The 244,865-nt window shown below is 41.8% G+C and overlaps 1 protein-coding gene across 1 annotated transcript; it reads right to left on the bottom strand.

Moving 5' to 3' along the window:
• Positions 1-95,201: 95,201 nt before the first annotated feature.
• STAC2 (SH3 and cysteine rich domain 2) lies at positions 95,202-233,243 on the bottom strand. The gene is made up of 12 exons (XM_089654874.1): positions 232,075-233,243; positions 163,291-163,594; positions 148,421-148,518; positions 142,888-142,969; positions 141,121-141,219; positions 126,570-126,682; positions 118,321-118,393; positions 118,149-118,195; positions 117,972-118,075; positions 108,811-108,862; positions 104,152-104,289; positions 95,202-95,537 (listed from the first exon to the last, which is right to left on the bottom strand). Exons 1-12 carry the CDS (start codon positions 232,165-232,167, stop codon positions 95,436-95,438), a joined length of 1,305 nt encoding a protein of 434 aa, XP_089511000.1. The 5' UTR covers positions 232,168-233,243; the 3' UTR covers positions 95,202-95,435.
• Between the last annotated feature and the right edge of the window lie 11,622 nt (positions 233,244-244,865).

Raw genomic sequence — 244,865 nt, 5'->3', positions numbered from 1 at the left:
CACACAGGCCTCCATGGCTTTGCCTCCCATCTTTTGCATCAGATACTGGTCCCACTGCATCTGTGGCAAGTGGTACCATCCACGTCTTTTTGCAGATGATAGAATTCCTTCTCTATGATTGGAAATTTGGTTGCATTTTTTACAGCCAATGGTTTTTCCCTATGCTCAGAGAAACTGTGAGACCAATCTTGTTGCTGTAACTTGACCATCTGAAATTTATGCTGGAATGCAGCTTCCCTCTCTGCACTGCATGCTGGAGCCTCTCTCAGCATACTACTCAGGAAACCCATAGGACCAATAGTCATTTTCCATTGCAGTGCTTTCAGCACTTGAAGGTCGGCATTGAGTACAGGCAGTCAATTGCTGGAATGCTTAGGCTGTGGAAGGGGTGTCGCATTCATTGATACTTTGGTTTCAGTACCTTCACTTACCTGGGCAGTACCAGAACCATGTGTACTTGAGACAGGTGAAGCCTCTTCTGCATTTGCTTCCTCTTTTCCTGCTGCCTGGATGTTTGTCTCAAGTAAATCACAAAACAGGCTCTTGTTTAATTATTCCATTTTTTTTAAATGTATCTTGCTTGTTCTTGTTCCCTTTCTAGCACTTTGCTTGACCATGCATGGCTACAAAATAAAAGCTGGGATAGAAAAATAAAGGATAGAGAGGGAATGTGCTGTATGTATCTCTATAAAGAAAAGAAAATGTACACAGTTAAGAATTGTCTATATCACTCATTGCCACTCCAGACAGGAATATAATAGGGATTACAATACCCTAAAGAGGCATAATTTAAAATAAAGAGGATTGAAACCAAGCTTGCCTGTTCTTTGGTTTGGTGCAGAGTCCAATTTATTTAGAGTAAGTCCAATCTGATTTATAAGTCACTGTCTCACAGAGCTCTCTTAGCATTCCTCATTGGATTGGGGCCCTGTATGTGGATAGGCTGCCAAAAAGTCTCTCACATGTGGTATCCCCATATTTGGGAGGCATAGCAGAATGTGTTTTGGGGTGTTATTTCACATAAAACCATGGCATGTGTAAGAAACATATAATTTAAGTGACAACTTTGTGTTTTCTGTAATTTTCCAAAGATTTGTGGCAAAGAATAAAATCTTGCAGGGACTCAACATGCTTCTCAGCAAATTCCTTGGGGTGTCTACTTCCCAAAAAGGGGTAATTTGGGCTTTTTTTGTTGCTGCCCTGGCATTTTAGCACCTCAAGAAATGTGATTGTAAAAGCATTCAGAGAGCAAAAGCTGCATAAATTCAGATATATATACCACAGTTTGTAGACTACAACTTTCACACAAACCAATTAATATACACATATTATTTGTTTTTACCAAAGACATGTAGCAGAATACATTGTGGCCTAAATATATGACTAAATTTTAGTTTATTGGATATTTTTTTATAACAAAAAGTAGAAAATATTGGGGATTTTTTCAAAATGTTTGGTAATTTTTTCATTTATATCACAAAAAATAATAAACCCAGTGGTGATCAAGTACCACCAAAAGAAAGATCTATTTGTATGAAAAAGAGTTACATGACCACGCAATTTCTAGTTGAAATAGCGCTGTGGCAAATAGCAAAATACGGCCTGTCAGGAAGGATGGAAAACCTTCTGGGGCTGAAGTGGTTAAATAGACTGTTTGGCGCCATTGTTGGTAACAGACACGCGCCTAGTTGCGCGTTTGTGCATGTGCACACTCATACGTATGCGCCTGGAAACCTTATCTGTGATATGGGCAAGCCTTCCTTGCCAGTAGGGAGGAAGTCATTGTGGGGACCATGTGCTGCTGCAAATATGTCTTGTTTGGGTCCCCCTATAGTCCTGCACAGCCAGGTATCACACATTTTCTTTTCAGACTTGCATCAGGAGAAAGAAAACCAGTCCTTGAGCTTTGTTTTGAAGTTTTATATGGGATGTAGAACTTGGATGGTGTAAGGGGTGTATGGGATGCCCAAGGGAATGGTAACTGAGGACAAACATCCTGAGCTATTTACAAGCCTTATAGTCAGAGGTTCTCTTCTAAAAGAGCTCTCCAGCTTCTCCTGGTGTAACACCCCAGATTAATCATTTTCTTTATCCAGCTGTCTGGAGGGATCCCTGGGCAAGGGAGTCCAAAGCTGCCACTTGAGCTGTAACAGTTCCTGGTGTAGAGCTAAGCAGGTTCCCCACCCAAATGCTCTTTCCTTTCTGGCCCAGGGGGGTAGGAGTACACAATGAGTCCCTCTCCTGTGCTGCTGTTGGGTAGTTGGCTGCTACCAGGCCTATCAGCTGTACTGCTCCTTCCCTGCCTCCAGGTAGTCTCTCAGGGGGCCAATGAAGTTCAGAGCTCCCAGGCTCCTGCATCTCTGCCTCACTTCTCCTCCAAACCTCCTGCTACTGAGCAGGCTCAAACACTTTTAAGGGTGTCCCCACCCCTTGCCAAACCTTCTGCTGGGGATTGGCTAGGGTCCCTCAAGAATGCAGCCAGCCACTCAGATCCACCCACTGCCTCTAGACCTTCCTCCAAAGGTCTTGGATTTGGAAAAATCAGTTTGTAAATGGATAGATTACTGGCTAAAAGACTGTATTCAGAGAGTTGTACTTAATGATTCATGCTCTGTATGGTGTAAGGTTGTTAGTAGTGTACCCCAAGATTCAGTGTTATGACTCTTACTTTTTTATATATTTAAAAAAATTATATAGGGGCTGGGATTAAAAATCCCATTTCAGTCTTTGCAGATGACACCAAGCTGTGCAGAGGAATAACGTCCTTACAGGATGTCTCCAACTTACAAGCTGACCTCAATGTACTGTTTAATTGGGCAACTATGTGGCAAATGAGGTTTAATGTTGATAAAAGTAAAGTTATGCACTTGGGGCTAAAAACATGCATGCATCATACACACTAAGACGGTGTTTCTGAAGTAATAGGTCACGACCCAAAAGTGGGTCACGGCCAGGGGTAGACTGGGCCATGGGGCAGTGCCCCCCAGGCCTCTCCAATACCCCAATAAAAATCCTCTGGAGCTCAAGTGGTTAATATTAGTACCAGTTGATCCAGGAAATAACCAACTGCTTCTTAGGGAATCATAACACCCTCTCCCTTCCCCCGGAGCAAATTGGATCATGCTTTATTGGGGTTCTTTTTTTCTTCCACTGGATCAACTGTGGATATAGGATTGGTAGATGGAGGTTTTCTATATTGTGTGTGTGTTTTTTTTTTCTATGGGTTGAACTAAATGCACCAGACTATGCACCTTCTGTATATAACTTTTGCTAGTTAGCCTATATGTAGGGCTCAGAACACAGGTTCTGAGGGTGATTTTTTGCAAATAAGGCACTAAGTGAATTTAATTACCATCTTAATCAGCCACAGGACCTGTGTAATTAATATGTGTTTGGTTTTAAAGGGATGAGGTGGCAACCCTCCCACATAGAAAAAAATATATTTGAAATATATTTTGAAAATATTCTTCCCAAATATATTGATATATATTTGAAATAGTATAATTTTGGCCGTGTTCAGTATATTTCAAAATATATTTCAATATATATATACTCCATGTTGAAATGGTTTTTTATATATTATAAAATCTATGAAAAATATTTTTAAAAATACATATTCTTTTAAATATATTCTTCAGATTTTTTTACATATAAAAAAGTCATTTTAACATATATTTTTACATATATTTGTAAATGCATTCCAAAAATGTAGATTAAATGTATTTTTAAAGGCATACAGTATATTTGTAAATATTTTTCATATATCTTGTAATAAAAACACATTTCAACATAGAATATATATATATATATATATATATATATATATATATATATATTGAAATATAATAAATACGGCCAAAATTGTAGTATTTCAAATATATGTCAATATATTTGGGAAGAATATTTTTAAACAATATTTCAAATATATTTTTCTTCCATGTGGGCTACCTATATGTTTGTATGCAGTTCTAACAATAACATACTCAGCTTAGGTCAGCCCGGTCCATGATTCCCTCAGTGAACAGGACAGCAGGTAAATAGGAAGAAAATAGGATATTGGTCAAGATAGATGATGATGATGTCAATAACTGTCCTTGGTAAAGGCCCACTGAGCTGTGTCCTTGAAGTTATGCTCCTGAAATCTTCACACGGTCATTTCTATTCTGCCTGAAATACTCTAGGTGGTGCTAATATATCATGAATAGCTATAGATCACTTTTCCAAAACCCAAGAAAAGAAATGTACATTACATAGTGTATTGTATATTGCCGCTTACCAGTTCTTAATGCATTGGGACAATTAGTTTTCTTTTTTTTTTTCCAGGCTAAATACATTTTTTGTAAGTACAGAAAAACACATTTTTGTTCTTGAGAAAATCCAGTATCCCTGTAACTACCAGCAATGTTTAAAGTAGTGCCCAGATGCCCGCAGCAAACATTGGCCAGTCTAACAACAGACTTTAAGGGTTTGCTGTGTGTTCTCATGTGAACATGTAAATTGGGAAACTTCAACAAACCAGTCGGGGAAAACCACATTTCTATATGCAGTGTCTTAAAATCTCTGATACATATAAGTAGATCTGTATAGTTAATCTGTCATCACACAGTTGGCGCTTTGATTTATGGACAGAAAATAGAAATATTAACACGGTGGTATCATGCACACTATGTGTGATGATGTAATGTGGTGCAATTCATTCTTAAAGGCACCCCAACAAACTTTACAGACGCACGTGTACTGCAGCACAAGAACGTACAAAAGTGTGGTGTGACACATGCACTTTTTTAGTGTATCGGGCTGCCTATTCAAATTAATAGTCTGCTTTAACACAACGCATGCTAATGTACAGCATAGTGTGCTAAATTTATAAAGCTTGTCTGAGAGTTTAGAAAAAAGGGGTCGGAGAGCTGAAGTTACACACTATCTTTGAGGTAATCCACCACTTCTATTGGGTGTGCACTCACCAGAACTTTGATGTATACAAGCATTGGTTACAATCTGTCACATCTGGGTGCAGGAACAGAGAAGCAGCATAGGGGTTAATCATGCAGCATCCTCTAAGTACCGGTGGTGCGAATATCCTTAATCTGGGGAAGATAACTCAACCACAGGAGCCAGAGAAACTGATATAGTGTAGTATTTATTGCATAAATGTCGATATACATGTACAGAAAACGATCCACGTGGAGTAAGGTAAAAAACAGGTACCAAAATGGCCACCGCTCCTTGCCTAGGAGGTCAGCAACGAAGGCTCCACCCAACATGTTTCGTGCAACAGCACGTCCTCGGGGTACGCCCATTGCCAACGTTGAGTGCAGGTATCATTTAAATAGCCCGCAAGGCGTGAATTCCGGAGATGCCGAGGCAATTTTTCGGCGATATATGGTCATGTGACCATAGAGGATGCTGCATGATTAACCCCTATGCTGCTTCTCTGGTCCTGCACCCAGATGTGACAGATTGTAACCAATGTTTGTATACATCAAAATTCTGGTGAGTGCACACCCATTAGAGGTGGTGGATTACCTTCAAAGATATATGCACATCTGCACTTTGGTCACATGGATATATCATGTATTAATCTGAGGACTATTTCTGCTCATGTATTTTCCCGTTGAAATCGGAAGGATTTATATAAACATTTATTTACGCACTTTCCGCACATATTGCACTGAATAGCACTTTGAATATTTCGCACAGATATTTTTATGAATTGCTAATAATTTATATATATATATATATATATATATATATAGCGCTGCACTTTATATATTTTTATGCTTTTATTGGGATCGTTGCCTATGCCCTGTAGTGCTAGCAGCTACCTTAACCATACGCGCTTCTTTGTACATGCGCTTGCTTATTTACGTTTTGAAGTTACACACTGCAGAGCTCAGTAATAGGATCTCTTAGAGCTGATTGGAGGGAAGAGACATACCCTCTCCACACAGCTCGTAGAATCAGAACTGAGGCTGTCCAAAAATTAGCAGTCGTTAAAATACTTAGGCATCAAACAAGCTATTAATTCAATACACTGGCCACAAATTGTGCAATCAATACAAATGTGAGACAATACATGGGCAAGAAACCATTGCAATATTTATGTAAAATATTGTATATAGGCAAGTGCTAGAAGTGAATACGGAGCAGCTAGCACAAAGGTAAAGGTAACAACTCCTTATAAAAATGTGGTAAAAAGTGCAGCGCTAAATAAAATATTAAATACACAAATAATATACAAAGCAGGGGCGGACTGACAACTCATGGGGTCCCCGAGCAATAGGGGATCATAGGGCCCCTGTGTCCTTGCCCACACTCAAAGCACACCCAAAAAAGCCTATAAAAGGTACCAAGGGCATTTCATGGGGCCCCCTACTGACCCCGGGCCCTTGGGCAGTGCCCGAGTGCTTGAATGGTCAGTCCGCCCAATACAAAGATAATGGCAACAACTCCTCAAAAGAGTAGTGTAAAGTGCAGTGCTAAATAGATAATTAATAAATATTCTGGAACAGTCAAGTGCAGCATATAAATGATCACTATAATATTGTGAAACAGTCAAGTGCAGCATATAAAGTGAAACTCAATGTAGTCCATATAAAAAAATGAATAGAGTCCGTGGGACTACAAGGCACAGTAATCATGGTGAAGGATAAACTGTGACATGAACCAATGAAGGAATCCACCACCTCTGCCAGATGTTCACTCACCACAAAGCTACTGGTAAATAGCATGTATATCAAATCAGGGGATGGAAAAAACAGCCAGGCACCTCTGACATGGACTGCTCCGCCACAGGCAAACTGAAGATGGAATCTCTCCTGCTGGTTGGTGAACCTTGGTCTTCTGACTACTCTGATACCACTTCATCCACTGGTTGTCACATCTTGGCCTACCTCAGGCTACTTGTCTGCCTGGTACTGTGGTGCTCTTGTCATTTTGGGGTTACTCTGCTCTCTCTTTCCTTAGGCAACAAGGTTTCCCTTACAGGGATTTTCAGCATTCACCACAATTGATCTTAAATTTTCCAGCCTCCTTGATATCAAAACTCTGCCATCAAGGACTGCGCATGCTCCAAATGTTATAAAATTTTGTAAATAAGTAATTTTTCTCCTTCACTGATGTGCGCTAATGAGGCTGCAGTGATGATCACTGATAGGCTGCACCAGAGGCGGACTGACAACTCATGGGGCCCCCAGACAATAGGGGATCATGGGGCCCCAGTGTCCTGACCCACACTCAAACCACTCCCAAAAAAGCCTATGATAGGTACCAGGGGCATCTCACAGGGCCCCCTACTGACCCCAGGCCCTCGGGCAGTGCCTGAGTGTCCAAATGGTCAGTCCGCCCCTGGGCTGCACTGATGAGGAGGCACTGGTAGTTGGCACTGATGGGCATGGGCAGGCATCACTGATGGACACTGAAAGGCAGTACTCATATATGGCACTGATAGGCGGCACTGACGGGCACTGATTGGTGGCCTTGACTGGCAATGATATGCGGCACTGACTGGAACTGTTAGGCGGCTCTGACTGAAACTGTTAGGCGGCATTGATGGGCACTGATAGGCGGCACCGACTGGCACTGATAAGCGGCAAAGACTGGCACTGATAGGTGGACCTGACTGGTGACACTTATAGGCAGCACTGACTGGCACTGATAGTTGGCACTGAAAGGCAGCTCAGATGGGCACTAATATGTGGCATTGATGTGCACTGTTAGGCACTGATATGTGGCACTGACAGGTGGCACTAATAGGCACTGACAGGTGGTATTGATGGGCACTGACAGGTGGCACTGATGGGGCTACACTGATCATCAGGGCACCGATCATCAGTGCCCTGATGATCAGTGAAGATGTCCCCTCTGAGGAATGCCACTTACTGGCTCTCCTCACGCGCAGTAACCGGTATTTTCTTGTATGTGATTGGACACAGCTGATCACATGACAGAGCCGACGTCATCGGCTCTTTCCTCTGATCAGTGATCTGCTGTGTCCCAGGGACACAGCGAACCACCGATCGCTGCGCCCCCCCCCCGGGGAGTGCATGTGCAGTTAGAGTGGGAGGACTTCATATGACGTCCTCCCAGAAAGAGAGAACCGCTGCCCGTCCGTCATTTCCTTTGATGGAGGGCGGGAGGTGGTTAAAGGAGCTTTTATAACCCTCAGGAGCTAATTAAATCCCACTGCACCAATGTAAACCACAAACCTTTCAAACTGACTCTGCATATTGCGATTGATGCATTTTTCTGTAGCGCTTTGCAGTATGTTTTGTATTTAACTCTAACCCTAACATTTAGCCCTAACCCTTAACCCTAAACCTAACATTTAACCCTAAGCTTAGCGCTTAACACTAACCCTAACATTTAACCCTAAGCCTAGCCCTAACCCAAACATTAAACGCTAACATTTAAGCCTAGCCCTTAACACTAACCCTAACATTTAATCCTAACCCTTAACCCTAACATTTAACCCTATGCCTAGCTCTTAACCCTAACATTGAACCCTATCCCTTAACTCTAACATTTAAACCTAATATTTAACCCTAGCCCTTAACCCTAACATTTAATCCTAGCCCTAGCCCTTAACTCTAACTGTAACATTTAACCATTAACCCTAACATTTAACCCTAAGCCTAGACCTTAACTCTAACCCTAACATTTAACCCTAACCCTTAACCCTAACATTTAACCCTAGCCCTTAACCCGAACATTTAACCCTAACCCTAGCCCTTAACCCCATCCCTAACATGTGACTTTGGACACAAAGTCGCATGGGAAGTCTTACCCCTTTGATGGCAATGGAACCCCTTCAAATCTATGTGACTTAAAGTTGCAGCTACTTTGAAAAAGTTCCTGCACTTCTTTGATGAGACTGTTATGCAACTTGCATGCCAGAGAGTAAAACGTCACACTCAATAGAGTTAGCATTAAATGTTAGGGTTATAATGCCAACCCTAACCCTTAACCCTAACCATAACAGTTAATACTAACCCTAGTCCTTAACCCTAACATTTAACCCTAAATCTAACATTTAACCCTAACCCTAAATCTAACATTTAAGCCTAGCTCTTAACTCTACCCCTAACACTCAACCATAACTCTTAACCTTAACATTTAACCCCAACCCTTAACCTTAACATTTAACCATAACCTTAGCCCTTAACCATAACCCTAGCCCTTAACTCTATCCCTTTGGACACAAAGTGGCATGGCAAGTCTCACACATTTGATGGCAATGGAACCCCTTCCAATCTATGTGACTTAAAGTTGCTGCAACTTTTGAAAATGTTCCTGCACTTCTTTGATGAGACTTTTATGCAACTTGAGTGCCAGAGAGTAAAAAGTCACACTCAATACTTTCCTTTTGGCAAAAAACCCACAAAACGCATCAAAAGCACATTAAAAAACACAACATATTTTTTGTGCAGTTCTCTTGAAGTCTATTGCACCAAAAATGCAATCTTCTGCGGGAAAAAAAGGTCCCTGACCCTTTCCAAAAACACAGTGACTGAAAACACATAGATGTGAATGTGTCCGTTAGGAAACCATGGTAAATGGACTGTAGGGCGCTACTACAAAATGCACTAAAAAGATACAGGGGTTGATTTACTAAAGGTAAATATTGTGAGCACTGAAAGTGCCTTGCTCCAGAGCTTAATAAATGAGGCAAAGCTTCAATTTGCAAAGAATACCCAATCACATGCAAGGAAAATTAAAAAACAGCATTTTTGCTTGCACATGATTGGATGAAAGAAATCAGCAGAGATTCCCCTCATTTCAGAGCTTCCCCTTAGATCTAGAGCAACTGCACTTGAAGTGCCCTTGTGGTGCACAGTATATTTGGCTCAACCCCATAGGTCGGAATCAGGCCTACAGCATTTTGGTGAAAAGAAAAAAAAATTCTGAATGTCCCAATTTTCTGTGATATTTTAAAAGTTTTCAGTTGCGTTTATCAATATTGAATACTACTGAGCTGTTAATATTTTTGTTTATACTTCTTACTCAAAATTCATTTGTGTTTTGCTAAAAAAAAATGCTCCCATAACTCCATTGGTTCTAGGCAGCTTATGATCCTTCGCATATTCAGTGGTGAAGAGTAATTTGAACTAAATGTATGTACTATGTGGTGTAATCGTTAGCACTTCTACCTAGCAGCACTGGGGTCGTTGGTTTGAATCCCAACCATGGCACCACCTGCCTGGAGTTTGCATGTTCTCTCTGTGTCTGTGTGGGTTTCCTCCGTGTACTCTGGTTTCCTCCCACACCTAAAAGACATGCTGGTGGGTTGATTGGCTCATGTCTAAATTGGCCCTTGTCTGTGTATGTATGAATGTAAGTTAGGGACCTTAGATTGTACACCCCTTGAGGGGGTAGGGTCTGATGTGAATGTACAATATATATATATATATATATGTATATATATATATATATATAAAGCATTTTGTAAATTGATGGCGCTATATAAGTATCTGTAATAAATAATATTTCAGTAGTCTTCCAGGACTTGGTCAATTATATATGCCTATTTCTCTCAGAATTTTTGTCCTGCTGGGAGAAACTATGATAGTAAAACTGTTGGCCATCTGGATTTCCCTGAAAACTTTATAGTGGACTTCCTGTCTTTTTTTCATCCCTTTTTGTCAGCACTTTTTTGTAAACACTTTTTCTGTGTGTGCCCCAAAACAAGGTCAAAGATTTCCCTCTAACCACTTGCCCTCCAGAGGATTTGCCCCCCTTCCTGACCAGGCCATTTTTTGCAATACGGCGCTGCGTTACTTTAACTGACAATTACGCAGTCATGCAACACTGCACCCAAATGAAATTTGCATCCTTTTTTCCCACAAATAGAGCTTTTTTTCAGCGGTATTTGATCGCCTGTGCGTTTTTTATTTTTTTTGCTAGAAAAAAAAAATGCCAATTTTGAGAAAAAAATTATGTATTTGACTTTTTGCTATTCAATATGCCCAGTAAAAAAAATCAAAAAATCAAATTTCATCATAAATTAAGTCCAAAATGTAAACTTCTACATGTCTTTGCTAAAACAAATCCCAATACGTGTAAATTAATTGGTTTACGTGAAAGTCATAACGTTTACAAATGGCGGTAAAGATACTGGAATTTTTTTTTTATAAGTAATAGCGGCAATCAGTGACCTTTAGCGGGACTGTGGCGGGCATCCTGACACTGGGGGGAACTGAATTGGTGTCACTGACATCCCCAGTGACACCAATACAGTGATCAGTGCTAATAAAAAGCACTGACACTTTACTAATGGCACTGGGCCGGAAAGGGTTAACATCTGGGGCAATCAAAGGGTTAACTGTGTACTGTTTCACAGTAAGCTGTGTCTGTGCTTTCAACTGTAAGCACACTGCTTTGTATGGCTCTGGTATGCAGAGCCATACAAAGCAGTGTGCTGGAGCTGACAGGGGAGAGAACTCTATTGTTTACATATAGTTCTCTCCCCCCCCCCCCCCGTCGGTAATAGTCGACGATCACCGGATGTCGGCGAGTAATCACCGGCCGTGACACGGTGATTGACAGCTGAGGTGGCAAATAGCGGCATGGGTAGGGCACGCGTGTGGCTCATGTGCTCATGCGCCCCCTACCCGGAAATGCAAAATCGCGTATATATACGTGATTTTGCGCACCCCTGCCTCCCTGTAGCAGTATTTCTGCTATAGGGCTGTGGGAAAGCGGCTAGCTGGTTTGTTGTTTGTTCCCATGTTCTACAATCCCGGAGTTTTGGTGTGGGTGAGAGTCACAGATACACTTTCAAGCCCAGCTGATTAAAAAACAGAAAATTAATACAGCCACCAAGTCCTTGCCCCCAGGTTTTGGAGTGCATTTCTCAAATTGGATAGGATAGGGGAAAAAGCGTCTGCCTGTCAGGGAAAGTGACAGCATCAAGGAAAGGCTCATGACAAGTAGGGACAGGCTAGGGACTCGCAATCCTGTACTGTAGCCTCTCTTTTGGGACCGGACTTGCCAGGCTGCATTCTGTCCTCTGAAGACAGATGCTGTTGGTGCATCTTTAACCACTTAATCTCTGCCAAGAACTGAACTGTAAGTGTTACCCTTACCATTGACCCCCTTCACCCCATTCCACTGAAACTTTTAAGAATGTAAGCTCCTTGAAGGCAGCGACTGATGTACAATATACACTATATTGTCAATGTCAGGCACTAATGTCGGGGGAGGAGGCCTGGCCCGCAGTCTCCACTCTAATTCATCTCAAAGGTGTTCTATCAGGTTGAGGTCAGTTCCTCCACCCCAAACTCGCTCATCCATGTCTTTATGGACCTTGCTTTGTGCACTGGTGCGCAGTCATGTTGGAACAGGAAAGGGCCATCACCAAACTATTCCCACAAAGTTGGGAGCATGAAATTGTCCAAAATGTCTTGGTATGCTGACACCATAAGAATTCCCTTCACTGGAACTAAGGGGCCAAGCCCAACCCCTGGAAAACAACCCCACACCATAATCCCCCCTCCACCAAACTTTACACTTGGCACAATACAGTCAGGCGAGTACCGTTCTCCTGCAACCGCCAAACCCTGACATATCCATCAGATTGCCAGACAGAGAAGCGCGATTTGTCACTCCAGAGAACATGTCTCCACTGCTCTAGAGTCCAGTGGCAGTGTGCTTTACACCACTGCATCTGAAGCTTTGCATTGCACTTGGTGATGTAAGGCTTGGATGCAGCTGCTCGGCCATGGAAACCCATTCCATGAAGCTCTCTATGCTCTGTTGTGCTGATCTGAAGGCCACATGAAGTTTGGAGGTATTTAGCTATTGACTCTGTAGACAGCTGGCGACTTTTCACACTGCTTCAGCATGCTCTGACCCCGCTCTGTCATTTTACGTGGTCTACCACTTTGTCAATGAGTTACTGTTGTTCCCCATTACCAAAAGGTGTAAAAACCAAGTGCAATGAGGTTCCAGGGAATATGTAGATAACCACAGCATAGACAGCTCCAAGAACTCATCTGACCAGCAATGAGACATGAGCATAAAACAGCTCATTTATTTGTTGTTCTGTAGTTACCACTTTGTGCTTCCACTTTGTAATCTGTAGTCCACTAACAGTTGACTGTGGAATATTTAGTAGTAAGGAAATTTTGCGGATGGCTAATTGCACAGGTGGCAACCCATCACAGTACCATGCTCAAATTCACTGAGCTCCTGAGAGCGACCCATTCTTTCACAAATGTTTGTAGAAGCAGTCTGCATGCCTAGGTGCTTGATTTTATATACCTGTAACCATGGAGGTGATTGGAACACCTGAATCCAATGGTTTAGTGGGGTGTCCTAATACTTTTGGCAATATAGTATATATGTAAAGCGCCACGTAAAATTGACAGCGATATATAAGTACCTGTAATAAAGAAATATATGTTTGTGCTTTAGTACACACAATACAACATATCACTGTATATTAGCCTCAACCTGCTCCACTGAAAAACTTCCAAGATTTTTTTTGCACACATATGATATTTCCAGACTTAAAGAAGAACTGTAGCCAGGCTATGGACATTCTAATAGTTATGTATTCTTAACAATTAATAAATAAGCTTTAAAACAAGACCTCCGTGACCTCTGTAGCTACAGGCCAGATTGTCTTTTACTTTCAATACGGTAAAACCATTGTGACCTTACATAGTTACATGGTTAGTCTGGCTGAAAAAAGACAAAAGTCCATCTAGTTCAACCACTAAAAAAAACAAAAAAATTAGAATCCTATACCCACAGTTGATCTAGAGGAAGGCAAAAAAACCCAGCAAAGCATGATCCAATTTGCTCCTGCAGGGAAATAAAATCCTTCCTGATCCCCCGAGAGGCAATCAGATATTCCCTGGATCAACTGTGTATCTAAGAAAGAATCCAGGCCTTTTTTAAAGCAATCCACTGAGCTGGCCAGAACCAACTCTTGAGGGAGTCTATTCCACATTTTCACAGCTCTCACTGTGAAGAAACCTTTCCTTGTTTGGAGATTACATTTCTTTTCCTCCAGATGTAAAGTGTACCCCCTTGTCCTCTGTGATGACCTACACTGAGTTCACTATGAACTACTGATGTATTTATACATGTTGATCATATCCCCCTTATGTATTATACATGTTGATCATATCCCCCCTTATGTATTATACATGTTGATCATATCCCCCCTTATGTATTTATACATGTTGATCATATCCCCCCTTATGTATTATACATGTTGATCATATCACCCCTTAATCTCCTCTTCTCAAGAGAGAATAAATTCAGTTCCTCTAATCTTTCCTCATAGCTGAGCTCCTCCATGCCTCACATCAGTTTGGTTGCCCTTCTCTGTACTTTCTCCAATTCCCCAATGTTCTTTTTGTGAATTGGTGCCTTTGACAGTAGCTTACCTAAACCTAGCTGCAAATAGCAATAAAAACCTGACCGCAGTTTTAGCCATTTTTTTTTCTGTCCTATAAAAAAGGTTTTTGCTGGAATTAAGGATGACAGTTAAGGGATGTCTGCAGAATGGCATACTACTAGATGTTAATTCCAGATTTGCTTTGAAGCAGATCATGTCACGTTGGGTGGATTGTTCTGTTCAAATGAGTCAGCTGGGCACTTTGCCTGTTCCATGCCAGCTGCCCAATCTGAGCTGCCGCATGCCTGTGTCTCAAAACTCAGGACATGAAAATGAAGGTCGAAGTGAAATACAAGCTCCTATCTATCAGCCTAAAGTCTCTTTCGTGGTCTTTGTGATTTTTGATTCTTTGCATCTTCATTTGAACTGCCTCTTGGGTATCTCGTCCATTGGGTTCCTCTCTGCTTCAATCCACAGTATAGAGCCGCTCTTCCCCCTCTTTGTCCAATATTTGCCAATTATATTACACGCATCTGCTCCTTCCCCTCCCAACTCATCTGGTCTAGTCTTAGTACCTAAGCACAGAGACATGTTCTATGCCTGTATAACCCTTTCTAGCTGTCATTGTGACCTCCCACCGGATTTATAGGCTCTGCGGCACTCAGAAAACACAGGTTATAAACTGCCAGCTCCTTCTTGCTGCTCACCGCTCCAGGATACAAGCCTTGTTTGCGGGGATTAATATTGATGGCATGAGCATATATAGCTGCATATCTAGCTGATACTGCTAGTGCTGTCACAGAATGTGTTTGCTAGAAAAAAAAAATTCTCTGAATATATATGGAAACGTGTAGCTAGCTTGCATTGTATAAGAATGATTATAACAACCTATAAATAGCCATATCTTCCTATAATACGCAGTCATGGGATGTTGATAAGGGCAGAATAATTAGGTAGTGCTCAATCCTAGTACAGATATAGTATTATTTGTAATTAAATACTCTTTAATCAATATATATTCTATTCTATTCTATGCAAAAAAATGAAATTATGAGAATTGCTTTTTTGATAATTTATGGTTCAGATTTATACAAACAAGTATTTTACGTTCGAGTTACAGGCCTAGGGGGTTACTGAAATTAGCCTGACTGTGGGTTCCAGTTAATCAGCTGAAGTTCAGTTTGACATAGCACAGAACTCAGAAAGTCAACACTTCATTGTACATGGTGTGCATTCTGCTCAATTTTCTGCCTTGAGCATCAGGGAGTGTTCAACGAATGGTAAGGATGCATGCTGAGTGACCTATTTTTTTGTTCAGGAACTTTTTTTAGAAACCTAGCACAAAATACAACAGCATGCCGCAATCACTCAGAAAGAAAATGGCTTTCAACATCCTACAGTGAACTAGTGAAAGCTGAATTTTGATTGGATACTAATTTTGGACTGAAACCTAAAAATATAGATTTTGAGCTGTGTTATCCAAGGGACAAACAAGGAATTTACTCAAGATCTAGACATATCCAAAGTCAAAATTTTATTAGTTTGTTTTACATAGTTAGTCTGGCTAAATAAAAAGACAAAAGTCCATCTATTTCAACCATTAAAAAAAAAAAAAAAGTTATAATCCTACACCCACAGTTGATTAACCGCATGCCGCCCAGCCACTGTACATATATGGCGGCAGGGCGGCACTCACAGGCAAAACCACGTTTTAAGACGTGTGTTTTGTAAACAAATAGGGGGCGCGCGCGAGGCGCGCCACTGCCCTATTTGTCCCGCAGATCACCGCCGCAGATGTCAGTCGCTGGGTCACAGTCGCTCGTTAGCGGCTATGTTCCGGCGATCGGCGGCAAACAGTGACAGACAGCACAGCTGCAGTAGCTGTGCTGTCTGTCACTTCCCTGTCAGCTCGAGGATGAGCTGATCGAGAAAGAAGAGTTTCTCTTTCTCGATCAGCCTTGTCCCGTGCAGCACACACCCCCGCCCCCTAGTAAAACACTCCCCTCACTCCTATAACCCTTCCCTGCAAAATAAAGTTAACCCCTTCCTCCCCAGTGCCATTAGTACAGTGTCAGTTTTTTTTTTTTGCACTGATCACTGTATTAGTGTTTTGGGGATGTCAGTGACCCCAAGTCAGTACCCCCCAATGTCAGAATGTCCGCCGCAGTCCCGCCATAAGTCGCTGGTCACTGCCATAAGTCCCTGATCGCCGCCATAATTCACTGATTGCCACCATTATTAGTATGAAAAAAACCCTAAAAATCCCAGTATCTTTCCCGCCATTTGTAAACGCTGTAACTTTCACGTAAACCAATTAATTTACACGTATTGGGTTTTTTTTTTAGCAAAGACATGTTGCAGAATGCATTTTGGCAGAAATTTATGACTAAATTTGATTTTTGCATTTTTTTTTACTGGGCATGTTTTATAGCAAAAAGTCCAAAATATTGTTTTTTTTCCCTCAAAATTGTCAGTCTTTTTTTTTATAGCGCAAAAAATAATAACCGCACAGGTGATCAAAAACCACCAAAAGAAAGCTCAATTTGTGGGGAAAAAAAAGATGTAAATTTCATTTATGTACCATATTGCATGACCGCACAATTGTTAAACTAGCGCAGCGCTGTGTACCAGAAAAATGGCGTAAGTTGCAGTATTTATACCATAGTTTGTAAACGCTATAACTTCCACACAAAGCAATCAATATACACTCATTGGGATTTTTTGTACCAAAAACATGTCGCAGAATACATTTTGGCCTAAATTTATAACCAACTTTGAGTTTACTATATATTTTTTTATTGTTGAAAGTAAAAAATATTGTTTTTCTTCAAAATTTTTGGCCTTTTTATGTTTATAGCGTGAAAAATAAAAAGCGCACAGATGATCAAATACCACCAAAAGAAAGCTCTATTTGTGTGAAAAAAAGGACGTAAATTTAGTTTGGGTGCAGCATTGCATGACCGCGCAATTATCAGTTGAATTAGTGCAGCGCCGAGTAGCAAAAAGAGGCCTGGTCATTAAGGGGGGTAAATCCTCAGGAGCTCAAGTGGTTAAGAGGAAGGCAAAAAAAACCCAGCAAAGCAAGACTCAATTTGCTCCTGCAGGGGAAAACATTCCTTCCTGATCCCCCGAGAGGCAAGCTGATATTCCCTGGATCAACTTTACCTATAAATGTTAGTATCCAGTTATATTCTGCGTATCCAAGAAAGAATCCAGGACTTTTTTAAAGCAATCTACTGAGCTGGCCAGAACCAACTCTTGAGGGAGTCTATTCCACATTTTCACAGCTCCTACTGTGAAGAAACCTGCCAGTAAATCCTGACCTCCCACTAAGTTTTTTTGTATCTGGACTACCTAATGTCTTCAGTGGTTCCGCCTGACATATGATTGGCACCAGCCCATATTTGGTAGAAAGTTTGAACAATTATAAAAAAAACACTGGCCCCACTTATGGCTCAGTCTATAGCCAGCCATACATGGGTCGAATTCCAAAAGAAATTTCTTTCGAAAATCTTTTCTAAGCACTTTATTTTGAATTTAGCACCATTAGTGGGACACATTAAAAGCCGATTTTTAAGTGACCAACAAATTTGAGTGATCTGGCTTTCTTGAAAATGTTTTGAAAAACTAACGAATTTCTAATCAATGATGGGAGAATTGTGCAAGAAATATAATCAGCTGCACCCACCGGTCTCCTTACTTCCTGGTCTCACAGGAGACACTGAGAACCATAGGCTCCCGCTGCTGTCAGTCAAACTCCTGTGAGGAGGGATTGGGGGCGTGGCTTACTGGCGCACTGTGTGTCCTAGGGATGCACACAGCCTGGCTCAGAAATTCTCGAGCATGGGTGCCCCCTAGCACAACGCTTGCTAAGGAGTCACCTGAAGGAAGGAGGAGCAGGCAGGAAGAGAGGACTGCCATAGTAGAGTTGCACAGAGCAGGTAAGTATAACCTCTTTTTTTATTTAAAAAAAAAGAATCTTTCATTTTTTTTATATGTCTGCACTATTTGTGTTGTCTGTGGGGTGTTAAAATTAAGAGCAGTATGCATTTAGACCATTTTTTTCAGATATTTATTAATGAATTTGGTAAGTAAAAATTACTAGCCAATGATAGGGATGTCAGCACACATTAATCATGAGGAAGTGGTCTGTGTCACCTCGAGACTGTTTTCATGCAGCACTGTGTGTTCTCTATTCAGATTGAATAGTTTTACCGGTTTTTAATAAAGTATGCCTGAACGATTTTGCACTATCTGCAGCATTTATTCCTTTCTTTTTATGGAGCTTCTGGGAAACCAGAGGTGAGATTGTGTCACAACCTGGTTCACCGGGTGGTGGCCCTGTGGATCTCTAGGCAGAAAGCTGTAGCTTCAGTGTCCACCAGTAGGTGTCTCCCAGGAGCCACCAGGTTCCAGCAATTATCTCCACTTGGGCACACTTGCTGGGAAGGTACCACTAGCCTACCAGGCATTTTCACCCCCTTCCTGCCCAGGCCAATTTTCAGCTTTCAGCGCTGTCACACTTTGAATGACAGTTGCGCGGTCATGGAACACTGCACCCATATTTTTTTTACATTTTATTATTTTTTTGAGACAGAAAGAGCTTTCTTTTGGTGGTATTTAATCACCACTGGGTTTTTTATTTTTTGATAAACAAACCAAAAACAACTGAAAATTTGAAAAAAAAAAAGCTTTTTTCTTAGTTTCTGTTATAAAATGTTGTAAATGAGTAATTTTTCTTCTTCACTGATGTGTGCTCATGAGGCTGCATGATGGGCACTAATAGGCGGCACTGATGAGGAGGCACTGGTAGGTGGCACTGATGGGCATTGAAATGCATCACTGGTGGGCATTCACAGACATCACTGATGGGCACTGAAAGGCAGTACTCATATATGGCACTGATAGGTGGCACTCATAGGGGGCACTGATAGGCAGCACTGACTGGCACTGATAGGTGGCACTAACTGGCACTGATAGGTGGCACTGATGGGCACTGTTAGGTGGCACTGACTAGAACTGTTAGGTGGCACTGATAGACGACACTGATGTGCACTGATAGGCGGCACTGACTGGCACTGATAGGTGGCACTGACTGGCACTGATAGGTGGCACTGAAAGGCAGTTCAGATAGGCACTGATATATGGCATTGATGTGCACTGATAGGCGGCACTGACTGGCACTGATAGGTGGCACTGAAAGGCAGCTCAGATTGGCACTGATATATGGCATTGATGTGCACTGATAGGCAGCACTGACAGGCACTGATATGTGGCATTGATGGGCACTGACAGGTGGCATTGATGGGCAATGACAGGCTGCATTGATGGACACTGACAGGTGGCACTGATGGGGCTACACTGATCATCAGTGTCCTGATGATCAGTGTAGATGTCCCCTCTGAAGGATGCTGATTACGGCTCTCCTCTCCCCACGAGCTGTCAGCGTGACAGCTCGTGAGGAGAGAAATGCAGATAACTGGCATTTCCTTTTTTTAATGTGATCAGCTGTGATTGGACACAGATGATCACATGACAGAGCCAAAGTCATCTGCTCTTTCCGCTGATCGGTGATCCGCTGTGTCCCAGGGAGGCGCGCACGTGCGGCTAGAGTGGGAGGACGTCATACGAGAGAACCACCTGGCACCCGTCATTTACTTATATGGCGGGCGGGAGGCTGTTAAGTTCCTCGTCTGCTATTGCTCCTTGCATCAGTGTTTTGGTTGCCTTCCTTGCTGCCAGATCCTAATGCCTGATTATCCTGCTCCTGAGCTATTCTTGCATCCTGTACCCTACTCCCCTTGTTCCTGTACCCAGTCCTGATTTCTCCTTTCCTTGCATCCCTGGAAGTTCCCTGTTATCCATGTTTCCTGTCTTGTATATATATTGTATATAGTAATGCAGGCCATAGACGGGTCGAAAATCGATTCGCACCGTTAGTGGGTTAATTGGTCGGCCGTTTTTCAGGGTTTTTGCACATTTTTTTTATTGGTAAAGTTGGAAAAAAATCGGCCGATTTTCCCGGCAATGATGGGCAAATCGGCAGATCGTTTTACCGATAAAAAATCTGGGCATGAGCCGTGACCTGCAAGAAGAAGAAAAAGAAGAATAAGAAAAAGAAGAAAAAGAAGAAGAATTCCAGTCTGCTATTATCTTTGACATGAAAAAGGTATTGCGGTTGCAACCATGTATCTATTTGTATCCAAATAAAAACATCTGTATCTGAAATGGATACAAATGGATACATTGTTGCAACCGCAATACTTTTTCATGTCAAATATAATAACGGAGCTCTCTGCAGGGACAGAAGTAATTAAATGCCAGCCGTAGATGGGACAAAAATCTGACAATTTTTTTTACTATCGTCGGCCTATTGAACGACCGATTTTTCGTTTTTTTGTTTTTTTTTAAACGGATGGTTTTCGACCCGTCTATGGCCTGCATTAGTTTGTTAGTTTTCTGTTACTTAGGCATTTTTAGTTGTGGGTCATTTGTCATCTGTGTTTCCTATTTGCTTGTGTATGAGGATCAGAGTTGCCAGCCATCCATATTTTCATAAATAGTTTGAAAAAAAAAAGTCTTTGGACTTTGAAACATGAAAATATTCCAGCTGCCTGGCAGCATAGTGGGTGGAGCATCCTGTGTTTCCGGTCTGCAACACAGGTTCCACCCACTGCTGCTGCCCGCCACCATAATCCCTGGTGGTTGGTTGTCAGGATCACCTAGCAGCCTAGCAAACAAACATGTACTTGCTCTACCCCCAAGCCCCAGCATTCAGGGGAGGATGGAACTACCTCCTCCAAACCTGCTCCCTATGCCCTGCCTGCAAGCTTTCAATTGTAGTTGCCTGTTGCACTGAGAATGGAACTGGTCTTGATGTAAGGGATGGAAGGGAACTCTGGGATCACTCATATAATAAAGGGGACTCTACGGACCCTGGTATACTTAGGTGTGCTCTTGGGACCCTAATGTAAGGGGGGGACTCTGTCAACCCTGATTTAAGGGGGGGACTCTAGAGACCTTGATGTAAAGGGAGACTTGGGGACCCTGATGTAAGAGGAGGCTCTGGGGACCTTGACATAAAGAAGGTGACTCTGGGTCTCTGTTCATCCAATAGAACTAGTTCCATCTGAACCTCCTCTCTTACCCATCAAAGTAGCTGTAAGGTATTTCATATGATGAATCTCTTGAACTTGTCAGAGGGAAGTCTTTTTTTCAGAGGGCAGGAACGCAAGCCCTGGCCACATTTAGAAGATGAATCACTAACAATCTTTTATATCTGTTTCTAGGTGGTGAAGGAGGCACTGTATCTTGCTGGGGCATCTCCCATATGTGAATCAATCAATTCTTTATCTGCCTCATCTGCGACCAGAAGCTCCTGATTTTACTACAGATTCAAATTACATGTAGAATCATGCCCTCCCCCTCTCCCTATCTCCAGCAAGATGCAGATATCTGAGGGTTGGAATCTTATATTCCTGAGATACTGTATTTGCTAGCTACTGTATAGAGTGAAGAGTAAAGGGCAAAGTACAATATATCTTCCTTCTGTTCTGGGGAAAACGAGACCCCCAAATACCTCTCCCATCTAAGCGGGTAGGGGGGTAGAAAAGATTCTGATAGTTGGACAAGAAGTTTGGAAACATCTAAGACTGAATGAGAGGATGGACCTGACTCCAGGCATAAATGTTCAAATGATGAGCACCGAGTTTAAAAATAGTAGATAGATAGTAGGTATGTTGTTGGAGTCTCCAAACATCTAGAGATGCATTAAACATACTTTGAATTAGTGATGGGCTGAAACACCTCCCTGTTCGGTTCATGGTCGTACATTCAAACATAATGTAAATTTGAACGTAAAGCGAATTTCGAACAGAGGGGATGATTTACTAAGCAGTATCTTACCTCATATGAGCATGCAGTAAGATACTGCATAGCTACTAAAAACATTCTTTGTTGTTTCAGCTGTCAGCGGGGTTCCCTGTTGACAACTGAATGTAAAAAGAATTGCCGGTATTGCTCAGCAATTAAAAAATTAGAAAAAATCTATACCAGGCCCTTTAGGTCTGGTTCTTTAAAGGGAATTTTGAAGCAGGATTTTCAGGGGAACTCCCTCCTGAACCATACCAAGCCACATGCCCTCAACATGGGGGGGTGTTTTGGGGTAGGGGGGTCTCCCCCCCAAAACACCTTGTCCCCATGTTGAAGGGGACAAGGGCCTCTTCCCCACAACCATGGCCAGTGGTTGTGGGGGTCTTATAGGAATCTGGAAGCCCCTTTTAACAAGAAGGCCCCCAGATCCCTGCCCCCCTCATGTGAATGAGTATGGGGTACATAGTACCACTTCCCAAAGTAGATCCAGTGTCAACCACGATGCCAGCTTCCACCGCCAACCTGAAAAAAACCCCCGCTCCACTCTCGACACTGGCTCATGCCATCTGACAGCTGTGCTGGGATGACAGTTCTTAAATAGTGTGGTGATGTCATAAGGGGGTGGGGTCACCCCCACCCTCTTGTGACATCATGATGCGCTGTGATTGGCCAAAGCATTGCTTGCACTAAAATAAAAAAATATGCAAAATGTGTGTGCAAAATGTGGCAATTGATTAAAGTGTTCCCCAATGTCAGATGTCTGCCAAGCAAAATAGGTGAGTTGGATGCTTTGGTGCATGAACAGAACTATGCTTTAATTGGTATTGCTGAATCGTGGCTTCATTCTTCACATGACTGGGCCATTAATATTCCTGGCTATGTTTTCTTTTGGAGAGACAGGGTAAATAGGAAAGGTGGTAGTGTCTGTCTGTATGTGAGAAGTGATCTCAGAGTGAGTGTGAAAGAGGACCTAGTTGATGGAGAATGTGATGAGGCTGAAGCATTATGGGTGAAACTGCACATGGGTGTGCATACTACAAAGGTAATCATTGGAGTTTGTTATAAGCTGCCCAGTGTTAATGAGGGGATGGAGACTAAGCTCCTTGCACAGATAGAGAGGGCAGCAAGGACTGGCACAGTGATAGGCACAGGGGGATTTTTCCTACCTGGAAATTGACTGGAGTAATGGCAGTGCAGAAACAGTTAAAGAGCAAAAATGTTTAAACCTACTACAAGACAATTGTATGGTACAGTTCATAGAAGCCCCCGACTAGCAATGATGCTCTGCTGGACCTGGTAATCTCAAACCATACAGAGCTTATTACTAATGTCCATGTAAAAGAACATCTGGGTAGCAGTGACCATAACATGATTTCATTTATTGTTAGCTGTAAACAACAAACACATACTGGAAAGATAAAAATACTCCAATTTAAGAGAGCAAATTTTCCAAGGATGGGGGCTGCTCTCCATGACTTAGACTGGAAGGGAATATTGTCATCGATGAACACAGAACAGAAATGGGAATATTTCAAAATGACTATGCAAACTGCAAAATGGGCAATAGGTTGAAATGGCTAAAAATATGGGAGCCGTGGTTGACATATGACTTTCCCACGCTCCCCCTGGCTAGTCTGGGTTTATGATGTTGTTCGATATTGGAGTTCCCGGACCCCAGCTCCTGGTCTTGTCTTATTCTTCCTTTTCTACTCTTTTTTCCTTTCTATTTTTGTTTGTCTTTTATGAGGCGGTAGATAACTGCCTTTAGTTTGTGCTACTGTCCGTATTATATGTGTCATTGTTAGCCCCTGCGTGGGCGCACCTTTTTTTCTGTTGGTGTTAGAGAACTGTTTCTTTACTTTTTTATGTGCCATTGATAGCTCCTGCATGGGAGTGTCTTGTTGCTCAAGTCTTGCTGAAATGTTTACTAAATTAATAAAAACCATTGAAATACAAAAGGCTAAAAATAAAACTTATGTGGCTTACAGCCAAAGTTAAAAAAGCTGTAAATGATTAAAAAAGAGCTTTTAAAAATATGAAAATGAAGGAACACTATCATCATTTAATTGTTACAATGAATATAACAGAATATGTAAAAAGGAAATCAGGGTCGCAAAAATTCAAAACGAGCTGCAGATTGAAAAAGATAGTAGGACAAACCCCTTAAAATTCTTCAAATATATTAAAAGTAAAAAGGTCAGGTCTGAGCATGCAGGCCCTTTACAAAATAATCCAGAGTGGGTGACTGGGGACAAGGAGAAGGCAAATTTATTACACACCCTCTTCAGCTCTGTGTATACAAAGGAGCATGGGGGTACCCATGTCCATAAAGGGGATAATACAACTCCAAATGATCCACAATGGCTCACAAATGATATGGTCCAGAAATATTTAGACATAATAAAGGTGAATAAAGCACCTGGACCAGATAGCATACACCCACAGTTCCTTAAAGAATTGAGATAATTCCAAAACCATTGTTTCTAATTTTTAGGGACTCTTTAATGACTGGCATAGTACCATAAGAATGGTGTAAGGCCAATGTGGTGCCAATATTTAAAAATGGGTAAATATCTTTACCAAGTAAATACAGACCTGTTAGATTAACTTCTATAGTTGGGAAGATACTGGAGAGTTTAATAAAGACTACACAGATGAGTTCTTGTTGGAAACAGGGGCGGACTGACCATTTGGAAACTCGGGCACTGCCCGAGGGCCTGGGGTCAGCAGGTGGCCCCATGAAATGCCCCTGGTACCTTTTTCATAGTCTTTTTTGAGTTTGGGCAAGGACACAGGGGCCCCATGATCCCCTATTGCCCGGGGGCCCCATGAATTGTCAGTCCGCCCCTGGCTGGAAAACAACATTTTAAGTAACAGACAGCATGGACTCATGAAAGACAGAAGTTGTCAATCAAATCTGATTTCTTTTTATGAAAGGTGAGGTGAGCAAAACCTTAGACAAAGGATGAGTTGTGGACTCGATATACTTGGATTTTGCAAAAAAGTGTTTGACACAGTTCCCCACACAGGGCTAATATGTAGGGTAAAGTCTACAGGCTTGGAAAATGTATGTAAATGGTTAGAAAACTGGCTAAAAGATGGTATTCAGAGAGTAGTGGTTAATGATTCATACTCTGAATGGTCTAGGGTTGGCAGTGGTGTACCACAAGGTTCACTGTTGGAACCTTTACTTTTTAAATATATTTATAAACGATATAGGGTCTGGGATTAAAAATCCCATTTCAGTCTTTGCAGATGACACCAAGCTGTGCAGTGGAATAACGTCCTTACAGGATGTCTCCAACTTACAAGCCGACCTCAATGCACTGTTTAATTGGGTAACTATGTGGCAAATGAGGTTTAATGTTGATAAATGTAAGGTTATGAACTTGGGGGCTAAGAATATGCATGCATCATACATACTAGGGGGGGTACAACTGGGGGAATCAATGGTGGAGAAGGATCTGGGAGTTCTGGTAGATCACAAGATTAATAATGACATGCAATGCCAAGCTGCAGTGTCCAAAATGTGCAAAATCCTCTCTTGTATTACCAGTCTATAAGCTGACCTATGAGGCCAGGGGATGTCTTCACAAATTTGACCAAATATGGGACTCGTGAACAGAGCTATTTGACCAACTACAAAAAAAATGGCAACCGTCCCAAAATATAACCAACCTTAGCAGCAAGGTGCACATGGAAGGGCAATGCACATCGCAAAACAAACAAAAGATTTCCTAGCAACACTTACCAGCCAGCTTGCGAAACAACCAATTTGGTCCTGTCTAACAGTATGCGGTAAAAACAGATTTGACACCTGTGTGGAGCTGGACACCTAAATAGCTCTTTTCTTTTCTAAGAATAACTTGATATTGGAGTTGTTCTGTGTGGAGAGGACTCGATTCTTACTTTTATGTTACTCATAGGATAGTGGCATGTATTTCTTCTATCCGGGGAAACTTTTCTTTTGAACGACTGGATGTAGGTGTTCTTTTTGGTTTTCTTTCTTTTCTTTTTTTTTTTTTTTAAGAATTTTCAAATCATAGACAACTTTGTATTGTTATGTACAGTGTTGTATCACAATTATTGTGGGAGATTCTTAAAGTGGAGTTCCACCTGATTTGTAAAGTTTGTCCCCATATATTGCTTCCTGCTGTCCTATCAATGTTTGGCACATTTTTTTTCTCCCAAAGTTTCATACCTTTAGGCTGCCTGAAGCACTGCACTTCTGATGTACCTTTCCATGGCGAGGTATGTCACATCTTCTTGCCTGTTGGTTCCTGGGATATATGTGTCATCAATCCCAGAAGTCAACTATCCTATAGCAATCCTCTGCTCTGCAACGAGTGCGCCACGCTTTCTTCACGCTGCGCAGGCGCAAAATCAGGAGGTGCATTCTGGCTGCACCGTATCCCGGAATAAAGTGCGGCTGGGCTTCGGATGCCCACAGTGAAGATGGAAGAATACAGGATCATGAGAGGCCAGTGAGTATCTTAAAAAAAACAAGGAAGACAAACGATTGCATTTGCAGCTTATGCCAATTTGTATGGCATAAGCTGCAACTGTAGCGGAGGTGCTTTAAAAAAACAAACAAAAAAAAATGGCTGGAACTCCGCTTTAAGCTCATATTGTCTGTAGCCATACTCCTCCTGTGAGAGGAAGTGGCTGTTTTGTTGGTCCAGCATACAAGATGATCCGCGACCAAGGCCTGGCGAGCCTTTCCGGGAGATGCGAGGTGACGCGTCCAGAACTCGCAAGCAGACTTCCTTTCCAGGGTTCAATTGGACAATGAGTGGTCAAGTGATCGACCTGTTGAGTGATTGAACTGCTTACATCCCTGTGCAACAGCAAACTGGGGATGTTCTGCACCAGGACTCACTGTCCCCAGGCCTTCGGGGTAGATGCTCTGACGGATCAGTGGAGGTTTTGCACGGCCTATGCATTTCGACTAGTCCCACCCTCCAGGTTCAAGTTTCAGCCATCTCAGCCTTCACTGAAGTGTCATGGGCCGACAACTCTCTGGTTCGGCAATTCTTCAAAGGGGCAGTAAGGTTGAGGCCCCAAAATGGGACCTACCGCTTGTCCTTGACTTCTTCTCTGGAGGCGTGCCAGAATCAGCTGGGCCTCCCATAGTAAGAGAGCTCTCCATCAAGGCAGCCTTTCTGGTGGCAGTTACATCAGCAAAAAGAGTCACCGAACTTGGGAACCTTAACTGTAAAGAGCCATTTTTGACATTCTTCCCGAATCGAGTGGTCCTCATCCATATGCTAGGTTCTAATCCTAAAGTGACATCGGTCTTCCATGAGAACCAAGAGATTGTTCTGCCAACATTTAGAGCCTCAGGAGCCAATGACACTCACCCCCTGGATGTAGGTGAGACCTTAAGGCTATACTTGTGGGTCACAGCATCCTTCCGCAGGTCGGACCGTCTATTCATCCTTTTCCATGGGAAGAGTAAAGGAGACCGGGCGTCTCCCAGGTCAATTGCGGCCTGGATCGTCCAGGCCATCCAAATGGCCTACAGAGCTAAGGGCTTGACACCTCCAGAGGCGGTGACTGCACACTCAACCAGAAGTGTAGCTATTTCCTGGGCGGCTTCCCGACATGTTGCCCCTGAGATGATCTGCAGAGCGTCCTCATGGTCCTCAATCAACACTCTTAAGGTTCATTACTGTGTAGAGCCTGCCTCCTTATCCTCTGGTAATTTTGATTTTAAATTCCTGTCAGTTGATGGGGAAAATTAAAGTTTTTGTTTGAGTATCTGCCCATCCTTGTGTGTATGGCTAGTTATTTGCCATACGTATGCTACCATGGAGTCTGTCAGGAAAACAGAAAATTTCCTGAGATACTTACCATAACTTTTCTTTCCTGATGGACTCCATGGCAGCAAGAGAACCCTCCCAATGCCAAGAATATGCCAGAGACTAGAGTGGGTTCCCCAGATCCTCCACATCAGTCATGTCTCATGTAGGATCTCTCTTAGAGTCAGTCCTGCTGACAAAAGGAAGCTTCGTCCAATTTGTCTATGATTTGACAAGTACCCAGTTGCAGAAATAAGATTTAGAGACACACATCAAAATTTCCCTGAACAATAGGAGTATGATGACATTTTCTTAAAGTGAACCTGTCCTGTGCCTAGACTGCGCTCATCAATCAAAGTATGACTCCGTGACCACCACCGTCCTGCTCCCTCAAATGAGGCTTCTCAGCTCCTGGATTGGCGCGGTGGCAACGAGAAATGACGTCTTCATGGCTCACATCATGCACCGGCATAGCTTCTTGTCCCTCTGCAGGTCAGACTCACCCCCCTGCTAGTGTTGGTCACGTCTTGCTCGCACTCAGAAAATCTCAACTCATGTTGGATTGTCTCGGGCGGCTCTGGTCTGGAAATGTGCATCACAGGCTTTTTAACTGGCATGCTTTTCCCCTTATGGGCATTTACGGGCATATAAAAATTACCTGGTTTTTACTGGCTGCCTGTGAAAGCATGGGCGGTTGGTAACACTGGTCGGGTCTTTTTCTTCCTTATGAATCAAAGAAATATGTGCTCGTAAAGAATCAGCTGGAAGGTCATGGCCCTCAAGGATCGCACTGTAAGCAGCAATAAATCTGGGGACCAAGACTGATGCAAAAGCTTTATCATAGGCTTCAGTAAAACCTTCTGGTCCCAGAGTCTTAGACTGTTTCAGCAACCTAAATGATAAGTTCACCTTTGTAAAAAAAAAATAAGTAAATGCACATCTTTTTGCAGGTAAAAAAAATGTGCTTTTATTATTTATTTTACTAGGAGCCTGCAAAAGATTGCACCTGCAATTAGCATATTTCAGGCTCCTGCAGACTGTCAGTATATCTGTCTGCTTGCACCTTGTACTGGCAGGCAGTTACTGAGTGACTGGAAGCATTAAAGAACTACCTAGAGAGATTAAAAGCACACTGGTAGTTCACTGAGAACTACAAGCCGTCAGCCGCAAAGCCTGTTGGTACTTGCAGTTCTCCCTTTCATAGCCCCGCATGGCTGCATTTTTTTTTTAAATTGTGACAGCGGGTGCAGGGAAAGGATTTCCAGGCCATTGTCAAAAAGGGGAATGGGAGGGTGTGGGGGCTGCTGCAACAGTAATATGTTACAAACACAACATGATGTGATCCTTTAATTGCGACTAAGAATTTATCAATCATCAAAGGGCCAGGGATACAGTAGTTTTTGCAGGGTTCAATAGAGGACCCAAAGAGGCAAGGTAATCCTGTAGCTTTTGCATCTTAAATTGTAAAAGATTGGGCCAGGTTATAAAGGGTCAAGTAATAATCCCTAAAGGCCATCACAATGGTCAACAAGGAATGACATTTTTGCTGATTCCCTGCATGAGGAATGTAGGTTTTTAAGTGATAATTCCTTCAGGGAGTTGTCTGAGTCTACTGGGCTTAATGCCATGTTCACAGTAGATATGTTGATTCCAGATAATGTGAGATATTATTATTATACAGGATTTATATAGCGCCAACAGTTTGCTGAGCGCTTTACAATATAATGGGAGACAAAACAGCAACAATACAGGTCAATACAAGAGGGATAGGAGGGCCCTGCTCCTCGGAGCTTACAATCTAGGAGGTAGTGAGAAGTTCAGTTGTGGTGCTGGATATGTTAGGGAGAAAAGCTTGGGAGACCAGCAAATAGTCCTCAAATAAGTATTATGTGGTGTCCTATAAAACATGTAATCTGTAACATCTGGATGGTGGATATACCATACATCGACTACGCAAAGGGAATACAAGGCTTTTTGACATGATGCAGGTATGGATATGAATGTGTCTTCTACAAAACTTTGGAGCCCATTGAGGCAATCTTTCAAATACTGAAGTTGAGCCTGACTAGGCAAATAAATGGAGGTTAGGGTAACTCTACATTCCTCCAAATCACCCTTCAGAAACAGGTACCAGCCATTGGGGTCTATCTTCTGTTCTAGGAACAAAATGCAGATGGAAGAAGAAATGGAGTTTTTAAAAGAGAAGTATGGCCAAAGCTCTTTTGGACATACTGTACTTGGACATACTTATCTTGTGGGTCACAGGAGTGCACTTACTTGTGCACTCTTGTGACCCAGAATCAGCTGACATCGGGCTAAAACCTGCTATTGGCTGACATTACGGAGCTACAGTATCCTAACCACACAGATGCCTCTGAGCACGCCACTGAGAACCAAAGCCAACAACTCCTGCCCCCTCTCCTGCCCGGTGCGCCAGTGAGCACTGGAAGGGCAGAATACAGGGAGGTGACTGACAGTCACTCCTCTGTGGTCAGAGCAGACCCTCATAGTGAGACTCTGCATATCATCCTTTATTTCCTGGAATTCATCTCTCTTCATCTGTTGCATAACTTGCACAAAGGATTATATGTTCCATATAGTTGTTTACATAGTAAAGAAGTTTCTGGATGCCAGATCAGCTAAGAGTGCCACTGGAGAATCCTCACCCAATTGTTGCAGCCAGTCAGGACACTCAGATCTCTGTTTGGATGGGGACTCTTCTTCACTTACTGTTGCCTGTGTAAACAGATCACTAAGGCCTTCCCATGTAAGTGATGTAAGGCTCATGGGCAGGGCCGGTGCTAGACTATTTTGCGCCATAGGCAAGACCAGCTACCCCCTCACCCAAAAAATAAAAAATAAATTTTAAAATATTAAATCAACAAAATATGAAACTGATAAATTGCTTTTAATTTGCAAAATAAGTGCCATAAGATGCCACCAGCACCAATATTAAAGAGAAAATCAGTGTGACGGATGGACTGTGTCTGTGGCTAGCAGTGGCAGGGTGACAGTTGCTGTGAGTGAAGGATGATGGACCCACACTCTGACAGATCCCAGGCTGGAATTCTCCAGTCAATGGGGGAGATAAAACGCTGTGACAGCAGGCAGCCCAAAGCACACACACACGGAACACCTGAAATGAGCAATCCCACACAGTGTCAGATCTGACACAGCACACCACCACCAACACTGACACAGTTCATCAGGTCCAGCAGGCACTAGAAGAGCAGGCTTTGGGATCATGATGATATCATGTGATGAATGGCTGGCCAGCTGGCCAGGTCTCACTCACACAGATACGAGACATCAGAGTCAGACATTACCTTCCTTGCATGCACAGCCCTGCCTCCGCTGATGAATGGTAAGAGAAGGGCTGGAACGCCACAGTGATCAGCAGTCACCAGCTGGCTTGCAGTATGGGACTGAGTCTGAGAGGAACACTGTAAGGAACGGCAGCTCAGCTGCTACACTGGACCCATTCACCTCAGCTGGACGATCATTCATGATGTGCTGGCATTCCACACAGAGAGAGTGCCAACCTGTGCAGTGCCCAGGTGCCTCTAGGTGGCAGTACACTCTAGCGGCCGCCTAGTTTGCCCAGTGGAAGCACCAACCCTGCTCGTGGGGACTGTGATTGTGGGGAGCAAAAAAGTTTGCCACAAATGAGCTGTGGATGGAGCATTCCGTACCTGGAGCCTTCTTGCCTTCTTTTAGCATGGGTAAGCACTGAATGACCATGCTGAATGGTATGCAGGAATTGAGCTCTACCAAAATGCTTCCTTACTCCATCATTGCAAGACCTTAATTGATTTTTTTAATGTTACATTATTACTTAGCTTGAATACAGCTGTAGCACTCCATTGTGAGTCATTACAACTTGAAAAAAGGGCTTTTTAGATAGATTTGGCTAAGACACCTGATTTTTTCATCTGGTGGTAATAGGCATTCATTGAATGCTGGAGGTAGGAGCCACAACAGATCTAAAACTTTAGAGAAGTTTACTCTTACAAATTAAAGCTAAACCCGCAACTTCATATAAACTGGCAGTGGCACTACAGTTTAAGTGTAGATTGTGAGCTTTTTTCACAGTACCCCACTGCATTGTCTTAAATGTTTATTAAAATGTCAAACAGAGGGCACAGGACAGTACACAAACACTTGACTAGGCATCAAATTGAAAGGGTTCTACAGTGTGGGCCTTTTCTACTGTATATGCTGCTGACAGCACTGTTGTGGTCTGCAGCCTCTGCCTGCAGCTCTACCAGCTTTGGTGTAGTATTACCCTTGTTAGGGACGCTGTGTTGTGGGTATCCCTAAGCTTCCCTCTGCACAGCCAACCAACAGGTATTTTCCACAGAGACTTGCATCAAAAGACAGTGACCAGTCCATACATTTGGTTTTGTTGTTTTATTAGGGGAATTCAACTTGGATAGGGAAATAGGGATTATGGGATGAAACAATGGAAGGGGACACTTCCCTCCTGTGTACAAAGCAGATCCTGGACTCTTCTTTTCCTGAAAGCCGTCAGTTGTTGCAGATCAGTAGCAACTGCCCCTTACGGGCGGCGAACTAGCAACCCCTCAAAAATCACTTTACTTCTCGTAGCTACACGCAAAGACGTCTTCTCTCCCCCCTATAGAGCTGTTCCCAGCCTCACAGCCTGCAAGCACTACCAGCCCTCCTGGCTTTTCAGAAGATCTCCCGGGACAAGGATTGAGCCCAGCACTGTCCTTAGAAAGCTTGCTATATGTGGCAGTCTTCCCCTTGTAGATCCCAAAGCGTGCTGCTGTACTGACACTGTCCTCCTTGCTCCCTGCTGTTCCAGCCCTTGACCCCATCCATGCCTCTCCGCAGAATGTATCCTCCTTAGCCAGCCCGAGTCCAGCCTAGAGGCCCCCCCAGACCTAGGAGGCCCCTCCTAGACAACGACAGTCTCCTCAGCACTCTATCTTCCACCTGATTCCCCTGTCAGTCTATCTCTCCCACATTTATAGGCCAGTCCACCACTCTACCAAGGCCTCCAAACCTGGGATTGACTGGACCCCGCATGAATATGCAGATCAGGTCTCCACCCCTTCCTTCTTACTGACTTCTGGAAGGTTTTATGGTCCTCCAGAGGAGGCGATAGAGCCACAGTCTGTTGAGTCATCCACCTGACCTGCAATAACCCAGCCCAAATCATGTGACTCACACAATTACCATGAGTACAATAATTTTGCCTATGGTACTCTGCACCAGGGGTAACAAACAGGAGGCCCTCCAGCTGCTGTGAAACTACAAGTCCCATCATGCTTCTGCCTTTGCCAGCCTTGCAATGCCTCATAGTACTTGACGTTTGACAACCGCTAGAGGGCCACCGATTTTACACCCCTGCTCTATACTATTCTAGTAGCACATGAGATGGTGCTACACTGGAAAAGCACCAACCATTTGTGTACCACAAGGATGAGAAAACACTTGACAATGCAAAGAACCCAGTGGGTGCAGCACCTCAATGAGACCAATAGGCAGAGAAAGGCTCCACAAGGGTGCATAGCAGCCACTTTTTAAGTGCTGCTAATGCACACTCTTCCTTCTGTTCCTCTCTTTCATGACCTGTGCTACACCACAGTGGCAGGTACCAAGTTGTCTCAAAAAGAGAGAGGTTACAATTCTAAGCACACAACAGAGCACCCTGCAAGGATTGATGAAATGTACTGGTGTGTGTACCAGGCTGTGGCCCTCAGCCACACTTGTGCAGATGGCAGCTGAACAGGAGAATAGAACTAGAGCATGCCTCTTGTTCAACAAGCAATAGCAGTCCTACAAAGTATTGACTCAGGGGGGCTGAATACAAATGCATGCCACACTTTTCAGATATTTATTTGCAAAAAATGTTGAAAACCATTTATCATTTTCCTTCCACTTCACAAGTATGTGCCACTTTGTGTTGGTCTAACACATAAAATCCCAATAAAATACATCTACGCTTTTGGTTGTAACATGACAAAATGTTTCAAGGGGTATGAATTTCAAGGGGTAAGAAGACTTTTCAAGGCACTGTATATATATATATATATATATATATATATATATATATATATATATATATTCATATTAGAATTCTTTTCAATTGTAATTTTTTTACACTATTTACAAATTGGAATTTTTAATATTGTTCATTTAATGTTTTTTAATGTTATTTTTTTTTCTCGTAAGGCTGTTCCTTTCTTGTGTAAGCAAATACGATGTGTATGAATGGTACAATGCTTTCAAGCAATCATATCTCCTGAATGAAAGGTAGGGCATTTTTAGCTGCTGACGGAATGACCTTGCTATTGCTCTGTATCAGTAACAAAGATATTCTGCTCAAACCAAATGAAACTCCAGGTCTAAAGAGGATTGATGTGGATGCCACAGCAAAATAACTTCTATTCAGCTTACTTTTTTGCAATGAAGACATGAATATTTTCTAGTTTCCAAAGCAGACATTACTCTCTTGCCTGACAAAGATAAAGCGTTTGATGAAAATGAACCACCAGAATCACATTTTTTGTTGTTGAAAAGGAAAGAACAAAAATATTTTATCTGTTTATGCAGCTCATTGTGCTTGGCCAAAGTATGTTTAGGCAGATACTGAATAACTTACTGTTTTTTGAATGCTTAACAAACAGAGTTTTAAAAAAAATAAAGACATGCAGAACATACAGCAATGTAAAAATACCAGCAGCAGGACAGCTCTGGGATAACAGGCCTAACTGGTGTATGCCTAAAGTTTATTTTAACTATGAAGATGGGGGGGGGTGCAGTGTGAGTAATAATCTTCTTGCACTTCATTGAAATAACACAAAAAATAAGCTATTGGATCGATTGTCAAGCAATACATTTGCTCTAATTACCCCAAGCCTAAAGTTATAATCTAAAAAAAAAGAAAACATCCAATTTGATAGAAAAAAGTTACATTGTTAGTAGGGCTGAAAAAAGACAAAAGTCCATCCAGTTCAACCATTTAAAGAAAAAATAAAGAAGAGTTATAATCCTATACCCACAGTTTATTCAGAGGAAGGCAAAAAACCCAGCAAAGCATGATCCAATTTGCTCCTGCAGGAGAAACAATTCTTTCTTGATCCCCCGAAAGAGAATAGGATATTCCTTGGATCAACCTTACCTATAAATGTTAGTATCCAGTTATATTCTGTGTATCCAAGAAAGAATCCAGGCCTTTTTTAAAGCAATCCACTGAGCTGGCCAGAACCAACTCTTGATGAAGTCTATTTCACATTTTCACAGCTTTTACTGTAAAGAAACCTTTCCGTGTTTGTAGATTACATTTCTTTTCCTCCAGATGTAAAGAGTTCCCCCTTGTCCTCTGTGATGACCTCAGGGTGAATAACTCTACACCGAGTTCACTATATGAACCACTGATGTACCACTATGTATATGTTGATCATATCCCCCCTTAATCTCCTCTTCTCAAGAAAGAATTAATTCAGTTCCTCTAATCTTTCCTCATAGCTGATCTCCTCCATGCCTCTTATCAGTTTGGTTGCCCTTCCCTGTACTTTCTCCAGTTCCCCAATGTTCTTTTTGTGAATTGGTACCCAAAACTGAACTGCATATTCCAGATGAGGTGTTACTAATGATTTGTACCGGGGTAATATGATATCTCTCTCTCTGGAGTCTATACCTCTTTTAATACAAGAGAGGATTTTGCTCGCTTTAGAAACTGCAGCTTGGCACTGCATGCCATTATTAAGCTTGTGATCTACCAGAACTGCAAAGTTCATTCTCCACCATTGATTCCCCCAGTTGTACCCCCCTAGTATGTATGATGGATGCATATTCTTAGCCCCCAAGTGCAGAAACTTACATTTATCAACATTAAACCTCATTTGCCACATAGTTACCCAATTAAACAGTGCATTGAGGTCGGCTTGTAAGTTGGAGACATCCTGTAAGGACGTTATTCCACTGCACAGCTTGGTGTCATCTGCAAAGACTGAAATGGTATTCTTAATCCCAGACCCTATATCGTTTATAAATATATTAAAAAGTAAGGGTCCCAACACTGAACCTTGGGGTACACCACTGACAACCCTAGACCATTCAGAGTATGAATCATTAACCACTACTCTCTCAATACGATCCTTTAGCCAGTTTTCCATCCATTTACATTTTTCCAAGCCTGTAGACTTTACCTTACACATTAGCTGTGTGTGGGGAACTGTGTCAAACGCTTTTGCAAAATCCAAGTATACCACGTCCACTGCCACCCCTCTGTCCAAGTATACCACGTCCACCGCCACCCCTCTGTCCAAGGTTTTGCTCACCTCCTCATAAAAAGAAATCAGATTTGTTTGACAACTTCAGTCCTTCATAAATCCATGCTCTCTGTTGCTTAAAATGTTTTTTTTTTCCAGCAAGAACTCATCTATGTGGTCTTTTATTAAACTCTCCAGTATCTTCCCAACTATAGAAGTTAAACTAACAGGTCTATAATTACTTGGTGAAGATTTTGACCCCTTTTATTTTTAAATATTGGCACCACATTGGTCTTATGCTAATCCAGTGGTACTATGTCAGTCATTAAAGAGTCCCTGAAAATTAGAAACAATGGCTTTGAAATGACAGAGCTCAATTCTTTAAGGACCCGTGGGTGTATGCCATCTAGTCCAGGTGCTTTATTCACCTTTATTCTGTCTAAATATTTTTGGATCATATCAGTTGTGAGCCAATGTGGATCATCTGGAACTGTGTCAATACCATGCCCATTATGGACAAGAGCTCCCCCATTCTCCTTTGTAAACACAGTGCTGAAGAAGGTATTAAATAAATTTGCCTTCTCTTTGTCCCCAGTCACCCAGATCTATGGATCTGCTCTCTCACCTGCTTTTATGATTCCCGTGTTTTCATATCTTGTTTGTTTTTTTTATTGTATTATGAAATGGGGGGGGGGGGTTCCTACTTCATGTACATGTGGATTGACTGTTCTTGATACTTGTACCCTTAATATGCATTACCCACATGTGAAAGCCCAGATATGATAATGTTCCTCTGATCTGTTTGTATTTTATTGGCATGTTATAGCATGTCTATTCTATAATTCTTTAAGGACCCGTGCGTGTATGCCATCTGGTCCAGGTGCTTTATTCACCTTTATTCTGTCTAAATATTTCATATAATTTGTGAGCCATTGTGGATCATTTGGAGTTGTATCATCCCCATTATGGACATGGGTACCCCCATGCTCCTTTGTATACACAGAGCGGAAGAGGGTATGTAATAAATTTGCCTTTTCCTTGTCCCCAGTCACCCACTCTTGATTATTCTGTAAAGAGCCTGCATGCTCACACCTGACCTTTTTACTATTAATATATTTGAAGAATTGTTGGGGGTTTGTCCTACTATCTTTTGCAATCTGTAGCTCGTTTTGAATTTTTGCCAATCCAGTGGTACTATGCCAGTCATTAAAAAGTCCCTCAAAATTATAAACAATGGCTTTGAAATGACAGAAAGCGGCTATGGTGGTGACAATTGAAGAAATAGCTTACAATCAGTTGCTGCAGACAGATATAACGTTTTTTTGGATGTACAAATCTGTGCACACAAGTGGGCACATAAAACATTTATCCCAACACTGCAATTCAGACAACTCAAACATAGTTTGCTAATGTAAAACCAACCACTAAAATGTCATATAAGCTTTAATATCCTGTCAAATGCCTTCCCAAAGGAAAAATAATGCATATTGCCCAAGATTATTATGCTGGCTTTTTAAAAAAGGACCTTTAAAAAAATTGCAGCTGGCAACAATAAGGAAATATGCCCTGTGATGCAATTGCTTAGCAGTGAAATACATGTGGACTCATGGACCTAGGGACAGGCTGTGAGAAAAAAAAATTCAGCCAGCAAAAAATAGAAAATATAGTCTTTTAAAACACACATTCAGCCTTTTATGACTATAAACACTGCATACTCAAAAAGAATATGCAGTGCTATTTCTATTAAATAATTGAATTTTATAGGATCATAATAGAAATAAAATTGGTGGTCGAAATGTCTGACTTAGTGCTTACAACACATACAAATATACACATTTAATTCATATTATCATCCAGTGTATCAATACAACAAATCAAAAATCAAAGTTGCATGCGGTGCCAGTGAGGCTTCTGTGTTGCCATTGTAAGCACAATCTTCCCAGGGAATACACACCACCACAATGTCATCAGAGACCACTTATCTGATGCATATCACATCACCACCAGAGCTTGAGTGATCAAATACAGCTTAATAGCACAAAAATGACATGCTCCAAGACTCAGTCACAGACTCTTCCACTTTTCACATGTAACCATCTATCCCAAGGATTGATATATATAAAAGAGGAACCAATACTCCAAGAGTGTATAACAGTTAAAGCGTCTTTATTAACCACTTGCCGACCGTGGGTGGGCAGCACATACAGGCACAGCGACCTACCTGTACATCATTGTGCCTGTATAGACTCAGGAGCGAGCTGTAACTCCTTACAGTTTTCTTTACTAGTGAACTGTGATTGGCCCACACTATCACATGGCATCTGGGCCAATCACAGCACCCTGTGCCATGTGATTAGCTGTAGACAATCACAGATCACTAGTATTCACAGCTGTCATGAACCCATTCATGACAGTTCAAAGCGTTGTTGGTACAATGATCTTCATTGTACCTGCAAATTGTAAAAAAGAAAGAAATCCCTAAACAACTATACTATGGTAACAATGGACTACTCTGATGAAAATATTTTAAAAAAATAGTAAAAAAAAAAGTTAAAAACATATTTAAAATATTGAATAAATGAATTTATTTGTATTTATTTTTTTAACATGCTGTAACCAGTCATTGTCCCTGATCACCACCACACCAGTCATATCATGACGCTATACTGCTTTCCCAAAAAATTTTGACAAAAAAGTAGAACTTCAAAAAATTAGCCATGCCTCTTACTAAATACCTCAGATAGTCTACTTTCCAAAAAGCTGTAATTTGTATTGTCCTGACATTTTAACCCCTTCATGCCTAAGCATGCTTAAAACAAATCTTAAAGCCTAAGTAAAATTTTACAACTTTAACATGTGTTAGTAAAACCGTACATATCATCACAACTAGTTTGTACATCCAGGTGAATTACACCTTGGTTTTTTCAGGACAAATTGGGCTTTCATTTGGTGGTAAATGGTAATGGATATCTCCTTATTTTTTATTATTATCAAAGGAAAACCGGGCCAAAATAGCAAAAAAAAACAATTTTTGAAAAATTTTGCTTTGTGTAACAAGAATTACTACCATAACCTATCACCAAAGAACAACCCAAAATAAATTTTCCAGCTCCTGACGATTGCAGCGACACCATATATGTGTATGTTATTTTTTGTTTGTAGCTGTAGTACAGCCCAGAAACAATAGTGCACATTTTGTTTTTTTTTACCTAAAATACACTGACACTAACTTACACTGATACCAATTAAAAGAAAAAAAAAAATCTGACCTTTGACCCTGACATTTGACCCTAACCTTCTCCCAAACACTAACCCTGGCACTGAACTAGATCAAACCTTGATCTAGGTATTTTTTCTTTATTTTTCATTTTATTGTTTAATATTTTTAATTTACCTTTTTTTCACAGTTTTTTTTTCTCTCTGTAAGGAGAGAGAGAGAGATACAATGTATCTGTCTCCTCTATTCAGAAAGAAAAAAAAAACAAACGAGGGTGGGCTTTAGAGTTATTGATCACTGTGATAACCAATCAGAGGCTATCACAGCAATCATGTGACCCGGAATCGGGAGTCCTGAGTCCCGACCATTAGAACGGGGCCTGGGGCTCTCAGTAACACCCCGTTTTTTGCCAGGTGTAGCAGCTGAGCTGCCGCTCCTTCTAGTGTTCCTCTCAGACTCCGTCTCTTACTGCAAGCCGGCTGGTGGCAGATGATCACTGTGGAGTTCCAGCCCTTCTCTTCCCATTCATTAGCGGAGGCGGAGCTGTGCCTGCGAAAGAAGGTAATTTCTGACTCTGATGTCTCGTGTGAGTGTGACCCGGCCGTCCAGCCATCATCACATGTGCAATGCGTCAGTGAGTAATGACATCATCATGATCCCAAAGCCTGCTCTTCTGTTGGGCCTGCTGATCTGTGTCAGTTTTGGTGGTGGTGTGTTGTTTCGGATCTGTCACTGAGGGATTGCTCAGTTCAGATGTTCTCTGTGTGTGTGGGCTGGGCTGCCTGCTGGCACAGCGTTTTATCTCCCCTCATTTCCTGAGGAATTCCAGCCTGGGATCTGTAGGAGTGTGGATCCATCATCCTTCACTCACTGCACCCTGCCACTACAGCCACAGATACAGTCCGTCCGCGTCACTGATTTTGTCTGGTGCTGGTGGCATCATATGGCACTTATTTTTACAAATTAAAAGAAATGTAGCAGTTTCATGTTTTGTTGATTTAATATTTCCTAATGTTTTTAAAGTTTTGTATTTATTTTTTTTGGGGGGGGGGCACAAGTAGCTGGTCTTAGGTCTTACCTAGGGCGCAAAATAGTCTAGCAACGGCCCTGCCTCTACCCCTGTCCTAAATTAAACTGAAAGTTTTAGGTTCTTTTTGGAGGCATTTAATTCAGGCAAAACTGATTACAAGTTATTTCTTCACATTGATAGTTTCCAACTTACTTGAAGTTTATGATAAGATCAGTCAATTTTCTCATCTTTCTGCCTCTTATTTAGATCTCAGTTTTGGATGTATGATGTGTTTTAAAGTATTTTATATGGATACTTATCTGTTTGGGTTGTTTTGATTATTTATGTATTGTAAATTGTACACAGATGCCCCTTTCATTTTTTTCTGTCAGTTAGGTCCCTAGTGAATCTGGATCCTCAAGGAGTTGTGCCCGCCACACAAAGACCCATTTGTTGGTCAGACAAAGGGGGCTTTGATGTTTCCGTGCTCTTCTGGACTATCTTTCAGTGGAGCATGGTTGGATGTGTTGGCGATGGGTTCCCAATATGGCACCGTTTCGTTCTCCGGAGTCGAAGTTGGGAGTTCTGGAAATGACATGGCTGCGTCTAACTGTTAGGGCTGGGCTCCTGCTACTTAATGAGCAGCTCTTTTCTTTCAGTGCTCAGAAGCTGCTCAGCTGTTGGTTAATTGCCAGCTACTCATTGTCTCTACAGTGACTTACCTGGATTCCATTACCTACCTCCTTAGCCTAGCCTACAGCCAGCCCTTTTTGCTATTTTAGCAGCTTAGCTCATTTCCTCCTTGCCCTTGCTTGGTCTATGATCTCCAGTGTGTTCCTGCCTGTGTTCCTGTGTATAACTTTGTCTGGCTGACTTCTCTTCCAATTCCTGTTCCTGATTTTTGGCTCCTGACTACGCTAACTTCTGGATTCCTGACCTTGACTAGTATGATTACCTGCTCTGGCATCCAAACCCTGGATTCTGTTTTGACTAAGTTCCTGAACTGTTAATTTTGCTATATCATTAAAGGTGTGACTTTAACTGCACTTTACTGCCCTACTGGCTTTAACTAACCATATCACAACCTTTCGAATCATCATAGAATACTTACTCAATCTGCTCAAATCACAAACTTCACAGTAAACCAGAATAAATCCACAGTCCCGAACATCACACTGCCCTTCAAAATGGTCTCCCAAATCCAGTCTTGCTTCCCTTACTGCTGGTCAACCTTGTCATTTGCTGAATCCCTAACCTTACTTTTACTTTCATGGCAATTTCCATCTCTGTTCTATATAGGCCACTTGAATCTGGTGCAAATTACTGTGCTCCCTAAAGCTTTATAATACTTCTGCCCCTTACCGGCTAACGTCTCATCCTTTTATTTACTAGATATGTGCAATTCCTTTCAAATTAAAAATTTGAATCTGAATTTGGATACATTTTTGGTAATTCAGGGACTCAGGGATTCAGATGTATCCAAATTTCCGAATAACAATAGTAACGAATTTCGTTCAAATTCGTTTAGTTGCATTTATTCATTTTCCAATGAATTTAAATTATTTGAAATCAAATTGGTCAAAAATGTATTGATCAATCTGAATTCTGTGTGAAGAATAGCTGTTTGTTAAGGAGCAGGCTGGAAAGATGGCTGCCATGTCCTTAATAACTGGTGATGAACCATGGGGGGTATGTGGGGCTCTGCGAGATCAGAATCTCGAGGGGGGTCCCTAGATCCCAGCCCTCCCCTATGTGAATGCGTGTAAGGTGCATACTACCCATACTCATCAAAAAAATTTTAAAAAGTGAGTAAAAACACAACAACAGTTTTTGACAAGTCCTTTATTAAAAAAAACAAAAAATCAAAAAGAAAAAATAAATGTCCCTCAAAGTAGATCCAACGTCAATCACGATGAACGTTGGTCACCTACCTGGAAAAGAAAAGAGCTTTGTACCTGATGAAGGCTCCTGCTGTCTTACAGCTGTGCCATCTGACAGTTCTGAACTGCTTGTCCTCTGCCCTATAGTAGAAGTACTGCTACAGGTTGACAAGCCTGTACAAAATCACATATATATACACGTGATATGCATTTCCAAAGTGGACACAGAGCACAGGAAGTCCTGCTATTTAAAGGCTGAGCTGATTGCTGATTGACTGCATCTGAAAAAGTAGGTGGAGCTAACGAGTCCAAGGAGCAGAAGCACTTAGCAGAGTACATGCTGCAGAGACCCAGATCCTCCTCTGGCAGAGTGAATATAGGTGCAGAACCAAAACCAGAAGAATCCAGGTTCAAAGCCACCCAGACACATTACAGCCCCCCCCCCCCCCCCCTACCCCCCAATGGACCCCTCCAGGGGCCTAGCAGGGTTTAGTGGGGAAAGCGGTAAAATCACGAATGAGAGCAGGAGCTTGCAAATCTTTGGCAGGAACCCAAGATCAGTCAGTCACAGGATATCCCTTCTAGTGAACAAGGTATTGCATACCATGGCCACGCCTTTTAGAATCCAGGATTTTAGACACTTCATCCTTGTGCTGCCCATCAATGAGAACAGGAGGAAATGGCTGTTGGGCTCTGGAGTAATGATTAAAGATTGGCTTCTCACGTAGCCTCTGTAGTACTTGTTTCACATGTGAAGTGTGTAAGTCTTAGAAAGAGAAGGGAAACATGAAAAACTGGATGTATCCAAAGAGAAAGGGGCAATTTCAGGCAATGAGAGACTGGTCCAACTTGTGAAACAATCCTGTAGGGACTGATAAATTAAGATGCCCAACTTGGTAGAAGGTTGCTTCAGTCTCATGTACAGCCAAACTCTGTCTCCCACTACATACAGAGGTATATAGTGCCTTCATCTATCAGAAAAAAGCTAATATTTGTCTGCTGCCTTTCCTAAAAGCAAGCAAATTTCTGCTGGTACACCAGAAGAAGATTGCAGCAAGGGAAAAGTATGTAGGTAGTAGCTTAGAGCTGCATAAAAAGGCATGATATAAAGGGCACTGTGCCATGGTATGAAGATCACTGAGAGTTGATGTCAAATTCAGCCAAAGGCAAATACTCAGACCAATTGGAATGTAACAAGTTGATGTAATGTCGAAGGCAGGTCTCAAGGGTCTGGTTCATGTGGTCAGTTTGTCCATCAGTTTGTGGGTGGTAGAGAGAGACACCGTTACCCCTAGCTTCTTACATAACGTGCTCCAGAATTGGGAAATTAACTGGGAACCCCAGTCAAACATGATACTGGTATGTATCCAATGATGTCTTACAATATGAGTTACGGAGAGGGAAGTGCTTCAGCTGTATTTATAGTCCGGGAAGTGGTACAAAGTGTAACATTTTAGAAAAATTATCAAAAAAAATATTACAGTCATACCAGCAGATTTGGGTAGTTCTATGATAAAGTCCATGGTCAAATGGGTCCAAGGCTTTTGAGATGTGATAAGTGGTTGTAGCAATCAGGCAGGTAACATGCGTGGAACATGACCTGACAATACTTTCAGATCTTAGGGAATACGATTCTGGCCTTCCTGTATTTGTTGTAAAAGGGCTGTGGAGATTTTTGCAACAATCTTGTCTGGTGAAATTATAAACTGTTAAGGGAACTGAGCTACTTCAGAAGTTTCAGACTGTCTGAACAGAGCATCAGCTTTCTTGTTATTGTGTCCTTGAACATAAGAGAGAATAAAATTGAAACATGAAAAGAAAACAGCCCATCAGGCTTGATGAGAAGTCAAATGTTTAGTTGTCTGAAGATACAACAGGTTTTTATGGTTTCAGTGTGGTAAAAGTATTTTGAGTTCCCTCCAGGACATGCCTCCATTCAGACAGTGCAAGTTTAATAGTCAATAGTTCTTGATTCCCGACATCATAGTTGACTTCAGCAGAAGATAATTTCTTTGAGAAAAATGCCACTGGATGAACTCTACCTGATTTTTGTTGTCTTTGATAGAGAATTGCACCATACCCTACTTCAGATGCATTAACTTCAACAATATACTGGAGGTATGGGTTAGGATGCTGAAGAATTGGAGCCGTGCTAAAACTTTTCTTCAGTTTCTGGAAAGCTGACACTGCTTCAGAGCACCATACTTTGCTATTCACCCCCTTCTTGATCATAGTAGTAAGAGATGTGGCACCCTTTGGTAAAACCTCTGTAGTAATTGACATATCATAAAAAACTTTGAATCCATTTCAAGGTGTTTGGCTGTGGCCACTGTAGAATGGCAGTATGTTTTTGCAGTTCCACTTGAAAACCTTCAGGGCTTATAATGTAACCCAGAAAAGGTATGAGAATCTGATGAAAAATGTTTCAATTGTGGTGTAGAGGTGATTCTCACGTAGCCTCTGTAGTACTTGTTTCACATGTGAAGTGTGTAAGTCTTAGAAAAAGCTAAGATGTCATCCAGGTAGATTATCAAAAACTTGTTTCTGTCATGAAATACCTCATCCATGAAAACCTGAAAGACAGCAGGAGCATATACAGACTCCAAATGGCATAACTAGATATTCATAGTGTCCACTGTGAGTGTTGAATGCTATCTTCCACTCGTCACCTTCTCTTAATACGAATCAGGTTATAGGCTCCTTGCAGGTCCAGCTTAGTGAAAAAATGGCTCCTTTAAGAACATCAAATAGCTCTAGATTAAGAGGCAGATGATAAAAGTCCTTTACAGTAATTTGGTTTAAACTTTGATAATCTACTGTATATATGAATGGAGACCCCATCCTTTTTCTCAACAATGAAAAAACCTGCCCCTACTGGAAAGGAAGAGGGGTGGATAAAAACCACTATCCAAATTGTCATGAACATACTCCTCCATGGACTTTTGTTCAGGTTGTAACAACGGATATTTCTTTCCCTTTGGAAGCAGTGCTCCAGGGATCAGGTTGATTGCACAGTCAAAGAACAATGTTGGGGTTGAATCTCTGTTTTCTTGCAAAACACATCTGCAAAGTCATGGTATTCTTGAAGTGAGTTTTGTAGGTATAGTTACAGAAGCCAATAGACTGTGAGATAGTCTTTTGGGATGATGTATACAGTTCTATTGACAATACAACCCCTGGAAGGCTAATTTTCCATTAACCCAGTCAAAAGAAGGGTTGTGTTGTTGCAACTGCAGAAACCCAAGAATAACAGCCAGAAATGGAGAGTCAGTCAGAGGTAGGATAATTTACTCCTTTTGGAGTGCGCCAAACCAAAAGGTGACTAGCAGTATCGAATTCCACTTTGCCTTTTTCTGGTTGTCTGTTCAAAGTAGTGATGTTCAAGGGTCTTGGTTTGTTCTTTTTAGCAAAGGTGTGATTTATGAATATGCCAGCTGTTCCAGAATCCAAAAAAGCCTCAAAGAATACAAAGTTTGAGGCTAAATGGAAAATTGCAGGTACCATGATCTTAGTTTTGGAGGAAGGACTTGTAAGGTCAAACCCAGCTCCTCCGACATGGGTTAGTCCCTCACTTTTTACTGGATGGGAAGGGCAAGCAGATAACATGTGTCCTTCCAGTCCACAACACAGGCACACGCCCAATGAGCATCTCCTTTGTCTCTCTGCTTCAGTCAGATGGAGACAGCTATGTTTGGAAGTTAGGAGCTAATTGATAAACTGGTTGAAGTAGCTTGTGAGTCTGTAACATCTCTTCTGGAAGATCTTTATACACCAGTTCATCTTTAATGCAATCTTGAAGACCTCTGTGAAAAACTGCATGAACAACACCAGCATCCCACTTAGTCAGTGGTATTTGGTACCAACATAATTGACTCATGCCATCCTGACATATACTGTAGTGATAGATGCTTCAATGTTGCAAACTTTGAACTAGAGAGGGCCTCTTTTCTCTAGTTCTTATGCTGAGAATTGGGATTAAGATTTTTTCAAACCTCTGAACTTCACAGACTGGAGCAAAACCTGGTCTAGAATAGCAAAATGGTCCATTAATACCTATCTTTTGGAATATAAAGTTCTCTTTCAGTTTTTAGTGTATCAGCTGCTGTATTAGTTAGCGCTCACTGAACCCCTCATTACTATATCAACATAACTGGCTCATGCTATCCTGAAATATGGTGATAGATGCTTCAGAGATTGCGAGCTTTAGGGAGATGTGCTACATGTCTGGTGATCCTGGTTGACCACTGTCTCATCTAAGATATTTGGCCTACTATAAACCACATAGTTGTCCAAAAGGACACACAAATGACCCTTCTGCATCGGTCCTGAGCCTTTTCCTTTCCTGGTCACATACTTATTTTTGACTACTGCTCAAGAAATTGCTACAGCTTGGAAGAAGCCTGTGATCCATTTCCAAAAGATCAAAGAGCATATGAGTTTAATGCTGGCTAATGAAAAATTAAAGTGATATTAAAGGTTCTTTTTTTTTTTTGTTTAAAAACATGTCCTACCTACCTGCTCTGTGCAATGGTTTTGCACAGAGCAGAACTAATTCTCCTTTTCTGGGGTCCCTCGCTGGAGCTCTGGGCTCCACCCCCACCGAGTACCCACAGAGCAAGCCGCTTGCTCTGAGGAAACCCATGCGTGCTCTCTCCTGAGCCTTGCTCGGAGCTCGGCCCCACCCCCCAATGGCTCCTGCTACTGTATCAGAGCCAATGAGGAGCAAGAGAGCTTAGAGAGTATCTGCTTTCGTGTACGTCGCTGGATCTAAATGGGGCTCATTTATATATTTGGGGGGCTGCGTGGGAAGCTGCATGCAGAAGGTTTTTCACCTTGCTGCATAGAATGCAGTAATGTAAACAACCTTCTGCCTTTAAAACCACTTTAACTAGTATGTTGTATAGTTTAGAAATTAAATTTTAAAAAATATGGAAACCCTGGCTTACTTATCTTTTTCCCTAGATTTCCCTGCTCAGGGTTTGGAATTCAAACACAGCTTCACCTTGTTAACTAAACTAAGTGAGCAAGTACTGTGCTAAGTGAAAAGTCATTGCTCCTTTAGTAAATTAAGCCCACTAGAGTTAATAGCCGCCTGTTATTCACAGCTTTATACTAACACTTTTTAAAAACTTTCTTAATTCCAGCTTTGAACCCATCTATTCTGAACTACAGGTAGCCTTCATACTAGACCTAGTCCTGAGTCTCTACCTGCCTTTCCCTGCTTTTTTATTCCCCAGGAGCTCTCTTGACTTTTGCTTTCTAACAGCCCTCAGAGCCTCCTTTCTCTAATCCCCCCTTTTGCTACTGTAATTGGATCCACGGATTATATGTAAGCCCGCTTCCCTATTAATAATTTAGGGGAAGAATAAAATGGCATGGTATTTCTTGAATGAAAAGTCTGCAATTCTTAAAGATAAATTACATGAATTTATATGGGTCTGGAACCCCTAGTGTCACATACCTGATCGAAGTCTGAATTGACGAGGTCAGCCTCTCTTGTATCTCCAACCCAGGCCCCACTGAAGGTAGAACAGATGGTGTCAAGGGACAGCAGAAACACGAGTGCCTGCGGATATTGATTGCAGAACTTGCGGCTGATGGCGTAACCTCGGAAAATCAAGAAGGGCATCCAGTCAGGAACAGAGCAGATGCCGGAATGGCCAGCTGAGGTTAAGGAAGCACTCCACTGGAACTGCAAGATCTGGGTACGTGGCTTGCCAGAACTTCTGATCAGCGTGAGGCCGGAACACACTGTGACAACCGGAGCTGATATAATAGATAGCCAGGACAAGCACTCGGCAGGACTGTAGAGCCAAACTGAAGCCGAAAGCGTAGTCAGAGTAATAGCCAGGGTCAACAACGAGCAGGCGATGAAGTACCAAAACATCAGACAGAGAGAAGGTCAGGAGGAAGCCAGGATCAGAAACCGATGAGCAAAAGCATAAACAGAATCCAAGAGACGGTCAATGGCAAGTCGGGTCAGTAACGGATACACACAGGATACAGAAGGACACAGGGAATTAGCTCTTCAGCACTGACACAGATTAAGAGCTTCCTTTAAATAGTCTGTCTGGCGCTAGAAACTGTGGGAACGCTCTCGTGTGCGTGCACCCGTGTGTGCGCATTCTTGCGTGCATGCGTGAGCCTTTTGCTAATTTGTATTAGCAATGAGCCTGTGCTCCTTTCTATGCGCCAGTTGCCGTATAGGAATTCCCTTACACCTAGACTGAATATTACTTATCTAGCGACTTTGCCCATTCACTTTTGATCATCTGACAGCTCCACCAAGTTAGCTAGCAAGCCTACTCTTGCTGGTTAAAGGGCAACCTAAGTTCACACCCAGATAATTTTCCTTCTTCCCCTTCACCCTACCTATCACAATCTCCCAGATTCCCACCTTCTCTTGTATTGTGCCTTGATTTTGTGTACATTCATTAGGGTCTTATTCAGCATTGCGATGTTGCTGATGCACAAAGATGTGGTTTGAGTCTCTTGTTGTTTGTTTCATTTTATATATTTAAGCCCTATACCAAACTGGGTTTGTGAGTATATTGCATTGTTTTTATATATTGAAATAAATGGTACCTTAGGGAATGTCTGAGACTGGTGTGCCCTACATGTGTTCTTTTATTCAGTTTCCAGGATCCCCCATATCCGAAGAAGGCAGCAAGGCCTGAGATGCACCTGAATTACCATATGTTGCAGAAGCGAGCAAGGAAGCCTGTCACCTTTTGTTTTTTTCATCTAAACTGACATTTAACTAAGTGACTATGAGCGCTGAAGAGTGTTTTTTTGTGTGTGTATAAACACCACCAGAGCATATAGAATGAAAGTTTAAATAGTCCAGTGGTTTGATATTGAAGGAGAGACTGTTAAATTTGCACAATGATTGTTCACTTAGAATGAGAAAGTAGCGCTGCTCCAGGTAGGCTCACCACTCCCACACCCCACAATCCTTCCTTCTGCTGGGGCGGCATTAAGAAGGCTGGAGCGGGACCCATCCCGTGTGTTTGTCCCCCGCTCGGGACAGGGTGCTGTGCGAGGTCTGAGCTGAGGCAAGACCTCACAGCAAAGACCCTGCCGAGTCCCTGCAAGCCTGTGGTCCCCTGCTTGAGAAGAGAATGGCTGTGTGGGGTCTGCGCTGAGGCCAGACCCCCGCAGCCCAGACCCGCTAAGTGTCCGCTGATCGCTGTGTCCCTGGGGAGCTGCCCCTGCCTGCTGACCGCTGTGTCCCTAGAAGGGTGAGCAATGTGAGGGTCCCTGTCTGCTGATCGCTGTGTCCCTGGGGAGCTGCCCCTGCCTGCTGACCGCTGTGTCCCTAGAAAGCTGAGCACCGTAAGGGTCCCTGTCTGCTGATCGCTGTGTCCCTGAGGAGCTGCCCTTGCCTACTGACCGCTGTGTCCCTAGAAAGCTGAGCACCGTAAGGGTTCCTGTCTGCTGATTGCTGTGTCCCTGGGAAGCTGCCCCCTGTCTGCTGATCAGTGTCTCTGGGGAGCCGACTGCTGCTGAGTGTCTCCAAGCCGCCTATTGTGAGTGTCCCTGGAAGCCGCCTGCTGCTGAGTGTCTGCAAGCCATCTGTCGTGAGTATCCCTGGAAGCCACCTGCCGTTCCTACGTCCCTACAATGCCGTATGTTGAGAAGTGCCCTGAACTGCCCCTATTGTGTGCCCAGATTACCCTTGCCTGAACTGCCCCTATTGTGTGCCCAGATTATTGCTGCCTGAACTGCCCCTATTGTGTGACGGGACTAATACTTGCTCGGACTGCCTATTGCGTGTCTGGAGTATCGTAGCTACCTGGACTGCCCCCCTGAGTGCTTGAGCCATCGCTACCCGAATCGCCCTAGCGTGGGCCGGATTATAACTGTTTGGACTCCTCCCCCCTCTTCCCCCCCCCCTTTTTTGGGTACCCGGATGCTACCTTCCTACCCTGATTAAGTAGTTCCATAGTTCAATAAAGCTTTGTGTGTTTACCATCTTCTTTGTGTGTTCTGCCCCGCTTACGCTTCCGTCACAATATTATAATTTATGATTTCGTGTTTCAAATTTTATCATACCCGGGATGTTTACTAGACTCTTGTTTGGACAGATTTTAGTGAGTTATTCCTAAAAATTGCAGGCCTACAATAAAAAAAATACATATGTCCATGCAAAAAAATGTACCGCTTTGAGCACAGAAATATTGACATAATCACACCGCTAGGGAGGTTAAGATGTATGTATACATAGCGCTTTTTTTTTTTTTTTATGTAAAAAATAAAATTGTAAAAAATACATAAAATTATTTTTTTTTAAAAAATGACAAAAATAAAAAATAACTACTGACACTAGTGGCAGAAATACCAGGGTTGTAAAGATTGCACTTTGGGTGGCTCAAGATGGCAGGAAGGGGGCCCACTGTAGAACATGTGAAAGGGTCCTGCTGTGAAGGGGACTCCTGCGACAGCAGTAAAGGGCCCCATGATCAGTGGGAAAGGCCCTGGGAACGAAGGGAAGGGTCTTGGTCAGGGGTAAGGGTGGCCCTTCATGGTTTCTTGCACTGGGCCCTGATGGTTCTAGTTACAGCTCTGACATATACTGTGCTATACATATACATTGCTCCTTTAATAAACTAAGCCCACTGAGGTTAACAGCCTCCTGCCATTTGCAGCTTTATGCAAACATTACTTGTCTGCTTTTCTTTTTAAACTCTTTTAATTCAAAGCATATATAGATTTGCTGGATTTTATTTCTGTAGGCTTTTAAAAGTAATAAAATATTTCAGATTTTTCCCTTCCATGAATCTGAGTATTTCCTAATTGGACATTTCCTCTTAATACCCATTCCAGCCTGTCTCCCATCTTTCTCTAGGCAGGAAAGGGGTTAATGGAGCATAATGCATCAAGCTAACTGGCTGTACATAAAAAATGAGAATCACTTATTATTTTTATCCTGCCTCTTTGTTGGCTGTTAAAGGGCTCTACACTAGTCCTATGATCTGGCTTTTTTCAGCCATGTGGAAGGAGGAGAAAGGTTGTGCGTGGGGTGGGGGGGAGGGAGGATGCTGGGAATGCTTGCGCCATCTCATCCAGCTAAAAGCACATTTTTAGCTGATTGGGACTTGGCGAGCTAACCTCAGCTCATGCAATGATTGAGGATTATGGTGGCAGTCAAGGATGTTCGTTGTATTAATAATGTTGACATCAGGCGCTCAGTATATTGAAAAGCTTGTGAAAGCAATGCCTGACAGCAAGTGTATGTATGCTCGTATATCTCCTTCTATAGCATCAATTCACAGATGCTTCAAGTAAATGGAATTTTATTACAGACCTGCTGATTTACTCACACGCACATATAAACAGTTTTTGTAGTATTCTATATGTAAAAAATCAATTCAAAAAGATTATTGTGCAGATTTTTGCTGCTTTAAATGCTGTTACCTGTTCCAGCTGTTGTCAACAATCAGTTTCTGTGAGGAAGCACCTCCAGAGGTAAAATAATGATTCATGAGAAATACCAGCTTTCAATAGTTAAATGTTAAATGGAAAAAAAAATCTATTCCATGACTATGCATTTTTTGTGACTTGAACCATTTGATGCAAAATATTTAACAGGCTAAGACAAAAAACATATGTTGCAAAACTCATGAGGCTACACTATATTGCAAAACGTATTAGGACACCCCTCCAAATCATTGGGTTCAGGTGTTCCAATCACCTCCATGGCCACAGGTGTATAACAGGCCACAGGCATGCAGACTGCTTCTACAAACATTTGTGAAAGAATGGGTTGCTCTCAGGAGCTCAGTGAATTCAAGCGTGGTACCGTGATAGGTTGCCATCTGTGCAATTCCTTCCGTGAAAATTCTTTGCTACTAAATATTCCACGGTCAACTGTTGTATTATAGCAAAGTGGAAGCAACTGAGAACAACAGCAACTCAGCCACGAAAAATTACAGAGGGGGTCAGCGCATGCTGAAACGCACAGTGCGCAGAAATCGCTAACTGTCTGCAGAGTCAATAGCTAAAGACCTCCAAACTTTGTGTGGCCTTCAGATTAGCACAACAACAGTGTGTAGAGAGCTTCATGGAATAGGTTTCCATGGCTGAGCAGCTGCATCCAAGCCTTATATCACCAAGTGCAATGCAAAGCGTCGGATGCAGTGGTGTAAAGCATGCCGCCACTGGACTCTAGAGCAGTGGAGACATGTTCTCTGGAGTGACAAATCACGCTTCTCTGTCTGGCAATCTGATGGACATGTGTGGGTTTGGCGGTTGCCAGAACGGTACTTGCCTGACTGCATTGTGCCAAGTGTAAAGTTTGGTGGAGGGGGGATTATGGTATGGGGTTATTTTTCAGGGGTTGGGCTTGGCTCCTTAGTTCCAGTGAAGGGAACTCTTAAGGTGTCAGCATACAAAGATATTTTGGACAATTTCATGCACCCAACATTTCTGTGGGAACAGTTTGGGGAAGGCCCCTTCATGTTCCAACATGAAAGTGCACAAAGCAAGTCCATAAAGACATGGATGAGCGAGTTTGGGGTGGAGGAACTTGACTGGCCTGCACAGAGTCCTGACTTCAACCCGACAGAACACCTTTGGGATGAATTAGAGCAGAGACTGTGAACCAGGCCTTCTCGTCCGACATCAGAGCCTGACCTCACAAATGTACTTCTGAAAGAATGGTCAAACATTCCCATAGACACACTGCTAAACCTTGTGGACAGCCTTCCCAGAAGAGTTGAAGCCGTTATAACTGCAAAGGGTGGGCCAACTCAATATTGAACCATGCGGATTAAGAGTGGGATGCCACTAAAGTTCATGTGCATGTAAAGACAGGCGTCCCAGTCAGGGGCGGACTGACCATTTGGAAACTCGGGCACTGCCCGAGGGCCCAGGGTCAGTAGGGGGCCCCATGAGATGCTCCTGGTACCTTTTTCATAGGCTTTTTTGAGTTTGGGCAAGGACACAGGGGCCCCATGATCCCCTATTGCCCGGGGGCCCCATGAGTTGTCAGTCCGCCCCTGGTCCCAGTACTTTTTGCAATATAGTGTATATGAATTGATGGTTATGTGTTTTACCTTCCTCAAAAATAGTGCTACTAGTTTGTAAGGACGCAATTTATTGAACATGGCATTACCGCAGCAATGTGACAAAATGAAAAGTTATAGTGCATTGTTGCGCTGCTTCGTTGCGCATGTGCATTGTGGTGCTAATGCAAACTAAATAGCATTCCACATACATAAAGCATTACAGAAATGTTTCTGTTTTCTGTGGTATGCTGATACCTATTTATATCTGTTGGCATATGCAAAATGCCAAACTGGAAGTGATTTTTAAATGATTTTAACAGTAGGTATAAAATATTTTTATGTGCATTAATTAAAGATAATTGTTGTATTAATTTTTTGTAGTTATTGATGCATGTATCTCCATTAGAGGGATTTCTTGTTCTATATACCCATTACTACATCAGTATTTCTTTCATCTTTTGCATCTGACTGCTTTGCTAGGTAAACACCTTCAGCTGCCAGTATCTTCATTTTTAAATGGCTCTGAACCTGAAAAAATGTATTAATGAGATTCAGATTTTCCCAGTGTAGATGCCACTTTGTTTTGCTCTTTTATTTTTTTTTCCAGAGCGGTTACAATTATTTTTATTTTAGGGTCATTGAAATGCAGCAATAAATTTTGTTCACCATCTATTTTACTACATGCCTGAGATGGTGTGAAGGGCAGGGGAGACATTAGGGTCTAATAGACCCCTAATGTGTCCATTAACAGTACCTGTCACCTGCTGCTATCACATAGAGGTTTATTAACCCCTTGTGATAGCAATGAAGAAAAAAAAAAAAAAAAAAAGTTGAAAAAATGAAATATAAAAAAATATATTAAAATAATGTTAAAAAATTGCCGTGACCCCTGTTGCCCCACACAAATGCAAACCCAGTGTGTGCATGCGTATGTAAACCGCAGTTACACAACACGTGTGACATATCGCCGCGAACATCAGAGTGAGAACAATAATTCTAGCACAATAGCTTCTAGTTAATGCTAAACTGATGAGCTGTAAAGGCTTCTAAAGCTTCACCTACGGTGATTTTTGGGCTCCATAGTTTTTGGCGATATCGCGTTCGCACGCATTTTGTACAAGGAATGTTTGATATCTATTTACGCAAAGCAACTTCATCTTTTATATTTTAACCAAAAATGGGTATTCGATTGTGTGTTTTTGCACTAAAATTCATTTCATTTCATTTTCTCCTGAAAATTTGCTTTTAATAAACAGTTAAGCAAATATCATGTGGCATAAAAATGTGCAAATATCCTCTTTTTATTGTACAAGGCCTCTGCTTTCAGAAAATTTATAATGTTTCAGGGGTTTAAGTAATTTTACTGCTAAAAATTTAGATTTTTACATGTTTGTGAAAAAAAAAGCTCTGGAGCCAAACTGGTTAACGCTGCTGTGCTCAGGCAGCATTAAGAGCCCTGTCTCACTTAAGCGGGCCTCACGGCGGTCAATTAACTGTTTTGCAGCGTGACTTTATTTTAGAGGTGACAGGACAACAGGTACACAGGAATTCGAAGACAGTTCTGAGGCAAGCTGGGTAGTGCACAGGAAGGCGAATATAGCAGGTCAAGGCACAGGTAAAGCAAGAACTAGCTGAAGACCACTCAGCAATCTGTCCATGTCACAATCCAGCTTAACCACTTGCCTACCAGGCACTTTTCCCCCTTCCTGCCCGGGCCAATTTTCAATGCTGTCACACTTTGAATGACAATTGCACGGTTATGCAGCACTGTAGGAAAACACAATTTTTATCATTTTTTTGAGACAGATAGAGCTTTCTTTTGGTGGTATTTAATCACCTCTGGGTTTTTCATTTTTTGATAAACAAACTAAAAAAGATTGAAAATTTGGGGGAAAACGTTTTTTCTGAGTTTTTGCTATAACATTTTGTAAATAAGTAATTTTTCTCCTTCACTGATGTGCACTACTAATGAGGCAGAAGTGATGGGCACTGATAGGCTGCACTGATGGGCACTGATTGGCATCACTGATGAGGAGGCACTGATGGGCATTGACAGGCATCACTTGTGGGCATTGACAGGCATCACTGATGGGCACTGAAAGGCAGCACTCATATATGGCACTGATAGGTGGCACTGATGGGCACTGATAGGCGGTACTGATAGGCAGCACTGACTGGCACTGATAGGCGGCAATGATTGGAACTGTTAGGCAGCACTGATTGGAACTGTTAGGTGGCACTGACAGGCACTGATAGGCAGCACTGATGGGCACTGATAGGCGGCACTGACAGGCACTGATAGGTGGCACTGACTGGCACTGATTGACGGTACTGATAGGCGGCACTGACTGGCACTGATATGCAACACTGACTGGCACTGATAGGTGGCACTGACTGGCACTCATGGTTGACACTGAAAGGCAGCTCTGATGGGCACTGATATGTGGCATTGATGTGCACTGGTAGGCACTGATATGTGGCATTGATGTGCACTGATGGGCACTGGTTTGTGGCATTGATGGGCACTTACAGGTGGCATTGATGGGCACTGACAGGTGGCACTGATGGGGCTACACTGATCATCAGGGCACTGATCATCAGTGCCGTGATGATCAGTGTGTAGGTGTCCCCTCTGAGAAATGCCGATTACTGGCGCTCATCTTCTCACGTGCCATCAGCATGAGGAGAGGACTGCCGATAACCGGCATTTCCTTGTTTACATGCGATCAGCTGTGATTGGACACAGCTGATCACATGACAGAGCTGATGTCATCGGCTCTTTACTCTAATCAGTGATCCACTGTGTCCCAGGGACACAGCGCACCACCAATCACCACACCGTGCGCCCCCGGAGGCATGCTTGCTCAGTTAAAGTGAGAGGATGTCATAGGCATCCTCCCAGAATGAGAGAACCTCCTCCTGCCCATCATTTCCTTATATGGCAGGCAGGAGGTGGTTAAATAAGCCTTTTGGAGCCAATGCCAGTGCCAGGCATGCATGTGAGCCTACACGTGCACGCTAATACGTATGTGTGTGCATGCTAATACACGTGTTGCAGTGAGCCTTTGCTCAGAATTATGAGCATGCACATGAGCATGCAAACGTCATTCCTTGTTCTGATACATAGTGGATTTTTCTTACAGCTGTCTTCAAACTATGGTTCCAGTGGTCAATTTTTACCCAACCATATCTGAGGGCTATAGTACTAACTGTTTTTTTAGAAAAATTGGGGATATTTGTGTAGCCAGATGCTTGGCCAGAGACCAGACAGTGATTTAGGACACTGTGCTCCCAATGGACTTTAGCTGCTTGGGTTAATGCTACCCCCTCTCCATCCATCAGGGGAAGCTGTCAAGCAGAAGAGGCACAAGAGACTTGATGGTGGGCAGCATTATATTATGGGAGATATAGTACAGGGGACGGATCATGCTATGTGAGTTAAAGAACTATAGAACTACAATGTGAGTCGGGTATAAAGAGATGGAGCTGTATTTTCACAGGCTAAATACAAAGGGAATGTCTCTTTGCTGTGAGGAGATTGAGGTGTTCACATTGCTCTGTGCACATCATCCTGTGGCCATGTGCTGAGGACTGGAGTTGCTCCAGGCAGATCCAGAAGTGAACTGGCATCTGAACAGTAAGACCCCTGTTGCTGTTTTGCTGGGACTGGTGAGAGGACACTGTTGCCATCAACCTGTTGCAGCTAGCAGAGACAGAGCTCATAGAGACTGGCCATCTAACTAGCAGCATTCTTTACTGCATGCAAACTTGGAACTGGTACTGAACTCATGTGCACCACTAGAAAGTTTGGGCCCCAGCTCTAGCTGGCTAAAGAACTAGTGTTAAAGATTGCTCAATAAGATTCACAAGAACTTTGCCTGTTGTTCATAGTAAGAGGTATCTCTTTAGGGAGTCCTGCATTTTATTGATGCCATTCATATAGAGTGCACTTAGAAGTGGATATAACCTACAGTTTACAGAGGAGTATCACAGTATTGCTTATCATTGTTGTTAATGTTTTCTACTGCCATTACTTATTGATGATTGTGTGGATTACCTGCTTTGATAGCCTAGCGAACATACTGTCTAGTGCTGCCCCTCTCTGCCAATCCCTTCACTGGCTTCCACTGACCCAACGTATAAAATTCAAAATACTAACCACAGCTTACAAAGCCATCCACAACACTGCCCCTAGCTACATCGCCAACCTCATCCACAGATACTGCCCAAATCGCCCACTCTGCTCCTCCCATGATATCCTCCTCTCTAGCTCCCTCATCACCTCCTCCCACGCTCGCCTCCAGGACTTCCCCAGAGCCTCTCCCATCCTCTGGAACTCCCTACTACAGCATGTCCTGTCAGCCCCCACCCTGTCTGCCTTTAGGCGATCTTTGACAACTCACTTCTTCAGGGAAGCCTACCCCACCTCCACCTAAGAACTGTACTTGAATCACCTCCACCAGATCATCCTCCGCAGTTATCACTTTTTGTATCACCCCCCCCCTTCCTTTAGATTGTAAGCTCCACGAGCAGGGCCTTCATATTCCTTCTGTACTGAAATGTATCGTAATTGTACTGTCTCCCTTATATTGTAAAGCACTGCGCAAACTGTTGGCGCTATATAAATCCTGTATAATAATAATAGTGAACTGTGATTTAATATGCATACTGCTATTTATTGCAACCTGTGATATTATATTGGGTTCCTTTACCACTAACAAGTCTGATTTTTAATTTTTGATACTGAACCCTAAGTTGTGTGTAGGATATCTGTATTTGTGTTTCCAGTAGCAGTGCAATATCCATTTGCTTAAAGTTTTACTAAACCCAGGACCCTGCATTCACTATATCTGGGCTCGCACATTACACAGAACATGGAAATGCAATTACTTTAATAAATATAAACTGCTAAATACCTTTTCTCATCAGCAGTATATAGCAGTCTTGTGACTTCTATCAATGTCCAGATGAGCACTGGTTAAAGCTGGTAGCAGGAGTTTTATTTCTGCACTAGGAGGATTCAGAACCCCTGACCTCTGTATGGACAGTGCTGATTGGCCTTGTGATGATCACAGGCACTCACCCAAGAAAAAAAAAAAACCTTCTCTAGCAATATACACCAAACTGAGCAGGTGCAGAGTAACTCCATACAATATGTCATATCAGAAGATAAAAGGGGGGGCACTGGAAGAAGGGGAGGATCAGAGAAGTCAGGATCAAAAAGCCTTTTTACACAGTGCAGAGGATTAACCCCTTAGGTTCCACAGGGAGTATAACAAGCATACTTTTCTGCATATGCAGACCGATTATACTGTTGTGGGTTTAGTAACACTTTAACCTGGTTTGTCAGTGGAGTTAAGTTTGTTCTCAGTGTTGAGGCAGAGAACAGAGACAGAGAACACACTCTACCAAGCACTTCTTTGTTATTTATGTCGTATATCTAGGTATTGTGAAATTTGCCTTTCAGTGTTCAGCTTTTACCTAGATTGCACTGATTTGTTTTTATATCTAGGCCAAAGATTATGCAATTTTATTTTTTGCCTATTTGCAGGAAAGAAAATCACTCAATTCCCCAATCAACACAGTCAGTGGTGATGGAAGAATCCCTCCCGCAGAGCTTTTGTTTTCTCCCAGTGGGGGGGAGTCAGAGCTGCCCCTGCTGGGAAAACACAATGATTGTTGCTAGCAGCTATAGCTGCTGCTAATATTCGCATACTAAATATCCAACATGTCTGTTGCACCCAAGCTGATTGATGGATCGACTTGGGTACAATCAGACTGCCCATAGATGGATCAAATCTCATCTGGTCCCTGCTGAATCGGCTGAGATCCAATCCATTTATGGTCGGCTTAAGATGTCGCCAACATGAGTTTAACCCTAACAGTGTGTGCCTGGGCTCCACAATATAAGGTCATAGGGATGATATGATTTTACAAGCATCAAACTCCACTGTTGATGCTTTGAGACAGAAATGCAGGCCATAGACGGGTCGAAAACCGTCCGTTTTAAAAAAAACCTGAAAAATCGGTCGTTCAATAGGCCGACGTTACCACCAACGGTAAAAAAAATTAGCAGATTTTCGTCCCGTCTACGGCCAGCATTTAATTACTTCTGTCCCTGCAGAGAGCTCCCTTATTATATTTGACATTAAAAAGTATTGCGGTTGCAACATTGTATCTATTTGTATCCATTTCGGATACAGATGGTTTTATTTGGATACAAATAGATACATTGTTGCAACTGCAATACTTTTTCATGTCAAATATAATAGCGGATTGGAATTCTTCTTCTTTTCTTCTTCTTTTTTTTCTTCTTCTTTTCTTCTTCTTCTTCTTTTACTTCTTTTTCTTGCAGGTCACAGCTCATGCGCAGATTTCTTATCGGTAAAAAGATCGGCTGATTTGCCCATCACTGCCACGAAAATCAGCCGATTGGCAGAATCGGGCGATTTTTTTTCCAACTTTACCGATAAAAAAAATGTGCCAAAATCCAGAAAAACGGCCGACCAATTAACCCAATAACGGTGGGAAAATCGTGCGATTTTTTTTTTTTGGCTGAAAAATCGGCCAATTTTCGACCCCTCTATGGCCTGCATAAGGCTAAGCAATGAAACATAATTTGCCATCAAACCAGCTGCTGACATCCTAAAGTACCAGTATACTGTTAATCCCACTCCATAACCAGCAATGTAGCCTTCAAAATGCCAGGATCTGTGCAGCCATCACTTGGTTGTGTGAGGAAGGTCTGTGAACAATTTGTACAAGAAAAGGAAGCAGAGGGAAGCGCAACCTTAGTGCAATGAACCTCTTTATTGTTCAGATACAACTATATACACACATATGCACTCAGATGCTTCAAAGGTGTCATTAAGAGCATCAAACACTAGACATGTGCAGAACAAAAAAATGCGTTTCATTTTGTTTTATTTAAATAATTTTGTTTTGTTAAATTTATTTAATTTGTTTTCAGAATTCGTTTCATTTTCAAATTCGACTCTATTCTATTCAAATTAAATTCACCTGAATTCTTAACATTCAAACCGGCATTTGAACCGGCATTCTAATTTTAATTTATTCTATTCAACATTTGAATTTCAGAAGATGGTTATATTCTTTCAATTTTATTCTATTCTATTCAATTTTATTGTTTTTTTCTATTCTATTCTTTTTTATTCTATTCTCTTATTTTCTATTTTTTTCTGTTCTATACACTTCTGTTCTATTCTAATCTATTTGAATTCAAAATTATTCTATTCATAATTCGAATTTCGGAAGACGGTCATATTCTTTCTGTTTTATTCTATTTTATTCTACTGAATTCTATTCTATTTTTGTCTATTCTATTCGAATTCAAATTTATTTTTTTCAAAATTTGAATTTCAGGAAGACAGTTATATTCTATTTTATTCTATTCTATTGTTTTTTTAATAAATATTTTATTGATTTTCAATATATCACATTACACTGTTAAGTTTCCAAAATATTTGACATTACACAATTTCCTTATACCTCTACGGCCACATCACCCTAAATGCGCCTGATCTCGTCTGTTTATTCTATTCTGTTCTTTTCTATTCTGTTCTATCCTTTTCTTTTCTATCATATTCTAATCTATTCTATTCAAAATTTGAATTTCGGAAGACAATTATATTCTTTCTATTCTATTGTTTTTTTTTATTCTATTCTTTTCTATTTAAATTTATTCTCTTCGAAATTCAAATTTGGAAGACAGTTATATTCTTTCTATTTTAATTCATTATTTTGTTCTTTTCTATTCTATTCTTTTCTGTTCTATTCTGTTCTAATCTACTCTATTCAAATTCAAAAATTTTCTCTTTGAATTTTGAAAGACAGTTCTATTCTTTCTGTTTTGTTCTCTTCGAAATTCAAATTTGGAAGACAGTTATATTCTTTCTATTTTAATCTAATATTTTGTTCTTTTCTATTCTATTCTATTATTTTCTGTTCTATTCTGTTCTAATCTACTCTATTCAAATTCAAAATTTTTCTCTTTGAATTTTGAAAGACAGTTCTATTCTTTCTGTTTTGTTCTATTCTGTTGTCTAGTCTATTCTATTCTACAAACTATGGGATATGTATTTGTACTATCCTGGCATTTTAGTACCTCAAGAAATGTGACAGGCAGTTAGAACATCAAGGTTGATAAATTTCAAACACTCCAAAAATTCCCTATTTCTGGAATGTAGATATTCCTAGGGTATTTAGTAAGAAGTATGATAAGGTTTTTAAAGTTGTAATTTTTTGCATAAATGTATTGGAAAATGAATTAAGTAAATAAAATTTGATTTGTCATTGAAGTTATCATTTTAACAAATTATTTCTCACTCACAGCATAATCATATATACATTGTTACAGCCCAGAAGACATTCTGCTATGCCTCCGGAGTATGAGGATACCACATGTGTAAGACTTTTTTGCTGCCTAGCTGCATAGAGAAGCCCACAATCCAATGAGCACCTTTAGGCTTTCAAGGGGCATAAATTATGCATCTAATTTCCTGACTACCTATCATATTTCTTGAGGCTTTGAATACCAGGACAGGAGAAACACCCAGAAAATCATCACATTTTGTAAAGTAGATCCTCTAACGTATTTAATTACATGCATGGGTAGTGTTTTGAAGATCACATTTTACCACACATTTTTGGAATATGCAGAAAGAAAATGAAAACCTATTTTTTTACAAAACGTTGTCAATTAACCACTTGCCAACCGCAGATAGCCGAATGATGGCTTCACTGCGGCCGGCCAGTTCTGGAAGGGCGTCATATGACGTCCTCCCAGAACGCGCTCTCCTATGGACACAGCTGATCATGTGGTATGGTAAAAGGCCAATCACAGCGGCCTTTTACCACGTTATCAGCTGTGTCCAATGACACATTGATCACCGGGAAATGCAATTGCCAGTTATCAGCTGCACTTTCCTCACGCTGAAAGAGAACCGGCAGTTGTCAGAGGGAGGATTGGCACCGATCGTCATGGGCACTGATGATCAGTGTCCTGATGATTGGTGCCCAGCAGTGCCACCCACAAGTGCACAGCAGTACTGCCCACAAGTACCCAGCAGTGCCACCCACCTGTGTCCATCAGTGCCCAGCAGTGCCACCCACCAATGCCACCCACCTGTGCCCACCAGTACCACCCATCAGTGCCATCCATCAGTGCTGCCCAGCAGTGCCACCCATCAGTGCCTTCAGTACCGACAGTCAGTGCCCAGCAGTGCCACCAGTCAGTGCCCAGCTGTGTCACCAGTCAGTGCCACCAATCAATGCCCAGCAGTGCTGCTAGTCAGTGCCCAGCAGTGCCGCCAGTCAGTGCCCATTATCAGTGCCAGCTCATCAGTGCCGTCTATCAGTGCCGCCCATCAGTGACATCTCACCATTGCCACCTATCAGTGCCCATCAGTGCCCATCAGTGCCGCCTGTCAGTGCCCATCAGTGCTGCCTATCCGTGCAGCCTCATCAACGCACATCAGTGAAGGAGAAAAATTATCTTACCCCTTGTGTACTGTTTGATGTTACTGTTCTGTTTCATGTATTGTCCCCCTCTATTGTACAGCGCTGAGCAAACCCCTTGGCGCTATATAAACTCGATAAATAAAATAAAATCTGTTTGCAAAATTTTGTAATAGAAACAAAGAAAAAACTCTTTTTTTCCCAAATTGTCATTCAAAGTGCGACAGCGCTGAAAATCGGCCTGGGCAGGAAGGGGGAAAAGTGCCCAGTAGGCAAGTGGTTAAGATGGATTGTGACATGGGCAGATTGCTGAGTGGTCAAATTTTTTGCTCTTTTTTTGTTTATAGCGCAAACAATAAAACACCCAGCAGCGAGTAAATACCACCAAAAGAAAGCTCTATTTGTGTGAAAAAATGATACAAATTTCATATGGGTACAGTGTTGCATGACCACGCAATTGTCATTCAAAGTGCGACCGTGCTGAAAGCTGAAAATTGGCCTGGGTAGTGTTTTGGCGGTTTTCCTACCCACACTTATTTACTTGGTTCTATACAGATTATAAATGTAATAAGTGATTATAACCCTTTGTCTATACCTGAATTTAGCCAATAGTGTTAATATTAAAAGATAACCACTGTGCAAAAAATAAAGATCTAATTTATTTACACAGCAAGGAAGCTTTCTATTAATCAAATACAACAAAAATATAATACAGAATGTTACCAATACAAAGACTACAAGAAAGAGATAGTTACAAGAAAAAGACAGAGCAATGGTGATACATTACAGCCATCCTGATGTTCTGAGGTCTGTGCTGTGGAAGGCACATGGCACGAAAGGGAGGGCTTCTCCTTTGTCCAAGGTGTTTTATGCACTTTACAAAAGACCATCCCTAAACCCACCCACCCAAGTAAATCACACCTCAAATGGGTGGGCTACAGAGCAATGATCAGTTTAAATAAAAGAAAGAACAGGAAATTCAAGTTGCCTTCCATCCCCGTCAGCTCCATTGAGTCTTTTGTAGTGTAATCCCCCAACAGTCAATAACCTTCATGAAGATGTAGGCCCAAAATTTCCATTACAGTAGGAAGGGGGTATAAGTGCTTGGTAGGCAAGGGATTAATAGGATAGTTTTAACATAATTTATGGGCATACTTAGAATTACACCCAAAAACACATTCTGCTACTCCTCCTGAGTATGGGAACAGCACATACAGAATGTGAGATTTTCTTTTTGCATGGTATGGTAAGTCTTTTGAAAAGTTAAATTTTTTGCTACACGTTTTTGGTAAATGAGTACAGAAAATGAAAATGTGTTGTTTTTTTTTGTCAATTTAACAAGATATTGCTCACACATAGCATGAAGATATGTAGAATGACATGCCAAAACACATTCCGTCATGCCTTCTGAGTATGGGGATAGCACTTGTGAAAGTTATTCAATGCTTGGACTGAACAAGTACCAGACTTTGTATCTTGTGAAATGCAAAAATCAACCACCATTGTATCAAAAACAGTGTACTGTAAGGCTCACCTCTGTATGAGTGGTCTGGGAATATAGCTTAGTGTAGTGTCACCTATAGCAGTCCCCACTCCTATAAGCCAAGAAATCCTAGCCTACTGTACATGGCTGCCACCAGAATGCCATGGTAATTGGCCGGAAAGTGCAGGAGGCTGAAAAAAGGGTGAACAAAAGCATTCCTGTGGTTTCAGGAGTGCAGCTGTATGCAGGGTATGACTGGGACTCATGTCTTGCAGGAACATAGTCAGGGGGACATACAGATGGGTCAATTTAGACGGCATTCAATGGAAAGGAATCTGGCGCTCAACTGGGAAGACAGATAGTTCACAATAGTGTAGGACAGGGGTCCCTAAACTTTCCAAGCAAAGGGCCAGTTTACTGTCCTTCAGGTTTTATGGGGGCTGGACTGTGACCAGGCAGAGTGTAAAATTCCCCGGAATCAGTGCTCCGGCATTGGTTTTAATGGGAGCAGGGGCGGACTGACAAATCATGGGGCCCCGGGCAATAGGGGATCATAGGGCCCCTGTGTCCTTGCCCAAACTCAAAAAAGCCTATGAAAAAGGTACCAGGGCATCTCATGGGGCCCCCTACTGACCCCGGGCCCTCGGGCAGTGCCTGAGTTTCCAAATGTCAGTCCGCCCCTGAATGGGAGGAATATTGCCCCATGTTGATATCAGTGAGATGAATGCTGCTCCATTGATGGTGTCAGTAGGGTGAATAGTGCCCCATCATTAGTGTCAGTTGGTGGAATAGTGCCTCAAGGGCCAGATAAGGGCAAGCAAAGGGTCACATCTGGCCCCTGGGCCGCAGTTTGGAGACTATTGGTGTATGATGATAAGAGTCTCTGTATGGGCATAAGAAGAGAAGCAGCGCCGATCTGAGTGTAGAAATAATGGATTTATTGAGACAAGTATTAAGATGCGCACTTACAAGATAAGCTCACGCACGGAGCCCGAAGAAAGTTGCATAGTGTAGTATTTTATTCAAAATAACGATAAAAATCCACATGGAATACATAAAAACAAAGTGGTCGAATGGTTACATGAATGGCTGCCGGACCATGCACGGCCTCAGCGGCATGGCGTCAGCACACAGGCTCCTTCCTGATTGGTTTCATTCTCAAAAAGGACCCACCTCCTTCAGGCTCTATGTCTGAGCTTTTTTATTAAAGCAGATTTCCGCCTGAAAAAAAATAAATAAAAGTCATCAGTCCCTCGGTTCATCGGTGTCCTCACCACCGCTGGTTTCACTGGCCGTCTTCTCTCCCTGGCACCGGCATCTTCAATGTGGGCACCCGGCTGTGACAGCTTGCGGCTTCATAGCCGGGTGCCCACTGCGCAGTGCTTTGTTTTGTGAATGGCCCTGTAGTCTTCTGGGGCCTGTCATGTGTCCCAGAAGACTACGGAGAGGGAGGGAGGAGGACAACTTCCACTTCTGATCACCTAGGTGATTGCAGCGGAAGTGGGAGCGGGTGCCAATCCTTAATGGGGAGCGGGGGACAAAGGCCGAATTTCCCCTTTTGGGTGGAGCTCCACTTTAAACTGGTCATAAACTGTTTGAATCATAGACCACGGACCATAGACATGCATGGGCAGGCTGAATATACTCAAGTTGATTGATCGATCAACTTGGGTACAACCAGCCTGTTGGATTTTATATGCAAATATTGCTAGCAGTAATCATTGTGTTCTCCCAGCGGGGATAGCTGCGGAGCCATCCCCGCTGGGAGAACACAATGATTGTGGGATTCCCCCATTAACACTGACTGTGTTGATGGCGGAATACACCTTCATGTCCTCAAAAAGTTGAGCTCCGTTATTTCAAAACCATTGTTTCTAATTTTTAGAGATTCATTAATTACTGGCTCAGTGTTTCAAGATTGATGCAAAGCCTATGTGGTGCCTATAGTTAAAAAGGATCAAAGTCTTTACCAAGTATCTACAGACCAGTTAGTTTCATTTCTATAGCTGGGAAGATAGTGAAGAGTTTAATAAAAGACCACATACTATAGAAGAGGTTGCAATTAGAAAACAATATTTTAGGCAACAAACAGCATGGATTCATGAAAGATCAAAGTTGTCAAGCAAATCTGCTTTCTTGCTATCAGCAGATAAGCAAACACTTAGACAAAGCAGTGGCTGTGGATATAGTATGTAAATAAAAGTGCAGCGCTAGAAAAATAACAAAAAATCAAAAATCAACGCACATAAAGTCAATAAAAATAAGTCCACAAAAAAGGGGGGGGGAGGGGAAAGGCCCTAGGCCAAAAAAAGTCTCAAAAAAGAAGGACGACTTCAAATGCCCATACACACTGATCAGAGGTGTATGCACTGTGGTAGAGATGGAGTTGAAGATGTAGTCACGGAACAGAGGTAGATGTAATCCCCTGGATCAGTGAAGATCCCCAGATCAAGGAAGCACACGTTCCACAAGACAGCAAGGAAGCAGTCACAGCTCCACCAAAGAATACCACCACTCCTTCACTTCATATCAGCGGCATCTAGGAGGAGATACATCGCCTGCACGTATGCAGTCTCTGACCATCTCATAGTTCCAATGCGGAAAGTAGCAGGATCTGCATCCCTTTAGATGTGATTTCCCTTCTAAAGGGATGCAGATCCTGCTACTTTCCGCATTGGAACTATGAGATGGTCAGAGACTGCAGACATGATACAGGAGATGGTCAGAGACTGCATACGTGCAGGCGATGTATCTCCTCCTAGATGCCGCTGATATGAAGTGAAGGAGTGGTGGTATTCTTTGGTGGAGCTGTGACTGCTTCCTTGCTGTCTTGTGGAACGTGTGCTTCCTTGATCTGGGGATCTTCACTGATCCAGGGGATTACATCTACCTCTGTTCCGTGACTACATCTTCAACTCCATCTCTACCACAGTGCATACACCTCTGATCAGTGTGTATGGGCATTTGAAGTCGTCCTTCTTTTTTGAGACTTTTTTTGGCCTAGGGCCTTTCCCCTCCCTCCCCCCCCCCCCCCCTTTTTTGTGGACTTATTTTTATTGACTTTATGTGCGTTGATTTTTGATTTTTTGTTATTTTTCTAGCCCTGCACTTTTATTTACATTTATGTGAGGAACTTTTTGGTTGTCCTATGTGTTTCAGCTGCTCGTCCTTTAAAGCGCTCACTTATTTTCATTGATTTATATGTGGATATAGTATATTTGGATTTTTGCTAAAGTTTTTGATAAAGTTCCCCCCACCCAGCTAATTTGTAAATTAAAGGCTATGGGCTTATTAAATTCAGTTTGTAAATGGAGAGTTGTTAAATACTCTGAATAGGCTAAGGTTATTATATCCAAGATTTAGTGTTGGAACCTTACTTTTTAACATATTCAGGGCCAGTGCAAGGATTTTTGTCTACACAGGTAAAGGTGCTTTTTCCTGCCCCTCCCCCTCCCCACCCTGGCACCCCAAGGCAACTTCCTATGCAGCCTTATGCTGGCACCAGCCTTGGCGACATGAACGTCAGATTGGTGTGTAACTTGTCCTGCAAATAAGCTGTGTCAGGATGTACCCGGGACCGGCGATATGGTGATTGGCTGTCCCAATAACACACCATGAAGAAGCCTACATATACCCATTGCAAAACTCAGTCTGAGCCCCTCCAGCCAGCTGACATTACTGATTAGTACAAGAAAACCAAATAATGAAATAATAGCAGTGCTTAGATCATGTAGGAAGGTGCCCACCTACCACACCTGCAGTCCTTACACCCTAGAAGGGGGGTCTCCAACCTCAGGCTTGGGCAGGATTGTCTTCCTACTAGCAACAGCACCTTCTTCCAGGATCAGACCCCCATCCTCTGCACATGCAGTGGAGTGGGTGGGATTGGGGACAGAAAGTGATGACATCCTTTGATTTTCTGTAGCTACACTAATTTTGCTGGGGGTCATTGTGTGAAGACTGAGTTTGGGCAAGGACACAGGGGCCCCATGATTCCCTATTGCCCGGGGGCCCCATGAGTTGTCAGTCCGCCTCTGCTCCCATTAAACCAATGCCGGAGCACTGATAACGGGGAATTTTACACTCTGCCTGGTCACAGTCCAGCCCCCATAAAGCCTGAAGGACAGTAAACTGGCCCTTTGCTTGGAAAGTTTAGGGACCCCTGTCCTACACTATTGTGAACTATTTGTCTTCCCAGTTGAGCGCCAGATTCCTTTCCATTGAATGCCGTCTAAACTGACCCATCTGTATGTCCCCCCGACTATGTTCCTGCAAGACACGAGTCCCAGTCATACATTTAGTGGTACCTTGCTGCTTTCACCATGATCACCCTTCCTAGGAATGGAGGCCACTGGAAGGGTAAAGGGGGGTGGGGGGCATTCAATTTAAAGGAAGGGTGACACCCTAGAAGGACAGATCTCACTAGGAACCCCCAATATGGGGGAGTGATAGTGATGATGGCACTTCAGCAGGCACAGGGTTTAAATGCAAAGTGAAGTGGGGATGGGCAGCACAGGTGATCTATGAGGTGGGAAGTTACTTGGTGACTCCAAATCCCAGTCCCCAGCATGATGAGCCCCATGCAGCAGTGTCACGGTGTGCCCAGGGATCTGGGAGCCAGCGGGAGTGCAGTGAGGAGCTGTGTGCTGTGGGTTAAGCTACAGGTTTCAGGCAGAGGTGGCTCTTTAATTAGGCAAATTAGGTGGTTACCTAAGGCGTTGCACTCACAGGGGCCTCACTGCCACTTAATTTGCCTAACTGTCCCAAGCAGTGTTGCCAGACAACTATCCACCCCACAAGACTTTCTGTGAGCGGTCAAGTCTACATCAGAGAACCATTTTACAGCAGCATCATTGAAAAACATGTCAAAATACTATTGATTACAACAAGACTGAACTTTAAATTAACTTACAGGAATTTGCGAATGCCGAGATCCTGCATGAAAATACTGATATGTATCAGTTCTTGGACTGTGCAACTAGTAACACCAAGTCACTATCTATATTGGGAGATACCCCTAAAGTGCTCACAAGTAAACCTGCTGCAATCTAAAGATGGTCCATTCATCAATGGATATACACCTGGCAACTATAAAACGCTAGAGCCGCTACACATAGAGAGTCCTAGCAAGAGCCCCATTGACCTTGACTCCTTATTACTGCAAAGGAGACTTGACCTATGCTGCAGATCAGTTGCACATATACAAGTGACCATACTGTCCAGACAGAATTTGTCTAAGGAGGTATGTCAATGCATAAAGTGGCATTTGAAACAGAACAAAGATTAGTTTTAACTTTTGCTACGTAAGCTTTTTCAACATGATTAAATAAGTGTTCCTGCAAGGCAAGACCACTTACTGTTATCTCACGTATATATTATTATTATTATAGCCAAATTTACCACCCTAACTCCTCCCACAGTTTTTACACTAAATAGACAGTAATATACCGAAACGTGCGGATTGTTCCCGATTGGTGTGCTATTACTTTGTGGAACGTTTCGCCAAATGGTTCACAAAATATCGGCATTTTTGTGGTGAAATTGGTCCCATAGGAATGAATGGCGGAATGTTCAAAACTAGAGTGGGAGCTGACAAAAGCCAGAGTGTGAGCTGAAAAATCAGGGCATGATATCTAAACTGCCATCACTCCCTCATTTTCAAGCCCACTTACACAAATCATATATCAAAACGTTCAGCCATCCCTGCTGCCACTAAATATGTCCACGACTAAGCCATAGTCCTGATAGTTTTCACAATATGACCATTTGTTTGCAACTCACGCCGCCCATTGACAGTCATTGAAACTCCACTCTAGCCTCCTCAAATTTGAAGGGCAATTTCCCCCCAGGCACCTCCCCCTAGAAGAAGGGATGGAAGAAGAGACAAGCACGCTATGGGAACCAGGTGGTATCCAAGAGAGGCTGAGGGCTGCTTGATGGTGTATGTAGAGCCTGACTCTCATTCCCGGGGATGTCCGGAGCTGTGAAGATGGGTGTATTTCTCTCTAAACTGTGCCCTAACTAGTGCCCTAAACTAACCCATGTAACACTTCAAGTGTTACTAAACCCACAACAGTAAAATTAGTCTGTATATGCAGTACAGCATACTTGTTATACTCACTGTGGAACTTAAGGGGTTAATCTTCTGCATTGTGTAAAAAGGCTGTTTGATTCTGTCTTCTCTGATCCTCCCCTTCTTCTACTGTCCCTGACTCATCTCTTGATAGTACAGAGCCTCGGGGACAAACTGCACATTTTCAGTTTGGTGTGTATTGCTAGAGAGATTTTGTTTTTTCTTGGGAGAGTGCATGTGATCAGCATAGGACCAATCAGCACTGTCCAGACAGAGGTTCAGGGGTTATGCAGCCTCATAGGACAATCTAGGGAGAATGAAAACTCCTCCTACAAGCTTTAACTAGTGCTCTGTTGGACACTGATAGAAGTCACATGACTGCTCTAACTTCTGATGAAAAAAGGTATTTAGCAGTTTATATTTACTAAAATAATTACATTTCCATGTGCAGCAGGCATGCTGAAAGTAATCTAATAAGCATGCCACAAATGCTGTTTAAATGTCCTGCATGCTTTTTCCTTCATTTTGAATACTTCAATAAATCAAAATGGAATGAAAAAAGAAAGAAATACCAAGAGCACATTTTTGTTCATTAAACATATTTACTGATCACATGTCCATGTAAAGGGCCAATCAGAGCCGCCTTTTACCATGTGATAAGCTGTGTCCAATCACAGCTGATCACAGTGTAAATAGGAAATATCGGTTATGGGTAGTCCTCTCCTCATGCTGAGATCCTGTAATTGGCATTTCTTAGGGGGACATCTACACTGATCATCGGGGCACTGACACTGATCAACAGTGTCCCGATGATCAGTGTAGCTCCATCAGTGCGGACAATAGTGCCCATCAGTGCTCATCTGTGCTGGGTTTCAGTGCCCATATATGCTGGCTATCAGTGCCCATCTGTGCTGGCTTTTAGTGCCCATCTGTGATGACTTTCAGTGCTGGCTGTCAGTGCCTCCTCAGTAATGCCTGTCAATGCCCATCAGTGATGCCTTTCAGTGCCCATCAGTGCCGCCTATCAGTGCTGTTTATGAATGCCCATCAGTGCTGCCTATCAGTGCCCATCAGTGCTGCCAATCACTGCCCATCAGTGCTGCATATCAATGCAGCCTATCAGTGCCCATCAGTGCAGCCTCATCAGCGTAGATCAGCGAAGGGGAAAAATCACTTATTTCCAATACTTTATAACAGAAACCTTTTTTTTTCAAAATTTTTGGTATTTTTTTGTATGTTTACCAAAAAATAAAAACCCCAGTGGTGATTAAATACCACCTAAAGAAAGCTCTAGTTGTCTTAAAAAAAGATAAAAATTTCATTTGGATACAGCGTTGCATGACCGCACAATTGTCATTCAAAGTGCGACAGCACTGAAAGCTGAAAATTGGCCTGGACAGGAAGGGGGTGAAGTGGTTAACATATCAAAGGAGGGAGTGAATGTACTTTTTTCAGTCACTAGGATAGCATGATCAAGAAAAGAGTAAACACATTTTGATTATACAGTTTACCACATCATTGCCCTCTTTAAAAAATCTATTGCTGCTTAGGGGTAAATTAAAATTAGTAACAAGAAATGTCAAAGAATTTAGGATCACATAACCTATGACGGTGAAACCAACTTATACTGCTGAAGGAGGTGGCTTGATGGGTCCCGATAAGGGAACAAAAAGTCATGAAACTTAGTTCAGTTTTAGAGGACAAGTAAGCAAGGATAAAGGTACTCAGTGTTACTATACAATGCAGCAAGGGTAAGATAGGATATGGCATTAAAAGCAGTGCAAACCCTGAGGACAAGACCAAGAAATGGAGCGGAATGAATGTGAGCAACAGAGCAGACTGCGAAAGGAAAGGAATTACAGGGAGACGGGGGAGAATGAGAAAATAAAATTAGGACAGGAGAGGAGGACGGAGGTGAAGAGGGGTATAGGAGCTGCACTGCAAAACAAATGAAAAGGAAGAGGTTAACACAGGCAGATAGCGAAAGAGCTAATACCTAAGTAAAGAAATATGGCAGGTTAGAAAGAGGATGAATCCTAAAAAATAAACAGGGAGGTTGGAAGGAGAGAATTTAAAGAAGATTTAAGTAGTGGAAGGGAGGGGGTTAAATCAGTCAGATACGGCTCATACTGATACTTAGAAGGTGAAATGGGAAAGATTAGAAAGGTTTAATCCTGTAAAAGTAAACGGGCAGCACATTGGCTAAATGGTTAGCACTTCCACCTGTCAGTCCTAGGGTCATTGGCTCGTATTCCAGCCACAGCATCACCTGCATGGAGTTCGCATGTTCTCCCTGTGCCTGCGTGGGTTTCCTCCAACACTCCAAAGATATGCTGGTAGGATAATTGGCTCCTGTCTAAACTGGCCCTAGTATGTGTATCAGGGGCGGACTGACAACTCATGGGGCCCCTGTGTCCTTGCCCAAACTCAAAAAAGCCTATGAAAAAGGTACCAGGGGCATATCATGGGGCCTCCTACTGACCCCAGGCCCTCGGGCAATGCCCGAGTTTCCAAATGGTCAGTCCGCCCCTGATGTGTATGTATGAATGTGAGTTAGGGACCTTAGATTGTACACCCCTTGAGGGTTAGGGACTGATGTGAACAGGGGTGTATTTACCACAAGGGAAACAAGGCATTTGCCTAGGGCGTCATTTTTCAGGGGGGGCAGCACTGCCCCTTGGAAGAAGAGATGGAAGAAGGGACACACGCGGCATGGGGACCTGGTGGGTTCCGAGAGATGCTGTGGGTTTCATGATAGTGTATGCACAGCCTAACTCTCGTTCTTGGGGATGTCTGGAGCTGTGAAGGTGAGTGTCTTTCTCTCTCTTGCCATGGGGGATGGTGGCTGGTATATGGGGGGGCAGTGGTAGTGGAAGGCTCGGGTAGAGGGCAGAAGTGTTCTAGGTCAATGTCAGGCTCTTTCTTCAGAGGGGGGCACCAATTTTTCTGTTGCCTAGGGCAGCACAAAACCTAAATACACCACTGGATGTGAATGTACAATATATATGTGTATTGATGGCACTATATAAGTACCTGAAATAAATAAATGGAGGTGGAGAAAAGAAAGAAGGTTCAAGTAGAAATGGGAGAAATAAATGAGATGTAATAGAATGAGGGATGCTAATGAATCTGAATTGGTTGTTTATTATATGCTGAAGAATATGATATCTAAGGAATGTAAAAAACCTTTTACCTTAACCACTTGCCGTCTGGCTGCTGTTTATAAACGGCAGGACGGTGGCACTCCAGGGACGGGTTGCCGTTCATAAACGACACCCACATTTTCTAGCTGTGCGCACTCCCTGGGAGCGCGCAGCACCGCGATCCGGTGCCCGCTGTGTCCTCTGGACACAGTGGAACACCGATCGTCGGACGGGACCTCTGTGCGAGGTCCCGATCATGTGATCACTCGTTGGCCAATCAGTGATCACATGCAGAGTAGTAAGCAAGATGTCACTTGTGACATCATTGCTTACTATGTGTGAAATCTGTGAATGATCACAGAGGTCACATGGTATAAGGTTATTCACAACAGCCTTGTACCATGTGACAAGCTGTGACCAATCACAGCTCACACAGTAGTTCTCAATGGCTGCAAGAATGCAGCTAGAGAGAAGGAGAAATTATTGCTTTTACAGCCTTTATGGGTGTAAAAACGATCAGTGTAAAAAAAATAAAAAAATCTTCATCACCCCCCACAAGTAGTACAGTGTCACCATGGTGACACTGTACTGCTAGGGTGACAGTATGTAAAAAAAACAAAAAACAAATAATAATATAAAAAAATTTTTTAAAAATTATAATTTTTGGTTATAAACTAATTTGGGTTATTTACTAAACAGATAACGGGATACATTTTGGCCAAGATTTATGATGAAATACTATTTATTTGCAAAATTATATAAGAAATTATGTAAGAAAAACACTTTTTTTTCAAAATGTTTGGACATTTCATTTACATAGCAAAAAAAATAAAAATCCCAGTGGTGAATAAATACCACCAAAATAAAGCTTTAGTGTTGCATGACTGCGCAATTGTCATTCAAAGTGTGATAGTGCTGAAAGCTGAGAATTGGCCTGGACAGGAAGGGGGTGAAAGTGTCCGGACTGGAAGTGGTTAATGGCAAAGATGCTGGCATGAAATTCTACTGTTGTTTTGTCTGGACAGATACTTTGATACTTTTTTTAACGCCAAGCTGACACTAACTGAAACATCTTATGGTTCTGTTCAGTGGAACTATGTACTGAATGATCCAAGTAACTATTAAAGGTAGGACAGTACTTCTCTGTGGGGTGGGCCTAGAGCAAACAGTAAAAGCAAATCATTGCTGGCAGAAGTTTAAATGTGAGCTTGTGATAAAAGCTGTTGAAGCTTAGCGATTCCTGTGAGCGCTGAACCCTTGAGGCTGGAGACAGAGAATATCTGAGACATGTGGATTAGAGCTCCCAGACTGGTGACAAGCTTTGCCTTCAGTAAAATAGTGAAAGGGAGACATGTGCATTTAGTTTCGTAATGATTTTAGGACGAAAATTTGAGATTCGGATTTATATGATGTAGCACTCCCCCCCCCATGCAACACTGCACATAAATGAAATTTATGTCCTTTTTTCTCCAAAAGTAGAGCTTTCTTTTGGTGGTATTTGATCACTTCTGCAGGTTTTTTTTTTTTGTGCTATAAACAAATTTGAAAAAAAAAAACAATGTTTTTTACTTTTTGCTATTAAACATATCCAGTAAAAAAATTTAAAAAAATCAAATTTCTTCATAAATTTAGGCCAAAATGTATTCTGCTACATGTCTTTGCTAAAAAAAAAAACCCCAATAAGTGTATATTAATTGGTTTACCTGAAAGTTATAGCATCTACAAATGGCGGTATATATACTGGGATTTTTATTTGTATTATACTAGTAATGGTGGCAAGCAGCGACTTATAGCGGGACTGGGGGACTGCGGGACTGTGGCAGGCATTCTGACACTAGGTGGGAACTGTCTAACTGCCACTGACATCCCAATGACACTAATACAGTGATCAGTGCTAATAAAAAGCACTGACACTGTACGAATGATACTGGGCAGGAAGGGGTTAACATCTGGGGCAATCAAATAGTTAACTGTGTGCTGTGTTCTGTTTTACATTATGTGCTGTGTGTTTTACTAGGCAGACATGCTGCTTTGTATTTCTCTGCTATGTAGAGAAATACAAAGTAGCATGTCCTTGCTGCCAGGAGAGACTTGTGTTGTTTACACATACTGTAGGTCCCTCTCCTGTCAGCTTTCCCCGACCACCACCGGGTACCTGCGGGGAATCTCCGGCCGGGACCCGGTGATTGACATTCATAGCCACCAATGGCAGTGTGTGTCGGGTGGTGCGCGCATGCTCCCTACCCCGAAATGCAAATCACACCTTTCTCAACCTTTTCAACACAGAAGAACTTATGAAATAACTTTCTGGTGTCAGGGAACCCCTGCAAAAAATTACTATGTCTAAAACTCATGATACAGTAGTGTGACGGTCAGTGGGAAGGATGCCCCTAACACTTTTGTCATTGGGAAGAATTATCGCCTTACTTATAGCTAAAAAGATCATTGGTATCAGTAGAAATGTATCTAAGAGTCAGAAATTTCCGATTGCTCAAGGAACCCTTAGCAACCTTTGGATGAACCCTACGGTTCCACAGAACCCTGGCTGAGAAACCCTGACATATATATATATTTATGTAATTTTGCGCATCCCTGCCAGTGTGTAGCAGTATTTCTGCTGTAGGGTGGCGGGCAAGCGGTTAATGTTTCATCCCAACTGGAGCATAAAAGACCCTGGAAGTCTCCCCTGTGCTTCATTGAATCTACTGCAAAGCAGATCGCTCTGCATTACATTCTGAGACTGGGACCCAGAAAAGATGTTTTGTATGTTGCTTCAGTGTCAGCAACAAGAAGGTTAGGATAGTGGACATGTGTCCGCTCAGCTCCCTCCCCCCTACCCCGTGGCACCCACTATGCCGGTATACATGGCGGAGGCACATTATTGGGGGTGTGTGGAAACAATCAGGTATAATTCAGCTTGCCAGACAAACACACACTCCCCACCGCCCCCCACTGTCTGGTCCATCCGACGTACGGAACTGGCAGCGAAAGGAATAAAGTCAGTCAACAGACATTTAGTAAGATCTAAGTATGTTGGCCAGATTGCACTTGTTTTCAAATGATGTAAAAATTAGATTTAAAATTGTCATCTTAGTCCAGCTTGGATTTCATATTAGTTCTACAGGACAACTAAGTTAGTGTGAATAGAAGATTGCACTTTGGAAATATTTTTCTTCTGTAGTATCGTAGAATGAAATGAATAAGAGGGTGAAGATGAATCTGCAATAACTACATGTAGTATTGAATTTGATGCTAAATTGGGGATATTGAATGACAATGACACCAGTAATAGATTGCATTCACCTAGACAATTATATTATATGATATTGCTATCTTCTGGCTCATCTGATGTCAAACGTTATTTAATTATCTTTGTGGTTCAGAAGATGAGCTTATGAAATTACGATTATGATTGGTATTGAGTACATATTCCTTTTTGCAAAATATTCCTATCTAGTATGTCATACTGTATGTACTGCAGGGGCGTATTTACCACAAGGCAAACAAGGCATTTACCTAGGGCGGCATTTTTCAGGGGGGAGGAAACTGCTGGAAGGGACACATACGGCATGGGGACCAGGTAGGATCTTAGAGAGGCTGCGGGCTGCTTGATGGTGTATGCAGAGCCCAACTCTCGTTCCCAGGGATGTCCAGAGCTGTGAAAGTGAGTGTCTTTATTTCCCTTGCCGGGAAGGTGGGGTGATGTGTGTTAGTGGAAGGCTCTCTCAGGTGGGGGGGTAGGGGTGTTGTTGGTCAATGTCAGGCTTTCTCCACGGGGAGGGGGTCTGATTTTTGTGTTGTCTAGGATAGCACAAAACCTAAATACACCACTGATGTACTGTGTGACAGACCCAACCAGGACAGGGGCTTTTGAAGGGGACTAGGGGCTAGCCTTCTACCCACTGATTATGGCCCATGAAGAGAGCAGATCATTCTCTACTGATGGACAACAACGTGATGAAGAGCGAGGCTTGGAATAATCCTCTGCATACAGACAATAAATCTTCCCTTTTAGAGTGAATGGAAAGATGGAATAATAATCTTGTACAGGTTACCGGTCAGAGGAAATATGGTGGCCCTCATTTGGACTGGGTTGGCAAAGCTCCTGTATTTGGGACAGAAATATTTATCAACAATCTCCCTCAAGAAATCTATGAAGATAAATTAATTCCAGACTGTTGGAATATTGTATGAGTTTTGTCTTGTGATGGACAGATTATACAAGTGAAAGCAAACATCTGATAGACAGCATGTGTAATGGACTTTGTGTATTCAAGGGTGGGTTTGTTGCCGGGCTGTCTGTGGTGGGCTCCCTGATTAATCAAAGCATTGCCTGGGTGCCTGGCTGCTGAATAGCTTACTGTTAATTAGGTCACTGTTAGCTGTTGGCTGTATGGTTTACCTTTTGCATTGTTTAGGATGATATGATCAATCTCTTACCTAATCAGTGCGGAATGTTTATTCCAATGTGTAATATTTGTGGGGACTGCCCCTATTTTCTGAGACTGTATAAAAATCTGTGTTTCTATTCAATAAAGAGTTCCAGTTTTGGCATCTAAGCTAGTCTTGTCTAGTCGTAACTGTAAGGCCTAGTTATAACAACAATCAAATAATTAAATAATTACCGCGCTCTAATACTAACAAAAAGTGCAAGGTGCTTATAAGAATAAATAAATATATAATATATAATGTCTGATATGAATAAATAATAAAATTAAATAAAAATAAATTAATATAGTGGTAACCTAATAACAAATCACTGAATGTGCAATCCTCATATAAATGTGCAAATGTTCCATATATAAACCACAGAGAAATTCATGATGAGTATAATTATTATTATTATTATTATTACATCGAGTTTATATAGCACCAAAGGGTTTGCTCAGCGCTGTACAATATATGGGGGACAATACATGCCACAGTACAACAATAACAAACAACGTACGAGGGGTAAGAGGGCCCTACTCTTTCGAGCTTACAATCTAGGAGGGAGGGGGTAGTGGTACAGTAGGAAGTGGCTGAGGGGAATGAAGTGGTGGGAGGAATGAGGGAGAATGGCCGTTAGGTGAGGGAGGGGTAGGCTTCCCTGAAGAGATGGGTTTTGAGGCAGCGCCTGCATGTGAGGAGGGAAGGCGACAGTCTGATGGATTGGGGCAGTGAGTTCCAGAGGATGGGGGAGGACCTGGAGAAGTCTTGCAGTCGTGCATGGGAGGAGGAGACCAGGGAGCAGGATAGAAGGAGGTCCTGTGAGGAGTGAAGGGTATGGGTAGGGCGGTACTTGGGGATCAGGTTGGTGAGGTAGTCAGGGGCAGTGTTGTGAACAGCTTTGTAGCTCAGGGTTAGAAGTTATAATAAAGAATATAAATAATATATATAATTAATGATAAGATTAATAAAAAATATAAATATATATAATTAATATAAATAATATATAATGTGGAAATGCAACGATACTGTCCCCAATGTAACTGTACAAATGGATATCCAGCCAAGGTAGATGTACTCTCCTTCAGTATAAAGATAGGATCTTTGCAATAGTGCTGTGAGCCTGTGTGGCTGCAGGGCTGTGAGGGATACTCCCTCCTTTGATCCACTCCTTAATCCTCTGCCTTTGTATTCCTCGTATATCTGGTCCTCTAGAGCCCCATGCTCCGGAAGTGGACTGTTTCTCAATTATGTCCAAAGCCAGGCTATGAACCCTGATTTGATTATGGAGGACGTCAGGATCCTAGACTGCTAGAGCAGGGGGGAGAAGAGGTTGCAGGAACCGGTCTAGCTTAGCCTCAGTGTCCTGTTGAAAATTCCTCCATTAGCCATTCTGAGTTTGGTATTGAGGATGGGAGAACCAGTAGAAGGAAGTTTTTCACCAGCTGACCTCATTAACAAACAAATATTTGGGGGGACTGCCCCTATTTTCTGAGAGTGTATAAAAATCTGTGTTTCTATTCAATAAAGAGTTCCAGTTTTGGCATCTAAGCTAGTCTCGTCTAGTCTTGACTGTAAGGCCTAGTTATAATACCTTGTTCCTGTGGCAAAGAAGTGCTTCACCCAATCAGGGTGACAGGTGTTCCTTCACATACTGGGTTCAATCCAATGGGGTGGAGTGGAGCGTAAATGTGTGCATATGAGTTGTCAGGATACTGGTATGGTGTCATAGGATACATTCATTGTTTATCCAAAATGTTTTGTCCACACAGTCCTAAGTACCTTCTATGTCATAAATTAATTCAACCTTTGTGTATGGCTCCATTCCATAGCTTTGACCTCAAGGTCGTGCAACTTGCTTACAATTTCCTTGCGACTTTGCAGGCTATGGTCTTTAAGTCATACCATCCACTGTTGATCAAGACAGCACCCATTGAAAAGAATGTGCTTTGACTTGTCATGAGACTTTATGTGTAGCAAGTCACATGATAAGTCGCAGCAGTGTGAAGTGAGGTTTATGGGAAGTGCAGATGTATGTGGGAGGGTTGTTTTGGCTATTAGGTTGAATAGATAGAGACACACATTTTTTTTTCATCATTCATTTTCTATTATACTTGCTTTCCAAAATAACAAAACCAATCATTTAGAGGTTGAATTAAAGGTTTATTAGAGTATAACACTTTTGGGAGGTAAATAGTATTTTATTCTATGTGGATTTGTGCATCAGAAAAAAAAGAGGGACAACAAAGGAAAAAGGAGGGACAGACGGATTTGGTGGCAAAAGAGGGACAATCCCTCCAAATGAAGGAAAGTTGGGAGCTATACGTTTTTGGTCGGGGCTAATACATAGGTCCAGTATATTCATGATTTCATAGATCGGTTTCCATTTTTTGCCCTCCTAGCCTATTTCATATCACCTACGACCTCATATCTTTTTGGTAATACAATTCTACATGTATAGGTTATATTATGTACATCAACAACATTCCAGATGTTATACATTTGGTAATTTCCTAAAGAATATTTCCTTTAATACCCAAAAAAAGAACAGAAGTTAACGTGACATGTGATGAAACATAATGAGGGCTTGGCATTTTCTTCTTTATGGCTTTCTTTGAATCAGATTCATTCACATTATAGAAGAAGTATGACCACAGCTATTTTGGCTATACTTCTCCTATTGATCAGAAAAATGAAGTTTATTCTGCACTCCTGTGATCAGTTTTCAGCCGACAGCAGGCTAAAATCCGGTCCAGGCTCTGAAAATATCTTGACAATATGGTTGCGATCCACCAAGAAGCCTGGACCACCACCCAGCTCAGCCTCTCAGTGATCCACTGAGAACCTAGGCCAGCCCCTTCCAGTCCAGCATTCCAGTGAGTGGAGGGGCTGAGCAGAGAGCTGGTCACTAACAGTGACGACTCTCTGCACAGAGCAGAAAGGAGAACTGAGCGATCATCAGTGTTTTCTTAGTGCAGAGTCGGCGGGATAGAGATGCAGCATCAGATCAATGCTGCATCCACTTAGGTAAATATACAGTGCCTTGAAAAAGTATTCATACCCCTTGAAATTTACCACATTTTGTCATGTTACAACCAAAAAGGTAAATGTATTTTATTGGAATTTGATGTGATAGACCAACACAAAGTGGCACATAATTGTGAAGTGGAAGGAAAATGATAAATGGTTTTCAACTTTTTTTACAAATAAATATCTGAAAAGTGTGGCGTGCATTTGTCTTCAGCCACCTTTACTCTGATACCCCTAACTAAAATCTAGTGGAACCAGCTGCCTTCAGAAGTCACCTAATTAGTAAATAGAGTTAATCTGTGTGTAATTTAATCTCAGTATAAATACAGCTGTTCTGTGAAGCCCTCAGAGGTTTGTTAGAGAACATTAGTGAACAAACAGCATTAAGAAGGCCAAGGAACACACCAGACATGTCAGGGATAAAATTGTGGAGAAGTTTAAAGCAGGGTTAGGTTATAAAATAATATCCCAAGCTTTAAACATCTCATGGAGCACTGTTCAATCCATCATCGGAAAATGGAATAGTATGCCACAACTGCAAACCTACCAAGACATGGCCGTCCACCTAAACTGACAGGCAAGGCAAGGAGAGCATTAATCAGAGAAGCAGCCAAGAGGCCCATGGTGGAAGAGCTGCAGAGATCCACAGCTCAGGTGGGAGAATCTGTCCACAGGACAACTATTAGTCATGCACTCTACAAATCTGGCCTTTATGGAAGAATGGCAAGAAAGCCATTGTTGAAGAAAGCCATAAGTAGTCCAATTTCCAGTTTGCAAGAAGCCTTGTTGGGGACACAGCAAACATGTGAAAGAAGGTGCTCTGATCAGATGAGACCAAAATTGAACTTTTTGCTATGTGTGGTTGAAAACTAACACTGCACATCACTCTGAACACACCATCCCAACTGTAAAACATGGTGGTGGCAGTATCATGTTGTGGGGATGCTTTTCTTCAGCAGGGACAGGGAAGCTGGTCAGAGTTGATGGGAAGATGGATGGAGCCAAATACAGGGCAATCTTAAAAAAAAAAACTATTAGAGTCTGCAAAAGACTTGAGACTGGGGCAGAGGTTCACCTTCCAGTAGGGCAATGATCCTAAACATACAGCCAGAGCTACAATGGAATGGTTTAGATCAAAGCATATTTATGTGTTAGAGTGGCCCAGTCAAAGTCCAGACCTAAATCCAATTGAGAATCTGTGACAAGACTTGAAAATTGCTGTTCACAAATGCTCCCCATCCAATCTGACAGAGCTTGGGCTATTTTGCACAGAAGAATGGGCAAAAATGTCACTCTCTAGATGTGCAAAGCTGGTAGAGACATCCCCAAAAAGATTTGTAGCTGTAATTGCAGCGAAAGGTGGTCCTACAAAGTATTGACTCGGGGTGCTGAATACAAATGTACGCCACACTTTTCACATATTTATTTGTAAAAAATTTTGAAAACCTTTTATCATTTTCCTTCCACTTCACAATTATGTGCCACTTTGTGTAGGTCTATCACATAAAATCCGAATAAAATACATTTATGTTTTTGGTTGTAACATGACAAAAAGTGGAAAACTTCAAGGGGTATAAATACTTTTTCAAGGCACTGTATATGTTTTTTTTTATGAAGTCCATACTTCTCTCTTATGCACATTCCAGGTAACACGTATGATGAAACAACACTGCTAACTTTTGCCAACAACTCATTTATTTATATGCCTTTAAAGGAACCTATGGTATAGCTAGTAGCAGTTAGGCTAGGTTCACACCTATGCAGGTTGCATTTGAGCCGTTTCTACATGGCATTTTGCGTTGCATTTTTGCCATGTTTTTGATCGTTTTGCTTTTTTTTTTATTTCTCTTGTTGCAAGGCAGATTTAAAACATAAAACGCAGCAAAAATGCAATAAATGCTTTTCTGCAGTTTCCATTGAAGTCTATAGAACCAAAAACGCAACTGTTTGCATTCAAAAAAGTCCCTGACCCTTTCCAAAAATCGCATCGGGTGAAAACGCACAGATGTGAACTTGTCCCATAGGAAACGATTTTATATGGACTGTACTGCGTTTGTGCAAAGCGCTGCAGAACACGCTTAGGTGTGAACCTAGGGTTCGTTGTATTCAGTTGGACATGTCTTGAAATGTGGAAGACATTTCCTTGCTTTAGTTCATAAAATTTTCATATGTTGATAGCGTGGGGGATTAGAGAAGCAACAAAAAAACAGGCTTTTCCAAGAAATATGAGAGAACAGCCCAACAATGGAATAACTGTAAGACATGAAGGAACTGAGAGGAACGGAAGGGTGAACATGAAGAAAGTGAATAAAAGAAAGGATTTGAAGGTGACTGACAGAGCAAATAAAGAAGAATGCCAGGAAAATGAATTATTTATCAGGCCCAAGGAGCTGACAGAGCTATGTGGAAAAAAAAGAGAAGAGAATCATAAAAAGTGAATGGATAACTGTAAAACTGGTGTGTTGGAGATGGCATTTAATCCACTGACGCATTTCGCTTTATTCACAACTTATACAGACACAGAAATACAAGGATATATAAAACCTTACTGGAAGCCATGTTCATCACTGAGAAGCTAATGGTGTAATGATGTAAAAGAATTCTACAGCCGATGTAGCTGTCGGAAGGCCCAGTAATGATTTGCTGTGTGCAGGGCAGATAGACAGCACAGGATGCAATACCCCAGAGGTCAGATTGGCCATATACACAGGTATGTGAAAGTGAAAAACTGCGCTGTATGCGTGAAAGATGTATAAACCACAAATAAACAAATAAATAAATAAAAACAAAATGCTGCTACTTCAAAAAATATCAAATATAACACATAAATGAGCACTCAAAAGTGATCCAGTAGCACATAAATATATATATACGTGAAAAAATTTGTGTAAGAAAAATAAAAAATAAATAAAGATAGGTGTATAGTCTCAAGAAAAGTCCAAATAATGATCTTTATCCACCAAATGATTCTTCAAACCCCTCCAAGTAACCACCACGTGAGAAAAGAAAATGGTGTTCCCCTCTCAGGTATACACTCACCAACAGGTGTTGCCTCCCACTCCCATGGTTGGCAAAAATGGCTCAATATATATCTCTCGGTGGGCTGAAGGGTCTATCAGTGCCGATATGCTTCCTCTCCTCCAGGCCGGCAATCTTTTCAAGTGATAATAAATTTCCAATATGGCGGCACTTAGGGTAGCACTTGAAAAGATTATCACTTGAAAAGATTGCCGGCCATTTTTGTGGATAGGCGATTATGGAAAGTGGAGGAGAGGAAGCATATCAGCACTGATAGACACTTCATCCCATCGAAAAGATATATATTAAGCCATTTTTGCCAACCATGAGAGTGGGAGGCAACACTTGTTGGTGAGTGTATGCCTGATAGGGGGAACACCATTTTCTTTTCTCACGTGGTGGTTACTTTGAGGGGTTTGAAGAATCGTTTGGCAGATAAGGATCATTCTTTGGACTTTTCTTGGGTCTATACACTTATCTTTATTTAGTTTAAATTTTTTATTTTTCTTACACATATCTTTTCACGTATATATTTATGTGCTACTGGATCACTTTTGAGTGCTCATTTATGTGTTATATACACAGATATAAATAAAAAGTAAGTAATGGCAAAAAGAGAACTGATAAACTGGTGGGCATATGTCTACTTCATCGCTAATCTCGGTACACTCTCATCTCTATTCTCTCTGACAAATGTTAAGTGCATGTCTCTCCTACTAACCATCCAGTCGTATCTGACCCTTGGCGATTGCATGGACCGTCACTCGTAAGCAACTTTTCCATGAATTCTCTTAGCAATTATTTTACAGGGCAGGTTGCCAGGTCTTTCCCCAACCCTTACCATGCAGGAGATCCTGCATTGGCCTGGGATGAAACTAGGACAATTTAGACAGGAGCCAATGAACCTACCAGCATGTCTTTGGAGTGTGGGAGTACCTAGAGGAAACCCACGCAAGCACAGGGAGAACATGCAAACTCCATGCAGGAGGTGCCATGGTTGGGAATTGAACTCATGACCCATTTACTGCATGGCAGACGTACTAACCACTAAGCCACTGTGCCGCCCCCTACTAACCATAGGGCTAATAAAATGACATACAGTATATAATATGCCAGGGGGAAAGGAGATTTTTTTTTTTTTTTTTAGGGCTTATTCAAACTTTCACAGAGGTCTGAGATTTTGAACTAAAATGCAAGGGCACACAGAAAACCATTGCTTTCCATGGGGCTGAGTTATTAAAACCGGAGAGTGCAAAGTCTGGTGCAGCTGTGCATAGAAACCAATCAGTTTCCAAGTTTTTTATGTCAAAGCTTAAAGTGTTACTAAACCCTGGACCCTGCATTCACTATATCTGGTCTTCCACAGTACACAGAACATGGAAATGCAATTATTTTAGTTTATATAAACTGCTAAATACTTTTTCTCATCAGCAGGGCCAGGACAAGAGGTGGGCGGGAGGGGTGGCTGCCCCTAGTGCAATGGTTTACTGTCAGCATGGGGGCGTCTTCCTTCTGTTACAAGGCTGACAGGAGTAGTAATAGTAGCAGTGATTTTGATAAGCGAGGGACAGCTGGGCGTAGGATCCCCTATTTATTTTAGTAAATATAAAATGCTAAATACCTTTTCTCATCAGCAGTATATAGCAGTCTTGTGACTTCTATCAGTGTCCAGCAAAGCACTAGTTAAAGCTTGTAAGAGGAGTTTTCTTTCTGGTATAGGAGGATGCAGAACCCCTGACCTCTCTGGACAGTGCTGATTGGCCCTGTGCTGATCACATGCAATCTTCAAAAAAATTCTCTCTAGCAATACACATCAAACGGAGCATGTGCAGAATGTCTCCACACAATATGTCTCATCAGGTGATAAGAGGGGGGACACTGGAAGAAGGGGAGGATCAGAGAAGTCGGGATCAAACAGCCTTTTTACACAATGCAGAGGATTAACCCCTTAGGTTCCACAGTGAGTATAACAAGCATGCTTTACTGTATATACAGACTGGTTTCACTTTTGAGGGTTTAGTAACACTTTAAAGTGTTACTAAACCCAGGACCCTGCATTCACTATATCTGGTCTTCCACAGTACACAGATCATGGAAATGCAATTATTTTGGGAAATATAAACTGCTAAATACCTTTTCTCATCAACAGGGCCGGGTTAAGAGGTGGGTGGGAGGGGCGGTTGCCCCTGGCGCAATGGTTTACTGTTGGCATGGGGGCACCTTCCTCCTGTTACAAGGCTGGCAGAAGTAGTGATAGTGACAAGCGAGGGACAGCTGGGCATAGGATCCCCTAAATTTGCACATCATGAATGAGGGGGGGGGCACAGTTTGGTATCTTGGACCTTGTCCCAGCACTGCTCATCAGCAGTATATATCAGTTTTGTGACTTCTATTAGTGTCTGACCGAGCACTGGTTAAAGCTTGTAGGAGGAGTTTTCATTCTCCTTTGATTGTTCTATGAGGCTACGTGACCCCTGAACCTCTGTCTGGACAGTGGTGATTGGCCCTGAGCTGATCACAGGCACCCGCCCAAGAGCAAAAAAAAACCTCTCTAGCAATACATGTGCAGAGTGTCTCCTAGATCCTCGTTCTAACAGCAGGTGGATTGGGGACAGTAAAAGAAGGGGAGGATCAGAGAAGATGGGATCAAACTGCCTTTTTACACAATGCAGAGGATTAACCCCTTAGGTTCCACAGTGAGTATAACAAGCATGCTTTACTGCATATACATACAGACTGATTTTACTGTTGTGAGTTTAGGAACACTTTAATTGAGCAAGCTGAAGTTAGAAGCTGATTTTCTATGCAGAGCTGCACCAGATTTTACATTGTCTAGGTTTAGTAAATCTACCCCTATGTGTTCTGTTCACACTGCAATTGGCAACCAATCAGACACAATGCTTTATTTCATAATGCAGGTTGGAAAAAATAAATAGAAAGCTAATAACGGACAGGCTGCTGTGTAGAATGACTCCTCCTTCCTAACTCTGTGTATCAAAGGAAACAAAGACCAAACAACTATGTCCTAGTCTCTTTTTAAAAAAGTTACATATTGCTCTCAGCATATGCTTTGTCATATTTCTCCTTTATAAAATGCCAACTTTGAGCTATTCTCTCTATAAACCTATGTACTATATTCGGTAAAAGGATACATCATGCAGTGTTGCCATGCTCTGTGTTCTACAATAGGCTTTTATTTCCTTTGTTTCTAAAAAGTTATTCTCCCCACTCATGTTAAAACTCTACAGTACCCCATGCTGGCTTGGCAGATCTAACTAATGCGCTTTCTAAAATTCTTTACCATCCTTTTGTCTATGTAAAACTCTGGCTGCTGTCTATGGCAGCTGTATACTGCCATCATTAAAAAATTCCCTATCACCAGCTTAAAAAAATTGCTGGTATAAACACAGAAAAAAATAAGGATTCTAAATGCTTTCATGCAGTTCATTGTCTTTCCATAAATTATGTTTTTTTTTTGTTAAACCTACCTATGAACTTTCTAGAAAAATTGAATAGTGAATTTCCAAGCACAGCCTCCTCCCGCCTTCTACGTCGTTGCCTTCTCCTCTTCTGGCAGTGCCTAGTTACCCACATAGAAGAAAAATATATTTGAAATATACTTCCCAAATATATTGACATATATTTGAAATGCTACAATTTTGGCCATATTCAATATATTTCAATAAAAAAAAAATTATATATACAGTCAGGTCCATAACTATTGGGACATCAACACAATTCTAACATTTTTGGCTCTATACACCACCACAATGGATTTGAAATGAAACGAACAAGATGTGCTTTAACTGCAGACTGTCAGCTTTAATTTGAGGGTATTTACATCCAAATCAGGTGAACAGTGTAGGAATTACAACAGTTTGCATATGTGCCTCCCACTTATTAAGGAACCAAAAGTAATGGGACAGAATAATAATCATACATCAAACTTTCACTTTTTAATACTTGGTTGCAAATCCTTTGCAGTCAATGACAGCCTGAAGTCTGGAACGCATAGACATCACCAGACGCTGGGTTTCATCCCTGGTGATGCTCTGCCAGGCCTCTACTGCAACTGTCTTCAGTTCCTGCTTGTTCTTGGGGCATTTTCCCTTCAGTTTTGTCTTCAGCAATTGAAATGCATGCTCAATCGGATTCAGGTCAGGTGATTGACTTGGCCATTGCATAACATTCCACTTCTTTCCCTTAAAAAACTCTTTGGTTGCTTTTGCAGTATGCTTTGGGTCATTGTCCATCTGCACTGTGAAGCGGAGTCCAATGAGTTCTGAAGCATTTGGCTGAATATGAGCCGATAATATTCCCGAAACACTTCAGAATTCATCCTGCTGCATTTGTCAGCAGACACATCATCAATAAATACAAGAGAACCAGTTCCATTGGCAGCCATACATGCCCACGCCATGACACTACCACCACCATGCTTCACTGATGAGGTGGTATGCTTAGGATCATGAGCAGTTCCTTTCCTTCTCCATACTCTTCTCTTCCCATCACTCTGGTACAAGTTGATCTTGGTCTCATCTGTCCATAGGATGTTGTTCCAGAACTTTGAAGGCTTTTTTAGATGTCGTTTGGCAAACTCTAATCTGGCCTTCCTGTTTTTGAGGCTCACCAATGGTTTACATCTTGTGGTGAACCCTCTGTATTCACTCTGGTGAAGCCTTTTTTTGATTGTTGACTTTGACACACATACACCTACCTCCTGGAGAGTGTTCTTGATCTGGCCAACTGTTGTGAAGGGTGTTTTCTTCACCAGGGAAAGAATTCTTCGGTCATCCACCACAGTTGTTTTCCGTGGTCTTCCGGGTCTTTTGGTGTTGCTGAGCTCACCGGTGCGTTCCTTCTTTTTAAGAATGTTCCAAACAGTTGTTTTGGCCACGCCTAATGTTTTTGCTATCTCTCTGATGGGTTTGTTTTGTTTTTTCAGCCTAATGATGGCTTGCTTCACTGATAGTGACAGCTCTTTGGATCTCATCTTGAGAGTTGACAGCAACAGATTCCAAATGCAAATAGCACACTTGAAATGAATTCTGGACCTTTTATCTGCTCATTGTAATTGGGATAATGAGGGAAAAACACACACCTGGCCATGGAACAGCTGAGAAACCAATTGTCCCATTACTTTTGGTCCCTTAATAAGTGGGAGGCACATATGCAAACTGTTGTAATTCCTACACTGTTCACCTGATTTGGATGTAAATACCCTCAAATTAAAGCTGACAGTCTGCAGTTAAAGCACATCTTGTTCGTTTCATTTCAAATCCATTGTGGTGGTGTATAGAGCCAAAAATGTTAGAATTGTGTTGATGTCCCAATATTTATGGACCTGACTGTATATATATATATATATATATATATATATATATATATATATATATATATATATATATACACACACTATATGTTGAAATGCATTTTTATTACAAAATATATGAAAAATATTTTTAAAAATACATTTTCAACTATACTGTCTTTATGTCTTTAAAAATACAAATCTACATTTTTGGACTGCATTTACAAATATATGTAAACATGTATGTTAAAATTACTTTTTTTATGTTAAAAAAAATCTGAAGAATATATTTAAAAAATATATATTTTAAAAATATATATTTTTTAAATATATTCTTCATATTTTTTTTAACATATAAAAAAGTCAACCAAACCAGAAGACAGTGTACAATCTCCAGTGCTCCAGGAATCAACTGACAAAATGAAGCCGAGGGAACCAGGGCAAAAGGTGGCCTATGGATAGCGTTTCGGGAATGCTGCCTTCCTCAGACATTGCTCTTTTTCCAGATATAAAAAAGTAATTTTAACATATATTTTTACATATATTTGTAAATGCATTCCAAAAATGTAGATTTGTATTTTTAAAGACATACAGTATATTTGAAATATATTTTTAAAAATATTTTTCATATATTTTGTAAAAATAAAGCATTTAAACATCCTATATATATATATATATATATATATATATATATATATATACACATATATATAATTATATATATATATATATATATATATATATTTACATATCAAAATATATTGGATATGGCCAAAATTGTAGCATTTCAAATATATGGCAATATATTTTGGAAGAATATTTTTAAAATATATTTCAAATATATTTTTCTTCCATATAGGTACTGTCTATGCTGACCTAGCTCCTTTACTGGACACACATACAACTTTTTTTATGTAGCTGCCAGGGGGAGTAGCTTGGGGAACACTATATAGTTGAGTGACAGTTCTGTGTACTGGGACTGCTTACATCGCAAAAAAGATGGCGGCACTCTACAGCAGTCTAAGGTCCTACACATTGGCGGCTTTTGCGGATAGAACATGCATAAAATACATTAAATATCATCTTATGGGAAGATTGATGTTGTAATAAATGCCCTGGTGACAGGATCTCCTTAAGCAGGTTTCCAAAAAAAAAACATGAAAGTGTTCCCTACATTAATTATCTTTTTAGAAAACCAGTGCTTCTGGTGCAAATTCACTGTTTCTCGTATAACACACACTATTACACGTTGCTATCTACATAGGCAATGTAAAGCTTTCCAAAAAAAAAGGTGCAGATTTCTTTGTAAACATTAGTTTCTATACAGGATGCTACACTTCCAATACTACTGCTCCCAGCTTAGGCCGCGTTCACCTTCCGTGTAGCGGGAATCCGCGTTCCCATTTGCAATTTTTTTCAGCGCAACTGGGCTGCCCTATACGTGTTTGTTGCGGCAAAGAAGCTCAAGGACCAAATTTTGACCCTGAGCCAGGTGTAGTCTGAAAGATTTTTACATGTTTGGATTTCGAATCACTAGAGAAGGCCCTAACTAACTAAAGTGAGGCCACTGTTTTGCTATTATTTTATAGGTCTGAAACCTTCCATCCACTGTATATACACTCACCGGCCACTTTATTAGGTCCACCTTGCTAGTATTGGGTTGGACCCCCTTTTGCTTTGTGGCATAGACTCAACAAGGTGTTGGAAACATTCCTCATTGATTTGGGTCCATATTGACATGATAGCATCAAGCAGTTGCTGCAGATTTGTTGGCTGCACATCCATGAACCGTTGATACAAGGCAGGATGGATCCATGCTTTCATGTTGCTTACACCTACCATATGAATGTCACAGCTAAAATGAAGACTCATCAGACCAGGCAATGTTTTTCCAACCTTCTATTTTCAAGTTTTGGTGAGCCTGTGCGAATTGTAGCCTCTGTTTCCTGTTCTTAGCTGACAGGAGTGTCACCGGATGTGGTATTCTGCTGCTGTAGCCCATCTGCTTCAAGGTTCGATGTGTTGTGCATTCTGATATGGTATCTGAGATGGTATTCTGCATACGTTGGTTGTAATGAGTGGTTGAGTTACTGTTGCCTTTCTATCATCTCGCACCAGTCTGCCCATTCTCTTCTGACCTCTGACATCAGCAAGGCATTTTCATCTACACAATTGCAGCTCACTGGATATTTTCTCTTTTTTGGACCACTCTCTGTAAACCCTAAAGATGGTTATGCGTGAAAATCCCAGTAGATCAGCAGTTTTTGAAATACTCAGACCAGCCCGTTTGGCACCAACAACCATGCCACGTTCAAAGTCACTTAAATCCCCTTTCTTCCCCATTCTGGTGCTTGGTTTGAACTTCAGCAAGTCGTGTTCACCACTTCTAATTGCCTATATGCATTGAGTTGCTGCCATGTGATTGACTGATTAGCAATTTATGTTACCAAGCAATTGAACAGGTTTACCTAATAAAGTGGCCGGTGAGCAGTGGCGGACTGACCATTTGGAAACTCGGGCACTGCCCGAGGTCCCGGAGTCAGTAGGGGGCCCATAAGATGCCCCTGGTACCTTTTTCATAGGCTTTTTTGAGTTTGGGCAAGGACACAGGGGCCCCATGATCCCCTATTGCCCGGGGGCCCCATGAGTTGTCAGTCCGCCCCTGCCTGTGAGTGTAAATATATACAACCTGATGACTTTGCAAGAGTCTCACCCAACTGTTCTTTGTGAGCAATATCCCTTTTTCCCCTTATATCGTTGAGGAAAACCATTCTCCTTTATTTATGCAGCGACTGCTGAAGCCCTATGACTGGTACACATGAAAAGAAAATCGAACGAATGGTCATTCGTGTTTTTCTGCATGCTAACCTCATATCAAACATGAGAGTGCTACTAAGCATAGGAGAATTCTCATAGGACCCAGTACATCTTCCTGTGTGCGTAGCTACGTACCAGCGTGTAATCAGAAGTGATGTAATATATGCATGACCATGCTTTTGGCTATACCCATTCAAAGTGTCATGGCGTATAACATTTACAGGGTATATACAGGCTATATATCTTTATAAGAAGATATCTACAGATAAAAAGCAAAAATGTAGCAATACGAGTATCACTCCATTATTGCTAATACACATTAAAATCCTGAAAACAATGTTTTTTTCGTGTTTAGGAACATTTTTGTTGCATATGAAGATTGTTTTCATTGCCATTTCTCCTTTTGATTGTTCTCTTGTTTCCTATCATGCACTGTCTTGGTCACTTCTTTTTTTATGGACAAATACTATACTGATTGATTTGTTCTGGTATCATATGAGAAACATTTGCATGATTGTCCCATCAGATATTATCGCATGGACTGTTATGATCAGCTCTCAAAAGCTGTGTACTAACTATTAGATTGTTAAACAATTGCTCCGAATGTGGGTTTTTCATCCGACTTTCTCACCATGTGTATCAGGCATTAGAGTCTTACACAGTTAGATTTTCATCAAACATTTGTATGGACATTCTAAAACATCATTTGTCAGAACATTCTTTCTTTCTATCATTGAGTAAACTGATTTAACTAAAAATCAGGACTGTCCTAAAAAATCGTGACTGTCCTGACAACTGTCCTAAAAATAATGACTGTTGTGACAATTGTCCTGAAAAATCATGACTGTCCTAAAACGTCATGAGTGTCCTGACAACTGTCCTAAAAATCTTGACTGTTGTGACAACTGTTCTAAAACATCATGACTGTCCTGGCATCTGTCCTGAAAAATCATGACTGTCCTGGCAACTGTCCTGAAAAATCATGACTGTCCTAAAACATCATGACTGTTCTGACAACTGTCCTGAAAAATAATGACTGTCCTGACAACCGTCCTGAAAAATCATGACTATCCTGGCAACTGTCCTAAAAATCATGACTGTCCTGACAACCTTCCTGAAAAATCATGACTGTCCTGACCGCTGTCCTGAAAAATCATGACTGCCCTGGCAACTGTCCTGAAAATCATGACTGTCCTGACAACTGTCCTAAAAATCTTGACTGTTGTGACAACTGTCCTAAAACATTATGACTGTCCTAACAGCTGTCCTGAAAAATCATGACTGTCCTGTCAACTGTCCTAAAAATCATGACTGTCCTGACAACTGTCCTAAAAATCTTGACTGTTGTGACAACTGTCCTAAAACATCATGACTGTCCTGACAACTGTTCTGAAAAGTCATGACTGTCCTGACAACTGTCCTAAAAATCATAACTGTCCTGACAGCTCTCCTGAAAAATCATGACTGTCCTAGCAACTATCATCTAAAATAATGACTGTCCTAAAAAATCATGACTGTCCTGACAACTTCCTAAAAAATCATGACTGTCCTGACAACTGTCTTATAAATCATGACTCTCCTGACAACTGTCCTGAAAAATCATGACTGTCCTGACAACTTCCTAAAAAATCATGACTGTACTGACAACTGTCTTAAAAATCATGACTGTCCTGACAACTTTCCTGAAAAATCATGACTGTCCTTGCAACTGTCCTAAAAATCATGACTGTCCTGACAACTGTCCTGAAAAATCTTGACTGTCCTAAAAAAATCATGATTGCCCTGACAACTGTCCTAAAAATCATGACTGTCCTGGCAACTGTCCTTAAAATCATGACTTTTGTGATAACTGTCTTAAAATTCATGCCTGTCCTGACAACTTCCTGAAAAATCATGACTGTCCTGACAACTTCCCTGAAAAATCATGACTGTCCTGGCAACTGTCCTGAAAAATAATGACTGCCCTGGCAACTGTCCTGAAAAATCTTGACTGTCCTAAAAAAATCATGATTACCCTGACAACTGTCCTAAAAACCATGATTGTCCTGGCAACTGTCCTTAAAATCATGACTTTTGTGATAACTGTCTTAAAATTCATGACTGTCCTGACAACTTCCTGAAAAATCATGACTGTCCTGGAAACTGTCCAGAAAAATCATGACTGTCCTGGCAACTGTCCTGAAAAATAATGACTGCTCTGGCAACTGTCCTGAAAAATCATGACTGTCCTAAAACATCATGACTGTCCTGAAAACTGTTCTAAAAATATTGACTGTTGTGACAACTGTCTTAAAACATCATGACTGTCCTGAAAAATCATGACTGTCCTGAAAAGTCATGACTGTCCTGACAACTGTCCTGAAAAGTCATGACTGTCCTGACAACTGTCCTAAAAATCATAACTGTCCTGGCAACTGTCATGAAAAATCATGACTGTCCTAAAAAATCATGACTGTCCTGACAACTGTCTTAAAAATAATGACTGTCCTGATAACTGTCCTAAAAATCATGACTGTCCTGACAAAAAGGGACACCTGGGAGTTTGTAAACATCCAGCCATGCTGCAACACCCTGCGCTTTGCTTGGATTACATGCTGCTCTCTGCTTGTTTATCTTCTGAAGGTATAAGATCACAGGTTTAGTGAAAAACATGCCAAAATGAATATTTCATATCTCTTCCATTAAAAATGTAGTCAGTGTGTCATTAAAAGCCCTACTGGCAACAAATCTTCTGTGGAATCTGCACTCTTTGCTTACTTTACACGTGACTCTTCATCTAAAGAGGTATATAAATATTGATGTATTTCTCTTGCGTAATTTGTAAAAAGAGGAGGTGACGCAGCCAAAGGTGATTGTGACTGGAACCTAACTCCTGAGTCGCCTTGTGCCGAGGGGTCCTGCTGCTGCAGCGGCAAGCCACACGTAAGGCAGGGTTAGGATCATTGAGGTCCATAACTGATGACATCAAAGCCCTGTCATGGGGTCACTGAGTGACTTTCCCTGAAGAGATGGCCCTGATTGATGATGTCACAGACACCTAGTGTGGACATATTGCAAAGTACGCCTTTATATACATCATCTATGTACATTGTGGAAGAGGCCGGATGCAGCATGTGAAGGTTCTGCCAGAGTTGTCAAGGCAGGAGGTGGGTTATCCCAATGTTATCCTCCCACACAGTTTTATTAGAGCGCCCTGGATGTCTTATTGCTTATTACACGGAGTTTGTGAGCTCAGTCAGGGAGCAGCAATTTCTGTGCCAGAGCAATGAACGCCCACTCAGATCTCCACCAGACAGTCCTGAGGCACCAAGCCTCTTTTCTTTCCACTGGACACTCTAATGAGGCCTTCAGAATCTGGCTTTTCAACTCCCACACAGACCTGAGGAAAAAAGATTAGAAGTTGTTAAGGAGGTTAAGTGACACAGTCTTTATATCTATTGTAGGTGAAGAAGAGCAACATGAGGCGTTTGATTGCCACCGAAAGTGTAAATATGACGCTCAGTATTATTTCATAGATACATTCACATTAAAAAACACTCCAGGGTTTTCCACTTTCATCGTTTTCATACATTTCCAATTTTTCCCTTCTGCCTGTAAAAAATGTCTCATTGTAGTGTAACCACTTTCTTGTCCGCCCTATAGCAGGTATACTGTTACAGGGAGGCAGGGGTGCGCAAAATCACGTGTGTATATATAAGTGGTTTTGCATTTCTAGGTAGGTGGTGCACACGAGCCCTACCCGTGCCGGGTTTACCACTTTCATTGTTTTCATACATTTCCAATTTTCCCTTTCTGCCTGTAAAAAATGTCTCATTGTAGTTTAAACGCTTTCCCGTCCGCCCTATAGCAGGTATATTGTTACAGGGAGGCAGGGGTGCGCAAAATCACGTGTGTATATATAAGTGGTTTTGCATTTCTAGGTAGGGGGTGCGCGCACGCCCTACCCGCGCCGGGTTTATCACTTTCATCGTTTTCATACATTTCCAATTTTTCCCTTCTGCCTGTAAAAAATGTCTCATTGTAGTTTAACTGTTTTCCCGTCCTCCCTATAGCAGATATACTGCTACAGGGAGGCAGGGGAGCGCAAAATCTCATGTATATATACGTGATTTCGCATTTCCAGGCAGGGGGTGCGCACGAGCGCTGCCCATGCCGGGTTTACCACTTTCATCGTTTTCATACATTTCCAAATTTTCCTTTCTCCCTGTAAAAAATGTCTCATTGTAGTTTAACTGCTTTCCCGTCCGCCCTATAGCAGATATACTGCTACAGGGAGGCAGGGGTGCACAAAATCACGTGTATATAGATTTATATATATATATATATAAATCTATATACATATATATATATGTGATTTTGCATTTCTGGGTAGGGGGTGCGCGCGAGCCCTACCCGCGCCGCTATTCGTGGTTTGGCTGTCAACCACCGTGTCCCAGATGGTGATTACTCACCGGCACTCGGTGATTGCCGAGCATTACTGACAGAGGGAGAGAACTTTATGTAAACAATGCAGACTGCCAGGGTTCGAATCTCAACCACAGCACCACCTACCTGGAGTTTGCATGTTCTCCCTGTGCCTGCGTGGGTTTCCTCCAGGTCAGGGGCGGACTGCCCATTTGGAAACTCAGGCACTGCCTGAGGGCCCAGGGTCAGTAGGGGGCCCCATGAGATGCCCCTGGTACCTTTTTCATAGGCTTTTTTGAGTTTGGGCAAGGACACAGGGGCCCCATGATCCCCTATTGCCCGGGGGCCCCATGGGTTGTCAGTCTGCCCCTGCTCTGGGTACTCCGGTTTCCTCCCACACTCCAAAGACATGCTGGTAGATTAATTGGCTCCTGTCTAGTATGTATGAATGTAAGTTAGAGACCTTAGATTGTACACCCCTTGAGGCTTAGGGAGAGATGTGAATGTACAATATATATGTATGTATATATACAGCCATACAAAGCAGTGTGCTGGAGCTGACAGGGGAGAGAACTGTATTGTTTACATACAGTTTTCTTCCCCTGTTGGTAATACCGGGTGTCGGCCACTAATCACTGTCTGGGATCCAGTGATTGAAAGCCGAGGTCGCGAATAGCGGCACACATGTGGCTCGCGCGCGCGCCCCCTACCCGGAACTGCAAAATCATGTATATATACGCGTGATTTTGCGCACCCCTGCCACCCTGTAGCAGTATTTCTGCTATAAGGTGGCGGAAAAACAGTCAACAATGTTTTGGACCAGGGTGGTGCTGTGGACATAGCATATCCTGATTCCAGCAAGGCATTTGATACAGTTCCACATAATAATTCAATGTAAAAGTTGCACAAGCTAGGACATAGCCCTTGGGTGGTTCAGTGGACATGCAGCTGGCTAAAGGATAGATACCAGAGCGTGGTTGTAAATGGGGTTCACTCAGAAAAGAGACCGGTCATTAGTGGTGTACCACAAGGCTTTCTACTAGGTCCTGTTCTAATCTATATGGAAATGATTTAACTAAAGGTTTGTTGAGTAAGGCATGTTTTTTTGCTGATGACAGGTATGCAATAGGGTTGATTTCCCTGGAGGTGTCTGTAACATGATTTGGCATTGCTGGAAAATTGGTCAAAGAAGTGGAAATTGCAGTTCAATGTTTTTAACCGCTTGCTAACCGTGCTATAGCCGAAAGACAGCTGCAGCGCGGTTGTCCAGTTCCATAGACGTCCTCCCAGAACGCACCCCCTGCGCCCCTTTCCCCGGCACTGTCGGTGATCGCTGTGTCCTATGAACACAGCTGATCACATGACAAGGTAAAAGGCCAATCACAGCGGCCTTTTACCACGTGATCAGCTGTGTCCAATGACACAGCAGATCACAAAATAAATACAGTTGCCGGTTACAGCGTGAGGAAAGTACTGCCAATAACCAGCAAATGTGACAGAGGAGATCTGCACTGATTATCAGTGTCGCCCAGCAGTGTCACCCATCAGTGCCCAGCAGTGTCACCCATCAGTGTCCATCAGTGTCACCCATCAGTTCCCAGCAGTGCCACCATCAGTGCTGCCCAGCAATGCCACTCATCAGGTCCCAGCAATGCCACCCGTCAGTGCCCAGCAGTGCTGCCTGTCAGTGCCGCCAGTCAGTACCATCTGTCAGTGCCTCCAGTCAGTGCTATCAGTCAGTGCCGCCAGTTAGTGCTGCCCATCAGTGACCATCAGCACCGCCTGTCAGTGCACATCAGTGCTGCATATCAGTGCATCATTAGGGCCTCCTCATCAATGTCCACCAGTGCAACCTCATCAATGCAGCCTCTCAGTGCTACCTATCAGTGTTGCCTCTTCAGTGTCCATGAGTGCTGCCTATCAGTGAACATCAGTGCTTCCTATCAGTGCAGCCTCATCAACGCACATTAGTGAAGGAGAAAAATTACCTGTTTGCAAAATTTTATAATAGAAACAAAGAAACCTTTTTTTTTTTCAAATGTTTTATTTTTTTGTTTATAGTGCAAAAAATGAAAACCCCAGTGATGATTAAATACCACCAAAATAAATATCTGTTTGTGTGAAGAAAAATGATAAAAATTTCATATGGGTACAGTGTTGCATGACCACGCAATTGTCAGTCAAAGTGAAACAGCTGTAAGATTCCACTTAGTGAATTGTCCCCTCTGTGCGAAGTTTGTGGTTGAACTTTCATTAAGTTCAAATGTTTGACCACGAACCGAACAGAGGTGTGTTAGGGTCATCACTACATGTTACCACTCACTTTTTTACCAGTCTGAGACCAAACCCTTGTAATAAGGGAATGGCCACACATGAATGCATTTTCAGTACCTTACTGCAACTTCAAATCATTATATTACTTCTAGTGGCATCTCACCATTGACATACTAACAGACGTTTCAGTGCAGCACGAATATACATTTTGCAGTAATCATTTCAGTGCAGAGCAAAAGTACACATATTTTAGGTAAGGCGTCTTCCCTCTCCTCCATTGCATTCCTTGGGAGCACCACATACTCTCCATGTATACTAAATCTCTAAGGTCTTGCAGAGCAGCCCAGATCCTCCTCTTCTCAGATCCCCTACCGCGGTGCTCCTGGCCCCTCCTTCCCGTCGGGTGCCCCCACAGCAAGTAGCTTGCTATGGGGGCACCCGCTGCTCTGTGTGTTCATTCACACACAGAACCGCGGCTCGGCCTCACCCTCTCTCTTCTCATTGGCTCGCTGGCTGTGACTGACAGCAGTGGGAGCCAATGGCTCCTGTTGCTGTCTCAGCCAATGAGCAGAGGGAGTCTTGGGATAGCCAGCCATCCAGAGTACATTGCTGGATCGAGAGGGGGCTTAGGTGAGTATTAGAGGGGCTGGGGGGGATGCTGCACAGAGAACGTTTTTTACTTTCAAGCATAGCATGCATGAAGGTAAAAAACCTTGAGATTTTACAACCACTTTAATATAAAAAATACATATCTGATGCTGGACCTGCTTTAAAGTGGTAGTAAACTCCCACATAGCAAATTCCACTGACGGGCAGGGTTTTTATAACAGGAGAGACCCTAGAGGTCTCTTCTATCATAAATGTCCCTCCACATGTCAGTGGTAATGCGAGCCGGTCTGCAAATGTGCAGCTCAGACCGCATTTATGGACCGCACTGTGGCAAAGTGACTCCCATGCGTATGCGCAGGAATGATGTCACAGCAGCCTGGTCAATCAAGAGGCTGAGGATTTGGAACCCGGAAAGAAGACAGTTTCCCATCTTCGCTCTGGGCACTGAATGACTTTGTCCTGGCACTGGATAGATAGATCTTGATCAGGTCAGGATTTGCAGTCATCAATGGATGCCTGAAGTTATATAGATACTTGCTCACTATTCAGATCTACGATCACAGTGCCCAGCAGAAGTCAAGTGAAGTCGCATGATTTCAAAATTCGGATCCAGTATGTACCAAGGCTCAGTTCTCACATTAATGGACAGCTGCTGGACAGGTAAAATGCTCAAGCAGCTGTTCATTCCTGTGGGAACCCAGCTTTATTGTCAAAGCTTAATTGAACAAGCTGAAGTTAGAAGCTGATTGGTTACTTTGCACAGCTGTTCCAGATTCTCTCTGCTGCAGCAGGGGACTGTGTGGTGAGCGATTCAGCGCACCACATGGCTCCTTTTTTTTTAACAAGCTTTATTTGAAGTGCACAAAATGTACACTTCATTCATGGTACTGTACAGCATCGCGATGCACTGAGCTGTTGTACAATGCCATGCGATTCTGCACAGCACATTGCAATAAAATTCAGTATGTCTGCATTTTATCGCAGCACACTGCAGCACAGCTCCTTGCAGTGTCAATGGGACACACAGGAAACAATTGCTTTCTGTATATCCTTGCGGTAAAACATCTCTCACCACGCAATTTGTGAATTAGTCCTAAAACCTAGAAGCTGATTGGCTGCCATGCACAGCAGGGCTGTGTTAATGGTTGGGTACCCCTGGGCATAGCCCCCGGTGCATTGGGGGCCCCATGATCATTTCGCATTACTTCGTACCTGCCTGCTGTCCCAGTAATGCTTTTAACTAAACTGTCCTGGGATGGCCATGTCCTGGGCAGTGTCCCGGAATTGGTACTGTACCCTCCTGATCCCAGTGTTGGCCCTCCTGATACAGCCCCCCCCCCATACTGTGCCCTTCTGCCTCCACCCTTTACTGGGCCCTTTGTGTTGATTAGTTTCTGATTTATGACATGTTTTCCTATTGTTTAAAATTGATTTTATAAAAAGCACTTATAAGTATATGTTTGATTCTATCAACTATTTATACTTTAGTTCCTGAGAGTAGGTTAAACTGCGTAAATTGGGGCAGGCTGGTAGGGGCCCCAGGGCATTACTTTGCCCAGGGGCCCATGATGCTATTAAGACAGCCCTGATGCACAGCTGCTCTAGATTCTGGCTGCTTCTGTCTTAGTAAATTGCCCTCTCTGTGTTTAATTGTCCGTTACTATTACAGTCACTTATACTAAATAAAGGTATTTAAACTGCATTAGCCCCTGTACAAAACAAAATTATGCTGAATGCATGTTACAAAGTAACAAAATAAAGCAAAGAGCCATGATAATTTATAAACAAATGCATATAATCTTCAGCAACAACAGATTTCTATATAATCAGCAGAAGATGAATCCTGATTGGTATGGCTTATCGTACTCTGCAAACTAATTATACTCTTAATAAAGAAGTCCAAACTAAAGGCACTGCACATTGATGAAAGTATTCAACTTACACTGAGCAGCAAGAGTGGTCATTTCCATTCTAATTCATGGTTTCTAGGATTTGTGGACTATTTTTGACATTCTACAAAACAATAGATATCCACTGTATCCCTCCTCTGTGCCTGCATATATGAGAACATGCTGTATAGAAAGGTGCCCGACAGGAAATTTGTATTAAGCTGTAGCCAGGTGCCTGGAGTTTGTATGTTCTCCCTGTGCCTGTGTGGGTTTTCTCCAGGTACTCTGGTTTCCTCCCACACTCCAAAGACATGCTGGTAGGCTGATTGGAACCTGTCTAAATTGTCCCTAGTATGTGTATGTATGAATGTGAGTTAGGGACCTTAGATTGTACGCCCCTTGAGGGTTAGGGACTGATGTGAATGTACAATATATATCTATATGTAAAGAGCTGCTTAAATTGACAGCGCTATGTAAGTGCCTATAATAAATAAATTATTGTTATGCCATTCAGGGACATTTACAGATAAGACTATGGTTAATATTTCCCCCATAGTGCCCAGTATTGGGATTGCTACATTACTTCCTGTTAGCAGAGTGGATTACATTTTTCTAACAGCATATGATCTTGGGACCTGTAGTCCTATTGCCAATACTTCCTGTATTCCTGAGTGCTGATTGAACTGCAACTGAGATGAGAAACGGGAAGGAAGCTGGAAAAGCAAATATATTCTACAGCAAGGGACTGGTTTGCTCCCTTGGCATGGGATTCAGAGCTGAACACAGAGGGACTGCTGTTCTCCTTTAGAGACAGATTGCTGGCATACTGCTGCAGGACTCTGCACATCAGTTCAGTACAGCGATGATGCTGATTGCCACACTGGGATCACATCAGCTTCTCTGCATCGGGACTTTCATTGTCTGGTATTCACACAGACATCTTTGCTCACGCACTGACAGGCTATATCGCGGTAACTCTGTACTTCCATGCAAACAGCCAAACGTCTTGGAAAAAAACTCTCATTCCTAGGGGACTATGCTATTCATAGGATTAGTGAGTGGGTGGATGCCCAACTTCTTTTTTGTCATCTTTCCCGAGACACCTCATGCAGACACCATTAAACCTGTGTTACCAGGAGACATTTGCTTTGTGCAGTAGCACAGCTTATATGCGTAACTTCATTGAATCACCAGTATTCACTAATGCTTATGGGCCCCACCATTGCTAGCAGAAGACAGCGGATACCACCATATCAGGAACTTTAAACATTGCAGGACTCATGTTGCAATCTCTAGTTAAAGGGACCTATTCTCTTCTAAGGTCATAGTTATTCAACTTAGCGTATTTATATCTATTTATGCAGGCGTATACATTTACATAATTCTCTGCATGCCCTGTTGCGGTGCCTGTGGCAGGGAGGGAGCTTATAATTCAGCAAGCCTTTTCTTCCCCACTTGCTGCTAGTGTTCCAATTAAATTGTAAAAGCTTACTACTTATGACTGTATAACCTGTTAAATGTTGCTAATGTATTATTCCTATTTTTCCAGCGTTCTGCTTTTATGCGTCAACTGGGGTTGTATAGCCTAAACCCATTATTCCTGTAGCCTACTCTTTGGAGTGGAGGTGTTACTAAAGAATATTGCTGGAGATTTAGTCCTCACACACACATACAACATTTTTACAGCTTCTGTTTTTGGCTTTTGACATTTTTGTTACAGTCAATAAACCCCCCAGCGTGTTATCCTATGTATCCATGCACACACAGACTGTAATTAATGTTTTTTGGCTGGAAAAAAAAACCCAGGACTAGTGGGTTTCTAGAGGAGTTTTTTAGCTGTAAAAATGCTCTAATGCTGTAAAACGCCACAAACTGGCGATTTTGGAGGTTTCTTTGACCAAAAAACTTTTTTTGCCAAAAAAACCCGCTAAAAACCGCAAATTTTGAAAACCGTGGCAAAATGCAAAAACACTAAAAAAGCTGAAAAATTCAATTTTTTAATGTGACTTTACACAGCTAACGTTACCAGCGTTATCAAAATGTCCAGTGTGCATGAGGACTTATTAAGCCCTGGTTCACATATATGTGGCTGTGCGGGCTGCGTTTTGCTCGGGCATGAGAGCCCATTCATTTGAATGGATTCCGGTGTCCCGTGACACTCAGGGAAGTAGTCCCTGCACTCCTTCTGAAAACGCAGCCCACACTGGAACCTCGGCTCCCAGTACGGTTGCATTTTCCAGTGTGGGCGGCGTGCTATTAGAGCTAATGGCACCCGCCCGCGGCTCCGCATTACTCTGTGCAGGTGGTGCAGTTGCGTGGATTTTCATGCGGATCCGCAGCAGCACCACCCACACAGATGTCAACCTAGCCTAAAACTGGTGCACACAGAATCTGGTGCAGCTGTGCATGATAGCCAATCAGCTACTAACTTCAGCTTGTTCAGTTAAGCTTTGACAATAATACCGGCAAGCTGATTGGTTGCTATGCAGAGCTGCAGCAAATTCTGTGTGCACCAGTTTTAGTAAATCACCACCTGTGTCCCTTGCATTATTATTCTATGCCATTGAAATATGTCGGAACCCAGAATGTCAGAGGTTTCGGAAGGCTTGCAAGGTCAGGGCAACCACTGAGAACAAGCATTATCAATAGCTACATAGCAATAATTATTTTCCTATTATTTTCAAACAGCACTGAAGGAAAGAAAGGGAGAATATAATCAGTTGTTGTGCACATCACAGTTCCTCTTTCAGACATTTTTTTTAAAAAGTGTTCTTTGTATTAGAAGCAGCACTTAATGGTCTCATGAAATACACTTACTTGTCCTTCTTTCAGGGAAAGCTGGCCTTGTTCTTTGACTCCGTGGAAAGTCTTTATGCTCTTCCATACTGTCTCCCCCAGCCGAACCCTCTGCACAAAGTTTGCTGGAAAGAAACCAGTCCGGTCGCAACATTTTCCCTGCAAGGGGATGTATGAATTTAGAAGTCACATGACTTTCCCTTCTCTGCTCCCTTCAGACATTACCACTGAGTTATAGAAAGTAAAGAGCTTATGTACGAATAATGGCTTGGGCAAATATCCAAAGTTTTAAATATATAACGTGTATAGATGTAGTCATGGCCAAAAATATTGGCACCCCTGTATTTCTGTCAGTTAATGCAGCAATTCGCCCAGAAAATTGTTGCAATTACAAATGTTTAGGCATTCTCATGTTTCTTTTGTTTGTATTGGTATGACACACAAAAAAAGTAGAGAAACGAAAAGCCAAATCTGACAAATTTCACGTAAAACCCCAAAAATGGAACAGATAAAATTATTAGCACCCTCAATTTAATATTTGGTAGGACACCCCTTGGAAAAAATAACTGAAATCAATGGCTTCCTGTAACCATCAATGAGTTTCTTACACTCTTACCACTCTTCTTTCGCCAACTTCTCCAGGTCTCTCAGATTGGAAGGGTTCCTTTTCTCAATTGCTGTTTTGAGATTCTCCACAGGTGCTCTATGGGATTGAGATCTGGACTCATTGCTGGCCAGTTCAGTACTCTCCAGCGCTTTGTCTGAAACCATTTCTGGGTGCTTTGGGTCATTGTCCTGCTGTAAGACCCATGACCTCTGACTGAGACCCAACTTTCTGACACTGGGCCCTACATTGCACCCCTGAATTCTTTGGTAGTCTTCAGATTTCATAATGCCATTCACACGGTCAAGACATACAGGGGGTTATTTACTAAAGCTGGAGAGTACAAAATTAGATGCATTTCTGCATAGAAACCAATCAGCTTACAGGTTTTATTGCCAAAGCTTAACTGAACAAGCTGAGGTTAGAAGCTGATTGGCTACCATGCAAAGCTGCACTAGATTCTGAGTGAACCAGTTTTAGTAAATCTACCCCACAGTGTCTGAAGCAGCAGCAAAGCAACCCCGAAACATCAGTGAACCTCCACCGTGTTTGACTGTAGAGACGGTATTCTTTTCTTTAAAGGCCTTATTGCTTTGTCTGAAAACAGGAGAATGATGGGCTTTACCAAAAAACTGGAATTTTGTTTCGTCTGTCCACAGCACATTTTTCCAAAAGGATTTTGGCTTCCTCAGGTAAGTTTTGGCAAACTCCAATCTGACTTTTTTATGTTTCTGTGTCAGCAGTGGGGTCCTCCTGGGTCTCCTACCATAGGGTGAGCTGACACAGTTGTACCCTGTGCCTGAAGGTCAGCTTGAATTTGTCTGGAAGTTGATCGAGGTTCTTTATCCACCATTCAAACAATCCTTTGTTGCAATCTTTGATAATTTTTTCTCTTTCATCCATGTCCAGGGAGATTAGCTACAATGCCACGGGCTGTAAACTTCTTCACAATGTTGTGCACAGTGGACACAGGAACATTAAGATCTCTGGAGATAGACTTGTAATAACCTTGAGATTGTCCATACCTTTCCACAATTTTTGTTCTTAAATCCTCAGACAATTCTTTGCTGCTCTTTCTCTTCTCCATGCTCCATGTGACACACAGAGACACACAACAGAAAGATTGAGTACATTTTTCACCATTTTAACTGGTTGCCGGTGTGGTTTCTATATTGCCAGCACTTGTTAATTAATACAGGTGAGTTTATTTGCAAATTACAAGAGCATCACAAGCTTGGAATGCAATTATTTCTTACAATTTTAAGAAGGTGCCAAAAATTTTGTCCAGTCCATTTTAGGAGTTTTGGGTGGAATGTGTCTGGTTTAGCTTTTTTTTTTCTCTACTTTTTTGTGTCATACCGATTCAAACAAAAGAAATAAACATGAGAATGCCTAAATATTTGTAATTGCAACAATTGTCTGGGCGAAGTGCTGCATTATCTGACAGAAATGCAGGGGTGCCAATATTTTTGGCCATGACTATGTATATATACTTTATATATTTAAAACGTTGGATATTTGCCCATGCCATTATTCGTACATAAGCTCTGCTTACCTCAAGGTAAGGTTTATGTGCATGCATTTATATACACTTTTTCAGTTTATATGAAGATCATATACGGGCTTTGAGTTACAAAGCACTGTTCTTGAAAAATAAGGGAAATTGCATAACAGATTGGTGGTATTTATTACAACTTTATTAATTTATTGCCACCTGGATTTTTTTGTGTTTGTATGCATTGATTGTCTTATATATAGGTTATGTTGGATGTCACACATATTCATTTGGTTATATTATTTGTATTGAGTTGGACACTTATTATTAGTTGCGCTGCGCTCTCTGATATTGGTAGAACCCCTGTCCTGTTTCCATTGCTGTCTGTTTCCATGCCAAGGTGATTCACTCTCTCTATTTGTCCTGGTAACCACTGTCCCCAAAACAAAAAGTAATGGGAAGTCCAACATTTTAGGGTTCACCAGAAGAAGAGGTGAGGACAAATCTTCCAATGGGGTGGCCTGTTCTGGTAACACCAATCTAAAGCTGGCCATACAGTAACAGATTTCTTTTATTCAGCCTATGGGCTAACAGATTCCTCCATCCATACTAGCAGTGTGAGTGGACAAACCACCCCACCAGCTATTGTATTCTGATAGCCAGAGCTAGTGGTGACTGCAGCTGATTGGCTGCAACCACTGTTCGACCAACACTTTTCCAGCAAGCTCCTTCAACAAAAGTGTATTGAACAATCCACTTTTGTTTAATGGATTGGTGCCAAAAGGAAAAAACAATGTTTGAATTTTGGCCGAGTCAGCAGGAATCAACCGAAATTTAAAGCTGAATTCCAGGTATGAATATTTTACATATTTGCATTGGTCCAGCATGGACCAATGTAACTATGCATATACCCTACCATTCCAATCCCTCTGGAAGCTGGAAATCACTGGAGTAGACACAGCTACTACACTGATCTCTACTACTGTAGCTTCTGGGTCCTGTGTGGAGCATTGTTGCTTACTGAACACAACAGGTCTGTTCAGCAGGGGCCCCATTCAGAAAACATTTAGCATTTTTTCAGTGAATGCAAAGCATTCTCTGATTGGATGAGCTGGAGATCCCGACATCACCACCCTGCCTCTCCACCTCATCCAATCAGAGTACATGTTGCATTCCTTGTAAAAATGCAAAGCATTCTCTAAATGGTGCCCATGCCATGGGATGGGACCCTAAAGCTAGTGGAGATCACTGTGGTAGTGGTGTCTACTAAATGTGACTTCCAGCTTCCAGGCAGATCGACCAGGTATGGTATATGCATAGTGACATTGGTCCAAGCTGGACCAATACAAATATGTAAAAATATTCATACATGGAATTCATCTGTAGGCACTGTATGACCAGCTTCAAGGATAAGTTCACCTTTGGTAGCATGCTATATGTTCCACCCGTTCCATTCATAGCCGCTGCTTGCCCACCCCAACAGATAGTACAGGGAGAAATCTTCCCTTACTATCTATCAAATTTGAAAACAGCACAGCCATGCGGGGCTTAACCCACATGGCCGCATCATTCATTCACAGATTTCCGTTAATGAAAGAACTGCGGGTCCCAGCAGCCTTAGCAGCTGTCAGTTTGTAGTTTACAGTGAACTACCATGGCACTCCACAGCTCCCATAGGGCAAGCAGGTATTCTGACAGGTCTGCAGGAGACCTGCATGGCATTATCAATCTACTGATCTCTGGTGCAATGCTTTCCAGGCTCCTGTAGACAAAAATAATAAAAGCACATTGTTTTACCTTTTATTTTTGTCTAAAAGGTGAACTTATCCTTTAAGAGGAGAATTTTGCTTACTTTGTGGCGATTCCGTTGTACTTGCTGTTGCTTCTCTGGGACACAGTAAAAAAAAAAAACTGATACGGGCATTAACTATCGGTCCTCTATCTAAACATAAAAAAAAATTTGCTATACATATTCTTTAATTTCTCCAAACCTCACAATAGCTCTGCTGCCTATAATGCACCTCGCTGTAATTGGCCCCCTTGACATATGCAGGATGTCCCTTGCTGTGGTCCTTTAACATCCCTGCAGCAAACCTGCGTAAATATGCAATTATGGTTTTGTATGAGCACATTTTTCTTTCTCTCTTCTTATTCCTCACTCTTCCAGCACTTCTGTCATCAATAGCTGACCTCCCTCTGTGTTTATCACAGTGTGACCTTACCCCTTCTGCCTACACAGAGAGTAGGGCCTGGGCATTGTGACAATGAATTATGTGCAGTGAGGCTGATGCTGGGATGGATATTGTGGGTGGAGGGGGGTCATTCATGCATAATTACTTTGTTGCACATGTATAACAGCAAAACCCATATTTACTCTTTCTGCCTCTTCACCGCTCGTCCCTCTCTAATCTCTTTCCATTCTATTTTTTCACACTTCTCTAATACTTTTTTCTCATCTACCCTTATTAAAAAAAAATCATAATCCACATGAAAAGACACATCTCTTCACTCTATTTTCACTTGTTTACTGTAATTCTCTCCTTGCTCTACCTGCTGAGACCATAAAATCTGGATTTCTCACCTTCCACCAATCCTCGTTAGAGTCATCCATCACCATAACTCTGTCACCAGGCCTGTAGGGAGGAGGAACAAGAGATAAATTGAAGGAGCAAGAAATGGTGGACGACAGGGGTGCTGTGAAGATAGAAGGATGAGACACAGAAATAGAACCGAGGGTGGTGAAATGAAAAATAAAATAGAATAAAACTAAATAAAATAAAACAAAAAGACATATAATAAAACACAATAAAATAAAAACCAAAATAACATGAAACAAAACAAAATGACATAATAAAACATAATAAAATATACTAAAAAAAATGTAATAAAACAAAATAAAATTTACTAAAATAAAATAAAACAAAATGACATATAACACATAATAAAATATACTAAAACAAAATAAAATAAAACAAAATAAAATATACTAAAACAAAATAAAATAAAACAAAATAAAATATAATAAATCAAAATAAAGTAAAATATACTAAAACAAAATAAAATAAAACAATACAAAATAAAAAAAACATATGTGGTGAATGATAGAGTTAACAAAAAAAATCAACAAAAAGCTAAATATGTCATCCATGTTTTTCTCACCTTTTTTGACACAGAATTATGCCATATTGTATGTTGGTGACATACATAAAGCAATATTCCTAATTAAGGTCATACTGTACAAAAAGAGAAGCATACAAAATACATGCAAAGGATACAAGCAATGTGAATGTTTCTCAGCAAAAAAAAACGAAAAAAACCCCACTATGTCAGTTTATATTAATTATTATATATTATATAATATATATATATTATCTGCTCCCTGAGAAGGTAGCTAATTGGATTGATGTGGATGGTGGAGGGGCTAGTCAGGATTATCAGGTAGGAAGATGGGTTACTGTAACGAGAGGGAGTGGTAGTGGCTCACAGAAAAGGAAGGCCAGCCCTGGGTTTGAGCACCCAAACAGATTTGCCAAGTTGGGTAAAGATGTGTGGGTGGCAAGCTCAGGGGTGGGAGCCCTGGATGTCACTGCTATCCCTAACAGCCGGGAGGGCAGACCATCTGGGAGGGGTGGTGAGGGTAGTGCAGGAAGGCCTAGACAGTTGACGGTAATAGGGGATTCTATAAGCAGAAGGACTGATAGAATAATTTGTCGCCAGGATCACCTCAACCAAATGGTTTGCGGTCTCCCTGGTGCCAGGGTTCGGCATGTGGTGGACTGGGCTGATAATCCCTGGTAAACTGCAATATATTAAATTTTTTGGCTTAATAGCACTTTAAATGTGAATATTGTATTATAGTGTTTTAATGGTTCAGACCACATCACTGCATGTGTGCATGGACCCATAGACAGATCCATAAAAATAAAAGGATATACAGCTACAAACTTGGCTTCTTTTTACCCGTGTGCTAGAAATCTATTTTGTGACCTATTGAATCAAAGTGTTGTTATGCTTGGGAATTACAAGCTGTAGAAGAATTTTTACATTACTGTACGTGTCAAATGTCATTATGTGGTTGTGTCAAATGCTTGAGTCTCCATGCTGTTCATCATTGCTTCCCCCCTCCCTGGCCACCTCAGCCATGGCATCACTAGCATGTCTCTGACGCTGTGTGTGTGAAAACTTCTATGACATGGTTGTGAAGCAGCACACCCCTGGAGGTGTCAAAAATGAGAAGAGTAGAAGGGTAATAGGGCCTCTTTTCATTTGCACTCATTCTTATATTTGAAATCTAGCATAACTTATATCCAGGACCCTGCATTCACTATATATGGTCTCCCATAGTACAGACAACATGGAAATGCAATTATTTAGATTATATAGATATCTTTAGATTTAGATTATATAGATTGCTAAATACCTTTTCTCATCAGCAGTTAGAACAATCTTGTGACTTCAGCAGAGCACTGGTTAAAGCTTGTAGGAGGAGTTTTCTTTCTGCTCTAGGAGGATGCAGAACCCCTGGCCCTCTGTCTGGACAGTGCTGATTGCCCCTGTGCTGATCACATGCACTCTCCCAAGATTTAAAAAAAAAAAAACACCTCTCTAGCAATACACACCAAACTGAGCATGTGCATGTGGCTACGGGTTCAGTCAGGAGATAAGCAATGGACATTTGAACAAGAGGAGGGGCAGAGAAAACAGGATCAAATGGCCTTTTTACGCAATGCAGAGGATTAACCCCTTAGGTTTCACAGTGAGTATAACAAGCATGCTTTACTGCATATACAGACTGATTTTACTGTTGTGGGTTTAGTAACACTTTAACCACTTCCTGACTGCCCTATAGCAGAAGTACTGCTACAGGGCGTTGGGGATGCGCAAAATCACGTATACATACGTGATTTTGTATTTCCAAGTAGGGGGCATGCGCGTGCTCCCATGCCGCTATTGGCTCCTCAGCATGTCAATAACTGGGTCCCGACCGTCGATTCGGTGATCGTCTGCAAAGTTAACAGGAGAGAGGTCTGTATGTAAACAGTACAGATCTCTCCCCTGCCAGCACAAACAGGCTGCTTTGTATTGCTCTGCACAGCAGAGCAATACAAAGCAGCTTGTTAAACAGTAAAACACACACAGTTAACCCTTTGATCGCCCCAGATGTTAACCCCATCCTGCCCAGTGTCATTAGTACAGTGTCAGTGCTTTTTATTAGCACCAATCTCTGTATTAGTGTCACTTGGGATGTCAGCGGCAGTTAGTCAGTTCACCCCCAGTGTCAGAATGCCCGCTATAAGTCGCTGATCGCTGCCATTACTAGTAAAAAAAATAAATAAAATAAAAATTCCAGTATATATACCACCATTTATAGATGCTATAACCTTCATGTAAACCAATTAATTTACACATATTGGGATTTTTTGTGTAGCAAAGACATGTAGCAAAATACATTTTGGCCTACATTTATTAGGAAATTTTATTTTTTTATTGGATATGTTTAATAGCAAAAAGTAAATTTTTTTTCAAAATTGTCGGTTTTTTTTTTGTTTATAGCACAAAAAATAAAAATGCATAGGCGATAAAATACCATTGAAAGACAGTTCTATTTGCAGGAAAAAAGAACATAAATTTAATTTATGTACAAGGTTGCATGACTGCGCATTTGTTAAAGCATTGCAGCACCGTATCACAAAAAATGGCCTGGTCATGAAGGGGGGGGGGGGGGGTAAATCCTCTGGAGGGCAAGTGGTTAAACTAAGCAATGATTAAGAACTGAAAAAAATAATATACACATAGTACTAAGCTGCAAATAGGCCCCAAATGGGTTTTGTATATGTCAGGGAATTCAAAACAGCCCTAGTGCAGGCCATACATGGGTCGAATTCCAAACCATTTTTCGTCTGAAAATTGAAAACGTTCACTTGGTAATCCGATGGTGCCATCAATGATTTCCACAATTGGCCAACCAAGTCATAAAGTTCACCCCATATAACAGGCGAAACTTCTGTTCCTTCCAGATCACAGCTCATGCGCATATATTTTTTGGGGAAAAATGATTGTACGATTTGACCATCATTGAGTCGAAAATCGGTAGTTGTTCACGAATTTTCCAACATGCCCAATCACCGAAAAGGGGAGGAACCATGAAAAGCGCCTGGTGCCATTGACCCACTAACAGCGAAAATGGGCCAATTATTCTTAGGTCCGATTTTCATATATGGCCGGCATAACAACAGTTTTCCGGCAGTAGTTCCCTTAAGAACTACCTGCACCTGATTCAGGCAAGCATCTGTGCCAGTGTTGGTAACAGTGCCAACACCTGCAGCAAATTCTGGTAGTTCTTACTGCAGGCACTTTTCAAGCACTACTGGCTGTCAGAATACAGTAGCCCACCAGAAGGAGATTTGTCCATCCGCACTGTTTATCGAGCATGGAAGAATCTGTAGATTTCTACTGTTCAGCCAGCATCCCTACATGTATGGCTAGCTTAACACTGAACTCCGGGAATGATCAGTATTCCATACTTACGTTGGTCCAGCTAGGTAGAATGTAAATATACATACATATGTCATACCTGATGGGCCACTGGGGAAGCTGGAAATGGCTGTAGTACTTAACTGCAGGAATAGCCTCGCTTCTTGCTTAAAGAGTTACTAAACCCACAACAGTAAAATCAGTCTGCATATGCAGTAAAGCATGCTTGTTATACTCACTGTGGAACGTGAGGGGTTAATCCTCTGCATTGTGTAAAAAGGCTGTTTGATCCTGTCTTCTCTGATCCTCTCCTTCTTCCACAGTCCCCATTTCGTCTGCTGATAGAACACAGCATCGGGGGCACTCTGCACATGCTCATTTGGTGTGTATTGCTAGGGAGTTTTTTTTTTTGCATGTGATCAGCACAGAGCCAATCAGCACTATCCAGACGGAAGTCAGGGGTTCTGCATCCTCCTAGAGTAAAATGAAAACTTTTCCTATAAGCTTTAACCAGACACTGGACACTGATAGACGTCACATGACTGCTATATTCTGCTGATAAGAAAAGGTATTTAGCAGTTTATATTTACTAAAAAATCTGCATTTCCATGTTCTGTGTACTGTGGGAGTCCAGATACAGTGAATGCAGGTCCGGGGTTTAGTAACACTTTAAGCGAGTGACTCCCTGTGGTAAGTGTGTAGAAGGGTCCTGCTCGGGTTTGTGTGTGCAGTTTCTTTACCACATACTGACCACAGGGGGTCACTCGCTCAACACCACCGCCAATTATAGAATGACTTGCATTTTTTCAATTAATATAAGGCATTCTTGTTTGAACAAGGTGGAGATGGTGGCACTATCACCCCTCCTTTCCACCTTATCCAATCAGATTAAAGCCCATGGGAGGATGAAATGCATTAGAGAGGCATGGCATGGTAGACTAGTTGAACCCAGTCTTTACTTTTACACTGGGCCGACTGCAAGTGTGTTGACTGCAAGTTTATCCTTTAGACACCACGTTTTCCGTTGCCATTTTGCGTTAACGCACAGCAGTCCATTTAACATGATTTCCTATGGGACAGGTTCACATCTCAGCGTTTTCTCCCATTGCGCTTTTTTTTGGAAAGGGTCAGGGACTTTTCTAAATGCAAAACGTTGCATTTTTGATTCTATAGACTTCAATAGAGATGCTGCAGAAAAGTATGTAGTGCATTTTTGATGCGTTTTGATCTGCCCAGCAACAAGTAAAAAAAAGAAAAAGCATTAAAAATGCGGCAAAAAGCAAAGCGCACTGCAGAAACGGATCAAACACAAACTGCATAGGTGTGAACCTAGCCTTATAGTGGATGGGCTCACCAGGAGCAGAAACACAGTTGCTTGGAGTGGTGCAGTTTATCGTGGGGTCACATCTTTGTAGTCATTGAATAAATTACAATGCGTTCTGTGAATGGCAGTAGTGCTGAGTGAGCAACCCCCTCTGATCGGTGTGCAGAGGGGAAGCTGCTCGCTTACCCCTGGTTCACATATATGCAGCCGTGCGGGCTGTGTTTTACGCGGGCACGAGAGCCCATTCATTTGAATGGACTCCCGTGCCCCGGGACACGCAGGGAAGAAGTCCCTGCACTTCTTCTGAAAACGCAGCCCACACGGTATGGTTGTGTTTTCCAGTGCGGGCGGCATGTCATTAGAACTAATGGCACCCACCCGCGGGTCCGCATTCCTCTGTACGGGTGGTGCGGCTGCACGGATTTTCATGCGGATCCGCAACGGCACCACCCGCACATATGTGAATTAAGCCTTAGAAACCAAGCAGGACCCAGCAGATTGTGGCTAGAACTGCAGAAGCACTGCCTGCTACATTGATTTTCTGCTTCCCTAGTGGCCCATCAGATACATGATTTGCATACTTACATTGTGCCAAGCTGGACCAATCATAAGTATGCAATACAAATGTACCGGTACCCACGTAGGCACTAGCAGTCAGATAGGTCCCTGAGGTATTTTCCCATAGTCTCACCCCACAGCCAGGCACATGAACACAGTCACTCCTTGGCTCAGTAAACAGTCCAGGGGTGGTTTTTTTGGTGTTTTTATTTTCAGGGTTAACTTGGATGGGGATTGGGGATGAATGGGATGCTCCAAGAAGAACCATGTACAAGCCGAGGACACTAACTTTCTTCTGCAGCACTTTGAAGTGATATTAAAGAAAATTTTTTAAAATAATAAACAACACACTTACCTGCTCTGTGTAATGCTTTTGCACAGAGAAGCCCCCATCCTCCTGTTCTTGGATCTGCTGCTGGTGCTCCTAGCCCCTCCCTCTTGCAGAGTGCCCCTACAACAAGCAGTTTGCTATGGGGGCACCCGAGCAGGTTCACTCACAAGCCTTGTCCATTCACACACAGAGTGTGGTCCGGCCCCGCCTCACCCCGCTCTCTCTTCATTACTTTCCGGCACCCGGTGATTGCTGAGCATCTCCCAGCACAGCCATCCAAAGCAGTGTGATTACAGTGAAGCACAGACACAAGTAAAAGAGCACACAGCTCTCAGTTAACCCTTTGATCGCTCCTCATGTTAACCCCTTCCTGCCCAGTGCCATTAGTACAGTGTCAGCGCTTTTTTTTTTTAGCACTGATCACTGTATTGGTGTCACTGGGGATGTCAGTGACATCAAGTCAGTTCCCCCCAGTGTCAGAATGCCCGCCGCAGTCCCGCTATAAGTCGCTGATTGCCGCCGTTACTAGTAAAAATAAAAAAATAAAAAAATTACAGTATCTATACCGCCATTTGTAAATGATAAAACTTTCACTCAAATCATTTAATTTACACGTATTGGGATGTTTTTTAGCCAAGTCATGTAGCAGAATACATTTTGACCTAAATTTATGACGAAATTTGATTTTTAACAATTTTGTACTGGACATGTTTAATAGCAAAAAGTCAAAAATATTGTTTTTTTTCTCAAAATTGTCGGTCTTTGTTTTTTATATAGTGCAAAAAATAAAAAATGCATAGGCGATCAAATACCACCGAAAGAAAGCTCAATTCGTGGGAAAAAAAAGGATGTAAATTTCATTTGGGTGCAGCGTTGCATAACTGCGCAATTGTCAGTTAAAATAATGCAACGCCGTAACGTTAAAAAATGACCTGGACAGGAAGGGGGATAAATCCTCAGGAGAGCAACTTGAGCAGAGTCCCTTTACACAGAACAGGATGGACTGAGCTCTTCAGGATACCAGCCAGTATCCCCTTTTCCTGCACTCTCAGCTGACTGGCTAGTACCAGAGCCCACAGTCTCTAGGATCTCTCACACAGTCTGTACTCACAAATGTCTTCAGACGAATGGATGTCACCTTACAATGTCCTCCAGACACCTCTACCACTGATTCCAGACCAAATCCAACAAGAGATAGTCCCTCAGTCAGCTTCCAGACCTCTCAGATAGTCCACCTCAAGGACAGCAAGCACATGGCAAGACTGCCCATAAGACAACAGGCTCTCTAGGCTGGACTCCTCCTCTTCAGAACAAGACAAGAGTACAAGAATATAGATCACGGGCCCTCCAGCTGTTGCAAATCTACAAGTCCCATGAGGCATTGAAACATTGAGAGTTACAAGTATGACTCCCAAAGGTAGAGGCATGGTGGGACTTGTAGTTTTCAAACAGCTGGAGGGCCACCAGTTTGACACCCCTGCTCTAGATCTCAGACTATTTATACCTACTTCCCAGCAGCCACTTGTGCAGGGCCCACAAATATTGGCTGGGACTATTTAAATATTCATGCTACCCAGTTACATTGCCCCACACCTATGTTCCAGAATTATCTATGTGGCTCTGGAGATATAGAGTGAGATCAATTAAATCTGCAGACTGTGAGACGCAGAGTAAAACCTAAAAAATCACATGTAGCTGGACTGACTACAGTGAGCTAGAAATTAATTTGCCTAACCCGGAATTACAGTGAGATAAGCTAAATTTACCTAACAACAAAAATGCAGCTCCACTGGATACGGTGAGCCAAACTGAACCAATCTACTTCTAGCACCCATCTACAAGGGTGCTACAGAAATAATTCCATGAGTTCAACTTTACGGCTCCTTTCAGACGGGGCAGACCCCTCAGCGGATCTCTCCGCTGATCCCCGCTGAGTAGGCGGATGACAGGCCAGACCGCTGTCTTCTATGGGGCTGCCTGTCCATTTCCACCCAACATCCATCCCATCCGATCTGCCAGATGAATGGGCACAACATACCCATCCGTCTGTTTTTGGCGTACAAGATCAGATCGGATGCTGGCGGGTTTCAACAGATACTTGTCCTCTGACACCCAACGTAGAGGTCTATGGATGGTCTGATTGGGTCTGCCTGAAAAACTGACACTCAGGCCCAATCAAAACGTCAGTGTGAAAGGGGCCTTATGATGCAAAATTAACTGTACTGTTGATAAAACTTGTATCTACTACTTACAGGGCTGCTGTTAGAAACCACGGGGCCCCATAAAGCCAACCTGGCAGGGCCCCCCACGCAAAAAAACCCCATAGTTTACTATACTTCAGTTATGAATGAACTCAGCGAGTGATCGGTACTGATTGCTCATTGTGTTCATTCAGGCAAGGAAGGGGCTGGTAAATAGGACATATTTACTAGAATCTTCCCCCATTCTCCATCCTGAAGGATCCTATTATACTAGTGCCTACAGCTGCCGGTGGAAAGTAAAGGAGGGAAGCTGGCAGTACTGTGGGGGTGGGGGCACACAGGGGGGAACCGGGCAGCAGGGGGAAACATATGGTGCACAAGGACTGTGATGTGGGGCTATTACTGGAACCGATCCCCTGTATGGCTCTCTCTGCAGCAGCTGAAAGCCGACGGGCGGAAGAGGAGAAGTCAGCTTTCAGCTGCTGCAGAGACAGCCATACAGGGGATCCAGCAATTGCCCTTCCGCTTTTCCTACCAACCTCTCTGCGTACATCTGATTCACCCATCTGCCTGGGCCCCCCTGCTGGCCTGGGCCCCCTACAGGAGGACTGGTGATACCCCCATATCCACAGCCCTGACTACTTATACATACTTGCTTAGCATGGTAAGTCTTTCTATTTCAGTAAGTGTCAGTTTTATTTCTGAATGACATATGCTACATGTAAGCAAGTACAATATGGATTGCTGCAAAGTAACAAGATGTTGATGAGTTGAAGTGCACATTAAAATGAAATATCATTTGAGGATTCAGTGGTTAAATTACAGACATGAAGGACATTGTATCAGATACTTACTGCAGAGGAAGATCATTGATCTCTTGAGGTAGGAACTTGTATAGAGCCACATAGCAATACATTGGAGATATCTCCTTTCTTGGCTTGCCGGCTGACACCAAGCTCTGTGCACACAGACATGCAGGTAAATAAGATGCATCTGAATTATGAAATCCCTTTTGCCTGACAAGTACTCACCGTCATGCTGCGTGTATCTTCACTTATGCTAGCCTCATCTGCAAACACTGAGAGTAATAGAGAGATCAATAAGTTCACAGAGAAAATGTGAAGGCATAGAAGAGAGAGAGAGGTGGAAGAGAAAGATAAGAGAAAATGTTAGACATAGGGATACTGGGGATATGACGCCCACCTGGGTGACTTGGGCTGTCTTCACTGCTTTGGATGCTACCTTCTGGGTCCTCCACTCTTTCCTCTTTCTCGCTCTGCAAATTGTATCACATACAAAAAACTTGCATTTTAAAAAGCAGCTACCAAAGCCACACATGGAACAATTTTATACATGATCATATTGCTGATTGATTACTGAAAAAATAGAAGATCTAAAAGATTGTTCAATGCACCATACACGTAACACTGTTTTCCTATTAGAATTTCTGTGCAGACCATCAGAGTGCCAGCGGGGAATCTCCAGCCAGGGCCGGTGATCGACATCTGTAGCCACCAATAGCAGTGCAGTTAGGGCGGCGAGCAGGGGCAGACTGACCATTTGGAAACTCGGGCACTGCCCGAGGGCCTGGGGTCAGTAGGGAGCCCCATGAGATGCCCCTGGTACCTTTTTCATAGGCTTTTTTAAGATTGGGCAAGGACACAGGGGCCCCATGATCCCCTATTGCCCGGGGGCCCCATCAGTTGTCAGCCCTGGCGGCGAGTGTGCGCCCTCTACCCGGAATGCAAAATCCTGTATATATACATGATTTTGCACAGCCCTGCCACCCTGTAGCAGTTCTGCTATAGGGCAGCAGGGAAGCAGTTAATTAAGAACATGTTTGATACAGAAGCAGGGGCGGACTGGCAACTCATGGGGCCCCCGGGCAATAGGGGATCAGGGGGCCCCTGTGTCCTTGCCCACACTCAAAAAAGTCTATGAAAAAGGTACCAGGGGCATCTCATGAGGCCCCCTACTGACCCCGGGCCCTCAGGCAGTGCCCAAGTTTCCAAATGGTCAGTCGGCCCCTGTTCAGAAGATATAGATTTGGATTTTCTTTGATTGCGCAGTTTTATTTTTATTATGGTTTCTGTATATGCTTCTATGTGTGTGAACTATAATAAAGTAATGACACAAGAGGCAGCCTGTCACCTACTGATCTTTCGCCACCCACAAATTCGGTGGAGAACACTGTGTAATAATAGAGATGCGCCTCCATGTCAGACAGCTTGGTTTTGAAGCACACACAGGCAGAGTAACATTAATAACAGTGTCCCCTGACATGACAGGCCCTGCTGTAGTTGCATCCTCTGCATTTCCTGTGCTTAATCCCTAGTTAGCCATCTGAGCAGTGACGTAACAATAGCCAGAGCAGCCCACACAGCTGAGACAAATCAAACATGGAAAATCTGTATGCATGGAAGAGAACACAGATCCAGTACTGTGTCATTATGGATTGCACAGGATTCTGTTGACATTGACCCTGTACCCCCTCTGACATTTCCAATCAAGAAGAGCTGATGTAAGACACACAAGAGGAAACTTCAGAATCATTGCCGCTAGTCACAGATTTGCTTTTTCAGGCTACACAGTAAACTGTATTTGTAATCTTAACATTTATAGGTAAAGTTGATCCGGGGAATATCCGATTGCCTCTCGGGGGATCAGGAAGGATTTTGTTTCCCTGCAGGAGCAAATTGGATCATGCTTTACTCTGGATCTGTACACTCGATAAGAAAATTGTCCCAAAAATTTCCCAGAACCACTGATCGAACGATTTTCTCTTTGTTGATGAGCAGGATGTTTAACCGATAACGATATTGTGAACGAAAAAATCCGCATGAACAACAGTGAAAAATGTTGTTGTTTCGATTTGAAGAACTGATTTTCTATGCGGTGGTATGACGGTCGTACGAAAAAAATCTATCAAGTGCTATCACGCATGAGCGGAAACAGATGACCCGGATGTTTATGTCCAAGAAATCTTTGTAAACACGAACGAAAAATCTGAATGTAGATTGGCCTAATGAGATAATGAAACCAGAATGATGCATATTATATTTTATGTATCACTATTTATGTATATAGGTCATGTAATAAACTATATTATACTCATTGCTGGTAATTGTGTATATTGCTCGTTCTGGCCGGAAGGTCACACGCACACTGCATCACTTCCACTTGTACGGAAGACATCAACACTACGTATTGCCCAACAAACAATTTTTTTTTATTGGTTAATGTGGGCCACAATTTTGACCAACGAGCGCCTCTCGGTTGTCGGATGACCGATCGGTCAATTTTCTAATCGTGTATTCCCACCTTAAGGCTAGGTTCACATTATGTATGGCGCAAATTGTGCCGCATCCGCACCAAAAAGGTGCAGGACCCTTTTCTGGGTCCGCACTAGAATCGGATGGCATGGGTATTCCCTCCTATGCGATCCGATTCTGCACTTCGGTTCGCGTGAACAGGGTGTGATTCTGATTCAGTGCAGAATTCGCACAGAAAACACTGCAAATTCCGCAAGTTGTGAACCCAGCCTAAGGATTATAACTTTTTTTTTTTTATGGTTGAACTGGATGGATTTATGTTTTTTTTTCAGCCAGACTAACTATGTAACTATGTAATCTAAAGATTGTTATACATCAGTAGAATTTAATTTGAACTTTTGTTGGAAATTCTGATAAATCCTTTATTGGAGCTTTCAATCTTACCACCATTGAGTTAACTAATGCAGGCCATAGACGGGTCGTTTATCGGTCGAATATTTGTCCGAACAAAAAATCAGCCGATATTCACACTGTTTGTGGGGCAATGCCATCGACCGTTTTTTGCGGATCTTCTCGTTTCTTTTTATCGGTCATGCTGGAAAATCCACAAAAAATGGCCGTTTTTCGTAAGCATTGGTGGCAGCATCCATGGCAGCAGCGACCGATTTTTCGTTTATCGTCGACAATTCGGCCCATAAACGGCCCATCTATGGCCAGCCTAAGTTCACCTTTTAGAGAAAAAAATAAATGCACATTTTTTTGCAGGTAAAAAAATGTGCAAGTATTTTTTTTTGTCTGTAAGAGCCTGTAAGGCTCCGTTCACACCTATGCAGTTTGCTTTTTGTCCATTCTGCAGTGCTTTTTGCAGTTAATGATGCGTTTTTTCCGCTTTTTGCGTTTTGTTCAGCTCTTTTTTCTTTTAAACCTCTTGCCCTCCAGAGTATTTACCCCCCTTCCTCACCAGACCATTTTTTGTGATACGGCGCTGTATTACTTTGACTGACAATTGTGCGGTCATGCAACGCTGCAACCACATGAAATTTATGTCCTTTTTATCCCACAAATAGAGATTTTAATTTTTTTGTGCTATAAACAAAAAAAGACCGACAATGTTGAGAAAAAAAACTATATTTTTTACTTTTTACTATTAAACATGTCCAGTAAAAAATGTAAAAAATCAATACATGTAAATTAATTGGTTTGTGTGAAAGTTATAGCCTTTACAAATGGCAGTATATATACTGGAATGGTTTTTTTTTACTAGTATTGGTGGTGATCACGACTTATAGCGGGACTGCCATCCCCAGTGACACCAATACAGTGATCAGTGCTAATAAAAAGCACTGACGCTGTACTACTGGCACTGGGCAAGAAGGGGTTAACATCTGGGGCGATCAAAGGGTTAACTGTGTACTGTGCCCTGTTTCACTATGGGGGCTGTGTGTGCTTCACTGGAAGCACACTGCTGTGTAGGTTTCTGCTATGCAGAGCCATAATAAGCAGTGTGCAGGATCTGTGTTGTTTATACATAGGTCTCTCCCTCGTCAGAGATACTTGGAGATCAGCGGGTGCCAGCGAGTAATCACAGGCCGGAACCTGATAATTGACTGCCGAGGCCACGAATGGTGGCACGGGTAGGTGCGCCCCCTACCCGGAACTGCAAAATCACGTATATATACAGCAGTATTTCTGCTATAGGGCAGTGCAAAAGCGGTTAAAGTTGAATTTTTTTTTGTTGCTGGACAGAATAAAAATGCAAACTCAAAAAGTGGCAAATATGCGGCAAAAACACACTACCATGCATTTCATCAGATTGCCATTGAAATCTGTTGTAGCAAAAACGCTGCTTTTTGCTTTGAAAAAAGTCCCTGACCCTTTCCAAAAATGCAGCTGCTCAAAAAAGCATAGATGTGAACATGTTCCATAGAAAACCATGTTAAATGGACTGCAGTGCGTTTCTGCAAAAAGCACAAAAAAATGCATCGGTGTGAACGGAGCCTAAAGCATTGCACCAGCGTTTAGCAGATTGCTGGTGCCATGCAGGTCTCCTGCAGACCTGTCAGCATATCTGCTTTCCATACGGGATGTACGGGCAAGCATATATACACTCTCCCTCCAGCTTTCTGCCTGTACCTCCATATGGGCTTTCAGTTAGAAAGCTGGAGGAAGAATGATTGCACTACAAGTGAGCTGATCAGCACATTTGTAGTCCACTGAGAACTACAAATCCGCCTGTCGTGGTAGAGGATGCTCCTATTTTAAATGTGACAGTGGCTGTGGGGGAGAAGATCCCCCACCTACTTTCACAGGGAAGGGGAGCAGGGGGAGAGGGGGGTACAAGCTGGACCATATGACATGGTACACCCTAAATACAAGTGTAACATGTAACAAGTTCCTTAAGGTGAACTTAGGCTTTTAAATTTAAAGCAGGCTTGCTATGGAATCTCAGACATATTATTTATTTATTCCAGGTACTTATATAGCGCCGTCAATTTACGCAGTGCTTTACACATACAGTCAGGTCCACAAATATTGGGACATTGACACAATTCTAAAATTTTTGGCTCTATACACCACCACAATGGATTTGAAATGAAACAAACAAGATGTGCTTGAACTGCAGACTGTCAGCTTTATTTGAGGGTATTTACATCCAAATCAGGTGAACGGTGTAGGAATTACAACAGTTTGCATATGTGCCTCCCACTAGTTAAGGGACCAAAAGTAATGGGACAATTGGCTTCTCAGCTGTTCCATGGCCAGGTGTGTGTTATTCCCTCATTATCCCAATTACAATGAGCAGATAAACGGTCCAGAGTTCATTTCAAGTGTGCTATTTGCATTTGGAATCTGTTGCTGTCAACTCTCAAGATGAGATCCAAAGAGCTGTCACTATCAGTGAAGCAAGCCATCATTAGGCTGAAAAAACAAAACAAACCCATCAGAGAAATAGCAAAAACAATAGGTGTGGCCATAACAACTGTATGGAACATTCTTAAAAAGAAGGAACGCACCGGTTAGCTCAGCAACACCAAAAGACCCGGAAGACCACGGAAAACAACTGTGGTGGATGACCAAAGAATTCTTTCCCTGGTGAAGAAAACACCCTTCACAACAGTTGGCCAGATCAAGAACACTCTCCAGGAGGTAGGTGTATGTGTGTCAAAGTCAACAATCAAGAGAAGACTTCACCAGAGTGAATACAGAGGGTTCACCACAAGATGGAAACCATTGGCGAGCCTCAAAAACAGGAAGGCCAGATTAGAGTTTGCCAAACGACATCTAAAAAAGCCTTCACAGTTCTGTAACAACATCCTATGAACAGATGGGACCAAGATCAACTTGTACCAGAGTGATGGGAAGAGAAGAGTATGGAAAAGGAAAGGAACTGCTCATGATCCTAAGCATACCACCTCATCAGTGAAGCATGGTGGTGGTAGTGTCGTGGCGTGGGCATGTATGGCTGCCAATGGAACTGGTTCTCTTGTATTTATTGATGATGTGACTGCTGACAAAAGCAGCAGGATGAACTCTGAAGTGTTTCGGGCAATATTATCTGCTCATATTCAGCCAAATGCTTCAGAACTCATTGGACACCACTTCACAGTGCAGATGGATAATGACCCAAAGCATACTGCAAAAGCAACCAAAGAGTTTTTTAAGGGAAAGAAGTGGAATGTTATGCAATTGCCAAGTCAATCACCTGACCTGAATCCGATTGAGCATGCATTTCACTTGCTGAAGACAAAACTGAAGGGAAAATGCCCCAAGAACAAGCAGGAACTGAAGACAGTTGCAGTAGAGGCCTGGCAGAGCATCACCAGGGATGAAACCCAGCGTCTGGTGATGTCTATGCGTTCCAGACTTCAGGCTGTAATTGACTGCAAAAGATTTGCAACCAAGTATTAAAAAGTGAAAGTTTGATTTATGATTATTATTCTGTCCCATTACTTTTGGTCCCTTAACAAGTGGGAGGCACATATGCAAACTGTTGTAATTCCTACACCGATCACCTGATTTGGATGTAAATACCCTCAAATTAAAGCTGACAGTCTGCAGTTAAAGCACATCTTGCTCGTTTCATTTCAAATCCATTGTGATGGTGTATAGAGCCAAAAATGTTAGAATTGTGTCAATGTCCCAATATTTATGGACCTGACTGTATATATTGTACATTCACATCAGTCCCTAACCCTCAAGGGGCGTACAATCTAAGGTATTAAACAGGTTTCTCTTGTGCTTAGCACATGTGTGTTATAATATGTATGGTTTTTCCCAAATGGAAATCACATTGATGTCTAGAATTCTGTTCATTCCTATCCTGTCCTTCAAATTTCCTTGCCACTACAACTGAAACTATTAAAAAAAGTGAACAAATGTTCTGAGGACAAAAAAATTTCTAACAAAATTAAAATTGTTGTAGAGTATGAAAGAGAACTAACAATTATGCAGTCATATAAAATATTGATTTTATATAAAATAATATAAAATATTGTGATTTTCAGCACTTGCTTGGAGTGGAAGGGCTTTGAAGTGGAAAGGCTTAGAATTTATACTAAGGCCCTGAGATCTGAGATGCTGAAAATGACAGGTAAGCTACTGAGGACACAGTAGTTAGTTGGAAGATGAAGGTTAAAAGTTAGCTCTTTGAACTGTTGGCTTTTCTTTACTGACAACGTCTGTCCATAGCTCTGGTTTATAGTAGCGTACTAATTATGCTTGTAGGCAGGTACAGTCTATTTCCTCCACTGAAGATGGGGCCCAACCTTAGTGGTATTGCAGAAAGAGAGGAAGTCAAGAGGAACATGCCCCTCTATGGTTTCCTGGGTCACTGGGGAAGCAATCTGAAAGCAGTGCCCGTAGTGAAAAAAAAAGAAAAGAGAAAAAATAGCGTAGGGCAGACATGACTATGTGAAGAGGCGTAGGAAAGACAGGAAAGGGTTAAGTAAAGGTGGGAAGGTAGTAAAACATGTAGGTTACCTGATTGGTGATGGGTAGTGCGGGGTGGGGTCTTCCACACCTTTGGGAGTGGTGGGGGAGGTCAGACAATCCAGTGCAGAAGTGGCAGCGGAAGAGGAAACTTCCCTTCCACCCTCCCTTGGGGTTTGTTTGGGTTTTTCAGTTCCCGGCTTGTTTTGGCTTCGGGGGCGGTTGTTGGTCTTTGGAGACGGCAAATAATTTTAAGCCAAAGCGAATGGTTGGGACCCATCGGTGGTATGGTGTGCCTGGGTGCATTCTGGTTAACTGAGGTTTAACTGGAAGGTGGAAGTTCTGCACTGGGGATGGTGTGTTTTGTCTCCAAGCTGGTGCGTTGCGGCTGGAGGCCTAGTATTAATATTATTGTTTAGGTTCCGTGGGGGAATATCGGTATTGTTTGGTGCCTTCAAAGACCAACAACTTCTCCTGTATGTTTCTGTTTTAAGGAATGTTTTTGTGTTATTGAAGTTAAATTGTTAATAAAAGTCTGTGATGGCCATTTTACTCCAATGGTTTTTTGGTCTTCTTTATTCGTATAGTAAAATGGGTATATCGAGATAGAGAGGGAGGGAGAGAGAGAGAGACAGAGAGAGTTGTGTAACTAGCACATCTCTTCTACACTAGTCATGCTGCTGTCTTGTGTAACTCTGGTGACCATCTTGGGTCAGGCTGAGTCTATTTAAGACCCTGGCTCCTGGGCTTGGTGCGCATTTTTATAAGTGATTAGTGTAGGGACCAATCACCTGTCTGTCACGGAAAATGAACAATGGTAGAGAGAGGTTCCAGATGAGTAGGGACAGGCTAGGGACACACCATCCTTCTGGAATCCTCCCATTTTGGGTACAGATCGGCCAGGCCGCATTCCACCCTCTGAGACAGACGCTGTTGGCCAATCCTAGACTTGCTCTACTCCTCTCTGCCATTACAATACATGAGTGTTCCCAGTCCGGTGTCATTCCGCCGGGTTGTTTATGAAGTTGAATTTTGAGTTTAATATAAGTTTGTTTCCTGTTTGTTTCTTGCAACTGGACTGCACCTCCTCACATGCGTAAAACTCTCCAGTCCTTGAATTAGAATTTAGAGTTGCATTAGGGAGTTTGACTAGAGGATGCTATAAACATTTTGCTATGGGTCTCCATTACCTGTAGTTATGCCCCGGCACCTAAGCACAGGAGATATACTCGTCCTGCCCTGCATACTTACCAGGCTGCGTGTGGGGGACTCTGATACGCTGCTACATGTCGAACGATTCAGATGTGCTAATGATGTTCCATATCGCAAAGTCTCATATACAGGATCAACCTTTTTGGGAACAGCTAAAGAGAGAGATGGTGATGAGGAACATCTTTACAGCAATAATTTATTTACAGAGACAAATATGCTCTTATCTAGAAGAAAAAACCTGGGTGAAGACAGAATAACAACTATTGATAGCCAAGTATGAGAGCCAGTGCCAACACATTATTAGACAGCAGAGCATACATTCCCTCCAGGACAAAAACCTACAGGCCCCTTTCACACAGGCATCCTGTATGTCCGTTTTTCATCTGTGAAAGCGGACACCCATGTATTTCTATGGATTAGCATATGTAAATGGGTGATCATCCATTTACATCTGTTAATGTCCGTATTCGTTTTTTTGAAAGGAGGAAAACCCTGTATTTCATCCGTAAAAAAAATGGAACGGACAAAAAACGGATGTAAACAGACAAACGGATGTAAATGGACGAAAAACAGATGTAAATGGATGAAACTGGACAAAAACAGATGTAAATGGATGAAAAACAGATGTAAACGGATGAAAAACGGACAAAAAAACTGATGTAAATTGATGAAAAATGAATGGAAACTGATGAAAAATGGATGGAAACTGATGAAAAATGGATGGAAACTGATGAAAGACAAATGGAAACTGGTGAAAAATGAATGTAAACCGATAAAAAATTAATGTAAACTGATCCGTTTTTGCATGAAAAAAACGTGACTGAACTGATGAAAAAAACAGAAAGTTGCCACACACAGTTTTTTCAAACTTGTGGAACTGGGTAAAAAGTTAATTGCTATACCCTTAGGTATAGCAATTAACTTTTAACTAACAGAAAAAGGATTTACTCAAATTCCAAATTTGTGTGCCATTGCATCTAAATATTAAAATTTCAACAAACTAAAGTGGACAATCATGGGTGGTATACGGGTTGACTCACACCCATCAATGTAAGGCAAATTGCATTTTGACCCATTTACAACTGCGTAAATGCCCTCTCTGCAACCAGTACAGTGCACTCACTGTGAAACAATATAAGATAAAATTACCAATAACTGAATCAGTCAAAAGTTTGAACATTGGAGACCCAGTGAATTTTTAAGAAATTTGCAGTTTTCAAACGGGAAGTCCAATAAAAGTCCAATAAAAGTCAGGGTGATAAAAACCAAGTTCCAAAAAAAGTGGTATTGCAAAGCAGGAAATGCACAAATGTGCAAAATTTTTTGGAAAGCTCCCAGAAGCCCTGTCTGATAAGACGAGAGAAGGACAAAAAATGGTATGTAGCCAATTCTTCAATCGTCTGTCCGTTGCTGGCGCCACCATCTTAGCTAAGGGAAACCGATGGTGCAGCCGCAAGGCTGCACCATCGGTTTCCTACAGCGAACTTGGTTTCCTATGGTGAACTCGGTTTCTGTGGTGAACTCAGCTGGAAGAGGAAGCAGGTACGTGTCAAAACTAGGTACCTGCTCCCCCCAAAAGGTGCCAAACGTGGCAGCGGAGGGGGGAGGAGGCAGAAAAGCAGATCTTCCACTTTTGGGTTGAACTCTGCTTTAATATGTACTCTCCACTCTCCCTTGTCTTCAAACACAGCCATTTTGCTACTTCTTTGCTGATGCAGGTATTTGACCCCCTCCAGTTGGTTCAAATACCTTCTCCACCCACTGCATACTGTGACATCTCATACATTTACGGATCATACATTTTCTAACTACATATGAGCCACCAATAGAAAATATAACATGCAACAGGAGAAACAGGTATTCAAACACCTAGAAGCGTTGAATACCTGCAGTAGCTGAGAAGCAGCAAAGAGGCAGAGTTTGAAAATATGGGCCACTGGAAAGGTAAGTATACATGATCTTCCTTTAAAGCCCAAGCTTTCCAAATGTAGAGCAAGGGCCTGCCTAATTGGATACAATTGAAAGTGTTGTTTAGGTTTGACCTCATATATGGTTTTTGGTAAATCTAAAGCAAAATTCTCAATAAAATGGTATAATGTATGGCCAGTCTAAGGGCTTGTTCACACAGTGTGTGACCAAGAAATGGTGCACGGGTGTTTGCAATCAGCAGCAGCCTGTATAGATCAATGAGAGGCTGAAAGGCACCATGGCTGTTCTCATGTAACCACTCAGATGTGATCTTAGGCTGGCCATACATTATGCAATTTTCTTGAGAATTTTGCTTTAAATTTACCAAAAACCATATAATATGAGGTCAAACCTAAATAACACTTTCAATTGTATCCAATTAGACAGGCCCTTGCACTACATACTTGAAGCTAAATCTAAAGGAAATTGGGCAGAAAGTGGACAGAAAATTGTAAGAAAATTGTAGTGTTGGACCAGCTTTAGTAATAATTTTGAGCCCTTTCAGTTAATTGCAGTGTATTGCCACATATGCATTCACATGGGATACCTTGTGCATTAACATGGGTTGTGCTAAATCTGAACTTTAGTGTTCCTAATGGTCAGCAGCTCTTTTTATAATGTGTAAGTAAGCACAGCATATATTTTCTGTCTACCAATGCTGTCAGCTCCGCAATCACAATAAATTGCGAACAGATAGGCTTTTAATACAGTAAAATCAAGTAGGTTGATTTACTAAAGAAAGACAATTGCACTCTGCAAGTGCAGTTGCGCCAGAGGTGAATCTTACCATTACAAAGATTGCCCAATCACATGCAAGGAATGATTGGATGATGGAAGTCAGCAGGGCTTCCCATAGGGTTGCCATATTTTCTTCAAGCCAAATCCGAACACTTTAGCAGCGAACAGCATTTTTTTCTTAAAGGGGGAACGCTGTGGAGTCTGGTGTAAAGGGGAAGCATTTCCCCTTAAATCAGGATTCCCAAAGCCCCCCTATCCTTAGTCTGGGTCCTTCTTACCTTAGAGTACTCACTCGTTAGATAGAAGAAAAAGGGGTTCTGCTACACTACTACATGAACTTGCCCTTAGTGACCCATGGACCTTCCTAATCTATGTCATTTAGATTACATTTATGCCACAAATATTGGACTTTATGGACTTGGCATTAGTGTTTTGCGCTGATTATCACTTCTTCTTACTCACTCGTTGGAGGCAGGAGAGAGAAAGGAGGGAGGAGGGAGACTTCAGTCACAGACAGTGGATGGTGAATTCACTTACCGAAGGCATCAAGGAGGGGGACTGTGCTGGCTTTGGTCAGTGGTCACAGACACTCGACTTAGACAACTGCAGCCAGCCCTCCAGACATTTGGAAACCCTGGTGACTAGGGTTTACATGTGAGCACGCCAATGCACTCAGTAGCTATGGTCAAGGCTGCTGTTAGAAATCATGGGCCTATCATGTCAAATCAGCCTACCTGAAAGGGCCCCCTGCAACAGAGGCAGTGGCTAGGGGTGTACGAATGCCATGGCTGCAATGCTAATCTTCGCAGCCATGGCAGAAGTTGCTGCAAAGCACATGGTTGCGGCATGCTAATGTGGGGTTAAAGCAGGCAGTAAGGAGGCGATATACCTCCTTGCTGACTGTCAAATGCTATCTGAAGTGTGATCTAAATACCAGTCTTCGGAGAGCAAAGTACATGTGAATGAGCCCTTAATTTTTCTTTAAATATTTTACAGATTTTTTTTCTACAAACTGGTACATAGTGAACACAGTTTACTATACTTCAGTAATGAATGGACACAGGAGTGATCAGTACCGTTTGCTCACTGTGTTCATTCAGGAAAGGAAGGGCTGGTAAATAAGACATTTTTACCGTCCCCCCCTCTCCATCCTACAACCGATCCCCCTGTGTGTCCACAGCAACTGCTGGTGGGAGAGGAGAGGAGGGAAGCCAGAAACACAGCACGGAGTAATGTGTCTGACTTTCAGGGGGTCTGAAACCTGGACACATGCGATAAAACCTAAACTGTTTGGGTGAATCCCGGACAGGTGGCAACCCTAGCTTCCCCTCATTTACTGAGCTCTAGAGCAGGGGTCTCCAAACTGCGACCCGAGGGCCGGATGTGGCCCATTGCTAGCCTTTATCCAGCCCTTGGAGCATTATTCCTCCCAATGATATGAAGCAGTATTCCTCCCACTGACACCAACAATGGGGCACTATTTCTTCCACTGATAACACAGTGATACTATTCCTCCCAATAATACCAATGATGGGGCACCACTCTTCCCCCTACTGACCACCATCCCTGAGGCCATGTTTATTCTCACTGATGCTGGGCCCGGAACATTTTCTACCACCACTGGCCACACTCCAGCCCTCTTAAAGTCTGAAGGACCATAAACTGGCCCTTTGTTTGAAAAGTTTGGAGACCCCTGCTCTAGAGCAACTGCACTTGCAAAGTGCACAGTCTATTTGCCTATAGCAAATCAACACTACTATGTCTCTTCTGCTTTAAAGTGTCTTACCTGCCTATCCACACTATACACTGAGTTCTAGCACCTGCAGAGATTAACTAACTCCCGTGCATGCACAGGAGTGGTGTCATCTTGGCTTGGCCAATGAAAATGGCCAATATTGAAATGTGGAAGAGCCTGGGGAGATGTTGGTGGCTGGTGAGGGAGTTCTTGGACACCACGTTGCTGCAGTGTAGGTAAGCATAGTTCCACTTTAAGGAGTTTTTGCTTTGTTTATGTGCTTTAATAATGAGCTTAATGTATTTTTATGACAAAAAAAAACCTGAACCTGGTGGTGAAAAGGATAAAATGCTCCACAGCATTGACATGCAATATTTCATATTTCTGTTTATTTGTTTAGTCCTACAATGCAAAACCACTTTATATTCCAAATCCCTTTAATATACTTTAGTTATGTGTGTTTTGGTGTTCCATTGTGTGCAAGATATGTAGGCAATAGCAAAAAAACCCCAAAAACATCGGAGGACTAGATAACACTAGAAAAAATTCCATCCCATTATAAGTCCTATCTCACAGAAACTACATTGCTTACAAATGTGTAAAGCAATTATATGTCAGCCTGTGTTAAAACTAGAGATTGCTTCCCTCTGCAATGTCTCCAGAGATTGTCTATTTCAACCTGATCTCCAGCAGATGGTTCTAATACGATGAGCTTCTTAAAGGAACACTGTTAAGGGAGAAACATTGCAAAACTTTCCTTCTGGAATGCTAGTTCCCTGGCTGCCATATTGATGCTTTGGCTTGAAAACTGTCTAAGTTGCTGGCCTGAAACTGAAATATAAATAAGGAGGTCTGACACTTTTCTGACACCCATTTTAAAGCATGCTTGTTTTAAGCCTGTAATTTAACAGTACAGCCGTGGCCAAAGGTTTTGACAAAATAATGTCACAAATATTAATTTTCACAAAGTCTGCTGCTTCAGTGGTTTTAGATCTTTTCTGACAGATGTTACGGTATACTGAAGTAAATTGTGAGTGAGCCCACTCCCTTGGCTGAGAAGCAACCCCACACATGAATGGTCTCAGGATGCTTTACTGTAGGCATGACACAGGACTGATGGTAGCACTCACCTTTTCTTCTCTGGACAAGGTTTTTTTCTGGATGTCCCAAACAATCAGAAAGAGAATTCATCAGAGAAATTGGTTTTCACTCAGTCCTCAGCAGTCCAATCCCTATACCTTTTACAGAATATCAGTCTGTCCCTGATGTTTGTCCTGGAGAGAAGTGGCTTCTTTGATGCCCTTCTTGACACCAGGTCATCCTCCAAAAGTATTCGCCTCACTGTGCGTGCAGATGCACTCACATCTGCCTGCTGCCATTCCTGAGCAATCTCTGCACTGGTGGTGCCCTGATACCACAGCCGAATCAACTTTAGGAGACAGTCCTGGCGCTTGCTGGACTTTCTTGGGTGCCCTGAAGCCTTCTTCACAACAATTGAACCCCTGTCCTTGAAGTTCTTGAATATCTAATAAATGGTTGATTTAGGTGCAATCTTAGTAGCAGCAATATCCTTGCCTGTGAATCCTTTTTTGTGCAAAGCAATGATGACTGCACGTGTTTCCTTGCAGGTAACCATGGTTAACGGGAAGAACAATGATTTCAAACACCACCCTCCTTTTAAAACTTCCAGTCTGTTATTTTAACTCAATCATCATGACAGAGTGATCTCCAGCCTTGTCCTTGTCAACACTGACACCTGTGTTAACGAGAGAATGACTGCCTAAATGTCAGCTGTTCCTTTTGTGGAAGGGCTGAAATGCAGTGGAAATATTTTTTTTGGAATTAAGTTCATTTTCATGGCAAAGAGGGACTTTGAATTTAAATTGCAAATCATCTGATCACTCTTCATAACATTCTGGAGTATATCCAAATTGCCATCATAAAAAATGAGGCAGCAGACTGTGAAAATTAATAATAGTGTCATTCTCAAAAGTTTTGGCCAGGGCTGTATTAATACACATAAGACTAATCGTTAAATAAAATCTACATATTTAAATGTTTTATTATTATTACCACTCCCTAATTAGGGAGCCCTAAAGTTCAATACTATGGTAATCACTGACTCACCTTTAACATATTAAGGTGAGGTCCTCAAAAACCTAACACGCATTAACAAACATCTCAGCTCCCCCCCCCCTTCCCCCTTACATCACAGTTCCCCTCTGACATTACAGACCCCCCTTAAAGGTTAACTCTAGGCTTTAATGAACTTTGAATAATTACTTTGGACCAAGCTGGCCCAAACAAACTTTCTCTTTCAAAAACACATGCATCGGCTGGAAGAAGGATTTGAAGCAACTCTGTCATATGGCAAAAATGGGGCCTGCCATTGGTAGTCTCCTTCTGAAAATGCTGGCTGCCTAGCTGTGTCTTAATACAGACAATAGAGGGCATAGATTTCCCTCAGAGAACAGTAGTTTGAAAGAGAACCAACAGCAGTGTAAATAAAACCAATAGCTTTATTATACTTCACAAAATCTGGTAATAGACATATTAGGTCAAAGGATCCTCCATTCACATCAGTAAAATGGATAACGTTATCACTTTAAAATTGTTACTTTTAAAAGATAATAGACATTTTGAGACAAGGCCATTCTACATGTTCTCAATTAGTTTTAAAAAACCTTTAAACATCCAAAGTGATTATATAATTGTATGTTATCACATTCCATATGGAAAAATCACAACTCTCCCAATTCTTAAAAAAATCCCCATACAATCACCAGTGGCATTCACGCTAGGATTCATAGTGAAATATTACTATTTGTGATAAGAAAAGGGCAGGCTTTTCTTGATACTGAAGAGGGGGAGAAACCTCATGAATTAAGATTCCAGGAAAACCTTAAGGCTCATTTCATTATTTAACCCAAATGGTGCCAAAGTTTTTAATTTAAAAATCCAACTTTTCTCTTTCTTCAATAGTAATGTATTAAAGTCACCTCTCCTGGGTGACAATGTAAGAGCGAAAAATCCTTTCACTCTCAGGCCAGTTATTTGGCCTCCATGATGTTCAGCAAAATGTTGGGCCAAAGGCGTGTCTTCATTTAGTCTAATACTTTTCAGATGTTCCCCTACCCTAATACGAAGTTGGCGCTTTGTTTTCCCTACATAGTAGAAATGCCAGTCAAGATCTAGGTCTAGGGCTGGGGTCACTTCATCTGAAAGTGAGTGTGAGGAGCTGAGATTGGTAGGTTTTTTAGACAAAACATCTGCTATGACGGAAGATTCATTTACATCGAAAGGGATTTTGAAAGGAGTAATAACCCCAGGAATAGAAGGAGGAAGAGGAAAAGGGAATTTAAAAGAAATTCATCAAGCAATAGAGGGGACACGTACCTGGAGTCAGATAGGCCGATGGCGGTAAATTCAAGGGAGTCCCCAATGGGGATGTCTCAACAAGATATGAAAGTTATCAACCTATCTGACTTTCAACTTGAAAGAAGACATATACATCTACTGAATAAGGGCCTAAGTTTTTCACCAGCTAAAAAGATGGACCATTTTAAAGTTTATAAGGATCTCTTGTCTATTTTTAAGGAAGGTCTTTCTAAGATTAATACATGTGAAGAAAAATAGAAATGGTGACCCAGAAGTTAGTATGAGGGCTTAAGAATAGGAAACTTTGGATAACTTGGTATCCCTACTTAAAGAGAACCTAGATAGTAGTGAAAATGAAGACATAAGTTTGGAAGGACAATGGAGGAGACAGACAAATCTTAAAAATAAGTCTACCTATATGCCCCAATTTAGGAAAAATAAATGGTTAGGGGTTTTCTTGGACTTAGTTCAGGAGGATCTCTCTAAACTTGATTGGGATAATTTTACTCCTGATAATCTCTCTGCTGAGGAAAGAAAGGCTCTGAGAGAATTAAAAGAGGCCCCCAATCTAGTTATTAAGAAAAGTGATAAGGGTGGAAACTTGGTTCTGATAACTGAAAAGCTCTATGAGAAAGAGGTACTTAGACAGTTAAATGACAGTACTGCATATACAAGACTTTCCTTTAACCATTTCCCTATCTAGTAGTTCTACTTAATGAAAAGTTATAATTTGCACATGAAGCAGGTTTAATATCTAACAAAGAGATGGACTATTTGCGGGTTAAAGAATTCAATACTCCCACTTTCTATATCATCCCAAAAATTCATAAGAATGCAAAAAATCCACCAGGTCGTCCTATAGTTTCAGCAGTAAAAGGCCCCTTAGAGAAAGCTAGTAAATACATAGATTCACTTATTAAGAACATGGTATTTGCATTACCATCATTTGTAAAGGACAGGAAGGATGCTTTAAATAAGATTAATAGGATCCAGGTAACTGAGGATACTCTCCTGGTAGGGATTGATGTTGAGTCACTATATACATCAATACCACATAAATGGGGGATAGCAGCAGTTTCCCACTTTCTGGATACCTCATTTCCCTATATGGGGCCCAAAATGAATTTATAATTGAATTACATGAAATGGCGCTTAATCAGAATTATTTCCAATTTAATGGCTTATACTATCAGCAGATTAGAGGCACATCAATGGGGGCCCCTTGGGCTCCGGCTTATGCTTGCCTCCACCTTGGATGGTGGGAAAAGGAGATTGTCTATGCCTCCGCAATGTACCTCAACCATTCTTATTTGTGGTTGAGGTATATACTGTAAATGATGTATTAATGTTATGGAATGGTACAATGGATAAACTTGAAAAATTTATGGAAGAACATGGTAACAATACCCGTAACATTAAATTGACATATACAGTTGATCCTTTTGAGATTGCATTTCTTGATTTCTCTATTAGTATTGACAATGGTAGATTAAAAACTAAAACTTTTAGGAAAAAAATGCTATACTTTTTTGCATGCTACAAGTCATCACCCGAATTCTTTGATTCGGGGAATACCAGTAGGTCAATTTATGAGAATTCGTAGAAACTGCTCTGAAGAAGAGGATTACAGACTTGAAGCTATTGACCTATATAAAAGATTTAAAGAAAGACTATCCACATCATGCTTTGAGAGAGGCTAAAAAGAAAGTGGGGGTTAGAGATAGATATGATTTAATAAAATCTAGAGAAACCATAGATAATGAGACAACCCTAGGTGATGGCCCAGTGAGAATTATTACCCAATTTGGGACACAGTGGAATGTGGTTAAAGAAATCCTTGAGAGACATTGGCACATGCTGACACGGTCAAATGAATTACAATCTATTGTAGGCCCCAGACCATTAATGGTAGCAAGGAGAGCTAAAAATTTTAATGATTTACTTATATAGTCTGAGTTCATTAGGACTACCAGTTGAACTTGGCTGACAGACCTCCCTGAGCTAAAAGGAATGTTTCCCTGTGGCCATTGTAATATATGTAGATTTGTGGACAAAACGGAAATTTTCATGGATTCAGACAGAAAAAGACAGTATCAGATAAGACAATTTATAAACTGTGCCACAACTCGGGTCCTTTACATTATTGAGTGCCCTTGTAATACTATGTAGGGAAAACAAAGCGCCAACTTCACATTAGGGTAGGGGAACATCTGAAAAGTATTAGACTAAATGAAGACATGCCTTTGGCCCAACATTTTGCTGAACATCATTTTTTCCATATGGAATGTGCTAACATGCAATTATATAATCACTTTGGATGTTTAAAGGTTTTTTTTAAACTAATTGAGAACATGTAGAATGGCCTTGTGTCAAAATCCACCTATTATCTTTTAATAGTAATGATTTTGCGAATATATAAGTGCTGCCCTTTAAATAGGGGACCACCCTCGGCCTCTTTGATTGGTTGAACGGGACATCTGTCTCGTGAAAAGGCCGGAGTCTGTGAATGTCCCAATGTCCTGACAAAGTGCATGGTCATGTGTGTGAAACGTGTTGACGTAGGCAGAGTCAGCCAGATCCTGGGCCAGACCTACGGGAATGGGCACATGCTGATCCGCCTCACGCCACTTCGAGAGGGGCGGTAAACGTGCACACCGCCTCAACTATACTACTGGGAATACCGCTGTGAACCGCTACCACTATTACTACCTATATGGGGTCACTCTCTCCAGCCTGGTTTGTCTGTTTGGAGGACATGGATAATCCGGATATCCAAAGGCATGCCAAGTTGTTATAATCTTACTACATGAAGTCTGCTATGCTGGCATTATACGCTTACAATTACCTTGGAGTGGTGAGAGCCTGTGGGCACATTTTTTTCAGCGGCAATGGCTGTATCAGCAATTTATTGAGTACTTCTCAATACATGGTCCGATTTTTCACTTTGACATATAGGGGTTTATTTACTAAAGCTGGAGAGTCCAAAATCAGACTCCCTTCTGCATAGAAACCAATCGGCTTCTAACCTCAGCTTGTTCAATGAAGCTTTGGCAATGAAACCTGGAAGCTGATTGGTTTCTATGCAGAAGGGAGTCTGATTTTGGACTCTCCAGCTTTAGTAAATAAACCCCATAGTGACTCCATAAATGGTCAATGTTGACTTTGGACATTGTTTCTGTTGCACTGGTGATCAAACTGGACTGAGTTAACTATACTGGATCACATATCCTTCAGTTCTTTAACATTAGACTATTCAAGCCTTTATCTCAATTGGAAATCCATGAGATCAATACACCTGTGATTGAACGGGACTGAACTGACTCATCACCTTGGAGTTATTAATCTTCTACTTTCATCATTACAGGGCTATTAGCCTCTATTTCAAGTGGGAAATCAATGTAATTTATGTCAACATAGTGATTTGGAGATAATCAAATCACCTATACCTGTGATTAGGTTAAAGGGACATCAGCCCTCATTGTTTCATCATAAAATATTGACATTATCACCCATTGATGTCTATTAAAGGTAGATGTTTAATTTTTCTTAATTTACCTGTGAGCAGATGAAGTGGATTTTCTGAATGAACAGACCATTAAGCCACTTAATATGCAGTATCTAACTACGAGATATTATACCAATGTGGTTAATGTTAACAATTTTTGTGGCTGCCATTCCTGAAAGGGAAGTAAATTGCCAATTCCATACAGTATTCAGCTGTGAGATATCATACTAATGTGGTTAATATTAACAATTTTTGTGACTGCCATTCCTTATGGGATTTGGCAAGTTCACTATGCAAGACTGTGGCCTATTGACCCCTGTAAGACACAAGGTAGTAGTATTATGTTATATTCAGAGTAAGTGTGGCCCGGGCCATTTTAAAGTGATAACGTTATCCATTTTATTGATGTGAATGGAGGATCCTTTGACCTAATAGGTCTATTACCAATTTTTGTGAAGTAAAATAAAGCTATTGGTTTTATTTACACCGCTGTTGGTTCTCTTTCAAACTACTGTTCTCTGAGGGAATTCTATGCCCTCTATTGACACAGCTAGGCAGCCAGCATTTTCAGAAGGAGACTACCAATGGCAGGCCCCATTCTTGCCATATGACAGAGTTGTTTAAATCTTTCTTCCAGCCGATGCATGTGTTTTTGAAAGAGAAAGTTTGTTTGGGCCAGCTTGGTCCAAAGTAATTATTCAAAGTTCATTAAAGCCTGGAGTTAACCTTTAAGGAGGGTCTGTAATGTCAGAGGGGAACTGTGATGTAAGGGGGAAGGAGGGGGGGAGCTGAGATGTCAAGTAGACTGGGATGTAAAGGGGGAAACTGTGATGTGAAGGGAGGACTGTGATGTAAGGGTGTGGAGGGGGGGGGGGGGCTGTTGTAAAGGGTAGGTGTGATTTGAAGGAGGGACTGAGGATATGATATAAATGAAAAGGGGGCCATAATGTAGTGGGGACTGTGATGTAAGGGGCTATCTGTGACATGAAGGGAGGACTGTGATGTGAAGTTGAGGCTGAGGGCACTGCTGTAAAGAGGGGGGTTTGTTGTAAAGGGGGAGGGATGAAATATGATGTGTAGGGGCTCTGTGACATGAAGGGGGGACTGAGGCCACTGCTGTTAGGGGGGAGCTGTGATGTAAAGGGGGGCTGTGATGTAATGGGGGGAGCTGTGATGTAAAGGGGGGCTGTGATGTGAACAACGTACTGAGGACAGTGATGTTAAGGAGGAAGCTGTGACTTGAGGGGGGGGGACTGTGATGCACGAAGGGGAGCTGTTAAGTAAAGGGGGGACTGTGATGTACGGTGGTGGCTGTGATATGAAGGGGTGACTGAGGACACTGATGTTAAGCGGGGCGCTGTGACTAGAAGGGGGACTGTGATGTATGGTGTGGGAACTGAACTGTAAAGGGGGGACTGTGATGTAAGGGGATGGCTGTGATATGAAGGGGGGACTCAGGATACTGATGTTAAGGGGGAAGCTGTGACTCGAAGGGGGGACTGTAATGTATGGGGGGAGATCTGATGTAAAGGGAGGACTGTGATATACTGTATGGGGGGCTGTGATATGAATGGGGGGACTGAGGACACTGATGTTAAGGAGGAAGCTGTAACTCGAAGGGGGAACTGTGATGTATAGAGGGGAGCTGTTATGTAAAGGGTGGACTGTAATGTAAAGGGGTGGCTATGATATGAAGGGGTGACTGAGGACACTGTTAAGGAAAAAGCTGTGACTCAAAGGAGGGACTGTGATGTATGGGGGTGGAGCTGTGATATAAAGGGAGGACTGTGATGTACGGGGGTTGTTGTGTTATGATGGGGTGACTGAGGACAATGATGTTAAGGAGGAAGTTGTAACTCGAAGAGGGGACTGTGATGTATGGGGGAAGCTGTGATTTGAAGGGGGGAGCTATGATGTAAAAGAGGGACTGTGATATAAGGGGGTGGCTGTAATATGAAGGGGGGACTGAGGACACTGATGTTAAAGGGGAAGCTCTGACTTGTAGGGGAGACTGTGATGTATGGGGGGATCTGTGATGTAAAGGGCAGACTATAATGTACAGGGGTGGCTGTGATTTGAAGGAGTGACTGAGGACACTGATGTTATGGGGGGGTGTGATGTAAAGGGGGGCTGTGATGTAATGGGGGCTGTGATGTGAACAGGGGACTGAGGACACTGATGTTAAGGCGAAAGCTGTGACTCGAAGGGGGGGACTGTGATGTATAAGGGGGGCTGTGATGTAAAGGGGGGGGCTGTGATATATGGAGGGCTGTGATATGAAGAAGTGACTGAGGACACTGATGTTAAGGAGGAAGCTATGATGTAAAGGGCGAACTGCGATGTGAAGCAGACTGTTATGTAAAGGGTTGGACTAAAGAGACTAATATAAAGGGGGCCTGTAATATAAAGGAGCTGTGATGTGAAGGATCTGAGCCATAGTACAAACATGAGATTCAGACCGCTGCTGGGAAAAAATTTTACTGATCGAGCCTCCCTGTATTTTAATTCAATACAGAGGCCTAAAGCAAGGGCTCTAGGAAATTCCACCCTTTATCCTGTCCTCAGGGAGGCCCTCTCAGTTCTGCCTTCTTCATATTGTTTAATCTTAAAGTATATCTAAACCCAAAAACAATTTATTAGATTGCAGCTCACCTGTCTTTTTGTTGACTTTTCTTCCTTAGTTTCATTTTTTACCCTGCAATTAACACACTTCCAGTCTGCACTGCCTTGGCTACTCTATATTTTCAGTGTATCTAACGCTGGTTATCACACAGGTTAGACATCAAACATGTCTGAATTTGTTCATCTCAAATACACAGTAGTGGATGAATTCAGTAGTTTACAAAAGAAAGATAATATTATTTATGCTGTATTTTCCGCTCACAGGAAGTGACTGGAATGCTGTATGTCTGGCAGGATCAACAGGTATTTTCTGTACTTGCTGAAAATGTTCTGAGTCTAAAAAAAACCCCTAAAACTGTGCTTATAGGAGTGGGAAATATATGACAAACACGAAAGAGCAGAAAACCAATGTTCCGTGGCGTTTATAATTTAAGTGCACTTCACCACACTTTGAGAAAAAGCTTCCAGCACTTTGTGGTATTTACAACTTTTTGCATGAACCAAGATAAATTGACCAGACTTGTTCAATCCAAACATCAAGTAATAATATACAGACATTTATGCAAACACTATGGTGGTCTTTGTAAGTATTGTGTAAACTTGTCAGGGAAGCTTCCCTCAGTGACAGTTGAATCCAGTCTTACCTTCAGTCTTGGTCGATTGTAAAGGATCCTCTTCTGGACTGAAATTGCTTACTCTGATTTCACTGCACACGGTGAGCTTCTTACAGTGTGCATTAGAACCTGCAGCAAGTCAGACAGAGCCTGTCTCAATTCCTGGCTGTAGGATGTCCAGCATCATCTAACATTTTTCTTCCCAGCTTTACTGTGTCCAACCCATCTTCCAGGCTCACATCCACCCATCAAGGCATGTTGATACTTGCATGAATGAGACATGGTGTTGTGATGTTTTAAGGAATCTATGTTCAGCAATCTATTGACCCCTCCCACCAGCCGTGATCTACACTATATTACCAAAAGTATTGGGCCAGTCCTCCAAATCATTGGATTCAGGTGTTCCAATCACCTCCATGGCCACAGGTGTATAAAATCAAGCACCTAGGCAAGCAGACTGCTTCTACAAACATTTGTGAAAGAATGGGTCGCTCTCAGGAGAGTGAATTCAAGCTTGGTACCGTCATAGGTTGCCACCTGTGCAATAAGTCCATCCGTGACATTTCCTTGCTACTAAATATTCCACGGTCAACTGTTAGTGGTATTATAACAAAGTGGAACAAGTGGGAACAACAGCAACTCAGCCCTGAAGTGGTAGGCCACGTAAAATGACAGAGCGGGGTCAGTGCATGCTGAAGTGCACAGTGCGCAGAAGTCACCAACTGTCTGCAGAGTCAATAGCTAAAGACCTCCAAACTTTGTGTGACCTTCATATTAGACAAAAACAGTGCATAGAGAGCTTCATGGAATGGGTTTCAATGGGCAAGCGGCTGCATCCAAGCCTTACATCATCAAATGCAATGCAAAGTGTCGAATTAAGTGGTGTAAAGCATGCTGCCACTGGACTCTAGAGCAGTGGAGACATATTCTCTGGAGTGACAAATCAGTGTCTGGGTTTGGTGGTTGCTAGAAGAACGGTATTTGCTTGACTGCATTGTGCCAAGTGTAAAGTTTGGTGGAGGGGGGATTATGGTGTGGGGTTGTTCTTCAGGTGTTTTGTTCTTGGCTCCTTAGTTCCAGTGAAGGGAACTTTTAAGGCGTCAGCTTTCCAAGACATTTTGGACAATTTCATGCTCCCAACTTTGTGGCAACAGTTTGGGGATGGCCCCTTCCTGTTCCAACAGGACTGCGCACCAGTGCGCAAAGCAAGGTCTGTAAAGACATGGAGTGAGTTTGGGGTGGGAGAAGTTGACTGGCCTCCACAGAGTCCTGACCTCAACCCAATAGAACACCTTTGGGATTAATTAGATCGGAGACTGCGAGCCAGGCCTTCTCATCTGACATCAGTGCCTCACCTCACAAATGTGCTTCTGGAAGAATGGTCAAACATTCTCATAGACACACTCCTAAACCTTGTGGACAGCCTTCCCAGAAGAGTTGAAGCTGTTATAGCTGCAAAGGGTGGGCCAACTCAATATTGAACCCTACGGACTAAGACTGGGATGCCATTAAATTTCATGTACGTGTAAAGGCAGGCCGACCAATACTTTTGGCAATATAGTGTATCTGCATTGCATAAAAAAATCACCGAGATCTAGTGATGATATCACTGGGTCTAACGTAAGGTATGTAATGAAAATGGAAATGTTTTATTTAAAAATGTTGTTAGCATGTTGATGGGGGGAAATAAAACCTTGGAAAGCGAAATGTAAGCATTTTAAACTTCAGCTTAAGGTTCGAAGACAGGCAGCTGGGGCAATAGCAGCACATAATTAAATATAATGTTTTATCATTTACCAATTGCAGGAGACTCCTTGGGGCTGGAAAGAGGCTCATGGATAAGGATAGGAGAGCTGAAATTACGCCGGAAAGATGTGGACTAAAAAAGAGAGAAGCAGGAGAAAATAATAAAGAGAGTTGGTTACCATGATGAAGGTGCCTTATCAGTTAGTATAGAAGAATGACTGCAGCTGATAGTTACAATACATAGGTAGCAAGGTTAAAAAAAAAGACACAAGTCCATCCAGTTCAACCAATAGAAAAAAAACAGAACAAAAAACAAACAAATAGAAAACCTCCATATACATAATCATATGCCCACAGCTGATCCAGAGGAAGGCAAAAAAAAAGATCCAGTTTGCTCCAGCAGGGGAAAATAAATGGAAAGCAAATCTCATCTTAAATCCCCAGGAAGCAATCAGATATTCTCTGGATTAACTGTTCCTGGTGTTATTACCTGTAATTGTTAGTATCCAGTCATATTTTTTTCCATGTAAGAATGCTCTTTTTTTTTAAAACAATCTGTCAGTTTGGTTGCCCTTTTCTGCACTTTCTCCAATTCCCCAATATCCTTTTTGTGCAAAATATTTTGTAACTTATCATCCAACGCTGACAATGTGAGGGAAGCTGATGAGGTGGCCTGCTGAGGTGCCTGGATGGAGGGAGGATGCTTTCCTGATGCAGAGTGCTCCGCAGCCCCCCCAGTAGCATGCTGGGGCTCATAGTCCTCCAGCAGGGATTGAGTCAGGGCAGAGGCTGGAACATTTGTGGGTGCAGTACCCTCCGTGACCACCGGGGGGGGCGCGATCCCTTCCTGGGCTCCCAGCCATACTAGAGGCCGGGGATTGCGGCCTGGAAAGGAACCGGAGCAGCGACGGCCGCAGGTCACGTGACTGCGGGGAGGGGGGCCTCCAGCGCCCTATCTTCCCCATCAAGTCTCCTCTCAAGTGCCGGGCCGGGTGCGGGGAACGTAGGACTCACCCGCAGCTGAAGAGGAGTGGAAGCGGCTGTCGGGTAAGTCTATACTGGCCGGGGATGAGCGGAGCTCACTTAAAGTGCGGCCGCCATCGTTCCTGGCCGCGCATGCGCCCCCCAATATCCTTCTTGTGAACTGGTGCCTAAAACTGAACTGCATATTCCAGATGAGGTTTTATTAATGATAATTGCCCAATTAAACAGAGCATTGAGGTTGGCTTGTAAGTTGGAGACATCCTGTAAGGACGTTATTCTGCTACACAGCTTGGTGTCATCTGCAAATGCCAAAATAAGTTAAAAAGTAAGGGTTCCAACATTGAACTTTGGGGTACACCACTAATAACCTTAGACCATTCAGAGTATAAATCCATTTAATGCATGTGCCTCCACTGTGAGGACTCTCAAGATTTATAGAGTTAGGACCACAGATACTCAGGGTGCCGTGATGTGGCTCTGTGGCTTATGTATGTATTTGCAAATGTGTGCCAACTAAACCCCTATTTTTAAACGTATGTTTTTAGACAGGTTAATTTGGTTTTTGATAGTTGGCTAGCTGGCTGGCAGATTGAACTGGCTTTTCTTATCCCCCTTTGTTGATAAGTTATACCTATCCATGTTCCTTGCTGACAATAGCCATTATTAGACTGGGGTAGGCTGGCAAGTTGAACTGGATGGTCCTACTTTTTTACTTTTTCACGTAGTGACGCCCTCCATGTTCACTGTTTAAAAAGCCAGTTATAGACCTGGGTAGGTGACCAGTTTTCTGTATAAATCATTAATTACTACTCTCTGAGGATGGTCTTTTATTCATTTACATACTGAATTTTCTAAGCCTGTAGACTTTAAAGCTTAAATAAAATGAATAACTCAAGCGCTAACTATAGTGGAATGAAAACAAAAAATTACAATTAAATACTGTAGCCGCTAGTGCACACAACCCATGCCTCAGTGGGACAAATTATACAATCATAATGTGAAGTGAAAAAATGCTGCGCTATATGAAACAATGGCACAATCCTAATATAACCAAAGAACAAAGTGCAAAAATAAAAAAAAATATATTATAAAGATAAAATAGTAGAAAAAAATTAATATTGAAAAAAAAATAAATAAATATATATATATATATATATATATATATATATATATATATATATAAAAAACAAAAAAACACAAAAAATAAAGAATATTTTTAAGTGTGAATCAAACAAAAGTAATTCCAAAAATCAAGTTCAATCAATAAAATGTTCATTCAGTGAACCCTCCTTTGGATAACAAAAAACATATGCATCTGTCATCAATTCCTGTGCAAAGACATCCTCCACCATATACAGTCAGGACCATAAATATTGGGACATCGACACAATTCTAACATTTTTGGCTCTATACACCACCACAATGGATTTGAAATGAAACAAACAAGATGTGCTTTAACTGCAGACTGTCAGCTTTAATTTGAGGGTATTTACATCCAAATCAGGTGAACGGTGTAGGAATTACAACAGTTTGCATATGTGCCTCCCACTTGTTAAGGGACCAAAAGTAATGGGACAATTGGCTTCTCAGCTGTTCCATGGCCAGGTGTGTGTTATTCCCTCAATATCCCAATTAGAATGAGCAGATAAAAGGTCCAGAGTTCATTTCAAGTGTGCTATTTGCATTTGGAATCTGTTGCTGTCAACTCTCAAGATGAGATCCAAAGAGCTGTCACTATCAGTGAAGCCATCATTAGGCTGAAAAACAAAACAAACCCATCAGAGAGATAGCAAAAACATTAGGCGTGGCCAAAACAACTGGAACATTCTTAAAAAGAAGGAACGCACCGGTGAGCTCAGCAACACCTAAAGACCCAGAAGACCACGGAAAACAACTGTGGTGGATGACCAAAGAATTCTTTCCCTGGTGAAGAAAACAGCCTTCACAACAGTTGGCCAGATCAGAACACTCTCCAGGAGGTAGGTGTATGTGTGTCAAAGTCAACAATCAAGAGAAGACTTCACCAGAGTGAATAAAGAGGGTTCACCACAAGATGGAAACCATTGGTGAGCCTCAAAAACAGGAAGGCCAGATTAGAGTTTGCCAAACGACATCTAAAAAAGCCTTCACAGTTCTGGAACAACATCCTATGGACAGATGAGACCAAGATCAACTTGTACCAGAGTGATGGGAAGAGAAGAGTATGGAGAAGGAAAGGAACTGCTCATGATCCTAAGCATACCACCTCATCAGTGAAGCATGGTGGTGGTAGTGTCATGGCGTGGGCATGTATGGCTGCCAATGGAACTGGTTCTCTTGTATTTATTGATGATGTGACTGCTGACAAAAGCAGCCGGATGAATTCTGAAGTGTTTCGGGCAATATTATCTGCTCATATTCAGCCAAATGCTTCAGAACTCATTGGACCCCGCTTCACAGTGCAGATGGACAATGACCCAAAGCATACTGCAAATGCAAACAAAGAGTTTTTTAAGGGAAAGAAGTGGAATGTTATGCAATGGCCAAGTCAATCACCTGACCTGAATCTGATTGAGCATGCATTTCACTTGCTGAAGACAAAACTGAAGGGAAAATGCCCCAAGAACAAGCAGGAACTGAAGACAGTTGCAGTAGAGGCCTGGCAGAGCATCACCAGGGATGAAACCCAGCGTCTGGTGATGTCTATGCGTTCCAGACTTCAGGCTGTAATTGACTGCAAAGGATTTGCAACCAAGTATTAAAAAGTGAAAGTTTGATTTATGATTATTATTCTGTCCCATTACTTTTGGTCCGTTAACAAGTGGGAGGCACATATACAAACTGTTGTAATTCCTACACCGTTCACCTGATTTGGATGTAAATACCCTCATATTAAAGCTGACAGTCTGCAGTTAAAGCGCATCTTGTTCGTTTCATTTCAAATCCATTGTGGTGGTGTATAGAGCCAAAAATGTTAGAATTGTGTCGATGTCCCAATATTTATGGACCTAACTGTATCTGCTCACCTCACACAGTGTGACCTCACATTATACAATGTTACGGTCTAACTGCACTTTTGGTCCCATATGGACTCAGGAGATCAGCTTGCTGAATGAAGACTCCAAAGTAAGCTCTCTCCTGATAAGCGTTTTTGTATCAGCTGTATTCCTCATTAAAAAGAACTCAACGTAGTGCTTTATCCTTTTAAACTTTTATTTATCAATTAAACATAAGAAATACACTCATGTTCCGGAGGTGTATTTTGCACCAGGTATGATGAAGATCCAGTGGAAAGCAAACATGTCATACAGTTTCAAGATAAAGTGAAATTCTCATTTAGTCTCTAAAATCATATTGCTAATGGTATATAAAATGAAAACATATCCACATTGAATTTTAAATGATACAAGACGAAAAACTATGAATACAAATAAAAATCAAAAAACAAAGAAATCTGTATCTTTATGTAAAAAAAAACAATAAGTCATCAGTAATAAATAAAAAAAACAATGTATGTGTATACTAAATATACTATTGAATGAGATCATGTTATGGTCACTACTACCCAGATTTTATTTTATATTATCCTTATTGACAAGTAAACTACAAAAAATGGGCAAAATAATAAAAATAATTAACAATGTTTATATTAGATGAAAAAAGTGTAGACATACAACTTAAAGTGGTTATAAAGTTTCAATAGTAACTCCACTTTCCTCTAGAAAAAAACTTTCTACTCTGGGTGATCTATGTACATTGCAGGTATTTTAACAAACTTTGTTGCAAATTCTTACATTTTGTTATGCTGAAGGAATAGCTGTTTGTCTGTGTGCATGTGCAGAGTCAATCTGTACGGGAGTGGTTTAACAATTATCTATCAGCTGCTGCACCTGCAGGGCTCTAATGAGGAAATTATCAGTGTCTGCATCCCTTTAGATGTGATTTCCCTTTGGGAGTATCTCACTAAAAATTAAATTTTTGTTGCAGAGGATGCTCAAAATCTGATTTATATCTGAGTGCAGACTTATAGGAAAATCAGTGAGCCAATCACACAAACAGGAAATTACATTTCTGAGGGGTGTACTGTACACCACCTGTGTACAGAATGCCTCCAGGTAGAATTTGCATTGCATTTTACAGAAATTGACAGGACTGCAGATTAAAAGGGAAAGGAAATTTATAATAACATTCAATTACAATATGACTTGTGTTGCAATGGTATATGCTATATTAAATTTTTTTTTTATTTGCTAATTTTTTTCCCCACAAATGTGGAGTTACCCTTTAAATGTTTTTTACTTTAATGTACTTCTACTTACTGCTGCGTGTGTCTATGGATGCACATAGCCTGGGTGGGGAGCATGCGTGCACGGGTTCCCCCTCAGCACCCCACTTGCTGATGGGCACTCAGAGAAGAAAAGAAGTAGACAATGCTGCTGGGGGACACCAGAAGAGGAGGTAATGGACTGCTCTGTGCATTATCGCTGCACAGAGCAGGTAAGTATAACATCTTTTTTATTTAATTTAAGCTAAAAAATGACTTTTGTATCACTTTCAATAAAAAAAAATAAAAAAAAAAATAATAATAATACATATATATATAAATAATATAGCATCTTACCGTCTTTCCCAGACATTGTTGGTGTGACACTTCCTCTGAGCACCACAGATGAACTCCAATCTTACACATTTTACAGCGCAAACCCTGCTTGGAGTTACCTGAATATTGGAGAAATTGCTGTTAAACATAAAACTGACCCACTAACAGATCAAAATAGAATGACACAGAAAGAAGTCCTATATCAGTTAACAGGGAAGCCCTTGTACCAAAAGAAGCAGACTATTTCTTTTACGTAATGAATGTTTGCATGTTACTGGTGATGAGAAAAAATATGACACCAGGCACCATGGAACAGCACTGTCGGAAGGAGTTATTTCCTGCCCGACAATGTCTACATAGTTCTGCTTGTTATGCCATCTAAAAAATAGAGAGGCAGTGTGGGAGATAAAGTGTATTCAAAGGTAATCCTTGAACTTTAAATTCTGAACACCAATGCTGGATGGGGTTTCCTAATATCATCAATACAATGGAAAACTGTTCCAACCAGTGAAACACATAATAGGACACTATTTTTCCCACTGAAACCAGCAATGGGGCACTATTTCTTCCACTGACATCAACAATGGGGCACCATTTCTCCCACTAACAACAGTGAAGCGGCACTTTTCCTCCCATTAACACCAATGTTAAGGGACCCTTCCTCTCACTGGCATCAATGATGAGGCACTGTTCCTCCCACTAGCACCAACAAAGGAGCACCATTCTTCCTACTGACACCAACGATTGGGGATTATTCCTCCCGCCTTCCTCTTTTTGACATGACTGATGGCAAGAATTTTCCCTTTAGGTGACAGGGCATTGTTTATTCCCTCTGATCACCAAGAAGAGCAGACGAGAGAGAGAGGAAGGGATAGAAAGAGGAGAAGAGAATATAAGAAGATTGGGAAAAAAGGGTAAAAGAGAAAAAGAAATAAGAAAGAGCGTGCACACACACGATAGAAACATTGTCTTAACTATGCCATCTTTTGGAGGAATTGTTCACCATTTGGCTTCAAATCCCTCCATTTTTGAAACAATATATCTTGGCACCTGGATTTCATCCTTTAAATATTATAGCTCCCTGTGCTAGGAACATCACACTGAAATGACATGCCACTAACGTCCCTGGGTCAGGACACAATGTACACAATGTTTTTTATATATATACATATGAAATTAAAGGTTTTTATATATGTATGATTATGTGAAAAGGATTTTTTAAAATCTATTTTTTATTAAATTTTTTTTTTTTTTTTTATTGATTTTTAATGTAAATGTGTGGGTAGACTACATGATGAAGGGAGGATTTTAATATTTGAATCTTTAAATATTAAATATTAAATATTTTTCAGAATTTTTTTGAGTGTCGGTTTTATAGGAAGATTCCCCCCCCCCCAAGTATATTCTTTATATATATTTTTTTTTTAATGATTTTTTAATTTTTTTTTTTTTAACATCATTCTAATAAAACATTATCTTTTTATATTTTATTATTCATAGTCTTTTAGGGTTAGATCAAAGAGATGCAGTATAGATTTCATAATTTGAGTAAAGACTTATAAGTCTTGTAAGTTGTATAGCATTGACTTTTTTATAGGATGTATTCCAAAAGTGTTCCCATAGTGTGATATGAGGCACCAAGGATATAGTAGGGCACTAAGAAAATGGCCGCGGTTAAAAGAAAGGGAAGGCTTCATGAAAATGGCGCGGTTACCGCCGGGTGTTTACGAGGCGGGCCACAATTGCTTAGGTAGCTCTATAAAGGGAGGAACTGTGCCTGTCATGCGATACCCCGAGGAAGTCACGAGCAGACAGTGACGTAACGCGTAGGTTCGCGAGTCCGCAGTTTCCGGTGCGCGGTGACGTATTTCCGGCGTAAGACGCCATCTTGCTACACCTAGGAAGTCCCATGCACATGGAGTACACCCACACATCGGTGAGGAGGGTGGACTGACAGAAAATGTGAGTGTTGTCACTCTATACTTTTTTTGAAAATAAAGGAGTCATTAATTACTGCACTTAGAGGGCATTCTCTTTTTTGACTCACTGGACTGGTGAGTCATTGTCCTTCAGGAATATCCTGGTGGAGTGAGAGAAACAGGAGTCTCATAAAAAAAGAAGGAGAAAAGCTGCTGGTCTTTTGTGGAATAAGGATCCAGGGTGATCCTGCAAGCCTGCTGGCCCTTAGTGGTCACCGGGAGGAGGTGAGGAGGCAATTTAGCCACCTGTAGGAGAGGAGTTTGGCACAAATCACTATTTTTTATCACTACACATCGCATGATTCGGTTATAACTTGATGGACTGAGAGTTTTAAGAATATTCAAGAATTGAAATATATGTTTTTGTACACTTTATTGGCACTTTAGCACGTTGTTCACTTTATACAGGATATAATTATATATGATCACTTTATGGAATGTTTTTCATGTAACAACATAACTTGGAGTTATTATTTAAATCACTTGAGGTATTTATTTATATCTTTTGGACATACTGTAATTAATTCACTTTATGAATTGGTCACTTATTTTTTTGGTCACGTACTACTAATGGTTATGTTTATATATATATATTTATATATCTATTTTTAGAGCGCCACACTATTTATTTATTTAAATGTACCAATATATTTTGGTCTAGCACAGTGGTCTCCAAACTCCAAACCAGATGCATCCCTTTGTTTGCCATTAACGGGACTGTCGGGAAACCCACACTCAAGTGCATGTTCAAAGGAATTGCCATGCCCAAAGAAATGCCTGTGCTCAAAGAAATGTGCATGCGCGCAATAGAACTGTTCACAGAATTAGGATCCTGCACGCATGTACACAAGCACGTGTGCATGCACGTGAGCGTGCTTGTTCTGGTGCCCAATGGCCTATTTAAAGCCCTACTGGACTTAGGATGATTGCTGAGTGGTCATCAGCTCCCTTTGCTTGTGACCTGATCCTGCGTACTCCTGTATTCTGACCCAGCTTGCTGAATCTTGCTCGTTCCTGAACTCCTGTTGCCGACTTTGGCTTGTGATTTGACCTTGCTTCGTTCCTGCTGTTCCAGTGCCCACTTTGCTCGTCTATTGCTAACCCTGGCCAGGCTCTGACTCTGCTCTTGGTTTCTGATTTGGCAATCCTGCTGTCCGTTTGTTGCTGACCTCTGCCTGTCTGACCATGTATCAGAGATCCTGTACCTGCCTGTTGCCAGCTGATCTTCTTCAGCTCTGCATGTGCTATCAAGACATCCTAAACCAGATCCCCTGCAGGCACTTGTGGTACTCTGATTGTTGTTATATCCTGCTACCTTTCCTAGGGGAAACAGGGCAAGAGGTGTAAGGGTGGTCCTCTCGCCAGCTCAGCCTCTACCAAGTACATGACAGGAACCTTGGGGCACCATTCCTTCCAATGATATAAGGTGCTTTTTCCCCTATTGACACCAACAATGAGGCACCTTTCCTTCCACTGACACCAACACCGGCACATAATTCCTTCTACTTCCATTGACACCAACAATGAGGCATAATGTCTTCCATTTTTCTGCTTGCGGGACCGCAATCTAGGTGCCAGTAGCCTGAGAGCGATTGTCACTGGGTTAACTTAACTAAGCAATTAACTCTTTAAGCTACCACCACAACCTTTTGACTGAGAAGGAGGAAACTCACAATCTTAGCAATAACAACTATGATTTTATAATAAACATCTGTAACATGCACTGTCACCACAGACAGGCATATTCAGAGGGTTTCTACTACAGTAGCACTCTTCAAGAGACAGGGATTATTTTTGTTTGCATTAGTGCATTTAGAGACAATTTCAACACACTTCAAAATAGGGTTTAATAATAAAAAGGTCAAAATGATGCAAATAAAATATTTACAAGAACAAAAATATTGTAAAGTAACAAAGAGAACAAGCAACAGCAAGACAGGACGTGAAAAAAAAGAAAATACCTGCAAAGTCCTTGGTTTTAGCAGAGTTTAGTCAAGGGTGAGTAATGTGTTATTGGCTCTAATAACTTGACAGATGTTTCTTGGTTGATGGTACACGAGAGCTGTCAACTTTTTGAGCAGTCTCTGTTTCTCTGGTATCAGGGGCATTGTCAGAGACCATCTGACCAATTAAGCGGTTGAGGAGTGGCCATGGGGTTGTCACTGTGTTTATGACTGTATTGTGGCCCTCCCTTACACACAGTTTTATACTAATATGAATATCTTCCAATATGTACAGGTTGCATTCTAGAAATTGGTAGATTATTGTTCAGCATTATTTTTCATGTCCAGGAATATCAAACACAAAGTATATCAGAGGGGCCTGTCAACCAGGAGCAATCTGACTGCTATCTAACCTTCTGTATACTATAGCTTAGCCATGTATGATCTCGATTTGTTCGGTATGATATTCCCTATTCAAATATATAACTAATATTGATGTGTCTTGGTCCTGTCTGATTTTATGAATTGTGTGTAGTTTTGAAATGTTGTGTTGGGCAGGGGTCTTCAAAAGGTCACTGCAAGCCTGACTGCTCTAGGATCCCCATTGTATGGCACACTATGTGTTCCTAGTGCTTTAATTGCCCTCCAAACCATGGTTAACAGAACCGAAGGATTTTCTCATAGTTTTACAATAGGTCAGAGTGAAGTGTTAATCTGTAGATTTGTATTTTATGGTCATCAGACATCTTGCCAGGGCTTAATTAGCTGTTTACAGCTCTGCAAAGGCCTGTGTTCTGGTGTATGTTGTCCCTAAGTTGAGATAACAGGCTCTTTTAAAGTGCATTAAAAGTTAAGTCTATGAATTACATGAATTTTAGGAGGAGGGAAAGGGTAAGATCACTGGGTTATGCCTCTTCTCATGACAAAAATGTCTGGGACCTAAACAAAATGGTCGATGCCTACAGCCTGCATGTGCCTAATGTGCACAACCATTACACCTATTCCTCCCACATACACCATCAAGAGGGCATTATTCCTTTAACTAATATCAATGGTGGGGTACTATCTCTCCTCCTAGTGACTACTGCTATGTAATTATCTTACTCCCAAGCCTGAGGCAATTGTTGCCTCCACTGATGCTGAGGCATTTTCTACTACCACTGGCCACAGTCCAGCCCACCTATAATCTGCAGGACAATAAACTAGTCCTTTATTTAGAAAGTTTGGAGACCCTTGGTCTAACATATAGATCTAACCAAAATACATGTACAAAAAAAAAATGTCCATTGCTTCTCATTTGAGGTTACCACATGATTTATTTTATTGCTTACTTTCAGCTGCTAGTGGAAGTGAAAGTAGAAAGTAATTAATTACCGTAAGAGCAAGTGAACAAATGCTTGCTAGTCCAGAAACATGACTTTGGTTGCAATGGACTGCAGAAGTGATTTGTGTGTTTGTAGCTCCCTGTTTGCTGACGATGGCTGTTGTAACTGTGAAATGTGCTTATGCTGCATGAAATACTGTCCATTTTTTTTTCATCTGATGTATCAAAATACTGTAAGTATGTAATGTTTTACCAGGACATGTACAGTATTGTTTGGCACCAGTCTCAGAAAATTAGGAGATACTATTAGATGTTGATGACAAAAAAAGGTTTGATAGTAATTAAGCTTTGTTGTTTTGTGATCACAGCAATGCAGCGCCTGGGCCCAGCGGGGTGGCCCAATGGGCCATAGTCAGACGTGGGCAATAGGGCCAAACCGACAACCATAGGGCCGTGGCTGGATAAACACAGGCCAACACTATTGGAACACTATGGAGCCAACAACCCTCGAAGGGTCGAAGAGGAAGAGAAATGGAGCCATACAGATGATATCATTAAGTGCAGAAACCCACATCAGAAGAGGTTGGGGTGGTTGTTTTTTTAATGTTTTTTCTATTTGAACTGTCTCTATTGTAGTTTAAAAAGAAAATAGTTTGTTGGAAAGTGGGACCTCAATGCAACCATCACTCCTGATCAATCGGAAAAATGCTTATACTTACAGTATCTCCCAGAAGTGAGTACACCCCTCACATTTTTGTAAATATTTTATTCTATCTTTTCATGTGACAACACTGAAGAAATTACACTTTTCTACAATGTACAGTGAGTGTACAGCTTGTATAACAGTGTAAATTTGCTGTCCCCTCAAAATAACTCAACACACAGCCATTAATGTCTAAACCGCTGGCAACAAAAGTGAGTACACCCCTAAGTGAAAATGTCCAAATTGGGCCCAGTTAGCCATTTTCCCTCCCCAGTGTCATGTGACTTAGCCATGAGGTGCCATGTTGAACTTCCAGTGACCAGTATGAGAGGGTGAGAGAGATAACACCAAATTTAACACACCTGCTCCCCATTCACACCTGAGACCTTGTAACACTAACCAGTCACATGACACCAGGGAGGGAAAATGGCTAACTGGGCCCAATTTGGACATTTTCACTTAGGGGTGTACTCACTTTTGTTGCCAGTGGTTTAGACATTAATGGCTGTGTGTTGAGTTATTTTGAGGGGACAGCAAATGTACACTGTTATACAAGCTGTACACTCACTACTTTACATTGTAGCAAAGTGTAATTTCTTCAGTGTTGTCACATGAAAAGATATAATAAAATATTTACAAAAATGTGAGGGGTGTACTCACTTCTGGCAGATACTGTACTTAAATATGATCTGTAGCCAATTAGGCCCAAAAACTTTAAACTCATCACCAGGTGGCATGGATGCCTTGATGTTTTCAGTCATTTTTGTTCATCCCTTCCAAATATTGTTGTTGGTGTTGTCAAAGATCTAATGGCACTATAGCTCATACTCCCCATAAAAACATTTCAAACAAAAATCCTCACCATCTACTTCAGGGTAATAGGAAAATGGGCAATTTCACAAAAATTGCACTTATCTTAATAATACCAGGCTTCATTAAATCAGCAAAAAGTACATTCTTCAGTTTTTTGACTGCACCTAGAATATTAATACCTTGATACTGGAAATCATCCAAGATACAAACTTTGGTAGCATTCATTTCTGAGTAGACATGTGTGTTATGCTACAAATAATTTTTTGGATGATAATTTCCTTTTTGGAGATTCGGATGTATATAAATCTCCGAATAGACATAGTAATGAATGTCAACAAATCCAAAAACAGTTATAACGAAATTAATGAATGTATTTGTTTCATTCGCATGATGTCTCATGAGGCTATAGTAGACCATGGGGAAATTAAATAAAATTTTCAAATTTGTTCTATAATTTGGATTCGGATAACGAATGTATCCGAATTTCATTCCAATCATTACATCGGATGCACATGACGCTAGTCATGTCCACTCAGCCCATGCCATTTCCCTTGGTGGGTTGGACTAGCTTTCAAAAATATTGAATCCTTCCAATTCTAATCCATCTGATTCAATAATATTTAGAATATATAGCAATGCTAAATTTTTCAAACCCACCAACGAATATACGAAAGGAATGCTGAATATACAAAAAGAATCGGTCAATATTCAGATTCTCACAAGAGTTTTAGACCATGCTCTCTGACTAAAGTCTCCTGCTTTTATACAAGCAATGATGGAGAAGGGATATGACCCTTCCATTCCCACCATTTCCTTGCCCACTTCCTACCTTTTTTCTTCTCCAACCTAACTCCCTTTCCATATCTTTCTCCTGTATCAGCATGTTTTTTCCCAGGGATTACATATAATTTAACATGTCAAACCCACAGTCTTGTTGGCATCCAAATAAAACAGCGGCACTCTAAGCTGAGACAGAGATCTCCCCGCCAGTTGTAGTGAAGGGAGCTGGCATCGGTGCACCATTCAGAGGTGTAAGAGCATTATCAAAGTGAAGAAAAGTTGCCGCTCATCAACCCAGTGCATTAGTATGTAGATGAATGTGGCTTCAGCCAGTGCCACTCCAGCCACGCCCCCTAACATGTTTTGCCCTGCCCACTGGGGCTTGGTCACCCAGTGGGTGGGGTGAAACATGTCATGGGACAAACCTGGAGTGTTAGTGGCTGAGGCCACATTCATCTACATACTAATGTACTGGGTTGTGAGCATACATACGAATGCACAATAACATCTGAGGTCTGGGCTCAACCATATTGGATCCATTACTAATTGAATTTATTAATTCACCACTGTTATTGATAGCAGGGGAGCAGTCTATTTACCTGCTATTGGTGAGATTATATACTCTTTTACCTATGTGATATTATGAGATTTGATGTTTGTGAGGTATTAGGGAGTTTACTTTTGGAATTGTTTACCTCTAGGAATCTCTCCCATAGGATGAAAGGCACATTTATTGAATGCAGCAGCAAAGATATATGATCTTTTTGGCTTCTCTTTTCCCTCAGTTTACTCATTGGGAGGTAAGAAATCATTGTTAATGACATAGCATATTCATGATTTTATTTACTTTTATTTTTTTTATTTTCACATATATGGGGGACCTTTGATGTATGTATGAACATTTATACATGGATATATAATTTGTATTTGATATTTATGTTTTCTTTTTTCTCTGTTTCAGAACTTGATTTTATATGATTGTATAACCTTCACAATCACTTAAACCACTTATATGCCTTGTTGGTCCTGAGGAAGCGGTGGAGGCTGTGAAACGTGTAGATTAATAAATATATACAGCAATTAAAGTGATGGTTGTGTTTTAATGTTTTGTTGGATTTAATACTTTTTAACCGCTTCCTGTCCGGTCACTTTTACCCCCTTCCTGTCCAGGGCAATTTTTAGCTTTCAGCGCTATCACACTTTGAATGACAATTGCGCGGTCATGCAATACTGTACCCATATGAATTTTTTACCATTTTTTTGAGACAGATAAAGCTTTATTTTGGTGGTATTTATTCACCGCTGGGATTTTTATTTTTTTTACTATGTAAATGAAAAAGTCCAAAAATTTTGAAAAAAAAGTGTTTTTTTAAATAAAATTTTGCAAATAAATAATATTTCATCATAAATCTTGGCCAAAATTGATTCCGTTATTTTTTTAGTAGAAAAAAAAAATCCAAATTAGTTTATAACCAAAAATTATAATTTTTAAACATTTTTTTTATATTTTTATTTTATTTTTTTATATTATTATTTTTTATTTTTATCTTTTTTTTTACATACTGTCACCCTAGCAGTACAGTGTCACCATGGTGACACTGTACTACTTGTGGGGGGTGATGAAGATTTTTTTTTTTTTTTTTACACTGATTGCTTTTACACCCATATAGGATGTAAAAGCAATCATTTCTCTTTCTCTCTGTCTGCATTCTTGCAGTCATTGAGAATTACTGAGTGAGCTGTGAGTGGTCACAGCTTGTCACATGATACAAGGCTGTTGTGAATAGCCTTGTACCATGTGACCTCTGTGATCATTCACAGATTTCACACATAGTAAGCAATGATGTCACAAGTGACATCTTGCTTACTACTTTGCATGTGATCACTGATTCGCCAATCAGTGATCACATGATCGGAACCTCGTACAGAGGTCCCGTCCGACGATCGGTGTTTCACTGTGTCCGGAGGACACAGTGGGCACCGGATCGCGGTGGTGCGCGCTCCCAGGGAGCGCGCACAGCTAGAAAAGGCTGGTGCCGTTTATGAACGGCAACCCGCCCCTGGACTGCCACCGCCCTGCTGTTTATAAACAGCAGGCAGACGGCAAGAGGTTAATATATTGGAATAAAATTGATATTTTTAGAAATTGTTTTCACTTGTGTATTGGGTGACTTCCATAGGTATATTGTAAGTCCCACACATACAGTTCCTTTTTGTCTGTGAATTTTGGGACGATACCTTGGTAGTTTATTTACTATCCTAAATGATCTGCACTCTTCACCTTCCTACATGTTTTCAGTACTTATCCCCTGGGTTGGTAAGTGGTGCCTTCTCTTCTCTTTGATATTCGACAGTACTGTAGTGCTGCAAATTGGGGTTTCAAAGTTCACAGCTGATTCAGTAACTGGATAAGTAAAGGACCCAAAGGAAAAGCATGACAGTCAGATAACTAGCTTTTCCATCAGAAGGTTGGGAATGTCATTGCATACAATAATCTCTGAAAAATCCCCTATATTTATTTGGGGGTATAACATTGTGCATTCTACGAATTCCATCGTTATTGTACAACATAAACCCTGAAATTGAGAACAAGAGCAAGCATTGTCTTCCTCTCACTTCCTGGCACCAGAGTGGCAGCGGGTCTTGTGACTATCTGAGGCTCTATAGCAGCAGAGAGCCTCAAGTATGCAGCCTTCTTGATAGTTGTCCAATGGCTGTCAATAACATGTCAGCAGTGCCCATATAGTTTCTGCACAGGGAATCATCTCTTCCTGCTAGTGCTGAATGTTCACTGACATTGAAGGGATGGTGTAGAAGGCAGTGGGGGTATAAAAGCACTATGTAGGGAAAGAGGGAGAAGAGAGTTGTTTAGGTATAAACGTGACGTACACAGTCCTGCTTGCCTCCAATACACTGACTCTGCACCTGGCACCACTGCACTGGCACACATGACCCCCACGTTACAGCCTTTTCAACTAACTGCTTCCCGACCATCATATAGCAGAACTACTGCTACAGGGCATCAGGACTGTGCAAAATCACCTATATATATGTGATTTTGCATGTTCACCAACCCGCACCGTCATTGGCGGCTACAGCTGTCGATCACTGGGTCCCGGACAGAGATTCCCCGCCGGCACCCGGCGATCGCTGAGGAACACTGAGAGAGGAGAGGTCTGTATGTAAACAATAGAAAACACAAGGGGACGCATCTAAGTGCAGTATTGAGAAGTAATTTAATAATCCATACATAAAACACTCACGTGTAAAGAAGATAAAAAGCCTGGAATTAGATGGGGACCATAGCCACTCTATTAGCAACTGTTTAGATAGTATGGTGGGGTCGGCATCCAGAGTCCAATGGAGCCCAAACCAAGGTGGATATCAGTGTTGCACGGTGACACAAGCTTCCAGGGATGTAGAAGACTGGGAAGTGATGTCACGGAAAACCACCATGGAATGCAGGTCATTTTTACACTAACTGAAACTTTGTGGGAACCAGTGACACTAATACAGTGACCAGTGCTAAAAATATACACTAATCACTGTACTAATGACACTGGTTGGTAAGGGGTTAACATCTAGTGTGATCAAAGGGTTAAGTGTGTGCCTAGCTATGCGTTTGGTGTACACTAGGTGGTGCTATAACTATGGGAAGTGATGGATCGTGTTCTCAGCTCTGCAGAGGCACATGATTCATAACTTCCCCAGTTACAACAGAACTGTATCTATGTAAACATAGATACAGCTCTATTATTCCTCCCTGACTGACGATCTGCAGGTGCCAGCGAGCAACTATCGATCAGTTGAGGTCTCTGTATTTCATTTTGAGAATCTGGTAACCTTACCTTGGTGAGATATCTGCCTGTGTTCCTATATTTGCTGGGGCAATAGAAGGGATCTCTACTCTCCCTGATTACTGCCGTATTTATTTTATATTATGGGGAATGGAACACGCAGAGGTGGGTAAAAACATTGAAAAGTCTGATAGAGGTGTGAGAATCACTAGACAAATGAGGCAGAATTGCAAATCCTTTGGCAGATAAAGCACTTCACATAGACAGTATATTTTTTCTTACTTTTTCTAACCAGCCCAGTATGACAACCATCAAGACAGGATTCATTATACCGTGGGCCCAGGGCTATTTTCAGTTCATTTGCCTATTTAAGCCCACCAGCTTAAATACTATCTAAACTCAAAAACAAAAATGTTCTACAACACAACTTACCTGTCCTTAGATTTGGTGGCTTCATCTGTTTTCTTTTTTTAGTTTTCTTTTTCTTTCCTGCAAGTAACACTTCCTAGCCTGGGGTGACAACACTTACTCACTGTACTATGGTATCTATGGAGAAGCAGCATTGCAACCCCTAAGACTGACTTGAGCTACAAAACATCTCCGCCTCTTCTCCATTACTTTAGGAGGAGGAGTTGTGTAAATTCACAAGGATAGTTTGGGAAGCTAACAACCATGTTGGAGTTCATTGCACGGGAAGCTATGGTGATAATGGATTTCTATCGGGATCAACAGGTATTTTTCTGTACTTGCTGGAAATGTATTTAGTTTGAAAATAAAAAAAACTTATACAGCCACCACATCTAAGGACTGATAAGCTGCAATATATTACATTTTTGTTCTCGGATTTAGATATAAACTACCCAAGACAAGTCCCAACCCTGCCATTCAACAGTTTATGGCCTAATGCATACTGGGCTTAAAAAAATTTCACCCTTATTCTCAAGTTCTAAAGTTAGGAGGTATGCTACTTGAGACTGAGACAGCTAGATAAGATTTCATCAGGTCAAAGATACCTCCCGGAACTCCAGCCTGTCTGGCAGTTACCAGATTTACTATATAGTAAATAGTGGGCTTGACATGTGATCTGATATCATCCTGATCAAACATTCTGAGAGACTGAATTCTATCTCTCAGAGACAGTTAGCCCTCAGAAAATACCAAATAAAACTGTATTAAGGTATATGTCTCTTCAAGATGATAAAAGTACAGCCGTTTGCGCTCCAGGAACTGTCATGATATGTCTTCTGAAGACAAATCTTGATGAAGTGTTATGGAGTGGTTTATTATCACAAATCAGATATTTCTGCCACTTGTCAGAGCACTTCTAGATAAACTCCTTGAATGTTTAGGATGACCAGGCAAGCCATCTGAAAAATGACACTTAGAAAATGTTTCTATTACACAATGTCGCTACCATTAGAAGGACTATGCAACGTGTGCAGTTTAAATGTGTTCTTGTTTAATTGGACACCCCCATCAAGCACGAATATCTTGCCTGTAAAATGATGCAGGATATGGACTATTTTCTTACTGGCTCTAACTTTTATCCTGGATTTATCTTCTCTTGACCGTACTGCTAGCAAAATCCCAACAGTTAAGACTGGCCTCATCTTTTTTAATGGTGAGCATATTTTAGCATGTGGAAATACGATCACATGTGTTTTCAGTCTTCTAAGCCAGCCTTTCTCAACCAGGATGCCCTCAGGCTTCTTCAGGGGTGCCTTGGCCAAATGCCCAAAAATTGGCTACAACCCAGCAGGTGGATCAATCCTGCCTTTTAGTACACAAAGCCATAGGTTTTCATTGTGCACTTTTATGACCTTAGAGCTGCCTGCACCGTAACAACCAATGACATCATCAGTTGATAAGGAGGACGTGGGGTGCATGCACATCAGGGCCGGATCTAGGGGAGTTCTGGGGTGGGCTGTGGCCACCCAGATTTTAGCTGTGCCCCCCCAGGACACCTGATGTAAGGGGGTACTCCGTTGGGGACACCTGATGTAAGGGGGTACTCCGTTGGGGACACCTGATATAAGCTTGGATAGGGACCCTGATGTAAGGGGGCACACTGATGGGGATTCTGATGTAAGGGGGCACTCTGATGGGGACCCTGGTGTAAGGGGGCACTATGATAGGGATGCTGATGTAAGGGGGCACCCTGATGGGGATCCTGATGTAAGAGGGCACTCTGATGGGAACCCTGATGTAAGGGGGCACAGTGATGGAGATGCTAATATAAATGGGCACTCTGATGGGGATCCTGATGTAAGAGGGCACTCTGTAGAGGACAAATGATGTAAGGGGGAACTCTGATGGAGGCACTCTGATGGGGACACTTGATACAAGGAGGCAAGGTGTTGGGAACACAATGTAAAGGGGGACTCTGATGAGGACTCCTGATTTAAAGAGGGACTCTGACAGGGACATCTGATACAAGGAGGACAGGTTCTTTGTCAACCTAATGCACACTAGTGTTCCCCAGGTCAGGACACTGTGTGACAAACTCTCAGTGATTCACACACAGTGTTGGCATTATGCCCCCTGACTTTTTTTTAGTGCACTCCCAGACCAGATGGGCTAGATCTGGCCCTGATGCACAACATCTTTGTTTGCCCCTCTCCGTCAGCACTGGAGTCACATTAGCAGAGTGAGGGAAAGAAACAGAGAGACACACTGGAATACTAGTCAGTTCCAGTGTGCTAAGGTGTATTTGCTTTGGAAGAATAAATCTCCTCTAACATTGGGTGTGCTGGATGTGTGTAGAATAGTTTTTTACATTTTAGATTGGGGTGCCTTGAGGTTGTGCAGAATTTTAAAGGGTGCCTTGAGATGATCCATAATTTTAAAGGGTGCCTTCACTGAAAAAAGTTGGGAAACACTGTTCTATGCAGTGCCTTTTTGCACTTCTCAGGCAAGGAGAAAAACAGGTTGCAGACTAAGCATTATAGCGGAGTGCCCCTTTCCCTGCTGTCCCATCCCATCTGCTGTACCCCATCACTGGTGTCACTGGGATAAATTATTCCACATTGTTGGTGTCAGTGGAAGGGAGAGTGCCCCACCAGTGAATAGCGGGAGCAGGATGAATTATGCCCCACATTTGGAGTCAGTTGAAGGTATGATATCACAGTTATGAAGCTATGGTATCATAGTTAGTGTCAGAAGGAGGAATAGTGCCATGTACCAGTGGGAGGAACTGTGCCCTCAAGGCCGGATAAAACCAAGCAAAGGGCCGCATATGGCCCTTGGGCCAAGTTTTGAGACAGCTGTCCTAGGGTCCCACCATCCCATATGCTTTATGGAGCAAGCCTGATGCAGTAACTACCCAAAAATTGAATAATGTGTTGTACATACATGCGAGATAGGTGTTTTTTTTCTGGAATTACATCCACCATACCAAGACATTAATGTCTAAAAGGACATCATACAATAATAGGTTCTCTATACTAGTAATAGAGTTAATACATGCATGTGTATGTTATTATAAATACTGGTAAACTCAGTACAGAGAACAGATTTGTGCTGTATAATATTTGATAGTTGTCTGACACCTACCGACAATGATCTGATGACATAGATGGCAGGGGCACTGCTTCTTGAAGACATGGTCCTGGAAGCTGTGCGTACGGACCGGTTGTAGCAAGGATAAAGGCTTGTGATTTGGATGTGGGGACTGGTCAGGCTGAGGTGGAGGTTCATTAGGGACAGGAGGAGGTGAAGGAGGTGGAGGAGGAACTGGAGGTCCTAGGAGGACATCAGAAGATATCTTTGCTTCATTATTTGGTTTCTGGAAAAAGTTCTCAACGCTCTTGCTCCGAAGGATGGTCTTTAATGAGATGGAGCGTCGAAAGCGCTGTAGCTGAAAAAAAAAAAGAGAGAATTTGATGATACTTGAGGATACTTAATAGAAGAATATGTATAGTGACAGGAAAAAACAGAGAAGTGAAATATTCCAATTAAGAGAGACAGACAAACTGATCAGCGAAAGATGAATTCCTCCTATCTCCATGGAACATTGTGAAATAATTTGACATTGGCTCTCTGCCTCCAAGGAGGGTCAAGGGGCATTCAGGATAAGCAATGGGAAGTGACAGACCCTGCAGAATGGTAACAGGGCATGGAGTTGGTAAAGGAAGGAAAATCAATGCCCAGGGCATAGCACTGACAGAACAAAATCACCCATGTCAGACGGCAAAGGAAACAGAAAAGAAGGGAAGCAAAGAGGGGGAAAAGAGAGCTGAAAATAGAACAATGAAAAAGCAGGCAACAATGGAAGGCATCTCCTTTAAAGCCTAGTACACACGATCAGAAAATCGTATAAAAAGTACTACTTTCGAAGCAATCGTGCGATAATCTGATCGGTAGTACACAGCTTTCGTCCAAATTTACTTGAAGGGACAAGCATGAAAATGTTCTTGTTGGATACCAGATCGTACAAAATACAATACAAATGCATTACATCACTTCCCAATTTTCTTTCTGTCATACAAGGATTTTTGTAACTTCTTCATTTTCGATATGGGACTAGCATGCAAAAACAAAAACGGACGATCATTTGTCCAATATTCTCATTGTGTGTACGGGGCTTAAGACTATATTCTGTACATGATAGAGAGAAACACAAAAAAAGAGGCAGCAGGAGCCGGAAAACACAAGATTCAGCTGCTAGTCCAACTAGGGTGCCAGCAATCATGTCCAATATAATCAATTCAGAGTGATCCGATAACATGAAAGACATTAAAGTGATTGTAAAGCCCCACCTTGTAAAACAACTCATTCAATTTAAAATAGAAATGAAAGGCAAAACATTTGCGTACAGATATAAAAACATTATAAATACCCTTTTTCTCTTTTTTTAGAAGTGATTACATACCCTCGGTTCTCAGCTACATAACAGCTAAGGGAGGAGAAACGGCAGCACACGGATCTTCCCAGTGAATGGCTGAGCGGAAAGGTGAGGGGGCATGTCAGCAGAAGTCTGATCATTGGAAGAGAGCAAACTGAGTTCCCAGCACAGCTACAGAACTGACCACGCTGTGCTCTCCTGCCTAGTGTGGTCAGTTTTGTTTAATAGAAAAGCAGTGGAACTGCCAGGAACACCAGGTATTTCACACAAAGGAAGTAATACAAAGAGAACAGGATACTTTTTCATAGAAGTACAGCAGGCACATATCAGAAGTAGGAAATGTTGGGTTTACACATTTAATTCTTTAAATCTAGTTATGAGTACCAAATGCAGTGACAAGTACTATATTCTTTTAATTTATCGTCACTTCTGAATTTGCTTTGGCTTTATCATGCCTGTGTGCTTGTAATTCGGTTAAGTACCAATTTGCAATGGCATATCCTGGCATCCCAGACACATTTTTTTTCAGTTGCTTAAAAAAGAAAATATAAAAAATATAAATGTAATAAATAAATAAATAAATAAATGTTATGTATTTTGTATTGTTTTTAACAAATATTTATGTGTAAATAAAGAATGTGATGGTGATACTTTCCCATTATATTTTTATAATCAGTGTTTTGTGTGTTACTCTTAAAAGTCCAAAGTATTTTTTCTTTCTTTTTCCCATATAAGTAAATAAATAGATGTGAAGCCTAGCACGTATATGAATAAAAAGCAGCTCTGACTGAAAGCAGTAGCTTTTTTGCCACTATACGCAGCCAGTCCTCTGGACTGAATGACTCCCAGCATCATTCAGCCCACTTCCCGTGAGCCTAGGCAGTCAAGGACAAGCCTCCTGGGAGGACATCATCATCTCGGCTTACAGTAGCCCTCCACATTGCGGCACTCACATGTCATTACATAAGCACTGTCCTGCCTAGGAGTAAGGACTGCCAACTAAATAAATATATAACCTCCTCCACCCCAAAACCCCTCAAAAAGTCATACCTTCTCCCTAGAAAGTGCAATAATCATATACTACAACCTTTTTGTGATAAAATAAAAATAAAATAAAATAATAAAACTCTAATTAAACCTTACAGTGTCATATGTAATCAAAAAAAAAAAACATAAATTGTCCAAAAAGGAAAAAAAAGTCCAATGAAAAATCCAGTGTCCAAACAAAGAAAGTCCCAGATTTCCAAACTTTATCCTCCAATCGGAAGGAATCCTATTTCATCCCGTGATACCTCAAAAAAAAATATATATAGATACTCTAGTGCATTACCTTTATATAAAAATATGTTCACTCTGTGCAAAACACAACCTAAAAAAATGTGCAAAAAACTCTTTGTTGAATTAATTGTTATATATAGTGCACATATAAAATAAACTGTGACCACTCCGTGAACACTGCAACACTGTGCATCCACCAACACCAATAGTATTACATACTATTACCCTCTGTATATATATAATCAGCATTCAATCAGAGATCTTCTATTTCCTCTCCAAAGATTTTTTCCAAGGTCCTCAAAAGACAAGAAGGGTTTCAAGACTCATCTCCAAAGTATAGGGAAAGATTTTAATAGCCACTTACATTAAAATTCCACATTTCCAGCTCCAAACATGGCTCCTATGCGAGTTCTACCAAACAAATGCAGTAAGCCATGTGTGAACAACCAAAAAAATGGCCGCGGCGACACTTCCGGTCTGCGTACGTGCGTCCTGACGTCACACCCTTAACGCGTTTCGTCACTTCCGGACTTCGTCTGAATTCAACAAAGAGTTTTTTGCACATTTTTTTAGGTTGTGTTTTGCACAGAGTGAACATATTTTTATATAAAGGTAATGCACTAGAGTATCTATATATATTTTTTTTTGAGGTATCACGGGATGAAATAGGATTCCTTCCGATTGGAGGATAAAGTTTGGAAATCTGGGACTTTCTTTGGACACTGGATTTTTCATTGGACTTTTTTTTCCTTTTTGGACAATTTATGTTTTTTTTTTTGATTACATATGACACTGTAAGGTTTAATTAGAGTTTTATTATTTTATTTTATTTTTATTTTATCACAAAAAGGTTGTAGTATATAAAAGGACTGCCAACTGTTAGTGAAGAAGAAGATGAAGGACTTGTGATGTCATCAGACTGGCCAAAAGACTGCCAGAAAGTTAAAAAATAATAGATTTTTTTTACGCTGAACTCTAGTATATAATCATAATTGCATAGCATGGTCTAGCTTGGTACAGTGTAAGTATGCATATCTGATACCTGCTGGGGCCGTCAATCTGCTATAGGCCGGGTGGGATCTGGTTAAATACTGAATGCCTGGACCACTACTTAATTATTGCATGCATTTAATTATTTATTTCCTTCTCGGAATTGACTTTAACCCCTTCTTATGAGGTATTTACCGAGCATTTTGCGGTAAATAACACAAAATGGCATAGTGAATTGACAATTTTAGGTTAGCATGCAATATTTAGGGAGAAATTGACGCCCTCCAGGTAAACATCATATGATGTCCTCCCGGTCATGCCGCTCATGTGCACAGCCTGGTGATCGGTGGTAAACTGTGTCCCTCACTGATCAGGGTAAAGAGCCAATGACTTTGGCTCTTTACCATGTGATTAGCTGTGTCAAATCACATGTAAATTAATGCCGGTTATCGGCATTTCCTTTCCTCAGCGATGTCACTGTCTGAGGAAAGGAAAGCCGACAACTGGCTTTCCTGTGACAGAGGACATTTACACTGGTATTCAGGGCACTGATCACTGATGATCAGTGCAGCCCCATCAGTGCCAGTGTCCAACAGTGCCCATCAATGTAGCATATCAGTGCCCATCAGTGCAGGATATCAGTGCCGCCTATCAGTGCCCATCAATGCTGCCTTATCAGTGAAGCCTCATCAGTGCCTCTTCATCAGTGCAGCTTATGAATGCCCACCAGTGCCGCCTCATCAGTGCCCATCAATGCCCATCAGTGCAGTCCCATCAGTGCCCATCAATGTAGCATATCAGTGCCCATCAGTACAGGATATCAGTTCCACCTATCAGTGGCCATTAGTGCTGCCTTATCAGAGAAGCCTAATCAGTGCCTCTTCATCTGTGCAGCTTATCAATGCCCATCAGTGCCGCCTCATCAGTGGCCATCAATGCCCATCAGTGCAGCCCCATCAGTGCCAGTGTCCATCAGTGCCCATCAATGTAGCATATCAGTGCCCATCAGTACAGGATATCAGTGCCACCTATCAGTGCCTATCAGTGCTGCCTTATCAGTGAAGCCTCATCAGTGCCTCTTCATCAGTGCACCTTATCAATGCCCATCACTGCCGCCTCATCAGTGGCCATCAATGCCCATCGATACCACCTCATCAGTGCAGCCTCATCAGTGCCCATCAGTGCAGCTTCATCAGTGCCCATCAGTGCAGCTTTGTCAGTGCCCGTCAATGCAGCCTTATCAGTGCACATCAGTGAAGAAGAAAATGTACTTATTTGCTAATTTTTATAACAGAAACTAAGAAAAGGGTTTTTTTTTATTTCAAAATGTTTTGTTGTTTGTTCAGCAAAATTAAAAAGCCCCAGTGGTGATTAAATACCACCAAAATAAAGCTCTATTTGTCTCAAAAAATGATAAAAATGTCATATGGGTACAGTGTTGCATGACCGCGCAATTGTCATTCGAAGTGCGACAGCGCTGAAAGCTGAAAATTGGCCCTGACTGGAAGGGAGTGAAAGTGCTTAATAGGCAAGTAGCACTGTTCAACAAATTTTTATTTTTTGCCAGTTTTGGAAACAAAAGGATCCATTTCTTAATGAATTTCACATTCTGAGTTCAAATATAACAATGAAATTTGTCAATTGGCTCTAGTTTTTCTGTAAACGGAAAGTTTTCTACTATAGGTGTAATGACTACATAATGCACAATAATTATATAGATAGATGTCTTTCCACAAATATAAAGCAAGTGATATTGACTACATAACAAAGCCTAAATGGCATAATATATTGCATAGGATTACCAAGAAAAATTATAGCCATAAGCTAAGTTGAATCATTTTAATACTTAGGATTCTCACTAGTTTTGTCTTCAGTTTGTGTCGGTTTTGCTTCTCTTGGCTTTTCTCTTGTATTCGAGGAAAGGGCTATCTCTTACAACTGCACGTGACTACACGCTTCAGGTTCTTCCTCACTTGACTCAACCACGAAGGATTCTGGTGCTTTAGGAATTGGTAGCCCCTCTCCATGAGGAGCTGGACGTATTGCCGATGGAATATTTGGATAGTGCACAGATAACTTTTTCTTCTTATTTAGCCCTTTTACAATTGGAGGCACCATACAAAAGTAACAATTACTAACATGATCTGTTGGCTCTCTCCAAATCATTGGCACAGCGAAAGGCATAGATGCCTTTTTTCCATTCAACCATTGCTCCAGTGCCGTCCCACAAGAATTGCAGCATATATGTGGTGCCCAGCTCTTGTCCTGGTCTCCTATCTTGCAGCCAAAATACAAGTTGTAGGCTTTCTTAATCATTCCTGTTATTCTCCTTTTTTGTGAGATAAAAGTTATTTCACCGCAGATATAGCAGAAATTATCTGCTTTATTCACACAAGTTCGAGGCATTACTGAGTAGCCTATATAAGCATAAAACGAAATGTAAAGACGCTGTCGAACTACAATCAGCTACAGATACTGCAGCTTTTATGCAGTGAAGTGATGCAATTCAAGGCTAATATTGCATCATCTCAGTATACATGCAATTTTCTATTGGTCACCAGTATCAATTGCGCAATATGCAGCTGAAGTTGCATCATAATTTTGAATGGCTTACGTCATTAGATGGGTGAATATATCATGGAAACTAGAGCCAATCAACATTTTTTAGGGTCATTTTCGTTTTCAGCACCCCAAAATTATGTAAGATTAGCTAATTTTATGCCCAAAACTTTTTACCTGTTGAACAGTGTAGTTAGAGAATGTAAAAATATACAGCAATAGCCAATTTGTAGTAGTCTCTGCCTTTTTAGATCAGTTCTCGCAACAATAATGCATAGAAATCTAAATATGGAAATCATTGGGGTGGATTTACCTAAACAATGACTAAAGGAAACATTTTTTTATAGTTTAGGATAGAGTGGAAGTGGATTAGAACACCTGTCAGGTTTTATTGCTGTCTGTGCCCCCGTTAGAACGATTCCCACTCTCTATTTGTCCTGTTTACCATTATCATTGAAAGTGAAAATAAAGAAGAACCTACATTTTCAGTTTTCCCCAGAACAGTAAAAGAGGGGAAATTTTCTAATGGGGACACTGGTTTGGGAGAACTGGGAGGGCCCAAGAGATTCCTTTAATTTGTAAGAAGGAAATCCTTACAAATTAAGGGAATCCCTTGGAATACCTCAGGTCATCAGAACTAGTGTCCCCATAGAAAAATTTCCCCTCTATTACATATTTGGGGACACACCAAAATGTAGGATTTTCTTTTAATTTCACTTTCAATGATAATGGTAAACACGCTTGAATTCATCAGTGAATTCAAGCGTGGTACTGTGATAGGTTGTCACCTATGAAATAAGTCCATCCGTGAAATTTCCTTGCTACTAAATATTCTATGGTCAACTGTTAGTGGTATTATAACAAAGTGGAAGCAACTGGAAACTGTCTGCCAACTGGGCAGATTCAATAGCTAAAGACCTCCAAACTCCATGTGGCCTTCAGATTAGCACAACAAAAGTGCGTAGTGAGCTTCATGGAATGAGTTTCTGAGACAAGCAGCTGCATCCAAGCCTTACATCACCAAGTACAATGCACTGTTATTACAAAGTGGAAGCAACTGGGAACAACAGTATCTCAGCCACGAAGAGGTAGGCCACGTAAAATGGCAGAGCGGGGTCAGTGCAAGCTGAAGCGCACAGTGCACAGAAGTCGCCAACTGTCAACTGTCAATAGCTAAAGACCTCCAAACTTCGTGTGAGATTAGCACAATAACAGTGCGTAGAGAGCTTCATGGAATGGATTTCCATGGCTGAGCAGCTGCATCCAAGCCTTACATCACCAAGTGCAATGCAGTGAAGATGCAGTGGTGTAAAGCATGCTGCCACTGAACTCTAGAGCAGTGCAGTCATGTCCTCTGGAGTGATGAATCACACTTCTCTGTCAGCAAACCAATGGATGTGTCTAGGTTTGGCGGCTGTAAGGAGAACAGTACTTGCCTGACTGCATTGTGCCAAGTGTAAAGTTTGGTGGAGAAGGGATTATGGTGTGGGGTTGTTTTTCAGGGGTTGGGCTTGGCCCTTAGTTCCAGTGAAGGGAAAACTTAAGGCGTCAGCATACCAAGACATTTTCAACAATTTCATGCTCCCAACTTGGTGGGAACAGTTTGTGGATGGCCTCTTCCTGTTCCAACATGGCTGCGCACCAGTGCACAAATCAAGGTCCATAACAGGGGCGGACTGACCATTTGGAAACTCGAACACTGCCCGAGGGCCCGGGGTCAGTAGGGGGCCCCATGAGATGCCCCTGGTACATTTTGCATAGGCTTTTTTGAGTTTGGGCAAGGACACAGGGGCCCCATGATCCCCTATTGCCCGGGGGCCCCCTGGTCCATAAAGACATGGATGAGCGAGTTTTGGGGTGGAAGAACTTGACTTGGCTGCATAGAGTCCTGACCTCAACCCGATAGAGCACCTTTGGGATAAATTAAAGCAGAGACTGCGAGCCAAGCCTTCTTGTCTGTCATCAGTACCTGACCTCACAAATGCACTTCTGGCAGATTGGTCAAACATTCCCATAGACACACTCCTAAAGCTTGTGGACAGCCTTCCCAAAGAGTTGAAGCTGTTATCACTGCAAATGGTGAGCCAACTCAATATTGAACCCTACGGACTAAGACTGGGATGCTTTTAAAGTTTATGTGCATATAAAGGCAGGCATCCCAATACTTTTGGCAATATAGTGTATCTGTATGTATTTGTTCCAGTAGGGAGCTCATACCATAACCACTAAGAGAAGTGATAAGAAATTCCATGCAGATATAACACATTTGGTTTTCCCATGTTAGTGGTTAATTCTATTCCACCTAAAACTGGTCCTATACTGTGCATGTGTATGCCTATCTGAAATAGTTACGTATACTGGGGTATCAGCTTGTTTAAATTGTTACTTCACCTTTCCACCTGAAAACAAAATGAGTATTTGAGCCCTCAGGATCTGATGGCAAGGTTTAAATCAGAGATAGGAAAGGGCTCTATAACTAGGGCAGTCAACGTCCCTTTAAATGCAGTGAGGAATCTTCTATGCACTCGTTGGGGCCCAGTTGGTGTAGCCAAGTATTAGTCTACACAAGTATGGAGGAGAGGAGACACTACAGTGCCCAATGACTTTCACATTCATGCAACTTGTAGGACTGAAAACACCTTCTTACATTGTATTATGGCCTGATTAACTGCAACTCCCAGGAAGCCTTGTATGCAACTCCAAGGAAGTCTTATGGCACAAGGAGAGTCAGAAGACCTTATAAGGAATTTCAGTAGGCGGGTTAGCTCTCTTGGCAGGATGCAACCATAGTGAGCACATAAATGTGTATTAGCATCTTCAGGAGGGGCAGGTCCTCAGTTACACAGTGGCTGTCCCTTCTCTGTCCCATCCCTTCAGAAGTGCAACAGTCATCACAACAATGAATGCCTTCAGTGGTGCAATGGTCATTAGACCAGTGAATGCCTTCAGTGGTGCAATGGTCATTAGACCAGTGAATGCCTTCAGTGGCGTAATGGTCATCACACCAGTGAATGCCTTGAGTGGCGCAATGGTCATCACATCAGTGAATTCCTTCAGTGGCGCAATGGTCATCTGACCAATGAATGCCTTCAGTGATGCAATGGTCATCACATCAGTGAATGCCTTCAGTGGCATAATGGTCATCACATCAGTGAATGCCTTCAGTGGTGCAATGGTCATCTGACCAGTGAATGCCTTCAGTGATGCAATGGTCATCACCTCAGTGAATGCCTTTAGTGGCACAATGGTCATCACATCAGTGAATGCCTTCAGTGGCACAATGGTCATCACATCAGTGAGTGCCTTCAGTGGTGCAATGGTCATCACATCAGTGAATGCCTTCAGAGGCTCAATGGTCATCACATCAGTGAATGGCTTCAGTGGCATTACGGTCATCACACCAGTGAATGCCTTCAGCAGTGCAGCACTCATGACACCAGTGAATGTCTTCAGTTACACAACGATCATCATCATCAGCACACAAGTCTCAGCAGGACTACTGCTACATCTGAGGATTGGTGATAGGGCTGTGGGTCCAGTTATATCACTAGTATTCTGAGAGCAGAACTCCGCCTACTGGAATACTATACATTCTCCATAAATACCTCTCTGCTATCAGAATCACTAGCATTAACTTTAAGTGCCTCCAAGACAATAATAGGGAAAGAGCTAGAATCCCCTACATGACATTTATAAGGACATTTGGATATTGTTACCCCTCGGAATTGTTATCCTCCTTCTCTTCTGTCTTAATTACAGCCTAGGCCTCCAGTATTTTCCTATTCCAGCTGCCATAGTTGCACTTAAGGGCTATTGTTACAGCTATGCTGAATCCGTTTAGCTAGTTCATTTTATGAAAGTTTTATTATGGTTACCATTTATAGCTGTTTCATCTACCCATTTACAGCTGTTGGTATGCCTGATTGTTGACATTGTCACTCGTTTGAGTTGTGTCAATACAGCAGAATTCTATTTTATTACTTTTCCTAATTTTTTTTATTGTATGCTGAAAGCTAGTTTTGACTAAGGCAAACCATAGATGATTTGATTTTCTTTCCTTCCACTGCAGGTGGAAGGAAAGAAAATTGCTTGATTCCCCCATCAACAGTCAACGTTGATGGAGGAATGTCTCCTGCAGCGCTACTGTGTTCCGCCAGCAGGGGTCATGGGGAGCCTTCCTGGTTGGCAGGACACAATGATTCCTGCTAGCCGCTGGCAGTAATCACTTGTAAAAAAATTTGACAGGCTGGTTGATTCCAAATCGTTTGATGGATTGACTTGGGTACAATTTCCCTGCTGAGCCGGCTGAATTTCAATCCATGTATGGTCGGCTTAACTCATTTCTGTGATTGCAAGAAGTATGACTAAACCTAGAGTGTCAGTGTTCTGAAGGTCGGAGTAGGCATTGAGGTCCTAGACTATTTAGTGGCTCCTACAGGAGTAGCGCTACATAGAATTGAAGATACAATGTTTTTCCCTGGAACACTGCATGATTTCTACAAGGTGCCAAAAGAACTTGAAAGAGTTTTTGATCTCATTTTTTTTGTTTCATATTTCTCATTATTCCACTTATTTCATAAGCAATTGGACTATTCATATAAATGATGGCTTCCCCATGTTATCTGCAATAATGTTATAATATCTGTGTGTGCGAACATATAACTACCCTATAGTAAGGTTATCTTTTTTTCAAAATCAAATCCGGGACACTCTACTGACCATGTGCTGTTTTAACCATGCCCACAAAACCACACCGTCAATTGTAGCCATACACAGAAAAACACAGGGCCAGGAGTAAGTAACACACAGAGTTTAGAGATCAGGAGTAAGTACCGCAGAGAGTTCAGGGGTAAGGAGTAAGTACCGCAGAGAGTTCACAGATCAGGAGTAAGTACTGCAGAGAGTGCACAGATCAGGAGTAAGTACTGCAGAGAGTTCAGAGATCAGGAGTAAGCACTGTAGAGAGTTCAGAGATCAGGAGTAAGTACTGCAGAGAGTTCAGGGGTCAGGAGTAAGCACTACAAAGAGTTCAGAGATCAGGGGTAAGCACCGCAAAGAGTTCAGAGATCAGAAGTAAGTACTGCAGAGAGTTCAGGGGTAAGGAGTAAGTACCGCAGAGAGTTCACAGATCAGGAGTAAGTACTGCAGAGAGTGCACAGATCAGGAGTAAGTACTGCAGAGAGTTCAGTGATCAGGAGTAAGTACCACAGAGAGTTCAGAGATCAGGAGTAAGTACCGCAGTGAGTTCAGGGGTCAGGAGTAAGTACCGCAGAGAGTTCACAGGTCAGGAGTAAGTACCGCAGAGAGTTCAGTGATCAGGAGTAAGTACTGCAGAGAGTTCACAGATCAGGAGTAAGCACCACAGAAAGTTCAGTGATCAGGAGTAAGTACCGCAGAGAGTTCAGAGATCAGGAGAAAGTACCGCAGAGAGTTCAAGGGTCAGGAGTAAGTACCGCAGAGAGTTCACAGATCAGGAGTAAGTACTGCAGAGAGCTCAGAGATCAGGAGTAAGCACCACAAAGAGTTCAGAGATCAGAAGTGAGTACTGCAGAGAGTTCAGAGATCAGGAGTAAGCACCGTAGAGAGTTAAGAGATCAGGAGTAAGTACTGCAGAGAGTTCAAGGGTCAGGAGTAAGCACCACAGAGAGTTCAGAGATCAGGGGTAAGCACCGCAGAGTTCAGAGATCAGAAGTAAGTACTGCAGAGAGTTCAGAGATCAGGAGTAAGTACTGCAGAGAGTTCAGAGATCAGGAGTAAGTACTGCAGAGAGTTCAGAGATCAGGAGTAAGCACCGTAGAGAGTTCAGAGATCAGAAGTAAGTACTGCAGAGTTCAGAGATCAGGAGTAAGTACTGCAGAGAGTTCAGAGATCAGGGGTAAGTACTGCAGAGAGTTCAGGGGTCAGGAGTAAGCACCATAGAGAGTTCAGAGATCAGGAGTAAGTACTGCAGAGAGTTCAGAGATCAGGAGTAAGCACCACAGAGAGTTCAGCGATCAGGAGTAAGCACCGCAGAGAGTAATGCAGAGTGAGTTCAGGTGTCAGGTTTAAGTAGTGCAAAGGGTTTGGGGGTCAGATTAGGTAACACATTGAGTTTAGGGTTCAGGATTAAGTAATGCACAGTTTTTCCAGGGTTAGACCTCTCACAACGGGACTGTCCCTGGCAAATGGTTACCTTATCTGATAACCTCCTTTTTTTTGTTGGTTTTCTACCAACAAAATATGATTTAGATTTACATAAGTTCCACTGTGATAGCTAGTAATGCTTCAGCATTATACAACAAAGATCAAATCATGAATAGCAAAAGGATAGCAGTGATGACTTTAACGTATTGGGCAGCACAGTGGCTAAATGGTTAGCACTTCCGCCTGGCATTACTAGGGTCTTTGGTTTGAACGCCAACTACGGCACCACCTGCCTGGAGTTTGCATGTTCTCCCTGTGGTTGCATGGGTTTCCTCTGGGTACTCTGGTTTCTTCCCAGACTCCAAAAACATGCTGGTAGATTAATTGGATCCTGTCTAAAAATTGGCCCTAGTATGTGTATGTATGAATGTAAGTTAGAGACCTTAGATTGTATGCCCCTTGAGGGTTAGGGACTGATGTGAATGTACAATATATATGTTAAGAGCTGCGTAAATTGATGGCGCTATATAAGTACCTGAAATAAATAAATAATATTTTTCACATGCAAGCATAACTACCATGCTTATACCCCTTTGTCTAAAAAAAAGACAATAAGAGTTTCTAGTGAAGAGACTGATATGCATGACGCAGAAAGAAATAATCCACACAAATCGTCTGCTTATATATGAGACCCTTTGTCTAGCCATGTCACAGCACTTCTCTTTACTGAACATGAAGAACTGTTGAAAAGTACAGCACCTTATCATAGCAGCTGCCCTTGCAGACAGTGGACCTTTGCCAAGTGTGACCTCAGTCTGAGCAGATATTAGTATAGAAATCAGATCAGATAGCATGCAGACACAGAGAAAAACAGTGGGGAAAAGACACTAGATTAACATAGGGATGGTGGTATGTTTTCATACAGAAAAATGCTGTGTCTCTTACTACATTAATGATATGTATATCAGAAGACAAAATGTCTAAGGGGCCCATTTTATCATTGTAAGATGATAATTGTCTGATGTTTTAGCCCTGTGTAATCTTTGAGTGTTCTTCAGGGCTGAAGGGCTTAGAGGGGATGGTATGAAGCAATATCAAGCCAACGTTTTCTAATTGCTTCTGTGTATTGAGCTGTTTAGGTGAATACATTATATTACCCCTACGTAATAGGAAGCAGTCAATGAGCATGACTGGGCTGAGTGGAATGGTTGGAATGGCACAGGACAACATGAGGCCAGCATTTTGCTGATTACTTCTGTGTATTGAGTCATTTCATTGAGTACACTGTATTTGCTCTAAACTCTTGGAATCACTCCAATCTGCATAAATGGCCACCTTTTTCTGATGCAAGGTGCAAAAGTGTTAGATATTTAGCAGTATCTATCAAAGCGTCTGAGGGTAGGATGGATGGGTGGTCGTCAGGTCCTCCATGTTTCCCAAATGAGTCTTTAAGCACCAAGTCTGGCTCACATGAGATGTCTACACTGGGGTGGGTTCTTCTAGGCACTTGAGACAGGGTCACTCTCCTGCACATGGGGTACCTTTGCTTTAGTGTTGTTTCACCAATGCCCTGGGACAAAGCTGGGGCTTGCATGGGGGAATGCTCAACCTTAAGGCGTTCTTCCAATATTAGAGATGACCGATACACCGTGTACACTTGCACAACAACTGTTCTCCAGGGTCCCCATGTAAATGTACATCTTCCCAATGTAGCTTGTAATTAGGAGGAGAAAAATAGGTGCAGGGCTAAAATCAGAATACAGTAAAAATCTCTATAAGATGTATATGCATCCAAATGCCAGTGATCAAAAAAATTTGTGATACAATGGTAAACAGTGCGCTATTCGTGAGAAATGTTAAAGCACACGTAAAGTCCTCATCCCAGGTCAGTGGTGATAAGAAAGGTGAAAAATCCTAGGAACAGATAGAGTGCGCACTCACCAGAGGTGCGTTTAAATAACGCATGTAGAGAAGTGTAATCTGCATAAACGCTCCAGCATCAAGGCTCTGGTCAGACCGCACTCCGTACTATCCTCTGTTTCACCGCAAAGCACAGTAACCAGGATTCATCAAACCGTGTAGGCGTCAGAGATACTCCTTAGTCCAGATAGGCACTTTTCCAGCCAGATCACACAGCTGTCAGTAAACTTCTGTTCTCTGCCCAATGTTCAAGCACATGGTCAGTGGCTCCAGCTTTTCCAGCCAGATCACACAGCTGTCAGTAAACTTCTGCTCTCTGCCCAATGTTCAAACACATGGTCAGTGGCTCCAGCTCAGCTTTGAAATCCCCGCCTGCTGAGCTGGAGCCACTGACCATGTGTTTGAACATTGGGCAGAGAACAGAAGTTTACTGACAGCTGTGTGATCTGGCTGGAAAAGCTGGAGCCACTGACCATGTGCTTGAACATTGGGCAGAGAACAGAAGTTTACTGACAGCTGTGTGATCTGGCTGGAAAAGTGCCTATCTGGACTAAGGAGTATCTCTGACGCCTACACGGTTTGATGAATCCTGGTTACTGTGCTTCGCGGTGAAACAGAGGATAGTACGGAGTGCGGTCTGACCAGAGCCTTGATGCTGGAGCGTTTATGCAGATTACACTTCTCTACATGCGTTATTTAAACGCACCTCTGGTGAGTGCGCACTCTATCTGTTCCTAGGATTTTTCACCTTTCTTATCACCACTGACCTGGGATGAGGACTTTACGTGTGCTTTAACATTTCTCACAAATAGCGCACTGTTTACCATTGTATCACAAATTTTTTTTATCACTGGCATTTGGATGCATATACATCTTATAGAGATTTTTACTGTATTCTGATTTTAGCGCTGCACCTATTTTTCTCCTTTATTTTGATCATTGTAAGGCTGGTTGGTTGCCTTTTTTGGTGTTCTAGCTGCTTATATATTTCTGTTTGTAGCGCTCGCTATATCATTTCCACATTGTAATTAGGAGGGCTGTGTCAAATACTGACCACAGCCACCTGTCCAACATTTCCCACTACTGGTCCCGGTAACAGTATGGAACCCCGCCATGCACATAGCACGGGCTCCAACATGCTCTTGGCTTTAACTCTTGAACCTCTGTACAAGATAGAGACCTCTGCATTGTAGTTCCACTCCGATTGCTATGGGAGATGGAATGGGATGCAGGGAGTGCCGACAACATCACGGCTAGAGGCTATTCCACCTGTAACAGGTACACGTTTATGGCAGGCTGCTTGTTGACTGTACCTTCTGTTGCTTGCACCAACCACATGTATAACTTGCATTAAGGTGACTCTTAACATGTTAACCCTTTACACCCCATGTGATAGCGACCCAAACTGTAGACCAAATGTGCAATAGTGCCGGTTACATGCAGTGCACCCTTGTTCCGATTTCAGACCGGCAGAAGGCAAAGTTTAATGCTTTACTGAATTAAAGTGCAACAGTACAAAGTACAACATGACACAGTCTTTTCCTAAGTCTCCAATTCCTACCCCTAACCAGACTATGTGCTGCTCCAGCACAGGTAGAGTCTATGTGTTGAAAGGTCCATTAGTTGCAATCCTCAGTAGCTTCAGGGTGTCTTCAGGTAGTCTTCAGTAGTCTTCAGGGCGAAGTACTCTTTAGGACAAGTAGTCTTCAGGGCGAACGGCTCTCACATCCTCTGGGCTTCTAAATGGCTGTATCCCTCACGGAACACTGCTGATGGGTCAGCCGCAAGACTCTCAGACTCCTGCTGGGGAGCCGGGGGGGAGACTATCTGGACTCGGCCCACTATCCCTTTTTTATATCCACAGGAGCAGTGGGTTGGACCCAAAGATCCAGCCAAAAACTAAAAAACCTGGAGAGACATTAACTCTTATACTCCCATCCGGGGGAACACCTAATTAGCGTACATGACTTAAAGAAAAACTCTTCTAGTTTGCGAAAATAAAATGGATATCCATTTTATACTGTGTATTTATTGAAGTATGTGGAACTGATATGGGATATTTGAATAGTTGCTGTGGGCAATATAATCCAGTCTACAGACATAGAAATAACATACTAAAGCTACCAACAGCCTTTGCTGATTCAGCCAAAAGATTATGGTACACCCAAGCATGAGTTGGAGGGAACACACCTTTCAGAAACAGAATATGCTCTGCACATGCATTTAACCGTGCTGGAAAATGCAGAAACATTAACCACAGTCCAACCAGTGCAAAGGATCCTAGATCCCTCATGTCTAAACTAGAACATAACTGAGCCATTGATCCTGTCTTCTCTGATCCTCCCCTTTTTATACTCTCCCCAACTCATGTCCTGATAGAACAGAGCCTTGGGAGCTAGCTGTACATGCTCAGTTTGGTGTGTATTGCTAGAGAGGTTTTTTTTTTGTGAGAGAGTGCATGTGATTAGCACAGGGCCAATCAGCACTGTCCAGACACAGGGTCAGGGGTCCTGCAGTCTCATTGGACAGCGAGAGGAGAATGAAAACTCCTCCTACAAGCTTTAACCAGTGCTGTGCTGGACACTGAAGTCACAAGACTGCTCTGATTGCTGACGAGAAAAGGTATTTAGCAGTTTATATTTACCAAAATAATTGCATTTTCATGTTCTGTGTACTGTGGGAGACTAGATATAGTGAGTGCAGGGTCCTGGGTTTAGTAATACTTTAAAGTGCAGCAATTTTTGCCCAAAGCATGGCATGAAATGGCTATGAATGTTAAGAAATATCTGTAGAAAAATGTTTCTTGTTGTCTGATCAGATTCTCATTTTCCAACACTTCTATAAAACTTAAAAAGTTATAATCTTACTGGGCACTAAGTGCATAGTTGCCAACAGTGCCTAATTGCCTGGGACGGTCCTGAAAATCTGTCTTATGTCCTGCTCTGCAATTATCCTGGGCAAAATTCTGAAAACTTACCTCTGTAGTTGTCATTTGCAATGTCCCAGGCCACCCGACAGTGAATCCAAACATTGTCATTGTTCCCCTAGCTCCTCCCCAGGGGCCTCTAGTAAGTCAGGTGCTACCTGTCCAAATGCAGATTGGTCAGTGCTGAGAGGGGGTCTGGCCAGCCAAGGTGTTCTCTCAGACTGTCGGTGTCAGTGCATGCTGCGGGGACACTACCAGGAGCAGGAGGAGCAAAGATGGACACTAAGACACTGGTCACACTGCTGCGATTTTAAAATTGTGATTTCAGTGCGACTTCAGGTGCACTTTCTGAAGATTTTATTGTGAAGATTTTCAATGATTTCTTGTGATTTGCATTTCAATTTCCATTATATTCTATGTATGTGAAAAAGGATTGCAAGAACCACTTTAGAAATCACGCTGCAGCAAATCGCACATGTTAAGACACTGACATTCATATTCATTAGAAACGATTTCAGGTGTGATTTCAATTCTCAAATCGCATCTGGAATCGCACCAGTATCACCGGGCACTAGGAGCCCAGCTGGAGGAGGAGAGAGTCCCGGAGCGAACGGGACAGCCAAAGGCCTGAGCTGTGATTTAAAATTGTGCGATTTGTTTGCAATTTCAGCAGGATTTCAGGTGCAATTTCTGAAGACTTTGTGATTTCTGAAGATTTTCAACCATTTCTTGCAATTTGCAGGGCGATTTCCATTATATTGTATGTATGTGAAATTGCAACAAAACTGCAGAAAAAGCAATGCAAGAACTACTTTAGAAATTGCACTGCAGCAAATCACAAATGTTAAGATGCTGACATTAACATTCATTAGACGCGATTTGAGATGGAATTTCAATTCCCAAATCGTACCTGAAATCGCACCGGTATGACCGGGCACTAGCAGCCCAGCTGGAAGAGGAGAGAGTCCCGGAGCGAATGGGACAGCCAGAGGCCTGAGTCTTAATTAAAGCAGGGGGTATTGTGAGTCGGAGCAGAGGACTGTGGAGGCCAGGTGACCCAACTACCTGGATGGAGCAGAGAGGCCAGCAGCCATCTGTCATCAAGCCCAAGTCAGGTAATGTAAATGCCTGCTCCAGCTGCTCATGTGATCTGGGGAAGGGCTTTGTGACTGCCGCTGGGGGTCTGTTTTTTTTTTTTTTGTGGGGGTGGGGGTGGGAGCAGCTGTGGGTGGTATGGGCACTAATTGCTAATGGGGGTCTTTTTTTTTTTTATATATTTTTCATTTTTTTTTTATTTAGCGTAATCTAAACCACGTCCATTTTTTGTTGTGCTTAAAGTGCCGCATTTCTATAAAATTTCAGTTCTTCTACGCCCACAAATGATTGCCCTGCCCCTAATTATCATAATCCTCTGCCTACACTGGCTTTCTGGACATACAAAAAAATTGTCCCTACAAGTTTTTTAGGAAATGTTGGCAACTATGTAAGTGTAGCAGACAGGGCTTTTTTTCAGCGGGAATGCGGGGGGAATGCAGTTCCGGCAGCGCCAGCACTGAATGTTCGTATGTAATAGTATGGGGAGCTGGAGTGTGATGGAGGGTCTATTCATGCTGGCTGCTGAGGGAAATATTGTTGCATGGTGGTATATTGTTGCTGAGGATGTCTATTGTTGCTGGTGGGGATATATTGTTGCTAGCGGGTCAGTTGTTACTGGAAGGAATCTATTGTTTCTGGCTGCTGGAGAGTCTGTTGATGCTGGCTGATAGGAATTCTATTGTTGCTGGGGGGTATCTTGTTGTGGGGTTCCATTATTGCTGGGGGAATCAATTGCTGCTGGAGGAGGGTCTGTTGCTGCTGGCTGCAAGGGATCTACTTTACTGCTTTTCTTGTTGCCATGAATGAATTCCATACAAATTACTTAGCATGGTGCGGTACTGAGAGGTGGGTACAGGGTGGAACCAAGGGACAGTGCTCGGAGGAGGGTAGGGGGAGGAGACAAGAAGTTTCTCAGAAGGGGGGAGTTCCTTACGGTTAGGGTTTACTGCTTTTCTTGTTGCCATGAATGAATTCCATACAAATTAGTTAGCACCGCAAAATTATGCTTGACTTCGTATTCTCTTAAAGGCATGGTACTTGGAGGTGGGTAGGGGGTGGAACCAAGGGACAGTGCTTGGAGGTGGGTAGGGGGAGGAGACAAGAAGTGACTCAGAAGGGCAGAGTTCCTTAGGGTTAGGGTTTACTGCTTTTCTTGTTGCCATGAATGAATTCCATACAAATTCCATAGCACCACAAAATTATACTTGGCTTCGTATTCTCTAAACATCGTGGTACTTGGAGGTGGGTAGGGGGTGGAACCAAGGGACAGTGCTCAGAGGTGTGTAGAGGAAGGAGACAAGAAGTGACTCAGAATGGGGGAGTTCCTTAGGGTTAGGGTTTACTGCTTTTCTTGTTGCCATGAATGAATTCCATACAAATTACAAAGCACCACAAAATGATACTTGGCTCCATATTGTCTAAAAGGCATGGTACTGGGAGGCAGGTAGGGCGTGGAACCAAGGGACAGTGCTTGGAGGTGTGTAGAGGAAGGAGACAAGAAGTGACTCAGAAGGGGGGAGTGTCAAGGTCCTACCTTTTCCCAGAGGTTATGTTACTCCATGTGCTGGCATCCATCTTGGATTTATGCTGAGCATGGTGGGAGGCTTTTATGCCTTCAGGTCTCTGAGGTCCATCCCCCAGAGGGGTGTGGCTGAGTACATATAAGCCTGTGATCCGCACATGCTCTTTGCACTTGTGTCTTGTGTCTTTGTCTTCCTACAGCTCTGTGTATACGCTCGTGACTCTTCTGGTATTTGACTCGGCTTGTGACTAGACCATTCTCTGTGGTTTCCTTCGATCTGACCTTCCGTTGCTGAACCCGGCCCGTGACCTGTGATTCTCTGTCTACTGTTCTGTACTGTTTTGTCCCATTGTTGTTGACCCAGCTTGCCTGACTACGCTATTGTCATTCTCACCAGCTACACGCCATTGGCAGCGGCCATTACCGCAGCCGGGGTGTCTCGGGGGCCGCGACCTGGTTCCTGGCTGCGTCAAGTCCATCCCCACCATCAGGGGCCCTGGTGAAGGGCAGCCTGGGACTTAGACTCCGCGCCCTGAGGGACTTCGGTCTGTTGGTGGTGGTTGTCGTCAGCTAGTGCGTTACCCTGCCACTAGGCCTACCTGTCCGTTCCACAGCCCTGCCCTGACATTGAGTTCCTTAGGGTTAGGGTTTACTGCTTTTCTTGTTGCCATGAATGAATTCCATACAAATTACTTAGCATGGTGTGGTACTGAGAGGTGGGTACAGGGTGGAACCAAGGGACAGTGCTCGGAGGAGGGTAGGGGGAGGAGACAAGAAGTGTCTCAGAAGGGGGGAGTTCCTTACAGTTAGGGTTTACTGCTTTTCTTGTTGCCATGAATGAATTCCATACAACTTACATAGCACCACAAAATGATTCTTGGCTCCGTATTCTCTAAAAGTTGTGGTACTGGGAGGTGGGTAGGGGGTGGAACCAAGGGACAGTGCTCAGAGGTGGGTAGTGGAATGAGAAAAGAAGTGTCTCAAAAGGGGGGGAGTTCCTTAGGGTTAGGGTTTACTGCTTTTCTTGTTGCCATGAATGAATTCCATACAAATTACATAGCACCACAAAATTATAGTTGGCTTCGTATTCTCTAAAAGTCGTGGTAATAGGAGGTGGGTATGGTTGGAACTAAGGGACAGTGCTCGGAAGTGGGTAGGGTAGTGACTCAGAAGGGGGGAGTTCCTGCACCTATTTTCTGAGAACAAAGTTTTTCAAACACAGTAATGAATGGGACCCAAAGAATCTGACTGGTTGCAACAGGCAATATAATTTCCATTTACTGGAGATTTAACTATTTTGCTGATGTTATGCATATGACTCAGAAAAAGTCTGGGCATATGAACACTGTGTAGGAAGCTTCTGAATTGTTTATTATCCTGTCTTTGCAGGATCATAAAGTGCATAAATTGCTTTGTCGTCATCTAAAAAAAGGCTCCAATATACAGAAGTAAAATGGAAGCATATAGAAATAAAAAGCAAATGCATTTTAAGGATTATTGCAGACTTTCACCAGGGATGATTTAAGGAGATGGACCGCTGGGTCATTTTAGACTCAAATGTGTACAGGGCCCAAGATCCCAAGAGTTTGGTAAAAGGATAAGGAAGGTCACCATTTCTGCAACAGACAAGCACAGTCTCCCTGGCACAGGCAATACAGACGGTATAGAAATTTGTCGACAGGGCGTGCCATAAGCAAGAGGTCCAGCATTAGGGGAAATGTAGGCTTCTGCTCCTGAGTGCGTTATTACTTTCCATCTTTGTAGGGGACTTGAGTGCATATGACAGAGCGTGGGATCTCTCCGTGTAATTACATAGCACAGTATATGCTAAGTAGCAGGTTTGCAATGGTCCTCATGTACAACGTGCAATTACCCTGCCACACAGTCCTGCAAGCTTTGACTCAGTATAGAACAGGTGCTGAGGTAAGTTATATCCTTCAACAAAAATGTTATTTTCAACTCTGTAGAATGATTTATAACAGTTTTGTTTTTTTTCTAGCTACATTATTGTAACAGGGGCATACATTCACAACTTTAAAACCATGATAAGGATATTCATTTTCAGATATGTGACTGTTTTTTCATATTTATTAGAGATTTATATGGATTATTATGGATTTATATAGCGCCCTTCTGGGTTATGTAATGCTGTCAGGTATATTTAATTTGGTTCACTGTAGTCAGTGGCACAGAGGTTGATTGATTAGGGCTGCTCAGGATCTCACAAGCTGCTGCTGTGCTACTTCCACCTGTATTCTGGAACTACCTGGGGGTTTCTAGAACATAGTGGGTGGAGGGCGGAGGTTGCAGCCTGAATACTTTTGGAATGTCCACTAATCCCTGGGGAGGCGAGCCCAGAAGGTGAGAGAAAAGCACTTATATAGTCTGAACCTGAGCAGCAAGAGGAGTCTGCAGCATGCTGGTGTAAGGAAACATTCCAGGGAGCAGCCAGGAAAAGACCCCTTTTGAGGAGACTTGCCCTCCTGGGCAGAAGACAGGGAAGGAGCCAGCAAAAAGGCAGAGGGTTTCAGCTAGACATAGCTGGGGGACCTGAAGATAGAGAGTTCCCAGGAATCAAGAGGGGTCAGGAGAGAGCTCACGGGAAGAAATTTGGAAGGAGGCGGCCGATGAACTTGTGGCTGAGTGAGTACAAACCCCAGTGCTGCAAGAGTGACTGTTTAGTGCTTTAGTCTTAAAGAGAAGATTCTATGGGACTTGCTGCTGAAGTAGAGTAGAGACTGAAGTGTGTCAGTACAGCCAAGCAGGGGCGCAATACCGTCGGGTGTTGTACAAAATTCCAGTTGTTAGGTAGGCAGGATAGGAGGTGGAATAGGCTTCCCTAAAAAAACAGATGAGCTTTCAAGGATCATATAAAGCAGGGGTATTCAATTACAATTCAAAGAGGTCTGGTCAGTAAAGTTTTCTTCCAGCAGATATTTGAATATCATATTCCCCACACACACACACTTCCCCCTTAAAATCACATTCACATCACAAGCAATCAACAACAATGTTTCTGATCACCAGCACGCCAGTACAGTGTCATCAGAGCCAGTGATGCAGTCAACAACGTTCCTGATCGCCAGCACGCCAGTACAGTGTCATCACAGCCAGTGATGCAGTCAACCATGTTCCTGACCGCCAGCACGCCAGTACAGTATCATCAGAGCTAGTGAAGCAATCAACAACGTTCCTGACCGCCATCATGCCAGTACAGTGTCATCAGAGCCAGTGAAGCAGTCAACAACTTTCCTGACCGCCAACACGCCAGTACACTGTCATCAGAGCCAGTGAAGCAGTCAACAGCGTTCCTGACCACCAGCACGCCAGTACGGTGTCATCAGAGCCAGTGATGCAGTCAACAGCGTTCCTGACCGCCAGCACGCCAGTACGGTGTCATCAGAGCCACTGAAGCAATCAACAACGTTCCTGACCGCCATCATGCCAGTACGGTGTCATCAGAGCCTGTGAAGCAATCAACAACTTTCCTGACCGCCAGCACGCCAGTACAGTGTCATCAGAGCCAGTGATGCAGTCAACAACGTTCCTGATCGCCAGCACGCCAGTACAGTGTCACCAGGTCAGTGCAGCAACAGTGTTTTGATCACCACCATACCAGTGCAGTGTCTCCTCTGCCTACCAGCTAAACTGACTGTGATCTGTTTATCCATAATCCACTGTAGGCAGGTGCTGTTTCCTTTCTCCACTGAAGCTGGCGCTCAACTGGCGCGGCATTGTAGGAGGAAAGGAAGTCAGGAGGAACCTGTTCCTCTATGATTTCCTGGGTCACAGGGAAAGTGATTAGATTGGATTTTGCTGCTGCATGTGATTCTGACGGCCATCTTGGGCCACCCTGACTACCAGGTTTGATGGGCATTTTGCGAGTGAATAGTGTAGGAATAAGGTACCCATCTGTCAGGGAAAATTAATAACGGTAGGGAAAATTCCTTGCCGAGTAGGGATGGGAGAGGGACACACTATCCTCTCCATGAATCCTCCCAGTTGGGCACAGACTGACAGGTCTGCATTCCACCCTCAGCAACAGACGCTGTTGGCACACCGGACCTGCTCCACTCTGCATTACTGTTGTGAACTGTGAGTGTTCCCATTCAGGTGCCTTCCCACTGAGCAGTTTTTGGGCCATGACTTCAATACAAGTTCTGTTATCTGCAATTGTGTGCTTACTGCTGCCACACCATGCTGCACCCACCCAGATCCCCCTATACTGACCCATCTGCACACCCCACTGACCATGTTCCTGAGAGACTCCATCCCCAGCCATCCTTGTCATTCACCTGCACTCCTGGAATGGCAGATACTTATTGTTCATCCTTTATTCAGCCTCCTATACTTCCTGGCCAGGAAGATAGCATTCAGTATAATTCCTGGAGCTAACCACATGCCAGTAGTCATGCTTGGTTTATAGCAGTGTTTCTCAACTCCAGTCCTCATGGACCCCCAACAGGTCATGTTTTCAGGATTTCCCTCAGATGAAACAGCTGTGGTAATTACTAAGGCAGTGAAACTGATCAAATCACCTGTGCAAAATAATGGAAATCCTGAAAACATGACCTGTTGGGGGTCCATGAGGAATGGAGTTGAGAAACACTGGTTTATAGGAACATGAATCACTATAAGGTGAAGCTACACTATAGTTCACTGTTTTAGATACAATGTTGGTTGAATTTTGTGATAAATAAAGTTGCAAAGTTAGGTACTTACTCAGTCCATAAATTGGAAAAGTTTCACACATGTGGTATTCCCGTATTAGAAAAAAGTTGAAGAATGTGTTTTGGAGTGCAATTTTAACTATGCCAATGCGGTGTGTGGGAAATATCCTCTTAAACTACCCACTTTGTGTAAAAAAAATACAGCTTGCCTCAAAGCCTACACTTTGAAAATTTATAAAAATGTATTGAACAGAAAATACGTTTTCATTTTCTTTTTCATCTTCAAAAAACTTGTGGCAAAAAATTAAATATTTTCGAAATATTTACAATGCCTCTTAAGAAATACTTGTGGGTGTTTGCTTTGCAAAATGTGAAGGCAGTCAAGAAATTAGATGCATAATTTATGCTTCTTGAAAGCTAGAAAGTGGCTACACAAGTTGTATCCCCTTACTCGGGAGTAGTAGCAGAATGTGTTTTTAGGGTGTAATTCTAATATATGCTTGTACTGTGCATTAGAAATACACTATACTGACAAAAGTATTGGGACACCCCTCCAAATCATTGGATTCAGGTGTCCCAATCACCTCCATAGCCACAGGTGTATAAAATCAAGCACCTAGGCATGCAGACTGGTTCTACAAGCTTTTGTGAAAAAATGGGTCGCTCTCAGGACCTCAGTGAATTCAAGCGTGGTACTGTGATAGGTTGCCATCTTTGAAATTTCCTTGCTACCAAATATTCCACGGTCAACTGTTAGTGGTATTATAACAAAGTAGAAGCAACTGGGAACAACAGTAACTCAGCCACGAAGTGGTAGGCCACAAAAAATCACATAGCAGGGTTAGCGCATGGTGAAAGGCAAACTGCGCAGAAGTCGCCAACTGTCTGCCAAGTCAATAGCTAAAGATCTACAAACTTCATGTGGCCTTCAGATTAGCACAACAATAGTGCGTAGAGAGCTTCAAGGAATGGTTTCCATGGCCGAGCAGCTGCATCCAAGCCTTACATCCCCACGTGTAATGCAAAGCGTCGGATGTAGTGGTGTAAAGCACACCACCACTGGACTCTAGAGCAGTGGAAATGTGTTCTCTGGAGTGATGAATCATGCTTCTCTGACTGGCAATCTGATGGATGTGTCTGGGTTTGGGGGTTGCCAGGAGAACGGCACTTGCCTGACTGCATTGTGCCAAGTGTAAAGTTTGATGGAAGGGGATTCTGGTGTGGGGTTGTTTTTCAGGGGTTGGGCTTGGCCCCATAGTTCCAGTGAAGGGAACTCTTAAGGTGTCAGCATACCTACATATTTTGGACAATTTCAGATGGCCCCTTCCGGTTCTAACATGACTGCGCACGAGTGCACAAAGCAAGGTACATGTAGACATGGATGAGCGAGTTTGGGGTGGAGGAAATTGACTGGCCTCCATAGAGTCCTGACCTCAACCCGAAAGAACACCTTTGAGATGAACTAGAGCGGAGACTGTGAGCCAGGCCTTTTTGTCCAACATCAGTGCTTGACCTCACAAATGCACTTCTGGAAGAATGGTCAAACATTCCCATAGACACACTCCTAAACCTTGTGGACAGCCTTCCCAGAAGAGTTAAAGCTGTTATAGCTGCAGAGGGTGGGCCAACTCAATATTGAACCCTGCAGACTAAGACTGGAATGCCATTAAAGTTCATGTATGTGTAAAGGCAGGCACCCCAATACTTTTGGAAAAATAGTGTATCCTAATGATTTGCAACTTTGTGTAAAAAAATCACTTTTATTTGCTTTTCCGCATTATCCAAAAACAAAATTATTATTAATATTATTATTCAGGATTTATATAGCGCTAACAGTTTGTGCAGCACTTTACAATATAAAATGAGACAATACAGCAACAATACAATTCAATACAAAAGAGTTAGGAGGGCCCTGCTCCTGGGAGCTTACAATCTAATAGGGAGGAGCTGGTGGAACAAAAGGTAATAATTGTGAGAGATAAATTGATGGGTGAGATAGAAGATTCAGTTATTAGGTGAAGGCAGGATAGGCTTCCCTGAAGAGATGAGTTTTCAGGGATTGCCTAAAAGTGGACAGAATGGGGATAGCTGGACAAATTGGGGTAGGGAGTTCCAGAAGATGGGAGAAGCTCCAGAGAAATCCTGGAGATGAGCAATGGAGGAGGAGACAAGTAAGCTAGAGAGCAGGAGGTTTTTGGAGGAACGTAGAGGATGGTTTGGGTCATATTTGGAGCCGAGATTGGTGATGTAGCTCTGGACAGAGTTGTAAATGGCTTTGTCCAGGATTACACCTAGTACCCTAGTATGAGGGGAGGGACTGATTGTTGTACTATTGATCTTGATGGAGATGTAAAGGGAGGGGACACAGGCTGGAGGGAATATTATGAGCTCATTTTTAGAAAGAGTGGTGTGACATTCATGCTGATATGTCAGTTAGTAAGTTAGTTTGTAAGTTAGTAATGTGAGGGTAGACTGAAGAGGTGAGGTCAGGAGTAGAGAGATACATTTGTAGAGAGATAGATTTGTGTGTCATTAGCATAGGGATGGTACTTGAAGCCAAGATAGTTTATCAAGTGACCAAGGGAGGAGGTGTAGATGGAGAAGAGGATGGGTCTCAGGACACAACCTTGGGAGATCCCTACAGAAAGGAGGAAGTGGAAAGGAGGAGACAGAGTTATAGGTAACTCTCAGGGATCCGGGTATGACCAGAGATGTGTGGACTGACACAGGGAAACGCAGGCTTCAGGTAAGGTGTAAAACAATATAATTTATTAAAGGTAATACAATACACAAACGCAGTGCAAACAAACCCAACCTAAACTAATATAAATATGTACAACGAAGTGCAAACAAAACCCAAACCTTAACTGATATAAATATGTATGGAGCACAAACGTAGTCAGGCAGGCCAGGTCGGTAGCTAACGGGCAGACAAGGTACAAAGGAGCAGGCAGAAGAGTGGTCAGGAATAGCCGGGGTCGGTACGGGCAGAGTTCAAGCAGTGTCAGAGTCCAGCAGGAGCATCAGGCAGGCAGGAGGCAGGATACAGGGCACAAGGGAGCAATACACCAAGGCACTGACTGCAGGCCTGGTCCTGCTTTATTACACCTCCTGCAATCAGCCTCAGGTGATGGCCTGATTGCAGGAGTGAGACACTGGCTGCTGAGAGCACCCGCTGGCCAGCACTGGTACTGCAGCCCACAAGGCAGATAAGCCCCAGCACTACCAGAGATAAGACCATTCCTGACAGTAACACTGAAGGAGCGCTGTGATAGGTAGGAGGAGAACCAGGAGGGAGCAGAGTCTTGAAGGCCAAGAGATTTAAGTATTTCGAGAAGGAGGGGATGGTCAACAGAGGTCTAGTGGTATCAGTATGGAGTAGTGGCCATTGGTTTTAGTAGTTAGTAAATCAATAGTAAGTTTTAGTAGAGCAGTTTCAGTGGAGTAAGCAAAAGCCAGACTGTAAGGGGACAAGAAGGTTGTTGTCAGTGAGATAGGAGATCAGACAATTGTAGACTAAGCAGTCTAAATGTTTAGAAGTAAACGGGAGTAGGGAGATGGGTCTTAAGTTGTTCGGGCTGGTGGGGTCCATTAAGTGCTTTTTAAGTATGGGGGTGATCAGCATACATCTTAGAGGGAAGGGAAAGGTGACAGTAGAGAAGGAGAGATTGAAGATGTGAGTGAGGGAGCATAGGATAGAAGAAGAGGAGGAGTGACCTCTTCGGTAATAGCAAAGTCAAAAGTGGAAAGTGTTGAGGACGGTTTTATACAGGGTATGTAATGTGCTATAGATATCTGTGCAGTGCAGAGGTCCCCACAAATTGCATCAATCTTGTTTTTGAAGTGATTTGCAGTGAGTGAGTTGCTGGGTGGAGGTAGTGAAGGAGAAAGTAGAGAGCTGTGGAGGAGAAAGTAGAATTCTTCAAATGACTACTTTTTTTTTAATTACTTTGGGGTGTATGCTTCCAAATGTGGTAATTTTGTGAGTGTTTCCACTGTATGGAAACTGTAGAGCTTCCAAAAATATTGACAGGCAGTGAAAAGATTAGATGAACAATGTTTGTCCCTTGAAAGCCTTAAAGTGCTTCTTGAATTTTGGACCCCTCTATAAGGCTAGGCTGCAAAAAAGTTTCCTATGTGGTATTCCCATACACAGGAGGAATATCAAAATGTGTTTTGGAGTATAATTCTAAATATGACCATGCTGTGTGTTAGAAATATCTTATTAATTGACAAATTCCTGTGAAAAAAAACACATTTTCATTTTCTTTGGTCATTGTGTGGGCATTTCTCCTACCTGGGGACTCAAGAAATGTGAGGGGTAGTTAGGAACTCAGATGCAAAATTTGTGCTTCTTAAATGCCTGAAAGTGCTCCTTGGATTTTAGGTCCCTTTTTGCATCTAAACAGTGAAAAAGTCTAACGCATATAGTATTCTCATATTCAGGAATAGAAAAATGTGTTTGGGGTGTGTGGGAAATAACTTAATTTAAAATGATAAATTTGTGAAAAATCTAATTTTATTTCCATTTTAAAATTTTCAATACATTGTGGCAAAAATCTACAACTCATTATCCTTCTTACTAAATATTAAACATATATTTCTTTTCTGTTGGTAGAACTAGATGTACCCATGGAGTGTCTACTTTCTGAAACGGGTCATTTAGCGGGAGTTTGTACTGTCCTGGCATTTTTATTTAATGCATTTCAGCATGGTTGCTCTGCTGCTTTTTCAGGAACAGGACAAAACTAAAATCCAACATCAACTGTTACAGACAATATCATGGGTTTAAATGTCTCACCAGTGGAAAAAGCAAGGGCAGGTCAGATACATGACCACTAGCCATTAACTCCATCCCTGCTAATTAAACAACAGGAGTCTAATAATGATGAATACACACACAAAATTAAAAAAATATCCAAAACAAACTATGAACTAATATTCACATTAAAAATCTTAATTTCATAATTCCATTATATTATTAGAAGTATGTAAGCTCTATGCAAAATATATATTACAAAAACAGAGGGTTGTATAACTTATAGCTTTATCAAAATATAATACAGACACTTCAGGCATCTCTGCCCATTTCAATTACTGACCAGCTCCATGCAGTGGAAATGGAAACATAAGTGTCTAGGTCCTTCATAGCTTCCACATATACAACACATGAGATAATAGGTGTAACTACTTATTTCGTATAGTAAACACTTGCTTCTTTGTTTTGGTCTACAGTTCAATTTATCTGCAGCTGTTTGCCCCATGTTGGCACTATATGTACCCACTTTAAATAGTAAACTATTTTAGCAAAAAAAAGAGTTGGAAGATCTGCAAGGAAGAGTAGGGACTGGCCAGAGAGGGATCACATTAGTAAACTGAAATCTAAGCTGACAGTCCTGGATGCAGCTCAGACTTCATCTGTATACAGCAGACATAAATGGCACCATGTACCACATACGTTCTCTTATTTTCTCTGTACCAGGTGGGTACTGTAATCACCAAGGCTGTCCCTGAAAGCCATGCTGGTTCTGTAAAACACTATACAGCTTTAAGGCAAGCTTGTAATTTAAAGGATTTGTGTACTTTCCATGTCATTCTTGAAACCATATAAAAAAGCCCCTCCCCACCAGTACTTTTTTTTTTCTATGAGAAAAGGTCCTTCACAGTAGAATCAGGCTTCCCATGCTATTGTTGGCTCTGAGGAAGAGGCAAGTTCATCCAATGCATTAGCCCGTTGGATGTCCATTGACCTTGTAACGGGATATTATGTATTGTGGATTGGATTATTCTAGTTTTCTTGATGAGCCTTTGTTTTATTCATCTTTTGTGAGTATAATATTTACCACTTTTACAAATAAATATTTAGTTTGAAAAATAATGCATTAGGCCAGTGCGCCCTCTCTTTTTTGCTTTTTGGTTACAGTGTCTCCGACTAACAACCAAGGCGCAGCGCTGTTCTAATAATAATCATCAGATATGGAATATAAATGCTGATATGACAAGAAAATGATGTGTAACAGTGTAGTCACAATAGCACAGTCTAAATAAGCATAAAATCCCACTAATAATGGAAAGATAACTGAAAGTGGCAGTAGTGCATATACATAAAAGTGACCACTTAGTGCTAAAGTGCCAAAGTCTATGTATATAAATAAATGAAGTATGTGATCCACTGTGCGTCTTCTGGTGATCAAATTTTTGAATTATACATTCACCAGATGCATAATTCCAACATGCATATATAAACATGTATCATCTCCATGGTTCAGTAGAATCATCTCAGCAAGGAGACTTTGGTGGAAGTGGCACCAGAGGAGGACTCTTGCTGAGTCCACCACTCACAGAGTTCTCAGGGAAGGGAGTCCAGAGGTGCAGTATCCAACTGGATGATCCAGAGGGAACACCATAAAAGGATAGAAGTGCCCAGAGGGAGGCCCAGAGATGGTAGACGTACCCATAAGATGATTCTACTGAACCATGGAGATGATACATGTTTCTATATGCATATTGGAATTATGCATCTGGTAAGTGTATAATTCAAATATTTGATCACCAGAAGACGCACAGTGGATCACATACTTCATTTATTTATATACATAGCACTTTAGCACTAAGTGGTCACTTTTATGTATATGCATGACTATTGCACCAGAGATAGGCTCGTCCACTTCCCCATTACCACCATTACCGTTCCGCACCAACCCCCTTCCCCTTAACCAATTATACTAACAAAAGACATAACACCAATTTTGGAGTAAATGGCCAACATGGCCTTTTATTAACAACTCAAGTTACAATACACCAACCATTCCTTATAACAGAAACCCACAGAATTGTTGTTGGTCTTCGAAGGCACCCCAAAACGATCCGAAATGCACCTGCGGACAACCATATACACTAGGCCTTCAGCCGCAACCAACCAGCTCGGAGACAACCATCCCGTCCGCAGTGCAGCACCACCACCTTCCAGTTAAACCTTGGTTAACTGGGAATGTCCCCGGACATCCCATACCACGGATGGGTCCCACACCATTGTTGTTTACCGTCCAAATAAGAACCGCCTCCAAAGACCAACAACCGCCACCAACCATTCCGTATAACAGAAACCCACAGAATTGTTGTTGGTCTTCGAAGGTACCCCAAAACGATCCGAAATGCACCTGCGGACAACCATATACACTAGGCCTCCAGCCGCAACCAACCAGCTCGGAGACAACCATACCGTCCGCAGTGCAGCACCACCACCTTCCAGTTAAACCTCGGTTAACTGGGAATGTCCCCGGGCATCCCATACCACGGATGGGTCCCACACCATTGTTGTTTACCGTCCAAATAAGAACCGCCTCCAAAGACCAACAACCGTCCATGAACCAACATAATCCCCCCCTTCTACCTGGAGGGACCCAAAACTCACCCAAACAGGGAGGGCGGGAGGGAAGATCACACTCTTGCCATCCAGCTAACTGACGCCCCCTCACAGAACCTCCCACCCTAAGGTGCAGCAAAACCCCACCTACACCAACCTCTACCAATCAGCTACCCCCCACTAACAATAACAAATCCCCCTGGAGCTACCTTAACCCTTTCTGCTCTTCCTTCCCCCACTCTGGGCCTAGTCATGTATGCCCTGCGCTATTTCTTCTTTATTTCGCTACGGGCATTTCTTTACTGTCACTTTCAGTTATCTTTCCATTATTAGTTGGATTTTATGCTTATTTAGACTGTGCTATTGTGACTACAGTTGCAAGAAAAAGTATGTGAACCCCTTGGGATTACGTGGAGTTTTGCATGAATTGGGCATAAAATGTGCTCTGAACGTCATCTAAGTCACAACAATAGAAGAACACAGTCTGCTGAACATAATACTACACAAACATTAGATGTTGCCATGGTTTAATTGCACATAACATGGAAACATTCACAGTTCAGGGAGGAAAAAGTATGTGAGGCCGTAGCTTAATGACTTCTCCCAGAGCTAATTGGAGCCAGGAGTGAGCCAACCTTGACTCCAATCAGTGTGATGATATTGGATGTGTTGCTGACAGCTGTCTTGCCGTTAAAAAACACACACCTGTTTTGGGTTTACTGGTTTCAAGAAGCACTGTCTGATGTGAACCATGCCTCGCAGAAAAGAGCTCTCAGAAGACCTACGATCAAGAATTGTTGACTTGCATGAAGCTGGAAAGGGTTACAAAAGTATCTCCAAAAGCCTTGATGTTCATGTGTCCACGGTAAGACAGACTGTCTACAAATGGAGAAAGTTTAGCACTGTTGCTACTCTCCCTAGGCGTGGTCGTCCTGTAAAAATGACTGCAAGAGCACAGCGCAGAATGCTGCATGAGGTAAAGAAGAATCCCAGAGTGTCAGCTAAAGACCTACAGAAATCTCTGGCACATGCTAACATTTTTGTTGACACATCTACAATAAGGAAAACATTAAACAAGAATGGAGTACATGGGAGGACACCACGGAGGAAGCCATTGCTGTCCAAAAAGAAGATTGCAGCACGTTTGAAGTTTGCAAAAGAGCACCTGGATGTTCCACAGCACTACTGGCAAAATATACTGTGGACAGATGAAACCAAGATTGAGTTGTTTGGGAAGAACACACAACACTATGTGTGGAGAAAAAAAAGCGCAGCACACCAACATCAAAACCTCATCCCCACTGTGAAACATGGCGGAGGGAGCATCATGGTTTGGGGCTGCTTTGCTGCCTCAGGGCCTGGACGGATTGTTGTCATTGATGGGAAAATGAATTCCAGAGTTTATCAAGACATTTTGCAGGAAAACGTACAACCATCTGTCCGCCAACTGAAGCTCCGCAGAGGATGGGTGATGCAACAGGACAATGACCCAAAGCATACAAGTCATTCAACAAAACAATGGCTGCAACAGCACAGAATACACCTTCTGGAGAGGCCCAGTCAGAGTCCTGACCTCAACCCGATTGAAATGCTGTGGCATGACCTTAAGAGAGCGATTCACACCAGACATCCCAAGAATATTGCTACACTGAAACAGTTTTGTGAAGAGGAGTGGTCCAAAATGACTCCAGATCGTTGTGCAGGTCTGATCTGCAACTACAGGAAACGTTTGGTTGAGGTTATTGCTGCCAAAGGAGGCTCAACCAGTTATTAAGTCCAAAGGTTCACATACTTTTTCCTCCCTGCACTGTGAATGTTTACATGTTATGTGCAATTAAACCATGGCAACATCTAATGTTTGTGTAGTATTATGTTCAGCAGACTGTGTTCTTCTATTGTTGTGACTTAGATGACGTTCAGAGCACATTTTATGCCCAATTCATGCAAAACTCCACGTAATCCCAAGGGGTTCACATACTTTTTCTTGCAACTGTACACTGTTACACATCATTTTCTTGTCATATCAGCATTTATATTCCATATCTGATGATTATTATTAGAACAGCGCTGCGCTTTGGTTGTTATTTTGGTTTTAAGAGGCTCTTTGGTGCCTTTTCGGTGTACAGCAGCTTATTTTTAGCACTCACTTTTACCTTTTTTTGTACATTAGTGTCCCTGACTACCCCAGTCCTTTGAGGGCAGCAAGGCAAGGACTATCCGTGCAAGCAAGGATGGAGCCATAACCATACGTGCGTTTCTTGAGCCCACTCCCAAGCACAGGAGATTTGTTGTTGGTCATAGATTCCCATGCTATTTGTTTGGAGATAGCTTGCCTGGAAACCTTTATTGACTTAATTCTGTTCCCAGCAATCTTATTTATTTTACAGTACGCATATAGCACCATCAAATTATGCAGGTCTTTACACATACAGTATATATATTCTATATTCACATCCATCCCTTCCCTTAAGGAGCTTACAATCTAAGGTCCCTAACTCACATTCATACACATACTAGGGCCAATTTAGACAGGAGCCAATTAACCTGCCAGCATGTCTTTGCAGTGTGGGAGGAAACCAGAGTACCCAAAGGAAACCCACACAGGCACAGGGAGAACATGCAAACTCCAGACAGGTAGCTCAGTGGCTGGGATTCAGTGGTGCTAGGGCTGCTAGGCAGGAGTGTTAATCACTTAGCCACTGTATTACCCAAATCTTCACACTGATATTTGCCTTCAGTGAATTTTTTTGGAAGGATTAATCAAGCTTGTAGTGAATATAATTTTGGCAGAAAGCGCTTCTAACATATAACACCTTTTTGACAAAGCAGCCATCTTTTTTACTGTTAGACAGCCATCTTTTTTAATGTTTTGTTCATCCTAACAGAAATATATTCTTCTCATTCTCAGCTAGAAGACTCCCTGTTCTCCTACCGCGAGGCTGAATGCACTGTCAGCAAATACACTGGGTCTTACTCACAGGGGCAGTCATTTATCACCAGTGATGCAGTGACAAAAGGGACTTTTATCACTTGCACTTAACCCTTTTTGTACCAAGATTAGCAAAGTAAGCTTTTCTTCAGCCTCGAGGTTAATTGCCTGTGAACTATACCAAAATAGCCAAAGAACACAGTTGCTGAGTTTTTCTTTTCCAGCAACACAATAAAGAAATTCAGTTGATGCAAAGGCAGTCATTTCCCATTAAAAAAAAGAACTAACCCTAAAAAGGACACTAAATTCTTGTTTAAATAAAAAATTATATTGAGGTATAACTATATATTATTAATCCAAAAAGTACCTTCTTTTGCTCTCAGCATCTTCCAAATCTCCAAATTATTATTTTTTTTTTTTTTGCTGTTGTGACCCCACATTTTTTTTAGAGGGTGGCTACATTCATTTTCCATGGTTCAGTGTATTTAGGAACATAGTCACCCTCTTTTGCTTAGTGTCAAGATGAACTATGAACTATGTAATGTGTAGTGTGCATAGAGCAGTGCATATGACAGCAACTAACATGCACTGTTCATTACAAACAAACGGAAGTGAGAGGTTCGGGAGCTTAAGGAGGGCAATACAAGGAGGCACAAAAGCACTAAGAAACAATTTTATAAACAAAATACACAAAAGGGACCATTAAGTAGTAGATGTGCATGGATTATATTTGAAGAATAAGGATGTAGTTTATTGTCACTTTAAGCTATTTAAATCTATTTTATTTGATCCTGTGAGTTTACATATGAATTATTTTATGATCTGTTTGTAAAGAAATTTGAAAATTGTTGCAATGTTTAAATGTACCATATATTGTACATTCTGCACTATGGTTGCCTGGTTTGGGGATACCAGTGTAACTTAGCATGTCAAGAGATTCCTCCCCTCCCAACAAGGGGGCTCTTCTTGTGAAATACAGGTGAAACTCGAAAAATTAGAATATTGTGCAAAAGTTCATTTATTTCAGTAATGCAACTTAAAAGGTGAAACTAATATATGAGATAGACTCATTACATGCAAAGCAAGATAGTTCAAGCAGTGATTTGTCATAATTGTGATGATTATGGCTTACAGCTCAGGAAAACCCCAAATCCACAATCTCAGAAAATTAGAATATTGTGAAGAGGTGCAATATTCTAGGCTCAAAGTGTCCCACTCTAATCAGCTAATTAAGCCATAACACCTGCAAAGGGTTCCTGAGCCTTTAAATGGTCTGGTTTAGTAGGAATCGCAATCATGGGAAAGACTGCTGACCTGACAGTTGAGCAGAAAACCATCATTGACACCCTCCATAAGGAGGGAAAGCCTCAAAAGGTAATTGCAAAAGAAATTGGATGTTCCCAAAGTGCTGTATCAAAGCACATTAATAGAAAGTTATGTGGAAGGGAAAAGTGTGGAAGAAAAAGGTGCACAAGCAGCAGAGATGACTACAGCCTGGAGAAGATTGTCAGGAAAAGGCCATTCAAAAGTGTTGGGGACTTTAACAAGGAGTGGACTGAGGCTGGAGTCAGTGCATCAAGAGCCACTACACACAGACGGATCCTGGACATGGGCTTCAAATGTCGTATTCCTCTTGTCAAGACGCTCCTGAACAACAAACAACATCAGAAGCGTCTTACCTGGGCTAAAGAAAAACAGACCTGGTCTGTTGCTCAGTGGTCCAAAGTCCTCTTTTCTGATGAGAGCAACTTTTGTATCTCATTTGGAAACCAAGGACCCAGAGTATGGAGGAAGAATGGAGAGGCACACACTGCAAGATGCTTGAAGTCCAGTGTGAAGTTTCCACAGTCTATGTTGATTTGGGGAGCCATGTCATCTGCTGGTGTTGGTCCACTGTGCTACATTAAGTCCAGGGTCAACGCAGCCGTCTACCCAGAGATTTTGGAGCACTTCATGCTTCCTTCCTCAGAAGAGCTTTATGGGGATGCTGACTTCATTTTCCAGCAGGACTTGGCACCTGCCCACACTGCCAAAAGCACCAAAACCTGGTTCAATGACCGTGGGATTACTGTGCTTGATTGGCCAGCAAACTCGCCTGACCTGGACCCCATAGAGAATCTATGGGGCATTGCCAAGAGAAAGATGAGAGACATGAGACCAAACAATGCAGAAGAGCTGAAGGCCGCTATTGAAGCATCCTGGTCTTCCATAACACCTCAGCAGTACCACAGGCTGATAGTTTCCATGCCACGCCGTATTGAGGCAGTAATTGCTGCAAAAGGGGCCCAAACCAAGTACTGAGTACATATGCATGCTTATACTTTTCAGAGGTCCGATATTGTTCTATGTACAATCCTTGATTTATTGATTGCATGTAATATTCTAATTTTCTGACATTGTGGATTTGGGGTTTTCATGAGCTGTAAGCCATAATCATCACAATTATGACAAATCACGGCTTGAACTATCTTGCTTTGCATGTAATGAGTCTATCTCATATATTAGTTTCACCTTTTAAGTTGCATTACTGAAATAAATGAACTTTTGCACGATATTCTAATTTTTCGAGTTTCACCTGTAAATACAACCAAAGGGGGTAAGTTAAGTTGAATATTTGCCGTAGTTTCCCACCCAAGATTTACAAAACATTTATTCAAGACTCACTGACTTTTTAAACATAATATTCAGTAAAAATGATGTGTGAATTGATGGTAAAAAGTTTGGTGAATGTTGGGAGAAAACATTGTTCTGTAGACCCTTCAGTGCTTTAGATTGAAAATTGATTTTTGAGACTTTTTTGACTACCAGTTTTCAGTGTCTTTGTATGAGGACGACAATGCTATACTAAAAAAAATAACAGGCCATTTTGAAAGATAAAAGAGAAGCCATAGGAAGGGCAAAGCAAGTGAGAATGCACATATTTTCCACTGTAAAAGGATCAGGCTGAAAAGTTGGCAGCTTCCTACCAGCATTCAAAAGCCGAGAAAAAAGACTTCAAATAATTAAATGATGCAACTGGTGATATTGTAGGCTTCTTCTAGAACTGCGAAAAACAGTGCCACGTAATAGTAGCAGATCTGCCTTTCAGTATGGGGTATTTGCCAAGTCCTTTTGGAGTATTGATTAGAGATGTGCACGAAAAAAAGGATTTGTTTTGTTTCAGATTCATTTGTTAAGTCAGTCATTTCGTTTTGTCATATTCGTTATGTTGGAATTATTCTTTCAGAATTTGTTTTGTATATGCAGATTCGTTTCATATATTTGTTGTTCTGAATTGATTTGTATTTTCGTAAGTTATATTGGAAGATTCAGATTCTTTTGTTATGTTATTACGTTGATGACACTTGCTTGCAATCATAACAGAGGGTGACAATATTACTGAACTTACAAAACCTTCTGAAGTTGCAAACAAATGAACACCAATGAAATTTGTTACTATTGTGATTCGGAGATTCAGATACATCCGAATTTCCAAATAACAAAGATTTTGTCTGAATTTCAATCCGTAACAAAATGAATTGCACATGTCTATTATTGATCTCAATAACACTGATTATGAAAAAGGTACAGTATGTAACACTACTCTTATACAAGGCACTCAGGCCAGAGTCCCACCACACCCAGCTTAAAGACATACAATAAAATAAATTAGGATCACGCAAAATGCATGCCCAGAGGATGAACCTGACCTGTTGCAGATGGTTGGAGGGCTTTTGCTGTTAATAGTATACTACAGAATTTTTATAGTAAATACCCTGCAGAAATATGTGAGGGGGTTAAAGAAATGAAGCAGCAACTCATTTGGAAGACAATCTTCTTGAAATTCTTGGATAATTATCTTCAGTAAGTAAATGTTTTCTGACCCTCTGCCTTTACCAGTGCAAAAGCAAATGTGTGTTACTTTTCAGATTAAAAAAACGTACATTTTGCCATGAATGAAACAAATTGATCCAGCAGAAAAGGGTTAAGTCATTTTGTATCTAAAAGAGTCTTTTGTGTACTATCAGAGAGTATTCCTACCTATTCCAGCTTCTAGGCAGTAATATTTGTTAGCCCAAAGAGTGCTGGATCAGAATTTTGGCAGATACACTATATTGCCAAAAGTATTGGGCCAGCCCTCCAAATCATTGCATTCAGGTGTTCCAATCACCTTCATGGCCACAGGTGTATAAAATCAAGCCCCTAGGCAGACTGCTTCTAAAAACATTTGTGAAACAATGGGTCTCTCCCCGGAGCTCAGTGAGTTCAAGCGTGGTATCATGATAGGTTGCCATGTGTGCAATAAGTCCATCCATGAAATTTTCTTGCTACTAAATATTCCACGCTCAACTGTTAGTGGCATTATAACAAAGTGGAAACAACTGGGAACAACAGCAACTCAGCCATCAAGTGGTAGGCCACGTAAAATAACAGAGCAGGGTCAGCGCATGCTAAAGCGCACAGTGCGCAGAAGTTGCCAACTGTCTGCAGAGTCAATAGCTAAAGATCTACAAACATCACATGACCTTCAGATTAGAGAACTTCATGGAATGGGTTTCCATAGCCAAGCAGCTGCATCCAAGCCAGACTTACATGCAAAGCATTGGATGCAGTGGTGTAAAGCATGCCGCCACTGGACTCTAGAGCAGTGGAGACGTGTTCTGTAGAGTGACTCATGAGTCTCTGTCTTGGCAATCTGATGGATGTGTCTGGGTTTGGTGGTTGCCAGGAAAACAGCACTTGCCTGACTGCATTGTGTCAAGTGTAAAGTTTGGTGGAGGGGGGATTATGGTGTGGGGTTGTTTTTCAGGGGTTGGGCTTGGCCCCCTACTTCCAGTGAAGGGAACTCTTAAGGCGTCAGCATACCAAGACATTTTGGACAATTTCATGCTCCCAACTTTGTGGGAACAGTTTGGGGATGGCCCCTTCCTGTTCCAACATGACTACGCACCAGTGCACAAAGCAAGGCCCATAAAGACATGGATGAGCAAGTTTGGGTTGGAGGAACTTGACTGGCCTGCACAGAGTCCTGACTTCATCCCAATAGAAGACCTTTGGGATGAATTAGACGTGGAGACTGCAAGCCAGGCCTTCTCATCCAACATCAGTGCCTGGCCTCACAAATGCGCTTCTGGAAGAATGGTCAAACATTCCTATAGACACACTCCTAAACCTTGTGGACAGCCTTCCCAGAAGAGTTGAAGCTGTTATAACTGCAAAGGGTGGGCCAACCCAATATTGTACCCTACAGTCTAAGACTGGGATGCCATTAAAGTTAATTTGCATTTAAAGGTAGTCTCTCCAATACTTTTGGCAATATAGTGTATTTAGATCAGTTGATATTTAAGTTAAGAGACTGAGATTCAATGGGTCCAAAGAGGAGGTCCCAGAAATGACAATAATAACTATGGTAGAATGAAGAGAGCACCAGACCGATGATTGACATTCCAGTTCAAATGTTATTTACCATGAGAGTAAAAAATAAATAGCCAATACATTTTAAAGCTTTACTATTAAGGCTACAAATAACACCTTGGCAGAAGGCTTGTGGTTCTCAATGAACTGCCAGGACCTGATAAGCATACTCATAGCTTGTTCACAAACCTTGCAGCTTTCAAACTGGCAGCCCATGTAAGCAGCTGCTTCCAAAAGGTTCTGCTGTGTCTATGCCCTGGGTTTGGTTATTTCAACTATGTTTATGTGTGTACATCATTTGCTACAATGTAGGTTTATTGCATTGTCCTGGGTTGACCCATTGAGCTGGTGGTTTCTGAGAAGGAAGTGTTAATGCTGTTGACCAGGTTCCCACTCTTTTTAGGGTATTTACCACTCCCTTCAGGTCATACCATGTAAATAGGTGCTCATTAGTGCCCTTGGGGAGCTAGGGGAAAGATTGCTAAGATGTAGCTGCTATGCTGTTGGGATGTACCACCCTTTGGGGGTAGCTTAGTCAGGGTTCTAAGTGAGGTATGGAGCCTGTGGATCTGTATAGCCTTATGCTGCCTTAACTGGACCCTATTTATGGATTATTGCTACCTCATGTGGTCCACTGCCAGTTATGGACGTTTGCATTGAAAAGGACTCGTTTATGGACTTGCTGCCTAATTCAGTTATAATTACCACATGGGGCATTACTTCAGGGCACCTAGAGAATTTTGTACAGGAAGATGTGTGGAAGATGTCTTTCAGAACTGATTATTTGTTTCTTTCGACTACGTTAGTACAAGATCTTTATAGTTCATTTTATCTGCCTGGTCTGATGTCTCTAAAGGGGTGCATGAAAGGCATATCAAGAGAACAGGGCTTACAACAGGGTACTAGAGAAGTTAGAAAATATACAGTACAGAAGTCTAATGAGCAAAGAAGCTGTCCTGAGGAGGATATGTTGCTGTTGTTAAGGACTACTGTATTTGTGTCATGTTAATCAGCCAACCAGTGAGGAATCAAGGCAAGAGTGATGGATGCTCTGGTAGTCAATGGGTGTTACGCTTGGCCCCTTCACTATTGACTGGTTCCCACATACTGGGGCCAACTTTATGCCACAGAGTACTTAGGAATCTACTTTGGAGTCATGGAAAGAGATGTAGAAGGGTCCCCGAGAGAAGAACAAGCATGGAGTTATGGAGAAGTGTGCTTCCTGCATCTATTAGTGACATACAGAACATTGTCACTAGGAGTAAGGTGATGGGCCTGCTGAGTCGGTGGAGACGGGTATATGCTCCATGTTATCGGCTCAGAAATGCTGCACACCTGGAGGGAGAGGTGGTCTCTAACAGAAGATGTATCAGAAATACATTAGTTTCAAGAAGTATGGCCACAGACTACAAAGTGTTAACTTTGTAAGTTGCCTATTTGCTTCTAGGTCCTGAGCAGGGGTGGACTGACAACTCATGGGGCCCCCAGGCAATAGGGGATCATGGGGCCCCTGTGTCCTTGCCCAAACTTAAAAAAGCCTATGAAAAAGGTACCAGGGGCATCTCATGGGGCCCTCTACTGACACCGGGCCCTCGGGCAGTGCCCGAGTTTCCAAATGGTCAGTCCGACCCTGGTCCTGAGTACCACCTTTATGTTAATTTCACATAACCGAGTGCAGTTCTACAGTGTCCCTACTCTGGCGTCTTAAGCCCCAACCACACCTGTACATAGGTACAGGCTGAAAGCTGTAGGGCTTGTCTACAGCAGCCTGACATTGCACTCATGATCCACTGATCATGGGTTCAATGCTTTGCAGGTTCCTACAGGAAAAAAATACAAAAATGCACATTTATTTCTGCAAAATGGTGTACTTAGTCTTTAAAGTATAACTAAAGCAAAACGTTTTGGTTTTTGATAGAATGGTGAAAGAGTATAATATCTCTCTGTGTCCCCTTGTCAGCAAAAGTAAAGGAAAATACCAAACTTTAGGTTGTCCCCGGAACAGGAATAGTGGGGACATCTTCCAATACCCACATGAAAGAAAAATATATTTTAAATATATTTTAAAAATATTCTTCTGAAATATATTGACATATATTTGAAATACTAAAACTTTGGCAGTATTCAATATATTTAAAAAAAATATAGATTTTTTAAAAATATACTCCAGATTTTTTTTAACATATAAAAAAGTCTATTTATCTATCCATATGTACACAGACACATATATATAGATATATATATATCTATATATATATTTTATATATATATATATATATATATATATATATATATATATATATATATATGTAAATAAATATGTTGAATATGGCCAAAATGTTTGTATTTCAAATATGTGTCAATATATTTGGGAAGAATATTTTTAAAATATATTTAAAATATATTTTTCTTCCATGTGGGTAAGGGCACTAGTTCTGGTAACCCTAGTGATAACAAGGGATTTCCTCCCTTTGGAGGGATTTTCTCTCACGTCCTGTTTTGGCCATGGGACAGGAAGTGCAGGGAAATCTCCCTAATTGGATACAAATGATAAAAATAAGCCTTACAGGGGTTATATTACTCCCTTATTCTATCCACTTTAATACAGAATATACTGTAAAGGTGGAGCAGTGTAAAATGTAGACTGAAATACTAAAAAAAGGTTTAATATAGGGACAAGAGATGTTAATAACCGATTTATATAATTATTTAACTGCTTATTGTTCTCAAATAGTGGCACAAAATTAGAAATTATACAGAATCATCTAGAATGTGAGACATTTAGTGTATGACGTTCTCATTCATTCATTCAGCATATAGGATCAAAGGAAAAATGGAAACATTGATAGTCTTATGTGAGTCATCATGACATACATGTGGTTTATTATTAATAAATGAAGTGGATATTAGCCCTTTGGTACATCGTGTTTAATTGTATTTCTAAAGCATATGACAGGCTATTGATGAAATTGTGGAACAATTCATATTCGTAATTGTTCTAATACCATATAATTGCTATAATGCATTGTCGCTCCAAAAATACAAATTATATGGGAGATTCTAAAAGGATATCCATCATTTAAATTTATTCCATACAGACATAGCCAATTTTAACCACTTCAATGCCAGACACTTTCACCCGTTTCCTGCCCAGGCCAATTTTCAGATTTTAGAGCTGTCACACTTTGAATGAAAATTACTCGGTCATGGAACACTGTCTCCAAAGTTTTTCTTAGTTTCTGTTAAAAAATTTTGCAAATAAATAATCTTTCTTCATAAATTTAGACCAAAATGTATTCTGCTATATTTCTTTGGTAAAAATAACCCAAAGCAGTGTATAATATTTAGTCTGTGTGAAAGTTATAGAGTCCAAAAGCTATGGTATATACAGTATATTTGAAAATTGATCAATCCTAATGTACTGGCCTCATTTCATCTAATCTCCTGAGGCCCTAAAATGCCATGACAGCACAAATACCCCCAAAATAACCCCTTTTTGAAAAGCAGACACCTCAAGTAAGAGGCATGGTGAGTTTTTTGAAGTTTTAATTTTTTGTAAATTTTTTTTTAGTGAGGAAATTATTTTTTTTCCCCAGAAAGTTGTCATTTAACAAGTTATTTCTCTCACACACAGGATCAGCATACTTATAATTACACCCCAAAACACATTCTGTTGTTCCTCCTAAGTATAGGGATACCACATGTATTAGACCTTTTTCACAGCCTGCATGCAGAGAGGGGCCCAAAATCCAAGGAACACAGTTGGACTTTCAAGGAGCATAAATTATGCAAACAGGGACACTGTAACTACAGTACACTACAGTGTCATCATATGACTTGTCTGGTAGTGTTCAGGTAAAGGGACTGATGGCAGCATGGATAAGAAAACATGTTTTACATTTTTGTTCCTACAATTTTACTATGTCATAGCCACACTGTACTGCTCTGGAGAGGTGATCAGGATTTTTTTTACACTATGATTGCTTATTACAGGGATGATCACTATAGAAGCAATCATTTTCACACTTTGAATGGCAGCCATTCATGTGCCATCACTTACTATTGTGATAACTGTGATTGGCCACAGCTATCACATGGAACAGGTCTCCTTTGACTGGGCCCTGTGCCATGTGATCACTGCAAACAGTCACAGAGATCCCAATGGTAAGCAATGGCTCTGAATGACAGCCATTGTTTACAACTGACATGTGATTGCTGTGATTGATAAGATGATACCAGGGCCGTGCACAGTGGCCCAGTACAACAATCTTTCTTCCGCAGGGTCTGGTGAACACATCAGTGACAAATCGTACTGCTGCGTGGCCCTTAGGGTGACTAGATGCCTTCGTTGCCCTGCCGAATAGTACAAAAGCAAGTCTGGTACAGCCATTGCCTTCGCAATGTGGTCAAGTTCAGTTTTGGTCTAGTATTGTGCTATACAAATGAGGATAACAGAGAGTTGTGTTCCTCAAAGAAGGATATTAGTAATGTCATGAGTTAATTTAGACCAAATTTTCAGCTTATGTTTAACATTTGCAGCAGAGAGGTTATATCTTCTGAAATGACCTGTGAGGGATGCATGAGGAGATTGATGGAGCTGAGGTGTAGGAAAGACATGGGTGTCATCAGCATAGAAATTCCATTGAAAGCTAAGGAAAGGTTGACCCAGGAAGGAGGTGTAGATCAAGAATAGGAGAGGTCCAAGAACAGAACCTTGGGGGACCCCAATGGAAAAAGGAAGATGGAGATTCTTCCCAGGTTTGAAAGACTCCAAGGCAATGGACAAGGCTCGTATAAAAATTAAAAGGGTCACATCCAAATTTTTTTTACAATGCAGGGGCTTGGTGGTGCACCATGTTGAATTGGAGCATCAGAGGATATATTTTTTGCATGATGGCATGTTTTGATAACTACTGTACTGTATATATACACCCAGGTATACAACCTATATGCATAATTCCACCAGGGCTCTTATTGGGCCCTTTGCTGATGGTACCTCTTTGTACATTGGATGTATGTACTGCTATTACTCTCTTATTGTATAAAGCTTGTATTATTTCTATACTGGTGGGCAGTAGTTCTTCTGCTGCCAATTACTTTGATTGGATTGTTGGGTAGGTGCAGTGTGGGGACCAGGGGCGGACTGAAAACTTATGGGGTCCCCGGGCAATAGGGGATCATGGGGCCCTGTGTCCTTGCCCAAACTCAAAAAAGCCTATGAAGAAGGTACCAGGGGCATCTCATGGGGCCCCCTACTGACCCCAAGCCCTCGGGCAGTGCCCAAATTTCCAAATGGTCAGTCCTCCCCTGGTGGGGACAGATACAGAGGCTCTGAGTGCAGTAACCGATGTATTCAACATCTTCAAGATACGTCCATTCTTAACCTCGGAAACTATTGAGCAACTTATTCACTCCCTTGTTATCTCTCGCCTTGACTATTGTAACTCCCTCCTCATTGGCCTACCTAATCGCAGGCTATCCCCTCTTCAGTCTATCATGAATGCTGCTGCCAGACTCATCGACCTTACTAATCGTTCTGTATCTGCCACCCCTCTCTGCCAATCCCTCCATTGGCTTCCCATTGCCCAACGGATAAAATTCAAAACATTAGCAATAACATATAAAGCCATTTATAACTCTGTCCCAAATTACAACACCAATCTTGTCTCCAAATATCACCCAAACCGTCCTCTCCACTCCTCGCAGGACCTCCTGCTCTCTAGCTCCCTTGTCTCCTCCTCCCATGCTTGTCTCCAGGACTTCTCTAGAGCTTCCCCCAACCTCTGAAACTCTCTACCCCAATTTATCAGACTATCGCCTACTCTGTTCACTTTTAGGCTATTTCTGAAAACCTATCTCTTCAGGGAAGCCTATCCTGCCCTCAGCTAATAATGGAATCTTCTACTCCTCCTACCAGTCCATCCCCCACAGTTACTACCTTTTGTACCACCAGCCCCCCCTCTTAGATTGTAAGCTCCAAGGAACAGGGCCCTCCTAACCCTCTTGTATTGAACTGTATCGTTGGTGTATTGTCTCCTGTTATATTGTAAAGCGCTGAGCAAACTGTTGGTGCTATATAAATCCTGTATAATAATAATAAATAATAATATTCAAGAACTTGCAAGAGTACAACAGCCCGGCAGGGAGGCCACCCAACCGGTCAATGGAGCGAAGAGTCAGCGGCAAGTGGGATCAAGTTGAAGACAGCGCTTTTCAAAGAGGGCAGAGTGTGGCCTGGCTGGTTCAACCCAAAAGGTTGCTTGCTGAATCCGTGCCTGATGCTGACTACTACAAAAAAAGTTTTGTTTGAGACATTTATAGCAGTAAATAAACTGTGGCAGACCACAAAAACCTTTATATGTAAATATAAAAAACAGTATATATGTTATTTTGTTGGTTATGTAAAGCTAAATTGAGTGTAGGGTGTTTTTTTTTTTGTACTATTCTTTGAATTTCACAATCTGGTCATACTAAAGGCTTTTATTTTCTGGACTGACGCATATAACCACATTTGTATTCAGGGCCTGCTACTGTCTGGAAATTTAAAGGATAATCCTGGAATAATTTGTCTGGTTGCATATATTCAGTATATAGGGATTATATTTTCCATAAAATCCATTTATCTATTGCTACAAAGTATATACAGCAACACATGGTAACCAATTATAAATCATCTTTAACTGACTATAGAAAAATGTAACCTAAGTGGTTACTATGGATTACGATGCATTGTACATTATCATTGCTTTTGGATTGATTTACTAAATCTAGTCCAAACAAAAAAGTCTTATTAAAGCTCAACTCCAGGAAAACAGCTCAATGCACTACTGAAATAAATGTATGCAAACCGTTTTTTGCCAAACAATCCATCATTCTGTTCAGCCATTTGTATGATTCATACATCTCAGCCATCCGGCACAGTTAAGTCTGTGACCTTTTCTTTCTCCACTGCAGTTGAAGTGGGTCTAAAGGCAGGTAAGTATAACATGTCTGTTATTTTAATTAAAAAGAAAATCAAGCATTTACAACCACTTTAACCTTTCCCCCCACCCTATAGCAGAAGTACTGCTACAAGGCGGCAAAGATGCGCAAAGCCACCTATATAGACGTGATTTGCATTTTCGGGAAGGGAGCCCTACCCGCACCGCTATTGGCTGCTGCACGTGTCAATCACCGGGTCTCATATGGGGATTCTCGGCCTGGACTCGGTGATCATCGGCAGAGCTGGCAGGGGAGTGACCTGTGTGTAAAAAACACAGGTCTCTCTCCTGTCAGCAAGGACATGCTGCTTTGTATTTCTCTGCACAGCATGTTTCCCTAGTAAAACACAACACAGCACATAATGTAAAACACACACAGCACACAGTTAATCCTTTGATCGTCCCAGATGTTAACCCCTTCCTGCCCAGTGTCATTAGTACAGTGTCAGTGCTTTTTATTAGCACTGATCACTGTATTAGTGTCCCTGGGGATGTCAGTGGCAGTTAGTCAGTTCCCCCAAAGTGTCAGAATGCCCGCCACGGTCCCGCTATAAGTCGCTGATCGCCGCCATTACTAGTATAGAAAAAAAAACATTCCAGTATATATACCGTCATTTGTAGACGCTAAAACTTTCACGTAAACCAATTAATATAGACTTAGTGGGATTTTTTTTTAGCAAAGACACGTACAGCAGAGCAATACAAAGCAGCATGCTTACACAGTAAAGCACACACACAGCACACATTAAAAAGTACACAGTACACAATTAACCCTTTGATCACCCCAGATGTTAACCCCTTCCTGCCCAGTGCCATTAGTACAGTGTCAGTGCTTTTTATTAGCACTGATCACTGTATTAGTGTCACTGGGGATGTCAGTGACAGTTAGTCAGTTCCCCCCCAGTGTCAGAATGCCTGCCGCAGTCCCGCTATAAGTCACTGATCGCCGCCATTACTTTATTATTTTTTATTATTATTAAAACTTTGTATTATTATTTATTTTATTTCAGATACTTATATAGAGCCGTCAGTTTACACAGAGCTTTACATATATATTGTACATTCACATCAGTCCCTAACCCTCAAGGGGCGTACAATCTAATCTATAACTTTCACGTAAACCAATTACTTTACATATATTGGGATTTGTTTTTTAGAAAGGACGTAGCAGAATACATTTTAACCTAAATTTATGAATAAATGTTATTTTTTTTAATTTTTTTATACTGGATATGTTTTATAGCAAAAAAATCTAAAATATTTGTTATTCAAAATTGTGGGTCTTTTTTTGCTTATAGCGCAAAAAATAAAAACCACAGAGGTGATCAAATTCCACCGAAAAAAAGCTCCAGTTTTTAGAAAAACAAAAATGACATAAATTTCACTTATGTACAGTGTTACATGACAGCACAATTGTCAGTTAAAATAATGCAGCGCAGTATGGCAAAAAAAATGGCCTGGTCAGGAAGGGAGGGGGGGGGGGGGTAAATCCACTGGAGGGCAAGTGGTTAAGCCAAAAAGCATGATGACCAACTCATTGCAATCTCTGATATGGGAAGTGAAGGATATAAAAAGTACGGTCCACACTGATGTTAACTTTTTTCTTTCTCTGTATAATATTTACAAACATAGTGTTCTTAATAAATATATGTAATATCAAATTATACAGTAAAAATAATTTATTTGTAACATTAACAATACTACTACAATTAGAATCATTGCTGGTACCTCCTGATGAGCCGGTCTACAGCCTGCTCACTCCAACTGTTTTAGTCTACAGTCTGCTGCAAATGACAACAGTAGCACACTTTACATGCTAAGTACTTCAATGGCCACAACCCTCCTTCCGCCATAGGTACACATAGGGTTACCACCTGTCTGGTATTTCACTGGTCTTGCTGGTAAAAAGGAGACTCATTGCAAATGTTATTGATAGGAAAGATATCATAAGGCAGGCATATTTAAAAAAAAAAAAAAGAATCCTAGACCAGTCACTTGCATGTGATCATTGCATGAACGAGTACATTTGAGTAACATCGATTAGCTGTGGGAACAGGCAGCCTCCCAATGCTGTCAACAGGACTGCCTCCCATAGCTTATAATGGGAACCCTAAATGCAAAACTTTGAATGCACCCTAAAAGCAAAACTTTTTTTTTTCATTTTGGAGTAAGTGAGGGTACTATAATCCCTGTCAGTTATTATTTTTTGCCATGTCCCATTAGGAAGATTTCTTTTCACTTCTTGTGCCATAACCGTATTGGAAGATTTTCCCTCTATTCCTTTTCTGGCAACAACTCAGGATTTTCTCTCACTTTGGAGATGACAGTAAGCAGGACAAATAGTGTGAGTAGTGTAATGGGGGTACAGAAGGGCCTGGACAAGGAGTGGGCAGGAGGGGCAGCTGTCCTGGGCACTGTGGTATTATGTGAGGTGAGGGGCCACCATGAGGAGATGGACAGAGGGGATTTGTGTTTGGAGGGGGAATTTGGGGGTCTGGCAGGGGATAAGAATTGTTCTAGGAGGGGAAATCTGGGGAGGTTACATAGTTAGTCTGGCTGAAAAAGGACAAAAGTCAATCCAGTAAAACCATTAAAAAAAAAAAGTATAATCCTACACCGACAGTTGATCCAGAGGAAGGCAAAAAGTGCACTAGGAGTGGTGATTTGAGGAATTTGTGTTTGGAGGGGGGAAGAGGATTTGTGTTCGGAGGTGGGATTTAGAGGGTTTGTGCTAGAAAAAGTGATATGGCAGGGGGGAGGGAATTTTTTTTGGGGGGGGATTTGTGCTAGAAGGGATGATTAGGGGGTATCTGTGCTAAGAGGTGAAATTTGGGGTGGGGGGGTTGTGCTAGTCGGGAGAATTGTGGGAGAGAAATTGGAGCTGGGAGGGGGAGATTTGGAGTAGGAGGAGGATTGGTGCTTGGAGGGGAAATATGAGAGGTACAGGATTTATGCTAGGAGGGGGAAAATGCTTTTTTGAGGGGTTTGTGCTGAGGGCATTTGGAGAAAGAGGGGATTTGAGCTGGGGGGGGCAAATATTTGTGCTGGGATGGGGGATTTCAGTAGAGGGGCAGATTTGTACTGGGAGGAGGGGAATATATGCATAGGGGGGAAGCATGCAGATTAGTGCTCGACTTCTTTTTGGGAGGGAGGGGATTTTTGCGGACACATAATGCTCATACATCTTTGGGGGTGGGGGGTGCAATTGGGCCTGTTCGTCCTGGGCTCTAAATAACCTTCTCCAGGCACTGAGACACAGGCACCAATAAAAACAAATGTTCTAATCCACTTCCACTCTCTCCAGAAAGCTGTAGGCCTCCCCCTGACCATCACCATGTAGATGAATAGAAGACAGAAATCTAAGAGGCTGATAGTTGGTTATTGAACTCCTAAGAGTTTCAGAGGATAGTCAAAGCAACCCAAATCTGGGTAAAGGATTCTTGTTTATCTTTTTCTTAGGCCAGGGGTTGTTCCATACAGGAAATACAATCCATCTCAATAACTCACTCTAAAGTTGGGCATGCATGGGTCACTTTTTTTCAACCACACAAGCGAGGTGGATAGAGAAGTCCCTGTCACAATACAATAACACAGCGGGGAGGATTTCTCTATCCACCTCGCTTGTGTGGATGGGGAACACCAATCAGTATTTTTTTATCAGTCTGCTGAATGATTGAAAAAAAAATTGACCCATGCATGCCCAGCTTTAGAGTGGGTTACTGGAATGGATTTCATTTCCTTCACTGTCAGAATACACTAAGCAGCACAGAATGTTTTTTTTTTCTTGTTTTGGAATAAGGGAAACATGAGCCTCTAAAGATTGGGTTGGGAATGGGGTCTTGGCATATACCAACATAAAGACTTTCAGCATACATGGAATGAGAAGATCCTTGTAGTTCTTCAAGAATCCCTCACTGATCTGTGGTAAGGGATAGTATAGGGCAGCCTTTCTCAACCTTCTCAACATAGAGGAACCCTTGAAATTACGTTTTGGTCTCGGGGAATCCCTGATAAAAATTACTGTATCTACAGCTCATGATACCTTCGTGTGATGGTCAGTGGGAAGAATGTTCCTTACACTTGTGGTCATTGAGATGAATTACCCCCTTATAGATAACTAAAAATATCAATGGTGTCTGCAGGAACTTATCTGAGAGGCAGATATTGCTCACTGTTCAAAAAACCCTAGCAACCTCTGGAGGAACCCTAGGGTTCCATAGAACCCTGGTTTAGAAACCCTGGTATAGGATATAGTGAGGAATCTAGCTCATAAGAAAGCACCCACTATTGGCCCTTCTAAGCCAGATAACCAAAGTTCCAAGGCCCCTGTAGTGCATTATCATTACAATGAAATCAGGAGGGACATTAGTTTGGCGGGTCCATGACTAGGCTGGGTTCACCTCAATCCCACCATGGCCCTAAATTTGAATCTTATTCCTGGTTGATATTGGAATTTATAATGATATATTTCTGTCACTAGTTTGTTGATAGGTATTGTGTATGCCTTAAATGGCAATACTGGCATTGTGGTATGATTTTCAGCTACTGAGAGTTCTGAGACAGCTTAATGTCACTTAACTTTGTCACTATGTACAAATTATAAAAAGTGTAAATAGCTATAAAACTAGTGCACACAGAATCTTGTGCAGCTGTGCATAGCAACCAATCAACTTCTAGGTTTTAGGCAAGCCATAGACGAGCCGAAAAATGAAAACAGCTCATACGATTGTGCCATCAATTGTTTTGATTTTCTAAAAAAAAGCCCAGAATGTTGGATCAGTCACTTTCGATTGCAGCATGAAAATCATGTGTCGCAGATGGCACACTAATGGTGCGAAAAACGAACGAGTTGATGATTGACCCAAATTTCATTCGTTTTTTGACTCGTCTATGGCCTGACTTGTCAAAACTTAAAGTATTACCACGCCCAGGACCCTATATTCACTCTATCTGGTCTCTCAAAATACACAGAAATGCAATTAGTTTAGTAAATATAAACTGCTAAATACCTTTTCTCATCAGCAGGTACAGTGGGGCAAAAAATTATTTAGTCAGCCACCAATCGTGCAAGTTCTCCTACCTAAAAAGATGAGAGAGGCCTGTAATTGGCATCATAGGTAGACCTTAACTATGAGAGACAAAATGAGAAAAATTATATTTCTATCAGTATCCAGCCGAACACATGTTAAAGCTTGTAGAAGGAGTTTTCATTTTGCTCTAGGAGGATGCAGAACCCCTGATCTCTGTCTGGACAGTGCTGATTGGCCCTGTGATAATCACTTGCACTCTCCAAAGAAGTAAAAACTCTCTAGCAATACACACCAAACTGATTGACTCCACACAATATGTCTTATCAGGAGATAAGAGGGGGGCACTGGAAGAAGGGGAGGATAAGAGAAGACAAGATCAAACAGCCTTTTTTTTATGTACCACAGTGAGTATAACAAGCATTCTTTACTGCATATACAGACTGATTTTACTGTTGTGGGTTTAGTAACACTTTAATTGAACGATCTAAAGTTAGATGCTGTTTGATTACTATGTACAACTGCATCAAATTCTCCAGTTTTAATAAATCCCCTCCAAAGTGTGTCCCAGGCTTTTACAACAGATACAATGTGCCCGATGCTCAGATAGCTATCTATTGATTGCATTAGGATCTAGGTACGTGCAATGGTTTAGCTAGGTGCGGATGACGTACTAGAGGTTTTGTGCATACTCTGGTGAAACGGGGCTTTGGCATTAATATATTCATAGCTATATTTAGTATTTGCAGCTGGGTGATGATGGCATTGAGATATTTTCATAGAATTAGGCCTGTCATTTCCCATTGCTGATCTCACTGTGTGTAATGGGGTAGCCTTGCAGTGAGAAAGACGCCAGTTTTCTCATGTTTGTATTGGCGTAATTTAATAACAAAGATAATGCATGTATAGGTATGTAACAATGGTATCGTTGGGTACTGAAAAGTACAAAGCAGTACTTGGGGGAATATTTAGATAGTATATGTAACAGTAACAATCTTACAATATACACAGATAGAATGGAATATAACAAGTATACACATTTTACTCATTGAACAATCACGGAGACTTAGCACAAAGCTTAGCTTTGCACCTGATTCGGTCCATTGTGTAACAGTATTGCAGAATCTCTGCAAAAGGGTAAAGTGACATGAATTACATCATGCTATGAAATTGCTTACTTGAGCATTTATTTTCAGCTTTCATTTACAACTTGCCAGTGGCATTTATGCAAATAGAATGGGATTCTGGTTTGAACTGAATCATGGATAATGCAGACATACTGCAGGTGTTGCATAAATCATGAAGATACAATGATGGTAATTTTGAAATTTTAAAAAGGTATTAAACAGGGCAGGTAAAGATCATGTGAATGTACATGTTAATGGATAGAGTTGGCAAATCGCCGCAGGCACAGCTTATCTTCTGCTATGGTGTCCTTTACTTGCTACCCTATCCACTAAGGTGTTGCTCTGGTAAGATACTACAGCATTTTGGCTACTGAGGGAGTGGCATCCATAGATACACTATATTGCCAAAAGTGTTGGGATGCCTGCCTTTACACGCACATGAACTTTAATGGCATTCCAGTCTTAGTTCGTAGGGTTAAATATTGAGTTGGCCCACTATTTGCAGCTATAACAGCTTCAACTCTTCTGGGAAGGCTGTCCACAAGGTTTAGGATGGGTGCCTATGGGAATGTTTGAACCTTCTTCCAGAAGCACATTTGTGAGGTCAGCCACTGATGTCGGATGAGAAGGCCTGGCTCGCAGTCTCCGCTCTAATTCATCCCAAAGATGTTCTATCGGGTTGAGGTCAGGACTTTATGCAGGCCAGTCAAGCTCCTCCACCCCAAACTCACTCATCCATATCTTTATGGATCTTGCTTTGTGCACTGGTGCGCAAGGGGCCATCCTCAAACTGTTCCTACACATTTGGGGGCATGAAATTGTCCAAAATGTCTTGGTATACTGACGCCTTAAGAGTTCTCTTTACTGGAACTAAGGGGCCAAGCCCAACCTCTGAAAAACAACCCCACACCATAATCCACCAAACTTTACACTTGGCACAATGCATTCAGGCAAGTACCATTCTCCTGGTAACCGCCAAACCCAGACATTGGATTGCCAGACAGAGAAGCATGATTCGTCACTCTAGAGAACACATCTCCACTGCTCTAGAGTCCAGTGGTGGAGTACTTTACACCACTGCATCCGGCACTTTGCATTGCACTTGGTGATATAAGGCTTGGATGCAGCTGCTCGGCCATGGAAACCCATACCATGAAGCTCTCTACACACTGTCGTTGTGCTAATCTGAAGGCCACACAAAGTTTGGAGGTCTTTAGCAGACAGTTGCCGAGTTCTGCGCACTGCGTTTCACCATGCGCTGACCCCACTCTGTCATTTTACGTGGCCTACAACATAGTGGCTGAGTTGCTGTTGTTCCCAATTTCTTCCACTTTGTTATAATACCACTAACATTTGACCGCGGAATATTTAGTAGCAAGACAATTTCGCGGATTGGACTTATTACACAGATGGCAGCCTATCACGGTACCATGCTTGAATTCACTGAGCTCCTGAGAGCGACCCATTCTTTCACAAATGTTTGTAGAAGCAGTCTGCATGCCTAGGTGCTTGATTATATACACCTGTGGCCATGGAGGTGATTGGAACACCTGAACACAATGATTTGGAGGGGTGTCCCTATACTTTTGGCAGTGAAAGTGTCAGTTGCATTTCCTTGATTATATGGATATTTATTGTCACCTGAATCTGTGTGGATGATTTTGAGGCTGGTAGTGTCTAATGAAACTGGATGGCAAGCAGGTGCTAATAGTAAAGGCTTGGTTTTTGTTACTTGAAGATTGTATATGTTAGCTTCAATTAGTTGACAATGTTTTTACACAGATATTGTGTATAATGTGATACTACAATATATAACTGTGAAATAATACGACATATAAAAAAATCTTAGTTGAAAAGGACTTGATCTAAGACAGGAGTGTTCTACCCATGGTCCACAGTGCCCTCTGATAAGGCTCACGAAGAGGGGCGGACTGACCATTTGGAAACTCGGGCACTGCCCGAGGGCCCAGGGTCAGTAGGGGGCCCCATGAGATGCCCCTGGTACCTTTTTCATAGGCTTTTTTGAGTTTGGGCAAGGACACAGGGGCCCCATGATCCCCTATTGCCCGGGGGCCCCATGAGTTGTCAGTCGGCCCCTGCTCACGACCCCATACTCTGGGATGGCAGACAGGCAAGCCCAGATCATGATCAACGAGTTGCCGACCTGCCATTCCCAAAGCATCAAAGTGCATGGAGCCGACACTGGCAGCAGAGGAAATAAGTGGCCATGGAGGGAGCAGGAGCTGAATAAGCCAATGTTTTCTCTGTAGTGGCGACTCTTGTCCCAGGCCAAGTGATACCAAGTGCACTTAACCTGAGACCTTTCTAGCAGCCTGGAGAGTGAAGCCAACAGAAGCTAGAAGAGTAAAAGATCAGTGTATTAAATATCACATACACTGCACATTTTCAATAGGCATATTAGTACTCATGAAAAAGGATTATTAGGCTGCTTTCACATTGATCCACAGGTGCAGTGCACCTGCTGCTTTCCTGCGAGTTAGCTGCATTGAGCCATAGACTTCTATTATATACTGCTGGTTTGGTGCATTTTCTGAAAGCACACCAAAACTCCCGAATGTAGGAGTTTTGGTGCACTTTCAGAAAGTACATCACACCTGCATGATATAATAGAAGTCTATGGCAAAGTGCAGCTAACCCGCAGGCAAATCATAGGTGTGGGTACACCACATCACATCAGTGTGAAAGCATGTACAACTATGATGAAAACATGTAGTCGTGGACTTTGTGTGGACATATAAAAGAGAAACTGATTACAATAAAAACAACTTTATTATGTATCTATCACACAGCATTAAAAAAAATTGATCTCCACATTAGGGTTCACAACATGCAAAGATTTTGATTAACATTCACATGTGGACTTGATGCATTTCAGGAATTCTTCTTCAGGGGCACATGTGACAGAATCAGTACACTGGAACCTACTTCTAATCTTTAATAGAATAATATCAAGTAGTGTAGACTGGAATTTATAGCATGTGCATGTTGCCCATAGAGGCGCAAATGAGTAGACCAATTTGAAGCCACTCTCAAGTGGGAAATTCAGGTACATTCAGTAAACAGCCAATGGTCTCATATACATAACACTAACTAGAAGGACCACCTTCCCAATGGGGAACCATCCAGACCCAATGTAAGTAAATCACCATAAAGACAGCATTGTAGTCAAGGTAGTAGAGGCACATACTGTATTCCAAAGAGGCCTGCATAGTTGTACAGGATTTTCTTGGATGTGGACCGTTAGCACACACAGTCTGGGTTTCTCTCCTGCTATAGATCATTGCGTAAGAAGCCTTTTAGGGGGCTTTGGACAGTAAGGACTTATTTACTTTTGCAGTTTGGAGGGTAGTAAAACCCCATAGTTGAAAAGTGTTTATTGCCACCCCCCTTAACCACTGGTCATTGGTGTAGCATCAGGGGTCACCACCACACTCCATGCTCCAGGGGGCCTGTGCAGCCTCCCTGCCACAGTCTGTTTTACACTTGGAAAGTGGGGGTGGCATGTACATGAACCCTCTTCATTTTCCTCCTGCAACTGCTGAAAGCTGACTTCTCCATCTCTCCCTTCTGCCGGCATTTATGGCTGCAGGAGCAAAATGTTCATTATGCTATGCAAATTAAAACATTTGAGATTCTGAACCATTTCATTTCATTGTGGCCTGCAACCAGTTACCAAACCACCTTATGTAAGAGGTTAAGTGTAAATTATACATGGCTTTTCACCTCTTCCCTACCGTGCTATAGCCGAAAGACGGCAACAGTGTGGTTGTCTAGTTCTGGGACTACGTCCATGGACATCATTCCAGAACACGCCACCTGCGCACCCCCAGCGGCACACACCAGGCGCTGACGGTGATTGCTGTGTCCTACAGACACAGCTGATCACGTCATATGGTAAACGGCCAATCACAGCGGCCTTTTACCACGTGATAAGCTGTGTCCAATGACACAGTAGATCACCAAGTAAATCAGTTGCCGGTTATCGGCTGCACTTTCCTCACACTGTCACAGCATGAGGAAAGTACTGCCGATAACCGAGAATTGTAAGAGAAGTGATTGGCATTGATCATCAGGGAACTGATGATCAGTGCCCAGCAGTGCCATCCACCTGTGCCACCCATCAGTGCTGCCCACCTGTGCCCTGCAGTGCCACCCACCTGTGCCCATCAGTGCCACCCACCTCTGCCCTGCAGTGCCACCCACCTGTGCCCAGCAGTGCCACTCACCTGTGCCCAGCAGTGCCTAGCAGTGCCACCCACCTGTGCCCAGCAGTGCCACCCATCAGTGCTGCCCAGCAGTGTCACCCATCAGTGCTGCCCAGCAGTGTCACCCATTAGTGCTGCCCATCAGTGCCGCCCATCAGTGCTGCCCATCAGTGCCGCCTATCAATGCCGCCTATTAGTGCCTCCTATCAGTGCCTCCTATCCAGGGGCGGACTGACAACTCATGGGGCCCCTGTATCCTTGCCCCCCCCCCCTACTGACCCCATGCCCTCGGGCAGTGTCCGAGTTTCCAAATGGTCAGTCCGCCCCTGCTCCTATCAGTGCCCATCAGTGCTGTCTATCCTAGCCACCTCATCAGTGCCCATCAGTGCTGCCTATCCGTGCCACCTCATCAGTGCTGCCTATCAGTGCAGCCTCATCAATGCACATCAGTGAAGGAGAAAATTACCTGTTTGCAAAATTTTAGAATAGAAACAAAGAAAACCTTTTTTTTTTTTCAAATTATTTGCTCTTTTTTTGTTTTTAAAAAAATAAAACACCCATTGGTGATTAAATACCACAAAAATAAAGCTCTATTTGTGTGAAAAATAAATTATAAATATTTCATATGGGTACATTGTTGCATGACCGCGCAATTTTCATTCAAAGTGCGGCAGCACTGAAAGCTGAAAATTGACCTGTGCAGGAAGGGGTTATAAGTGCCCGGTAGGCAAGTGGTTAAAATCTTGTTATTTCTATTCTGCTGGTTATCAGCCTCCAGTGCTGTGTGTAATGTGTGTATATATCCTATCAAAGATTACAGAATTACAGACAGAATACTGTAGGGTAAAATGATAAAGGTTTTTTCCATCATTCAGGTGTATTTAATATACTAGTGTTAAGTCTAGTGGTGCGTTCTAATTGTGACCAACAGGATTTAATATTTGTTTTATGCATGAAAAGCAGTCATACCAATGGAAGATGATGGTTGATTAGTTGTAATGGGCTACTGCGCTTTGCAGGGTGCTCTTTCCCTTATCATAAAGCCAAAACACACTAAGCTCCCATTGCGTTTATTAACATTAAAAAGCATGTTAATGAACTGAGGGAGCAATAAAAGCAAGTCTACATAGAGATGCCGATGACATGCATAGACTATATCATATCTGAAAGAACACATTCATACACAGCAAGACATACATAACAAGATAACAGCAAGCATTTAATTAGATATTTATGTATGCTCCAGTTAGAGCTTCCAACAAAACTTCTTATGGTACAGCTGGTTTGAGGTAGATTGAGTTGGTTGAGAGGCTCTCCAGATGGAACCCTCTTGGAAATTGTAAACAGTAAGTACCAATTTGCTTAATGTAGGTACAAAATGAAGGCCAAGAAATCCAGGAATACTACAACATGGGAACATGATTAAGATCAACCTTGCATGCGAGCTGGAAGGCTGATAGAATTTTGTATGCATACCGGGGCTAATAATGTATAGGAAGGGTTTTTGAAAATGGTTCTAAAATTGGTAATTCTTGATATTTTCATTATTGGGTTCCTGAGTTCATAACTTCTGCTTTATGCTAAATTACTAGGGAAAGATTTGATCTCTCAAACCATGAATAACAATGTGTTGGATACTTGGTTAGTGATCAGTACATGAGTGTAAACAGCTATGTCAAAGTACCCACAGATATTACATAATTGACATGTGATACTTATGATTTTGTCAGGATAGGGGTTAAGATCGCTGTATCTATGAGCACATTTAAAGTGATTGTAAACCCTGACCTTGTAAAACAACCCATTTAGTTTAAAACAGAAATGAAAGGCAAAACATGTCTATAGATATAAAAACATTATACATACCATTGTTCCTTTTTTTTTTTATAAATTATCACATACCCTCTGTTTTCAGCTACATAACAGCTAGGGGAGGAAAAACAGCAGAACACTGAACTTCCCAGTGAATGGCTGTGCAGGGGAAGGGGTGTCAGGACAAGTCTGATCATTGGAAGAGAGCACAGTGGGGTTTATTTACGAAAGCTGGTTCGCTCAGAATCTCGTGCACTTCTGCATGGAAACCAATCAGCTTCCAAGTATTATTGCTAAAGCTTAATTGAACAAACTGAGTTTAGAAGCTGACTGCCTACCATGCACAGCCACACGATGTTCTGAGTGAACCAGCTTTAGTAAATCCCCCCACTGAGTTCCCAACACAGCTAGAGAACTGACCATGCTGTGCTCTCATGCCCAGTGTGATCAGTTTTTGCTAAGAAAGCAGGGGGACTGGCAGGAACACCAGGGATTTCACACAAAGGAAGCAATACAAAGAGAACAGGATACGTTTTCATACAAGTACATGGTCCAGCAGGCACATATCAGGAATAAGAAATATTGGAATGACATGTTCTTTAAATCTCTACAGGTACACATGGCCTCATGGGAAAAGTTGTTCATCTTGGCTGGATCTGTTGAGTGATAATAATGTATGTCTACATGACACAGGTGTAAATGTCTGTGCATCAACCTGTCAAACACAAAGACCATTTGGCTAGGATATACACTATATTGCCAAAAGTATTGGGACGCCTGCCTTTACACACACATGAACAAGTGCTTATGGATATTTTCCATTTAACAACACAAACTAGACCTGATTGCAGCAGTCTTCCAATTCTGTAAAATTGTCACAAAAAAATAAATTTAAAAAACAGATGACCCGCGCACGGTCATAAACATGTGCATATTGTAGACATGTCATAAACCAGTCCCATAATTAGTGTAAAAGAAAAAGTGCTCGTGCTTGTGTTCAACTTGTATTCAATATCCTGATTGGTGCTCCATTGTGCTCAACAAAAATGCCCTACATGGAATAACACTCACCCTCATTCCATGACCATCTATCTCTAGAGTTGTCATTCACGCTTTTCGGGACAATCCCAGTAAGCCAATGGTCCTCGGATCCTTTAGCCTGTGATCATCTATTCTTAAAGCAGTCCATGACATATAAGGAACAATTTTCAAAAACGCCCGCTGTCTCCACAGCTCCGCAGGCAGCAAAGAAATGTGTCACCATATATGAAGAAAAAGAAGGGGACATTCCATAGTGTAAAATTGCTTGGTACCTTTATTGGGGGTAATTATATGAATATGCACTTACAAGAAAAGTGCCTATAGCCCGGCACCTGGTGTACTCAGCCTTGTTGTAAGTCAAAGATGGAAGCCACTGACCTTATCGCTTCTCGGAGCAGCATGCATTCCACAGGGCAGATGTGACATTGGCGGAAATATTAATAAAAATACACTAAATGGACCTTTACTAGTGCCTCCTAGGGGACATCTCCTACAAGGGAGGCACCTCAAATAATATATTGTGTTGACTATATTATTTGAGGTGCGTCCCTTGTAGGAGATGTCCCCTAGGAGGCACTAGTAATGGTCCATTTAGTGTATTTTTATTAATATTTTCATTGTTTACTTATGAGATAGGAAAATTAAATTTAGTAATAAGTATACTACCTAGTACATTTTAATATTGCATGTGGATACCTTCCTTATTTGAGGTGCTTCCCCTTTAAGGGGTCATCACCTAGGATATACCAGGGAAGATTCACTTAGTTTTATCGTTTATTATTTATGAGCAAGATCAAATGTATGTTAGTAATGAAGAGTTTGCAGCCCGGTTTGTTGTAACACTGAATGTACTCAGCAATGTTGCAATTGATTTCCACCAATTAACTATCTGGCTCAAGGGTATAAATATCATTACCAAAATGGCAGATCTTGCACTTCCTGAAGACGATCTTTGATTGAAACGCGTTGAGTTTTGATGATGCAACTTCCGCTGACGTCACATCTGCCCTGTGGAACGCACACTGCCCCGAGAAGCGATCAGGTCAGCGGCTTCCATCTCTGACTTACAACAAGGCTGAGTACACCAGGTGCCGGGCTATAGGCACTTTTCTTGTAAGTGCATATTCATATAATTACCCCCGATAAAGATACCAAGCAATTTTACACTATGGGATGTCCCCTTCTTTTTCTTCATATATAGGGGACACATTTCTTTGCTGCTTGCTGAGCTGTGGAGACAGCAGGCATTTTTGGAAATTGTTTCTTATATGTTACAGACCGCCTTAAGGATAGATGATCACAGGCTAAAGGATACGGGAACCATTGGCTTACTGGGATTGTTCCGAAAAGCGTGAATGACAACTCTAGAGATAGATGGTAATAGAATGAGGGTGAGTGTTAGCCCGTGTGGGGCACTTTTGTTGAGCACAATGGAGCATTAAGCAAGATATTGGACACAAGTTGAACACAAGCACGAGCACTTTCTTTTACACTAATTATGGGACTGGTTTGTGATATGTAAAAAATATGCACATGTCTATGACCATGCACGGTTCATCTGTTTTTTAATTTTGCACACACATGAACTTTAATGGCATCCCAGTTTTAGTCTGTAGGGTTCAATATTGAGTTGGCCCACCCTTTACAGCTATAACAGCTTCAACTCTTCTGGGAAGGCTGTCCACAAGGTTTAGGAGTGTGTCTATAGGAATGTTTGACCATTCTTCCAGAAGCGCATTTGTGAGGCCAGGCACTGATGTTGGATGAGAAGGCCTGGCTTGCAGTCTCCACGTCTAATTCATCCCAAAGGTCTTCTATTGGGATGAAGTCAGGACTCTGTGCAGGCCAGTCAAGTTCCTCCACCCCAAACTTGCTCATCCATGTCTTTATGGGCCTTGCTTTGTGCACTGGTGCGCAGTCATGTTGGAACAGGAAGGGGCCATCCCCAAACTGTTCTTACAAAGTTGGGAGCATGAAATTGGCCAAAATGTCTTGGTATGCTGACGCCTTAAGAGTTCCCTTCACTGGAAGTAGGGGGCCAAGCCCAACCCCTGGAAAACAACCCCACACCATAATCCCCCCTCCACCAAACTTTACACTTGGCACAATGCAGTCAGGAAAGTGCCGTTCTCCTGACAAAACCAGACACACTGCCAGACAGAGAAGCATGACTGGTCACTCCAGAGAACATATTTCCACTGCTCTAGAGACTTGCTTTACACCACTGCATCCGACGCTTTGCATTGCACTTGGTGATGTAAGGCTTGGATACAGCTGCTTGGCCATGGAAAACCATAGAAGCAGTCTGCATGTTTTTATACACCTGTGGCCATGGAGGTGATTGGAACACCTGAATCCATTGATTTGGAGGGGCGTCCCAATACTTTTTGCAATATATTGTATAAAACATCTGACTACTATCTATGATCTAGCATACAGTATAGTATTTATTTTAAGCTGAACTCCAGGCAAAATACATTTTGTAAGTATACTTTTGTGTATTTTGGAATCTTTTGTGTATTTCTTCCTGATTCTTCCGCATTAAATGACTCCACTTTGCCTCCGTGCATGAGTTTCCTGTCTTATAAGACCTCTCACTGCAGCTTTCTTTCCCTGTTCAGGGTAACTGGTCTTGTATTCACCCCCACCTTTCCCACCTTTCTGTTCTGAGCACAATGATTATATCATTGCTACTTTTAAAAGATAATATCTGAGTTTGAAAGGGCATTTGATGCACACAAAGTGGAATTATTTTCTTTATAGCTATTGTGCAATCTAATTAAATGTGAACTTAGCTTTAAAATGTATGTTGTCCAAACATTTCATACTCCTGATATGTGTCTGTGTTACTATGTACTTGTATGAAAAAGTATCCTGTTCCCTTTGCATTGCTTCCTTTGTGTGAAATCCCTGCCAGTCACCCTGCTTTACTATTTCAAACTGACCATGTCAGGCATGGAAGCACATGCTTTACAGTATGATCAATTTTCATCTTTGCATTCTACTTGGAAGCACTGCTTGTCAATCTTCAAATGGTCAGGCTTGTGCTGACATCCCCCACTCCACAGCTAATTACTGGGAAGATCAGTGTACTGCTGTTTCTCTGCCTACTACTGACACACCACCTGCAATCTTCACCCCCATCTCTCTAAGCCCCTTATGCAGCTGCGAAAAAGAAGTGAATCACTTATAAAACAAGAAAATTGTAGTTATAAGGCTTTTAATACATAAATACTGTATATAATATACACTGAAGTTTTGCCTTGCATTCTTATTTAAATTGAATGGGTTGTTTACAAGATAAAGGTTCACATAAACTATAAGTGATCATATCTATTCCCGAAGCATATCAGCCTCCCACAGCTATTTTAACCACTTGCCTACTGGGCACTTTTAGCTCCTTCCTGCCCTGGCCAATTTTCATTCAAAGATTGCTGACGCACTTTGAGTGACAATTGCGCGATCATGCAACATTGTACCCATATGACTTTTTTATCATTGTTTCACACAAATAGAGCTTTCTTTTGGTGGTATTTAATCACCACTGGATTTTAACATTTTTTAAAAATTTTTAACATTTTTATTATTTTACACTATAAACGAAAAAAGACCACCAATTTTGAAAAAAAAAAAGTTTTTCTTTGTTTCTATTATAAGATTTTACAAACAAGTAATTTTTCTCCTTCACTGATGTGTATTGATGAGGCTGCACTGATAGGCAGCACTGATGGGCGCTGACAGGCACCACTGATGGGCACTGATAAGCAGCACTGATGGGCACCGATAGGCTGAACTGATGAAGCGGCACTAATGGGGAAGCACTGGTGGGCATTGATAAGGAGGCACTGATGAGTCTCCACTTATATGCGGCAATGATGGGCACTAATAGGCAGCACTGAAGGGCACTGACTGGCAGCATGGACTGACGGCACTGACTGGTGGCACTGGCAGGCACAGAATGCCAACACTGCTGGGCACTGATGGACAGCACTGTTAGGCACTAATGGGCAGCACTGCTGGGCACTGATGGCCAGCACTGTTGGGCACAGATGGGCAGCACTGTTGGGCACTTTTGCGGCTGCACTGAATATCAGTGCAGATGTCTCCTTTCACAGTTGACGGTTATCGGCAGTACTTTCCTCACACTGTGACTGGCAAGTGTATTTACTTGGTGATTGGATAGAGCTAAGCAAGTGGTAAAAGGCCGCTGTGATTGGCTTTTTACCATGTCATGTGATGCCCAAAGGACACTGGGGGCGCACGGGGGGCGTGTCCTGGGAGGACGTCATATGACGCCTACCCAGATCTGGATGGCTGTGCTGTACACTCTCCCATTCTACAACTTGTGCCACGTAAATAGTACTGTTACGAATATGCTGATTTTGACTTTACTAAAAAGTCATAGTTCAGCTCAGCTCTTATCTCCATAATAAGCCATTCCCCTTATCATCTGAGCTTAGTACACATGATCAGAAATTCGTATGCAAAATACCGCTTTGAAAGCGGTTGTATGATAATCTGATCATTAGTACACAGCTTTCATCCGAAATTATTTGAAGGGACAAGCGCAAAAATGTTATATTTTAATTTGATACCAGATCTTACGATTTTCATTTAATCGGCACAGTTTTCGTCGGAAAATACAATACAAATACATTACATCACTTCTGAATTTTCTTTCTGTCTTACAAGAATTTAGCAAGACTTTAGTAACCTCTTCACTTTTAATATTGGACTAGCATGCAAAAAAAAAACCAGACGATCATTCATCCATATCCTCATCATGTGTATGGGGCTTAACCAGGGGCGGACTGACCATTTGGAAACTTGGAGGGCCCGGGGTCAGTAGGGGGCCCCATGAGATGCCCCTGGTACCTTTTTCATAGGCTTTTTTGAGTTTGGGCAAGGACACAGGGGCCCCATGATCCCCTATTGCCCGGGGGCCCCATGAGTTGTCAGTCCACCCCTGGGCTTAACTGTCACAGGAAGGACACAGATGTCTTTGTAAATGATAGCCTAGCTTCACCTTCACTTTGCTGAGGGGGAGACAAGATGGCAGCACTCTATGGGGGGATAACAGGGTTTCTGTAATAGACCTGAGTTGAGTTTTCTTTACTGATTATTCAGTGGTGAGATGTTTATAAGTTAAGCTGGGAATACACTAGTAGAATTTCAAACAAAAATTCGTACAAAATTTCTTAGATCTTTGTATGAAAATTTTCAGTACAACTGGCAGTTGTTTGAAAGTAGTTTGAGATTTCATTTGCTTTTAACATTTAGTTTTCAAATGAATGGACTATACCAAATGAAAACCACATACACTGTTAGAAATTCGCACAGTCGAGAAAAAAATCCCATCCTACTCCTTCGAATTTTATCGTCACTGCAGTCGAAAAGAAACATTGATTTGACCCTACTTAAGTTGGCCATAGATGAGTAGAAAAACAAATGAAAGTTTGAAAAAAAAAATCCAAACATTCTTTTGAACTAACATTTAATCACCCAATCATTGTATTGGACATTTTCTGTTGAATTCCAACATTTTCCAATCATTTTCAACATTAAACATCTTTTTTTCTGATCGCTTTCTACTAATACCCCTACTGCTCACGCACATTTCACGTGCATTTTTTTTTTGTTCGATTGAACTACAAACAATTAGAAAATTGTTTATTCAAAAAATGTTCCAACATGTTCATTTTTGATCCTATAACAGGAATTGACTGTCTCATCAAGCACACTAACCATATAAAAATCGAACAGTTGGTCTACTGACTTGAATTTTCTTTTGATTTTTCTTTGTATGACCAGCTTAGTCATTAGAAAAATGAGCAAACATTCTTCCAATGAAAAATGTTGAACAAAATTCTAATAGTGTATTCCCAGCTTTTTTTTGTATTTAACAGCAGTTTTTGTAAGCACCGTTAAAGCAAAGGTTTGCCTTAAAAACCTAATTCCAGGATTCACAATTAGAAATAGCCAGGTTCGCTCCTGCTCTATCAGCCCTTTCTGTTTTTAATATTTATGCCTTTCTATTCACCTTGAAACTGGCTATACACTAGAAGAAATTTGTTAAATTTTTCATTTTCAGAACGTTCGATTTTCTAAAGGTTAGTGGAGTCAAATCAACATCTGTTGTCAACCGTAGTGATGAGAAAATCCAAAGGACCAGCATGGAAATTTTTTTTTGACTGAAATTCTAACTTTACCGCAGTTTTTATTCAGGAAAAATTATACACATTGTAATGAAATGTTTAATATTTCTGGGACCCCATACAAATAGCAGGCCTGGAGAAACATAAAAGGGTTTTTTAACATAATTGGATGACTCAATGATGGCAAGAAAGAATGTTCTGACAAACGATCTTCAGTACAAAGGTTTGAATAAAATTATACAGGTGTATGGCCAGTTTTGGCCATTCTCTAATTCAGTGCTGTCCTGAGGATAGAAAATGAACATGAGGTGTGGCCTGACTACTAGCGCACAGAGGAAGTGTGTTGATGACATTGGGAGATGTCTGAGCCAGCACCTAGACCAGTCTTTCTCAACCTTTTCAACACAGAAGAACCTTTGAAATAACATTGGGAAGAAATAGCTAAAAAGATCAATGGTGTTAGTGGGAAATTATCTGAGAGGCAGACTTTGATCATTTCTCAAGGAACCCCTAGCAACTTCTGGAGGAACCCTAAGGTTTCATGGGACCCTGATTGAGGAACCCTGGCCTAGGCAATTACATACATAGCTGTCAAGGGTTCTACATAAAGTGCCACAGCACTCCACATAAGATAATTCACATTAACCAAATTGATTATTCTTAAAGCGGAGCTCCACCGAAAAGGGCAAGTTCTGCTTTAAACACTGGTCCCGCGCTCCCCATTAAGAATTGGCACCTTTGGGGAGCGGGTACCCGAAACTGACAGGTACCAGCTCCCGCTTACGCTGCAATCGCCTAGGCGATCGGAAGCGGAAGTAATCCTCCTACCCTCCCTCCCTGTAGTCCTCTGGGATACATGACAAGTCCCAAAAGACTATGGGGCCATTCAGGAGGCGCAGCAGTAGTGCATGCGCAGTGGGCACCCGGCTGTGAAGCTGCAAGCTGTCACAGCTGGATGCCCACACTAAAGATGCCATCGCCTGGATCACCAGAGGGCTGGTGAAACGGGCTGCGGGGAGGATACTGCGGGATCGTGGGACAGGTGAGTGGCTGTTTTTTAAAAGTCAGCAGCTACACTTTTTGTAGCTGCTGACTTTAATTTTTTTATACTGTGAGTGGAACTCCGCTTTAACTAGTTTTAGACTACCATATGCACAAAAGGGGGGATTTACTAAAACTGGAGGGTGCAAAATCTGGTGCAGCTCTGCTTAGAAACCAATCAGCTTCCAGGTTTTATTGTTAAAGCTTAATTGAAAAAGCTGAAGTTAGAAGCTGATTGGCTACCATGCAAAGCCGCACCAGATTCTGAGTGCTCCAGCTTTAGTAAATCCCCCCAAAGTTTCTTAATGTGCGAACTACTATGTTAAGCAGAACGTTGTGTAGGATTACTAATAATTTTACTGAAGAAAGAATATCCAGTCTATCCGCATCTATATTTGTGATTGTACAATTTACAATCTTATATTTAAAATTGTTTTGTTGTACTCCAGATGTGATTTTCTGTACAGAACAAACAAGATATTCTGATTTACAGAATCAGATTTGATCTCTTTGTAGATCATTTAAACTGCATGTTTTTATATATTACAAAATATATGAAAAATATTTTTAAAAATATATATTTTTTAAATATATTCTTCAGATTTTTTTTAACATATAAAAAAGTCATTTTAACATATATTTTTGACATATATTTGTGAATGCATTCCAAAAATGTAGATTTGTATTTTTAAAAATATTTTTCATTTATTTTGTAATAAAAATGCATTTCAACATACAGTATACATTGAAATATATTTTGAAATATACTGAATATGGTCAAAATTGTAGTATTTCAAATATATTTCAATATATTTGGGAAGAATATTTTTTAAATATATTTTTCTTCCATATGGGACATAAAGAGTGTGGTCAAATGGAAGTTAACAATTACAATTGAGTACAATTCGCCCCCTCCCCAACATATACTCAACCCCCATGCTTTTTCTTGTGTCAAGGGATCAATAGGCTATCGGCCAAATAATTCTATTTTGATGTATTCTTTTGTCCCTGTGATGCTTTGCTAAGGGTGTAGGAGGACGTAATTGGTGCCCCATAGTCACCACAACTGTTGTTTAGTAATGGCAAATTCACAAGTATCTACAGGAAGCCTTAAGCAGCAGGGCCAAATGATAATAATATTGTGGATGAATAACAGTACAAATGTTGGATGGGACATGCAATTATGCTAACAGAGACAGATTGGCAGACCAATGTGGGAAACATGCGTACTGGTAAAGTTCTAGGATGAGGATGGGATCTAAATGAGCTTCTAGCTTCTACGTTGAGTTTATGCATATTTTTTTCGGCGTACCTTGCTCTCGGGGAGTCCACACCCTCCACTGCTGCTGGTCACGGGTGGCCTCTGCTCTGAATTTTGTGGATCAATTTCTGTTATTTCCGTCATGTTGTCCGTGGAGTTCAGCAAACACTTCGGTGACGTCAAAAAAAGCGTTTCAGGTTGAAAGATGTGAAATGTGCTACTGTTATCTACAGACTGAGTCGGATACCGTGCAGAGTGTTACTCTATGGAAGCGCGGTGTGCAGCGTCACCTGCTGTGGTATTCAGTGCGTTGATCTCATTCCTCTTGACTTGTCCTGGGTTTGTTCTGGCACTGGTTCTTTAATCAGCAATAGGAGCGTGCTCTGAGGATCTCCTGTTAGGCTGGGTGACGATTGAGGAGCGTTTTTTTTTTTTTTTTCCGAACACAAATCCTTTAAGTTTCTCTGACTCTTGTCTATGCTGTACACCTGGTGAAATCTTCAGCACTCTCTTTGCCTGACAATGGTTTCTTGACTGCTGCACCTTGGGGGTCCTGTCCCACGCTCTGAATTGCAGGACCTGACCTGATGGACAGCAGAACCCTGTTATAATCTCAGTGCAGTGCCTCTTCAGATTGCACCAGTCCTGCCTAAATGTCAGCACTCTAGCTGCGTGTCTCCTCTGTGTGTGATTACACAGTGGTCTGGAATAGCTGCAGTCTGTCTAATCCCCAGAACTGTCTTCTGTTCTACTCTTTATGTTGCCTCCACTGCAATCTCTCCCTCCCATCCCTACTCCCCCCACCTCTCTGCTGCAGACTCTGTATCTCTCCTCTGTTCTCACTGCTGCAGTCTGTCTATCCTGTTCTCTGTCATTGAGGCAAATGCCTCTCTTTCCCTCTGTCGCCTCTTTTCCCACTTCACTACTGTCTCTGTTAATATAGTGATGGCATTCCTTTTTCCGCACACTATTGCAATTTCCTACTCTGACTGTCACTCTGTGTTTTGTCATTCACTGCCACTCAGTTATTCTTTGTGTCCCTGGTTCCTTCTTATCCTTCACCCCCTCCCCTGCCTTGCGTTTTCTGTATTATCCCTCTAATCCTGCCTGCTCCTATATTTCTATAGCTCACAGCCTCATTGTCTGTCCCCAGCAAGCCCCCCACCTATGTTTGCTCCAAGGCTCCCAGTGCTTGTCCTCCATATGTCCCACCCATAACATTCTTCCTCTTCCTTTCATATGCTAATTTTTCTACCACACCTTTTATTGTGATTGGCTCCAAAATGAGGGCAGGGTTTAGCATCAATAGGAATATTTTAATGAGGCAAGTTTCCCTTGGCAGAATAAAGTGTAACAGAAATACGGCAGGGTGTCCATCAACCAATCATCCTAGGCTGATTCCTGCACATGCGGGAATTTCTGATTGTACCCTGAAAGCCCCACTTATAGAGATTTTAAAATACCGTCCTTTGGCGCCATTCCGCATGTGTGTACAATTTTAAAGTGTGACATGTTGGGTATCTATTTACTCAGCATAACATCGTCTTTTATATTTTAACAAAAAAGTGGGTATTATATTGTAATTGTGTGCATTAATATTCTTTAAAGTATACTTTTTTTTTTTAAATTGCATTCGAAAAACCGCATCTACATCAACCAATCATCCTAGGCTGATTCCTGCACATGCGGGAATTTATGATTGTACCCTGAAAGCCTCACTTATAGAGATTTTAAAATAGCGTCCCTTGGCACCATTCCGCAAGTGTGTAAAATTTTAAAGTCTGACATGTTGGGTATCTATTTACTCAGCATAACATCGTCTTTTATTTTGTAACAAAAAAGTGGGTATTATATTGTAATTGTGTGGATTAATATTCTTTAAAGTATACTTTTTTTTTTAAATTGCATTCGAAAAACCGCATCTACATCAACCAATTATCCTAGGCTGATTCCTGCACATGCGGGAATTTCTGATTGTACCCTGAAAGCCTCACTTATGGAGATTTAAAAATAGCGTCCCTTGGCACCATTCCGCATGTGTGTGCAATTTTAAAGTGTGACATGTTGGGTATCTATTTACTCAGCATAACATCGTCTTTTATATTGTAACAAAAAAGTGGGTATTATATTGTAATTGTGTGCATTAATATTCTTTAAAGTATACTTTTTTTTTAAATTGCATTCGAAAAACCGCATCTATATCAACCAATCATCCTAGGCTGATTCCTGCACATGCGGGAATTTCTGGTTGTACCCTGAAAGCGTCACCTATAGAGATGTTTAAATAGTGTCATTTGGCACCATTCCACAAGTGTGTACAATTTTAAAGTGTGACATGTTGGGTATCTATTTACTCAGCATAACATCGTCTTTTATATTTTAACAAAGTAGTATTTAGTATATTGTAATTGTGTGCATTAAAATTTTTTTAAAGTATACTTTTTTAAAAAATTGCATTCGAAAAGTTCCTTCTACATCGATCAATCATCCTAGGCTGATTCCTGCACATGCGTGAATTTCTGCCTGTACCCTGAAAGCGTCACCTATAGAGATTTTGAAATGGCGTAGTTTGGCACCATTACGCAAAGTGTGTACAATTTTAAAGTGTGACATGTTGGGTACCTATTTACTCAGCATAACATCGTCTTTTATATTGTAACAAAAAAGTGGGTATTAGATTGTAATTGTGTGCATTAAAAATTCTTTTAAGTATAAATTATAAATACATTAGCAGTGTAAAAGTAATAAAATAAAATTAATAAAATATAATAAAAAAAAAATCTTTTAACACACACTCTGTAACGCACCTTTTAATGCACAAATGTGACTGCAATCGTTGGTCTCGGGAGCATATGTAAATGGCAATCGCACCACACATGTGAGGTAATGCTTTGAACATCAGAGCAAAAGCAATAATTCTAGCTCCAGATCTCCGGTGTAACTCTTCACTGGTAACCTGTGAAGGCTTTTAAAGCGTCACCTATAGAGATTTTTAAATAGCATAGTTGGGCGCCATTCCGCAAGTGTGTACAATTTTAAAGTGTGGCATGTTGGGTATCTATTTACTCAGCATAACATCATCTTTTATATTTTAACAAAAACGTTGGTATTAGATTGTAATTGTGTGCATTAAAATTCTTTAAAGTATACATTTTTTTAAAAATTGCATTCAAAAAACCGCATCTACATCAACCAATCATCCTAGGCTGATTCCTGCAGAAGTGTGAATTTCTGGCTGTACCCTGAAAGCGTCACCTATAGAGATGTTTAAATAGCGTAGTTTGGCGCCATTCCACGAGTGTGTACAATTTTAAATTGTGACATGTTGGGTATCTATTTACTCAGCATAACATCGTCTTTTATATTTTAACAAAAAAGTGGGTTTAAAATTTTATTATATTTTATTCATTTTATCTTATGACTTTTTCACTGCTAATTTTTTTTTTATCACTTTTATTGCTGCCACAAGGGATTCCTTGTGACAGCAATAAAAGTGATAAAAAAATAAATAAATGAACAGTGTAAAAGTTATAAAATAAGATGAATAAAATATAATAAACATTTTGAAAATCTTTTAACACGCCCCTGCAAGTGAAAAAAATAAATAAATGAACAGTGTAAAAGCAATAAAAATGAAAGCAATACGTGTGAAATCAATAAAAATGATACAAAAATTAAATGAACAGTGTAAAGTGCAGTGTAGGTGTAAAGAGTGTAAAGTAAAATAAGAAAATAAAAAAAAAGAATAAAATAAGAAAATATCTTTTAACGCGCCCCCGCACTCCGTAACAAGTACCTGTCACTGCTTATTGTTGTCGCAAGGGATAAAAAATAAATAAATTAGCAGTGTAAAAGTAATAAAATAAAATAAATAAAATGTAGTTACAAAAAAAAAAATTTGGCAGGCTGTTTACAAAACACAAAACGTGTGTTTTGTAAACAGCTAGGGGGCTCAGGCGAGGCGTGCCGCCGCCCTATCTGTCCCGCCGATCACTGCCGCAGATGTGAGTCGCCGGGTCACAGCCAGTCCTTACCGGCTATCTCCCGGCGATCGGCGGCAAACAGTGACAGACAGCACAGCTGCAGTAGCTGTGCTGTCTGTCACTTCCCTGTCAGCTTGAGGATGAGCTGATCGAGAAAGAACAGTTTCTCTTTCTCGATCAGCCTTGTCCCGTCCAGTACACACCCCGCCCCCTAGTAAAACACTCCCCTCACTCCTATAACCCTTCCCTGCTAAATAAAGTTAACCCCTTCCTCCCCATTGCCATTAGTACAGTGTCAGTGTTTTTTTTTTGAACTGATCACTGTATTAGTGTTTTTGGGGATGTCAGTGACCCCAAGTCAGTACCCCCCAATGTCAAAATGTCCGCCGCAGTCCCGCAGTCCCGCCATAAGTCGCTGGTCGCTGCCATAAGTCCCTGATAGCCGCCATAATTCACTGATCGCCGCCATTATTAGTATAAAAAAAAACTAAAAATCCCAGTATCTTTCCCGCCATTTGTAAACGCTATAACTTTCACGTAAACCAATTAATTTACACATATTGGGTTTTTTTTTTAGCAAAGACATGTCGCAGAATGCATTTTGGCAGAAATTTATGACTAAATTTGATTTTTGCATTTTTTTTTACTGGACATGTTTTATAGCAAAAAGTCCAAAATATTGTTTTTTTTCTCCTCAAAATTGTCAGCCTTTTTTTTATAGCGCAAAAAATAAAAACCGCACAGGCAATCAAATACCACCAAAAGAAAGCTTAATTTGTGGGGGGAAAGAAGATGTAAATTTAATTTATGTACCATATTGCATGACCGCGCAATTGTCTGTTAAACTAGCGCAGCGCTGTATAGCAGAAAAATGGCGTAAATTGCAGTATTTATACCATAGTTTGTAGACGCTATAACTTCCACACAAACCAATCAATATATACTTATTGGGATTTTTTTTACCAAAAACATGTAGCAGAATACATTTTGGCCTAAATTTATAACCAACTTTGAGTTTACTATATATTTTTTATAGCTGAAAGTAAAAAATATTGGTTTTTTTCAAAATTTTTGGCCTTTTTTTGTCTATAGCGTGAAAAATAAAAAGCGCACAGGTGATCAAATTACACCGAAAGAAAGCTCTATTTGTGTGAAAAAAAGGACGTAAATTTCGTTTGGGTGCAGCATTGCACGACCGCGCAATTATCAGTTGAATTAGTGCAGCGCCGAGTAGCAAAAAGAGGCCTGGTCATTAAGGGGGGTAAATCCTCTGGAGGTCAAGTGGTTAATGCACAAAAGCGAATGCAATCATGGGTCCCGGGAGCATATGTAAATGGCACCAAACATGTGAGGTAATGCTTCGAACATCAGAGCAAAAGCAATAATTCTAGCTCCAGACCTCCCGTGTACCTCTCCACTGGTAACCTGTGAAGGCTTTTATAGCGTCACAGAGATTTTTAAATAGCGTCGTTTGGCGCCAATCCTCAAGTGTGTACAATTTTAAAAAGTGACATGTTGGGTATCTATTTACTCAGCATAACATCGTCTTTTATATTTTAACAAAAAAGTGGGTATTATATTGTGTTTATTGTGTTTATTCTCTAGGGCCTCTGCTAAAAAATATATATTGTTTGGGGGTTGTAATTAATTTTCTAGCAAAAAAAAAGTGTCAGAGTAGGCCTGGTCTTAAAGGATAAGTTCACCTTTTCAACAAAAATTATACATGCACATTTTACTGCAGGTAAAAACATTTGCATTTATTATTTTTTGTTGTGGGATCCTGTAAAGCATTGCATTAGCCATTAGCAGATCGCTGGTGCCATGCAGGTCTCCTGTAGACCTGTCAGTATATCTGTTTGCCTGTACAGGATGTACGGGCAAGCGGATATACTAACAGTAAGAATCAATAAACTACCACAGTACTGTGGTAGTTCACTGAGAACTACAAGCTCACAACCGCAAAGGCTTGTAGTTCATTCATTCACAGAACACCTACTTTGTGTGTATATACTGTAAGACATACAGAAAGGGGCTCAGCCCCACCTCCTGCTCCTCATTGTTGGCTCTGATAGACAGCAGTGGGAGCCATTGGTTCCTAGTGTTGTATCTGAGCCAATGAAGAGTGATAGAGCCAAGAGGTCCTTGGCTCTTGTGCATACCACTGGATCAGGATCGGGCTCAGGCATGTATTGGGGAGGGGGGCTGTGAGGGAGCTTCATGCAGAAGGTTTTTCATCCTACTGCATAGATCACTGCAGTGCCTGGCAGTACCAGGGTCGTTGGTTCAAATCCCAACCACGACACCACCTGCCTGGAGTTTGCATGTTCTCCCTGTGCCTGTGTGGGTTTCCTCTAGGTACTCCGGTTTCCTCCTACACTCCAAAGACATGCTGGTAGGTTATTTGGCTCCTGTCTAAATTGGCCATAGTGTGTGTACTGTATGTATGAATGTGAGTTAGGGTCCTTAGACTGTACGCCCCTTGAGGGACTGATGTGAATGTACAATATATATGTAAAGCACTACGTAAATGGACTGCACAATATAAGTACCTGAAATAAAAAAATAATACATCAAGGTAAAAAAAACCTCCTGCCTTTACAACCACTTTAATAACATCAGCTATATACCGTATTTTTCGCTCCATAAGACGCACCTGACCATAAGATGCACCTAGGATTTAGAGGAGAAAAACAAGAAAAAAAATATTTTGAACCAATGGACTGCAGACATAGTACAGGAGATGACAAGAGACTGCGGACATAGTACAGGAGATGGCCAGAGACTGCGGACACAGTACAGGAGATGGCCAGAGACTGCGGACACAGTACAGGAGATGACCAGAGACTGTGGACACAGTACAGGAGATGACCAGAGACTGCGGACACAGTACAGGATCTCCAGAGACTGCAGACATAGTACAGCAGATGACCAGAGACTGCGGACGTAGTACTCCAGAGACTGCAGACATAGTACAGGAGATGACCAGAGACTGCGGACACAGTACAGGAGATGGCCAGAGACTGCGGACACAGTACAGGATCTCCAGAGACTGCAGACATAGTACAGCAGATGACCAGAGACTGCGGACGTAGTACTCCAGAGACTGCAGACATAGTACAGGAGATGACCAGAGACTGAGGACGTAGTACAGGGGATGACCAGAGACTGCGGACACAGTACAGGAGATGGCCAGAGACTGCGGACATAGTACAGGAGATGACCAGAGACTGCGGACACAGTACAGGAGATGACCAGAGACTGCAGACATAGTACAGGGGATGACCAGAGACTGCAGACAGTACAGGAGATGACCAGAGACTGCGGACACAGTACAGGAGATGACCAGAGACTGCAGACATAGTACAGGAGATGACCAGAGACTGCAGACATAGTACAGGGGATGACCAGAGACTGCAGACAGTACAGGAGATGACCAGAGACTGCAGATAGTACAGGGGATGACTAGAGACTGCAGACAGTACAGGGGATGACCAAGAGACTGTGGACACAGTACAAGAGATGACCAGAGACTGCAGACAGTACAGAGGATGACCAGAGACTGCAGACAGTACAGGGGATGACTAGAGACTGCAGACAGTACAGGGGATGACCAAGAGACTGTGGACACAGTACAAGAGATGACCAGAGACTGCAGACAGTACAAGGGATGACCAGAGACAGCAGACATAGTACAGGAGATGACCAGAGACAGCAGACAGTACAGGGGATGACCAAGAGACTGTGGACACAGTACAGGAGATGACAAGAGACTGCGTATATAGTACAGGGGATGACCAGAGACTGCAGACACAGTACAGGAGATGACCAGAGACTGCAGACATAGTACAGGGGATGACCAGAGACTGCAGACATAGTACAGGAGATGACCAGAGACTGCGGACATACTACAGGAGATGAACAGAGACTGCGGACAATGTATAGGAGATGAACAGAGACTGCGGACAGTACAAGGGATGACCAGAGACAGCAGACATAGTACAGGAGATGACCAGAGACAGCAGACAGTACAGGGGATGACCAAGAGACTGTGGACACAGTACAGGAGATGACAAGAGACTGCGTATATAGTACAGGGGATGACCAGAGACTGCAGACACAGTACAGGAGATGACCAGAGACTGCAGACATAGTACAGGGGATGACCAGAGACTGCAGACATAGTACAGGAGATGACCAGAGACTGCGGACATACTACAGGAGATGAACAGAGACTGCGGACAATGTATAGGAGATGAACAGAGACTGCGGACAGTATAGGGGATGACCAGAGACTGCTGACAGTACAGGGGATGACCAGAGACTGCAGACAGTACAGGGGATGACCAGAGACTGCCAACAGTACAGGAGATGACTAGAGACTGTAGACAGTACAGGGGATGACCAGAGACTGCAGACAGTATAGGAGATGACCAGAGACTGCAGACAGTACAGGAGATGACCAGAGACTGCAGACAGTACAGGAGATGACCAGAGACTGCAGATAGTACAGGAAATGACCAGAGACTGTGGACACAGTACAGGAGATGACCAGAGACTGCAGATAGTACAGGAAATGACCAGAGACTGCGGACACAGTACAGGAGATGAACAGAGACTGCAGACAGTACAGGAGATGACCAGAGACTGTAGACAGTACAGGAGATGACCAGAGACTGCAGACAGTACAAGGGAAGACAAGGAGACTGTGGACCTTTGGTGAGGGAGGGGGAGCATGTACCTGAGTTTGACAAGTACCCGCTCCCACTTTCGTGGAGCTGTCCTCCCTTTAGTGTGGGAACCCGGCTGTAACATGCACGACAAGCACTGAGCTTTGTGAATGGCACGGCGTCTTCTGGGACACATGACAGGTCCCAGAAGACACCGGGCCATTCACAAAGCACTAAAGATGCTGGCGCGGGAAGACTAAGGTAAGGTCCTGCTGCAGAGAAGAGCTGAGCGGCCGGGCCGGTATTCTGACACGGTGCCGGCGGCGGTAATACCGGACAGGCCGCTTTATATTCGCTCCATAAGACGCACTGACATTTCCCCCCCCCTCTTTTGGGGGGAAAAAGTGTGTCTTATGGAGCGAAAAATATGGTAATAGCAATAGAAATAGTAATATGTAATAGCAATACAAACAATAGATAATTTTTACCAACCAACATAGGCTTTCTAGAAAAATCTCCTTGAAAAATCACCTGTTGTGAGCGCTGCCTATCTGCCTTTGCTTTACAGTATCTCAACCGCTCATTCCTTTCGGTAAAGAATGTGCCAACTCAAAATTTCCTATTCATGATATGTGCCTGCTGTACCATGTACTTATATGACAATGTATCCTGTTCTCTTTGTATTGCTACCTTTGTGTGAAATTCCTGGTGTTCCTGCCAGTCCCTCTGCTTTCCTAATAAAAACTGACAACACTAGATCAGGCTTTTGCTGATACGCTTCCTCTGCACAGCTATTCACTGGTGAGATCAGTGTACTGCTGCTTCTCCTCCCCCAGCTGAGACCTTATAAAAAGAGGGGGAAAAAGTCTTTAGAATGTTTTTTAAATCTATACACCAATGGGTTGCCTTTCATTTCTATTTTTAGACTGAATGGGTTATTTTACAATGTGAGGGTTTACATACATTTCTTAGGACTACACATCCCACGTGCCACGTGTGCCTTTTGGTTGTCTAAGCCCCAGAGTTTAGGAAGTGTGCTACAGTGGGCTTAGCCTCATCAGGGAAGAGGAAGAATGAATGTGAATACTTATGCAAACCTGACTGGCTTAGGAACAGGTGGTGATTAAGGGAGTGCGTAGACATGTGCGATTTGTTTCGTTACAAATCTAAATTTGGACGAAATTTTCATTATTCGGAAATTCAGATCTATCCAAATTTCTGAATCACAATAGTAATTAATTATAACGAATCCAAAATGAATTATAATAAAACAAATGGTTAGCACAGTAAAATTAAGCATATTAAGATGACAAAAAGATATGTGCAAAAAAATGACAGTTAACACTCTTAATAAACTCAAACAAGGGTTGCAACAAAACACACTCAAATCAGTTCTTTTGAATGTCTTGAAATTCAGAATTTGAACAGTAACCTCAGCTCTTAGATGTTTTCTCCCAAGTGAGAAGAATGGGAAGCAATCAAATTGATGGACTAGCTCACTGTGTGCCCTCAGGTACCCGTGGCTGGGTTCAATTCTGAAAGAGGAAGAGCTCTGTAAAAGGATGGATCAATGTCCTTTTAAACTGCAATGTTAAGTCTTCTGCGTGCTTGATGGGGCCCTGGTTGATGCACATAAAGAATCAAATCTCTCTAGATGCAAGGGTAGGAGTTATCCAAAGAAGGTAAGAGAATCTGCTCCCTTATGTGATTATGAAATAGGATGGTGTTCCTTTAACACTCCTGGGGCAAAACCATAGAATTAGGGTGAGATTGAGAAAAAGAGGGGGCGGGGAAGAACAAACTTCTGTAGTAGAATGGGAAGGTTCCCTGGTGAGTGGTGCAAGCTGAGTCTGAGTTTTATGTCTTTTTGCCACAGTTTCTATTTCAGTGGAAAGGTGCATTTTTGGTTTTTTTTCCACCACATCAAACATGCACTAAAAATGTAGCAAGGAGGACTTTTAAGTGCCCTTTCAAACTGATCAGTTTTTCAGTTTCAAAAAAAGTGAAAAAAAAAATGCATAACAAATGCATCCCTTTAAGCCCCGGTTCACACTGCATAGCAATTGCACTGTGTTCTGCGATCTGCTGCGGGTGTCAATGGAAAGTTAACGACACCCCAAAAAGCAGGTCGCAAACACAGTGCAGTTACCTGAACTGGATCGCATGGGTATAAAGACCTGCATATGCATTTTTGCAACAGAGCAGTGTGAAAGCAGCCTAAAACTGCTACTGAAACACAAAGGACCAGTGTGAAGAGTTCCATAGTATTTAAAGGGATGCATTTTTCATGAAATTTTTAATGCTTTTTTTTTTTTATTGAAAAACTGACCAGTGTGAAAGAGCCCTTATTATGTTTGGGTTGGATGAATGTGGATCGATCAGAATCTCTGAATCAAAACATAACAAATGAATCTGAAATTAATTTGTTTTATTCGTTATGTTATAATTCAGAGATTCTGATGAATCCACCTCCATCCAACCCACAATGTATAAGCATTATCTCCCAAAATAATGAATTAACACCCTAAGATTAATGTAGCCATCTTCTGAAATTCAAATTCAAATATATGAAATGAATCTAAACATACGAAACGAATTTCGAATCCAGAAACGAATCAATCTAGCATAACAAACATGATGATAAAAAAACTATTAACCTAACAAAAGAATCCAAAATGAAACAAATTTTTCTGTTGTGTACTAGAATAGTCACCCCGGTGGTAAACCTCTTCATGGAACACACCAGGTGACCCAAGCCCTCATGTGACACAGGACCTCTCATGTACAACAGGACTCTCAGAGCCCTAATCTGGACCACCGTAAATAGCAAAGGCCTTGTGTGAGACGTGCTTTGGGTGTATGCGGTTGATATGAATTTTGACCAGAGGGATGGCTAAGAAGTGTGACATCTAACCTAAAGTGGTTGTAAACCTTTGAAGGGAATAATGAACAAAGTATATCTCATGAAGTGTACTTGCCTCAATCCATAGCATCTAGTGTAGATCCTGCCTGCTCTCTTCTTCCCCTTCAATCTCCATCTCTCCCTCTTCTCACTCCAGGCAATCCATGGTGACCCCCTCTTCTTCACTTTGGCACAAAGCAGTTGACTGACAACCTAAGTGTGCATGTTTCCCAATTAAACTGTGTTGAGGAGGGGGATGTCCATTTCCTCCAGCTGTCAGATTACATTCAGCTGGTCTGTGCTGTGCAATGTGTCACTTCAGATCTTTGCCCTTGCCTCTTGGAAGCAGAGAAATACCATCTGATCTGTGTACTTTAGAAGCCTATGGAGGAGAGAGGGCTTCAGATAAACACATACAACTTATGTGGGAGGATTTGGTTCATCTTTGTGTATCATCTAAGGCTAGTCACTTTGGTGGTCTTATTATGAATTTCTTATCACTTTAAACGGCTTGCCTTTTGTATGACCTCATTGTGTTAATAGGACCCTGACCAGGCTACTTTAAAGCATGAATTTGTTTCTGCTTTTGCTGTATTATTTTTGTGTTTTGGAAAAACGGCATGAATGAATTACTCTCAAGCCTTGACCAGGTTAGCAGTTCCACACCATAATATTTCATCCGCTATGCTTCAAAGTTGGGATGATATTATGGAGTTTGTATGCAGTTTCTTTCTATTAGTAAACATAATTCTAACCTCTAATGAACACTAGACAACTGCTGTTTGTTTTGTTACTAATCAAAATTCGGACAGCATTTGTGTTATTTTGAGATTCAGATGTAGCCAAATCTCTGAATCACAACAGTAATGAATTTCAACGAGTCCAAAATAAATTATAAGGAAAACAACCAATTCATTAATTTCATCTGGATGACATGATGCAAATAGTTTGGAGCTTTTGTTAATGTTAAAAGCATCCAAAATAATGTAACGACATAACGAATAATCCAAATTGATTCAGATCCATTTGTTTTTATTCTAGTGAGCATAGCGTGAATATTCTAAAAAAGGTTCTTTTTGTATTGGGGTTGAACTTAATTGACCATTTGTTTAATTTGTATATGCATGGCCCAGCAAACAAAGTCAGTTGGGAATGGGGAAATGAATTCAATGTATTAGCATAATGAATGAATACGTATTAATTAAATACGTTAAAACAAATATAGCCAATCTTCCAAAATAACAAAAGAATAACAGAACTTCCGAAAATACAAATCGATTAAGAACAATG

This window comes from Staurois parvus, unplaced genomic scaffold (genome assembly GCF_062004578.1).
Source record: "Staurois parvus isolate SC_StPar_1 unplaced genomic scaffold, SC_StPar_1.0 ptg000813l, whole genome shotgun sequence".
NCBI lineage: Eukaryota > Metazoa > Chordata > Amphibia > Anura > Ranidae > Staurois > Staurois parvus.
Note: the sequence above shows the minus strand (reverse complement) of the source record. Positions and strands in the feature narration are given on the sequence as shown.

Excerpts from the sequence above, each read along its gene's own strand:
- STAC2 (XM_089654874.1), bottom strand. The coding sequence starts at position 232,167 with ATGACGGAAATAACAGAAATTGATCCACAAAATTCAGAGCAGAGGCCA. Across the intron at positions 142,970-148,420 it reads AACAATGTCTGGGAAAGACG|TCCACATCTTTCCGGCGTAA; the intron begins GTAAGATGCTAT and ends TCTCTTTTTTAG. Across the intron at positions 126,683-141,120 it reads ACAATCGACCAAGACTGAAG|CTGTTCCCAAAAAGGTTGAT; the intron begins GTAAGACTGGAT and ends CTCTCTCTTTAG.